Genomic DNA, 288,358 nt, shown 5'->3' on the forward strand with positions numbered 1-288,358 from the left:
CATAGCGCGCACATGGTGGACTACGTTCGAAAGGCGCGTTCTTACTTCCGGCATCGTCTCGAGGGTGTCATTGCTAAAAATGGAGAACACATCGAGTAATTTTGTTGGGTAGGACCTCATACAGATAACTGAATTCGAAAATGTTGATATTATTGCCTAAAAGTACTTAAAATAATATTTGAAATAAACACCATAAATTTTCGCATTTTTCCCGTCGCACCCTGTAGCGCAACGTCAGCAGCTACCTCGAAATCACCAAATTTGAAACTTTATCTACCATGGCGTTCAATTGAATGTGAGAGATTGTTTTGCGCTTCAAGTCGTTACCCTCAAATGAGTTCGTAATTTTTCACTATCCAGTAACAATGTACAGCTTTCGTAGGCAGTGGTTGGCCTAAGGTCTCCTAACCCCATTATGAGACTGCCACCTTAGGTGTGGTAGTCGAACGCTGCTTGTTGCCGCTCCTTCTAGTGATCAGACGCACCGGGGTGGGCTAGATGCTAAAGGCATCATCCACTCGCTTCTTCGGGAGTACTTTTTCACACTTTTGGGTGGTTAGTCACACCTGACCACCATATTTATATGCATTTACGCTATCCACAACCCGTAAATCCGTTCGTTCCCATGCAGCTAGAGCCCTGCATTATTGTGATATGTTCAATACGGCACAGGTGAAAGGAAAAGATGGATTATGTATGACAAAATCTATCTTTTTACAATAAATTGTTAGAATATTTTTTTTTGTTCATCTATAATTTATTTGACACGGCACAAATACAATTTAATGTTGAACGGCGCCAATTATATCTGGTAGCTTACTTTCTAAAGTATCTTAATAACTAAAAGCAAATTTTTTATCCTCGCTGCCGACTACGAGCTGAAACTAAATCTAACTTAAAGCTAGAATATTTTGCATTAAAAGCACAGGTTTGCTGTTTGATGGTTTTCATTACCATAGGTAAGCAGCATATTAAATTTGTTCCGCTGCTGGGCCAAGATATTACGGACTGGCATATTGGGTTGTTTCCATCGGGCCTTTAGAGTATCGTGCGGGTCTGATTGCTGTTTCCGGATCCGGGGTCTTAACGTGTTTTTCTCGTTTGGTTGGATGTAGGCGGAAGGGGATAGGACTAAACTGGGGCGTGGATGGATTTCAGGAAAACGTATATAAGGGACATGTAGGATAGGTCACGGCTCGCCAAGACATCACGAACAGGAACAGCCGGCTGCCTACCTTCGGCCTGCAGGGGAGCTACTAATCTAGACCTGGCGTCACGGTGTACAGGGCATGACCAAACAACGTGCTCTATGTCGTGATAACCTTCACCACAGGCACAGATACCACTCTCCCCGAGCCCAACACGACGGAGATGCGCGTCAAATCTATAGTGATTGGACATAAGCCGGGACATCACGCAAATGAAATCCCGACCTACACCCATCCCCTTGAACCACGGGTTCGTCGACACCTTGGGGATTATGGAATGTAACCACCTTCCCAGTTCCCCCTTGGTCCAAGAATTTTGCCAACTGATGATCGTATTCTGACGTACAAATGCGAAAAATTCATTAAAGGCAATTGGTCTTTCATAAATTCCACCGTTTGTTGCGCCCACCTTAGCCAAAGAGTCCGCTTTCTCATTGCCCGGTATCGAGCAGTGAGGTAAGGTAATCTGATACGATTTTTCGGATAAAGCACTCAGATGTTTCCGTATTTTCCCCAGGAAATACGGAGAGTGCTTAACATCTTTCATCGATCGGAGAGCCTCAATGGAACTGAGACTGTCCGTAAAGATGAAATAATGGTCCGTGGGCATTTTTTCGATAATCCCTAGGGTGTACTAAATTGCAGCCAATTCTGCGACGTAAACAGAAGCAGGATTATCGAGCTTATGGGAGACGGTTAAATTGTTATTGAAGATACCGAAGCCAGTGAACCCATCGAGAAGTGATCCGTCAGTGTAGAACATATTGTCGCAGTTGATGTTTCGATATTTATTGGAAAAAATTTTAGGGATCTGCTGCACGCGTAAATGATCCGGAATTCCACGAGTTTCTTCTATCATGGATGTATCGAAAAACACAGTAGAATCAGAAGTATTTGATAAGTCGACACGATTTGGAATATTCGAAGAAGGGTTAATATTATGGGACATGTGATTGAAATACAATGTCATAAAACGGGTTTGAGCATTAAGTTCGATTAACCTTTCAAAATTTTCAATCACAGGACGGTTCAAGACCTCACATTTGATAAGAATGCGAGAAGACAGGCTCCAGAAACGGTTTTTCAATGGTAGTACTCCAGCTAAGACCTCCAAACTCATCGTATGGGTCGACTGCATGCAACCCAAGGCGATACGCAAACAACGATATTGTATTCGCTCCAGTTTGATCAAATGTGTGTTTGCTGCGGAGCGGAAGCAGAAACACCCGTACTCAATGACAGACAGTATCGTTGTTTGGTAAAGCCTTATAAGGTCTCCAGGGTGGGCTCCCCACCATTGTCCGGTTATTGTACGAAGAAAATTCACTCTTTGTTGACATTTTTTCATCAGATACCTCACGTGACAACCCCAGGTGCCTTTAGAGTCGAACCAGACACCAAGATATTTGTGTACCAAAACCTGAGAAATCGTTTTACCCATTAATTGTGTTTGAAGCTGAGCAGGTTCATGCTTCCTAGAAAAAACTACTATCTCAGTCTTCTCCGGAGAGAATTCGATACCTAGCTGTAAAGCCCAAGCAGACAAATTGTCCAAGGTATCTTGCAATGGTCCTTGCAAATCGGCAGCTTTGGCTCCTGTAACAGAGATTACACTGTCGTCTGCAAGTTGTCTTATCGTGCATGAATTTGCCAGACGTTCGTCGATGTCATTTACATAAAAGTTGTAAAGAAGGGGGCTTAAACATGAGCCCTGGGGAAGACCCATGTAGCTAATGCGAAAAGTTGCCAAATCGCCGTGCGTAAAATGCATGTGCTTTTCGGACAGCAAATTGTGCAAAAAATTGTCCAAAATTGGAGAAAATCCTTGTCGGTGAGATTTACCCGAAAGAATATCAATAGAAACGGAATCAAAAACCCCCTTAATGTCCAAGAACGCAGACGCCATTTGTTCTTTGCGAGCATACGCCAGCTGAATATCTGTTGAAAGCAACGCAAGACAATCATGCGTCCCTTTGGCACGGCGGGAGCCAAATTGAGTATCTGATAGTAGACCATTTGATTCGACCCAATGGTCTAAACGACGGAGTATCATTTTTTCCATCAATTTCCGGATACAGGATAGCATTGCAATCGGCCTATAAGAGTTGTGTTCAGAAGCTGGTTTCCCTGGTTTTTGGATGGCGATCACCTTCACTTGCCTCCAATCCTGCGGTACAATATTTTGCTCCAGGAACTTATTGAACAAGTTCAACAAGCGCCTCTTGGCATTGCCGGGTAGATTCTTCAACAAGTTGAATTTGATTCTATCTAACCCAGGCGCGTTATTGTTACAGGACAGGAGGGCAACTGAAAATTCTGCCATCGTAAAAGGTGATTCTATCGCGTCGTGGCCCGAAGACGCATCACGAACAATATTTTGCTCAGGAACAGAGTCCGGACATACTTTCCTGGCAAAATCAAATATCCACCTACTTGAAGACTCCTCGCTTTCGTTGACCGTTACGCGATTCCGCATTCTTCGGGCTGTTTTCCAAAGAGTGCTCATCGATGTCTCCCTCGACGTCTCGTTCACGAACCGACGCCAATATCCGCGTTTCTTTGCTTTAGCCAAACTTTTAAGCTTGGTATTAAGCTCCGAATACCGTAAATAGTCGCCAGGTATACCTCCCTTCTGGTAGGCCAAAAACGCGTCGGATCTTTGCGTGTAGACATCGGAGCACTCTTTGTCCCACCACGGAGTTGGAGGCCGCTCTTTGATCGTTACGCCGGGATATTTCTTCGTTTGGGCTTGCAACGCGGCGTCGAGGATTAAGCCCGCGAGGAGGTTGTATTCTTCACGTGGTGGATGATGTTGAATCGACTCGACCGCTTTTGAAATCATTTCCTCGTATAACTTCCAATCGACATTTCGTGTGAGGTCATACGGAATGTCAATTGGTCGCATGCGAGTTGACCCGTTATTAATTGAAATAAGAATAGGCAGATGGTCGCTACCGTGAGGATCGAGGATTACCTTCCATGTGCAATCCAACCGTAGCGACGTCGAACATAAGGATAGATCCAAAGCGCTTGGGCGCGCTGGAGGTTTCGGGATACGTGTCATTTCACCGTTGTTCAAAATAGTCATGTCGAAGTCATCGCAAAGGTTATAGATTAAAAAGGAGCGGTTATCATTGTAGGGGGAACCCCAAGCCACACCATGAGAGTTGAAATCTCCCAAAATCAAACGTGGCGAGGGGAGAAGTTCTATTGAATTAAAGAGCAACCGTTGCCCAACCTGTGCTCTGGGAGGAATATCTATTGAGGCAATACAAAGCTCTTTACCTTGTATTGTCATTTGACATGCGACAACTTCGATGCCTGGAATCGAGGGGAGGTTAATACGATAGAAAGAATAGCACTTTTTAATCCCTAAAAGTACTCCTCCATATGGGGTGTCTCGATCCAGGCGAATAATATTAAAATCATGGAAGTTGAGATCAATATTTGAAGTAAGCCAAGTTTCACAAAGGGAAAATGCATCGCATGTGTTTCTATTTATTAAAACTTTAAATGAATCCATTTTTGGTAAAATACTTCTACAATTCCACTGTAAGACAGAGATAGAATCCTTCGTATACGCAGATGAATTAGGCATCGAAGGATACAATCGCTGCAAGGAGGGGCCATTGGGCAGTCAACTGCTTCAAAAATGATCTAACTGTTGGGAGGAATGCTGTAAGAAAATTTTTAATTGGATCGGGTATATTGAAAGTTTCAAAAATCCAGTCCACAATGTCAGAAAATTTCACTAATCCAGAGTTTGTTTCATCAACTGGGAGTGCAGAAGGAACAACTGGGGTTTTAGATGTTCCTGGCAGTGCTGGGAACTCCTTCTGGGACTTTAAATTTGCAAGCCTTGGAGGAGTTTGCTTCGGTTTTTCCGCAGCACTGTTTGGTTTGTTTGTAACTTTCATTTCACTTTGGGAAATCTTAGGACCTTTTCGGGGAAGTTTAGGAGAGGAAATATTTTTCCTCTTTCTAGACGCCCCAGGATTGGCATAAGTTGTTCCCGCTGGTGAATCGTCAGAATCGGTTTCATCAGAGGACAACAGATCAAAGGGGTTCGATGTTATGGTAGAAGTGGTCACGGTCTTCTTCAGCATCTCAGCGTAAGATCGCTTTGAACGCTCCTTAAGTGACCGCTTGATTTTATCTCTGCGCTGCATGTACACCGGGCATGTGGAGAGCTCATGCTGATTTTCCCCGCAGTGAATACATTTTTCAGCATTTACACTGCAAGAATCGTCCGCATGAGTTTCTTCACACTTGCTACATCGTGCCTTATTGCAGCAGTAGGCGGCTGTGTGGCCTAGCTGCTTGCAATTGGTGCAATTCATAACACGGGGTACATACAATCGCACAGGCAGACGAACCCGATCGATCGAGACGTGGCTAGGGAGAGCAGATCCGGCAAACGTAACACGAAACGAGTCTGACGGAGTGTACACTTTTGTGCCGTTGACAAGAGACACAAACCGCAATTGCTTGCAATCTATTATCTTTACTTTTACGTCGTGACACAAAGCATTTTTGAAGCAGCCAAAACCGCTTGCCAAGATACACTCGACCGACAGACTCGAATCGGTTATGACACCGTCGATCTCCGCGTCTCGTGCGGGTATATAAACGCGATACTCGCGTGTGAAAAGCTCGGAGCGAGCAATAGCGTTGGCCTGTTTCAGGTCGCTGACCACGACACGGAGCTTGTTGGGTCTGACCTTGGAGATTTCGGTCACGGCCTTGTACTCCTCCGTCAGGTCTTTCGAAATCTGCAGGATGTTTAACGGTTTCGATTTCGGTCCTGCTTTTGGCCGAAAGAAAACAGTAAAGCTGCCCTGAGATCCGTCCGGGTAAAGCCTGGGGCGAGGGGGGACTGGAGAATTAACAGAGGAAGGGTTGGCAGGAGGGACAGGGTCTGAGGGGTTCGGGGATGGTGGCACGGGAGGCGAGGGATCTAAATCCATCGCGCTAAATCTAGCGCACTAGCGCCGACAGAACACGTACCTCTTTACTTCTCCTTTCAGCAGGGTTGGTTGTCCGAACGGTCGAAGCTGCAGCCGTTACAGCCAGCAGCACCAATACAGCAGCTCCAAACAGCCACCAGCAGCGAGCCGGGTGTGTGATCACTCAGCACAGCGACACAACTCGCTGTCAACTGTTGGCTTCTTCTTTTTCCTCCTTTGTGTTGAGATTCTCACAACTTACAAATCACCTTGCAGCCAAATCGGCTTACGCACCAGCAAACAGCCACGATGCGAAACAGTTGCACAAAGGCGGGCGACCTTGAACCTTCACTCGACCAGGCAAACAATGCCAACACTTGCTCGCGCGTCTTTTGTTTTATATTCTATCGGAGCGATCACCAAACACATCCGATATTGATGCGTGTTCGGCACAGAAATTTGTTGTTAGAATATGTTAACTAGGTACTAAAGGAAACGTGTGTAGAATGTTATTTCAGATTCGACAAGAAACCCGAAGCTTGTGGGTTTTGTTAGTGACCTAGAGCTAACAAATACCGTACAAGAAGGATATAATCATACAAACGAAATAAAAGTCAAATCATGCCCCAAAATTTTTTACATACATAAATTCATCATTTGTAAATGACAAAATTTTCTAGCGAGTGAAAAACGATCGCTTAATAACCTTGAATCTTTTTCATTGCGTATAATTGCATTGCGTTTCGTACGGAATCGAATAATTACTTCTAAATATGTTGTGAATTCAATTAGAAATAAACCTAAAAATAGATTAAAGACTCATTATGCAAAGGAAAAGAAAATAACTCCATCAGCTAAAACTGATAAAAATATAAACACATGGGGAAGCGCGCAGTAAAATCGCCCCACAAAAAACAAAGCCAACAAAACCATTCAACAAGTCTCTCCGGGTCAGCCCGGAGCGCCTGCAGTCACATAGGTACTAGGGCCACTTTCTCGTTAGGTGGGTAATTTAAATAACTTTAACGTCGCCTGTTCGCCAGCCTGGTACGCCAAATCTCGTTCCGGTTTAATTGCGTTCACCGCTCGACCGCGCTGTTTCCACCTGTAAGGATTACCACCCCAAACCAGAAACCACCCTCAAGTCGAGCAAGAAGCCGTTCACGGCGTCACCCAATCAATACGGGCGCGGGCTGCCTGTGTGCTTCAAGAATATCGATTTTGCAGTTTGATAATGTTTCCACTCTCGTGCCGGCCACAATCGGTGCGGTTTCTGCGCTCCGTTCGCTGCTTCAATGGTCCGAGAGAAAGCGATCACATTTCAATCAATCTTTCCACCTTTCGAGCCACTTGTGCGAGAAGATACAAGCTTGCATGAAGAGACCCATGCGAGAGGAGGGCGGTGAGCGAAGAGAATGGAAAATCTGTTTTTCAAGTCTCTGTCATTCGGCGCGAGTCAGTCGATCTGCCGGTGTGGCAGAGTAGAGTGGGTGGTGGAAAACATTACCAACACCATCGCCGTCGAGAGACCATCGTTTTCTTCTCTTCTGCACTGCACACATACGCAGAATGGGGCTCACGGTGGGCGTCAACCTAAGACTTTCGAGACTGATAGTGCGCATGCCTAGTGGGGGGCACTGGAACCTAGCTAAGACGTACGGTTTACGTGTTCCGAGTGCCATTTGATGATGATGACAACGACGACGACGATGAGTACAGAGGGACAGTTGGATGCGCTCACACATTTTTAACTTCGCATCGTGTGCGAACAGTGTAAGAGTTGAGCAGAGTTGGAGGCGGGTGCCGGTGGAGCCAACAGTGTTATTCGTTGTAGAAAATGATACAAGTATGAGATCGTACTTGAATGACTGTTTATAGAGGAGCGCAGGGACCGGTTAGGTATAATACATATCTCTACCGGGTGTCTTCTCTGCTGGGCTCGTGGAACTGACGGTAGAAAGATTTGCCGGAATGTCACACAAATACATTTATACACTGCTTAGAGACAGGGAAGAAAAAGCGAAAAGGAGAGAGAATACATTCCCATGTAATGCATTTCGGATCCTCCTATTGGATATTGTATCATTTTTTCTGCCACCAGTAGAATCCCGAGACCAGGGAAAATCTAGTCTTATCTCTTGGGGACTCTGCATTCCGATTCTGCGTTCTCGGCCGAAATCGGCCGGCATTTGCCGGTGTGATAGTGTGTCACTGCTGGTGTTGCTTCAAGCTCTAGGGGAAGGGGGTTGCTCCGGAAAGGAAAGTCCGATGGGGATCCGCACCCGGATGAGCCTTGGATGTCGTCGTGTGTATACACAGGGTATGTCTCTGCTGTCTCGTTCCGGATGTGTTTGCTGTCTCTGTTGCTCGTGGTGTTGAACGAGAAGTTCAGCGATGGAGCTGTGATTTTCATCATTTGCTGGGTGCTCTCGTGCTCTATGTACACTTTGCCAGAATGAAGCCCACACAAAACGATGGGTTCTAGCTCTGTGTGGCTGAAAACGAAATGAAATGAATTATTGATTTTGTGATAAAAGTAAATAGCTGCTCTCTTTGTTCGGGCTTTGCTACATTGGGGATGAAGTTTTGCGATTTAGAGTTACATGGATTTCATTAATTATTTTATTTTTCTCGTTTTTCAGAAGTTTTGCTAAATTTAATAAACAATATTTGATCTTCGATAATGTGATGCTGTTTCGAGCTGCCAATCTGAACATTTTTCTTATACTTAAGTTTCATCGCTGTTGCTTCTAGAAGTTGCACTCGCAAAATCTTCTCCGCAATCCATCGTCGGTTTGCTCGGTTAGTCTTTATGATAATTTCTTGCTCTACTAAGTTTCTGACCTTAGACCGCACTGCTTCATTAATTTCTTCCCTAGTCCGCTGATTTTTTTCGGTCCCAAAACCATAAATGTCAAATTATGTTTCTGAACTCATAAAAAAAGCATACGGGAGCCACAGCCAAGTACAGCACCAAAGTACTCCTGCCTTCCTCAGTTGTTTTGGCGGTTGCAGCTGTGTGCTTACTCACGGCAGTCAACGTCGGCTAAAATCAAGATTTTCACGACTTGAAAATGGTCGTCAGGTATTTAAGAGGATTTGTGTCGTCCTCTCTGCTTTTCCCCTTCTCCCACAGCAAAAAAAAAAAAAAACTATGGTTGTGACGTTTTGGCGACCACTCCAGGGGTGACTTTCTTTTATGTTCGTATTAATAACGGAGCGATTGGAGCGTGTTCGTGAGGGGATTTTCCCGGTGCAAGGTTGGCACTTGACAGCAGTCATACCGATGGAACAAGTTTTGCGATGGCCCCTGGGATGGGGCTAGCTTTAGTGGGAAGCTTCACTGATCAATCATTCACCCGTGGCTGAACGCGGTTGGACTGACAGTGCGCTTAGTAACTTTGCGGAGTCGGGTGAGAGGAGATTAGATCGAGTAATCGTTTTGGGGTTGAATATGTTACAAAAAGTGATTGGAAAGGGTAATGATTTTCTCCGAGGTTTGGTGGACTCGAGGGGCTCTCTGTTGCCAACAGAATTAAAACTATTTTTTATTTAATTTTACAATATTTCACGTTGTTAAGACTATGTTCAGTAAAATGTTAATTATTTTATTTGTTCTCAATGTTTCATTCATAATTTTTGTTTCTCAAAAACATTTTTTGTTTTAAAAGAGTTTTATACTTCACACTTTTTTTATTGGAAAACAACAAACAGACAATATTCGTTAAATAGTTTAAATATGTTTTCGAAGCATCACAATGGGTTATTTTCTAGCCTAGTTTTGACAGTAAAAATGATCACTGCTTTAGATAGAAGATAAAAAATTGCTGGAGGTTGATATTATTTGAAGCCGTAAAATTGGTTGGTTGTTATTGCTTATTTAAAATAAATCAAATAAGCAACCTATAATATCGAAATTACATTTTTTCAATCCCTGATTTTTATCTTTCTTCCATCTTAATCATCTGTTAGTGGCTAGACCTTTACATATATTTCAACAGGTCCGTTGAGATAATTGAGATGTTAAGGTGTATCATCATGAATTATTGTTTATAATGTTCGAGTTGGTCCAGGCCGAGAATCGGACACACCACCAAACTGTCGATGGTGCAATTCTAGCCTTACAGTGAAGCACATAATCCATAGTTTTGTTCATCTCTTGAAAGAGCAGCAGTTGGACTTCCAGCAAATATTGAAGGAGCGTCAGCTGACGACACCGACACAGATTAGTATATTTCACAAAATTCAATTTATAGGTTAGTAAAGAACATGATGTGTAAATATAAACTGAATTGTCTTTTTCATATACAGACACGAATGACGCTTAATGAAAAGGTTTAAAAAAAAATGGTGTGTGCAATAATTAAGTTCGAGTGGTGACTTCTTGAGACGGTGCAATTTGAGAATATTTTACACTGTCAGCACCCGGTTAAGCACACTCTAATGAATTAATTATGTTTTATTCTCAGTGATGTATCATTCTACTTTTGGCTCCTGAAAAATTTGTAACTATCTGTGGCATGTTTGTTTATATGTTTTGTATTTTGTCTTCTTCCTAACTCTGGAAGCTTTTTTATGCCAAAATATTTTTAATTATTTCCATTTTCTTCTTCATTATTTTTTAGATTTTTCCAAATTGAATATATCAATATTAAATATTGGTGAAGCAAAGCCTTGGTGCTACATTCCGATTCCGAACTTAACCTTCTGTTTGTTATACACAGACTTCGCAGCCAACGGTAAAACATACAGGACAATTGCAGGGCTAGCGCTACGATCTTACTGGACCTAACAGTCTCTTCCGAGCCTACGAACTTACGACGACTGGCTTGTTAGGCCAGCATCGTACCTCGAGGCCATTTGAAAGATATTACCGGCATTGTGAGAATATCTGAATCTGATTTTTTATAATTGCTTCAGTAAGCTATAAATAAGCACATCTTTGGCAATTTTTTGTTTTCAAAAAAAAACATTAGTTTCCATTTTCATTTTCATTTTCAAAAATCACAAATAAATTGAGTTACTTAAAGCACACAGTATTCAACGGATAGTTTAGTTTTAGTTATATTTTTTTTTGAATAATCGTTTATGGTATTATTTAAAACCTCTTAGCGACATGGTTATTTTTATCGCTTCTTTAACAAAAATATGCAATATAAAACATGCCGAACTTTCGGTGTTTGTCACAAGTCCAACGTATTGAAATCAAGGACAACGAGGAAGATACGGCTGAACATCCAGCGGCTATTAACTGGAGGGTGGCTACTGAGTACTCGCAAAAAATTGGTGAGCAGATCGATGAGCAAATTGGAAGGGACCTGAAGGCATAGTGGAGACATATACACAGTACGATCAGCACCACAGCGCGAGAAGTGTTGGGTACAACTACAATAACGCTACGGCTGTGACACGTCAGACCGTAGGTAGATTTCGAGCACCTAAAGCCGCTGAAAAGAGACTTCATCGCCCCGTAAGAAACTTCAGCATTGGGAGCGTGTTCTGGTGGAGGCGGTGGGCTGCTTCTCTAGGCACGATGTGAGGAGCTTCTACAAAAAGATTAACGGACACAGAAACCAAAACGTGTCTGCCCCTGTTATCTGAAATGACAGGGAGGGAAACCTGATTACCGATAAATCAGATCACATTTTAGTGTGCAATTGTATGGTGAAGAAAACAGAGGCATTAAAGGAGCAGGATTTACATTGAGAATGATGCTGTGGATTCTCCAATCATGGAAGAGGTGAAGAAAGCAGTTAGAGAGCTGAAGAACTGGGAGGCAGCTGAGAAGGACGGCATTCCCGCTGAGCATTTCAAAGTCGGGAGCGAACAGCTGATCATGCTGAAAGTGTGGGCTGATGAAGAATTGCCCTTGGACTGCTTGGAGGGTCTCATATGCCCGATCTACAAAGAAGGCCATCGCCTGTACTGTAGTAACCAAGGTTGCATATACAATTTCGGGGTGCTTTTTCGCCGCGTGCCGATAGCTCGTTCCACAAGTGCAATTTTTAGAAACGATGGATTACAAACTCTACAAGCTTGACGAACAGTGCAATGCTCTAACTCTTATACCTGAAGTATGAGGGCCCATATTTAGCGCAATATTCAGCCAATATTCGCGGTGAATATTATGATATTCACCGCGAATATTGGCTGAATAGTCCACTGAATATGGGCTCTCACGCCTTAGGCATAAAAGTTAGAGCATTGCTTTTTTTTACAATCTTGTAGCATTACTTAAAACCTGCAAGTTTGTTGTACATCATGTTTCGAAATTGTACTTGTGGAGCGAATTATCGGCACGCACCTAATTGAATGGAATTGACACCCCAAAATTGAATGTTCAACCTTGGTAGTAACTATCGGGGCAATACTCTTCTCAATACGGCGTACAAAATTCTCTCCCGTATCCATCGACTCCTGATAAAACAGATCAGGATGGATTTTAATTCGAGTGTTGCCTAAAAAATTAATAGTGCATGGAAATTACGAGCGTCAAAACTATTGTTTCCTTTTGAAGGATAAATGTCCTAAAAAAAAATTTGGCAAAAAAACTTATTGCTGTTTTTAGTCTCCTGGAACAAATATTGATCCTGTGTTTTATTTTTATTGATAGGTTAATATTCTTTATTTATCGGAAAAAGTACGATGGATACTGATGTTTTTACAGAAAATGTTTGATGAGCCCGTGAACATTTTTTGATATTGTTTAAAATACGAAACGAAAACCGAATGTCAATTTTTTTACATAAACTTAAACTTAATTTTTTTTCAATTTCTTCTGAAAATCCTTGTTTTGTTGAAAACCATTTGAGTTGTGAGAAGTTCTGAATTTAGGAGCAGGTGTAAGTAAATTTTATACCAGACACCTGAGAAGAGAACTCAGGGTGTGAGGGTGAAACTAGGCGAGTGATGCACTGCCGCTAATGGCAAGTCCGTCCCAATTGCATTTTTGTCAATTTTGAGTTTATTTATGGAATCAATTCCTTCTTATATCTACTTGCGATAAAACAAATATTTTTGAATACTTTGTTCTGAGGAACTATGGAAAAAAAAGGCAGGTCGGTTTGTTCCATAGCAAAAGTGATCGCAAGTCGGTCCCATTGCAAAAATCTTCGCAATTTAATCCCACAGCCAATAATGATTATGAAAAATGTGATATTTACCACAACTTATGGTCTTCAGGTTTAGAATTGGATGTACCAAGTGATTTTCGATAGGAGGTTTGATTAAATTTTACGCGTTCTACATCGTGTGGCTCTAGCTGATAGTACAATTTTTTCTTCAAGACAAAGTTTCCACCAGTAGCTTCTTTCAGCTGTTGTTTGTTGACAGTGAACGCTTTAGGTGTGTCACTGTATTGTTAGTTAAAGCATTCTTTAGTGAATACTACTTTTCGTATTTTATCCGTATTTTATGTAAAGACGTGGGCAAAAATTGTTCAATTATTGTCGTGAATTTCGTTTTGAAGAATTTCTCAGTCATATAAAGTACTTCGGTACGCTACTTAGCTGTTTTTTAACGGAGCAAACATTTTCCTAAGCTATAGGTGTTCTTTCATATTTGCTTCCACTGCTACGTGAAAGCTGTCCGCCGTCACGAACGTGTGACCGCTCTCAGGAAGTTTAGAACAAGTTCCTACACCTGAATTGATTTTGAATTTATCAGTAGTATCAAATGTAAAAACAAACTCTAATTTTATTTTGAGCGGCGCAGTTGGTACATTGTGTTATGCTTCTCACAAAAAACTTGTTTAATGAAGTTCGAGAGAAGGTCATTTATGAATTGACCATCGATGGATTCATTCCAAACGCAAGCTATAGCACCGCCATCGATTTGCAGTAGTTTGTTTTTCATCACCGGACGTAGCTGGCTATGGGACTGACTTGCTATTATTCTGGCTACGTACCCTAAAAGTAATCGCATGTGAGTCCCAGCTTATGATTTTCAACAAATTTTAATCAAATTTCGGTGTGTATGCAAGTTTTATGATGCAAAAGTGTTAGATTGTCATTGCAGTACTAAATTCTGTCGATGGACTTGATTGAAAAAGCTTTTAAGTGCAAAATTTCACCTAAAGTGTTACGATTTTTAATTGCTGTTTTCTCATCAGCACCAAAACGCAAATGGGACGGACTTGCTATGAGCGGCAGTGCAGAGGTAGTTATACTCTTCCAGACATCTACTCGGCCTATTTTGGACCCACTAAAACCTCTCCAGTCTCCAGCCCCAATTTTCCCGAGACGATAGTTAAGTATTATACGTCGGGAGTAAGCTGCAGAAAGTCACGTCGATGGTCGACTTCACACCATTTCTGCTGTATGAACATTTGGTCCCAACGTTGGTCAGATCTAAGTTGAGATTTGCCAGCCTCTAACAGGATCTGACCCCTATGGTTTGTAGAGCGACTTCCCTACTCAACAGCCCAAGGGATGAAGTCGCCGGCAACCACCAGCGGCGTTAGGCCCCTTAGCTCCACAAATAACAGGTCGACCATCTGGGTGAAACTCTCGTTAGGTCAACGTGGTAGAATATAACGACTGCAGTAGAACACTCTGTTCACCTTGGCAACCGCGTACCCTTTTTTGAGGTTGAAATAATCTCCTGAACCGAAAACCCGCTCGTCGTCCATAAGACCACCATCCTGGACTTATCCGTAACCCAATTACTGTTTCCGAGAGGGATGCGGTAGGGTTGTGATACGATGGCGATGTCCGACAGGTACAGCAGTGCTGAGGCGCGTAGCAGTGGTTAAGATTCAATTGCGTCACCCTTGCGCCCGTGGTACGTGAAATTTCGGTTTTCGAAATTTGTTTTTTGATACCAAATGATTTAAAAATGCATGAAACATCGAGAATTGGTGTCATCTGAAAAATTTTTTCTTTGCAAAAATCTACTCTCTGGGACTTAGTTGTTTTTTCAATTGTGGAAGGCGGAGTTCAAAATGTTTAGAATTTATCTTTTGAAATTGATCACTAGTCTCTCGAAATAGCTTGTAAAATGATATACACTATAACTAGCATCGAATTCATTATGTTTCATTAGGGTGGTTCATTTATTTGGCATAGGGTGGTTCATAATATTGTGAAAAATGGGTGATTTTTCGGTTTTCAAAAAGGCCAAACTTCAATCGCTTTGCGCCACCCCATTTTATTTCCGATTGAACTGAAATTTTGCACAGGGTGTTTTTTCGAGCAGGTGAACATTTTGTATACCGTCTGCCGGGGTGAGATTGTGCCAAAAAAGGACACGTTTTTGTTCCTTGGCTTGTAATGCACACATTTAGGCAATGAGTTTGATCCAAATCACGTCAATGCACACTTAAATGTTTGGTTAACGACTGCCGCAAATATGGTCAAGTTACAATAAACTATAATTTTGCTAAAATTGAACGAACTTTGGCTTAATCTCACCCCTTCTATGGGGTGAGATTGTGCCAAAAACAAAAATTTGAATTTAATACCTGCTGAATGAACAGTAGTGTATCTACGAATAATTCACATGAATAACATAATAAAACAGTAAGTATAGGGATGACCATAAACAACGTGGACTATTAAGGGGCTGTAGAGGGTTGATCAGAAACTACGTTTCATATGAATTATAGAAAAATGTATGACTGGATCAAATCAACATCTGGAGTAACCAGTTATGAGAAAGTGGCTCATAGACAGTCTCTAAACACATAGTGGCGCCTCCAGGTAGCTTAGAAAATGAAAACGCTAGGACACAAAGCCTGAGAAGACTGTTCGTTTCAATTATTATGTGTCATTGACCACTGTATATTCCATTGGAGATCTCAAAACCGCTGGAAACATACCCACAACCCTCCTTCCTTGCTTTAAAGTCATCAGTTTATATAGAATTGGTGTACAAAGTTTTGTTACATTCCATAAGTAATATCAGTCATTGTAAATTTCCATCTAACAGTTGTTAGCTTACTGTTCTCAAGCATTTAGTCATTATTTCAAATAACACCATAGTTAGATAACATATCCTATGTAAACAATGCAAATGTTTTGGTGTATACTGAAATAATTTTGTCGTGAATGTGAATTCCGCACCCTGTACCGTTCATTATAGCTTGGCACAATCTCACCCCAAAAGGGCTCGAAAAGTGTACAGTTTGGAAAAACATTATTTTCTGAGCCATCACAGGTTCAATGCATGATATTTCCTCAACACATTGGAGACGACATCCTAACGTACCACCTGAGCATTAAGTTGATGTAATTTCTTGATCGGGTTGGTTTGCATGGGACATGTTTGGTAACGTTATTTGCGCGTGTTTTTCAGCCTGTACTTTGAAACATCATTTATAGACTGTTCCGAAAATTATAAAAACATCTTCTTTCTTGAATAAAACAAAAAATACAGGATTTTTCGGGTCATTTTATTCTGAAATATAGATAATAAGTGTTTTCTTTCCAGTTTCAATTCAAGTTGGGATTATTTTTCGTAGGATACGCGAGTTCTCTAACTTTTCCTTAACACTACTCATAAGCTTTTGTACAGTGTGTTCTTCGACCATTTTTACCACTTTAAGCCAATCTTTTTTAAATTTTTCAATATTGTCCGCTGGTTTGACATATTTCCACAGCTTTGCCTTGGTCAAAGACCAAAAAGTTTCAATAGGGCGGATTTTAAGGGCAGTTTGGAGGATTCATCTCCTTTGGGACACATGTGACATTATTTGTTTTATACCACCCTAGTGTATCCTTAGAGTAATGGCAGGAAGCAAGATCGGGCCCAAAGATTGGAGGATTGTTATGCTGCTTAACCATGGGTAACAACCTTTTCTGCAAACACTCTTTCAAATAGGTAAATTTATCCAATCATTGTGTCATTCGTAATGAATGGACGAGATATTTTCCCACATTCACAATTGGCCTGCCAAACCATTACCTTCTTGCCGAATTTTTCAGTGTAAATGGCTTTCACTGGTCCAGGGACATCCTTTCCCTTCGGAGATGTATAAAATTGCGGTCCTGGCAAAGTCTTATAGTCCAGTTTTATGTAGGTTTCGTCATCCATGATAACACACCCCATTTTTTTGGTCAGAAGTTTGTCATAAAGCTTCCGAGCTCTCGGTTTCACAGATTCAGCTTGTTTTGGATTTCGTTTTGGCTTCTTCTGCTTCCGAAGGGTCTGCAGACCCATTCTTCCCTTGGCACGCATAACGTTACTCGCCGAGGTTCCAAGCTTTCTCGCCTCATCTCGTACTGATACTGAAGGATGCCGCTTGTAGTATTCCTTAACCTTTTTGTCCATTGTGGGATCAACAGGCCCGGGTTTTCTACCAGGTCTTGGGGCATCAGTAAATGTGCACTCTTCACAATACTTCCGCTATGCGGTTTGAACTGCTCCGACACTTATATCTTATTCTCTTGCTAATTTTCTTATAGAAAGACCACTCACGGTGCCCCATTTGTGCACAATTCGCTTTCTTTGCTCGGGAGAAAGGCCACGCATTTTCAAAATTTCGCACTAAATGTTAGAAAAAATGACAGCATCTATTTCTTTTGGATGTAAACAACAGGACGCAGCCAACGTTTGGTTGAATACGTTATTTGAAATGACGGTTGATCGTAAGTGTATTTATAATTATCGGAACGGTCTATAGGTAAAACAGTTCACTAATATTATCTATATTCTATCTCGAGTTGTGAATAAATATGTCATGTTTCATACAGTATTGAGTTTGAGGCATTCGGTTATAGAAATCTCAAGTGATTCAATCTCACCCCCGTGGCTTAATCTCACCCCGGAAGACGGTAGGTTTTTTTTTGAAATTTTCTGCACACTTTTTTTTTCATACGATGATGGGCATGTTGCTGTGTTACCTCGCGGGGCTAGTTCCACCAACCGCTTTCACGTTATCGGGGCCGCTTTCCCCGGGCCTAATTCGCTTACTAACCTGCCCATCGCAGCGAATGAGGGGGGATCGGTCTGACCCTGCTTATATTCTGTCACTCTTCTAGTTCTTGCCTCCAGCCACAAGTTCGGCGTACTCCTGTTGAGCATCGTAGATGGTGGTCCAAAGCAAGAGGAGGCTCGTTCAATAATTACGTAAGCATATTTTACCACTTTTCCCCTCCCCCTTATTTGCTTACGAAATTATTAAACGGCCCCTAAGAACGCGGGACGTACTGGAAGGCCTGCCAGGTTTAACGGGACGGAGACCCCTGCACCAGGTACCTCACAGTTTCAAACCGCTGTCAGGCGACTTTACTAGGGGAGCTCGGTGTAGGTGCCAGCCCAGAGACGTGGTACCACAACGAAGTCCGAATCAAGTCCGTTTCTACGCTACATGTTGCTACATGTTGGGACCATACTTGCTCGGTCGGAGATGCTTGTGGGAACTTGTGGCTTTTTCGACTGCCCAGTGTCCGACCTCACCACCCATGTACGTGTAATGATAGATAAAATAATAATTTTTCTCATATACTTGGTTCTAATTAAGGTAAACACACCTCAATCTTTATTGATATCCAAATTTTTATTCTTTTTTATTTTTATTCTTCTTTGGGTATTGTTGAACTAGCTCATCCCAGGTGCGATCAAAGGCTTCAAAATTGTTGTTTTTGTACGAAACATTTGTCAGTCATTTTCGAGGCACGGTGGAGCATGGAAACGAAAATGTTTTTGACTAGGGTGGTGTGGGTTGGGAATGAAAGAAAAAAATATAGTTGGAAAGGGCCGATCAACATCCTACGGCAATACCTGGGGAGCAATTCTCGCTGAAACCAGGCCACTAGGTGCACAAGATCTTTCGAATTTGATATAAATGCACATATTAGTTAGGAATAGAGAAAAAATGATTATGCCATTTTTGTTTGATTTAATTTGTTGATCCCTCGGTCACCAAGGGGTGAAATAGTTTCTAGAAAAGTGAAAAATTTAACAATTCTTGATGTTTTATTTAAGCTATATCTCTGAAACTCGTTAGTGGTCCCCGTGGTTCTGTGGTTAGCGATGTCGGTCGGCTATCTCTCCCACACGGTTGTGATATCGGGTTCGATTCCCGATTAGGTCGAGGATCTTTTCGAGCTGGAAATTTTCTCGACTCAGCACTGGGGCACGGTGTATCGTTGTACTTATCCTGCACATGCAAAATGTGCCAAAAACAATATCGATAACGAATTCTCTTAACTAATCTAGTTGATCGAGACCGCATAAGCCCCTCAGGCTTGCGTGCGATATTGTTTTTTTTTTCTCTGAAACTCGTTATGGGCCTACTACAAGTAGCTCTATTCTGTAAAGAGGAATGATAGAGCTTTCATTTGGAGTAATCATAATTTTGGTCGCCATCTTGAATTTGGCCGCCATCTTAGATTATATCAGAAAAATGCAATTTTGGCCGTGTTCGCTACTACCGATTTTCGATCTGAGACCAGTATCAGGAAGCTGAGAAAAAATGCTATAAGATGCAAGAAAAAAATTTGGTAAGCATCAGTGTTAACCTACCAAATGAACGAATTTTCCGAACGAAGTTTCAAAATATCCAATGCATTCCGTGCAATCAACGTAGTAGCCATATGCTGAGACCAGTGGCGTGGCTATGGTTTGGTGGGCCTGGTGCGGTAACAAAAATGGGGCCCCCTCATGAAAATGACTGGGCAATTTTTTGTTTTTTCATATAAGTAATTGAAAAAAAAAACAAAAAAATAGATTTATCTACTTATTTATTCCGTTTTCCGCAAAATCAATTTTTGATTTGATTTAGTCCTGTGCGCCGCCGCCGCCGCCGACACTTTTACGCACGCCGTCGCCGCCGAGAGAATTTTTACGCGCCGATAATAATTATGCAGACTGGATTTTTTCACGATTCACAGCCAATGGGTGTAAATGATCCTGAATTGTGAATATTCGATACAGCATTTCACATCAAGAGTAATAAGTTGCATCAAACATTATATGCAATATTTTAGAGGTGGTAATTAGGGGCACGCCGATACACGCCGCCGCCGATGAAAGCCAACGGCGTCACGCCGGCGCGCCGACCGCCGCCGAGGCTGAATGTTTTCTACGCCGCCGCCGCCTATGATTTGATCGGCGCACAGCATTAATTTGATTTTGTTACTTACTTTCCGTGCTTTTTTATTGGCAAAATCAGAAATTTCAGATTTAAAATCATTGGAATCAGTGATTTCACGTTCGATTGATAAAATTGACCTCAAATAGTTCTTGATCAACTTTAACATAGAGAAACTTTCTTCGCAAGCTGCAATACTAATTGCCATCGTTAAAAAAAATTCTGAGAGCGAATTTTACGTTTGGTACCGAATCGAACAATTTATACCTATGAATAAAATTTAATAGCTCTCCCAAGCAACAATTGAAACATAATAAAAAAATAAATTGTGATCGTTTGTTGCACTAATGAAATTCCGAGGTTTTAAGAAACGTTTTTTGTTACTACGATGAAATTGTAAAGAAACAAGCAACAACTAAAGTTGCATCGCTGCTTCAAAAATCTTCACACCAACAACGTAATTCGCGAGGTGGGATTTGTTGTTGAAACGTATAAACGGCATTTGAAAACCTAACCTTCACTGAATAGATCTAGTGGGTGGAGCATATAGGTTGCCAACGTGATGCTTGCGAGATACGAAAAACAAACACACAAAAATACTTCTAAAAGTTGCTGTCATGTTCTGAAGCCATGTAACAGCAACTTTTGCTCGATCGTTCGCCTTATATTTGTTTAAAAATTTATGTCAAAAATTTATGTAATGCCATTAACCTGTTTCCCAGGCAAAAAGACCTCCTTGGGGTTCAATAGACAACATGTACAAAATTTAACATCGTAAAACTTTTTTTTTTTTTAAGTGGGTGATTTGTTAGTAGCTTAAGTATTTATGATAAATATTAGTTAATAATGAGTATGTGTGTCCAATCACAAATGGTGACTTCTCAACACTGTTAGTAATTTGTAATTTTAATTGTTAGGATTTGTTTGCTTTCGCAATTAGGACTTATCATTCGTAGGGATTTAAACCTACTTGTCAGAAAAGGGGAAGTAAACTGCTGGAAGTAAATTGCTAACTTATTGGCTATAAAGAGAGCTTATCGTAGCAATTGAGGATTGCAACGATTTTTGTCGAAAATTGTTAATAATTTTATTTGACATAGCTTCTAATGGTTCAACACCAGTAAGTCTATGTAATTCGAGTGTACCAAACCAAGGAGAACGCTTCAAAATCATTTTTAGAATTTTATTCTGAATCCTTTGGAGCGTTTTCTTCCTTGTTGAACAGCAACTTGACCAGATCGGTACAGCATAAAGCATTGCTGGTCTAAAAATTTGTTTGTAAATCAAAAGTTTGTTCTTTAAACAAAGTTTAGAATTCCTGTTAATGAGAGGATATAAACATCTCGTATATTTGATGCACTTGGTTTGTATACTCTCAATGTGCTCTTTGAAAATAAGTTTTTTATCATAAATTAGTCCCAAGTACTTAACCTTGTCAGACCAACGAAAAATAACCCCATTCATCTTGACAACGTGATTATTGTTTGGCTTGAGGAAAGAAGCCCTTGGCTTATGCGGAAAAATTATCATTTGAGTTTTAGAAGCATTGGGAGAGATTTTCCACTTTTGCAAGTAGGAAGAAAAATTATCTAAACTTTTCTGCAATCGACTGCATAAGACACGAAGACTTTTTCCTTTTGCGGAAATGCTTGTGTCATCGCAGAACAATGACTTTGTGCATCCTGGAGGCAAATCAGGAAGATCTGTAGTGAATATGTTGTACAGGACTGGACCCAAGACTGAACCTTGAGGTACACCTGCTCTGACAGGAAATCTATCAGATTTTGAATTCTGATAGACAACCTGCAGAGTTCGATCAGTAAGATAATTTTTCAAAATTTTGATTAAGAAAATTGGAAAATTAAAAGTTTGCAATTTCGCAATCAAAGCTTTATGCCAAACACTGTCGAATGCTTTTTCTATGTCTAAAAGAGCAGCTCCAGTGGAATAACCTTCAGGTTTGTTAGCTCGTATCATATTAGTAACTCTGAGCAATTGATGAGTTGTGGAATGCCCATGGCGAAATCCAACTGTTCATTTGCAAAAATTGAATTTTCGTTGATGTGTGACATCATTCGGTTAAGAATAATTCTCTCAAACAGTTTACTTATTGAAGAAAGCAAACTGATTGGTCGATAACTTGAAACTTCAGCTGGGTTCTTATCCGGTTTTAAAATTGGAGTAATTTTTGCATTTTTCCATAATTTGGGAAAATATGCAATTTTGAAGCAGCAATTGAAAATGTTCACTAAAAATTCCATTGTGCTCTCAGGGAGATGTTTGATTAGTATATTAAAGATTCCATCGTCATCAGGTGCTTTCATATTTTTGAATTTTTTCATATTTGAGATAATCTCATTCAAGTTAGTTTCAATTATTTCTGCAGGTAAAAAATTCTGGGAAGAAATTAAATCAAATTGACGTGTGACTTCATTTTCAATTGGACTCACAATATTCAAATTTGAGTTATGAACACTCTCAAACTGCTGAGCAAGTCTTTGAGCCTTTTGTTCATTGGATACAAGAAATCGTTCACCATCTTTTAAAACTGGAATAGGCTTTGAAGGTTTCTTAAGAATCTTCGACAGCTTCCAAAAGGGTTTTGAATATGGTTTCAATTTTTCAACTTTAGTCTCAAAATTTTGATTTCTCAGAAGAGTAAATCTATGTTTAATCTCTTTCTGTAAATCTTTATAAATAGTTTTGAAAACAGGGCCACGAGAACGTTGATATTGACGTCTGCGGACATTTTGCAAACGAATTAGAAGTTGAAGATTTTCGTCAATTATTGGTGAATCAAATTTCACTTGAGCCTTTGGAACAGAGTAATTCCTGGCATCAACAATTGCACATTTTAATGCTTTCAAAGCGGGATCAATATTCACTTCGTTTTGCAAATCAAGCTCATTATTGAAATTTCTCTCAATATGAGTTTTGTATCTTTCCCAATTAGCCTTGTTATAATTAAAAACAGAGCAAAACTGATTCATGTGATAAAGTAAAAGTTATTGGAAGATGGTCAGAATTAAAGTCAGCATGTGTGATCGAATCACTACATACATGACTTTGATCTGTTAGCACCAAATCAATTGTTGAAGGGTTTCTTACAGAAGAAAAGCATGTAGGACTATTCGGAGACAAATTAGAATAGTATCCTGAAGAACAATCATTGAATAAAATTTTGCCATTGGAATTACTTTGAGAATTATTCCATGATCGATGTTTAGCGTTAAAATCGCCGATTATAAAAAATTTCGAACGATTTCTGGTGAGTTTTTGTAAATCACCTTTAAAATAATTTTTGTGCTCGCGTGTGTATTGAAATGGTAAATATGCTGCGGCAATAAATAAAATCCCAAGTTCAGTGTGAACTTCAATTCCCAAAGTTTCAATAACTTTCGTCTCAAGATGGGAAAGAGCACGATGTTTGATTCGGCGATGAATAACAATTGCAACTCCACCGCCGGAACCCTGAATGCTCAGCGAGCATTCCAATTTAATATTTTAATTGTTTTATTTGAAATCATTGCTAAATTTAAAACTAGAAACAATTTTAATAGTAAAATTTGTGCCTATTTGAAGGGCTTCAAACATTGATTTTGCCTGCAACATGGCGTTCATAAGATCGAACATTGCCTGTTGCAGAAAAGAAAGTTTACCTGCCGTAATAGGCTCCATGCAGTTGTCATTAGAAAAAATATTTTCGGCAGCAATATTAGCTGGAGTAATAGGTGTACAATTATTTTCTAGCGTGTTTTGCTTACCCATATTAACGGTCATTTTCGAACTACCAACACTAGGTGGTATATTGTTCGAACTACCTGTAACCTGTGCATAAGTTAAACGGGTATGCAAAGGAGTAGGTAAACTATGCGTCACTGGTACGCTTGGAGAATTTTGTTTTGAAGTTTGTTTTAATTGAGAAATTGAATTTTGTTTACCTTGCCTTGCCTTAACAATTGCTAAACGGACTGGGCATTGATAAAAATTTGACATATGGTTGCCGTTACAATTCGCACAGCAAAAATTTTTACTCTCTTTCACAGGACATGTGTCCTTTTTGTGAGAAGAGTCTCCACAATTAAGACATTTTTGGTCCATGTTACAGAATTTGGAACCATGGCCATAACGTTGGCAAGTACGGCATTGGGTGATATGCTTTTCACCTCCGCCATACTTCCTATAAATTTCCCACTTTACACGCACATTATACAAAGCATGTGCTTTTTCAAAAATTTTTAAGTTGTTAACCTCATTGCGGTTAAAATGAATAAAATAGTTTACAAGGGAAATTCCAGTTCTCTGACTGTTTTCGCCTCGTGATTTTTGTTTCATTAGAATTACTTGGGTAGAGGCTATGCCAAGTAATTCTGTTAAAGCACGTTTGATCTCATCAACGGTTTGATCGTTGGTGAGACCTTTCAATACGACCTTGAACGACTTGGCGCTCTTAGTGTCATATGTAAAAAATTTATACATCTCTTCAGTTAAATACTGAATAAGACGATTACGACCCTTTATATAGTCGGCTAATAAGCGGCATTCGCCTCTACGACCAATTTGATAGGTAACTTTAAGGTCAGAAACAAACGTTGAAAGTTCCTTTTTGAAAATATTGAATTCAGAAGAAATAGTTACCACAATAGGTGGAACTTTTTCCTTTTTTAAAGAATTGACCTTTTGTATAGTTTCATTACTCATAACTTCCATTTCACCAGCTTCTTGCTCAGGCAAAATATCAAAAGGATTGTCACTACAGACACTCGAAGTGTCAGAAAGAGATGCCTCTCTTTTCCTCCCCGCAGCGATGCGAGGTTTCTTTTTCCGTCCAGCCATTTCAGGTGATACGAAAAAAGTTAAAACAAATGTTAAATTCAAAAGTAGGTAGTCTTGAGAAAGACTGATGGGAAATAACTTTCAGGTAGTCTTTAAAAGACACACTGACAAAACACAAACTTTGAAGCTATAGGCAGTCAAAGACCAGTCCACAAGCAACCGAAAAAACGTCTGATCTGTAGGACAGTTCAAGACGCACTGACATCGTAAAACTTCATTAAGGACTAGAGGTGGTGCAGAGGGCCTGAAACGAAAGCAATTTTTTAACAAACGGAAGAACAATAATGTCTGTTGTAAAAATATAACGAACAAAATTTACGCCCACAAGGGTCACAAAAACACAATGTTTACCTATATAAGTATATGTTTTGTTGGAAAAATGCTTTCGTTTCAAATATGACCTTTATACCCTAGACTTTAGACTCTAGACCTTAATGCAATTTAACTAATTTTTTACATGTTGCTTACTAAACCCCAAGGAGTATTTTACCTGTGAAAGCAGGTCCCGGAAACATTTTTGAAAATAAGCCCCACCCTAGTATCATGTTTAGTCTATCCGTGTGGATCACGAGAGCCGAGTGGAGTAACTTTGGGGCCCTTTTGAGTGGTGGGCCTGGTGCGGACCGCACCAACCGCATCCCCGTAGCTACGCTACTGGCTGAGACCAAGTGGATGCGCATGTTATAACCCTACTATAACAATATATATCATAATCAGTTAATTGTGTAACTATACGCCCATACTATTTGCATTAAGATTAGTGAAAATAATACACTAAGGTCGCTTTTTACGCGGCTTTTTTTAATATACACAGTTTTTTACACGGATTCCGGAATTTAAGTGGCTTTTTTTTGCGCGGCTTTCGGTTTCTTTTCATTCGGATTGCCGAATTTACGCGGATTTTGTTACGCGGATTCCGGAATTTACGCGGTTTTTTACGCGGATTCCGGAATTTCGGCGTTTCCCCCGCGTAAAAGGCGACTTTAGTGTACCGTGGAATGGGGTGAAATTGATCACCTGAAAATTCGTGATAAAAAATACTATTCAAAAGATATTGCTCTTACAAAACTAGGCAATGTTAACGTGTCCTTAAACGCAACTTTTGCATGATTTACATACCTGTCATAGTTAACCCTTGCATGCCCGGTGCAATATTTCATATTTTCGAAAAATTCTTCTAACTCAGTTAAAACTCAATCAAATTTAATCAAACAAGTTTCTAAATTACAAAATAAAAAAAAGTATTGAATTTACTTAAAGTGATCTTAGTTGAGGGTTAATTACGTTGAATTTGGAGAAGTGAGAAAAGTTTGATAAAAGCTCAAAAAATGTAATTTTCAATAATGATCATTCCTACCATTAAAGAAATACTGATGAATTCGCAGGAAACCACAAAGATTTTATTTTCAGAGCTAGTATTTGAGCTTTTGCAACAAACCGAATTGAAATCGGTCTAACGACCATCAAATAGGAGCAAATTTAGTAACAAGCAGCTCGTGAACCAAAATAAACAAATTTTAACCTGAAATATTGTTATTTTCGTTTCCAAACTAGCTTTAAATGATATTTTGCAGTACATAAGTCATCATTCATCTTAACATATCGAAAAACAAGCACATTGCCAAAAGAATGTATGGATTTCAATGGTGATCAATTTTACCCCAATTTACCTCATGGCACCTTATAGAATTATCGAATTTATTTCATGAAGTAGACGATATAAATTTCACCAATAGCCATAGAGGTTTACTGGAGCACATACCAGTACTTGTTTTAAAATTATACTATTTCGGGAAAAATGTACATGATGCTAGTTAACTGGAAATTGCTATAAAAATTTATCAATTTCATCCCGTTCCATGGTATATGCAACACGAGTAGGTAAGATATTATTTTATTTTTTTAATATTTTTTTATTTTTTTTTGGACTTACTTACTTTTCCGTCAGTGTGAACGTACTTAGTACATAAAACAATATGGTGAAGAAACAAAAGACAAGTACAGAATTATGATATAAAAAGGAGAATCAATGTTTTGTGATGTCAAACCCGTTCGGCATAGTAGTAGATCGGATGAATAATGACAATTTGCTATGTATAATAGAGAGATTGAATCTCATTTTGAATCGTCACACTATAATTTTCAGCAAAATCTGCATAAACAATGGCTTCATTCGGTTTAAGATTGGTAATTTTGTGGATTGAAAAGTGAAATACGATATAGTCCTAATAAGTTTCATTTTACTTATGCTAATTTAAATAAGAGACAGAAAATGAGCTAAGCATTGTTTCAATGAGCTACTAAAAGTTTTTACGAACTCATCAAATGAACAGTTCTTTCGAACTAATTGATACTGATTCTTAACCTGAACTAGTTTTGTTCAGCAATATATTACTGAACTCATAAATATCCGGAAATTTACCGCATTTCAAAAAATAACACTGGAGGAAGAGTTTCTGCGTATGACTACTACATTGATTGCGCAATATGCATTGATTATTTTAAAACTTCGTTCGGAAAATTGGTTCAATTGGTAGGTTAACACTGATGCTCACCAAGTTTTTTTCTTGCAACTTATAGCATTTTTTCTCAGCTTTCCAATGCTGGTCTTAAATCGAAAATCGGTAGTTGCGAACACGGCCAAAATTGCATTTATTTCATATAATCTAAGATTGCGTCCAAATTCAAGATGGCGGCCAAAATTCTGATTACTCCAAATGAAAGCCCTATCATTCCACTTTACAGAAAAGTGGTACTTGTAGTAGGTTCCATAACGAATTTCAGAGATATAGCTCAAATAAAACATCAAGAATTGTTAAAATTACCACTTTTCTAGAAACTATTTCACCCCTTGGTGACCGAGGGGTCAACAAATTCAATCAAACAAAAATGGCATAATCGTTTTTTCGCTATTCCTAGCTAATATGTGCATTTATATCAAATTCGAAAGACCTTGTACACTTAGTGGCCTGGTTTCAGCGAGAATTGCTCTAACATTTTTTTGCTCACAGCATTTTTTGACACGGCACAATACAAATTATAATTACCTGAGATTTCGCTGATCCAGATGGGTCTGAGAAAGAAAGAAACTTTGAAAGAATATAAAACACTAAAAAAATGTCAGTATGTTTACTTTAGTTTGAACCAAATAAATGAGAGAACATTTTGTTTTTCCTATCAGTGTAAGCTTTGAATCATCTAAAATTCCGCTTTCCGCCATAAGTTCTAGTTAAAGAATTTCAAATTTACCTACTTACCATTAGAGAAGACATAGTAAAATAATTATTTTGAAGATCACAAGATTAATTTGATTGTCTCATAGAAACTTATTTGTCTGAAGTTTTAGTTCCAAATTGGAACACCGTAAGAATTTCATCCTTATGAATATTTTTTTTCATTACGTTAAAAATAGAAGCATAAAATGAAAGAAATAGCTTCCCCATTCATTATTTATCAATTTGGATAAGTTCTGCGTGTGAAAAATTCATTCGAATAGTACATACAAAGTTTGAATGGATTTAGACCGTACTAGGACTAGTCATTTCGTTTATCAACATAAATCTGTCTTTCATAATGAAACGGATCATATTCAGCCAAATCTACTGCTCTTGTTTATACATCCGCCGAACTCTCGAACGAAGCACTAGGTAGTAACAGTACTATTCACTCCAGGTGACAGTGTATATCTATCGGTGCCGTAGATTGTTGTCGTCGTTCGTAAGAGAGCAAGCAGTTTGGGTCACAGGAAAAACTAACCGCTCTCTTTTGCAGTTCACTCGCCGCACTCCGTTTTCGTTGGGGTTTCAGGACTTTTTTTGTGCTGTTTGACTTTAACGTAAACTATGGCTCTCCTCCTCCACCTGGGCAGGACACAGAGGTGCGCGCGGGAGACACTCGTACTGTCCAGAGAGTGAGAGCAAACTGTTGGAATCCGCGTGGCCCTTTAGCCAATTGTGTGTGTGTTTTTTTTTTCTATAAATTACAGTAATTATTCTATATTCTCAACGAGCGCTCCGAGAGAATCCCGCGTTTACAGTGCCACCACCGCAGACGGGGGGATGAGAGCCGCCATGAAAAAATAACAGAACTAGGTGAAAATATTTGTTTTCATGAGCGCATTTTCGCTGGGAACTCAAAACACACGGACCGCACACGGTGTGTGGATGATTGGTCGCGCTTTTTTCGTCCCCCCTGGAGGCCTGCTGGGGCTGTCAGTCGGCCGCGAATCAGTTTGTTTCCCAGCTTTACACCGAACGGAGAGTTGTACCGCCGAAACCTGACGACACGTGAGTCGGGAAAAACTATCGTCTCGCGCGCTTGTTGGCGCTTGTGTGTGGGCATGAATCTAGTCCGCGCGTTCGTCACTCGGACTCGCTGATAGTTCTGGTTGATCCGAGAAAATTTAGCGAAACGGTTTTGGATCAGGCCGGTCGGGGAACGAGGCGGCGATGGGTGGTGGAAAACAATGTGCCAGCAAGCACCACTAAAAACGTCTGGCTGGCTCGGGTGGTGTAGATGAAAAACTATCGCGATGTATCATTTAGTCGGCTGTTATCAGTGCGGTTGCTCGTAGGTGTTTGTGAGCAAATTTGGCTAGAAAAACAAACTGCGCGGATTTGAAGTGGCTGGCGGCCGGTTTTGAATTTATTTGTGCGATTATGAATGGTGATTGTGCGTGTTTAGTTGGGGATTTAACGGGAAACAAATTTCCCTGTCGTGAAGCGTACTTTCTTCTGTGATTGCTATTTGTGAACGGTGATAAGTAGGTTTAGCGATAAAACTGACTTTGTTAAGAATGAGGTCCAAGTCCGTCGCGAGAAGATTTGCTCAAGGTAATTGAATCTTAATAAAAAATTATCAATATAATTAGACAGAGGCTGTAGAAATTTTCTCAAGCGTAAACATTGTGAACACTAAAAGCCAAATTGATGTGACCAGTCAGAGTGTCGCTCACGATACCACAACCTTCACGTGTGAGAGAAACGAAATCCGTTCAAGTAGAAGCTCAAGCTTTTCAGGTTGTTGAAATCCTTTATGCAAAGTAGAAACAGAATTCCCATGCAAAGGTAATTCTGAACGTTGAAATGTCTTCGCAATCCAGCAGTTCTATGGGCATACAATTGTGCCACGAAATTAGTGTTATTGAATCACTACGAGCACTTCAGACATACGAGCATACGGGAACGAATCTCGTCGCAGAGTTTTTTCCTTCTTTCTTATATTGCCTGTGCAATTTAACCGAATCAAACATTGTGTGTACACAGTTTGTTTAATGCAACGTTATCGTTTTATTCTATCATTAATAATAGCACAAAAACGCTAGCCTGATGGAGCGACTATTCGAAATCAAATGTGACTTTGTGTACGGGAAGAATGAGAAGAAAAAAAAATGCTTACCTATATTTGTAAACGAGGAAAGAAACTGACGAAAGGATATCAAGTGGGAGCATATTGCTGTACACTCTGAAGTGCTTGAACGAATCGTGTGAGCCCTGTGCAATCCGAAAGTCGGACCCAGCGTACCGCGGGTCCCTCTGGGATGGGGTGGATTGCACAATAAAAAGTATGGGAACTACACATGCAAATCGGGTATTAGACCGGGAAGGGTCTCTCAGCCCAGCCAACGACAACGACGACGGCTGGAAGATTCTTCAGAAGTCATGCACGATGGGTACAAATTTATGTGGCCCCGAGCGAGCGAAGTATTGTGGCAGTGGTTTCTCGGCCGACCGACAGTCGTCAGTCACATCAGTGCCAACAAACGAGTACTCTTTTTATTATCGACAAACCCGAGTACTCATTCCCTTCGATTCATTATTACTATTATTCACATGATTTCCCTTCCATTTCTTCGCCCGAATGACTGACGCGATAGTTCGAAGATGTGTGGGTTTCCTGTGTGGCTAGGAGTGTTCAGTATTTTCCTACAACAAACTGTTTTTCATGTTTTCTAAGCTAATCTCAAAAACTATTTTTCGAAAACTTGGTTGATTCCTGTTTAAACAAATTTTTGGGGTTCGAATGTTTATATTTTTATTTTTAAGTTCTATATTTTAAAATAAGCTAACTTGTTTTATTTCAACTCACCTTCGCTTCGAGGCACCCTTGAGTTAAAACGCAAAAATGCACACTCACATTAAAACCCATCGCCAAGAAGCGAAGAAGTTAAAACAATTTATTTTAATGATTATGATGATTTTTATGAATTTTAATGAACACAATATGCACGACACAGACTGAGTGCGCGATGTTTGCGGGCTCTAGCACACACTAATGTCCTGAGCCTTGGGCCCTGCAGATAGCATTCGGCTCCGGTTGCACGTCCGGTTATTCTGCATACACCGGCGAAGGGTATTTGTCATTTTCCCGGGTTTGCGAGGTCCTAGCCACGGTGTTCCTACGTAAGTCGGATGTCACGACCTACGAGGATATCGATTTTCGCTTAGTGTTGCTGGAGATTCCGTGATGCGGTATTCAAAACAGTGCTGGGATAATTTCATATTTATGACGGTGATGTCGTGCGACTGATTGAGCATCTGGTGATGCATAGCGTGAATGATTACGAGGTTTGAAGAACTTTGGATTTAATGCAAGGAATAAGGATTGAGCGTCCGCATGCTACTGAAAGAAACAAGTTTTGCGAGTTTTCAAGGTCTATCGGCATTTTTTTACCTATACATTCCATTTTTCCCTGTTTATTTTCCTAGGAAATAGGAAGGAAATTCCTCTCGAAAATTGTTTAAATTGTCAAGTCTAAAATCCTAAATCCTAGTCTATAATTAAAAATTCATAACTAGGAATCGAAAATTAAATCCACAATCCAAAACCGAAAATTCTAAATGCAAAATCCAAACTTCTAAAGTTTAAACAAAAATCCTAAATCCAATATTCAAGATCCTCAACCCGAAATCCGAACTCCATCATCCACTGTCCACAACCCAAAGTCGAACAACCAAAATCCTATACCCAAAATTCAAATCCCAAGTTCAAAATCCAAATCATAAAAAGTCAATATATGAAAAAAACCTAAAAATCCAAAATCATAACAAGAAATAATTAATACAGCAGTAGTAACTACAGTTTCCATTTCCAGATTCAAACATTTTCCTTCGGAATTCCATGTCTTGAAGTAGAAAAACCGGTGTCTCACGTTCAAAATAAAACTAATTAGTAATTTGGCAACCCAGATAGCAGCAAGCGTATGAAAAACTTTGCTCATGACTTAGCCAAAACCATAATCAGCAAGTTGTAAAAACAGCCAGCATTCCCTGCCTCACATTTGCTAAGATCAGATTATCATTAATGCGGGGTCTTTTTTTACAAGGTGATAAATCCTTTTTGTTCCTGCTGAGCTCATAATTCTAGATTTATATGGCAGTTTTCTTGTCCGGCACAGCAGCGCGCGGCCACTCGCTTATCGATCGCTCCGTGATTTCATCCTGTGCATACACACATACAAGCACCGCCTCACCGAAAGGGACACGCGACTCATCCGACCTGCACAAACCGAAGAAGGTCCGGTCCGGGTTTTCTTGGGCCCCTTTTGCCACATTTACGTGTAGCACGCAACCGCTAGGCCAGAAAATCCGCTGGCTTGTAGGACAGCTTACCTGAGGAGTGACCTGTGCAAAGTATGGAAAAAAGGAGATCTCATAGCTAGATAATAATTGACAAGCGAAATAAGTTAATATTCTTGCATGTCAAAAGGACAAAGGACATGACATGCAATCATATCACTCCGGACGTCGTTCGGGTGCCGTTTTCGTTGCCGCCAAGTCGTAGCTATCCTTGCGCGATAAAGACAGAGACGGAGCGAGAGAGTGGGGACCATAAATTCTGTGTCCCAGAAAAAGAAGGAGAAGACGCTGGACAAGTCTACGAGGGTAAAGTAGTAACAACAAAAGCCTCTCTAATGGATACGATAAATATTATAGTACTTATATCGGTTTACGACCTCCACTGCGACGCGGTTAGGACGCCGACAACGAAGAGACCACCCACTGGCCGAGGGCCACCCTCCACACCCTCCCCGGGGACCGAGATTGGTGGATGGAAGCTTCAGAACAGACTACGCGCCATCTATGCCATCCTGTCATACTCGATTGTCGTCGGCGCCGTTGTTGGTCCGGTTTTGGTTGTAGTGTAGTACATACTGGACTGGACATGTTCCTTGAAGTTTTAGGACGATGACAACGAAGAACTATGGCGGCCGACTGCCGGAATTATAGTGCTTGTGTATCCTTCCTTGTCGGTCAAGATTGCGGAGGAAAGCAGCAGGGAAAACCTGCTGCGACACTATATGCTGCTGTTTCTTGTCAAGTGGACAGTGGAATGTTTTTTTTCTGCTTCCTTTACTGCCGCACTTTGTGCTTCCCTTTGTGTCATTGCATAGTGGGCTTCGATGGGTGATGTTTCATCCAAAATGGCAGCGACTAGGAATAATCAAATCTTTGTCCGTAAATCAACAACCGACTCCATTGTTCGATAGGATAAAAGCTCACCATTACCCACAGACGACAGACGCTCGAGAGACGACAAAAAGACAGCTCATGAGGTGGACATTGGATAGGCGGAATTTTCCTACTCTTCTTTCGAGTCGGCGTTTGAGATATTGCAGCGACTGTGGAAGTGGGGTTGGCCGTTTAAAGCACTTTCAGCGCGCTCTGCAGCAAACCGGACAACTCCCGGGTGTTTTCGTTGACTGGAGTAAGCACGTTTTTTATGGAAATGCTGCTCCCACTGGCAAAGCGGGAGTCGGTTGTTTTAATTTATCATACATAATATTCCGTGTGTCATAAAATTTATGATTGCCAAGAACACAAGTTTGGTTGGGTGGAAGCAAGGGAGCATATTTTTACCTGACGATTCCTGGCGCAAGGGGGAAGAATCAGTGCGGTCAGTTAATGGTCAAGGAGGGTCTTGAGCAGGAAATTGACTTGCCGGGTAGACGACAGACACGACTACTGGCGGTTGTCGCAGACGACGCTCGTAACTGAGCATTATGAGGATTTTTTCGTACAGATAAAATTTTATTTATTGCTTTGATTTTACCAATTTAAAACGAAACTGTTTGGAGCTCTAATTTCGGTGATCGTAAAAAAATCCGCACGCTAGCGATTCTCCATTCTTGGAGGCACGTGTTCCGTTCAATGGGGTGTGAAGGACTTTTCGCCTTCGTCGGCCATGATTCAGCCGCGGTTCGTACACGATTCGAGAAGAGATCAGCCATGTTGTGAAAATATCTGTTCCACTTCACGAGAAACTGTGTTCGTCTCGCAAGCGCGCTGGTGTTTGTTGTTTTTCGAAATATCATTCCGCGGCTGCTCTACAGAGTTTTTTTAATGGCCATACTCAATGCCAGCAAGGCAGCCATCGCTAATGAAGCGCGATGGGGAACGAATCGACACCGAATGCACAGTTGGATAGGAGGATGATAAGTTTAATTGCTCAAGGAAGGAGATTTCTCGCCTGTATGTGCGATCTGCGGTTTCTAGTCTTACGAAAGAAAATATTGCACGATGGGCTTCTAGTTCTTTTGTCTTACACATGTCGGTTGAATAAATAATCACTGTTTCATATTCTTAAGAGCGCCAATTTTTATTTAAAATCCATTCTCTTTTTTTCATAATACTTTCGACATTTGAATTTATTCATTATTCAACAGTTCTTAACTGTTAACATTCAGGTTCTGTCTTAGATCACACGACTTCCGTTCAAGTTATTTAAATTTTAACTCGCATTATTTACAGTTTCAGTTAGCAATATGATAAATCTTCGGAAATTTCTCATATATGTTTTACTCATTAATATTCATACGAGTTCTAGGTGACAATCTTTTCGAAACGCTATTAATTCTACACGATCGATTCCTCATTCTAATCCTACTAAGTTTTCACTTATTTTAAAACGTATCCAATTTTATATGTCATACTAGGTTTATTTGTTTCATTTAAGTTATATTTCTCCTTTTTGCAGTATACGCGGTCTGTGTAACATTCAAGTGTTTTCATGCAGTGGCGAATTTTTTTGCTCACTTTTCTAATCCTTTTGACTTTTTTTTGATTTCTATTTCAACACTTTTCCGAAAAAACAAAATCGGTTCAATACATTTTTCGATTCTCAAGTAACACATGCAACATCTTTTACGAAAAAAATGAAAGGGTAAAGTTATAAATAAGTCATAAATAAGTTACAGGAAAAACATTGGGCTTTAATTCACTCGCATTGATGTTTTAAATCGGAATGATGTTTTAAATCGAAATAACAAGTTAAAGTAGTAAATACATTACGAATTGCTGTAAAAACTGATTTATAACATATTTATAACTAGTTTTTTTCTTGAGAATGCAAGAGAGACAACAGTGGTGAATATGTGTTTGACAGCAAAACGTAGAGTGGAGACAAAATTGAAAAATGGCCGCAAAAGTTGTAGTTCAGCTTTAAATCAGTTGTAAATGTGATTTTATGGTGTGAACTATTTCTTCTTCATCAAATACAGTGCAGATCAGAAATACTGTTATAATATTCAAAATTATATAAAATATTTAAACACCCAGGGAATTTATGTTTGATTAAACATAAATAATAAATTTGACAGTAAATTATAATCAATGAATTTATCATTCAATTTACTGAAAACAAGAAAATCGTTTGATTTGATCGGCCATGATTTGTTTCAATCTTTTTTTTGTCTTGCTCAACGATCTTCGGTTTTATTATTATTATTTTGATCCAAAGGTTGGTCTGTCTTTTGGCTTTCTCAGTCTTTATGGAGGAAAAACACGACAATTTAGCAAAATTGACCGACGTTTCGGCCGTTTTGGTGGCCTTTTTCAAGAGAACGGCCGAAACGTCGGGCAATTTTGCTAAATTGTCGTGTTTTTCCTCCATAAAGACTGAGAAAGCCAAAAGACAGACCAACCTTTGCATTACCAGTCCCAGTCGTTAACATAAAAATAATTATTTTGATCATCGTTAATAACCTCAGATCAATGTTTGAATATTTCTGTTTTACTTAAATTTCAAAATATATTACTCAATGCGTGGTTTAGTTAAGAGAATTTTTACATTATTTTCTCTACTACAATAATCAAGATGGTGACGGCGATTTTTTTTATAGATTGTAGTAGCTTTATATAGCCTCGCTTAATTTGTTTCACGATTTCAAAAGGCACTTTTCATAATATAATCCTAATGAAAATATATACCTGAGGCTCATTCCTCTAGAGTTCATCTGTTACTTTTTTCTTTATTTCAAATTAAAAAAAAAATATAATATTGATTACTATCATATTGTGGTATTTTCGAAGCGCGTAAATTTTAACGAAGTACAAGGCAAATATTCACGACAAATCTGAAATCGCACGTAGATTTATTGTATTTAATCAACATACCAACACCCTATTCTATCAGTGAATTGTCTTGATAATTTCTCAAATGAAGAGCCATGTTTATTTTCGTGCGTCATCTGTTTTGTATGTATTAGAAACAATCATCAGCTAGTGAAATTTTAACTCATTTGTGCAATTTATTTATGACCTATTAATAACAGCCACCGTTTGTTGGTACTGGAAATGTAAGAGTGGTGGTTGTAGTCGTTATAAAGTTGTTTTATATAAGTCGTGTGAACAATTCATTGGAAGTTTAATATATGTTTTATATTGGCTCCGCCCCTTGCGCTTTTTGAGTTGTTAACAAGTTGTATATAAGTTTCTACGTTATTGTTATAGTGACGAGATTTGTTATATATCAATTACCTAAACTTATTAAAGACTAACCGTGTTACTTGGGTTCGTTCTAGGATTAAGATTATTTCTTTCAACTACTTTGCCGTTTATACTTTACTACCTTTTTGATTTTTCTGTTTTCTTCTTACTCATCTTTTAGGTGTTTTTAAATCCATTCTAAAAGTATTTGAGTTGGATTTTTTTAAACTTTTAGTGAAAGAACTAACTATCTCATTTTCATTCATTCTTTCATTTTTCCACTTTTTCAACCACCCCTCCATCCCTTGTAAGACATCGTAAGATTTTTTGATACCCCCCCTCCCCCTAGTAAGATCTTACTGCCAGCATATATAGATTTTTATTTAAGTTTTATCTTCCTGAAGCAGGCACAATATTTCGTTTCCTCTTCTGTTCTTAATTCGAGTTAATCGTCCTTCCCTAATTTTCCTAATTTTTATGAATATTAACGTTCACACATTCATGAACACGGTTATTTGAACAGCTGCGTTAACAATGTTTTTCATACGTAAGATAATCAATTCTCACCCCTCCCTCTCTTGTAAGATAGCATAAGAAAATTGCACAGCCCCCCTTCCCCCCTATTTGCTTACGTAATTATTGAACGGCCCCTCAAGCACCTTGGGCGATTTTCGAGCTTTGGCCTTTATTATGCCCCAAATCATTCCACCGAACGAATATCTGTTGAATTTGGAGGGTTAGCGATTTTTGGTACGAAAACAACATTATTGTCTTTGTACCAATCCAACTTCGATCGCGCGTAATGGCATGATGCCAGGTCCGGCCAAAATAATGTCTCGCCTCCGTGGGACCGCAGGAAGGGCAACAGACGCTTCTGGAGGCACTCGGTGCGGTAAATTTCGCTGTTGATGGTACCCGTTGTTATGTACGGTTTACTCAGTTTACTGCATTGGCATATGGCCTGCCAGAGCAACACTTTGTCTTTAGAGCTACGTCGCGGATCGAAAGGGGGACTTTTGACCGGATATATTCATGATCCGGTTATCCGAAGCTCGGATCACGGATAGGTAAACGAATACAATCCGGATATCCGGATATTCGGATACAGATAATCGAATAGTTGGTCTTGCCTTCAACCATTTTCGCATTACATTTAGAAAAATGGTTTTTTCCACAACCCCCCACCCCCTCGTAACTATTTATGTCAATAAGTTTCATTAAACTATGTTCGGATATAGAATCCGGATATCCGGATATCCGACTACCCGAAAATCCGGATATCCTGTCGAATAATATCCGGTTATCCGGACGATCCGGATTTTGGATATTTGTTGGTTATCCGAGGCCGGATACCCGGATATGGATAGTCCCAGCACTAGTTTGCATTACGCTTGAAATAATTCAACACCTACCAAGCCTTCACAGGGTCTCCGATTTTCTTTCACTTTCAGCCCGCGGTCGTCTGGGTTTCCTCAAACGATTTTACCACCCGAGACACAGTTGTATGGGTGATTCCCACTTGTCTTCCAATCCATCTAATGGTCGCCGCAGAATTTTCCATGACGGCGCGCAAAATTCTCTGGCGATTTTCCTCTTGTTTCGAACTCTGAAAGGATTGTGAAAAAATAACGTTTATGGAGGCTTTTTTTCTTTTTCACTCAAGAGTGTCAACAAATATCAACCCTGATCTCAATAATCACTGAAGCGATTGTTATGAAATTTTGCACATGTAAACAATACACTCCAAACTAGTTAATTTTTACACACGGACAAAAAAGTTATACAAGCATAAAAATGGTGTATTTTCGAGAACATGCCTTATAGATTTGAATGTTTTTATTTGTTGCTCATTTGTCGTTAGTCTTTTATATTTTGGAAGCTCTTTTTTCCCTTTCCATATTTATTTGTGTATTCACCAACAGGCTCCAATGGTGTAAGGGGCCATCCACATACCACGTGGACAGCTTTGAGGAGGGGGGGGTTGGCTAATGTTCACGGTCCATACAATTTTTTTAGAATTTATATGGGCAGTTGTCCACGGAGGGGGAGGGGAGGGTCAATATCGTTAAACGTGGCCATCCACATACCACGTGTCCCGATTTTATGCCGAATCCAGAATACGCCTCCATAAAACTCGGTCTCAGGCTGCTCCTCTCCAGTCGCCTCTTACACCACCCACTACTCGAGCATCCTTGTCGAGCATACGTGCTAGCCCATTGAAACCTGCCGTGTTGTTACATAGTTTTTTCAACTTATTTTTGATTAAATTATTAAAATCTCTCTTGTTTCAACCGCTTTATATTATTTTTTCAATATTGTTACTTGGGAAAATTGTTTTCTACTCTTTTGCGGTTTTTGTTTTGTATATTTTTTTCCATTTTCAACTTGATTTTGTTTCATGTTCGACTGGTTCTAAAATAAATTTTGATCGTTTTCCGATCATCGCCGACTTATTTTCGCCGAGTTTGAATTTTCTTCATCTCTGACCCGTTTGATACTATCATACAATAATTTTGCAATTTTTGTTATTGATTTCTAACAACTTTTAGACTCGCCCTCAATAATTTTTTTCTCAACCTCAACTTTTGTTTCAGTTTTTGTTTTGGTCTCCATTTTTCTCTTGGTCCTATTTTCACTGATTTTCGATTGTTTCCAGATAATTTTCGTGGATTTTCGGCGCTTGCTCACTCTCCTACTATTTTGTTCACAACAGGAATGCTAACATAGAATTAAAAGAATTGCGCTTACATTAGAGTTAAAGCTTAAAATGATATACTCTTTCTTTACACGAAAAACAATCTTTTTTTAACAACCTCCCAAAAATTCATTGCGAACAATAAAAGTTACCTACACTTCAAATGTTCCCTCGGTGGTGGTGTTATCAAACCGCAACTATGTTGCAAAAAAAAAGAACCAAAATTTTCGCACCGCGCATGTTAAAACCCACTTGAGGAGCCAATCGGACTAATTTGCATGCAAAAGAAAAAGTCCACAATGATTTGATGCGAACGGGGGAGAGCCGTGGCAAGAAAAATAAGCAGCTAAGTCCCAATTAAAATTGCTTGTTTTCACACCGACAACGTCGTCGACGACAGCGACGAGGTTGGTCTCCTGACCTCTTCTCGGTTTTCCCCCATCGTGGACGGCTGGGGAGCGGTCGGAAATCCGTGCCGCCAATTTCCTCTCGGGGTTGACCATTTGAAACTAAGTTGTGTTTCCTGCATTAAAGTGAGCCTTTTGACTGGGTTCACCCTTCTCACCGTTCCGCCCGTACGGGACTCGAGAGCTTCGATTTTCACACTTTTCCAGCTGTGCTGGGTTCGGGTGTGTTTGCTAGTGAAAGCTTTATGTGAATTAATGCACGAGCGAATAGTATATAGTAACCCAACTATACGGTCTTAGCATCGGAGCGTGAACGAAAGGATACGGTGGTGAAAATGAAAACGAGAAGTTAATTGCTCGTGTATTTAAATGCGAATTGTATAGTGGAAAATGTATACAAGCTTCGGGTGGGAAATTATTAAGTCATTTTAGCTGGTTCGTTTCCTGCTTAGCTTCGAGCGTAAAGGACTTTGCAATATTTTCCCGATGTTCTCTCGAGCGATCATTTTCGTTTTACTCCCATCTGTCTTGGGTGTCCTTCCTTGCGTCTCTTCGCTCCGATGCCTCCCAGTTTCCGGCTACTTCCGATAACTTGTTAATAAGTTTCCTTTATCCTTCATTACCAATTAACGTATATTTAAGCCGCCAGTAAGGGCCAAGGAAAAATTATTTAATTAAAATCGTAAATAACATTTTCCACGCCATTTGTACTTTCCTCCGAAGGCTTCCGGCGATGTCGTTTTTCTTTGCTGAACTATTTCCATTTCTATACCAGACTGGGTTGCAGCTTCTCGGTGGAAATAATCTTCTAGCAAAAAACAAAAAAGATCCATATCGAAACCCTACAGTCCCTGGGCTGCTCGTGCAATGGTTACAGAAGCGAATGCGGAGTCGAAGTCAAAGGAAAAACTTGGATGAAATATTGATCCGCGAAGTCTGTGCTCCGGTTGCAATCGATTCGACTCGAGGGATGCTTTGGAAAAGTTTTTTCTTTGCTCTTTCTCGGATACACTCACGTACGTTATGGTAGCATATTGCGATTGAATTTGGTCGTTGGTGCAGAAGGAGGAAATTTATACCGCGAGCGGATGGCCATAGTAATTATCAATTTTAATTATCAAAAGATTTCTGCCCAGATTTACAATTCTTTCCCGCTGTTTGTTGGCACAAATCAAGCGTTTTGCGACAGCTTTCCCTAACTTACCGTCAATTTTCTGCTCGTTTAGGCTGTGTGTAAGACAATGACAAGAGAGAAGAAATGATTCCCAGTTTGCGTCAGCGTTTGGATATTTGTTACAGCTGCTGTTGTGGGGTTGAAGTAGTAAGTAGCAAAAATATGACGAGCCACTGAGCGGTGGCGGCGGTAAGGGCACGATAATTAGTGACGTGATTTAATGGGCAGGCCTATTCTTCCGGGGGTTCTTTCAGCGTAAAAATGACGACTCCGGCTGCTACCGTTTCGATGTTGCTTACGGTTGGGAGCTCAAGCGGTTGGAGATCGTCATGCCGACGACGACGGTGGCGATGATGACGGTGACGTGACGAGAATTTTGTAGCGCGGGATTCTTTCTACTCTACTGTAAGGGCGGCAGCAGAGGAGGAAGGTCGGTGGAGTAATTATGATGTGATAATCTTAACCCTCTTAGTTTCAACCCCCGGAGAGGAAGCGCGTCGGGAGCAGTCTTCCCGTGGCAGGGGTAATTAATTTGTTTATTATTATTCATAAAATTCTGCTCGCAGTTCTACTATGGGACTGAAATTTCTAATTTTTCTTATCCGACAAAGTCTACTACAGCGGCAGGTTAGCGGAGCTACCAGTTGGTGACGTGTGCTGTAGGAAAGTTTATTGCTTTGATGATTATTGTTATTGTGGAGCATATTTCATCCGGAAAATTGTACGGATTCCGGAATGATTCTGCTGCCGGTGGGATAGGGAGTGATGTTTTATGAAGCAGTCAGCCAGTGTTTCTATTTAATGATAGATACGTTTGTAATCAAAGTGTATCTGTGTATCTGTATCGATTTATCATACGGGCGGTTGAAAATGAAGTAAAAATTTTATTCATTCAGTTATAAAATCTTAGAAAAGTAAAATTTAAGAACAAGTTTTATAAAAAGATTAGTAGAAAATATGCTTCATCAAAAGTTTTTTGAGCATTGTCATGTCTAACTTGCAACATGTACTCCTCTAGAAGATGATTAAAAATTGCTCTCCAATTAGAAACATGAAATTTCTGTTTAACATGGGCTCAATATCCTAAATGGAAAAAAAAATATTAAAAACTCAGCTGACTGAAGACCCGGGAATTTCAGATTAACTTTTTGGGAACGTTGATGTTATCCAAATCTATGACCTACGAGAAAAATTGCAGAAATCCATAATTTCAAGTCACGCGCCGAGTTTAGAATTTTTGGCTGATGTTTCCGAGAAACAAGTAGTCAACAATCTATTTTGAAGACTTCAATCTATAATTAAAGTAAAACTCTGCATCCAGGTTATTTGTTGTTGATTGTTGATGTTGTATAAATTGATTTGAAAGCTGCATTTGACCCTATTGACCACAAGATACTTCTAAGAAGACATGCACGGCTTGGTGGTTCACGATGTTTGTCCATGTTTGTGCGAGAGTTATTTATGTGCAGATAGACTCCTGCTCGTCATTACAGTTCATAAACTTTTCTGGTGTTCCTCAAGGCAGCAATCTGGGACCTCTGCTGTTAATACTATTCTTTAACGCCACTCAGCTCGCTGATTATATTTGGTAGTTCAATCTGTCGATGACTGCTCACGTTTTCAAGCGCTGTCGGATACGTTTGTCGATTGCGATGTCAACGAGATTGGCTTATCCCTAATCAATTCGGTGCCCTCAATAGCTAAGGTGGAGTTAACGTATAAAACGTGTTCAGAAAAGATTTCTATGATTTGCAATGAGAGATACATTCTGATCGCTGTCGGCCTCGAAAAACGGGAACGACGAAGGAAAATTCAATCAATTGTATTTATCGACATGATAGTCAACATCGAAATTAACGGCCCAAAAACGCTGTCTCTTTGAACTTTCGGGCTTCACAGGGAACTTTTCACTTTACTGAACTGTACGAACGAAATTTTCATCGTACTACATTTGGGTGCAACGAATCTATGACTGTCTGCATTCACACTCTCGCTGTTCTTGTTCGAATTCGAAAAACCATTATTTATGTTCAAACGAAGACTGAAAACGAAGACTGACTCGCTTTTATAACTGACCGCACAACATTCAATTGGACCATAATCATTTTAATTATTTCTATCCTAAGTCACATCCTCCAGTTCTAGCTCATTTTGCAAGTACATCATATAAATTAATGAATAAATAAGTTACAGAATTTTCATAGTGGATCAAGAATCTTGTTTTTAATTCTTCGCAATCAGAATAAAAGAATAAATCATCAATCGTAATCAGAATAAAAATCTATATGAAAAGAACATAAAAATTATGATAATAAAATATATTTTTATGGTTCGTTGATATCGTTGATTTCCGAAAATTTCAAAAACAAAAAAAAAATCGAAGAATATCTCTCGTTTTTAGTTTTAATTCGGTTGACTTCGAAATTTGAGAGAATATTCGGGAGCTTTGAAAGGGGTCCGCGGAGCTTTTTGTGTTTAACAAAATGGGCTGCGAAGCTAAAAAGGTTGTAAACCACTGCTTTAGAGTATGAAAAAGAATCACTTTAGAGTAGAAATAAATCACAAAAAAATTACATGGGAGTGGAAAAAAGCCCAATTAAAATAAAACAGTTGAGTTGAAAAGTGTCACATGAAAACAGGAAAATGTCGCACAAACGAAGAAAAACTCACATGGGAGTACAAAACATCTACAACAACATTACAGCAACACTAAAGTAGATAAGACTCACATTAGACTAGAAAACAGTCACATTAGACTAGCAAAGAGTCATATGAGACTAGAAAATAGTCACACCAGCATAGAAAAAATCACATGAGAGGACACAAGAACTACATAAGTGTTGGAAAGAATCACATTAGAGTAGAAAAGAGTCACATTAGAGCAGAAAAGAGACGCGTCAGAGTAAATATTAGTCACATTAGAGTAGTAAGGAGCAACATTAGAGTAGATAAGAGTCACTTTAGAGTAGGAAAAAGTCACATTAGAATAGAAAAGAGTCACATTAGAGTAGGTCGTATTAAAATAGACACTAGAGCAGTAAAGAGTCTTATTAAAGTAGAAAAAAGTTATTTTAAAATAGAAAAAAATCATATAAGAGTAGAAAGGAGTCACACAAGAGCAAAGGCATTACGAGGAAGTGGAAAAGAGCTACATTATAATAAGAAAAAGTTACATTAAAGTAGAAAAGAGTCACATTAGAATAGCAAAGAGTCGCATCAGCGTAGAAAAAATCACATGGGAGTAAGAAAGAACTACATAGATGTAGAAAAGAGTCACATTAGAGTAGAATGGAGTCAAATTAGAGTAGAAAAGAGCCACAATAAAGTAGAAAACAGTTACACTTGAGCAGTAAAAAATAAATAAAATGGGTGGAAAAACAGATTAAAATAGCAGAAAGTCACATTAGAGTAGAGAAGAGCCACATTTAGAATAGAAAAAAGTCACACCAGTGTAGAAAAAATCCCATTGGAGTACAAAAGAATTACTTAAATGCAGAAAACAATCACAATTAAGCAGAAAAGTGTAACACTAGAGCAGAAAAGAGCCACAATCAAGTAGAAAAGAGTCACTTTCGTATAGAAAAGAATCTCATAAGAGTAGAAAAGAGTCTAGAGCTAAATAATTACATGGGAGAACAAAAGAGCCACATTAGAATATAGTATAGAAAAGCCACTTTAGAATCGTAAAAGGAAATAAGAATAGGAATAAAATCAAATCAGCGTAAAAAAATCACATATGAGTACTAAAGACCAACATAAGTGTAGAAAAGAAGCACATTAGAGTAGAAAAGAGCAACATTATAGTAGAAAAGAGTGACATTAGAATAGAAAAGAGTCACATTTGCGTAGAAGAAGAGTAAATAAGAGTTACATAAGAGTAAAAGAGCGTAACACTAGAGCAGAATAGAGCCACATTAAAATAGAAGAGAGTCACTTTAAAGTAGAAAATAGTAACACCAAAGCAATAAAAATCATGTGGGAGTACAGAAGAGCCACAAAAGTTCTTTCTAGAAGTTACTTCAATGTATAAACGAGACATATTAAAGTATATGAGCAACATGTTAGTGAATATGAGAGTCACGTTAGATTCGATTAGAGTAGTAGAGTAGAGTAGAGTAGAGTAGAGTAGAGTAGAGTAGAGTAGAGTAGAGTAGAGTAGAGTAGAGTAGAGTAGGGTAGAGTAGAGTAGAGTAAGGTAGAGTAGAGTAGAGTAGAGTAGAGTAGAGTAGAGTAGAGTAGAGTAGAGTAGAGTAGAGTAGAGTAGAGTAGAGTAGAGTAGAGTAGAGTAGAGTAGAGTAGAGTAGAGTAGAGTAGAGTAGAGTAGAGTAGAGTAGAGTAGAGTAGAGTAGAGTAGAGTAGAGTAGAGTAGAGTAGAGTAGAGTAGAGTAGAGTAGAGTAGCGTAGAGTAGAGTAGAGTAGAGTAGAGTAGAGTGGAGTAGAGTAGAGTAGAGTAGAGTAGAGTAGAGTAGAGTAGAGTAGAGTAGAGTAGAGTAGAGTAGAGTAGAGTAGAGTAGAGTAGAGTAGAGTAGAGTAGAGTAGAGTAGAGTAGAGTAGAGTAGAGTAGAGTAGAGTAGAGTAGAGTAGGGTAGGGTAGAGTAGAGTAGAGTAGAGTAGAGTAGAGTAGAGTAGAGTAGAGTAGAGTAGAGTAGAGTAGAGTAGAGTAGAGTAGAGTAGAGTAGAGTAGAGTAGAGTAGAGTAGAGTAGAGTAGAGTAGAGTAGAGTAGAGTAGAGTAGAGTAGAGTAGAGTAGAGTAGAGTAGAGTAGAGTAGAGTAGAGTAGAGTAGAGTAGAGTAGAGTAGAGTAGCGTAGAGTAGAGTAGCGTAGAGTAGAGTAGAGTAGAGTAGAGTAGAGTAGAGTAGAGTAGAGTAGAGTAGAGTAGAGTAGAGTAGAGTAGAGTAGAGTAGAGTAGAGTAGAGTAGAGTAGAGTAGAGTAGAGTAGAGTAGAGTAGAGTAGAGTAGAGTAGAGTAGAGTAGAGTAGAGTAGAGTAGAGTAGAGTAGAGTAGAGTAGAGTAGAGTAGAGTAGAGTAGAGTAGAGTAGAGTAGAGTAGAGTAGAGTAGAGTAGAGTAGAGTAGAGTAGAGTAGAGTAGAGTAGAGTAGAGTAGAGTAGAGTAGAGTAGAGTAGAGTAGAGTAGAGTAGAGTAGAGTAGAGTAGAGTAGAGTAGAGTAGAGTAGAGTAGAGTAGAGTAGAGTAGAGTAGAGTAGAGTAGAGTAGAGTAGAGTAGAGTAGAGTAGAGTAGAGTAGAGTAGAGTAGAGTAGAGTAGAGTAGAGTAGAGTAGAGTAGAGTAGAGTAGAGTAGAGTAGAGTAGAGTAGAGTAGAGTAGAGTAGAGTAGAGTAGAGTAGAGTAGAGTAGAGTAGAGTAGAGTAGAGTAGAGTAGAGTAGAGTAGAGTAGAGTAGAGTAGAGTAGAGTAGAGTAGAGTAGAGTAGAGTAGAGTAGAGTAGAGTAGAGTAGAGTAGAGTAGAGTAGAGTAGAGTAGAGTAGAGTAGAGTAGAGTAGAGTAGAGTAGAGTAGAGTAGAGTAGAGTAGAGTAGAGTAGAGTAGAGTAGAGTAGAGTAGAGTAGAGTAGAGTAGAGTAGAGTAGAGTAGAGTAGAGTAGAGTAGAGTAGAGTAGAGTAGAGTAGAGTAGAGTAGTTCTTTCACATAATTATACTGTCAAGTTTATTTTTCAAATGAACTTGAAAGATTTTCTAAAATATCGCAAATAGTTATAGTATAATAGAATTGAAAAATTGCTGTACCTTCTCCTTTTTCATTATTTTTATTTTAGTTATAGTTTTATTGATCCACTTACTATTACTTTATTTTGTGTATGTGTGTGTATGGTCGTGTCTGGGCCCGCCGTCTGCCGCTGTCACGCTGCTGCCTGCCGCCTTGAAGTTACCGCCGTCGCCGAGCCGTGGCTGTCGCCGCTGCTAACTCGGATACGCCTGCTCCCGTACTTCCTGGTAATACACCAGCTCCACTCGGGTACTGCCGGGTTCGGCCTGACGATGGCAATAGCCGCTCCACCGGTTGCTACGACATCTGCTCTCGAACCTTCCGAGATCTGTCCCGATTCTCTTGTGTGCTGCCGGGTGCGGTCCGATAGTGAAACTAGCCGCTCTGTCGGTTGGTTAGCTCCGCTGCCTGGCTCCTGATCACTCCAATTCGAGGTTAACGGACCCACTAGGCCGGAAGGTAGGAACTTCAGATCGTTAACCGCTCGCTACGTAGCTCGTTCCTTACTGCCTCGAAAAATATTGTTGACCGCGATGAACCGCTACTAAATTATCTCGCGAATACGAGCCAGGTTGGTATAATCAGCTCTATGATGTCCAAAAACGTGTTCGGTGGTCAAAACCGCGGGTTTAATATGCGCGTCCGACTAACTTGACGGTCCTACACCTTCTCCTTTTGCTAACCCAGGACTTTCTCTCAGGACCCGAATAGTCATTGGAGCTCCCGGAACTTCTCACCCGAACTTCTTTCAGGCGAAATAATCTTAGTTCAGTGTGTTATGTTAAGTGTACCTTGTCAGGGCTGAACACAATCCTTATCGTGTGTGTAGAGTTTGTGTATCGTGCCATCTCCTAGCTAATTTAAGCTGGATATTCTAACGTATATTTTATTATTAATTTTTATATTTGACTTTTATATTGATGTTTATGATATTTTTATATATGTGTTAATTTTATCCCCTAGCTAGCTGATTAAGTGATTTTCAACCCATCAGACTTGTTTACTAATTTAGTATTGACACTGGCTATGAAAATAGCAAAAGGTCACATACCCGTTTACTAACTGTGACGAACTTACTGTAAGTTTATGTTTTTATGCACTTTTATTTCGGAACTATTATTACAATAACCAAGTAAGTACTAAAAGGCCGATTTTCCATCAAATCTTTTCGGTGGCTTGCTCTAGAATACAATATCCAAGTGTTAGTGTTAGTGTTGGAAAGATAATTTTCGAAACTCTTGTTACAAAATTCCATAATTGAATGCCATCAAAACGTAAAACAAACCTGTAACCCTGCTTTTTATCTATGAACAAAAACTTTCCCTACATCAAAGCGTTACTTTCTGCTGAGTTAAGGTTAGATTTCTCACTTAATGCTCTGTACCTCAAAGAACTCGTCCGTTACAGTCGACCTTGTTTCCGTTGTAAGACTTCTAGACAGTATTCACGGAAAATCTAGGCAAAATTCCTTCCACCAATGAAGGATGACCTTCAAGGGCACCGGAAACCTTACGCTTAACTAGGTTGATCCCAGCGAACGCGAACGAACGGACGGTTAATTTCCCACACCACCTCGGCTGGCCTTTCACAAATGATGTTGTCTTCTGTCAACAACCGAACGAATGCAGATCGCCGCTAGCAACCGCGCCACTTGCGGCGGCGAGGGAGTGGGTTAATTGGTTTTATCAAAACACGTTTATCTTCCAGCAAGTATCTTCCGGTATAATTGAAATTCTATTTCCTGGTGATGCCCCCGGCGGGGTGAATTGGGTTGAAATGGGCTTCGAATAATGCTCGACTGGTTGAGTGGTGCATTTCTAGCCGACATGGGGGTGTTCCGGAGCAATGCCTCAGGCCAACGGAAAAACAGTAGCAAAACAACAGCTTCGAAGAGGGATGACGACGGACGGTTGCGTAAACAATATTCCGACAGCGGAAGACACGTTAAGTGATGATAACGTGTTGTAATTTTTGGGGTGGCGAAATCGAGGGTGATTCCTGTTTAGCGTTTGGTTTCTCCCTATGTTTTGGATGGGGCAACCGTGAAGGAACGTTGAACGGTTACCGTGTTACATAGTAGATACAGCGTGAAGTGATAATCTGTACGGATGATTTTGGCTTTGCTGGTGTTGAAGGTCGTCCTTAAACGATAGGTAACTGTTGGTAATTGTTGAGCACCCGACTCCACTGCAGTTGAGTGTTTTGGTAATTTCAGCCATGTCGAAGTGACAGATCGATGATCTGGTTCATTAGGTCAGCTTAAAGAACTTGTGCGTGGGTTGAATTATTCGGTTATTTTTTGGGTATTAGATGGACGGGGTGTACGAAAGTAATAGAATGAATAATATTTTAATCGCCGAACGAAATGTTGTCTCTAACCACGCACAGCAAATGAGCACCGGAGAACGCCTACTCAAGTCCATTTATGCGGCACGTTTCTTATCGAAGATTTCATCCATCTATCTTCATTGGCGTTCCATTAGCCTTGTTGGAAGTCCAGTTTCTCTCTCACTTTCTCTCCTAGGTGCCAGTCGTATTGTGCATAGCGTCTGCTGCCCATCGGAAGTCGTCGGTAGGAGATTTAATGATTTGGAAACATTTCCACTACCCCATCGCAGGACATCGGAATAAATTCTCCATCTAAATTCCGAACCTTCTGGGGTTTGGGCTTTGCTTTGCTTCTCATTATCATCATAATTTTGCAACAGCTACGTGCTCTGGTTTATCGTCTGGCTAGCAGCGAAGAAAATTCTTACACCGAAAATGCTTTGGATAATGGAGTCAGTCATAGCCGTGCCCAAAGGGGGGAAAGTGGGGTCGGAATGGAAATGTTGGGCTTTGAGATTCATCAGAATGCTCACATGCACTCACGTTAGCAATTGATAGAGTGCCAACAGTCATGAATTTAATTTTTTTTCCACAATATTTGTAGCTAGCGGTAAAAATTGATGGTGCACAACAATCTGAATCGCCGTTAATATGAAGTTCGAAAAATAAACTCGGGAAAACCCCGCTCCCCCCATCGAAAATCCTTCGCACGGCTGTGGAACCAGTACCAACCAAAGTGCTGATAGCATCTTTGATCTGATGCAGTGTAAGGTAAGTGAAATTCATCATTAGCCGCTGAAAAGGGCGTAATTGATGGTAGTCACACAGTTTTCGAGTACGCTGCCTGCCTGCGTGGTGTGGCTTTTGTCCACAGGCAAACGGTAAATGAAATTATAATTTCTTCGCTAATTAGTGACAAAATATTTCCAGCGAGTCGATTATCATATAAAGTACCAGCATACCGGAGGGAAAGAAAATATTAGAACGAGTGAACAAGCAATGACGTAATGCTTCGAGAACTCTTTTGCCGGTCACAATATATTTTGGATTATTTAATTATTGTAACTAAAAATAATTCATTCGCCACCGCAGATTTCACAGCGGAAAATATCAAATTAAGACATATTTTTGTCACACCATAATTTACTTAACCGTTGCACAGTCCGATTCATTGTGGAATCCCTGCATCAAGATAACCGAAATCCAAATTCCCCGGCAGGTCGGACAATTTCAATATAAAGCACACATTATTTCTCGCCAAAATTTAAATTTATGTGAGCCAATAAATTTCCATCAGCCCTTCTTGGCGATGGCAGGAAAATCGTTCTGAACAGCATTTTTTGTTCTCCGCTTTGACTCTCGGATTAGAGACGAAAATTCGCGAATGGTTGCGATAAATCATCGATATGATAATGAAAAAAATCTGCACACGTTTCAGCGTTTTTTGATTTGCGTGCATGCGGGGGCGTCGTTTGCGAAGAAAGCCGGAAACACGCGCTTATTGGAATAAAAGCGCGATGAATGATTTGAAATTCGCCATAAATATTTGAAGGAAACGCACCGAAAACGGGAATGCGTTACCCTTCGGAAGGATGGCTGGCGAAGAACCGGTTGTTTCTGATGGTGAAAAGGTGCGTTTTGCTGCTGTTCGAATTACTTTCTTCGCACGAGTCAAGCTTCCGGTTCGACTCGATGCGGCGTCTGGATGACAGCGCAATTTCCGGCTCGGCTATCGTTATATTCGGTCGTGAAAACGCACCCGAGGTTGTTGTGCTGTACGTCTCGAAAAAACGCACAATTTGTTTGAATGTTACGAAATTGCAGTCGTTTTCGAAGGCAACGTGAAGACATGAGTTGCTTCTTCAGTTAAACCCCCCCAAGTGCAGTGCGTTTAATTTAAACTTTCAAGTAGGGTGCAACCAACCAAACTGCATAATCCTTGCCATGGCAAGTGTGTCTTTTTCCAATCTTTAACAACTTTTATTCAAAGCTACATTCCTATGCTCTAATGGCCAACTTGTTGGATATTTTTTTCGGCGATAAAACCCAACCTCCACACCCAGAGACTGCCAAAACTTAATTAAGCCTTTCCGACAAATTTGGGCTTCAGCTGCGGTTGAATCCAACTAACTTCGTGCCGAACTCCTGGGAAAAACTTCAAGCAGCCATTCCAGGAACCGGAAAACAATTCCCGAAAATAGCACCGTCACCCCTCCGGAAAACATCCTTAACAGGAGAGAAAAAAAACAACAACCCAACCACAACACGAATGACACATAGCTCGAAATTCCTGCTGAAATCAACAAATCGTTGGAAACTTTTACGCGTCTGCCCTATCGCCCACACACTCTCGGGCGGAAAATGAGTTTCCGCGAAGTGCCAAGAATAAATCGTATTTTTGGCAAACAACCAAGCAAATCAAATTCGAAAGTGTTATTTTACTGCTTCTCTGCACACACAAACATGAGCTGCAATAGTAAACTTTTGAAGTGAATCTGTACCTTCCATCAAACAGCTACCAACAGTGGGCAGTGATTTCGGGTGGGTACCAAAACAACTTCAGCTGTATTAGAGATGGCAGCAGAAGCAGCCAGTTTAGCTACTAATTTACCTGTCTCTCAAACGTTTGCGCTAGTCGAGTATGCGAAAATGAAACGAAACGCTTCCGGTTCCGAAGGGGCCAAGCGAGTTGCCCGTGCAACCTCGAAAATACTAACTGTCACTAAAATTACAAACTTTGTGGTAAGTTTTTTGCAGCTCTACACTTTGCCGAACAGACGTTGCATTGGCACGGGAGGTTTCGAAGTTCCACTCGAGTGTTGGATTTTCTATCGCAAGCGGTAATCGCTTAACGTGATAAATTTCCGTCCATTTGGACCAGGTGCTGACGAAAGATAAAAATCAAGGGGACATGGTTCGTCGTGTGTTTATGCCGTTAACCTTCCAACTGCACATGCATTGAAATTGATCTCTGTCATCCGGATACGACAAAATGAGGGGCGCGACGAGTGCGTTAAGCAGATTGATGGACTGGTCTGGCTGGAAACTTTTCGACGAACAACAGCGGGTGGATTAAAATTATTTTACAATGTGCGAGTTTGATTTATTCGGATGGATTATTAGTAGAAGGATTGTGTGATGAATGACAATTTGCATTTGATATTTGCTAGTTATTTTCGAGTTTATGTGATTTATCCAGCAGGTATTGGTACGCAGTTTTAAAGATTAAAAACTTTGTTTGGTGTTGAGCTAATCAATCATTTCAAATCATAAACTGTATTATATCATGTCATATCATAACATATCATAACTTATATCATATCATATTATATTATATTATATTATATTATATCATTTCATACCAAACCAAATCATATCATATCATATCATATCATATATCATATCATATCATATCATATCATATCATATCATATCATATCATATCATATCATATCATATCATATCATATCATATCATATCATATCATATCATATCATATCATATCATATCATATCATATCATATCATATCATATCATATCATATCATATCATCTCATATCATATCATATCATATCATATCATATCATATCAATCATATCATATCATATCATATCATATCATATCATATCATATCATATCATATCATATCATATCATATCATATCATATCATATCATATCATATCATATCATATCATATCATATCATATCATATCATATCATATCATATCATATCATATCATATCATATCATATCATATCATATCATATCATATCATATCATATCATATCATATCATATCATATCATATCATATCATATATCATATCATATCATATCATATCATATCATATCATATCATATCATATCATATCATATCATATCATATCATATCATATCATATCATATCATATCATATCATATCATATCATATCATATCATATCATATCATATCATATCATATATCATATCATATCATATCATATCATATCATATCATATCATATCATATCATATCATATCATATCATATCATATCATATCATATCATATCATATCATATCATATCATATCATATCATATCATATCATATCATATCATATCATATCATATCATATCATATCATATATCATATCATATCATATCATATCATATCATATCATATCATATCATATCATATCATATCATATCATATCATATCATATCATATCATATCATATCATATCATATCATATCATCTCATATCATATCATATCATATCATATCATATCATATCATATCATATCATATCATATCATATCATATCATATCATATCATATCATATCATATCATATCATATCATATCATATCATATCATATCATATCATATCATATCATATCATATCATATCATATCATATCATATCATATCATATCATATCATATCATATCATATCATATCATATCATATCATATCATATCATATCATATCATATCATATCATATCATATCATATCATATCATATCATATCATATCATATCATATCATATCGTATCATATCATATCATATCATATCATATCATATCATATCATATCATATCATTTCAAACTACGGTATGTAGGCCAAGTCTTAGGACGTAAGTATCATATCATACATCTTATCATACAACATACAACCATGAACTTGATGTGTGCATAGAGATAGAACTCCGCAATCAAGTTGACTCCATATACATTGGCGTTGCAGAAGCATCTCTCTGATTGGCTGGTTGAATGGACCCGTTAAGTATGTATACTTCACCAATCGATGCGCTTACGTCAAGTTGCAATAAATTTAAGTTAGTTTAACTTTTTTTGCAAGCGCTCGCGCGTTCCACAAGGTAATGTCACGAGGTCACTGATCCTTGTATTATTCGTAAGTGATTTGTGTCCTTGTATATCACCTTTTAAGCAGTTGTTTGCAGATGACCTGAATATTTACGATTACTACCGTTAATCACCAGTACATCTTGGAATCAGCTCATTTGGAACGTGCCCTTTCTATCATCGACTTGAGGGTTTCGCTAGACTCCAAACGTTGCGTTATTATCATCAAAGGTGAAACACAGTGCTGTATGCACTCTTGTGACTTCTTGAATACGCTACTCCCATCTGGGCTCCGTTTCGTACTTCGCTCGTTATCCAAATTGAACGGGTGGCTGTTCATGAGGTTTCAACTGGGCGATTTATCAATAATCAAATTTGAACCGCTAGGAGCAAGGTGACAGAGGACCCTGATAGAAGCATCGACTGCCCTCAGTTACTACAGGAAATTTCACTCTATGTTCTACCCCGAAAACTACGAAATTCTCCTCTATCAACTGTTTCCTACACATGGAATGGCGTTCGGCCAAAACAACTCATTTAGCTCTTGCCAGAGGGCCTTCAATGACGTTGGCGTTCATCATGACTGTACTATCACCGATTTTTTTAAATAGAGTTATTATTAGAAAACAAATAGACCTGGATTATCCTGCTGTGGACGTGACCGTGACTGGAGTAGTGTCTTTGAAATTTAACCCTCTGATGCCCAAACCGGCCTTTAGACAAATTTCAGTAAAATCCCTATAAATCTTCATTAATATGATGAAGTATTTATCAAAGGCAATGGGCACTAGAGGGTTAACTGAATATTCAAGACGATTCATACACGACATCATTATGTGCTTTGAAACAAGCGATTTCGAAATAGTCAACAGAACAGTGTAAGATTTACATGTCGTGTGACCAACATGGATTTGACCCTAAGAATCCATCGCAACCATTCTGTCGCAGTTCTCTTCATTCTGAACTCGCTCAATAGATGCAGGATTGCAAGTGCATGCTGTGTATACGGACTTGAAGCGTTCGATCGTGTTAGTCATGGCATCCTTCTACGAAAGCTGGATAAATTGCTTGTGAGATGGTTTCAGATATGGCAAAATTGTTAGTCCTGGGTTGTCACATTCATAGCCATTCACAATTTTCTCTGGAGTACCGCAAGGCAGTAATCTGAGACCGATTTTGATTTCACTCTCTTCATTATTGACGTTGCTGCTATGTTACCGCGAGGTACACAGCTTCTTTTTGCAAACTATGTGGAAATTTTCATGATCATAGCCTGCCTTGGATATTACCTGAACCTATAGAACTTGTTTGATACCTATAAATAAAAAATCATAAGCAACAGAAAGAATAAACATGTCAAAGAGAGTCCAGTAAGAGCCATAACCCAAATACTAAAACCAAAAAGATCAAAAGTCAATGTTGTTTACTAAATAAATTAAAAATTTAAATCTATGGACAAAAGCTAAACTTGAACAGTCCAAATTTCAAAGCCAAAACTCTTAACTTGATACACAAATAAGGAAAAAAACCACATTTAATTATTAGTAAGAAGTAGGGGAAAGTAGGCGAAGACGGACACCCTAAGGTTTAACTTAAATAATTACTCAGGTATTGGATCTCATCAGAACGAAGTTGCTTCATCCACCAGAAGCCATTCGTTTACATGGTGTACAAGTAGTATTACCTATAAGACATTGCGTCTATGAACGGATCAAGTAAAACTGTCCCATACTGATGAGTCGAAGACGAAACGCACGGATAATCTACTCAGGTATTGCCATTTAGATCGTAGTAGTCATACAAATTGAAACTTAGAATCATTTGTTGTCATAATTATTTTTGGTATGAGTGAACTTCCTCGCAGTTTTATGTGTTTAGGGTCTTCAAAAATATGACTACAAGTAGCTGTTTTTTGACATGGTCGGGAAAGACGGACACCTGAGGTGGGCAGGATGGACACTACGATGGTACAGGTGGACACTCACAAAAAAGATGTAGTACGTTTCGTATTCTTTTGATTTATGTGTAAAGCGATGGCCATACACTAGTCTATGTTATTAGAGTCGATCTATACATCACGTGAACCGTTTGGGAAGGTGGGTTAGAATAAAGGCAAAAATTCACGGCCTATATGACCTGTTCTAACTGCCAAGTGATTCATATCTGCTGGTTTCTCTCGCGGGTGTACTTTGTAAACATCTGTAGTACACAACAGATATTACATTCTTGGAAAATCAGTGTGTCCATCTTTCCTGGCTGTAAATTTTTCAAACGATCGTAGCTTTTTATCAGAACATCGAAAATCTGCTGGATTTTCACTAGAAAACCGAGGAAAGACTAATTGAACACTTTACTATCGGGAACAAATAAAAACACATGAGTTTCACGAGTTTTCCACTATTTCCCGTGGAATGAAAGTTACATCAAATAGTGATTTTACGTAAATATTCTTTGTTCTACTTACAAATTTGATAGTTTGCTTGCTTAAAACCGACAATGCATCCAGAAGTATTAACACACTACAAACAAGGTATTCGCATCACTCAACTATCATAATACATTCTAGTTTGTGAAATATTAAAAACGTCCATCTTCCCACAGTGTCCGTCTTTACCTACTTTCCCCTAGTAAAAGTTAATTAATGGAAGTAGTGCGGTTTAAAAATAAAAGAATCAATATCAGATGTAAAAAAACAGGTCGAAATTAATCAAAAGTTGATTGTTAAAGGCCATAACAGTAAAATGCGATAAATTTATTAGGCGAGATACAAAAAATTTACACGAAGTTCTTAAAATATTCGAATAGTCTGCAGTTCATCACTAATTGTCATAATTATGTTTCATTAATATGCCTTCAAGTCAAACCGGTAGCTTAAGGTAACTAAAAAGCTAAAGAGCAGAATCGCGCCAAATGACCTAGGGTCGAATATCGACCATTTTTAATTTGAATGAAACTTTGCACACGTATTTGGCTTAGCAAACTGAGCATTTTTCACAGATGGAGAGATTTTTTTACACCCACGAGTTATATTCTAAAAGGGCGTATGCCTTTTGGCATAGGTTTTATTCGAAACATTGTAGCCCAAATATTTTGAAAAATGTTTGAATAAGAATTTTTATAAAAAAATTAATCTACCATAAAAAAATATTTTTCATTCCTCCAACCTGATTTTTTTTTCAATTTGCGTGTTAACGCCAAGTTTAAAAAAAAAATTGAAAAAAAATTCAACTCTTTTTTTTTAAATTGAAGTTTATTTTTAATTTTTTTGTAAAATTTATTTTTGTACAGTGCTTATTTTTTTATGATGCATTTTTAATTCCCTACAACTCATTTTCAGACAGTTTTTCTATACAACCAACGGTTTCTGGGCTACAATGTTTCGAATAAAACGTATGCCAAAAGGCGGATAAAAGTAACGCCACTGAGTCTATGGTGTCTGTTGGCCGTTCCGCAACAAAGTTAATATGGTTTTTGATAATGAAAAAACTGGTTTTGCCTTGTTTGATAATTCATGCTTACTTTACTTGGGAGAACATTTGCTTACGTGATACCTTATATCAGACGGCTTATGATTCACTTTCGACCGTCCAACATGGTTTTTTTTTTGAAAACGTCAAGAACGCAGTAGTGCCATATGGTCTCGCCATAGGGAAATTCGTACGTACTAAGGGGCGTATTTGACGCTTCCTTTGCGACCTAAACACTACCGGTGTTATCTTACAACAACAGGAACAACAAAAGAGGAAAAAATCCACCCTTCGAAATGACACCGCGCCCAGCCGTAGCAGCGCCAGTCAACCACGGACAAAAGGACGAGCCACGCGTGTTTGTTATTCAAATATTTCAATTTCTGCAACACGTGCGCGCCGCCGGGAAGTCGCTTTCTTGATTGCACATATGTTTTGCTGTCGGTTTCGACCGGAACGGAAGATGATGCTTATCTGTTTTCTTAACCCTATGAGTGGTTTGCTGATTGAGTGTGAAATCGGAATCCTGTTTCCACTGAGAGGATCAACTTTAGCTACAGAATGCTTTCTCAGATTAGTGGTTGTAAACGTTGCAAAATAAAGGAAAAACATAAAAAAAAAGCGAAAGGAACGTAACTGGCCTGCGTGTCGCTTATTAGAATATAGGAGAGTTTCAAAACGTCAGCCAGGCATAAACTATATATCCGTTCAGGGTCTGTGGTTGATTAGCAAGTCAAATGTGCGAATAGGCGGACAGTCAAATAGAACGAACTGATAAGCGAGTTATGATTTCATAATTTCAGAATCAAATTACCAGAAGTGAAGCCATCGCCCGGGCTCGGGGTCGGGGTAATTGGAAAATTTTATTAAAATTACTACTTTGCTCACGCAGGGTGCTTTTTTCGCGCTGGAAGGGGGGGTAAATGTTGGTGATGTGGGTGGAGGCGATCTGGAAATTAACTCGCGCACCTGAGTTTTAATTTGCTTATTAATAAGTCGGTTGATGGTGTATGGAAATTTGAGCAAAAGCACAAACTCTAGTCGGGAGCTCGACAGAGAACCGATGGCCGGTTGGTTGTCGCGTGTGAACGTTAATAACGAGTTTTGGATATGATTTTTGGTTGAAATAACTTGCCATCGATGGAAATATAGTAATTAGATCCCTGCTCAAAGCTGTTTGGTTTATTCTGAGAATTTTTGTAATATTATATATTTTTCGTAATCGTTCAAATTTTGAATAAGACAGAGCAGTAGTTTTCTAAGACAGCTCACTGTCGTAAGCCATTTAGTAAGGGATTTGTAAAAATCTGCACCGAAAGTGCTTCTATCAACATAAGCTAACAAACACTCTACTGAATAATGTTTACCGTATACATTGTATTACACTGTTTGCGGCTAACAAGACGACGATAACGACCGGTTCAAATTCCCGGATATGGCTACCATTGAATCTTTGTAAACATATCAGTTCTTATTTTCGGAGCCTATCCTCATCAGAAGACCGCACTGTCAGCAAGAAGTTAACGGACTTTATCTGTTTCAAAAGCATACGACAAAAAAAAAAAGAAACCTAAAAATAAACAAACTCAACTCGAATTGAATGAAGATAACAGTTTTGGCTTCGTACGTTGCAGCAAGTTTATAGCGCGTGCTGGATCTGGAGGAATGATACGAACATTTGGTGGTTGTTGAAAAGAAGCTACTGGGAAGGTTCGTTCAGTAAATCGCATCTAACGATACAATTCGATCTAATTGAGCTATCGTAAATGTTTTATGTCTTTATTAGCAGAGGTACTTCACGATCTAAATCTAGACGTAGGTACGCATAACTGACAAGACAATGTGCTACTAAAAAACCAACGATAAGGTTTATGGTTCTACTGCGAAATTGGATCACCACAATGCAGATGGATCAGGTGAATCACTGGAAGTCCGTGCATTGTGCGCACGTTACGTGAGCTTTTTAACTTGATAGAAAATAGCAAGGATGCTCAGTAGTACCCTCTGAAATACCCATTAGTGGCATCGATTGCGTTGTAAGCCATTTGTGGCAGGTTTATGGTGACAAATGAAATAATCCTATCACCCCTCATTTCAATAGAGGTAGGAAAAAGCGTCACAAACAAAATCGATAACAGCAGCAAATACAGACTCTTGTCATTTGATGATGGTGGGATTACAGCTATCACTACCTGCATTTGCAACTCTCAAAACACTGGTTGTCTTTTGATAAGGAAAAAAATCGAACGATTTTTGGTTGAAAGGTTGAGATAAGTATAACGTGAAAGAACAATAGCATCGTCATAACAGGTATTTGCCTCTCTCGTCTGACCGGATAAGAAACCTGGAGACTTTGGACCGATGACTAAAAGTCATCGATCAATCTGGTTTCAACAAGTAACCCCAAAAGCCCATCAGCGGTATGCTGTTAGAACCTCCAATCTCAAACGGACCGTCTCGAAGGATTACGCCGGTGTCATTCGTTGAGCATGATTGATTGATCTGACGACTAGCAATTTACTGGTATTTGCGCAAATGGACAAAGGATTTCAATTCCAAAAGAAAAAAAACTATCGAATTATGTCCGATTATCAATTATTTATGTAAACTATCTATTAAGCTATTGATTTCCATCAAATCAACGCAACGATCATCTGCTTATTACCACTCTCCACCGGGAGAGCTGAACCTTTGCACGGTGGACAAAAACGATAAAACTCGTCATGAAGCCGCGTGATTTCTACGACGATCGACCCCGGGGTCCTAATCAGTTATGGCACAATTAAAGTGTCATTTATTGCCGTTATCGGAATCCCATCCTTTTTTCGGGTGTCTGCGTAACCTTCTGGGGTTCGCTGGTGCGAAGGGTTCTTATCGCGACGAATCGAACAGTAGTCAAAAACTTGATTACGAGAACATCGCGTAGGTAAACATTTGGATTGACAGCGCGTTTGCGGTTTGCGGTAAGGTTTGTACATGCCGGTTGGTTGTACGCTACGGAGAACTCGTGTAATGTGTCAATCGGTTGTCACGTCTGGTGGGGTGGAGAATTTATCTGGAGCACTGAACGATCTGATTGTTGAATTTTTTGATGTTTTGATTGAATAATTCGATTGAACGATGCATCACCAATGCAGTTCTCAAAAATTTTATATTTTGCTGGCTGAATCTTTATTACTCTCGTGATATAGCTTAGCTAAGCTTAGCTTGACTGACTGCATATATCAATGGTTGCACTCCGTGATTGAACCGAATCAGTAAAATTGTACGGTGAATCAACTGAATGGGGTTGGGAGTGACCGACCATTCTCATTGTACAAGTTTTAGTGACTCAATACTTTAAAGGATCAATAACGACGCCGGCCACGTCCTTGCAATCAGGTGGGAAGAGGTAAGGGATGTTAGTGTGATCTTTGCTATTTGAAGACCGTGTTTACCTCTGCATCTCCACAAAGGTCACAGGAAGGAGGTTTTTGTTAGTAGGGGAGGACTCGTTGGATCAGGATTCACTTTGATAAGTGATGCGATCATACGTAAAATCCTTTCCGTCTCTATTTAGCTATTTTTGGTTTATTCTATAGTCATAGTCTATAGTCTTGAGGCTGACTAGAGAAACATTATTAGCTTATTTATATCTGGTACCGGTTTAAACCAAGAGACATTACCAATGCCTTTGGGGTCGCGCACAGGTGTGCATGGTTTATTTCAATTGAGCACAACATTGACCGATTTTCACAATATAATGTTATTGGAGCCGCGCATACAAGACTATAAGGTGTGAATCTGATTTCTTTACTTCTCTCGTGATATATGCTAAATATGTGAACATTTGTTGTAAACTTATAAACCATAAGCAAATATAATCTGCAGAAAACACTACATTTTATATTTTTCTAAGTTATATTTTAAAGCATTTTAAGTAGTTACTTGAGAACAAAAAAATTACGCCCAGATGATTTTGCCACTAAAAATGAATGGAATAGCTAGAAGCCATAAAATATTTAATGTAATTGACAGCAATTTGATAAGATGGAATACAGGATTTGATGCAATACTCACAAGTAGTCTCGTACAAAGGCACTTTAATTGAATTTACTTTCGTTCACGAAGCAGTTTTTGCACTTTAAAAAGCTATGACATGGGTATTTTACAACAAATAAAAGCCAATTCTCGTACTGACGGTTGACCACATACCAGCATATTCATAACCGCCTGAACGTAAACAGAGCCCAGGGGCGCACCTTGTTATTTCTTGCCTTGCCGTATTTTCCAGGGTAGATTCGAGGTTTCGAACTTTCCTGCCGAGCAACGCTCCTTCTTTGATCGGCGATATATCGGGGAACCACTTGGATTGCCGATTTGCCGAACGGCAAGCATTCGGTAATCCATCATCTCCAAATTCAATGTTATCTTTCCTGGTTCAGTCTCCAACTCTTCTTCAACGCTTCGCTCTCATTCGTAGGTGGTTCGACTGACTGACGAATTCCACTAAAGCTGAGTATCAGAAAATGGTTCATTCTTGTTCTGCACTGTCCTGTGGTGGGTAAATCTACGGCCGGGAATGCTAATGACCTATGTGCTAAAAAATTACAACTTAACCAACATAGGCAGCTGCATCGCTTCTAGTATTCTTCGCTCTCATGCATGGCTGACGGTGGGTTGAACCGCCACTGACTTGACACTGACGCCACTTTTTAGACAAGTTTCGTAGAGCTCAACTCAGGCGTTTTGAGGTGATGTCGAAACATTTATTTTACACATATTTATTATATATTTCATTCTTATATGGATACGAGTAACCAAGCGAAGACCATGGTAACCAACCCGTGGTGGGACCTCGGTCGCATGCTGACAGGGAACGGGGAGGTGGGCTGACCTCCTCGGAGGAAAGCCCAGCCTTTCTGAGCGTATGTTTCCCAGGTTAGGGGCGGCTCAAAACAACGTCTGACCCGGAGCGGGCAGCTGAATAAAGAACGCTATACCCAAGTTGGCAGCCCCATCACGAGACTCGTTACCGTGGCCCTAGTAAGGCAACCCAATTACACTACGAACGTTCAAGAAAATATATCTCGGAACATTTGGCATGGACCTAGGCAACGAAAAACGGACCACGAGTGGAAACTCGGTACCTGGAACTGCAAGTCGCTAAATTTTGTGGGCGGAGACAGGGTGCTGCTTGAGCACATAGAACACCGCAAGTTCGTCAGCGGGGCTCTGCAAAGGTGAGAAGGTGTGGAAAGCAGCATCATCAACGTACACTGCCCGCACGAAGGTAGACCTGACCGATACGAACGACAACGGCCAACGGTGCATAAACTTCGCAGCTTCCTGAGGCCTAGTGATTAGAAGCACCTTCTTTTCTTGCAAAGATATCAGTAGTGTCCCAGTTCCCGATATCCTGGAGATCAACCGGAAAATTGGGTCACTCAAGAACAACAGAGCCGCAGGCAAGGACAGGCTACCGACAGAGCTCTAAAAACATGGAAAAGAGGCACAAGCAACGGCACTCCACTGGGTAATCTCTAGGATTCGGGGAGAAGAGAGACTACCGGATGAATGGATGGAAGGAGTTGTATGCCCCATCTATAAAAAGAGCGGTCGGTCACAATGCACCAGCTACCACGGCATAACGCTTATCAACGCTGCCTACGAAATTCTCTCCCAGATTCTACTCCGCCGTCTATCTCCTTTAGCGAAAGAATTCGTAGGGCAGTACCAAGCGGGCTTAACACAAGCACGCGCTGCTACGGATCAAATTCCCACTCTCCGGCAGATCTTTCAGAAATGCCAGTAGTACAACGTGCCCACACAGTATGTTTTCGTGGACTTCAAGGCAGCGTATGATACAGTCGATCGAGACCAGCTAATGCAAATAATGTACGATTACGGTTTTCCGGTTAAACTGACACGACTTATCAATGTTATGTGTGCGTGTCGGGGACACTCTCGAATCCCTTCGAAGCGCGCAGAGGGTTGAGACAAGGAGATGGATTATCCTGCACGTTGTTCAACATTGACCTTGTGGGTGTAATCCGACTAGCGGGCTTCGAAACGAGAGGCACGATTTTCAGCAAAGGTAGGCAACTCATAGGCTTCGCAGACGACCTGAACATTATTACGAGAAACTCAGCGACGGCGGAGGCAATCTGAGCCAGAATAAAAGTGGAAGCTAGAAGAGTTGGACTGGAAATAAATGCGTCGAAAACCAATCTATTCAAACTGGAAATCGAGCAGGACGCTTCGATCCAGGAGCATATGCCGCCGCACAAAACTGACGATGTACAAAACCCTAATTAGACCCGTAGTTCTCTATGCACTCAAAACCGTGACACTGCTCAAGGAGGACATACGCGCACTGGCCATATTTGAACGGAAAATGTTGCGGACAATATTTGATGGATTACAAACCGAAAGCGGAGAGTAACGTAGGTGTATGAACTACGAGCCGCAAGCACTACTTGGAGAGATTCCCATTGTGCACCTGACGAAGGTCGGGAGGCTACGATGGGCCGGGCATGTCGCAAGGATGCCGGACGACAGTGAGGTAAAATCGGTTCTCTTCAAGGACCCCATCGGAGCCAAGAATAGAGGGGCCTAACGTGCTAGAAGGTTGGGCCATGTTGAAGCGGATCTGCGAGTATCGAGACGCCTAAGAAATTGGCGATGAGTAGCCCAGGACCGAGTAGAATGGAGATAATTTTTTGATACGGCACGAGCCACCATGGCTCTAGGCTGCTGAAGTTAGTAAGTATTCTTATATGGACAGATCGACTTTACATTATGGTGACAGTTCGCAATTTTTAAAATTGAACCCTCTCAGGGGAAGTCATAGCCTCAAGGTTACAGAGTCCGTTTTGACAAACTAATGGTTATGAGTTCAAATCTCAGTAGAATCAGAGGCACTTTTACGCATGAGTTTATTCTAAGGCTCCCCCACATCTTCCACTTCGACTCTGAGAACTCACGCCAAACTAAAAATAAAAGATTCAACACACAGTTGAACGAGTACAAACTTCTCTAGGCAATTATAATTGCCGATACTTGGTGGGAGCACCAAACGAGAATCAGTAAAGAAGAGTGAGTGTAGGGGGAAGAGTGGATATATAAAAATCCTGCTCTCACCACGGTAGCAAAAGTATCCTTACTTTCCATGACAGTCGTTAGAGATGCAGAAATAAACTCGATCTCTGGCAACAACGATTGCAACGCTTCTTTCCCTCATTCCCTAATGGAGCGTAAGGACGTAACCGGCGCCGTTATCGATCTATACATTGAAGAACGTAAATTAACCCCAAATTAGCCAAGGTGATTCTTTCTGCATCTTCACTAGTTCAAATTTATCACGAAGGAGCAAATACGAAATGTGCGGTCGTTCAAGGAAAATGTCATGAACCGTTTTTAATAATTTGTAATAAGTCAGACCTTCTGAAATGCTACCCTAAAAATATTTAGACAAATGTTCTACAAACAGTGCAAATGTCGTCGGACACCAATATTCTAGGACCAATGTTAGAGGGTTTTTGAACTTTTTTCTATAGTTATGAACAACTTCACAGAAACCGAAAGTCGCCATCGCTTCAAACACGATATCTGTAACATCCTTTATCCAGACATGAGCGGTGAACGAAAAATCTTGAATTCATAATCAATTAGGATGCCCCTGCTTCTAGTAAGAGTAGAAATAGTACTTTAAGTAAAAGTAGTAATAGTAATTTGTAATTTACAAGTTTACAAGAGGCAATGGAAAATTGTTCTTTATTCGAAAATCATTTGATGAAATTAATTTAGGGCACCGGAAGGAGTATTCTGGAAGAAACTTAGTGTGAATTAATAATAATAACAAGGAAACAAGGCACATTTCTATTTTTTTTTAATTTGAAACCGTATCTGATACGAATGTTTTCAACTAGAATAATTTCGTTCGTTTTCGTGTTAGAGTTAGCCGGCCATTCAGCATAAGCCAGTTGGCACGCATATTAGCGAATCGAATCAAACGAAAACGACGACTGTTTACAAGTCTGCTAAATAGAAATTTTTCAAAGGAATAAATATTATAGACAATTTCTTAAGTTAAACATTTTTACTCAGAAAGCGATTAACTTTCTATATGTATTCGTTTTCGGTATGCTTCAAAATTTAGTTAAGGAGGTTTAAGTTTTTTATGAAAATACCTATTTTTCATAAGGTATTCGTGACTTCTGGCAACAACAATAGTTTCATAGCAATGTACGATCAATATTACACAAGTCATTCTTTGAGTAAAAACATTGGATAAATAACTCAGAAGTTTCATTGAAATATGATTAATCTGAAAATATTTTAACTTCGAAAATGCTGTAAAACTTAACTTCCAAGAAAAAAAGTTGTCTCATATTTTTTCATCCTAGACTTTTAATCTTCAACTTACAAGAAAAAAAATATGACGAAAAATACAGCTCTTCAGTGTATAATTTGTAAAAAAAATTATCAGTTTCCTACAACTTGTTTTGTACAGTTTTCTATACAACTATCTAAGGTAAAATGATTTTATGATTTTAAAGAATAGGAAAAGTAAATGGCTTTGGACCCAAAACTTACGCGTTTGGTAAGTGGCTTAAAAAGACATGGAAGGGTGTTGACCTGATAGCCGTGAACATTTTACGTAATTTATGTTGTGCGATAATTCCTATAAATAAATTAGTATTTTCGTTCATTTTCAATAATCAAGGTGTGATAGACAAAACAACAACCTTCCAGCAAGATTAAAACTGACAAAAAATCCCATTGAATTCGCTAATCGCCTCGACGGCGTAATTACGTAGAATGAACTCATCAGTTGTCAGTTAGATTTCGGCAGCGAAATGGAATTTCCGGTGATTTGAAGAATTCCACACTTCGCATCGAAAGCCATCTTACACTCTAAAAGGGGGCCCTCATCGTTTACTGCTGCTGTTACGACTGACATGTTATCACTGCTGGTAGCCAAATTGTTATCTAACGGCCAGTGACAAGATTTATTATCCTCATCGGGCGATAAGCTTGCCTATCGTGCCTGGAGAGAGAGAAAAAAAAGAGTTAAAGTTTCTTCTTCACTTGCCAACACGCACTCTGGGAATATGGCAATAAAAATCCTATCTATCAAAAAACATTAAGCCCCCACCCACTCCGGCAACGTTTCACCTCCAACCCTTCCTAGCTTCCAACGTCAACTCACGAATGCCGCGTACGTCTTTGCGGCCGATTGCCCCTTCACGCGAGCCAGCGGATGATAGCAATTGCGCGCTTTGAATGCTTGTTTTGTGTATCGGAAAACCGACGTTAATTCCGTTACCTTTAGATATGATAAATTAGGATCAGCCCGAATGGGTGCTGTAGCCCACCTTACGCGGTTTGATTTTGATAAGAAAGGTGAGCGTATCGATTTAGTGCGGCTTACGGTGGCAGCTAGCGGTCTGGCACAAAAGAGTGAAACACCTTTCGGCTGGGAGCGCACCCCAGCCTGGGCCAGGCGGGATTCAGTTGTACAAAAAGCATTAGCGCAGACTGTCGGTCGCGGTTAAGTCTAAGTGCACTTTCGCTTTGATAAGATGATTTGCATGGATGTTGGCCTGTGAGGGACGACTGTGTCAGCACGTGTTAGCATTTTCCGGCACAAAGTGATTCCAACGTATTTGCGGTGAAAATTACAATTCAATTGACCTGCGTCGGCTGAAAAGTGGCGGGAATTGTGGATTACAATTAGGCTGGTTTTTTTCGTCCTCCTCCGTTGGTGTGCGGAGGTCCTTCCATCCTGGCTGGGGTGAGTCGACGCTATGATACAGCAAAACAGCAATTATCCAATCACGAAAAATGTGCTCGTGCAACCGTTTTTCGCTAAAGGACTTCCATTCCGAAGAATGGAGACTCTTGTGGTTTCTCCTCGAACTCGAGAGCCTCGAGTGGAGTGAAGTGGAGAGCGGTGGCGGCAGTGCCCTGTTCCTGGATGAATTTATGTATATGCAGCTTCAAGTGTATCCACTTGTTTGCTTCAATAGCTATTTTCTTTTTTTTTTCGTCAAAGCTGCAAAGGCTCCGAGAAACCATATTTTTGGCGGCTCAAATCGAGAACTACATCAGCTGGAAGGAATTTCGGGATCAGAGGACGTTTTGTGCTCTGGTGAGTTCCGCATATGTCATTTCAAGCGTGTGGTATAATTACTGAGGAAAAAAACGCGAGTGATTGCAAGCGAGGGAAAACTGGAATCGATCCGCCTAAAAGAGTGAAATGGTTTAGTTCGGTGTAATTTTGAATCGATTTCTAAACCTCTCTTCCATGGTGAAAAATCTGGAAATGATTTCCAACCTCAATTGAAATGTGCGGAAAGCTTATTATTGCAAATTATGTGTTGAAAAGTGTATTATAATCACGTTTCAAATGTTTTCGCTGCACGCCGAAGGGGTCTGCGAGCGATCAGAAAAACAATGGAAAAACGTTAGCGAATGATAATGATCAAATTTGTGGTGAAGTGAGTCGCGCGGCTGGGTTTGAAAAGGGTGATTCGAGTTTAACTTGGCATTTTAACCTTCGAGTGATATTCATGTTCGCAATCGGTGCTTGAACAGAACACCGTGGATTTTGTTTGTCAATACCGGTGAACGTTGTTAGAGTAAATAACGGCTGCAGTAATTTATTTTGTCTACAGTTTCGATCAATTACTCGATCTTTCCCGATTCAAGTTTGATTGTCCCAAGGATTTTTTTCTACAAGACAAAACCCTCTAGAGTTACATAATCGCTCGGAATCGGAACCCACCCTTAGGCAACGCCAACGAAAGCAACAAAGAGCGATGCAGCAACAGCACAGTCAGTCAGATTTGATGAGCTTTTGTTCCACAGCTGACATGGCGCGCGCCGGTCCACTTCCGGTGCGAAAAACACACCTTGCAGCAGCAGCAGCAGCCGTTCTGCTAACGCATCAACATTTCCATAAGGTCGCTCTTATCCAGTGATGGACTGCCTTGCTTATTATCCTTCAATTACTGTATGATTTCGTCGATTCCTTTCGAGTCTAGCCCATCAGCATTCCGTGAGGGAACGGCAAGCGAGCGGACTTTAAAAGAAGCGTCAGCTTCGTCTACCTTTGCATTATATTTCCGAGGAATACCGACTTGTTCTATTGTTCCTGCGCGGGGATCTCCTTTGAGAGCTGAAGGGAACTTCCGTTCACCTTTTTTTTCTCTTTTTGCTTCTTGTGCGACCTTATGACGTTTGTGTCTCTCCCTCTCGAAAGTCGCGGTCGTCGCTTCCGAACATTCTTAATTGTGTGCGCTCCGGCTGCAAGTTTTTTTCCTGGTTCATTCTTCCTTTGGTGGCAGAATTGGATTGCACATTGCATATGTGGCACACAACGATGGCAACGCCCCCGGGTATCAAATATGCATTCCGAGATCGCAGACGCAGACCTGCCCACCCCAACTCTATGTTTCTGGCGAAGATCCGCTCGATGCTAGCAGCCGAGGAACGTCATCGGATGTTCTTGAGTCTCAAGCAGTTCTGCGCGCTTGTAACCGCTTTCGGGATGTCGAAGGGATGAAACAAAGATCGGTTCATCAAGATGCGTGATTGCAGCAGCAGCAGCAGCAGTTAGCCACCGGAGCAACGGAACTCGACAGCTGCTGGCTTTCGGCTGGGCAACCGAGGTACGATTTGATTGTCGGAGGTTGATATGTGTTCCGCGCGCGTGTGTGTGCCGTCATGTCGGTTTTAAGGTTAAGGTCGACCTGCAGGGACAAATTTGGGGCGGAATCGATACAAACAATGTTGCATTGGGAGGCTGGATGTGTGAGTGGCAATCTTGTTTTTCGGAAACACGTTTGTCAACAAGAGAACTTGACATTCGATAGCATGATTAAAGTGATTTCTTGAATTTATCGTTAATGTTTCTATGTTGTAGAAAAAAAAGAAGTAGTTTTCTTTTTAAATTTAGTCAGTTTCAGTTCTTTTTCTGTTACTTTTGGAATTTATCTATGAATTCAGACTTTTTTGTTAGGTCCAATGTAACTTTCAGAGTATGTTCGGACTAATTAGAATCATTTGTTTTCTTGTAGTAACATTTTAAATGGCCAACATGGAAATTCATAGCCTGAACTCTCCTATCTTTTCTAGCTATTCTAGACTATTTTTCAAATAGTTTTAGAGCAGGAAGAAATCTCGTATTTGTTTCGTATTTCGAAACATTACCCTTCAAATATATTTTCGATGTCTTAATTTTTGCCTTCGTTGGAATTTGCGTTTTTTAGTTTTCAAACCAGTCTGAAAATTTTAAGTGATGAGATTGTTTAATGTTGAAAAAGAAAATAAATGATTCTTATACAGTTCGAATATACTTTAAATAACACCTAAAGAAAAAATTAATTTGAATGAAAACAGTGTGGAGTATTTAAACAATTTCGTATGCAACGCATTATTCTTTTCGCTTTTTATCGTATACAGACACTGCCTGCAATGAGTTAAGGTTTTAACTGATTGTTATTTCGCGAATTGATGTCTAATAATAAAAAAAGCAAAGCCTTGGAGCCACATTTCGTCTCGGAACTTGACCTTCTGTCTTCTTATACACAGACTTCGCAGCCAACTGTTTAGTGTACAGGACAATTGCGGGGCTAGCGGTACGATCCTACTGACACTAACAGTCTCTCCCGAGTCGAGACTCGAACCTACGTCGACTGGCTTGTTAGGCCAGCATCATACCTCGAGACCATCTGGGAGGTGATGTCTAATAATATTTCTTTTTTTTTTTATTGAATCTTAGGTTATGTTTCTTTTTAAGCATCTTTTCCAAACGCGTAGAAACTATTATATGATATGTAACCTTTTTGGTCCATACAAACGGTATGTATCAATTTAACGCGTGATTTAAAACTAAGGTTCTGTGCTTTGCTTTTAAAAATTTATTAGCAGCTTTATTAGCATATAATCACGATTTGAGTAATAGTTTCGCATTATTTTCCAAATTTTATTGGCTCTTGGAAATGTTGCTAGATTTTTCACAAAATTTTACTGTTATTCGGGACGTTTTCTGACTATTAACATCTTTTCCGCAAAAGCTTCTGCGTAGTTTGAATTCGTGTTCGATATTCACTAGTCTTTGGAAGAGTTTTTAGTCTCTAAGGATCTCAAATAGATATTCGTAAACTTGTCGTTCACGAAGAATTTGCTTGAACGTTGTTTTCTAGACGTTCAAGTCGGCTAAATCTGCTACGATATTGAAGCTTGCTGACATATAACGATGTGGAAGCGAATGAAAGTTTCTATGTCTCACCCAAGTAACACTTGCAACATCAAGTTATAAATAAGTTATAAATAAATCGCAATAAAAACATCAAGTTTTAATCCACTCGTATTGATGTTTTATATCAAAATTATAGCTTGAAGTTGTATATACAATAAAAATTGTTCTTAAAACTGATTTATAACATGATTATAACTAACTTTTTTCTTGAGAATATATTGCTTTTGACGGACAACGGAAGCAAATATGATAAAATCAGTTGTAAATGTGTTCGGTTGTGTGAACTATTTATTCTTCATCAAGTACAGTGCAGATCAATTATATTACAATCGATATATAACTCTGTTATATGAATTGTGTGAACAATTCATTTAAAATAAAATATATGTTTTATATTGGCTCCACCCCTTGCGCTTTTTGAGTTGTTAATAAGTCATAAATCAGTTACTTACACTTATTTAAGAAAAACCGTGTTACTTGGGCAGTGACCTTCTCGATGCATACAAATGTAATTGTTGCGAGATTCTCAGGGTGTCAGGTTCACCAGTTGAAATTCTAAAAAATGAACACAGCTTGAGCATTAAATCGTCTTTGCTGCAGTGTTCCCATTCCATGAAGCGGCTAGCGATTAGAATACGCCGTTAACTGCTGCAGAACTCGCCACGGAAGAGAACGCAGTGCCTACCGTACAAATTTGCGTTGCACAAATTCAATTCTTGCAATCCAGTTTGCATTGAATGAGCACCACACTACAGAATTAGCTTCGTGAACAAATAGCATCAGAGAACAATATAATGAACGAAGGCTCAGTCCCAGATAACCAGAAATCGTATAAAAATGGCAATACAAAATCGTACAAACATCCAGTTTCAATTGAAATTGTATAAAATTCATGTTATAACCAATTCAAGTTATCTTTCATCATATATGGGTCGTACAGTCCGTGATATATGACTGCATATTGTTCCTCGTATAAATGCACACAAGAAATCAGGTTTCATCGCAGTAGAGTTGTCTACAGTGCTAAACTTAATTGCAGTGCAAAATTGTAGGATTTCTAATTTATGTGATTCACGTTGATATTCATATTCCTTGAAAACTCCTATAACAGTTGTAAGAGGATTACTAATGAATTTTATACAATTTACTTTTTCGTGACAGTTATAATCGTCTGTTATGAAACACGAAATCGTTGAATAGTAAAGAATGATACCATTTTTATGTCAAATTTAATTTTAATTAAAATGTCCCTTTCGGCAACTCTGGTTTTTAAAATCCAGTTCCTAAAAGATTTAAAGAATTGGGTATAAATCATGAACGCAGTATTGACTAAAAGCAAAATCACCCAAAAAATGCCACATATACTCGATTTTCACATAAACATGGGCAACGTCTTGATAGATATTTAATGTTTGTTGCTTGCAATTGCTTGAATCGCCTAACAGTTGAAAAAAAGGTTAATGCAGATCGCATGTTATTATTCCTTCGCATATGAGGCAATATTGAGTTACATATTGACATCAGAGTCTATAAATAGATTTGGGTCAACATTGAAGACAAGAAGTGACATTATATACGATTTACAGGGTCATACGATTGAGGCGTTCAACGGTACTAGATAGAATCCGTTGACACGCAGCATCGTAAAATGATTCTGTGGTTAGGGTATAAGAGCAGTGAGCGGTTCGAGGCTGGACACAGCCTTATAAAATATTATAAAGAAAAATGCCGCATCCAACCTCAATTATTTATGAACTAATTATACATACCAAAGAATGTACTAAGATAATGGTACGCGTACTTCTCATTAAAAAAAAAATATATGAATGAAATTGTTGCTACTCAATTTTATGTTTTTTTATTAGTTAGAAAATTTAGGTTGAATATAATGAATTGTATGTATGCTTGAATTATGGCAATAGAAAATTGTACTAAGTATCAAACAGAGTTTTTCATACCTCAGATTTTATGCAAACGGTAATTGTTATAGAATTGTAAAAAATGGAATAAAAAGTTGTATATCTACAACTGCGCGAAACATTTTGGTACGTATATTGCCTCCACTTTGGTACTTATAAGCTCATATAGAACGTTATATACAACTTTATCAGATTGTACAAGGGTGATTATATCTCAACAACAACTGAAATATACGGACCAAATTGTTGGCTGGGGTGGTGGATCATGATATTCCAAGGCTCCTTAAAAAATTGAACCGAGTTGTCTCATTGCAGTGTAGCCGAAAGGATAGAGCTGCATCCAACGTAACATCCAAATTTCGAACCTGTAGTCAGAATTTGGCCATCCATAGCATAACCAAACACTATCGGGACATTTTTTTTATTTAACACAATCACGCAATATTTCTGGATACTAATCTATAATAGATTGTTGGAGCACTACTCGTGAAAGGTGTCTGGAGTTCGATACAGTCTGCTGTATCACATCGTCTGCAAAAAACTTACGGCAATTGTCTGGCAGTATTAAAGATACGTCATTTATGTACAACGCAAAAGGCAGTAGTCCTAGATTACTGCCTTGGGGAACACCCAACAGATTTATATATTCAATATTCAGAATGCGTTCGATTTACTAAATTTTCTTTTGGTTTCTCTAATGTTTGTGTGGAATCAATCCTAATTTCGAACTACTTCTTTCTTTTGTACATTTTAATTTGTTTATCTCTTGGAAGCATATTAGTTTTCAAAAGATATTTTCACTGTGTAATTTGCTATATTATTTTCATTCATCGATTATAACAACTATAGGAGTTTCGCTTTGTGTTGAGTGTTTTTAGATTTAGTTCAGGAGCATGATTATTCATTTTCATAACTGTTGGGAGCTTTTACATTACGCGACGCGAGACAATACAAACAGCACTTATTTTTCTTACAACCAGGGTTGCGAATTTTCTCTGCCAGTGATAGATTCTCAGCTGAAACAGAAAGCTACGAACATCAAGTGATAATTGCTTTCAGCTCCTATCAGTTGACAGTGATTATGCTGACTGGCAGCATTACTGTGATCGCGCACACGCTTTGTTACTCTAGCGATGTTTCTCACTTCATCGACCTCCTGCAATGGATTGGCTCAAAGACATATCATTTATTTCACTGACATATCATTTATTTCACTGACATGATTTTGATGATTTTCACTGATAATTGACACTCAATATCAGTTGAAGGAGAGTGAGAGTGAATCTGCTGTTGTATCATTTTCATTTTTCTCTGTCGAAATTTCGCAACACTGCTTGCAACATAAAAAATGCATTGAAATTTACCTCTCAGTCTACCGGATTCGGGACTTTGTCCAGACTAGTTTCTTTTCTCTCCATACACTGTGGGCGTTCGACGAGAGAAGAGATTTACTGCACTCTCAGCTGCGACAGTTCAAATGGGCAGGATATGATAGAGGGGCATTTTTATGTTGTGTGAATAATAAGTGTTGTAAGTCTAAGCTCGCGACGCGTAATGTCATCGTCGGTTCTTATGTTGCACAAAAATTGAAAATACAGTGATTAGGAGCTTTCCTCTTGAACTGACTTTATGTTCTGGCTTTTCGATAGAATTTTTATATAGTTGGAATGGTTTTCTCTCGATCAAATTTTGATTAACCTTGAACGTTCACCTTGAACGTTACGATTTGTTACATAGGGAAGGGGGGCGGGGGTTGTTTTCTTATCTTAATTTGTAAAATCTTTGCTTTCGTTATTTATTCTTGGAGGTCTATGTTAGTGGTCATGTTTAATACTTCCGTCCTCTTGATCGAATTTGATCCTTTTATAATATTTTCATACTATCCATATTAGGGGCCATCCACATACAACGTGGACAGATTTTTGACGATTTCAAACCCCCCAACCTCCCCAAAGCTGTCCACGTGGTATGTGGATGGCCCCTTTTAACTTTACTAAGAAAAGTTACGGAAAGCCAAACTTAATTGTGAAGATTCACTTTCCATCGATTTGTGTTTTGGGCATCATTTGGTTCTCTTCGTTAGTAGAAAAGCGAAGAAAGCTTGTGAAATTATACTCGATTTGTCTCTTGTTTTTGCTATAAATTGCAAGTAAACGTATTCCATTACACCTCCGTTTAAAGTATTAGTGGAATCCTGACGACATCAGTTCCGTGTGCTTCAAAGCAAATTGATGCTAGTGACGTCATTTCTGTAGGTGTGCTTTTGTATACATGACTTTCGAGGGTATGATACATATGATACGTGTTGTTGTTTGATACATTGCTGCGTGAGAACAAAAGGGATTGAAAACTTTGCAAAGTGCAAACAGTGCTCCCATATCTGCCGAAAAATATGTTTCAACCCTGCATTTGATTATTAGGTATATCTATTTGATTGGTAATGTGATCGTATTGGGTCTTATTCTTTGTTGGAGCATCTTAGTGGTAATGCTCAAGCCAACTGTTGACAAACTACTTCCTATGACAAAATAGTGAATTCTTATAGTCCCCTTTTTACAACGCCATTGCCTCTAAGAAGAGACTTTAAGCTACTCCAACAAAGAACAAGAACTTAGAATTACATGCTGCGCTGACCAAATGACGGCAGATGACTCCATGCTAGACCGTACTTACGCAAAATATAAGGATCAAAGGCATAGAGGGTTGTCAAACTCTTGAGTGATTTTAATTTGTTGATTCGCTTTATCTATCAAAAACTGCTGATGTTTTCGGAAAGATAGTTCAAAGTCAAGATAAACGCCGAGATCTTTCACGACTTCCACATGTTTCAGCGGCCAGCGATCGTGTGTAGGAATTCAAATGTTAACAGGAAAGCGAGACTCGTGACAAAAATTGACGTCAAAAAAATCCTTGATGTCTTATCGATTATATTGACATTTTTACTACCTACTAAGCATTTGTATAAAAATATCACTAAAGCTTACTATCTCCATTGGATCGTGTTTCATAGCCATAACGTATGTTCAAAGAAGTTTCAGGATATACAAAAATGCTACTTATGATGTAGAATGATGGTCTCGAGGTACGATGCTGGCCTAACAAGCCAGTCGTCGTAGGTTCGAGTTTCGGCTCGGGAGAGACTGTCAGTGTCAGTAGGATTGTAGCGCTAGCCCCGCAATTGTCCTGTACACTGAATGGTCGGCTGCGAAGTCTGTGTATAAATAAACAGAAGGTCGAGTTCCGTGTCGGAATGTAGCACCAAGGCTTTGCTCTGCTTGATGGGTGAATAATCCACCAACGAGTGAGATAGAAAATTTATTTTTTAATCAGCCTGAGATAAATGCAAGGTGTCTTCGACAAAATTTTAGGTTATCTCAAGCCAAGAAACTGTGCCCATGACACCATGTTTCTATCTCTTACATATTACGAGCAGCATAATGTTTTCTATGAGAAGACACTTAGAATCACAATTTTCGTTCTAACTTTTTCCCAGATTTTTCAGAATTTTTAAAACTTCTAATGAGTTATCAGCCATCAAAAAATGCATTTCTTTTCTGAACATTATTATTTTTCATCTCCCAAAACAAAAAAGTTATTTGATATATTTGTAAAAATGTTTTCCATCACACATAAAAATGTCAATATCTCAGCCCCTTGATAAGATATCAAGGCTCTTTTCTGATATAAATTTTCGTCATGAACCCCGTTCTTCAGTAAAATCAGTTTCTAAATGTAACTTTTTGTATTTGTTTTAAAATTTTTTTTTCTGAAAATTATGGGAAAAATTAAGGTTTTGCGATGTTTAATGGGCACTGTGAGTCAAGTACTGTGAGTAATAAAATAATTTATGGAAGAATGTGGGGAACCGAAAAGAATTTCAAAAAGTGCAAAAGAGTGGTTTTGTAGCTTAAAAAAGTAATTTTTTCATATATAACGTTTGGGCAATCTGGAAACAATTTTTAGAAAGTCGAAATGTTCTGCAGATATACTATAAATAACATTATCTTCCAATTTAGGGTTGAGCATCTTGACTTTTGCAATATCAATTTTTTGACATTAATTTGTATTGTGCCGTGTCAAATAAATGTTGTGAAAAAAATATCAATTTTTTTTGGGACCCCCATTGGTTATACACTTTTTGATACTACCGTGCAGCAAAATGAGTCAGGTGAGACTGTAGAGCTGCAGTTCTCAACCTTTTTTTGTCCGCATACCCCTTGGCAATATTGTCCAAATCAATTGTACCCCCTGGTTTGGAATCTTTTCGCAGAATGAGAGAGACTAGTAGTAGACCATGTTGTGTCTAGTAAAGGTTTCATATTGAACTCTGGCTCGTTTGATCGCTACGCTACAGTCATGTTTTAGGAGCAAGTTTGAACAACAAATTGAGTATGATAAAGAAAAATTGCTTTGTCCACCATTACTGATTTTGCTTTCACGTACCTTTTGAAGGTTGTCGCATACTCCTAGGGGTACACATACCACAGGTTGAGAACCGCTGCTGTAAAGTATCGGAATCAGCCAACCTAGTCACTTCGGTGAAGAGTTTGAAGTCATTAGCATAAACAAGCTTGCGATTTGCGGTGCGTAACATCGTTGAAAAATGAAATAAACATGGTTGGCCCGAGATTGCTGCCTTGAGGTACACTGGAGTAGTTAGTGAACACCTGGGGAAGAGAAGTGCCAATTACAACTTGTGACGTTCTCTGATTCAGGTACGACGCCAGCCAGCCATAGAGGCGAGCAGAAAATCTCAAACTTTTTGAGAGCTATCGATATGATCGAAAGTTGCCTTCAAATCGGTATAAATTGCATCTACTTGGTTACCTCAGTACTAGTTTATGGAAGGTTCATTAGGGATCTCATGTAAGTAACTTTTTTTGGCTTTGCCTATTTATGGATTATTTTCTTTCAGTCTTTGTGGAATTTCGTATTTCAACAAATCTAGTTTGTTTTTGAACATTCGTCGCATTTATCAATGGTTTGGAAACGTAATCGGGAGTTTGAAATAGATATTCTCTTTGTATATTCCGGCCTTCGGAAATCACCGATTCCAGGTTTATCTCTGGAATATTTTTTCTTTATTTTTAATCGCTATGTTCGATTCTTTTTAAACTAAAGATATGCTTTTCGGCTATGTGACTCATTTGACGTTTTGCAGTACTCTTATAGAAACTTAACTTCATTCAGTTTAAATCATTTTTAATTGAATTTTATCGCAGTTTTTATTCAAGATTTTTCCTCTAATAATTTGAAGTCGCTTTTTAACGATCTCCTTGACGGACGATTTTTGGTGAATTTCCCCTTGTGTAGGCATTGTTTTTCACTGTGTTAGATTTGTTTGTCCGTGGTAATTTTCTTTCGGCCAGATCCTTTTTATTATGTTTAGACATTGTGCGCACAGGAAGGATTAATCATGATTTTTTTTGCCTCTTAGTTTCTGTTGAGTTTTTAACTTTTGTGGGTCTAATACCTATGTGTTTGAATTTTAGGGAAATGATTTCCAGCTAATTGGATTCTAGGTTCTTGTTTCATATTATTTGAGATGCCAAAAACCGTTTTCTGACTGTCAGTTCCAATTTTTTTGCCAGAAAAAAAAACAAAGTTTGAAATTATAAAAAAGCGCTTACAGCTAAGACTTCCTTCCTATTGCGTCTCAATGTCTGCAGACATAACTTCGAGTATATCGAGTCACTTCATCCCGTATCCGAAGAAAAAAATCTAACAATGGATCCGAACAACTTCTTCAATCAAACAGCTGATTGACAACGCTGCGTTCCCGCGTAAAAGTCAGCATCCGGTGTTATTTGCATCGCATCTCAAGATCCACTCCAGAACTCATTCGCTACGTTCTTCCCTGATTCCGGGGGCAACTTTTGAAAGGAAAACTATTTTCCGCAACCCCTTTCCCATCTCACAGCCAGTCAACCAGCCAGCCGTTCTGTCGAACAATGTAAGGGTAAACATCTTCGCTTCGCTTCTTCATCGTCGTTCCACGCGGTCCCGCGCGTCCTTCTTCAGGTTGCTTTGCAATTGCGCGTTCCGTCGGTGCTGCGAACAGCAGCGAGAGAGCGAAAAAAACCTCTAAACACTATAATTAACTCCGTGAGGGGCCGTCACGAGGTTGTCTTGAAGAAGAATGCTGCTGCGCTTGGACTGACACAATCCTGCCGGAGGCATTGCAGAAAACGAGCGGAAGTCAATTTGTCCTCTCCCGGTTCTTTAGGTTTTAAAAGTTTTTGGTGATTTTTTTTGTCTGTGTATTGACGTTGTAAACCATCTATTCAGTCTTATTTTGACTGTCATAGAAACTCTCAACGGATTCAGATGGAATCAAATAAAAAAATAGGATTGAGTAATTTTTCTTAGAGTGCAATATGTGATATTGTCACGTGACCGCACAAAGTTTGCGGATAATTTATATTCCCTTCGGATGGGGAAGAAGATTGGAAAAAATCGGGTGATGGATTTCCGCATAATGCTGAAAAGAGCTACAGATTATCTACGGTTTGAAACTCGTCTGCAGCTCCTCTGGGCAGAGATGTTCCATTAGGGCACTTGACGTGTCAATGAAAAGCCCTGACTGGCTATTCAGGTCAACTCGACCGTATCGTGGCGAACGGCGAAACGAGACACTCAAGGTATCATTAATTTTCCTCCTAAATGTGGGTCCCGGTACTTTCGACTGTACACCTTCAGGAACTGCAGGGCCACAGATAGCGTGCTGGAAAAAATCAACCGAACCCTCCGGCCGGGAATGTTGTTCACTTTCCGAGTGATGACTTTCAAATTGAAAATTAATGCAGATTACTCAACATTTACAAGTCTCCGACAGGTCGCCCTCTAGTATGGTGATGTGGTAGGACAGAAAAAGCAATTTCCATTTTCCGTAATGGTTTCATGGTGTCTCAAATGACACCCTCTTAACGGTCTGCCAGCTAGCGCACACGCTCTCGCGATGGTGGTCACCGTTGGACCGTTAGTCCGCAATCAGAAAGTGTCGCATTTACTACGGTCACCGACATTCGACCGCGGCGGGTATTGAGCAGTCTTGGGCTTGGGGTCCAGCAGTGGTTCTGGCGGGCAGAGTGCGTGTGGACACGACGACGCTGTCTCGGCTGGCGATAATATGATATGCTTCGGATTCTACTGGAATATTTATGAGGACACTTACCCGCTCTTCGCTGAAACGGCTTCGTACTCCGCGCGTACCGTCGCGTCGCGTCGCAATGACGAACCGTTCAGAGCACCATTTTGCCTTTTGAACTGATCGGAATATTATAGCACCGGAGAAGAGTGGGAGAGGCTCGAGTCTGCAGCAGACATCTTTTGTGTGTGACTCTTTGCGGTAGAATACTTATGACTCAATTTGGTTAAAGTGTGACGAGACGCAGTGCGTTGACTGCTGAGACCAACGATCCTCGACAATTTATGTGTCTACGTTCGTCGATGATGATAGATTGTTTACAGTTTCTGTTTTAAAATGACAGAAAACTTCTTTTATTTGCATGAGAGTTACCACACAGTGTTTTCTAAGCGGAAAAATACTGTTTCTGGTAATTACTAAACGCAAAAACTGAACATTTTAAGGAATATTACTTTGAGAAAATTTGTTCGCGGTAACAATCGGGCGGCAAGCAAATCTTCACAAAACTTTGCCCAATCCTTTCCCTGTCTGCTAAACCACTCCAATTTAAAACTAATTTATCCTGCCTTTGTTAACCCGCTTGTAGGCTTTCCGGACGAAGTGCGTGTCGCTCGGAAGCAGATTTGCAAGGATTTCGTGCATTGTTTCTTCTTCCTATCTAGGCCACACAGGAGGCTGCCGGTGCTGATTTCGGAACAAGACACAATTACCGATGGAACCACATGCGTGACAAATTGATTCGGTAAAAATGAAACATCTTTTCTTATGACACGAACATATAGCACCCTAGCTCTATAGCAGACACAGAGACAACCCGTAGCGAAACGGGATTCACTGTGATTAACTCTTCCCGACCGATCGATCGACCGACCGACGGTGACGGTTTAGCGCCCAAAAGGGTCGAAAACTTGCGTGCTGCAGCAATCAATTGCAGTTGTGTCTGTTCGCAATATGGCTGGTGGATTTTATGACCTGTGGAAGTTGATTAGAGTATGAATTATATCGATGTTTGCATGATCTCTCACTTGTTCAGTAAGATGCTTAAGACAACTTCTCTTCGATAAGACCCTTTCTATGTAGTTCACCAACTTTCGTAGAAGGACAATCTTTCTGCACTGAACCCCTCGATGCATCTCTAAGTTATAAGAGGGATTATTTCTTTTTTTCGAAAATAAAACTTCTTCTCGCTAGAACAATGACACTCAAAGGAAAGGGGTGATTTTTTTTGGAAATTTGTTCGCAATTTGATTAGGAATCGATTGTTATAGCGTATTGATGGCTGCTGTGTTTTCGAAGAAGGGTTCAATCGTGAGAATCGAACCGCATTGAGACGTTTGAAGTCTGTCTGAATTAATTATGTTTTTTTTTATGTGGAAAAGGTGCACGAACCAGACAGCATTAATTTGTGGCCTCTTGTAGTTGTGTATAGAATCTTTGGCATCAGCAACTAAGTTTGTTCTTCTCTATATTTTTTCACAGGTAAGTGTGCTTGGATGGCATCTAACAACATCAAAGTGAGGTGGCTGACATAAATGTGCGAATCGATTGACACCCGGTGATCCGGATCCCTTTTATCTCCGAGTGAGTTAATTTTCCTAGCGGGATATCTGTGTAGCTGTCAGAAACCTAGCACCGTTCACGAGGGTGTTGAAGGTGCTAACGGTCAAATTGCAATCAAAGTTAAATGCCGGCCAGGAAGCATCAAAGCTGATTCTGCTGACGTATTGATTGTGAAATTTGCAGTTTCGAGAAGAGAGCGTGCACGGTGTCACACATGGTTGGGATTAGGTGGTGGACTCCTACCGGTTTCGCCCAGTGACCACTTGTCCCCTGCGGCACAGTGGGAGATAAGGTTGTGGGACCGCTTTGGCTGGCATTTTTCCACTTCCTGCTTCCTACCAGTTTACAAGTCTTTGATGTGCTTTAACCAGCAGTGAAATAGATTTTATCGGAAGGGCCACTTGATAACGCTATCGGAAAGTGGCTCAATCGAATTTCGCCTCAACGTGTGAAGTGTCACTGTGGGAAGCGGGAATTGACTGTTTGGTTAGGCTGGATAAGGGCACTGGAAGTGACATTTTGATGAGATTAGTATATCGGTAAATGTTTGCTTGATACTGCTAATTATAATTTGTTGAAAGGGTTGGTTTTCAGGATATAAAATTTAAATGATAAATGAAGATGGCAGATCAAAGATCAAATCCAATTTTTACATGTTAGAATAATAACCCAACAATTTTAAACTTTCATTTATTTTGTCTAATTTTTTTTTCTATTATCAACATTTGTAGTCTTGATATCTCCTCGTTTTGTTTCTATTTTTCTCGGTTATGTTTTGTTTGCGAAAATTTCAATTATATAGCATTCTGGATTGATAGTTTGATTATCAATCCGATTTCCTCAACTTATCAGCCTAATCGATTATTTTACTCGAACGAATAATCGAAATCCAGTAATCTACATATTAATCGAACTATTTGATTAGTTTCGATGTTATTAATTGGAGAACTTTGAATCGTTTAATAACTTTCCGTTGCGGGATGTACATTTTTTCTCGGTCAGTTTAGTTCACACTTCACAAGAAAGTGCAAATTTCAGAGGGATTCAGAATTCAGAGGAAAAATAACGTGTTATCATATTTACTATGGTATGCGAACAATTTTTCAGATCTGCCTGTACAAAAGACAATATTGAAATCGATAAAAATATTAGAAATGCTTTTGTTGCGATTTTAGGTAAATATTTTCAGTTCACCGAAACAAACTACGAACAAAATATATTGACGATTGAACACCAAAATCCATGAAACCTCGTGTTCATTCTCTCGTCCATTTCCGCCAGTGTAAAGAAAAGGTACCGGTTTTGGCCAAAGTATGTTATAAATGAAACATATCGTTCTATTTTGTATACCGTAAGTCGTGGTGAGATTGTGCCATACAAACCCATTGTTTGTCAGCCATCCCGTGGCGATCACAAGACCAATATTCCTTGAATAAGTTTCATCGAATACTTAACCAAGAAAGACTAGTCTCTGACCCGGAAGAGATGGCTGACAAGTCACGGGTTGGATGGCTCAATCTCACCCCCACTGGCACAATATCCTCCCGGCTGACGGTATATATTTTTCCATTCCAACTCCTCTAGGTTCCTATTTTGGCCATATCATTTTTATATTTATTACTCGAGACCCCTATATTGGACAATATGCGAAAAATGTTGAAATCTTTGACAAAGTTTATTCTATCTAGTTTCGTTCACTGAATTATAACTTATGCGGATGATTCAGTATATAATCCATATCCTTCATTTAGGAAATATTTTACGTTAATGATCTTTGATTTTTGCCTCTTTCCAAATAGGAACTTGCTAGAACTAGTGTCCAATTTCCTCGGTAACTCGAGTACTTACTGTAGTCATCGTGCGCGTTTAAACGGGTTGTTTGGTCGAAATAGTGTCTTCGTCAAAGTTGTAGATACTCATTTCGTCCTTCCAAAGCAAATAAATATACACTGTAAAAAGTAGTTCATATATCTAACGATACGAACCTCGTACGCGTATGTCTGGTTCAATCTCTTCTTGTTGGTTAACCGGGTTCAAATTATAGATTCTAATGACCTTTTAATATTAACTAATCTAACTACACACTTTTGTGTGTGGTTCCAACAACAGTTAACTCGATTGTAAAAATAAAATATGATAACTTATATTCCTCTCCAGCAGACCCCACAAATTTGTTAGTGGGTCCGACAGGTTTCCCATGGTATGTCGATATAAATCAGGTCCACATCGTGTTGCATGATATTTTGCAGTTCACTGAAATATACCACTTTTTGGGCGAAACCCTAACAGCAAACAGTGGTCTAGTTTGAATCGGTCTCAAATCAGAAAACTGAACATTTCGCTTAATGAAATAAATCACACACTCGTGCGTAGCCCCTACAGCATTCTTAACGTTTGTTAGTTCAAACAAGTACCAAATCTAAATAAGCTAAGTTTGCATCTCTAATCAGTCGACTGGACGGAGAAGAAACCGAAAGTAGCTCAATGGAGTTGGGTATGAATTATATGTATGATCGCATCACTTATCAAAGTGAATCCTGATCCAACGAGCCCTTCCCTACTAACAAAAACCTCCTTCCTGTGGTCTTTGTGGAGATGCAGAGGTTAAGACGGTTAGGGTCACACTAATATTTCTTCCTTCTTCACATCTGATTGCAAGGACATGGCCAGCGACGTTATTGACCTCTCGAAGTATTGAGTCACTAAAACTGGTGAACTGAGAATGGTGCAATTGTACTAATTCGGATCAATCAATCAATCAGTAATAAGAGGCCACTCATACTAAAATTCATGTAAAAGATGAAAGCTCCAGCTGCATATATTTGCATCTAAGTCGATGACAAGCGGATAAAGGTGGTTACTTTTTCGTTTGAAATTTTTTTTTTTAATAAGAGGGGTATTTGTTAGTAGCTTAAGTATTTATGATAAATATTAGTAAATAATGAGTATGTGTGTCCAATCACAAATAGTAACTTCTCAACACTGTTAGTAATTTGTAATTTTAATTGTTAGGATTTGTTTGCTTTCGCAATTAGGACTTATCATTCGTAGGGATTTAAACCTACTTGTCAAGAAAGGAAAGAAAACTTAAAACTAACTTAAATGCTAACTTATTGGCTATAAAGAGTGCTTATCGTAGCAATTGAGGATTGCAACGATTTTTGTCGAAAATTGTTAATAATTTTATTTGACATAGCTTCTAATGGTTCAACACCAGTAAGTCTATGTAATTCGAGTGTACCAAACCAAGGAGGACGCTTCAAAATCATTTTCAGAATTTTATTCTGAATCCTTTGGAGCGTTTTCATTCCTTGTGATCAGCAACTTGACCAGATCGGTACAGCATAAAGCATTGCTGGTCTAAACATTTGTTTGTAAATCAAAAGTTTGTTCTTTAAACAAAGTTTAGAATTCCTGTTAATGAGAGGATATAAACATCTCGTATATTTGATGCACTTGACTTGTATACTCTCAATGTGCTCTTTGAAAATAAGTTTTTTATCGTAAATTAGTCCCAAGTACTTAACCTTGTCAGACCAACTTAAAATAACCCCATTCATCTTAACAACGTGATTATTATTTGGCTTGAGGAAAGAAGCCCTGGGTTTATGAGGAAAAATTATCATTTGAGTTTTAGAAGCATTGGGAGAGATTTTCCATTTTTGCAAGTAGGAAGAAAAAATATCTAAACTTTTCTGCAATCGACTGCATATGACACGAAGGCTTTTTCCTTTACGGAAATGCTTGTGTCATAGCAGAACAATGACTTTGTGCATCCTGGAGGCAAATCAGGAAGATCTGAAGTGAATATGTTATACAGGACTGGGCCCAAGACAGATCCTTGAGGCACACCTGCTCTGACAGGAAATTTACCAGATTTTGAATTCTGATAGACAACCTGCAGAGTTAGATCAGTAAGATAATTTTTCAAAATTTTGATTAGGAAAATTGGAAAATCAAAAGTTTGCAATTTCGCAATCAAACCTTTATGCCAAACACTGTCGAATGCTTTTTCAATTTCTAAAAAAGCAGCTCCAGTGGAATAACCTTCAGATTTGTTAGCTCGTATCATATTAGTAGCTCTGAGCAATTGATGAGTTGTGGAATGCCCATGGCGAAATCCAAACTGTTAATTTGCAAAAATTGAATTTTCGTTGATGTGTGACATCATTCGGTTAAGAATAATTCTCTCAAACAGTTTACTTATTGAAGAAAGCAAACTGATTGGTCGGTAACTTGGAACTTCTGCTGGATTCTTATCCGGCTTTAAAATTGGAGTAATTTTTGCATTTTTCCATAATTTGGGAAAATATGCAATTCTGAAGCATCAATTGAAAATTTTCACTAAGAATTCCATTGTGCTTTCAGGGAGATGTTTGATTAATATATTAAAGATTCCATCGTCACCAGGTGCTTTCGTATTTTTTGAAATTTTTAATAATTGATTTAATCTCATTTAAGTTAGTTTCAATTATTTCTGCAGGTAAAAAATTCTGGGAAGAAATTAAATCAAATTGACGTGTGACTTCATTTTCAATTGGACTCACAAAATTCAAATTTGAGTTATGAACACTCTCAAACTGCTGAGCAAGTCTTTGAGCCTTTTGTTCATTGGATACAAGAAATCGTTCACCATCTTTAAAAACTGGAATAGGCTTTGAAGGTTTCTTAAGAATCTTCGACAGCTTCCAAAAGGGTTTTGAATATGGTTTCAATTTTTCAACTTTAGTCTCAAAATTTTGATTTCTCAGAAGAGTAAATCTATGTTTAATCTCTTTCTGTAAATCTTTATGTATAGTTTTGAAAACAGGGTCACGAGAACGTTGATATTGACGTCTGCGGACATTTTTCAAACGAATTTGAAGTTGAAAATTTTCGTCAATTATTGGTGAATCAAATTTCACTTGAGCCTTTGGAACAGAATAATTCCTGGCATCAACAATTGCACATTTTAATGCTTCCAAAGCGGAATCAATATTCACTTCGTTTTGCAAATCAAGCTCATTATTGAAATTTCTCTCAATATGAGTTTTGTATCTTTCCCAATTAGCCTTGTTATAATTAAAAACAGAGCTCATAGGGTTTAAAACTGATTCATGTGATAACGAAAAAGTTATTGGAAGATGGTCAGAATCAAAGTCAGCATGTGTGATCAAATCACTACATACATGACTTTGATCTGTTAGCACCAAATCAATTGTTGAAGGGTTTCTTACAGAAGAAAAGCATGTAGGACTATTCGGAGACAAAATAGAATAGTATCCCGAAGAACAATCATCGAATAAAATTTTGCCATTGGAATTACTTTGAGAATTATTCCATGATCGATGTTTGGCGTTAAAATCGCCGATTATAAAAATTTTCGAACGATTTCTGGTGAGTTTTTGTAAATCATCTGTAAAATAATTTTAGTGCTCGCGTGTGCATTGAAATGGTAAATATGCTGCGGCAATAAATAAAATCCCAAGTTCAGTTTGAACTTCAATTCCCAAAGTTTCAATAACTTTCGTCTCAAGATGGGGAAGAGCGCGATGTTTGATTCGGCGATGAATAACAATTGCAACTCCACCGCCGGAACCCTGAATCCTATCATATCTATGAACCACGTAATTGGGATCATATTTTAATTTTATGTTAGGTTTCAAAAATGTTTCAGTAATAATTGCAATATGCACATTATGTACTGTTAAAAAATTGAAATGCTCATTCTCATTGGCCTTCAATGAGCGAGCATTCCAATTTTAAATTTTGATCGGTTTATTTAAAATCTGCTAAATTTTAAATTAGAAACAATTTTAATTGTAAAATTTGTACCTATTTGAATGGCTACAAACATTGATTTTGCCTGCAACATGGCGTTCATGAGATCGAACATTGCCTGTTGCAGAAAAGAAAGTTTACCTGCCGTAATAGGCCCCAGGCAGTTGACATTAGAAAAAATATTTTCGGTAGTAATATTAACTGGGGCAATAGGTGTACAATTGTTTTCTAGCGTGTTTTGCTTACCCATATTAACGGTAATTTTCGAACTACCAACATTAGGCGGTAGAATGTTCGAACTACCTGTAACCTGTGCATATGTTAAACGGGTATGCAAAGGAGTAGGTAAACTATGCGTCACTGGTACGCTTGGACATTTTGTTTTGAAGTTGGTTTTAATTGAGAAATTGAATTTTGTTTACCTTGCCTTGCCTTAAAAATTGCTAAACGGACTGGGCATTGATAAAAATTTGACATATGGTTGCCGTTACAATTCGCACAGCGAAAATTTTTACTCTCTTTCACAGGACAAGTGTCCTTTTTGTGAGAAGAGTCTCCACAAATCAGGCATTTTTGGTCCATGTTACAGAGCTTTGAACCATGGCCATAACGTTGGCAAGTACGGCATTGGGTGATATGCTTTTCACCTCCGCTATACTTCCTATAAATTTCCCACTTTACACGCACATTATACAAAGCATGTGCTTTTTCAAAAAAATTTAAGTTATTAACCTTACTGCGGTTAAAATGAATTAAATAGTTTACAAGGGAAATTCCAGTTCGTTGACTGTTTTCGCCTCGTGATTTTTGTTTCGTCAGAATTACTTGGGTAGGGGCTATACCAAGTAATTCTGTCAAAGTAATTTTGATCTCATCAACGGTTTGATCGTTGGTGAGATCTTTCAATACGACCTTGAACGGCTTGGCGCTCTTCGTATCATATGTAAAAAATTTATACATATTTTCAGTTAAATACTGAATAAGACGATTACGACCCTTTATAGAGTCGGCTAATAAGCGGCATTCGCCTCTACGACCAATTTGATAGGTAACTTTAACGTCAGAAACAAACGTTGAAAGTTCCTTTTTGAATATATTAAATTCAGAAGAAATGGTTACCACAATACTGCCGCTCATGGCAAGTCCGTCCCAATTGCATTTCTGTCAATTTTGAGTTTATTTATGGAATCAATTCCTTTTTATGTCTACTTTCGATAGAACAAATATTTTTGAATACTTCGTTCTGGGGAACTATGAAAAAAAAATAGCAAGTCGGTTTGTCCCATAGCAAAAGTGATCGCAAGTCGGTCCCATTGCAAAAATCTTCGCAATTTAACCCCACAGCAAATAATGATTATGAAAAATGTGATATTTACCCTCGTATATACCACAACTTATGGTCTTCAGGTTAAGAATTGGATGTACCAAGGGATATTCGATAGGAGGTTTGATTGAATTTCACACTTTCTACATCGTGTGGCTCTAGCTGATAGTACAATGTTTTCTTCAAGACAAAGTTTCCACCAGTAGCTTCTTTCAGCTGTTGGTTGTTGACAATGAACGCTTCAGGTGTGTCACTGTATAGTTAGTTAAAGCATTCTTGAGTAAATACTACTTTTCGTATTTTATCCGTATTTTATGTAAAGACGTGGGCCAGAATTGTAACATTATTGTCGTGAATTTCGTTTTGAAGTATTTGTTAGTCATATCAAATACTTCGGTACGCTACTTAACTGTTTCTTAACGGAGCAAACATTTTCCTCTGCTACGTCGAAGCTGTCCGCCGTCACGAACGTGTGACCGCTCTCAGGAAAGTTTAGAATAAGTTACTTACACTGATTTCGAATTTATCAGTAGTATCAAATGTAAAAACAAAATCTAATTTTATTCTGAGCGGCGCAGTTGGTACATTATGTTATGCTTCTCACAAAAAACTTGTTTAATAAGGCACGAGAGAAGGTCATTTATGAATTGACCAGCGATGGATTCATTCCAAACGCAAGCTATAGCACCGCCATCGATTTGCACTAGTTGGTTTTTCATCACCGGTCGTAGCTGGCTATGGGACTGACTTGCTATCATTCTGCCCACGTACCCTAAAAGTAATCGCATGTGAGTCCCAGCTTATGATTTTCAACAAATTTTAGTCAAATTTCGGTGTTTATACAAGTTTTATGATGTAAAAGTGTTAGATTGTCATTGCAGTACTAAATTCTGTTGATGGTCTTGATTGAAAAAGCATTTGAGTGCCAAATTTCACCCAAAGCGTTACGATTTTCAATTGCTGTTTTCTCGTCAGCACCAAAACGCAAATGGGACGGACTTGCTATGAGCGGCAGAATAGGTGGAACTTTCTCCTTTTTTAAAGATTTTACATTCTGTATAGTTTCATTATTAATAACTTCCATTTCACCAGCTTCTTGCTCAGGCGAAATATCAAAAGGATTGTCACTACAGACACTCGAAGTGTCAGAAAGAGATGCCTCTCTTTTCCTCCCCGCAGCGATGCGTGGTTTCTTTTTTTTCGTCCAGCCATTTCAGGTGATATGAAAAAAGTTAAAACAAATGTTAAATTCAAAAGTAGGTAGTCTTGAGAAAGACTGATGGGAAATAATTTTCAGGTAGTCTTTAAAAGACACACTGACAAAACACAAACTTTGAAGCTATAGGCAGTCAAAGACCAGTCCACAAGCAACCGAAAACACGTCTGATCTGTAGGACAGTTCCATACGCACTCGTTTGAATTTCATTCTTTTTTCATAGTTTCTCAGAGGGGTTCTGGTGAATTCAGCACAAATTTACAAATTTGTTTTTAAACTTTTGACTATATTCGAAATTTGATATTTGGTATTGAAATATGGGAAGTTTCTTAAACGATATACAATTTTTTGAAGTTTTTCCAAGGGTAGAAAAGTCAAGCTTCGATCGCTTTGAGGATTAACTCAACGAAAGCCGAATGAACTTAAATTTTGCATAGGGACTTTTTCGAGACGGCAACACTTTTGTATGTTTAAATTCATTGGTCTAACTTTTTCCCTATATTTTATTGGCACCCTATTATGCACACTAATGGGAATGCCAGAAAATTGAAAAAAGTTGGATACTGGTAAAAGTAAAAAAACACCTAACTCTGTCGATTTTTGTAGTTTTCAAGGACAATATTGAACAAAATGATTCATTTATGAAGGTTCTAAATGAAAAAAACCCAAACTAATCCACCATACACAGTGGTTCACAATGCGAAAAACGTGATCGTCAGCCTTTTGAGTAATAAGATGTCATTTAAATGCTATAGTGTATTCGACAAAGTTATTGTAGATCTTAACGGGCATCTTTTGATCAAAAATTACCAAATAACTCTTTCTGATGTGACTTAAGAGGCCTACTATGTTACTTGAAAAAATAGGGTATCTATCTCTGAGCTGACATTTTCTTTTCAGAATTCAAGCATTTGAAAAATGTCAAAGAATGTTGCTAATTTTGTTGAAAAAAAAAAGCTTGGCATTTGCATACACTAGTGAAATAACAATTATTTTCGAGAAAAAACAATTTTTTTCTATCTTTATGTTTTCAAATAATAATAATTGAAAAAAAAAACGTGAAAAAGGGAAAAATTTGAAAAAAAATTTTATTCACCCAAGCCCAAGTCTTTGAGAGACTGCAAGAAACTAGTGAAACCACCTGGGAAAACTAGTACTAATCCCCATCTTTCTAGTGAAGACTGTTGTTTTTGCAGCTCTTAGAGAAATTTCATTTTGAAAAAGTGCATTTTTTATCTAAAATGTTCTGAAACCTATAAAAAAGTTGAAAATTTGCCCAAGGTATTTTCGGCAGAATGATGTGTTTTTTAAATATAAAAAAATATCTAGAACATAGCAGGCCTCTAAAATCACATCAGAAAAAGTTATTTAGTATTTTTCGATTTTTAGAAACTTTAAGAATGTCTGTGTATAAAACTACCTGTATGTGGTCGATTTTCAAGAGGTAGAACCAAAGTGTCTTCAGCAAAGTTTTTCTGCATAAAATTGTCTACAACTTTGCTGAAGATTTAGATTTGATTTGATAAGTAAATAAAAACTTTTTTTTTATCTCACTTTCAGGTGAATCAATCAAAAATTTATTTGCATCAGAAGATGCCTATTAAGATCTACAAAAACTTTGTCGAATAAACTTTAGCGTTCAAATAACATTTTTATACTCAAAAGGCTGACGATCACGTTTTTCGCGTTTAAACCTCTATGCACTGCTAACGCTGATTTGAAAGTAGATGAGTTACTGAATCTTTTGGTACTACAAGTAGCAAATCAAGTATCAAGTATCGAATGAAATTTGCAAAAGTTACAAGTATTTTAATTTGGGGTACCCGAAAACCCCGTCGAGCACATAACGGTTGAAGTGAAAGGTTTCGTATCCGAGGAATTCTCCTAACACGATTCTCCTTCAAGAATCCTAGCCCTATGGACTGGGCATTCTCGAGGATTCTTTTTTCAGAATTCCTCATCAAGGATGCTTCACGATTCCAATGTGAGGAATCCTAGGGAATCCATGCGAATCTCATGTGTTTGTCCGGGAAGCCAACAGGTCGAGTTTTTTTAAAGTTCGGGCCGCAATGCTTTGTTTTTTTTTTAATTTCGGGCCGCAACATTTGTACGAATTTATTGATTTCAATAAAGAAATAATAATGTTGTCGTATCTCCGATGAAACTATTTTAAATAGAGCACTTGACCACTAAATAGCAATATATCTGGTGATTATTAAATCGGAATACAACTCCAGACTGACAACTGAAATCTATGCTATGTTAAACATTAGAGGCACGTTTCTCATGGATACCACAGGCAGCCCCACAACTGTCCAGAGTCTTTCAGAAGCGGAAAAAAACACCATCTCTCGGTTAAGTTACGATTAATGCCCCAAGCTATTCAACGACGTTGTCATTGTGTGAATCATTAATTGAATTCTCCGCTGAATGAGGAGGAGGTTAGCAACCGCTTCAGCACAGCTCTTCGTCTGATAGTGAAAGAGATTCTCGAGAAATCCCATCAAAGAACGCTTTTATTTCGTTATGCGCCGAGCAGGTCGATTCGGAAGGTAGAGAGAATGTCAAAAGTTAAATTATGTTTTTGTTTGGGACTGTCAAATATTTTCCGCATTGAAAACCTTCTCAATGGGGAAACCATTTTTCTGGGGGGTGAAATTCTACCGCAAGGATGTTGCTTTTTGTGATTTTGAGTATTCTAGACAATTCAAATTTTAATTGTGTACTAGTAACACAGGAACAAATTTCCACATTTCTATAAAAATTAAATTCTATCTCACCGAACTGAATTCATCTTCAATAATCAGTAGAATGTGTATATGACAAAACACTTTATTACAAAGTAATTGCATAATTTATCACATTATAAATCATTTTCCGCACCCTCCATCGGCTTTCAAGATCCCTCCGGAGGCAACTTTATCAAAGCTGTTTTGTCTGCATCATCCACTTGACTTGCGAACCTATGCAAGAACGCTGCACTCACCCACTCTGTCGCCCGGACAGGAGTCAAAGGACAGAGAGAAGATCACTTGTCTGTTGCGCCTTTTTACGAAGAGGGTGTAAAAAGTGGGAAACATCCTTCGTTCTGGGAGACTGGGTGGGAAAATCTCTCCGAAGAGCACAGAGTGATTTTTCAATTTTCACACTTGTCTCGACCGATGGAGATGAAGAAGTCGTTTGGGGATGACGGCGGTGAGGATGATGATGTTGGGGTGTGCGGTGATGGTGATGATGAAAAAACAGACAGCCGGGAAAATTGAAAATGGGATATAAATTATGAAAAACATAGCATTTGAGCTGAGCTCCCTCTTGCCTACAATGTGAGCAGCAGAATCATCTTCTTCAGGTTGGCACAGCTGAGATTGTCCGGGCGAATTTCAGCAGTGTGAGAGGGTGTATGTTTTTGACAGTTGACAAGCTGTTTTTACAGCGTGAAGCTGGAAACATTGTGGCATGTGGCTCGGATGCTTCGGGGATTCTGCTGGGAGATATTTGCGAGGGTTGTTTTTCAGCAGACTCTGTGTTTGTATAACATGATAATCAATTCCTTGGAATTTGGTTTGAACTTTGTTCGGGTTGTTGGTTTTTTGTCGAAGAAATTCCAGCCGGTGCTACCGGTAGATATCCGGATGTTGTCTGAGAATAGGGTGTGAGAGATGTCAGACAAATTTATGACTGTGTTAATTTGTTTCACGGAACTGTTGACGGAGGAATGTCGGGCGGTTGTTTTGCACTGGTTTTGACACTTGAAGTGAGAGGCCTCATGGTGGGAAAATTAATTGTCCTCTAGTACATAGATTCTTATCTGTATTATAAAAAATGCGTCTGAGTAAAAGGAATTTTTAGCTCTCATTTCATCGAAGAAATGCAAATGCAATTCCATCAGACTAGGACTCCGTTATGATTAATCGGATTTAAATCATCTCATTTTCATCGCTCATATTCTGCATTACTATAATTGAATTTATTTTCCACATTCATCGACGTGATAAATTTCAATTGTTACAACGCGAAGTACCTTTTCTCACCCATGTTTCAATACCAATTGTCTAGTGGATATGTTTATGATACCTTACTGTCTAAAAGGATTATCTTTGACTAACTCATATTGAGCTGAGGAACCCTTCTTTAAATATTTCTGGCAGCGCCGTTTTTTTTTGTAGAACCCTTTGGATGATTATAAATGCTGTAAGCGACACCAAAATTGGCCTCTTAAAACTGTATCGAACCGTGGCGCCTCAACAACCCATTTGAATCGAAATGAACGGATTAAATTGTTTGGTGAATCTTCAGCAGGCAAGCAAGTCCTCGCCAGTTACAAGACCCATCCTATTCAACGGACGCACCGACGGAACGAGGCAACAACAGAAAATTAAATCTATCCAACATTATGTTAATCGTAGATTTTTTCACCTTTCGCCAAAGCTAAATAGACATCCGACATGCAACCCGGAGCGTCTATTATCATAATCTATTTGAATGCCGGTTGGCTTTTTTCTGCTGAACCCTACCGGGTGCTGTCCAAAACGGTACGAGTAATCGTAAAGAAAACCGTTCCGAGCGACTCTGTAGACCAAATTGATAGGATACCAACGACGACGCCATCAGTCTTTTCGTTTTTGGATCGTAATCAATTGCCTTTTGGTATGTGCAGGACTGCACCGTGGCTCCGAGGTACGGTGCGAAGCTAGAAGGTGTTAAAAGACCTAGTGAACAAAAAAAATTTAAATGAGAACTTTTGTGGAATTTTGGTAATTGCCTCTACTGCATAACGTTGTGGATTTCCGATGCTGATCGGGGGCGATAAAGGTAAATGCTTCCTAGTCTTGTTGGTTGACTTCCTTTACTTTTTTTGATCGAGTAAGTATAACGTTGGAGATTTTCAGTTGATTTTTTCTCATTTAGTCTACATCTTCATTGAATGCATCCACCCGTCTGCGTCCGAGTTTTGTTTGCGTTTCAGCATCCAATGAGCATCACTGGCAAACAGTCCGGGGGCTATTGACAAAGGCCAACATTTCTCGACTGTCGGTGTTTGTCGTGCGGCCAAAATTGCATACATTTTTAATGAGATCACTTCCCGACTGCTCGACTATTGCGCCCCCTTCATTTTGTGTGCGCTCGTTGTTGAGACGCAAATTGAGGGTGTTCCACTGTGCTATCATATCCCGCTGATAGTGAGGCGGTATTTGGCCCGATATAAGTGCTAAGAAGAGGTCTGGGGACCGTACATTTCCGGTGCAATCTCAGCTCGTACAGGAGAGATACTTCTACTCGAGTCGAAGCGCTCTTTTGTCATTCGTTTGTACTTCACTATCGTACGGGACACCACCCAGGCTTAGGAGAATTACATAATGTGTGATAGCATAAGTGTCGTATCTGAAGCGCAAAGTGGAAACCAGCTGCGAGTTGGAACCGTACAAAAGAGAGCAATCTCACTTGGAGGGCGGTTGGGAGTTGGACTGGCGATTCCCTCCCCCAGTGTTTACGCTAGCTGCTGTTGCTGCTGCCATACGGTTTTCTGTACACTCGCACAAGAGACGATGATCTCAGCAGAGCGACCGGCATGGGGTGTAAAATGAGAACGCCTGTAGTAAAACCCCAAAACAATCTGTTTACAATCGTATTAAGTATTTATAGAAATTTATAAGTGCCTTCGGAATGTCGGGAAAATCTCGAAGTGAGTCGGGTCGTGTGCGGTTGTTTGTCTTTTTTGTTGTGAATTGAAATTATTTTTTGGTAAATATTGCTTGAATGTGGCTGAGATAAATAATAATGCTGGAATTTACTGCACTTAGTGGAATATGTTTTTCAATGCAATAGATTGAATTGAAAGTTACTAGATTATCGAATGCTCTCCAATCGCCGGTTATCGGACCCGGGCTTGTGCAAATACCTGCCGGAAGGAGTCATTTCGGTTCAACAGTCCGTAAAATTGAAATCGCAAAATCAACAACTATCACCACAGCATTATGCATACGAGCGAACCGAAGCCCAACCACGACGAAGGGATAAGAGCAGTATCGAGCATGTAATTCCCACTTCGATTCGCTTTAAATCATCTTTATTGCCTTTCAATAGACATCGATAAAACATCCTGTAAACTGCCTCTTATTTCGAAGGTGCAAAAAAAAAGGTGCTCGAGTGCTCTAGCCTGAAAAGTAGTGCAAAAAAAGTCAATAAATAAATTATACGCGTCAATCGTTAGATAATGGGATTCCCCCTGCTTAGCAGTACGGTAATATTTCCGGTGTGCATACATTTTAGCATAGGTGTCCCATAAATCAGAACCCATACACGGAAGCCCTCGACTGCTACCGGCGAAGAGGGAACAAGGAATCAGTATTTAATGTCTTATTTATTGCCTTACAACTTGTCTTCGAATTGTTGGATAGCGGCTAATATATTCATCGATCTAGCTAACAGAAGACAGTAGTCAGTAGTGAAAGTAGGTCTTCCTTCAGTTGAAACATTAGTTTCCCCTTACAGGGAAGATTCAGGAGTAGACATTTCAAATTTTCAACGCTCGCCGGTTGGTTATTGTTATGCTGAATTTATGGATAATTTCAACATCGAAACTGTTGTATGGTATCGTATTAGATCATAAAAGATGTATATGCTTAGTCTAGATTCTATCCACGGTAGAGAAATTTGAACTGGATGTGAGAAAGAAAAAGAAGTTTCGGTTATACAAAACCCTTTTATTGAATGCTGTCCTATTACCAATATAGCGAGAATTTAAATATTGCAAAAATCTTGCTCCTCTCTCCACACGGGCACGTCGTCTGCCCAACCAGAAATTTCTTTGCGAATTTTAACAATTTCATGTTTTTAAATATCTCTGCCATCTTGCCCCTTTCCGCCTAATCATTTTAGACCCCACCGTTTGAGGCAAATTGAGCTTTTTCGCTAAATGATTATGCGACAGAAGCGGAAATTCCGTTCCTCTCGCATAGAAGCCATTTTGACAACTGAACAGCGTTCGCCGAAAACAAAGTAGGCACATCATTCTACACACCTGTGTCAACATAAAAAGGAGTTTCCATTTATTTTCAGACTATCGATTATGGGATTAATGCTACGTTAAAGTTAAGCCCTTTTTAGTCGTTCCACCCTATATTTGGTTCTTGCGTTTCATCGCAGTTCACGAATATATCGGAGGTTCCACAAGGCAGCAACATGGGGCCTTTACTGTTTGCGCTTTTCTTCAATGATGCAATGCTACTGTTGGAGACTGGTTGTAAATTAGTATACGCGGATGATTTAAAGTTGTACTCCGTACAATTGACGATTGCCGCCGTCTACAAGCTCTGCTAAATGTTTTCGTCGACTGGTGCCACAGGAACTGGCTAGTAATCAGCATTAAACAATGCGAGGTTATGACATTTCACCGAATTTCGAACCCGATCATGTTCGAGTACCGCATTGAAGGCCTTGAGCTGAAAAGAGTAGACCGTGTGTACGACCTTGGTGTTTTACTCGATGCCAAGCTTAATTTCCATTTGCATCATGCCAGCTTAATATCGAAAGCGAATCGACAATTAGGATTTATTGCTAAAATTAGCCGTGACTTCAGAGATCCTCACTGTATAAAAGCGCTCTACTGTTCACTGGTACGACCATTACGCGAAAACTGCAGCATGATGTGGTTCCCCCACCAGCTATCCTGGTGTTTACGGATAGAACGAGTTCCAAAAAGATTCGTACGATTCGCACTACGGGATCTACCCTGGCGTGATCCGGATAACCTCCCACCGTATACTGACCGCTGTAAGCTACTTGGCCTTGATACACTTGAACGTCGCCGAAAAAAAAAGCAAGCTGCTTCCGTTGCGAAAATTATGAATGGAGAAATCGATTCACCGTCGCTCCTGTACCAGCTAAACTTCCGTGCTTCTCAACGTGCCTTAAGATCTACTAGCCTGCTTCAAACCTCCTTTCACCGCACATCATTTGGATTCTACGAACCAGTCACCGCTGCAGTCCGAACCTTCCTGAGTGTTGAAGATTTTTTTGAGTTTGGCGAATCATCCCGAGGAAGCGTTTTTTCACTTTGGAGGGTTGGAGACGAAGCATCACTATGCAACAGCGAATAACTTTTTCGTGTTTGTTGATATATCCTCACTAACTAGGCAATTGAATACCGCAAATTCAGGTGTTTTAAGTTGGAATTTGTTTCTTAAATTAATGAATATTGGTAGCAAGGTATGTAGCATTGCCATATTTATAAATTAAATGCATCCAAATGATATATTATGAGATGCGATAATTTTTATGCCCTAGTTGTTTATAAACAAACCTACTCGCTGGTAATTTTTTTTTCCAATATGGCCGATTCTGCTTTTGACATATCGTTACACCATGTCTTTATGCATCATGATCTGAAGTTGATTTGCGGTCTCTGTTCATCATCCTGGTATTGGAATTATCCATATTTGTGGTGTAGGGTCATTTTAGGCTGTTCTTCAGAAACCAGAAGTCGACATCGTGTATTTCAACATTTCTGGAGATAATTTTCGATTTCTGGGCAACATTCTGGTTCCGAAAATATCTGTGTTGGGTGACATTGCACAATAATGGTCCAAAAACCAAATTTAGGGGAAACTTGGGTCTACAGCTCTATGGCAATATTTAAGAGAAAAACTTTCTTCTACAAAGTTGTTACATATGATAAAGCGTTTATTAAAAAATTTACAAACCTCAGGGTGACCAAAATTTTTGATGCAATCAAGCATCTAACTTTTTTATCTTTGTATATAGAAGAAAAACTTGTTTTACAATGTTATATCTCAATTAATTTTAAGTAACTTTGTAAAAAAAGTTCTTCTGTATCTATGAAAAAAAAAAACCGATTTATATTGAAAAAACACATTTTGCGCTATAGCTTTTTTATTTCAAGTTTCACCTCAAAACTGTCTCTGCACGACTTTTAGAGCTTTTCAAGATAAACAATTTGAAATGCTGATATCATGAATATCCAGGGCCGCATTTAGACGGTGGGGGGCCCGGGGCAAATTTGTTTGTGAGGCCCTTTTTTCTTAAAACATTTAGAGGTAACGTTCTGGAAGGTGACGAGCAAAAAAAAGGTCGCCCCAGGACTAGGGGGGCCCCTTGAATCGGGAGGCCCGGGACATTTGCCCCCTTTGCCCCCCCCCCTCAAATCCGGGCCTGTGAATATCTCAATTCTACCATAAGTTGTTATTGTTTTTCATAAAAAATTATGAGTTTTTCATTTGTTTGTTATTCTTTTCGAGGCAACATAAAAAATATCTCTTGGTCTCATTTTTAAGGGCATACTTGACTTTATAAATGGAGGAATTTTCAAAAATATGTTATTTTTTAAATTTGAGTAAATTCGATTTAAAAACATGACAAATGCATATAAAAGCACCCAGGGGGTTTTTTTTGGTATTATTTTTAATAACTAGAAATCATTACCTTTAATTAGATCCGAAAAGTTCGAAAATCGATCAACTGGTTCAAAAGTAGTGAGTTTTCTGAAATAAAATACATCGAATATAGCTTTTTTATGGACACCCTATTTGGGAGCTAGTCCCCCTAACAACCCAACGAAGAAAAAACAGGTTTGCTTATTTTCAACATAGATCCATCATTGCGATTTTGAGCTTAATTGAAGCACTTTGCGTAACCAACTTTGAAATAGGCTGACCTTAAAAAACGACTGTGTTCGATGTATTTAATTTAAAAAAAAAATCATGATTTTTAAACTAGTTGATCCATTTTCAATCTTTTTGGATCAATCTAAAGGTAATTATTTCTAGGGATAAGAAAAAATACCAAAAAAATAAATCTGCGTGCTTTTGCAAGCATAATATTTAAAATTATTGAAATTTTTGTCATGTTTTTAAATTGAATTTACTCAAATTAAGAAAATAACATATTTTCCAAAATTCCTCCATTTATATATACAAAATAACAAACAAAGGAAAAACGCATATTTTTTATGAACAACAGTAATAACTTTGAGTAGAATTAAGATATCTATAATATCAGCATTGCAAATTGTTTCTCTTGAAAAGCTCTAAAAGTCGTTCAGAGTCAGTTTTGAGGTGAAACTTGAAATAAAAAGTTGGAGCGCAAAATGTGTATTTTTCAATATAAATCGGTTGTTTTCAAAGATAGAGAAAAACTTTTTTTACAAAGTTACTTAAAATTAATTGAACTATAACATTGTAAAACAAATTTTTCTTCTATCTACAAAGATAAAAAAATTAGATACTTGATTGCATCGAAAGCCCTTTAACACATGTAACAGCTTTGTAGAAGAAAGTTTTTCTTTAAAATATTGCCATAGAGCTCTAGATCCAAATTTCCTCCTTTTATGCCCCTTTTAAATATTAGTACAGACAAATTTTCAAAAAATATATGCAAAGTTGCTTAGGGTAGTGAAACCTAGACATCCACAAAGTTTCACTGAATTCTGAGAGGGTGCTGCCAACATCTGTTCGAGTTTGTGCGAGATCCTTCTATAATTTAAAAAAAGGCGGGGCTACTCACAACATGGGTATGAAATAAACATCGCGAAGCGAAGTGATATTGCTATCAAATTAAAACTAGGATTAAAATTCGATGCAAATGCACAGTTCTGTGATGTTCACTACAACTCGAAAAGTTTGCGCGTAAACAGTCAGTAAAATTAATCCGATTTCAGTCAAAAGGTTGGCGAGCAATGCTGAAAATATAAAATTCATTTTAGAAAATTCATTATTTCATTCAAAAGAAATGCAAGTAGAAACGATATACAGTGATTTGAGAGCCGCCTTCGATACCATCAACCATATTAAGTTTGGAGAGCTGGGCTGTACCCAAAGGTTTTGCAAATGGTTGATATTCTACTTAGTTGGCGGGCAATTCTATGTACGGATTAGAAATTATGACTCGGCCGAATTTACAAATTCTTCTGGCGTACCACAGGGTAGTAGACTAGGCTCATTATTGTTCTCAATATTTTTGAACGATGATGATTTCAAATAATAATGACTATCCGCCAACTTAAGGACTGTAGAGAGATGCAGAGTCAGTTAACCTATTGAATCTGTTTTACAACTGGTGTATGAGAAATGTTATAAGTTACCACCGCACTCAGGACGTAGTCCTATGTGACTTTGATATAGCAGGAACTACGTTAACCAGAATCAATCAACTTGGAGATTTGAAAGTGATACTGCATGAGAAGCTATCCTTCAAGCCTCATCTATTTTCGACAATTTATAATGCAAGCCGTCAGCTGGGATTCATGTTTAAACTGCTCATGAGCTCGATGATCCGTTATGCTGCGAATAATAATCCGCTCGAAGTTGAAGTTTGCCAGTGTCGTCTGGAATCCTTATCAAGCTAGTTGGATTGATTGACTGGAAAGCATTCAACGAAAATTCGTCCGCTCTGCGCTACGACATCTTCCATGGAACGATCTGCAAAATCTGTCACCTTACGAAGATCGCTGTCGCCTTCTAGGAATTAGAACGCTAGTCCAACGTAGACGTGCAACACAAGCTATATTTATTGCGAAGATGATGAATGTTAAAGCCGATGCACCAGAATTATTATCAAAATTGGACTATATGCACCTTCAAAAGTCCTAAGATCGAGAACTCTGCTGCATATTGAATATCAGGCGACACAATATGCGGCGCATGCTCTAATTTAATCAATGGAATGCCAGTATTATCAATACAATGGTCTGTTTGATTAAAAATACCTTCCTCTGTGTTCCGCCGTAGAGCCTTGAAAAGTAATTCGCAACACGAGATACTGATTGTTATTATTGGATTTGCCAAAAGATGACGGGGTTTTTAAGTACATTTGAATAAACTTGTGACTATCCTCAATGAGCTTTTCCCCCTCCGCAACACATTTCATGTAGATCGTTATAGATTAGATTAAATTTGATGAAATTAATAATGATTCCACTTTCACATGTTTGCCACCAGTCAACGTCAGCATTAACAGGATTTTGTTGTTTTCCAGTCGAACAGCTGCAATATGCAATACGTCAAAGCGCGATATACTGTTACGTGGCTAAGAGTGCTGCACGTCCTACTATCTGTTTTCATCCGCCACAAAAAGAAATCGATTATTCTCATTTCAAACCGCAACACAACATATTATATTCTTGCGTGGCTGAGAGCCAACAAGAAATAAGATATGTATTCTTTTTAATTGCGGAATTCATTCTTAATGTGGAATAAAATATGTTCGTGTCTCGCGAAACTGAGAAAATGATATAACTTAAAATAAGGCGAGAACAACTACAGCATGGGTGTGAACCTCCTGATTGGATAACCACTGCTTCTCTATTTGATTTTCAGTTTATTATTCACCAGCATACAATTGAAAAGGTATGCTAATTATTATACTAGAAGTTTAGGGGGAAATTTTATCTTATGATTAAGATATGGAGTCAAAATTCTGTTTAGTGAAAGTAACATAAAATTTATTGTAAAGGTTTGTCTGTATTTAGTGTAGTATTGTTCGTATACTTTCAGTATTTCAACTTTTTTTGGATAACATTTTCTCACCTCACAAAAATGTAAAAGGTTTTTAAAAACATTTGACCAAAATGTTGGAAATATTAAACTTAGGTATTAGTTTTAGTGTTAAATTAAGTAATAAAGCTATGACCATTTAGAATACGGAATAATGCAATCTATGAATTGACGTACAATCAAGGTTAACACATCAACACAAAGAAAATTCTCTGTACTTTAAGAAAAAAAATATCAATACAAATCGTTTCTCGTCGTTTCTAACGAAAATTCGCACTTTCTTCTTTATTAATCCCATCAAACGCGGCATACTTCCGAAGTCAACTTCCTTGGCACATTTGTTCCACATTTTGGTCATCTTAGTCGCGTTTTGAGCCCTTTTTACACTTTTCTTTAGCTTCCGCATCAATATTGCTTAAAAACTCTCGTTGTGCCGGAACTGCGAGCAGTATTTATGATTTTATTGATTTTATCTGGCCAAAACTTCACAGGACCTGCATGGGCTCTAATGAAAGGTAGTACGCGATTTTTGAGGCATTGTTCCTTGTACAGCTTGGAGTCCACCGTCTTATTCGTCACGAATACTTTGGTCTTTGCTCCGCAGCTGCATATCACTTGCCAAATCAATGTTATTTGGCAAATTTGTCAATAAAAACAAACTCAAACTTCGCAGGAATATCTCCTCGTGCCGTCGCTATGTAAAATTTTTGGCCAGGAAGCTGTCAAAAATCCATTTTGACGTAGGTTTCATCGTCGATGAGCAGGCATCCTTGGTACTTCGTCAAAACCTGCTGGTACAATTTTCAAGCTTGAGTCTTGGTGACGAAACTTTGTTTCAACGTTCTGTTTGGTAGCTTGCTGGCTCGATAAGAACGATATTCTGCTCGCAAACGTGTTCTTCGAACGGTACTGCGAGCAACAGCGAATTTTTGTGCGACTTCATTATCTGATAGTCCAGGGTTTGCTCTGACGGTTCTCAACACCATCTGGTTTAGCTTGCAGTCATATGTTCCACTACGATGCTTAGCCCTAGGCACTCGATCCACGCTCTTTCGCTCCCTGAAACATTTGAGGTTGATTAGGCGATTTTCAGCCTTTTTGCGATTTTTATTGCGGATCACGTTGGATTATCAACGTGGGTGTGCAGAATTTTTTTTCTCTCCTCTCATCTTCCATCTGGAAAAAACTGTCACTGCACGAAACAGCGTGAAATTTATACCACGGAAAGAGGGGGCCTAGGTAAACAAACCGCTGTGAAAGAATTATTGCAGTGATCACTTTCCGTGCCGCTGCAACACAATAAATGTTTCCGGATTCTAACTGGACAGAACTTTGTTTCGTTTTTTTTTAAATTTTACTTCATGATCTTTCTCATGATTCAAAAATCACTCGAAAACGTATTTTATATAATGGTCTATTTTATTCATCTGAATTCTTATTTTAATCTTCGAAGGCACTACATATGGGTAAACATACACCCTTATAGCATTATTTTAGTGAATGAATCGATTCAATTCAATCAACACAAACGATTTCCCAATCCCAAACATAAACGCTTTTATCTTATCAAGTGGGTCATTTGGGCAAAATCCAATTCCACGATTCCCGTCACATGTCGCGTTTGGCAAAGAAATAATGTTTCAATTTTAAACTTCACCATCTCCAAACGGGCAACCATCGACACGATCTGAACTGCTGATAATCGATCCCACATAGTCCAGCTTCCCATCGCCAAACATCACACTGTCCATTACCGTAAAAGCAGATTACATGCTCGGAGCGGCGGCGGGTGGATGGGTGGATGTGGATGGCAGTTTAAACTTTAAAAGGCTATTATTTTCCCAGCAGCAGTGGCTGCTGATAGCAGCCCAGGAGAATGATGGGATTTTCTGACAACGGACTGCGCTCTGGGAATTGATTTTCCTTTTTTTGCTGCGCCCCAGAAGAATCGTGGTCGGGATACTGAATGGAGCATGCGAGAGTGAAAGAGAACACCAGGACATTGCAACGGACGGATCCATTTTCTTCGGGTTTATCACAATGCCGTTTTTTTTCCTTTTCCGTTCGCTTCTAGCAGAATGGAAGCTGAAGAAATAAAAACCTTTATTCTTTTGTCAGAGCGGATGGGAAATGATGACCGTTCGGATGGGAGGTGGGTCAGTAGCGTGCAGAAGCAACCGAAGGAATGGGAGTATTTGTCCGGAGTTGATACCCGTTACGTGGAACTGGTTTTCAACCATTTGGGATTAGCTTTGTGTTCCACCCATTCATCGAAATAGATTAACAGTTTCGACGTACTTTCGGTGCTATCATGGCCCAGGGCTGATAAGAGCGGGCAAGTTGCGAAATAGTATTTTGATTCATGTCGTTCCTCTCGGTGATACTATCGCATTTCGGGACAGGTGACAAACGCTAAATTGAAAAATATTCGTCCGAAACGAAAGACCGGGACGTCCCCTTCGATGAGAATGGAAAGTATTTGGCTATAAATTTAAATAAAACAACCAATAATAAGCCCACAGAGTCAGCATTCTGACACGGCATATGTTCTGTTGGAAGGACAACGACGAAGGAGAACGAACGAACGCTCTGTACGACAAACGACAGTTTTTGGCCCGAAAAAGGGGGCGCCGAACAAAAACATGCCGTACAAATCACAATGAAATACGTTAACCTCCCGCTGGCACGGCAATCGGAATAGACAAGGCATTAAGGGCTTTCGGGTGTTCCGGTGGGCACGGGAACGCAACTAAATCCGCATTAATGTGCGAACAACTTTATTATGTTATTATCGGTGAGTTTGAAATCTATCCAAAGCGGAACGGAACGGTAAGGATTGGTGGATGTGTGCGTGGGTAATTTATAACACACTAGCCGAGGATAACGTTTTGCGGTTGAATTGACTTTTCATATAATAAGATTTCTTTCCCATTTCTTTCAATCTTTTTCAAAATTTTTTCTGGCTGTTTTGGGACATGAAAAATCGATACCGATTCAGTACCATTTTATTTATAAACATCAAATCAATATCCAGACCCCCTACGCGTGTGGTTACCAATGAGCTTGAGAAAATTTTCATGTTCTTCCACGCAGCAAGAGCGAAAGGAAGTTACACATTTAATGACCTTGTGAACCAGATCGACTCGAGAAGGTCCTTTATTGATTGGGAAGGAAAAACAGTGAAAAATGCATCCATCAAATGGGTGAACCGATAAATATTTACACATCGAACAACGACGCCGGCTGATCTCTCGGCGCCAATGTCAAGCTAGAGAGATGTGTGTATAAGCGCAATGACGAACGGAATTCCTGCAGGGATGTAAGGTTTTTGTTTCGATGAGAAGCCATCATCAGTACAATCGAACTCCACATGCCGCCAGTCGGGAGATGTTACGCAGCGTGTAACTTTTGCATCATCCCGCCGATTTGGCGAAGCACTGATGATGGGATGCAGCGGGAGACTCCAGTTAGTGAAATGCGTGTGACAATGAGCTGTCCCCTTTTTTCCATTCTGTCGAAGAAACTGGTGTAAATGTGTGTCAGGGATCAGATTTAATTTTAATATGAGTGAAATTTGAACGAACCAGAGGCTAAAAATACGTTCAGTTATGACTTTGTTGGTTGAAATCGTAGATATTTACAGGACAAAAATAAACAAGATAAATAAGAATTATGGAGGAAATTTATCGTATGATAACAGTTCGGCAAAAAAATATAAGTTTTTACACTGATTAGAAGAACTGTAGCCAAATATCATTTTTTGCTCAGTTTGTTTATATATTGCACTAAATCATGGACACGTTTTAGGGTGAATTGCTTACATGTTGTTTTTTTTTTCACGAGACTAGTCTAAGTCTGTTCAACTACATTTCAGAAAATATACAGCTTGTTTTCGCTTGCCAACATTATAACAAAATCATTCGCGTAAAAATAAGGATCGAAACCTAATATGTGATTCATGAAATCATCAATATTAGTAAATACGTTTTTTACTGTCTCTGCGTAAAGGTTTTTCAAAAGGAGCTTGTACAATTTAAACCATTCCAGATAAAAAAAAAAAAATATTTTTCTAACAAATTTCTGCGGTCATATAACAACACATCTTATCATATATTTTCCACATGCTACTAGTTTTTTCTTTCATCTCGAGTTCATTTGGATTACGTGTATCAATTTGTTATGGAGTAGAGAAATAATGTGACGAGAGCTGCCTGCTTTTTTCCTCCATTATACAGTATAGACTGTTCCGAAAATTATAAATACATCTTCTTTCTCGAATAAAACAAAAAACACAGGATTTTTCTGGTCATTTTATTCTGAAATATAGATAATAAGTGTTTTCTTTCCAGTTTCAATTCAAGTTGGGATTATTTTTCGTAGGCTACGCGAGTTCTCTAACTTTTCTCCTAACACTACTCATAAGCTTTTGCACAGTGTGTTCTCCGACCATTCTTACCACTTTAAGCCAATCTTTTTAGAATTTTTCAACATTGTCCGCTGGTTTGACATATTTCCTCAGCTTTGCCTTGGTCAAAGCCCAAAAAGTTCCAATAGGACGAATTTCAGGGCAGTTTGGAGGATTCATCTCCTTTGGGACACATGTGACATTATTTGTTTTATACCACCCTAGTGCATCCTTAGAGTAATGGCAGGAAGCAAGATCGGGCCAAAAGATTGGAGGATTGTTATGCTGCTTAACCATGGGTAGCAACCTTTTCTGCAAACACTCTTTCACGTAAATTTTACCATTCATTGTGTCATTCGTAATGAATGGACGAGATATTTTCCCACATTCACAAATGGCCTGCCAAACCATTACCTTCTTGCCGAATTTTCGGTGTAAATGGCTTTCACTGGTCCAGGGACATCCTTTCCCTTCGGTGATGTATAAAACTGCGGTCCTGGCAGAGTCTTATAGTCCAGTTTTATGTAGGTTTCGTCATCAATGATAACACACCCCATTATTTTGGTCAGAAGTTTGTCATAAAGCTTCCGAGCTCTCGGTTTCACAGATTCAGCTTGTTTTGGATTTCGTTCTGGCTGCTTCTGCTTCCGACGGGTCCGCAGACCCATTCTTTCCTTGGCACGCATAACGTTACTTGCCGAGGTTCCAAGCTTCCTCGCCACATCTCGTACTGATACTGAAGGATGCCGCTTGTAGTATTCCTTAACCATTTGTTCATTGTGGGATCAACAGGCCCGGGTTTTCTACCACGTCCTGGGGCATCAGTAGATGTGCACTCTTCACAATATTTCCGCAATGCGTTTGAACTGCTCTGCTAATGAGACCAAACAGATTAGAAGTTCTGCATGTATTCTGTTTATTTGCATATTTTTTAACTTCACAGTTTTGACTGCGAAAAGACTGATTTGGACCTGTTGGATAATATAAAACTCGTGCCAATCTAGAAAACCCACAGTTGCTTTTGTAATGATTTTGCAGTCATCTCCGGCAGCTCTGGACGCAATGTAATACCTTTTCATGTCCAATCGGTTGATAGTGAGGCGAATTAGCATATAAAACACTCGCGTTTTCCATTAGACATTTGAGGCTGGGAGCCTACGGGAGAAATTCTGCAAATGCAGTACTTGAAATTAACCTGAACGTTGTACCAAAACAAATGCAGTGAGAGAAGTTTGACTAACACATGCACATGACTTCTTGGTAGAATGTTTCCTGGAGAAACACATACAAGCACCTAGCTGTAATTTATTTTACTACTTTTTTGTTTAATGTGCGATAAAAAGATACGAAAAGTAATAAAAAGTTGCTAAAAAGCAACAGAATCTTTTTTATTCGTTTTGAATGTATACAATCCAATGTTTGTATGTACGTTTGATTGCATGTTTGTAGTTTACCACAAAAAGATTCATGGGCAGATTCATGTAACTCCATCTCGTTATTCTGACAACATAGTGAGTTGTGGTCTTCAGTAAAGTTGTTCAAGAGGTCAAGGGTTTGTGGTCAGTGAATAGCATGGTTTGGAATTAAGTCACAACGCGGTGCTAATGCTCATGAAGTTTAAATATTTCGAACCAAATTTATCTCGAAAATAAGGGGTTGCGTCCTTCAGCAAAATAGTTTATGAGGTCTAGGGCTTTTAGTTAGCTAATAGCTCAGAACTTTGGCACATTGTGTGCTGTGTGAATGGGTTGTTTAGCCTATTCTACTTACTTTAACTGCATCTGAATTCGATTGCTAAGGAGTCCTCAATAAAGTTGTTCAGAGGTCAAGAGCTGTTGGTTTATTCAATGTTTACTAACATTATCTCGAGAATCCAATCGCTTGGAAAGTTACAGTATTCAGCGACTCAGCAACTGGAATTTCTCAGAAGATATGATGCATTTTAAGTTATAGTAAAGTAGGCAAGGCATGCACCTGCTTCTAGCAGTAACCGACTGCAACTGTGACGTGATCATCATGACCGAGACAGGACTTGACAACTGTATTACCTCGCAGCAACTATTTGATGCTGATTTCAATGTATTTCGTTGTGATCGGAGTCCAGATAACAGCAACAAAGTTCGTTTTGGTGGCGTTTTGATCGCTGTTTCGCAACGATATGCCAAAGCCTGGAACAAATATGTGTTTCTGCGACTATTAAAGGGAAAAAAATTTATATGTGTGCTATCTACATCCCACCGGACAAAAGCCACGACGTGAGAGTAATCAACGATCATATTTTGTCACTGAATGAGCTGAGCGAGAAATGTCTTCCCAATGACGCTGTCTTGGTGTGCGGAGTTTTCAACCAAGCACGTATGCGATGGAACTCGATAGATAATAGTATTGTATGCGATTCTTCTCAGCTACCGGCGGCTAGCAGCACTCTTTTGGACGTTATGAATTATTTGTGCCTTCACCAAAGGAACTTTATTTGCAACGCTCTCAATCGGATTCTTGACTTAGTTTTTTATTCGCCAAATTGTGAGGCTGCTGTGAATATCTGCTCGACTCCGTTTCTACCCGTTGACTCGCACCACCCCCCGCTTGAAATATCTCTTCCCGTGCAAGTTGTGTGTGAAGGATCAGCTGATAGGCGAAATGAACGGCCTTTGAACTTTCGTAGGATCGATTTCGAGGCCCTTTCGCAGTATTTGACTACTGGAGTTGACTGGAGTACGATTTTTACGAACGATGTTGATGAAATGGCAGAAACGTTTTGTTCTATTTTGAACAATTGGCTAGTTGCGAATGTTCCGCGGATTCGACCACCTGTTTCACCCGCCTGGAGCACTTATCGCTTACGAGAATTGAAACGTGTGCGCAACGCTTGTCAACGGAACCTACGACGACGTAGAACTTCTGGTAACCAAACTAGGTTTCAGCAAGCTAGTAAGGCATATAGGTTTTTGAATTCCTGTCTCTACAAATCGTACGTATTACGGGTACAAATGAGTTTAACAAGAAATCCACGTAGTTTCTGGCGTTTCATCGATTCTAAGCGAAAAAGTTCGGCGATACCAAAAAATGTCTATCTGAATAAGACTACATCTGACGCTATTGTTGATTCTTGCCAGCTGTTTGCCGAGCATTTTTCTTCGGTGTTCTCAACGAATTTCTCATCCAGAACAGAGATAAATGATGCCATCCGTGATGTTCCTGCTGACTTGGTTGAACTGCGTGCTTGTACTGTAAACGTAGATATGGTATTGTCAGCTGCGAAAAAGTTGAAACGATCGTTTGCTCCTGGTCCTGATGGTCTACCTGCAGTTGTGATATGTCGTTGTATTGCTGCTGTAGCTCAACCTCTAAGCGACATTTTCAACCGCTCATTTCAGCAAATGAAATTTCCTCGCATTTGGAAGTAGTCTTTTATGTATCCTGTTTTTAAGCGAGGTGATCGTTATAATGTGATCAATTACCGAGGAATTACGAGCCTCTCAGCCGCTTCAAAATTGTTCGAAATAATAGTGAGTAAAATTATTCTCGATGTCACGAAAAACTACATTTCTGTTGACCAACACGGCTTTATACCTGGGCGGTCGGTAACAACAAACTTAATGAAATTTACCTCGGAGTGTAAAGCGAGCATGGAGAATAAAGTGCGGGTAGATACGATTTATACTGACTTGAAGGCAGCATTCGATAAAATTGACCATCAAATATTGTTACACAAATTGTCTCGGCTTGGGATTTCTACTCAACTGGTGACCTGGGTGGAATCCTATCTAACTGATCGTGAACTTCGAGTGATGATTGATGGTTGTGTATCACGGCCTTTTTCAAATAAGTCTGGTGTCCCACAAGGCAGCAATCTCGGACCGCTTTTATTTATTTTGTATTTCAATGACGCTGCTTTGATACTGGACAAACGTTGTCTGAAACTAGTGTATGCTGACGACCTAAAGTTGTATGCTGTAGTACAAACGCAGGAGGATTGTTGGCGTTTACAAACCTGTTTAAGTTTGTTTGCTGACTGGTGCCACAGAAACAAACTGATTATTAGTGTTGAAAAATGCCAGGTTATCTCATTTCATCGTAAATTACAACCAACAGTGTTCGATTACCATATTGACGGCAAAATACTTACTAGAGTTAGTAATGTGACTGATTTGGGAATTTTATTGGACTCAAAAATGACCTTTGATTTGCACCGTTCTGGATTGATATCGAAAGCTACACGACAACTAGGTTTTGTATCCAAGGTTGCTAAGGACTTTTCTGACCCACATTGTTGGAAGTCTCTGTACTGCGCACTTGTACGTCCAATTTTAGAATATGCAGTCATCATATGGCATCCTTACCAGATTATTTGGAGACTTAGGATTGAACGGGTTCAAAAACGGTTTATTCGCTTGGCCCTAAGAAACTTTCCCTGGCGTAACCCCGACAGTTTACCTTCATATTATGATAGGTGCCGGCTACTGGGATTAGATACTCTTGAACGTCGAAGGAAGTTACAGCAATCATTGTTTATCGCTAAGCTCTTAAATGGCGAAATTGATGCTCCTGGACTACTCCAAATGTTGAACTTTCGTATCCCAGACAGATCTCTTCGAAACACGACGTTATTGCAACCAATTTATCACCGTACCTTGTTTAGAAATAATGAACCGTTCACAGCGTGTGTTCGTAGCTTTACTGATGTTGAAGAGCACTTTGAATTTGACGAACCAACCCGATATTTTGTAAATAGACTTAGAAATGTGATTAGCTAGTTTTTTTTATTCATTAAGACTATTTATTGTCAGATGGATTATTCAAATACAAATACAAATACAATTTTTTTGAGGAGACGAAAATGAACAAGGAGAGAAGGTGTGACTTAGACTTGGAAAAATTTTCCTCATTCAGACGGGAATCATCTTAGTTCAATTTGAAAAAATCTCAGTTTTGGTGTTGATTGGATTACCCCCCCTTCTGTGGAACCAGGCTTTGTTTTGCTCTTAAAGAGAAAGAGTTTTCTTCCCTCTTAACAACTGCGAGCTTACATTCAATGTGCATCACACCATCTGCTGTAGAGAGAGCGCAGAGTAATAGTTTCTCTGACGAAAAAACGCTCCTAATTTGACAGAGCATCCGCGCACGCAAGAAAAATGAAATAAATTGCTCGGCGACCAACTGAGCATTGCGTTACCGTTCTCATCGCTCTGGGGTGCGGCAAAAACAGTATAAAATCGAACTTTCTGCAGAATACGCACCCATGGTGAGTTGTGAATCTTCCTATAATATTAAATTCGAAAACGGTTGGGATGTGCCTTCAATGTGAACCTAAATGTTTTGATATTTGGCCAACTTCTCTTTTACTAAAGGAGAAGCTAACGAAAACTACTCCCTCTTAAACTGAGAGAGCAAATGTTTATCCCTAACACGTGATGATAAAGAGTGAAAAGGAACTCTGCGACTGAAATACTCTACGCCTAAATGTGGATAATTACTCACTCTGTGTGAGAGAAAGTCTAGTTCTCCAAGGGGTTTGGCAGGTAGAAAAGGAAATTTGGGCAAAAATCAAGAGAACGGAAGAAGCCTATGTGGAACCCCTCTTTGTTGCAAAGTCACACTTTTTTACTGATACTGATACATGATTTTTTAAGAAAATGGACCAGGGAATCCAGAGAAAATATAAGTTTTGACCGGAAGTGCTGCCTGATAGATTATTTTTGTATTTAAAAACTAAGTTTACATTTTTCGGCACATTCAGCCACTTTCATCTTAAATTTGATAGTTTCATCATGTTTCTTGGTAAGTTATAACACTTTTACGAAAACTGTTTTAAATTTCCTGATTAATTTCTCTTACAATTTATAGACGTAAGGCGTCCGAAAAAATGGTAGATGATTTTTGAAGAAAATAAACCAAGAAATCCAGAAAAATATTACTTTTGACCGCAAGTGTTAACAGATGGATTATTTTTGTATTTGCAAACTAAATTTGTAGTTTCCGGCAAATTCAACTTATTTTATTTTAAATTTGATAGTTTCATAGTGTTCCTCTGAAAGTTTTACGTGAGAAACACATCACACCGAAGTAATATTATACATATAACACTTTTATGAAATAGGTTTTGAATTTTCATTATTACCTTGGAGTGATACGTGTTTCTCAAGTAAAATATTCCGAGAAACACGTTGATACACTTAAATTTAAAATAAAATTAGAAGCATTTGCCGAAAACTGCTAGTTTAGTTTTTTAATACAAAAATATTGTACCTGGCAACACTTCAAAAACAATATTTTTTCTGGATTCCTTGGTTCATTTACTGCAAAAGTCACCTACCAGTATTTTTGGACGTGTTGCGTCTATGAACTGTAAAATAATAACTAGGAAAATGTTAAATTATCTTCATGAAAATGCTATTACCTCGCGATAAGTGTTTCTTACCTGAAATTTTCCAAGGAACACGATAAAATTATCGAATTCAAAATACAAATGACTACATTTGCTGGAAAATGTAAATTTATAGCAGTACACCATTTAAACTGTCATAACTGGTACTCCTAAAAAAGCAAAGCCTTGGTGCTACATTCCGATTCGGAACTTGACCTTCTGTCTACTATACACACGCAAAAGTTGAAGTCTTGTACAATCATTGTGTCATCCCGATTCGCACAAATGTTGCACAGAAATCGCACAATAAATGTGTGAAACGCATAACGCAACAGTTGTACTGCGAATACATTGACATAGAATGAAATCAGAATATGTATCATATACCGACACTTTATTTCTCACGTCGAGTGTATTAGTGACTAGACTAGACACATCACATACAATTTGCAGGTTGCTCTTTCGCTTCTCTTTCGGTTCGGATTGCGACGCGCAAGGCGATATTTCGTTGCTTCACGAAATGAGCGAGACACCCGTGCTGTACATACTTGATACCATAGTGTTGTTAGTCTCACTCATACTGTCGGTGCGTGCTTGCTGCTCGAAAGCGTGTGTGCAAAAGACTTGAAAAGCGTAGCATATGTCTCGTCCTCAAGCAGAAAGGAGGAGAATGGTTTTGCTTCTCGCTCGCTTTGCAATGCTGCTTGATACCAGTTGAAACTGTTTAGGTGTAGTAGTTTGGAGCTGCCAAATACATTGGAGAAACGCTAGAGCATTATTTGCGTTATGCCAAACACGCAATCATTGTACTGGTTCCGAATTACATCAACAATTGCGCTAAAAACGCACAATTTTGTACTGGTTTCGCACCATCCAACTTTTGCGTGTAAAAACCAGCAAAACTTGGTCAAACTTTCGGGCACCATTTTTGGTTTTAAGGCGTTCTACAAAAATAATATTGAGAAGTTTTCAAATATTGTTTTCACAGCACCGAAAGTCGTGCTGGGCATAGTCATGGATCTAGATATTTCAATATTGGGAATCCAAAATTTTTCATGCCTGCAAAGCTTTTCAGAAAACTTCCAGAAATACCAATATTGGAGGGTATTTAGAATGCGGAAGTCGCACATCTTGGATTCAAAACTGGAGTCTGACATTAATATTTCGTTTATGGACATTATCCTGATTCCCAAACTGTGGAATATATATTTTCTATATTTACAGATTTTCCGAAACCGGAAGCTGCCATACAGAATATCAAAATGACATCGGGCCCTAATTTCCCGATCCTCAGCGTCATCCTGGTTCAGAAAATCTTCTTCAATATCCTCTTCCTCTTTCAATACGTCAGAGTATATGGAATACCTATGCAAAGCTTTGTGGAAAACTCGTGTTTTCGACAACTTAGAAACTTACGGTCTTTAGCAAAGAAGGCCAAGGGCTTCTTGAGACGGCAAAGTCAATAATAAATTGCACAAATTTCACAGCTACGTGGTGCTAATGTGCACGCAATTCTTTCGTCTTTGAGTCACTGCGGATCAGTCCAAATAACTGATAGAGTCCCATGCTACATGTTGTATTCCTTCAAATTGAAGCAGTTATCATATTGTTAGCCGTAACAGTAGGAATTAAAAAGAAAATATTTTGAACCAATCTTAAAAAAAAATTAAAACAAAAAAAATAAATTACTTCATGAACTAATTACGTAGAGGCTAGGAGTACGGGCCTCCCCAGCTGGTCTAGAGGTACGATGCTGGCTTAACAAGCCAGTCGTCGTAGGTTCGAGTCTCGACTCGGGAGAGACTGTTAGTGTCAGTAGGATCGTAGCGCAAGCCCCGCAAATGTCCTGAACCCTTAACGGTTGGCTGCGAAGTCTGTGCACGCAAAAGTTGGATGGTGCGAAACCAGTACAAAATTGTGCGTTTTTAGCGCAATTGTTGATGTAATTCGGAACCAGTACAATGATTGCGTGTTTGGCATAACGCAAATAATGCTCTAGCGTTTCTCCAATGTATTTGGCAGCTCCAAACTACTACACCTAAACAGTTTCAACTGGTATCAAGCAGCATTGCAAAGCGAGCGAGAAGCAAAACCATTCTCCTCCTTTCTGCTTGAGGACGAGACATATGCTACGCTTTTCAAGTCTTTTGCACACACGCTTTCGAGCAGCAAGCACGCACCGACAGTATGAGTGAGACTAACAACACTATGGTATCAAGTATGTACAGCACGGGTGTCTCGCTCATTTCGTGAAGCAACGAAATATCGCCTTGCGCGTCGCAATCCGAACCGAAAGAGAAGCGAAAGAGCAACCTGCAAATTGTATGTGATGTGTCTAGTCTAGTCACTAATACACTCGACGTGAGAAATAAAGTGTCGGTATATGATACATATTCTGATTTCATTCTATGTCAATGTATTCGCAGTACAACTGTTGCGTTATGCGTTTCACACATTTATTGTACGATTTCTGTGCAACATTTGTGCGAATCGGGATGACACAATGATTGTACAAGACTTCAACTTTTGCGTGTACATTGGAAGTCATTTGAAATTTGAAGCAAATTGTGGGAATGCCTATTTCCAAATAATTCCGTGTATAAACAAACACTAGAATATTCTGGAGAAAAAATAAAGAGAAACTACGATAACGTTTGTTCACAGTCTATAATACGGAAACAAAAATATGTGCAAAAATGTGCTGGAGAAAACCAGAGCCGATCTTTCATTTCGAACTTTTCAATTACGAAGAGGTTGAGTATAATTTGACTCTCGAAGCAAAAAAGAAGTAAGTGAAAAGTGAAAATATTTTGCGACAATTGAATATTCTATTTTCACAAATGCATTTTTGGCTTACAAAAATTAAACCACTTTTTCGAATTTTTTTTTTTTGACTCCAGATTGGGAGGGAGATATGATATAATTCAGCAAAGGTTTTATTTTACTGGATACAGCCTGATAAAGCGATGAATACTACATATATAAGCGAGAATCCTCTGAAGCACAATATTCGTTCAAATTTAATGAAATTGGCGAAAATAATTACCGTAAAATGGGGTGAAATTGATCTATGGAGTGAAATTGACCACCTGGAAATTCGTGATAAAAATACTAATCAAAAGATACTGAACATACAACACTAGGCAATGTTTTCGTGCAACTTTTACATGATTCACCTACTTGTCAAAGTTAACCCTTGCATGACCGGTGCAATTTACCATATTGTCACATTCTTCTAACATATTTCGATATTCTTCTAACTCAGTCAAAACTCTATCGAATTTGATCAAACAAGTTTCCAAATAACAATAAAAAAGTATTGAATTTACTGGAAGTAATGTCAATTCGGTTAATTACGTGAAATTTGGAGAAGTGAGTAAATTTTGATAAAAGCTTAAAAAATATAATTTTCAACAATGGTAATTCCATATCATTAAAGTAATACTGCTGAATTCGCTGGAAACCACAAAGATTTCTATTTAAGAGCTAGTTTTTGAGCTTTTGCAACAAACCGAATTGAAATCGATCTAACGATGATCAAATGAGAGCAAATTTAGCAAACTGCAGCTCGTGAACCAAAATTAAAGAATTTTAACCTGAAATATCGTTATTTTCGTTTCCAAACTAACTGTGATTGATATTTTTCAGTTCAGAAATCATTATTTATCAGGAACTCATCGAAAAAAGCACATTTCTTATAGAATGTATGGATTTCAAGGGTGATCAATTTCACCCCGATTTATCTCATAGCACCTTATAGAATTCTCGAATTTATTTCATGAAGTAGACGATAGGAATCTCACCAATAGCCATAGAGGTTTTCTAAAGCACATACCAGTACTTGTTTTGAAAATATACTATTTCGGGAAAAATGTACATGAAGCTGGAAAACATTATGAAAGTTGGTCAATTTCACCCCGTTCCATGGTACTTTGGAACAAAAACTTGAGTTTAAAAATGATCGAAAGAATAGGACAAAATTAATGCAAGCGAAAAATATGTAAAGATGTTCGAATGCGATTCTGTAATTGAAGATCTAACGTCTTTAAAATAGAGGAATGAATATTATAATTTCTGGGTGGATTTCTTTGCATATTGTTTTTATTTGAAGCTTTTCCTGTTAGTTTTGAAAATTTGCCTCAATAATTGCGGCTTGATTATCGCCTAATTTTACAAATTACGAGATATTTTTTTGTACAAAACCAAATTTTTGTAAGCAATTCTACCTAAACAGTTAACTATTGGGTAATTTTAATCAAAATTAAATAAAATGTATGCAAACAAAGCCTATCACTATCCCTTCAAACCGCAAAACGTCTTTTCGAAACACGGCATGCGCACCCATCATCTTCCGCTCCACAAACGCTATCAGCAACTCTTAGCTGAAATGCGGTCATAGACAGTACCCCAGCACCAGAGATAGGCAAACTGCCGCTCAAAAAACCCACCACCGATGATCGTCATCACTCTCGGAAATAAACATCCAACTACATTATATACATAAAAATATTCACAGCAACACCCACATAGCATCATGGGTGACGACGAATGGAATCATAAAAGCAAGCAGATAGTCCGGCTGTGTAGCCTGAACGATCCATCCGCTCCGGCAGCGGATGTTATCAGTACGCTTCACCATTGGACGAAAAGTGACAGTGCAGCGAAGGCAGAAAGAAAAACAAAACGAGCGCGAGCGAGAACGACGAAACGAAACCTCGCTCGCCTTCCGCTCTTCTTCTGGGGTAGGTGATAGATAGTCTCACAGGCAAGAATATAAGGAAAATAAAACTCAGACACGACGACTGCCTTTGGTTGCTATCTGTTGTGCAATGGGGGATCCACCCAGAGCGGTTGCATCATTTGCTCGTACAGCATCCTTGTAAATCCCGCCCTCTTGCTGTCGTCGTTTGTGTTTGAATATCTCTGTGTGGGATCATCACCTAACAATCGCAAATTGCATCAACGAACGGCGAGTGCAAACCCCGAACGGAGTGACAGAGAGGGAACGATTGTGTGTATGTGCGGAACCATTCAGTTCAGTTCAGTTACCACTCGACCAATTCGTCTATTCGTGTTTTGTTTTGAGAGCGAACTCATCGCACAACAGTGCGATGTCACATCGCACACATCCAGTTGTGTCTCTGGTGCTGCTCGGTTGTCTGCTTGACAGTGTGTGTGATCCTCACAGTGAGAGGAGGAGCCAAAAACCATCGCCGTCATCAGTCGGTCTGTCGGGGTTGTCAGTAGAAAAGCGGACAAGAGCACCGTTCTGGGTTGGATAGAATGCCAGCCAGCCTGCGTCGTCGTCAGAACGGGAGTAGTTCCGTGTGTCATCATTGCATCGATCGTTGATTGAGGATTTTCCACCCTGCTGGGTGAACTCTGCGTGTGAGAAAACGCAGAGTTCTACCCTACGAGAAGCAGGCTAAGGGAGGGAAGATGCGGGGGTAAGATGCTTGCGAAAATGGTGAAGAGAGAAGAAACTTTGCTCGTCGCGAGAGGAACTTTAGTCCTTACGGTGAGTTTAAGGAGCTGCGAATGAATGACGATTGTAGAGCACGAGGGCTGACGCAAATGTGTATAGAAGCTGCTGTAAGCAGAAATCTTCATTGAAACGCTTTGCTTTGGCTGATACTTTTATTCTCTTTTTATTGCTTTTTGTATGGCTTTATTTTCGGTTTGAATTTGTTGGATGGGAATAAAAATGGGGTAAAATATTTGCAGCAGATTTGTGTAGATTGGATTATGCTGTTAGAACTATTCCAGCATCTTAGTTGTAGCAGTATCATAAGACTTTTAGAATTGATTTTTACCTATTGGTCAGAATTTGTGAAAAGAATCACTAGAAATAACGATGTCTAAATATCAAGGCTGCTGATAATCTCCTCAAATTCATTCGTCATCTCCGAACCACATTGAGCCATAGCAAAAGAGTTAATACTCCGTCTTCATGATGTTATGATCCTTATGTTTGCATCCAATTAGTTGCGATTTGTTCGCCGCATCATGATTTTAGACTTGAACCGCGAAGCATTAGTGTGAGAATCTTCAAAAATAAATTGAATATTCTCGAAGCGAACCGTTCAAACGAATCGTACGGGTTTCAAAGCGTTCTCTGAAGAATAGTTGCTGAGCGTGAAGTGCTTTTTTCTCCTTTGATGAAAAGATTGTTTGTTTCTAATAGAAGGCGTAATTCACAGCGAGTGTTTCACATTTATATAGCGAGTGGAGATTCAATGTGTGAATGAGGAGCCTTGGATATTGACATATGAAATTCGAGTATTTTTTAAATAGGTGTATCTCAAGATATATTGTATCGAATTCGCTGATATTTTACAGCTCAAGTTTTGTGCTATAAAATATTTTTGAAGAACAATTTAATATACATTTCATTCAAATCTATGCGATATTTCTTCAGATACGTTAATTTTTGAAATTATTTTACTTAAAACTCAAATTATTAACATGAAAACTTTCTCAAATTCAATAAAACTTTTGTAGAGTTTTCAATATTTATTTGAAACAATTAGAAATCGCGATTTAAGTGATTCTTAGTTACGATATATGACGCCTATGTTAGACCATTTATAGATTTATTTTTCCTTTTCTCAATATTTGTAAATGTTTTTTTTTGCTTCCGCTCAAAAACTATAACTTAGCTATAATCACGATGAATTTCTGAAATTTATGCTATGTTGTTCAATCTGTAATCTCTTTTTCTGCTATGAAGATTTCAGACTATTTCAACATCATTTTCTTGATTAACGTTTTCCGATGCATGTGACTCAAATGTGAAATTTGCTGACATGGTTTTCTTCATTTTCTGAGGTTTTATTAAAAATTTATCACAGATTCACCAATTTCATTAAAACTTTTGTCTGTTTAACTGTGTTTTGTATGTGTTCTAGGAATACTTATTGCTCTGCAGAATTCCTACTTTTTTGGCATATGGCGTTTTCTGACTTTTATGTTTTGCCTTTCGGTGGTTTTGAATATATATTTATTTATGTTTATTGTGGTATCCCGAAGTTGCTTTCAAAGATTTAAGGCTTGAAAAATCTTTTCGCGAAACTGGTTTTTCCATTTATGACGATTCTTCTGGTTTAGGCTTTTTTTCATAGAAATTTTGCGGATAGTCTTCCCCAATTTTTAGAAAGTATTTTCAATGCATATTTACCTTTTTGAGGTGCTTAGAATCTATTTTTAGTTGGTGTCAGTTTTGTTTGCTATTTGTTCTGCTCATATTTTTAAATTAGTTGCTTGATCTGGTTTTTAGAAACGATGTTTAGGCTGTATGGACATTTGTTTGAAGGTTCCTGTCTTTAAAAAGCATCTTTATTAGTTTTAAAATCAGTTGGCATTTTTACACAGAACAGAACTTAGTTCTGGTTTGGTCTGACTAGGTTCTTGACCAGGTAACCACAAATCTTGCATTCATATGTGAAAACAATAATAAATATTTCGCGACTAAATTACAAAATTGTCATGCTTCAATTGTATATCATGCTGAATTCTGACTGATTTACGATTTTATTCTTGCAGAGATTTTATAATATTTTTTGTTTGAGAGCATTTGGAGAGTTTTTTTGTTGCAAGTTATTGGAAATGTAGCTAAGTGATTAGATCCTTTTGTTGGCTACACAGCTTGAGTACGATGTGTGTTCTCTTGTTCGACTCGGTGCTGTGCTGTGCAAAAAATTGCCTGCAGCGAAGAGTGCCGTTTGTACACCGTTTATTTTTATTCTCGCTTATTTTCCGTCGGTCTAGTCACCGACGCCCAGGGAGGCGACTCCAGGACCCTCACTCACGACCCGTTTATTAACGGACCAGCACCAATGGCTTTACTTCCTCATGCGATGGAAGGGGATGGATCCCAGAGATTTTTTGCCTCAGAAAATCTCCCGGTGTCGGCTAGGATTGAATCTAGACCAGTTGGGTTGGTTGTGAGTGAATCACGCCACCCCACAACCTTCGACACCTATGTCGGTGTTGGAATTCGAACCCAGGCGTCGAGCGTGGTTGGCGGAGACGTTACCAACCACGCTAGGCCTCCGCTCTGTTTGTACACCGTTTGCAGAATGACCTCATCTATCGGGTGGAACTATACCCGAAAGGATATCCGGGACCCTGGGTTGTATACTTCCGGCCTAAAGTAGAGGCATTGACTACAATTTGTAGGAATCCGGCACGGTTTTCAGGATTAACCGAGATCATTTGAGTTCGCCCGAATAAACTACGCGATTAAGTGTCAAGCTTTTTTTTTTATTATGGGTTAACTAGTATTATAGGCCAATACACTTTGTATTGGTTTTTAACGTATGTCAATAACCTGTAATAGTCAAATTTTAGTTTAGTGAACGTTGTTCACGTTCACTGAATTTAAATTTGACTATTAAAAGTTATTGAAATATGTTAGACCAATACAAAATGTAGACTGACTCATAATACTGGTTGGCCCATAACACTGGGATGACTGTAATGCAAATAAGTTTGTTTTATATAGTTAGTTTTTCTGCTACAACTGGAAAAAATGGAGGGTTGTTTTCTAAGTTATAAGTTATTGCTTAATTCAACATGCTGCTAGCAAACATAATTTTCACAGTGTTATTTTAACTTTAACTAAATAAAGAAATCGCCATTTCGTAGTTACCTAACATCATGCGTCCCCTCCAAAACCTTCTTGCGGAGACACACTTTCAGTTTGTTGTCGCACGTTCAAATGTTTTACCCCCGAGTGATCAATAAGGCACACCTAAAATTAAGGACGAACAGTCAGGCACTCCCGACCGCGCGTTTCACTGCAATTCTAGCACACTGCCGGAAGGTTCGATTTACTCCTAGCTCAACTATACCGGGATTTGAGACCCTCCGTTCTTCCCTCACATGTGTATGTGTGCGTCGTCGCTTTTCCGGTGTTCGCGCTTATCCTTGTTATCTCTTCGGTTGTACGTTCCGTTCCACTCGCAAACATGCGGCCTTTGTTGTTTGTCCTTCTCGTTCAGTCGTGCAGTAAACGCGCAGTCAGTGCCACTCACGCTGTTTTGCTGTTCTCAACGAGTTCGAGTTCCAGAGGGCTGTCTGCCGAGGGGTTGCTGGTATGGGTGCATCGGAGCACAAGCACAGAGAGCATGCAAGGCTGAGCGGCCGTGATTGTGTAGAGCTGAGCTGAGCGGTACGACACAAGGCAACAATCGTGTGCGATATGTGTTTGTGGATGATGACGATGATGGCCTTTGCAGGGTATGATAATTGCATGAGAAGAATTTGTTAGTCTATTCTTAGCATCCGACAGACAGACAGCGGTAACGGTACCGCACACCACTGTGTTTGTCCGCGGTACGAAAAATCCTAGAACCAACCGAACCCCAGTGACGGAACACAGGACGGCGTTTGGCCAGCAGTGCTCGCTAGTGGACGGAGTGGAGCCTATTAGTAGCAGTAGGACACCCGTCATCAGGAGCCTGAAACCGCACAGGGACGGTGTTTGTTCGATTAGCATAAAGAAACGGCCGATGTGTGGTGGGCTGTGCGCGGGTGAATGAACAGTTTTCCGGAGCTTAAAACAACCCACACCTGAAGGGAGCTGTTGAGCGAGGAAATGATTTAAAGGCCAATCTTTTGTTTTTTTTTTCTTATGCGAACACGCGATTTGTGAAGTGTAGAGTAAGAAAAAACTAAATCGTCAATAATCGACAGTTTAAAAATTACACGCTGAAGAGTTTTTGGGCCATCGATTTATAAAAAGGTCCCTGATTAAAGAGAATTGATTTCGCGAGTTGTGAGAAGTGTGTTTTTTGTACCTATATTTTGTTATTGTTGATTTGTGTTACAAAGTTAGTGGTTAGGCGGTTTCGCAATCAACCGCGCGTGTAAGTCAGTGAACAGTGCCATAGCGGAGGGAAATGATAAATAATTCTAATTAGGATATAAATGTTGAACGAGATCCCGTCGAACCGAAAAGCTCGCCCGGGCCAGTTTGGTGTACGAATTACAATTAACGGCCAGGTGCCAGCCATCAAATTTGACGAAGTTGGGCTTCCATTTGGCACGAGATCGAAAGTCCCAGCAAGGAGCGGATATTTCCCGACCGAAAACAGAGTGAATGTGTATCACGGGTCAGCCGATCCATAGGCCACTTTCGTGATATGGTTGACATCGAATTAATGATGCCAGGTACGTGGCCCGCGTGGCCAAACAAACCAGTAGAGATTGTAAAGTTAATGTCGCGAATAATGACGAATGGCGTGGCTCAGCCGGGAGTTACGGCGATAACGGAGCGTTGCCATCTAGAAAGTTCGGTGGCGTTGTTCAATATGCGAAGTGCGTGAGCTCATCAAATCCGTCTCAGTTTTTGTTTTTTTTGTTGCGTTCGAATCCGGTAAACTTGGAAACTAGATCGTTGGGGAAACTTCTCTTTTCCATGGGACGTTCAATTAATTATGGTTAAATGGCAGTCTGTTATCGCCTGTTGGATTTATGGTCGGAGGCGTTCAGAAAAAAAGTGTGTTAAGTGTGTTCTGGTATAAATGAATAATTGTTTTATTTATTTTCTGTTAATCGGCTTGCGTTTGAGTGCTACCGACGGTGTTGCAAAAAAAGCTAGATGGTAATCATTAGCGATCGTAAAAATCTGGCTACGCGAGCTATGATTTTGTTTTATTATAGAACATAACACGAAAAACTTCTCACCCTAAACTGCTTTATTTAGCGAAGAAGGTTAAAGATTCATGTAGTAAATTTCACCTGCACTTTTATTCATAAAGCCAAACAGAAAATTTCAAATAACAGCCATTTAATCGTTCATTCAGTCGTTTGGTCACACTGCTGCAGCGCAGGAGGATGATCATCCGTGCTTCTGGTTTTGGGCTGCTGAAACCTGAGCCCACCTGATGAAGGGGCCCTCCGGTCCGGACACGGACTGCCGGGAAGCTTCGATTATTCCATTCACCAGCGACGTGAAAAGCTGGCAGAAAAAAATCGGAAGTTGTTGTCCGCTTCGACTCAATTGTTTCACCGATCTTGATCTTCCCATCTCGCATCTCGGCGGAGAGGAGAGAAACCCAATTGTCTGTCTTGTACCGACCGAGCGCTCGATTGTACTCGAGAGGTCTTTTTAGGTTGGTTGGACCACAATTGGGTACACTTTCGCGGGTGTTTCGTTCGGTGTCGATTTGAGATAGCGAGCGTTTGTCGTTCCATCCATAGGAAGCAGCTTGTTCCTCTGTGATCACCTTTTGTTGCTCGGGATGAGTCTGTCGGGCTTTTGTTATTAGTGCTTGTTGTGTTTGTTTTTTTTTCTGTATTCTGCAGAGATATGGAAGATTTATTTATACAACAGGTACCTTGAGGTAAACAGCGGGATTGGAGGTGAGGCGACGGAGGGAGAAAGGAACTGCGATGCGGCTCGTTGATATTGAATGATAATGATCGGAGCAGTTGGTTTAGGATTGCTTTCGAACAAATGCCGGAAAATGGTGCAATTGGCGTGACGCTGTGAAAATGATTTTATTACACATAATTTTTTTTTTGGTAGATGTGTTTGAATAGTTGATTGGTGGGACGATTGTTGGCTTAGGATTGTGCAGTTTGTGTGGTTTTTATGGGTTTGCTTGAGCCGCTGTTCAATGTTTTTGTAGTCGAATCCAAAAAAAAAAAAAAACATCGACGGTGGTCATTGGAAAGTTCTCTTTTATCTTTCGGTTTGAAGCAAAATTTGTTGGCTTTTTCGCATTCAGTGTCTTTGTTTTATACTAAGAATCTCATCGAATACAGTGATAAGTTTAGCTACATAAATATTCAACTGTCTTTATTAAGTAAAGGTTGGATTTTTGTAACAGTCCTAGAAATAAATATTCTCATAGATAAATCTATCTAGAACTTGAGTGAAAATGTTGATATTTATTGCGTTACCCAGTTGAGCAAAGTATCTCGTATTTAAAAATCTATTCATGTTTCACCTAAGCTGATCTAGTTGAAGTCACATTTTTGCCACAAAAATAGTTTATGCGGAATCTAAACAATTTCATCCCTCTATTGATAGCAACAGCCTATTCTCTGTACATTTTCTTCATTTATTTGACGCGCGACAATTAATTACTACATACTCTTAATGATTTTATTATAATAGTTATAATTCTTTCAGATGTTGCCCAACAAAACAAAGTGAAACGTTTTCCATCAACTTCGACAATGAAAGCTTAGGCTGCAAATTTTTATTTGAACAGAGAGCAATAACAAACAGCTCCCCGCCGGTTGTTGTAAATTGTCCATTTCTCTCGTTTCATGCTATATTGAATCCCTCAAAAGTGTATGATTTTTAATGAAATATATTTCATACCGTGACCACTTTTTCTCTTCGCCTAACTTCTAATTGTAATAACGGCCTTTATTCGTTATCAGAATGGTCGTGAAAATTGAATTGATAGTAAAGAATTTATGTGAAAAATCTATGATGTTTAAGACACTGTTTTGGCTTTCGCAAAAGGTAACATTTCCGTACCAGAGCATTTGAAAAGTGTGATCCTGTACTGACCGAAACTTTAGATCGATCGGTTTATAATGTGCAACAAAATATGTTTCTTACTTCCAACTTAAACTGAAACTCATCGGGGACTTTTTTCCATACATTTTTGAGGTTAGCTTTTTTTTCACTTGACGATTTTAAGCGTAAAAATCCCAGATTCCACCTAATAAATAGCCCTCGGACTGCAACTCTACTCATGCGTCAGCAGTGCAAATAATCGCTGGTCAACAAAATGATTGAAAGTGCATTCTTAAAGCTCAAACCGGAAAAAAATGAAAGATTACAACCATTCCTATTAATTTTGGTGCCCCTAGATATTACCAAAACGCGTCAACTTACGTGACAGTGTCGTATAGAAATCAGAGTAGGCAGTGTGACTTTGCACTCGTATCCAAGTGAGTTTTAAAACTTACTTGCACATTTATTTTCGGTTCGCACGTAAACCCTACTAACAGTGCATTACACTTGAGTTGGATTTGAGTTTGAATCCTGCATAACAACAATTGCATAAAAATTGAATTGCGATGAAATTCGCGCCGCGTCTCAACTCATCGCGTCACATCATCGCCTGCATCGTTGGATACATCGTGCACTGCATGCATTGCACGCATTTGAACTCAATCGATCAGAGTGTGCGGTGCAAAAAAAACTCAAACTATCGAGAGGAAGCAGATTCAAGTTGGATTCAAATCTGAAAAAGTGTTACTCAGTTCAACTTTGCACGAGTTCATGCCATCGCTGATAGAAATTGATCGGCGGGTTCATCGCTTCAACGTTATGTTTACGAGGAAACTCATTTAAGTCTCTGAAAAAAAAAACGGTAATGGCTAGAGATATAAAAATTCACAGGATTGGTTGAATAGCTATAATCTTTCATTTTTTCCGGTTTTAGCTTTTGGAGTGCACCTGTGTTGACCAGAATCGATCAATGTTTCACACACGTAGTTTTATTGATTTTCACAAAAATTATCTTGCAAAATTCGAGTACATAGTCTCATCTATCGACGCTTGGAAAAGCCATGTTGCTTCTCATTTATTCGGTTTTTAATTTGAAGGAAAAGTTTTCCGTTAATATTTGCTTCTATCAGTTTAGGAATGCAAGAAATTATGGCTGTTCCATGATAATCACTTATATCTGTCAGATATCCGTCTAGATTTGAAAATAGGAACTAGAAATGACTCAGAAGTTCTCCTTATACCTGGAAGATTGAAGTGATGGGTGGTTTTTGCGCTCACCGCTCACCTAAATTCGCGGTATTTGAAAAGAGAGATAGTCATCGCTCACCTTGGTAAAAAGTTAACGTCACATCGTTCGATTCTGTCATTGACCACGGTGACACAAACCTTTCTTTCCGTCACAGTCGTGGAAATGCAGCGGTAAACTCGGTCTCCGACAACAAAGACGGTTACACTTCCTTCCTTACAATCTCTTTCTTCACCCTAACCGTTAGGACTTGGTCGGCGCCGTTTTCTTGTAAGATTTGGACCACTGCGACCATTGTTTTGATCTTTTGTGGTAGATCGACGCCGTTGTCGACCTATATAAAAGCGGAAGCTACTGAATTGTTGTACATTGCGCTACTTCCAAGTTGCCATATACCTGTGCAACTTCACGAGCTCAGATCCATCACGGAGGAGTAACTATGAAATGTGCCCAACCTCAAGTATCCGTACTACAGTGACAGGCTGAAAGCCAAAACAATGAAGCAGTAAGTCCGTTGCAGGATTTTTTAGGTCTGGGAAAATTATCAAAAATGTCCAGAAACGTCGTTCGGTCGTTAAGGCCAAATATCAAAATTCTAAGAGTTTGTCCACATATTAGCATCTTCTTACCCATTTTGCTTTGTGAAATATACTAAAACCATGTCAAAACCGGTTTTGAGTTCAGGTTTTGTTTTGGGATCTGTATTTTTTTAAAGATGTGTGAGAAGATGCTAATATGTGGACAAAAGCTTAGAATTTTGATATTTGGCTTTAAAACAAAATGGCGTCGAAAAACCATCGAAAATTTCCGATTTCTCAAAAATTAGAAATGACGGCCTTTAAGTTGAAATATGTCCAAAATCGGGGAAACTTATTTTCGCATCAAACTACATCAAAAAATCATACATAGAAGCCAAGGCAAAAAATTGTTGCACTGTGTAATACAAAAAAATTATCGAAAATTGTCGTATAATGTTGTCACGAATTGTCGCTGCAAAAATTTTGATTTGTCAAACAAAACAGTGGTCATATTCACCAGAATATTAAATATCGTTCAAAAGTGTAAAATTGTTTCAAACTTTTCGAATAATCATCAACGACAACTTGAAAAATCGTCCCAAAATCATAAAGGACAAAGATCGAAAAAAAATACTAATGCATCTAAAACTTCTGCTCAAATCGTTGTAGAGTTGTATAAAATTGTCCGCTGTTTTGACATATTTCCTCAGCTTTGCCTTGGTCAAAGCCCAAAAAGTTTCAATAGGGCGAATTTCAGGGCAGTTTGGAGGATTCATCTCCTTTGGGACACATGTGACATTATTTGTTTTATACCACCCTAGTGCATCCTTAGAGTAATGGCAGGAAGCAAGATCAGGCCAAAAGATTGGAGGATTGTTATGCTGCTTACCCATGGGTAAGAACCTTTTCTGCAAACACTCTTTCACGTAAATTTTACCATTCATTGTGTCATTCGTAATGAATGGACGAGATATTTTCCCACATTCACAAATGGCCTACCAAACCATTACTTTCTTGCCGAATTTTTCGGTGTAGATGGCTTTCACTGGTTCAGGGACATCCTTTCCTTTCGGTGATGTATAAAATTGCGGTCCTGGCAGAGTCTTATAGTCCAGTTTTATGTAGGTTTCGTCATCCATGATAACACACCCCATTTTTTTGGTCAGAAGTTTGTCATAAAGCTTCCGAGCTCTCGGTTTCACAGATTCAGCTTGATTTGGATTTCATTTTGTCTGCTTCTGCTTCCTACGGGTCTGCTGACATATTCTTCCCTTGGCACGCACAACGTTACTCGCCGAGGTTCCAAGCTTTCTCGCCACATCTCGTACTGATACTGAAGGATGCCGCTTGTAGTATTCCTTAACCTTTTTGTCCATTGTGGGATCAACAGGCCCGGGTTTTCTACCACGTCTTGGGGCATCAGTAAATGTGCACTCTTCACAATACTTCCGCAATGCGGTTTGAGCTGCTCCGACACTTATATCTTCTTCTCTTGCTAATTTTCCTATAGAAAGACCACTCACGGTGCCCCATTTGTGCACAATTCGCTTTCTTTGCTCGGGAGAAAGGCCACGCATTTTTAAAATTTCGCACTAAATGTTAGAAAAAATGACAGCATCTGTTTCTTTTAGATGTAAACAACAGGACGCAGCCAGCGTTTGGTTGAATACTGCACGTTATTTGAAATGACGGTTGATCGTAAGTGTATTTATAATTATCGGAACGGTCTATATGCCAATTTTGTGACAGTTTGCTCCGCTTTGTGAAGTTACTGTGAACTAATCACGAGGGCTGTGTTTTCTTACTAAGACGCTTAGGGGTCCTAGGAGTAAATAGTACACCGTTTCTTGGTTGTAAAATCATGATTACTGTAGTACTTAGATGTGGAAAACTTACTAAAGCCACTCAAATTGAAATTATATGGTCGTCCTCAAATTGACGGTTAGTTTAACGGGGGACCCTACTGTGGAAGGTCGAAAAATATTGAGTTTTCGTATTTTTTTACGGATATTTAAAGTAAAGTGATAAGTTCGGGGTTTTGGCTGTTGTTAAGGTATATTTTGAGATGTATTTTGCATGACGTGGATGCATATATAGTGAGTATTACGCTGTTGGCTGCGTTTCTCTCCAAACCATGTTTTTCAATTGGTGGAACGTTTTTCTCAGCATCTATTGAACCGAGTAGTAAAAGTTTAGTAAAAAATTTTTTTTTCATGAAAAATTAAAATTTAAAAATTCATAAAACATTGAATGATTCAGATAACAAAAAACGGCTCTGTAACAAGTTGGATAATCCATTTTTATATGTTAAAAAAATTACATGCTAGAACAAAATTTTGGCTAAATTGGTTCAGTAGATGCTGAGAACAACGTACCACCAATTAAAAAACATGGTTTCTAGAGAAACGCTGCCAACAGCCTAATATTCACCTAAATATAGTCCACGACATGCAAAATACATCTTCAAATATTGCTTAATCAATAGCCAAAAAAACCCGTACACTTCACCCTTCGCTGAATATTCGAAGAATAATCACGAAAATCTATTATTTTTCAACCTTCCAGAGTAGGGTCCCCCCTTAATTTTCCACATAACTCCCACATAGAAGGGAGATCTGAAACCTAGCGCTGTGGAAGGTACTTGTTACTCTGTTGGCCCTTCCGCTATTGAAGGCAGCGAGATATTTGAAATCGATGTCTGCTGCAGCTTTGCTTGCTGCTGACTATCAACTGCTATGTTCTTCCCACCATCCCTTAGCAAAATGATTGGTTAGAGCAGAAGCAGACTTTTACATAGCCCAAGTATGCATTACCGGCTAGCTAGGTATAATATTCTGTCGACCTTGTTAAGAAAAACGCATTAAGCAACCAATCAGATGAATCTGAATCGGCGTTCCAACAAGGCTTGATAATTTTCGATAGTACAGTTCGAATAATTGAATTATTAGTTATGTTGCCGCAAGACGTAATTCTACGTCAAAAATTCGCCTTCAGATATATATTGTACAAAATTGTTAAAAAGCGATGAATTCGTCGTAAAAATAGGGTTAAAGTGGCTAAAAGGTTATTGGGAATTCATTGAAAGTCGTCAGAATATTTGCCAAAAAATGGCAATATTTTGTTTAAAAACCGTTCGGAAATTATCCCCTAGAGTTATTGAATAAGTTTGGTAATCAGGAAAAAAACAATAAATTAAGGAGCAGCCGCATTTTTGTAGCGAAAATTAAACTTTCCATTTCTCAATGTTATCATACGAATCGTTAAGGGTTAACATTAAAAACATTCTTAGATTTTGTAACTTGGTTGGGTTTTCTTAAATGGAACAATCTTTTTGGACTTCGTTTTAAATTTCATTCATGTTAGTGCACCTAGACCCGAAAGCAGCGTTTGACCGGATAGACCACAAAATACTGCTTAGCAAATTAGAACGACTCGGTATCTCATCGATATCCGAAGGCTGGCTTAAGTCTTGCTTGACTGATTGAAGTGTGTGTGTGAAAATAGGTTCAGCTGTTTTATATCGTTTTTCTATCATGTGAGGAGTTCCTCAAGGTAGCAACTTAAGCCCGCTACTTTTCTCCATTTTTACAAACAACGGTTGATTGTTGCTGCCACTCGAAGATCGAATATTTCATGCACAGTTTTAAAGAGGTATCCGAGTTGTTCGATTTTGGCATGTCAATCAATGCGTTTCGCCAACGACTCCTGGATGCTTTTCGAAGACTTTGACAATATTGTTTTACTTTTGATTCTGATTTATTTAGACCTATTTTGTCAGATCAATCTAATTGTATAATGATATACGTGAGATATACGTTAACTCTAGGTAAGAAAGTATTTAATCTTTCATGAAACTCTCGTATTTTGTTAGAGATGTGTAGAAGTTTTTTATTTGGCAGAAAAATCTTGACAACTTATTACAAGTTTGTTTAAAGAATTGTTGAAAGTAATTTTTTTAGAGGAAAATTTTTGCAATTGTGCTATCTTTGCATTGTTGATACAAGAGGAGTGACTTATATGTTGTTTTAACTAAACTACCTAAACTATACTAGTTGTTGAAAAAATTGCAACTAAGGGTAAATAATTTTTCGTCTTCCAGCTGCTTGCTTTTTTACAGACAGAAATTCAAAACAAAAAAAATCTAACTATTCCATTTACTAATTAATATGATTGCGTTAACGTAGGAACTACAATACCTAAAATATTGTGTATTCTGAAATATATACGCCCTACATGAAAATATTCCTGACTCTAAATGATTTCTCCTCCCGCGGAAAGCAGTTTTCTCAACCAAAAACGTGTGGTTTATTCATATAAAAATACCTGGCATCTGGTAAGCTTATTGCTAAGGAATTTTAGCATGTAATATTATTACAAAACGAATAAAATAATAAAGAATTAAGCCTGAAAAACGAAAATGTGAAGTGTTGAATGTCGAATGGCTTAGAAATTGGAATTTTCTAAATACAAAAGAATCAATTTTACAATTTTACAATTTTACATATTCGACTCTGATCTCCGATTTACATTTCGTGTTACTTATTTTTGGTAGATTCATTTCAATTCTATTGCTTCAATAGGCAATATTATATATAATAATATAAATGACGATTTGAATAGCTTTGTAGAAAAAAGTTGCTGTTTTTTGTTTCGGAACTTGATAAGAAAAGGCTAAGAACAGCAAAACATACCTTAAAGGTCTTTTAACTTCAATTGAACGTATTATCAATCCAATTTTACATGCAGTGAAAATGCTTCGTTGTCAGCGTGCGAGAGTATCACTGAATTAAAAATTTAAATTTTCATAGTGTCAAACAAATTGAAATTACAAATTCAATTCTGAACAATCAATATCTCATCGCCAAAAATATTGTTCTAAATATGGTAATTGAAAGATTTGAGGTTTTTAGTCCAATTCATATAGTTTTTTCTTTCATCTCAAAGGAATTATTTTTATTTCAATAAACAATTTAAGATGAAAGAAATGAATTTAAAAATGGAATATGTCTCCAGCTAGACACAATCTCCTGCAAACCGTTACAAAATCAAAAGGGTTATCCGTTCCGTTACAGGGCTTTTCCAACACCGCAGCTGGATTCCGCATGTCGCTTCCTTCCGATCTTCCTAGAATAGAGCAACAAAAAGAAGCAAGATCCGATCACGGAACTTCGTTAATCGATTTTGTCTCTGATTGGTGGGTTCGCGCACCCGAAATTGGACTCCTTCAGGTGTGTGACATGTTTGACATCTTTCACTTTCTGCCACCTTATCCCGTTACCGGGATTAAAGCCCCTTCTCGAGGACGATAAAATTGGCTTTCTCTCGTGTAGAGATCTTCATCGTCCTCATCATCAACACCAGTAGCAGTAGCAGCAGCAGTCGCAGCACCCAAAGCCGAGAGACTAAACAAACAATTTGAGAAGATTATAGAGTCCTACCGAAAGGTGTTCGCGCCTGTTTTTTACCTCCGTTCTCAGCGCAGATGGATGAAATTTCAAACCTCTCGAAAGGCTCGTCCGCGTGCACCACCGGGTATGTCGTGGTTCCGCAAAACCCTTCGGCACCGTCTGTTTACGGCTGTTTATTTGCCTTTCTTCCGTGTCGCTCTGCTTTGGGGCGATAAACGTCGTATTAGTTACAGTTTGGTGTAATTTTTTCTGGTTTTAAATTCAACACTTCTTTGCGGGTCTGCTCTGCCTTGCCTTCATCTCCGCTTGACAATGGACAATTAGAATAAAATTATTTTGCGTAATCAGGTCGATTTGAATGGATTTGCGTGCGCCAGCGGAACAAATCGGAATGATCTGCGCTTAGACTGTGGCGGCTCGAGCCCGGCACGGGCACGGGTGTTTGTTGTTTTCTGCCACTTGAGACGTGATTGAAAGCGATACGCAGATTTTGCCATGGGTCTCCGTCGTCGTGAGTTGTTTTATTTTCTTCTTGTAAGCGATTAATAGATTGACTGCCAAGCTCAACAACAAGTGGCTGGCCGAGTGTCGCTCGATCGTCCCCGGAAGAGGGGAAAAAAATAACCGGAGCGATTGTTCTGGTGGAATGTTTCGTAATGGATTTTGATGCTATCGCGGGTGTTATCCTATTAATTTGTGTGTCATAAAATAATTTCAAGATGACAAGTGACGCTTGTTTCGGGTTTCCTTCTTCTGTCGAAGCAAAATTCTCAAGTGGTGTTTACACAACACAGCTAATTGATTTTTTTTTCTCTTCGGATACGGACACTGGTGGTGACTGTTTGACGCACCAGAAAGCTGATAATGATTACATGAGATCATGCATCTTTTTAGAAAAATAAAACGACTTTGACTGTATCTGACAGATTAAAGATTTTGTCTAATGTATCTGGCATTCTGTTTCGTTCCAGGCAGTAGCGGAGACGAATCGGACTCCTCGCGCGGAATACCCTCCAACCTAGAAGTGCCTCCGGGGTTGCAGGTGATTCCAGTGAACCACCTCCACCATCAGAGCAACGGCGGTGCGGTGGACGAACTGGCGCATTCCGAACGCATCAAGGTAACAACAATATTCCGTGCACGATTGTGGAGCAAAAACTAAAATTGTTTTTTTTTTTCACAGCAACTGCAAAGTGCGGAACAGTTCCTGCTGCAGATGGCCCGCCTTCAACGTCCACCGCCGGATCTGGACATCCGCAATGGTTCGGTGGTAGCCAACAAACCCATTTCCAAAGGCACCCAGTATGGTCCGTTTCGGGGGAAGTTCTTCCAGGACTCGCTGGACCGACGGGAGGTAAGTTTTCACTGAGCTTATACCAACTACTTACGGGAAAATGTGATTGCGAAGATACAACAAAGTACAACGACCATTATTTGCCGGCTTTGTGTGGGCGTAATGTTTTGACTGTTCGACATCACCCATTAGCCAGCGTACCACACTTTGACCGAAGACACACTTAGGGGGATGGTAAGGGGTAAATTAAATCCGAACTGCTGCATTGCACACTTTAGATCCACCAACCGTGCTGCTGCTGCCGAAGCCCCCCTGCTGAGAAACGAATTTTGCCCCCTTTTGTTCTTCGGGGTGTTACGGATCGTTGAAACTTCATCATCATTTGGGCCACGGCTTACGATTTTTCAAGAGGGTGGCGAGTGGTGAGTTATGAGCCCCGCCAGCAGCCATCAGCAGCATTAGTGGCATAGTGGCAAGCCAAGAGCCAACAACGATGACGGACGAAGATGAAGAAGCGAAGAAGCCGGCGCGCTTGTGTGTGTGCGAAACCGCAACCGCACTATAGCCATCATTAAGATATGTTTAGGAAGGCGCTTATGGAGCGGAAACGAGACAGAAAACAGGCCGACTAAAAGCTGATGTAGTCATTATAATTTTATGAATGAGATGATAATCCGAGAGTTTCCGAGGAAATAATGGAAGTCGTTGTGTTCTGTTTGGGCTTGAGATTTGATGGATGTCGTTGGAGTCGTCGTTCTTCTTCTGACAAGTCTCGGGTAGGACGGGCACTGGGATGCGGGTTGCGTTGAAGTTTGTTGATGTTTTCACTGGTGAAGAGCAGGAGATCAATTATTTCGCCTGTTACGGGATGCGATCAAATGGGATTACAACATTATCCTTCCTGGCAGCAAGTCGATTCGATTAGTTGAGTAATGAAGTCTTTTTATATCGAAACAATTAATGTTGTAACATTGTTTGAACAATCGGTGCGTCTGTTTGAGTACATTTAAATCAGTTTTTGCTGCGTTTTCGTATCATTTTCGTGTTTTTGCAATATTTTATACAATTTTCATTTAGTTCTTTTGTAATTTTTTTTGTCATATTTGCGTCTACAGTTTTTTCTATGTTGAGTTTTTGTGTTATTTTGTGCCATTCGCCTACAATTTTTAGGGTTTTCTTCAGGTTCTTTTCCATGCAATTTTATGCAAATTTCATATTTTTTTAAAGTATTCTTGATCAACTTTAAGACATTTTACATCTTTTTTGACGTTATCATGTTTGTTAAGTATTTTTTAAGTATATTTTTACTTAATTTGTTTGTCATATCATTAGATTTTTTCTGTCATTTTTTTGGCTATGCTGTGTAATAACACAGCATAGTTTGACAATGGTCAAACTATGTTCGTCAATTTACATCCTTTTTCAAGCGCTTTTGCACCATTTTAATAACAGTTTCATTCTATTTTTGTACCATTTTTCTATTGTAATGGGTGCTCAGTTTCTAAACTATTTTTTGGCAAATTTTGTAACTTTATGTGTACAGCTGTTGTAACAACCAGTGTATTATTATTTTTTTCACATATTGCATTGTATTATTATCATTATTGTGATTATTCTTCACTTAAACTCATCGGACATTATTGTCCACATAAATACTCGAGTACTGAAAACTTAAAAATTTTAACTCGTCACACGATGGTAAAACGCTCTAGTAATTGCGTTGAAATCAATCAATGGTAACACGATCTGAACGAGAATCCATGGCGCATTCACTTTTCCTGTGTAGAAGCACTTTAACCAGAAGCATAGCTCTAATAACTTATCGTCTCTTCTGTAACGAGTCTATACCCAACAGGCAGCATCGGCTCTCGTAAGATGGTAGATCGTTATGGTTTTGCCAAGCCTAACAAACTACGCTTTAATTTTCTTTAATCTGTTTTTTAAGATATTGTGAGAGGGACTCTAAACTACAGCTGCTGTTGCCAGTAAATAGTGGGGTCATGGAATTCGCGGGATAAGTTGATAATAGATCCAAAATTTCTACTCGCTTTGCTGATAGAATAAGCAAAGTGATCACGAAAGTTTTAGTTGGCAATCCAGGAGCACACCGAGGTTCTTCTCAACCTGAATTCTTTATAATATCCAATATGATAGTTACCCTGAACGACCGTCGTATTTCGTTTCGTTTATGGTAAGAAAGTTTCGCTCACACCAGTTTACGAAGATATCTATAAACTATAGAAATATTCAGCAGTTATCAGATATCTTTATTAGTCAGCAAAATTTAAAATTAACCGCATAAGCGTGAGGATAGTTAAAATGGTCCCAGGTTACTGCCTTGGGGTACATCGGAATAATGACTGAACGTATCAGATTCGGTAGCTCCAAGTTTGTCAGTTGTTGATCGGTCAAATATGACTCCATTGAATTAACTACATTCGTTGCCACGCATCGACGGTCCAGTTTTGCTAAACTAATTCCGTGACTGTAAATCGGTGCAGAATGTAAATCGGTGTGAACTGTGTCGATCTGCTCCATAAACTTTAAACACAAAAATGCCAGTTTTATTGATAAGAGGGACTTATTTCTCTGTTATTAGGAAGTCACGCAAAGGTTTTATAGGATTCAGCGTGAGGAAAGGGTAAGTGATGAAGTACCTGAGAATAAACCCACGCTTAAACCCTTTTACGACATCGAATGGTCTACTATCCCCATATTGTGTCACGCTTCGTGCCTTATTTAGTGAATTTCTGGGGTGATTTTTATATGATTGTTGCAACGTCTTTGTGATATTTTGAGTTACGTTTTTCAATTCTATTGTGCCATTCATACGCCATTTTTATGTCATTCTTGTTTCTTTGGTTTCGTCTCATATTTTAATTTTTTTGGAATTCTCTTGGAATTTTGTGTTATCACGGTGTATTGATCACGATTTTTTTCGTAATATTTTGAGCACGATTTGTTACATTTTACAACATTCAGATATCGTTTTCGATTAATTTCTTCACAACTTTGCGAATTTTCGATACAGCTGCTGTGTATTTTTCTTTTCTTTTTTACTATAGCTTTGGAGTTTTGATGAGTTATTATTAATTTCATCAAAAAATTTTGCTGCATTTTTGTATCACACTTGTATCATTTCAGTATGATTTTTGTGTCATTTTGTATGATATTTCTGTATCTTAGTAGATTAGTCATTTGGCAGCAATAGGCCGCCGCTTCAGACGGCGAGTCGACGACTGATTCGAGCAGCTGTAAACTTGGTGGCTTAGTGCTGCCTTGTATGTTTTTAATAAATTTTTCTGTCACGTCATGTTTAGTATAAAATTTAAATTGACTCCAGCGTCACAAAGGCCATTGTTGTTAGTCTCGCTCGTAAGCAGTATGCAACACCTCAAGTGAGGTTCTCGTTTTTTTTCCTGTGTGGACTCATCAATGCGACCAGAGATTAGATCTATTGTGATAAAGGTTCTCGTTGCTACCGCTATTACACACTGAAGAATTCTCCATTCAAGCTATTTCTTGTTCTTTTTCGCATTCTTTCTTGCTCGCATTCGCTCCCGAGATCATTTGAACATACTCTTTTCGTCTGTACTCCCCTACTCGCGGAGAATGACCAGCCCAAGACAATTGTTTCAAGATGCTTTGCGATGGTTGCAGAGGGACAAAAAATAATAGAGTATCAGACTACTTCGGCAGCGGCTTGCTTCGGCTGGTCTTGAATTAGGCTGCTGTAAAATAAACTTACCAAAGCAGTCCGATACCCTACACGTTGCGATACTTTACATATTTTTCGCCCCACTGTCGGCTGTCGGTGCATGAAGCCAAACGGGGAAGAAAGCATTCTTGTTTTCGAGCACAGTTTTTCAAGCACTCCTCCTGGTCCAGTACTCCTACTCGCAAGCAGGAACTCGCGTACTCTTTTGCAGTCGCTGAGTAGCAACACAAAAGAGTTTTTGCGTGTCGGTGAGCGCTTCCTGTTACTCTGGGGAATCGTGAAGAATAAAGAGTATCTCGGAAGGTTGTGTGCAAGAGACTTGAGAAGCGTAGCATATGTCTCGTTCTCGAGCATAAAGGAGAAGAAATATTTTGCTTCTCGCTCACTTCGCAACGCTGCTTACGGCAACATAGGAGTGGTGCAATCTGAAAAAAATGGAGAGCATCGAGAGCGCCACAAAAATTGTCTGCATTAAAAGCTTAAAACTAACAGCAAAGCTAACAAGCACAAATTCAGTCTTCATTGTTTATCCGATCCCTGTTGTAAGAGAATGATTGGAGTGAACAGCAACAGACTCAGCTGCCTCAAGTTGCAGCGCAGCAGGCGGCGATTTTAAATATAATATATTTATTGGGTTTTGCTGTAACACTCGCTCATTCGATTGCAGCCTTCTATAGTGGACGGACCAGCAGAGGAGATTTTGAATCTTCCGTCTGTGTGGGAAGAACCGTCGCAATGACGGTAAATTGAACAAACTACTATTGTGACACACTAATGGCTCTTTTTAGCGCCTCAAATTTCTGCAATTGAAGTAGTTACTTTTGTTCTGCTACTCGTCAAAATGTTACTAATAGTTATATGTAATATAACTATTAATATGTTCTTTTTCGGAACAGAATTCCGTCTCAACCACACTGATTTCGGGGCACTAAGAAGTGCCATTGCACAGTGGTCCAAATAGGCAAATTCCAAAGGTTCTCGCATTAACAAAGGTTGTGAAAAGTTTACTCTTAATGTTCTAAAATTTTGCCAAACAAACCATTTCTTTATCTCTAAAAAAATAGTATTGTTATTATATGAAAACTTCCTATAACTTATGCTCGCTGTATTACAATATGGGTGGATTGAGACAAATGGAACCTACAACAGTTTGTAAGACTTGAGCTAACTTTCAAGGAATAGTAATGATATCATGACTCTACTTGTCCCTTTTTACGTTCTCAAAGTTTTCATAAAAATAAGCTAAAAGATGCTATAACTTTCTAAGGGAAAGTCCTGGAGATATGTAGTCTTTGACAAAAATGTGTTTTTTTTGTGCCCCAACAATTTTTCCGAGTTACGCTTTCTTGTAAAATGCAGCTAACAAAAGTTAAGTACAAAATAATAAATTTTTGAGTCAATTCCATATAATGTACTTTATAACTTTGTACCCAATGTAGGTAGAAATTTTGTTTAGACAGCAAAGTTTCATGTTTTCAAATTTTCTACAACATTGGCAAATAAACTATTCCTGTATCTCTTAATGCAGAAAACTTAGTGTTTTAGATTGTAATATAGTTAACTTTACATTACTTTTAATACTTTTGATTGCTGGCCGTTGACAGTTGACAAAAATCCAATGTACTTCGCGCACAACGGTCGTCTGTATATCTAGAAACAGATTCTAGCACAGCCCGACTTTTTTTTTAATTCCTTCGTTCTATCACCTACGACGCTGGTATTCAATATTAATATCTGGTCCTAGCAAAGTCAAGGGTGTCGTTTATTTTCGAGGTCAAATTCATCGCCAGTTGCGTAAAAGAAATTATGGCCGTTGGTGCTGGAGTACCTGTCGATCGTGCCATTGTAATGGAGTATCTTGCTGCAGAAGTGTTGGAATTGGCGGGAAACGTTGCTAGAGATATTAATAAAACGAGTATCATCTCGCATCATCTGCAGTTGGTAATCCGCAATGACGAGGAATGGAACAAGTTTTTATCCGGTGTCACTATTGCCCAGTGTGTTCTGTCGAATAGCCAAGCTTTTCTGTTTTTGAAAAAATGGAGAAGAAGGCATAATTCGAATAAATCCCACCTTTGTAGACACTAAAACCAACCGTCCTTTTAGGGACGACCACATATTTTCAATTGAAGCAGTAACAATGAGTTTTTGCCTCTAATTAAAATTCAAAATTTGACATAACATTTGACATCCTAAGGCAGGATTCAGTTCGATTCTATTTGTTTACTCACTGATGGATTCGCAATTTCTACAGAGAAAAATATCCAGCAGCAAGTGATAGTTTTATGACCATCTACCCGCTTAACTCTCACCCACAGTACGGCAAGCCGCACTGGGATCGTTTCCAGTTATTAAAATCAACTCCAGTCATCTGTAACTGATCCGTCTGCCGAAAATCGCGGTTTTACCACAGGCACGGTACAGCACAAAGTGGCCCACGGACGGACGTGGTTTTCCGGATTTCACGCTTGTTGTTCATCCCTTCGCTTTTTTTTTTCGTATTCACTTTTAGCCAGGCCAGACCGGGTGGTGGATGCATTTTCGGCGTTTTTGTGTATGTGTACTTTGTGCGGACAAAGCAAATTGTGGCGGCTGGTCTCTACTATGTAGCAAGTTGATCGGGTTTCTTTTCATCATCGTCACTGGCCTTGCAGTAAACAAATAAAAGCCTACACACACCGATCGGCCAAATCCGCGACGATTGGTTTGGCGTTGACAACTGTTGTTGTTGATTTTGCGGCTCAGTGCAGGTCTTGCGTTACACGCGGGCGACAATCGAAGCGGATTAGGTTACAAGCCTAAATGAGCAATCAATATGTTGCGATTTTGGGTGCCGCGTGATTCGCACACGAGTCGACGACGGAAAATTCGATTGTCAAAATAGAGCACTTTTGATTTCAGGTTGGACTCCCGAAAGGAAGATTGATGATGTTCAAGGAACCAGTTAGACTTTCACCGGCTTGTCGTCGGAGAGTGAAAAATGATGACAACATTAAGTCGATCCCTAAACAGACAAACCTCTGCCATTTGTAATTGAAAAAGAAAAAGTTCCCGTTTCCCATCTCAAGTGTGATGAAAAATCGTTTGTGGTAATGATGGTGCCAAAATTGCCTCCGTTGTAAGATGAAGTTAAAAAGATACAAATTTAATTCTTCTGTTAGCAGTAGCCGATGCGAGAAGCTTTGGCTTTTTTGGCCAGGTAGCATCCCGGTAATAGGGATGATGCGGGCTGATGAGTTTTGTGACAGTTCGGGACGACTTAATCGAATACTTTCTCTCTTCGCATGTGATAGAGATCTTCAATTTTACGGACATGTGTGTGTGCGAATGCGTTTTCTTTGGTGGTCAAAATTTACCCATTAAGCAATGTTGTCAGCACAGGGAACTTGATTGATGGCTTATGGAAATCGGATGCTTATCAAATTATGCTCGATCTTCCCTTTGATGGTGCTAATTGTGTTTACTCACAACTATTACGTTTGTCTGACAGCTTGCCTCAAATTGATTGTCTGCTGAAGAAGAGTCTCCTCCTTTTGTTGCAAGTTTTCACTCACGAAGTGTTTGTATTGACAGGGGCAGATGTCTTCGAATCGATGTTTGAGTTTTCGCAAACTTATAATTTAATGCTATTTCAAATGGTTGGTTATAGAGAAAAAACCAGGGATGATAAATTCTTGTCATCCCTGCTTCTCGAAAGTGCTTATCCTAACCTATTTAACTGCCGATATTAATTATCATCCAATAAGTTAGCACCTTGCGTCCCATTGTCATCACCGCTATCCCAAATGCGAAATTTTTGCCAAATTTCCTGCCAATTTTAAGTGTCAAGGGATTATGACAGTTTTTCTTTCTTTGTGAGCCGGCGTAAGACAATGGCTTGCATCTTATCTCATTGATGAGCGAAACGCTCAAGAAAAAACCTTCAAAGACCAGCCGATAATTGCTTTTTCCATGCGGTGTGAAAGAGAAAGCACCAAACGGAGATAATCCTCTGGCGGACAGCGAAACCGAACGGTGTCAATAGCCACACGCAGGCTCGAAAGATATTCAGGTAGCTCTCTAATCTCCCATTCAATTCTTTTGCGTCCAGATGGAAACTAGATTCGGAAACATTAGTCGGCTTCATCTGTGAATATGTTTTCGTTCTATACTGGATGCTATACGGGCGAAAAGAGCGGTGAAATATTAATATTCTATTGTTCTGTGTAACTGCAGAGGAACCCTTCTGGAAGTGTCAATCAAAGAAAGAGGTCCACAACAGTTTATCACCTAGTCAGAACCCAAGCAAAAATCAGCTATAATGGTTTGAAGATGCTGAAAGTGATAACTCCGTGTTTGCATCTGTTTTCTACAAGATTCATGTTATAGTTTTATAAATTAACACATTTCAAATTGAATCAATCGCGAAACTCCATCCCTACCGAGCAGCCAACCAGAGATTAACCAACGAAACAGTAGCAAATGACACTCTTCCCAATGCCATTCACGCGGCGGACATTTATAGGGGGTAATTTGTGTCTATCCCGTAAGTCGAGCCTTGTCTGTTTCCGCATCCCTGCGCCCGGTCGCTCCCAGGCTGTGTGAACGCATGTAATAAATCTATTTGGGTTTCGGTTTAAGGCTCATTTTCGTTTATCGTGTTCGAACCTACACCGAGGGATGCTCTGCCGAGTGTTGCTTTGAGTGACAACCGGTGTGAAATCCAATCAAATCTGGGGTTTCAAGGATTAATTATTTATTGAACCGAATTTTTAGATTTTTTCCCGAAAAAAAAAACAACATCTTCATGTTCTGCCAACAACTGCCAAAAAAGAAACTGCGAGTAAACACTTAAGCAGATTATCGCTGAAGTGTGAAACCTCCGGTAGGGGTAGACAAGATGTTCCCCGTTTAACTGACAGGATAGATTCAATGCTGATCTTTTAACTGTCGCGGCTGGTTTTCTCTCACGCAGATGATGTCCGGCCTCGCTGTCAATCAAGCTCTGGGCACTAGGCGCGTTTTGTACTGCTTTGTCAACAGTCGCTCCAGGGTCCAGTTCGGCCCCGGTCGAATTAACATATTTAAAAGGGTTTTAAATAGTTCCAAATCAACTGACCACTGGCTATCGCATTTCTCTGTTTGGCTTCCTGGGGCTAGAAGTTGTAATCCGAGAGCTAAAACATGATGATCGGGTGGAAATGCGCGCGCCAATTATTATTATTAGCTGGTGGTGACTTTTTGATTACCTGCACATCCGGAAAACCCTTTAACCTGGTTCGGTTTCAAATTACCAACCGACAAATCATTCAGCTGTCAATCATGGTGATGACTTTTTTTGGGAAAATATCTTCCGCCAAGAGCTGCAGTCTTAATAAATCATTTCGCGCCTTTTCTACTGGTAAAATTATAATTTCCTACCCTTCTCATCGAAGTGGTTAGTTGTAATAATTGTTCACAATTATCGTGCGACCCAAGAATTGACTCTGTCTGTCAGCTAGTCAGCTTGTTTTCTTCGCTAGCGTGGAAATTTACGCCCGGTGATAAACTTTAATTAAAAAGGCAGAGATTTGCTGCGGCGAATCCTCCACAGTAGCAGCAGCAGCAGCAGCAGTAGCAGCCGGAGACAATGGACGGGGCGTCATACTTTGCAGTAATTAAACAAAATTAGAATCGCTGAGCCGTAAATTAGCTGCCGCCTGCCTGACTGCTGACTGGCTGGAAGTTCATCCCTTCCTCGGTTCTGTAGGTGTTCTTGTTGCAAAAACTCTCCCCACTCGTGTGGCCATGGAATGGGATGAAAATGTCAACTCATTAAAATTTGAACGATGATGAAGTTGAACAGTGGAAATCAGTCGAGCGAAAGTGTGTGAGTGTGTGTGCGTAACATGTGTTGCGTGCTTTCATGTGTGAGATGACAGAGAGAAATGCGAGCTGTGTGTATGTTTTTCATCGTGGAAAATTTTTACTAGAAATGAATGATGGCGATTTGGTTTAGAAATTTTTGAATTATATTTTAATATATTTTGACTTTTATAAAATATCACGATCAATGTCTACTCATAATATTTGACGTTTCCAGTCAGAACGATCTGAAAACTCTCAAAAAAAGAATTGAATATTTTTATTTGAATGTAAATTTACACACGCATTCGGCTTAGTAAAATGAATATTTTCCGCGGGGGATTTTTTTTTAACTCAAGAGTAATTTTCTAGAAAAGCGTGAAAATATTTTAGAACATGGATCAATCCATCTTAAATGTACCAAGAAAGTACAAATGCGCAAGGAGCTTCTCAGATTCAGCCTAAACTTTGAAGAATTGTTCATATAAGGCCAATTTGAAAAAAAAAAATATATGTTCGTCATGTTTTTGAGAGAATTTTACTTGGCACGGCATTTTTCGGAAACAATGTTCAAATTTGCTTTGTTTTTCAGCAGTCGCCTTTTCTAACATTTTTATATCTCCGGATATTTTATATCAACAGACATTCTGAAAATTTTATTCGAAAAAAAATATTCAAGGAATAGAAACAATTAATATTGAGCGGCAGTGTTGCCATTTTTTAAAAATATGTTGCGGTTTTGGAAAATCAGTATATTCTGACTTCAAATTTGACAATTTCGAAGATGCAAAAGGTATTATGAGCGATTCTCGAGTTGAAGCATTTTTAGCATTTATAAATCAAATTTTCTCTGATTTGCTTCTAATTTTTATTTTTTTTTCTAATACCTTTGTTATGATAATGGACATTCTGAATGATACAAATATAAATCCAAATACAACGGAATTTAAAAACTATGTAAAAATTTGACTAAAAGTATTGCCAGTTACTTGGATATTTATAAAAAAACTTTTTTTTTTTAATTTGTAATTTTGAAGCTCTACTTTAAACATCGCAATGAAATTTGTTTTATTTTTTTATTAGATGAAGAAAAAACAAAATTTTTTTATTGATGAAAATTTCCCTACAAACAGATTCTCAAACCACAGAGTTCTTAATTTTCCGATACAGGCAGTCGCAGTTTTGTAATTAATTTTACATCAGATACAGCATTGTAAGCAGGCCACTTCAAATTTAAGTTTCGGTACTCAGGATTATATTGAATTGATCTATGTTCTCGAATGTTATATAACTTTTTTTCCTAGGCAGTGTTTTCAATTGTTGTTTAATGCTTGATGAATAATAATGTTCTATTTTTCTTCAAGCAATATTTCATAATAATTTGTAAATAAATTAAAAAAAAACATTTCATTTCGATAATCTATTCCTAGGGAAAATTCTATCAATAAAGGAGCTTTTGAACTTGAAAAATTCCGAATTATTTTATAAATCTGTTTTTTTTTTTGATATTCATGCAACTGGCACCATTTCCGGTGAAAATTTATATATTTTCCGAATTGCTTGCCTAATTTCTTCTAAATTGCATCATTTAGAATGCTAACAATCGCGACAGAGTCATTAGCTTATTTTGCTAAACAAAATTAGAAGCAAATCAGAGTACATTTGACTTTATTTCTTCAAAATTCTGTAACTCGAGCTTCCCTCTTTATATTTCAGGGTGATAAAGGATTATTGTGTAAAATTTTCTCACAAAAGAAATTGAATCAAATTTGGTCTCGAAATATACTCATTTGCCGAAAAATAGAATTAAATTTATGTAGTGCAAAAAGAACATATTTGGCATCACTTCTGCTTCACATTGTTTCATTTAACTTTGGACAGAGAGACAGAGGGACAGAGGAACAGAGGGACAGAGGGACAGAGGGACAAAGGGACAGAGGGACAGAGGGACAGAGGGACAGAGGGACAGAGGGACAGAGGGACAGAGGGACAGAGGGACAGAGGGACAGAGGGACAGAGGGACAGAGGGACAGAGGGACAGAGGGACAGAGGGACAGAGGGACAGAGGGACAGAGGGACAGAGGGACAGAGGGACAGAGGGACAGAGGGACAGAGGGACAGAGGGACAGAGGGACAGAGGGACAGAGGGACAGAGGGACAGAGGGACAGAGGGACAGAGGGACAGAGGGACAGAGGGACAGAGGGACAGAGGGACAGAGGGACAGAGGGACAGAGGGACAGAGGGACAGAGGGACAGAGGGACAGAGGGACAGAGGGACAGAGGGACAGAGGGACAGAGGGACAGAGGGACAGAGGGACAGAGGGACAGAGGGACAGAGGGACAGAGGGACAGAGGGACAGAGGGACAGAGGGACAGAGGGACAGAGGGACAGAGGGACAGAGGGACAGAGGGACAGAGGGACAGAGGGACAAAGGGACAGAGGGACAGAGGGACAGAGGGACAAAGGGACAGAGGGACAGAGGGACAGAGGGACAGAGGGACAGAGGGACAGAGGGACAGAGGGACAGAGGGACAGAGGGACAGAGGGGCAGAGGACAAGGGGACAGGGGGAGAGAGGGAAAAGGGACAGAGGGACATGGGGACAGAGAGAGAGAGATGGACAGGGAAACAAAGGGACAGAAGGTCAGAGGACAGAGATAGAGACAGAGACAGAGACAGAGACAGAGACAGAGACAGAGACAGAGACAGAGACAGAGACAGAGACAGAGACAGAGACAGAGACAGAGACAGAGACAGAGACAGAGACAGAGACAGAGACAGAGACAGAGACAGAGACAGAGACAGAGACAGAGACAGAGACAGAGACAGAGACAGAGACAGAGACAGAGACAGAGACAGAGACAGAGACAGAGACAGAGACAGAGACAGAGACAGAGACAGAGACAGAGACAGAGACAGAGACAGAGACAGAGACAGAGACAGAGACAGAGACAGAGACAGAGACAGAGACAGAGACAGAGACAGAGACAGAGACAGAGACAGAGACAGAGACAGAGACAGAGACAGAGACAGAGACAGAGACAGAGACAGAGACAGAGACAGAGACAGAGACAGAGACAGAGACAGAGACAGAGACAGAGACAGAGACAGAGACAGAGACAGAGACAGAGACAGAGACAGAGACAGAGACAGAGACAGAGACAGAGACAGAGACAGAGACAGAGACAGAGACAGAGACAGAGACAGAGACAGAGACAGAGACAGAGACAGAGACAGAGACAGAGACAGAGACAGAGACAGAGACAGAGACAGAGACAGAGACAGAGACATAGACAGAGACAGAGACAGAGACACAGAGACAGAGACAGAGACAGAGACAGAGACAGAGACAGAGACAGAGACAGAGACAGAGACACAGAGACAGAGACAGAGACAGAGACAGAGACAGAGACAGAGACAGAGACAGAGACACAGAGACAGAGACAGAGACAGAGACAGAGACAGAGACAGAGACAGAGACAGAGACAGAGACAGAGACAGAGACAGAGACAGAGACAGAGACAGAGACAGAGACAGAGACAGAGACAGAGACAGAGACAGAGACAGAGACAGAGACAGAGACAGAGACAGAGACAGAGACAGAGACAGAGACAGAGACAGAGACAGAGACAGAGACAGAGACAGAGACAGAGACAGAGACAGAGACAGAGACAGAGACAGAGACAGAGACAGAGACAGAGACAGAGACAGAGACAGAGATAGAGACAGAGACAGAGACAGAGACAGAGACAGAGACAGAGACAGAGAAAGAGAAAGAGAAAGAGACAGATACAGAGACAGAGACAGAGACAGAGACAGAGACAGAGACAGAGACAGAGACAGAGACAGAGACAGAGACAGAGACAGAGACAGAGACAGAGACAGAGACAGAGACAGAGACAGAGACAGAGACAGAGACATAGACAGAGACAGAGACAGAGACAGAGACAGAGACAGAGACAGAGACAGAGACACAGAGACAGAGACAGAGACAGAGACAGAGACAGAGACAGAGACAGAGACAGAGACAGAGACAGAGACAGAGACACAGAGACAGAGACAGAGACAGAGACAGAGACAGAGACAGAGACAGAGACAGAGACAGAGACAGAGACAGAGACAGAGACAGAGACAGAGACAGAGACAGAGACAGAGACAGAGACAGAGACAGAGACAGAGACAGAGACAGAGACAGAGACAGAGACAGAGACAGAGACATAGACAGAGACAGAGACAGAGACAGAGACAGAGACAGAGACAGAGACAGAGACACAGAGACAGAGACAGAGACAGAGACAGAGACAGAGACAGAGACAGAGACAGAGACAGAGACAGAGACAGAGACAGAGACACAGAGACAGAGACAGAGACAGAGACAGAGACAGAGACAGAGACAGAGACAGAGACAGAGACAGAGACAGAGACAGAGACAGAGACAGAGACAGAGACAGAGACAGAGACAGAGACAGAGACAGAGACAGAGACAGAGACAGAGACAGAGACAGAGACAGAGACAGAGACAGAGACAGAGACAGAGACAGAGACAGAGACAGAGACAGAGACAGAGACAGAGACAGAGACAAAGACAGAGACAGAGACAGAGACAGAGACAGAGACAGAGACAGACACAGAGACAGAGACAGAGACAGAGACAGAGACAGAGACATAGACCTTGCTCTCAATAATAATATCATAAATGACAAAATATTTAATGAAAAATAACAATGAAAGGAATAATACAAAAATAAAACAGAAATATTCAAAATGTGGCCTAAAAATAACGTAAAAGTCATCAAAGAAACTAACAACATATCAAGAACGACTCGGAAATGAATCAAAACTCGCTCGAAAGAAGAATAAAAGTTTCACAAAAATATTTTGTTTAAATTTTAAAGGAAGCATGCATAAACTAACACGCAAAAACAAATCAAAATAACAGAAAGTGCTAGAAAAAACTGAAAAAATATACACAAAACAGGCACGAAAATTCCAAAAATCACCTAAAAAGGAACAAAAGTAACTCCGAATTTAAAATGCCACAAAATGGTCCCTAAAAAGTGCAAAAATATCGCTAGCACAGAAAAAAAATTCCCCAAAAATGGTGCAAAAAAGATCCACGAACGTCACAAGAATAGATTAAAAATGTCGCAAAACTGAAGCACAACTTACTGAGAGAATATTCGAAAAATCAATTGGAAAACGACCTAGAAATCATATAAAACTGTGGCATAACAAAAATGTCACAAAATTGTTCTGGTTAAGTACTAGAGTATGAGCGTATAAAAAACAGAAAAGTGACAAAAATGCGAACAAAACTGGTACAGGAATAACTCAGAAAGGACCCCAAACTATATCGAAAATTTCACAAAAATTGTGTTAAGCGTCATTTTAACACAAAAGCGGAACTAAATTGACTCGAATAGTCGCAAGAAAAACACGAACATAACACAAAAATTACCCAGAAACATAGCAATAAAACAAAAATTTAGTAGAAAAATACTAACAATGACGCAAAAACAACATAAAATGGAATAAAATTTACACAAAATTTTTAATAATTGATTTAATCTCATTCAAGTTAGTTTCAATTATTTCTGCAGGTAAAAAATTCTGGGAAGAAATTAAATCAAATTGACGTGTGACTTCATTTTCAATTGGACTCACAAAATTCAAATTTGAGTTATGAACACTCTCAAACTGCTGAGCAAGTCTTTGAGCCTTTTGTTCATTGGATACAAGAAAACGTTCACCATCTTTTAAAACTGGAATAGGCTTTAAAGGTTTCTTAAGAATCTTCGACAGCTTCCAAAATGGTTTTGAATATGGTTTCAATTTTTCAACTTTAGTCTCAAAATTTTGATTTCTCAGAAGAGTAAATCTATGTTTAATCTCTTTCTGTAAATCTCTATAAATAGTTTTAAAAACAGGGTCACGAGAACGTTGATATTGACGTCTGCGGACATTTTTCAAACGAATTAGAAGTTGAAGATTTTCGTCAATTATTGGTGAATCAAATTTCACTTGAGCCTTTGGAACAGAATAATTCCTGGCATCAACAATTGCACATTTTAATGCTTCCAAAGCGGAATCAATATTCACTTCGTTTTGCAAACCAAGCTCATTATTGAAATTTCTCTCAATATAATTTTTGTATCTTTCCCAATTAGCTTTGTTATAAATAAAAACAGAGCTCATAGGGTTTAAAACTGATTCATGTGATAAAGAAAAAGTTATTGGAAGATGGTGATAATATAACTCTGCTGATTTTGATAGCACAGGTACTTTCAAGATCCAAATTTTTAGTGAAGTTAGAGCTCAAAGCTTTCGAGATCAAATTTTGCAAAAATTTCACTAACTCAAACATATATTTCTGTCAAAAAGCCATATGAGCAGCAGTAGCTGTCAGATTACGGCATTTTCAGGACGATTTTGTTTTGAATTGCTGTTTTTTTATTGAATTCTTGAAAAAAAAGTGAATCAATTGATATTAAAATAATTTAAATTCAAATGGAAACACCATTAAGACAAATTTTCCAACTTAAAAGCACTAGCAGCATTAGTTTTGTCGCATTCTTACCCTTGGTAAGCACAACTTTGTACAATTTAGCGAAACTCACCAGTCATATCAGTTTGCCAACAAACTATGTGTGAATCGCGTTGCCGTTCGCTTTGATGTAAAAGTTAGGTTCTTTCCAGCTGCTTAGTGCATCATTATTTTCTGCCTCTCGCACGAGTCCAAAACTGCCGAGCCTCATTTTTGCGAGTACAACTACGAAACTTCCCGCGTAATTAGTAACTTTCTGTTGGATGGAAAAGAGGAAAAGCCGGAAACGACGTGCACTTGCATGTGGGTCTGAGTGCATATGCATGAATTTTTAATCATAATTTTATTGCAACTTTTTAATTTATATTCGAGCGCGAATGGCATTTTTTTCTTTATTGTCGGTCCCGGTTCCGCTGGTTGGATGTCGATTTTCCATCCGGAATTAATTTGTCACCCGAAAGGTTTCGCACTGGAATTTTTTTTCGCCCCCATTAGATGCGGTCGTTTGATGTGACGAGTTTTTAACTCTTATCACGCGTCTATTATGAATATTTCCTGAAAATGTGTGAAAAACTTCGATCGATGTTGTTGCAACTATGTTAGGATTGAACCCCAGCTACACACCGCCAATCTGCTGTTGCGTGATGAATTGTGAAAATTTCGAATTAAATTTCCACCCAGTCAAGCATGGCGCGGGGTGTGAAATGCTATCCCGAATAAAGTCCACCAAAGATAACAAATACTCCTAGAGGCCAGCAGCTCTCGTACCGATCAATTTCGGTTCAAGCGGAGCGTGTTGTGCGGCAACTGTTTCCAATGGATTCCGGTGCTAATTGAGCGTGCAATATGGCGAAAAATGATAAGACCGTCGGATCGCAGATTGATAAACGACTGTTATTTTTGGCAGCAAATCTGGAGTTGAAATATCAATTATGGGCAGATAATCGAAGAGAATGACATGGATTAATATTTGTCAAGCAGACATGGTGAGAGAGAGGTGCGATTTTGGGTGCGGGCCCCAGAAATCGATCGCCATCTTGATTCCAGGACGGATCGTAAATCCGTCCTACGTATTAATAGACTTATGAAAGAACCACTGAAAGTTGATGTTTATTGAGGGTGATTTTATGAGTGGTTTCAGTGACTCAATCGCGCGGTGGGTGAGGGGGTCCCGAGCAACTAGACTTTCACAACAGTTTAGCTTTATCGCTGATGGTATCGCGCATTCGGATGACGACTGGCCTGCGATCGTTATTGGCCAACGCACTCTCATGGTTCTGTAGATCTGTTTTACACTGACTTACAGCGGCAATTAGAATATTCCTAGGGGCCGTTTGGAGCTCTTTATCGGAGGCAATAAATCATACAGCCGGAGTCAATTGCCAGTCTGTCAGTCACACGCACTTGACCCTTGAGCTGTAGTGATATCTTGGCAAAATGTATAAAGTCGTTTCTGGCGGCGTCGAAACCTCGTGGCAGGGATGGATTGTGTAATAATGTAATAAATTTCCTCAGTTACGAGGGTGGATATCTGTGTCGAAGGGGCAAACGACACACCAAAGGGGTGCCCGAAGTGATGATAGTGAAGGGAGAGAGTGCCACATCGAAAAATTATGTTGTTTTTACTCTTGTTATTGCCGTTGTAAATCCGATTCGAACAGCGCCTTCTGGTTTTTATGGAAGCAATAATTGCGTTCGCTGCCGTTCGTGGTGTGGTGTGGCGAACGGAAGCTTCTTAGTCAAAACGGTAACCGGACCTGAAGCTCGAACTGTCTTAGTTTGCTTTTAATTTTTCGGATAAAGATTGCAAAATTAAACTTCTTCGGAGAAAATTTCACACACATCCAGCGAAAACCTTTGTTGCTCTTACCGCACGCGGCAATTTCTCTTCCTTCGGGCGGGTGAACGGCGTACAAATCGTTCGTCCCCCTTAAAACATTCCGGTTAGTTGGCCTAATGTGGGAAATATGTTCCGTTCTCCACCCACCTCCTTTTTTTGATCCCCTCGCTAACCGACAAGCACAGTTGTTGCTCAGTTTTGATTAAATTATTGGAGGAGTGTTTTTTCAAGGCGGTTGGTTTCCCTCCGGCGACGGAGTGCTGTGCACTTTGGGAAATTCTCGTGGTTTTGATTTAACATTTTTTTCTCTCTTTCGGATTTTGAACTCCAAATGGGAAAGTGATTCAAATGGAAATCGTCCTTCTTGGTAACAATCGATCGATAATTGAACGTTATGAATTTTTAATGTCCGGAGCGAAGCGAAGCTCTCAACCGTAATTGCTTGTTTATTGATTTCATTACCTATTGCTAGGCAGACCGCAGAGGAAGTCTAATTTTCTCCGATGATGCGGTATGCAAATAGGCTGCTGCTGCATAGGTCCATTCCGGGCGGGGATCAACCGGGATTGACAGCTTTGATTGACATCTGTATAGGCTCTGCGGCTTTCGCATAAGCCCACTCGAAAAGACACGTTACGAAATTGATTTATCCATTGTCACGAAACAGGCAGCTCGGTAATTGAGACCGCCACCGGTGTTGTCCCTGCGGGAACGCCTTTCCTTTTTTGTGTCACTTTTGAGCCAGGATGACCATCAATGGAAGAGACTACGTAAAACATTGGTGTGCAATGTGCGGGCGTCACCGATTAATTGCCAGCAATTAGTCACTGCAGAACTGACCACATCGGGACCCATCTGTGACGTGGTGGCTTTCAAACCGGCAGAGGCGTTTTGGGGAGGATGGAAAAATTAATCGATTCCGATAAATCTCTCATTTTTTGCGTCGCCGCTGTCCTGGCAAAGGGTCGAAACATTTTAATAACTCCATAATTAAGTGGAAAATTGGGTACGACCTCTTGAAGCGGATAGTCTGTTCACAGCCAGCTCCTAAATAAACACAGCACAGAAAGCAACACGCATTCAATGCGCGTTGAGGACGAGCGCCGGGATGAGTGCTAAAGTCAACAGCACTCGACTTTATGGGTTCATCGTTTCTGTCTTTCGTCGCTACTGCGTTGTGAATGTGACCCTTCCTAGGCTGTCGCCTCGTTTGAAATGCATCCAAGTGTGACACGGCCGCCGAAGATGATGCACTTATCTGTGTGCTGTGTGCAGCGCGAGAAGGGATTAGATCATGTTTTAGGCTTGTGGGAAATGGATGGGAAATTTCCTATTTGTTTTCGGGGGGTTATGCGATCGTTCTCTGTGGAGAATGTCGTGTCAGTTTTTTATCCAATAAACGCACTATCTAATCAACGTTGGTAATAATAAACCAATTATCTGTGGTTATTTCCCCCCTCTTGAGATTTAGTTATGCATCGGAAAGGAATAGTTAATGCAATTGAAATGCGTTTGTGACAGAGAATAACAAGAATAATAGTTTGAACTGGTATTGAGTGATCTGTTGAACAAGCTTCTGCATATGATGAAAACATGAAACTGATTGGAAATATATGAATAAATATAATGAAAATCAAGAAATAATTTTGCACTTACCCGGTAAGAGTTGTATTTTCTTCGCTTTACAACTTAGCTGCTCCGTTCAAGTTCAATTATGTCTGGAAATAATATGAAGATTTTTTTAGATCAAAAGAACGCGGATTCTTGTTCTTTCGTTATTAATAACATTACGAAACCCTTGAAAATAAAAATGGTCGTTAATACGCTAGTTATTGAAGAATAATCACACACTTTCCAGCCCCTGTATTCATCTCATGGGATTGACACAAAATAAAACTAGAAAAAAAACTCATATTTCCCAAATAAATCAGTCTACTATTCCTTGAAACTAATTCCTTTTAGTCTACTCTACAGCCGTTTCAAGTATAGTTGTCCCATTTATGTACGCTGAGACAACTATGCTTGGGACGCTAGTCTAGGTTTCACATAAAGTGTGAACCCTGGAGACTAAATTACGGAATTTGCGGACTAATGGCTACTCAAAAATTCATTTATTTCAATTTCCTATCTCAGAAAACAGATTCGTCGCACTCCTTCACGCAACTACTACGGGATTCGTTCGATAACAGGTTTTCGTTCAACAGCGAATCCCGTTCCACTTTAATCTTTCAACACTACCAATTATCTGTATAATCTTCGAAGTACACATCTCAGATTCTCGAAAACAGCTTCATATGGTAAAAATATATGTGAGATTATTTGTCACAATTTCTACTGAACTCTCATCTATTTTTACTGTTTAAATGATAAATTATTTCGACATTACTGGTATAAGAAGGTGCATATATTTTTTTTACTAATAAATATAATTTCTTTTTGATTGAATCCAATTTCTCAACAGCATACATCAAAACCAAAACTCAGTGTTTTTGTACAGCAAACAAGTTATGTTCAATTCGACAGTACTGCAGGGGCTACCTAGGTGTTGTATGTTATCAACAACAGCAAAAAACCTTTGCTACCTGCCACGACGTTATGCCATTTACGTTACGTTATTCAGGAGACGAACTGATTTGAGTGGTTGGATGAATATGGGAACGTAGTGAAAAATGATTTTTATTACAAAATATCGGATAAATTTCAATTAGTTCACTATATTTCCATTGCTGATTGATTCCTAAAGAGCTGATAAGCGTATTGTATTTATTCTTTCAATAATTTCATGGAAATTCGGAGTTTGATTCGTGCGTTCTCCGCGAACGTTGGCTAAATGAGATGAATAATAGAATATATACCCTATTTGTTTTAAAATGAAATGTGTCTACTTGATTTGAAATTTCTTGTAGTCAGACCAAGGTATTGATCGCTAAATTTTGTTAAAGGCGTCCGCTTTTGTGGGAAAACAGCTAGAGGGTTGTATCCAAAACACGACCTCATCATAGAGGTGGGATTTATTGAACTCTCCAGTGGTATTTGAGGCGGCCTTAGGACAAAAATGGTAATATTATATACTATGATCAAATTCTGATTGGGACCGAGATTGACTGTACAGGGTGATTTGTTCCTTGTTTGGAGTTTTTCAGGGGCTGATAGAGGCTGAGAATGCAAAATTTGTATAAGAAAAAAACATTCAGCTTTATTCAACAAAATCATGGGCATTGGAAAAACAATTCAGGATCATTACGTTCTCTCCACTCTGACTGTGTATTATTCATGGCTGCCGAGACGAACGCAAATGGAGATGCAGAGGTTAACACGGTCTCCAAATATCAAGGGTCACGCTAACATTCCTTCCCTTTTCCCACCTGATTGCAAGGACGTGGCCGGCGTCGTTATTGACCCTTCAAAGTATTGAGTCACTAAAACTTGTACAATGAGAATGGTCGGTCAATCCCAGCCCTATTCAGTTGATTAACTGTGCAATTTTCCTGATTCGAATCAATCACGGAGTCAAGCTGCCTAGACGAAATTAGAGGTGCTTCTTTCGCACACGTTTATTATGATTGGAACATCATTACGTTGCATCTTGAAACTTGTAGGATAAAATAAGGTTATTCTATCAAAAAGTTGTTTTAAAGCCAGTGTCAAATGTCGATACAGTGCACAAAAACTAATAAGGATATTATTTACGAAACTTAAATCCGATTTTGTTAGAAATTAAGCTGAGAAGGTAAAATTTGTACGAGTGAGGTTTGTATCCGCTAAAATCCGGATACTGTTAAATCAGTGTAACTCTTGCAATATTCATGCTATGAGCGACTCTTTGCACTCAAACATAGATGATGTTCTGTACTTTCGCCTACTTTGATTTGATTTGACAGTTCGTGAACAGTGCTCAAACTGTCGACAAACGAAAAGGGCATGCTCGAACCTGCGATGCTGCGAACGTGCACGAGCCTGACCTTGTATTGTGTACCAAAAATCCTCACCTTTCGATACGTGAATTCACAAACCAGCTTAATTTTTGCTCTTTCCACAGTCCACGATGTGTTAAAAAGGTTTACTGAAAGTTTGAGTGTCGAAAGGAAACCAAGAAGTGACAAAAATTTCTGGACTGGGGTTCGAAAAATAGGAATAGGTGCCGGTTTAAGGTCCTACGAAATTAAGAAAGTCCCCAACCGCGACGATAAGCGGAATTTGATGACAAAAACATGTGCTCGGAATTGTATTCTTCTCGGGTTTTAATTGATTTTTTTCGGTGAGATTTAATAAAACAAAATACAATATAATTTACGTTTCAGCTTACTATTTTTCAGCCATCCTCAGAAAAACTATTTTTTCGTGTGCATCACCGTGTGGATCCCTCTAATTTCTGAAAACGAAAAATTAGTTTTTCTGAGGATGGCTGAAAAATAATAAGCTGAAACGTAAACTATATTGTGTTTGTTTTATTAAACCTCACCGCAAAAAATCAATCAAAACCCGAGAAGATTAGATTTACGGTGATTCGAACCCGGAGAACATCGGAATTGTATTACGATTTTTTCAACATTTTTTTTATTTCATGGGTCGAAAAGAATGATAAAACATGTGTCGAGGAAGACTTCGAAAAACTTCCAGCATTGGCTTATTATACTGTAATGGCCAGAAATGATAACGAATAGTATTTCAGGACATAAAAGTTGGCTGAATTCCCCAGGAAATATTTTGTTTGGCAAGCAGTTTGTAACTATGGCAAAAAACGCTCATTTTTTATCATCACAGGTACCATCAATAAGAGAATTTACCAAAAGTAGTGTTTACAAAAACGATCGAAGAACCATGATGTTTGTTTTAACTTGATTTAACCAAGCATGCCACCATGCTAATACCGCAATGGAGTGATAGAAAGCCAAAATTGTCAGTGTTAAACCAAAAACTGCCAATTTCCTCAACTGTCAACATCTGCGCCCAATCGAATAATATTGGGCTCTGGTGTAGCGGACGCTCTCGGAAAAGGAGCAGAATGTCAAAGTTAACAAACAAAACAATGCAAAGCCTTAGTGCTACATTCCGATTCGGAACTACTGTTTTATAGACTTCGCAGCCTACTGTTTAGTAGGCTAGCGTTACGATTCTCCTGACACTAACAAAGTCTCTCCCGAGCCGAGACTCGAACCTACGACAACTGGCTTGTTAGGCTAGCATCGTACCTCATGACCAGTTGAGAGAGCTAACGCACATTTTCATCAAATTTGAACCAAAGCTGCCAGCAGGATAACCGAGAAGGCTATACAAAACCTAATTGATGGACTGGGAGGGCAAAGTACGAGATTTTACCATACTCCAAACATCTTAGACACTTGCGATGTTTGATAACTATTTTCATTGATAATACAAAATTGTTTCAAGTAGATTGAACACTCAATATAAGAAGAGCTGGAGACAAAATATTTGAGAGAATTCAGATTAAATCAATTTTTAGGTTAGCTTCTTTGTTTCTGCTGTGGATTAATAAAACTAAATTCTGCTAGTAATTAAAGGAGAGTAGCCAATTTTAAACAAAAATCTGCTTAGAGTGCCGAAAACTGATAAAATAACTTCTATCATGAGAAGAAAATCTCAATCCAAAATCAGATCGTATAGGCATAGTTTTTTCAAAGCTTTGTGGATGCTGATGGGCATTAATGAAATCAGAAATAGTATGAGTATATTGAATTGAATTGGTGTTATCATCCCACTGAAAAGCTTTCGCTGTTTGTCAATAGATGGCGTAAGTGCTGGTCGAATTTGACGTATCTTAAGCGCGATAAACCAAAGTGAGATATATGGCAAACAAACCGCATTGATACGTTGGCGATTTTATTGTGGCGTCATATGATTTTAGTAGTGTGAAAATATTTGATGTATATTTAATTTTAGCTGTGTGAAAATATTTGAAGTTTGGATGATGGTAATGCACCGAGTTACAAAAAAGTTGAAGAGGTTGTGTATGAGACACGACCACAAGGTTAACGTAGAATTGCGACAGCCTGTTCAATGTTGATTTACTTCTTGCAATAGGTTAAGGAAAATACTCTATTGGAATTGATCCGTTTGATAATCTGACGCGGAAGATTTCAGTAATAATTCTTAGAAAACGATAGACTTTCTTGTATCAATATGTTAATGTCAGTAACTCTTCTTCAACAGTAAGAAAATAGCTCTCCAAAAATAAAATGGTAACTGGACCCCCTGAATATCGAATAATTTTTGTCGGTTTTCATAAGTTGGATTTCAAAATGGCACTTAAGGTCGTTTTCTAGCCTCTGTGCATTATTTCAATTACGGCAATACACATATTGGATGGCGTCATTTTATACTGTTTTTCAAGAACCAGAATTCACAATCTTGATCCCTTAAATAGTGCCTGTAGTTGATTCTCGTTAACTGACGCATTTGACCATTTTTACTGTTTTTTTGAAAACCGGGAGTCACTATCTTGAATTTCAAAATAACGTCTGAAGTTTATTTCCGGCCTCTGGATACCACCCCGGTTACGGTCGTGTTTAGCTCTAATGGATCAAAATCGGTATTAACAAGGGTCTACTGTTCCCAAAAGTACAAGTGTTAGCATCATGAAGTCCTATTTTTGTAGACGCCTAGCTAATTATCTAGTCAATCGACTGTAGGAATTTAGGAAATTCGTTGGAAACTGAATGAGTTTTGAGCATTCGAAAGTTGATCGATGTTCCCATTTTTTGAATTTGTACCCCTACATAAGTTGCCTTAAGACGTAATTCAACGTCAAAATTTTACGGAAATTCTGCTCTTATGAAACAACGACGGTTCCGTCACTTTTAAAACAGTAGTTTTTAAGTTGAAGACTGTTCATGTGACGGAAGGTCGAAAACTTTTGAAGACGCAGAACTGGAAGAATTACTCGATGAGGATCCATGCCAAACGCAGGAACAGCTTGCTTCAGAATTAGAAGTTACTCACCAAGCCATTTTCAAGCGATTGCATGCTTCGGGAGTGGAACTTGGGTTCCGTCCTGTTAAAAACTACTCTAGTGGCAAAACAAAGGGGTTTTTTCCGTCGCATCGTGACGGTTGTTGAAAAATCTAAGAAAAGAATGTCAAGGAGGCTGCCCGACCATGCTTCTACGTCATCGGCTCGGCCAAATATATAAGCTGCAGAGGTTGTGCTGTGTATTTGGTGGGGCCAAGTCGGTGTTATTTGAGCTGTTGCAACTGAGCGAAACCATCATTGAAATGGTATCGACTTCAATGATACGATTAAGCTGAGCATTGCGTGAAAGACGCAATACGGATAGTGGCACGAAAAAGTGATTTTACTGCATGACAACGCTCGGCCTCAACCGCGAACCTTGAATAGAAACGCTAAAATAAGAAGTTCTACTCCACCTGCCATATTCCCCAGATATTGCGCCGTTTGATTATTAATCGTTCAGTTCGATGGCACATGATCTGGATGATCAGCATTCAGCAGTTCTGCTCATAAAAAGACAATGAAAAATGGCACGATTCGTGGATAGCCTCCAAAGATGAACATTTGTATCCTAAGGGTATTCGAGCTCTGTCATAAAGATGAGACAATATTGTAGCTAGCGATAGGCAATACCTACTTTGAATGAAAAATAATAGAGTAAAAAACAGTTGCTCCAAATTCTCGATAGTAATGTGCTTCCATGTAACCGTAAGTTGTCATCATTTCTTTGAAAGAAATAAGGTTTTCCGTTCCCGCTCGAATTACTATCGAATAAATCCTTTTCGGTTTATTTCAATCTAAAATATGAATATAAACAGTGATTTTTTAAGAATTTGGTTTTTCTTTAAAAACAAAACGCATGAAAATTACAAAACTGTATGAAATCTTAATTTGAGCCGATAAATTGGTTTATGCCATTTACTTTTTAAAAATAATTTCATTCAAATGTTGGCCACGGCTACGTTTTAAACGGTCCATACGAAAAGTCAAATTTTGGGTCACTTTTTCGAGCATTTCGGCTGGTATCTCGCGAATTATGCGTGTAATGTTGTCTTCCAAGGCTGGAATGGTTGTTGGATTATCCGCATGGACGAGAACCTTAACGTAGCCCCACCCAGTGTTAAATCGCATGATCTAGGCGGCCAATTCACCGGTCCATTTCGTGAGAAGAATTGCTCACCGAACTCATTCCGCAATATGTCCATTGATTCGCGCGATGTGTGGCAGGTTGCTCCGTCTTGCTGAAACCACATGTCAACATTCCATTTCCGGCAAAAAAAAAATCAGAAATCATCGCTCGATAGCGAGCGCCATTGACCGTAACGTTGCGATTTTGATCATCTTTGAAAATGATGCCTCCAGCGTGTAAACCGCACCAAACCGTGCATTTTTCTGGGTGCATTGGCGATTCTTGTATTGCCTCTGGTTGCTCTTCGATCCAAATGCGGCAATTTTGTTCATTAACATACCCATTTAACCAGAAATGAGCTTTGTCACTGAACACAATTCGAGCGGGGGCCTAGTGTGGTTGGTAACGTCTCCGCCAACCACGCTCGACGCCTGGGTTCGAATCCCACCGCCGACATAGGTGTCGATGGTTGTGAGGTGGCGTGATCCACTCACAACCAACCCAACTGGTCTAGATTCAAATAACATCCTAGCCGTTATCGGGAGATTTTCTGAGGCGAAAAATCTCTGGGATCACGCCTTCCATCGCATGAGTAAGTAAAGCCGTTGGTGCCGGTCCGTTAATTTAACGTGTCGTGAGTTAGGGTCCTGGGTGTGGAGTCGCCTCCCTGGGCATCGGTGATTAGCCACAACAGTGGCGGAACTATGCCGACGGAAAATAAGCGAGAATAAAAAAAAAAACTGAACACAATTTTTCGGTGAAAACATTTTTCACAGAGGACGAATTTCGGTGATAAAATTCGATTATTTGTAAGCGTTGTTCAGGTGTAAGTCTGTTCATGGTGAAATGGCAAACCAAACTGAGTACATAAGATTTTGACAGCTGTCAGAATTCCCGCGTGAACTGTCAAATCTGAATACACGAAAAACCAAATAGCAAAAAAATCACCCTTTATGTGAAAAAATTTATAGCTTCATTACTCTGCTAAATTTTCATGTAAGTTTTACTTGATTGCTCGAATTGCTGCCGGAAGTCTTGACTATTTCTATATTTCACACGAGTTTTCTGCTGTAAGAATTCATTCAAACAGAGGGCAACCATCGTGAAATACAATTACTTAGCGCGTGAATTGTGGAAATCGCTTAAAAGTTGCTCAAAGTTATTGAAGATTTTACTTGGAATCAAACTCTAGATGTTACTAATATTTTATATTTTAAAATGTGAAGCGGCTCTAATAAGGATTTGGATGCATGACTGGAAAAGTGTTACTAATTTTCGTAGTAAAACATGTAATTTATCTAAAACCATTCTAAAAGGGACTGTGATCAGGCACTATTTTTTAAAAGGGTATAATAATGTGAAAGGAGTCAGCATATCTTTTTTTAAAGTTATATTAGACTGTACTTTAGAATCACTGTGTTAGAACCAATCACTTCAAGGTTCTCAAAAAACAGTCTTACAAAGAATGCATTATTCAAGTTATTTCCTCGTTCAAATGATCTAAAGCGCTGTTGAAAATACTGTTACCTTTTAGTCTTTTATCTTTGTACGTTTCTACAATGGTAAACTTTTTTCATTTTTGTAATATTTCATCATGTTTTCCTGAGCGTTAATTCGACTTTGGAATCTTTGATTTCAGTGCGGTGCTGAAGGCGGCTTGAGAAATTCAGTGAAAGTAACCCAATTTTCATGTTTCAATCCGTTATGCTCTGGTAATTATATGTTTAATGTTTAATTAAAACTTCTGTACAAGACTTACAGAGAAATGCCGACAAAAAACTAGCAATTATGTACTTAAACCTCTATTTTATCAATCGTCGGTTTTTGTCCACACGACAAATAAAAGCTGGTGTTAATAAGCTGCTAACATCGCTTTGTGACGTGAAAATTATCTTTAAAGAGTCAGAATTCCTACCCAGATTACACAAACTTTGTCACGCGAATTATCGCTTTGTCACTCGAAAGACAATCTCGTCGAAAGTTTTTCGGCACAAAAGCGACCAACAAAAAAAAAAAAAAACCTGACCGCGACCAGACCCCGATTCCGGATCGGATGATAGCTCACGTTCGCGGACTCGGGTGGTGCGTCAGTTCCGACCCATTTTACGCTTTTATTTGTCAGTTGCTGTTATTGTGAAAAATCACGTACGAAGATCATCTTTCCTGCACAGGCAGAGAATGCATGCGGATCACGGACGTGCCAAAATTGGACTTTTTTGCCTTTTCTCTCTCTCTCTCTCGCTTGGCTACGACGACGGTCGCTACAAAGCTATGGGATAGTCGTTAAAAAAGAGGAGATTTTCTTTGTGACCAGTTGATCCAGTTGTTGTCTCTTTGGACAACGGTTTCTCGAAATTGAAAAGCGATAGAGTCCGATTGTTGGGATCTGGTAATTTTCTTGTTACGAATCAAATCCTACATCGTTTTTCTTGCAAACGGTGGGTGTAAACCATTAGCAAGACGGCTAAAGGAAATGAAGGAGGATCACTTTTTGCCGGATTATCTCGAGGATTTGGCCCCTGTCTGTTCGCCCTGGCCGAGATGTAATCCGGTTGTTGTTTGTATCACAAGAAATTAAATTTTCACTTCAAATGGGATTGGCAATGGATATAGTTATGCTGTCCCCGGAAGAACTGAATGGTTGCGTTTAACCAGGTGACCAAAATGGGAACGAACGAAAAAATCGTTGATAGGATCGGTTCGGCTCCGTGCGTGAGTGGACAATAGGGAACATTTTTCGTCACTTGTTTGAATGGACTCTGGGATGTCTTTATGGGTACCGAACACACCGGGCTGTTTCTTGGAATGCACCGAGAAGCTTAAAAAGATGCAGATCATTATCGGAACTAAACCGAGAGAAGGGAAAGTCAGATAATTTTTCACACATTAAACATGTTTTGGTTCTTTGTCGTATCATTTTCTCTGACATCTTAAAGATTAAAATTTACTAGAGTTCACAGAAGACACAAGCCAACCGACTCGTCTAGACCAGTTTGGGTGTGTGTCTCCGCTAAATCGATAAAAGTTCACTCATCAACCACTACCTGCTGGAATGGCGCTTCATCGTTTCTCCTTTCTTTCTTTCGCAGTACATGGATATGAACCTTCGCGGTTGGCTGGATGCGACACTGGAGACGGCCAACTGGTCCAAGAATATTCGCAATGCAAGCAGCTTTACAGCGGCCGTTAATGTGCAACAGATCTACAAAGATGGTTATGTAAGTTCTAGGAGCTTTCTCCACCTTCGTTGAAACTAATCACCCCCTACGTTTTTGGTTTTAGCTATGGTACGAAGTGATATGTGATATCAGCCCCGGACAGGAGCTACTGCTGATGCCCCGGATCCCGTCGCACCGGGGCGAGTCGTTGTTCGATGACAGGAGTGATCGTGGTTCGGGTAAGTTACTTTACAGGCCAGCCAGACCTAATAAGCTGTGACAGATGTTTTGGCAGAGGATTATGCCGAGGTTCATGGACGGACGGTTTAATTGAGTTTGAAAAGACGTGCGCCAGCAAAGCAGCGCTCGATTCGAACTCACCGCCAACAACAATGGGATCAGAAAAGGATTTCGTTATTGTACGGCAACCGATCCGATGCATGCGAAATGCAAATGAAGCGAATCGGTGGTGCCTTCGGGATTAACGACGACGATTGCTCAAAAGTGTGCGACTGGGGCAAATTGAAATAATTTTAATCTCCACGTTTAGATTTTTATCGCGTGTCACAAGTCGGTTTTCGCTGTTTTCAGGTCCGAGGCGCGATGCAACAGCTGTCGTTTGGAACATGCCGCTAGCCCTCTGCTGGCCAGAAATGGAATTAGTTCTAAATATGCTAATGTTTATGAGGTTTCCGTCGCTTCTTTTAATGCCAACAACCGTAAAAATTAGACACGGTTTGACTTTGTTTTTTTTCAACCCCTTTTCTGCCGGCGGTTCGGTTCACGTGTTTCGGCTAGAGATTGAACCAAATCGGGCGAAAACAAACTGCACACAGGGAAGTGATGATGATGATGTTTTATGCATTTGAAATTGATTCCCCTATTCCGTGGGTCTCGGAGTTTATCTCCGCTTGTTCCGGTGATGTGCTGGGTTTTTTGCTATGCCGTGCGCTGCTCGTTCTTTTGTTGACATTTATATTTTGCAAATTAGGCGACGACGACAATGACAACGAGAACGACGGCGACGTTGACGACACGGTCGGTCGCGTTGCGCTTCGGTAATAAAGTCATAAAAAATTATTGTTCCGTGATCAGGCAAAAAACCGTGGGACAAATCGATTTCGGCCCATGCTACACTTTCTGGGCGGGATTGGGCGATTGAATTATGGACTTGCGAGTGTGAGCATTCGGAAAGGATGTTCGGTTGTAAAAGTTGAGGAAATATTAGAGAAAAAAAACTAGGTCTTCAATTATCTGTTTGTTCTTGTTTCCGGTTAGAGTTAGGCTGGCGTAGGTTTATTGAGATCATTAGGAAATCTGGCTGTGTCAAATTTATTGGACAAATTTATACTAAATTATGCTATATTATGTCGTGGCATAAAAAAAATAGCTATAACAGCTGATGTTGGTAGAACACTAAAAAATTACAATGTTGTTTTACTATTCATGAACATGTGTTTTGTCTAAGACAAAGAAGCTCTTAAACGATTAAAAGTAAATTAATTGCTAACACATCATCGTTAAAGATCAATAGCATAACACCAAGAGAAAAAATTGTTCATATCCGTGATAGAAGACACTTCCGTCGTCCCGCATTGCTATCATTACCAACTCGACCGTAACCAATTTATTTCGGCAAACAGTTCGAAAAACACAACAAATCTTGACCTCTCTCCACACTCACGAATGCCAATGCGTGTACACGAGCAGCAGCAAACGCTTTCGCTCTTCATTAGTGATCATCGTGTCGCCATCGTGTCCTGGTTTACGGACTCGAAGAGGGTGACGCACCGACCGCTTCCGAAACGGCATGGAAACAGGCAGCAATCATAATTTATGACCGCATGTCCGCATGAGATATCCTGACTGAGCCCAGCACTGCAGACGGGCGGAATCACGGTCCGTGACCTGGACACGAGCGAGCGAGGCGAGCGCAATCCGCAGTTGTCCTTTGATTGTGGCTTAGGGCAGATTGATTGCGGTGATATCAAACGACAAGCAGCAAACTCTCCACGGGGTAACGAAGTCAATTACCGAATCTCTCGAGCCAACAATTCTGATCACTGATAGAAATTACAAGCTTTTGTTTCTCGCTCGGTCGAAACTTTTTAATGATATCAACTCGCCAACATCTAAATTATCGAGAAAGCCCCTATCCTTCGATTGCGTTAGGATTTTCGACTACGCATCAACGGACAGGAAAAAAGCGTTTAAAATGCTGTTAATGATCGGAAACGATGCACCGGGATGCACGCGCCTATCATCCCTCCGGTGCGTACAATAATTTATCAATTCACACCCAACACAGAACAATCCACAGAAGCGACAGCAGAAGCAGCAGCACTATTAATCCCCTAAGTGTGAAATTACGGTTTGCTTCCCCCCGAGCCGTCATAATGATGATCCGATAGCCTTCATATTTTTCATGTTTTTCTCACCCTCCGCTAATCGATGCGCATGTTGGTGGTGTGTCGTTTTACATGTTGCAATAAATACGAATAGCACGGTGACATGGATCGGGGACTTGAACAGATCCCTCTAATCCACCCCTATCGTTGTTACATCACACACTCTCTGGACGGGATTCCGAAGCAAACAAAACAGAGAAAAAAATGTGTGTCACTCGCTTATCACATCGAGATTCGACTTGCTATCCTCTATAACAGTTGCACAGTTGAATGCTTTCTAAGTTTGGTCAAATTATTTCGTAATGTGTTGAGCTGAACGGAAAACAATTGATGGAAGTTGTAACTCGTAGCCTGTAGCAGCAGCCAGCAACAGCAATCCCACATATTCCGGGTGTTAATCCTTTATACCAACTAATAAACTGTCAGCTTTTACCTCGCCCCGACTTCGATTTGTGATCTCTATTGTCCCGCTGCCCTGTGGCTGGCTGGCAGTGGAGATAAAAATGCATACACGGCGGCTCACACAACAGAGACTGAGAGGGACCCAGTCCTATGTTGACAGAGTGCCCCGAGCCGAGAGATGGAAATGTGGCAAATTCAATTAAGTCTAGGCTGGCTTACCCATTATTTTTATTACGTGAGCCACGAGCGCGCGCACATTTCAAGGTTATAAATTGAGCCAACATGACAATGCCCCGCATTGCGGGGTTAACCCTTTCGGATGAAGCTGTCTGCAATGGGTGAAACGTTGCGGCCGGGTTCGGTGATTGATGATGGATTCGATGGAATCGATCCGTTTCTGGAGACAATATGCTGATTAATGAATGGTGGATCGATGGCTGGCTGGCTAAGTCGCACACTCCGGCATCTGTCCTCGGGCTGTTATGCCGGGTGGGTTCTCTGCGTGTAATGTATACCTCTATTGCACCTTCTACGGCCTCGCAGGCTCAATCGTGGGTGATGGTGAGTTGTGGATTTTTTTCTCTCTCTGAGGGACGATAGTCTAGTGGTGGTACTTGAGATTGCGAAACTATGCGCGGTGGTGATTATTGTCAAGGACTAGATATTTTTAGATGATTGTTTGTTAGGGAAGTTTTAGTTATTTTAGCTTTCATTCTGTTATTCTAAACGCACTGTATTTTTACTCAAAGTAAACTGAAATCTTTTATTTAGATAACAATGATCATTTCGAGGGTAGACATATTTGTCTTGTAAAAAATGTACGAAACGTAAATTGCTTCGTGGAAAGAATACGTACCGAAATTTTCTCGTTAGAAATCCTTAACTATTGTTTGAATTGCCAGTTTTTCGCTACTTCTTGGCGTTGGAATTCATATTTTTTGTTGGTATTTTGCTGCATTTTCATGGTTTTTGTTGTTACTTTTTCATCACTTACCATTGACTTCTTATAATATTTTTGTTTATAGTTTTTCCTCTATTTTACTAGTATCCTTGATTAGCTTCATCAATTTCCTCAGTCCGATCAGTCCATGCCTTTTTCTGCTATCTTTTTATCCTAGTTTAAAATTAGTCTTCTGCTAAGTTTGTGTTTCGACGTAGAACTTCGCCTTGAAGGAAGCTCTGGAGGAGTGTAAAAAAATTAAAAACCGGAACAGGGAACGAAATCGTGTCCAATTTCAAATGATAACACTCAGTTGTTTTTCAACCGATTTCTTTTTTTATTATAGTATAATTAACTCTTCCGTGGATGCATCACCTCCTGCTATTTGTTTCCATCCAACACAAGATGAATTTCATTGTCTTCTTTCCGAGCCGCAACATGATACAACGAATTATTCTGTTACCTGGCTAAAAGCGCCATTGGTTCTTTTCCATTGCCATTGTTTGCTAATACGAAATGAGATTCATGTTTTGGACATTCGTATTACATACGGAATAATATCTTGTCGGTAGCATTCATAAAAACGTAACGTTCCTAGAGGGAAGTGAGGGTGTCCTCTAGGTTTATGGAAGGTTACGTAGAGTAGGAGGGGGGGGGGGGTATGACGTTGATCATTTAAAAAATCCGAAATATTCTCTTGCCTTCCTCTCCGGAGAATCATTTTTACTAACCACGGAAATACGTCGAGAAGAACTTGTAAGAAGACAATTGAAAACCAAGAGGCAACCAGGACTGATGAAAATACAGACTATTACAGACCAAGGTTGACGAAAAAGATTTCAAAATAAATTTCCGATATATAAAATTGTTTTCCCTGATTTTTACGTGAAAAATTTTGGGGGAATGGGAGGCTCTTTCTCGCCATTACGTAATTTTTATCGGAGTTGGGTTGTGGCGTTATGTTTTCCTACATACGAAGAGTGAGGGTAAAAAATAGAATTATTTTGCGTTACGTAATCGTAAATGGTCACGGTAGTAGAACAACTTTTCACTGCGATAATCATCTTCTGTTTATTCTGACAGTAGCAAGGCTCGCTGTCTACATACATTCGACGACGTTTTTACCTTAAACGTATTTTGACATTTTTCCTAGAAATAAGAATTTCGCACATTGGTTGAGGATATTTTGGAAATCATTTAAATCACTGATATTGTAATAATATTTCTCAACATAAATAGAACGGAGGTAACAGAAATAGGCCAAAATAACATCACCAAACGAATGACACTGTGCATCTTTTCGATGTGCGAGTGTCAATTGACCATCTGTTCTTTTTGTGAGAGGCGGCGGTTGTTCTACTTTTAAGAGCGAAAGCCTACTGCGACGCACACTAAAGAAGCGAAATAAAATGTAAATGTTGACCGTTTATAAGCCTGCTTGTGATTGGTTTTTCCATATAATTTTTAATCTATTTTTTTACTAATGTGCAATTGTAAAACTACCAAAGGTTTGAAGGAAACTTCACCTATTGATTAGCGTTTATGTTCAGGATCTGTTCAGTAAAAGAACCAAAACATGCATTTAAAACGGCATATGACACGTATGGCTTCACTCTATACAATCCTGTTCTCAGCTATAGAAGCAAGTTGGTGATTGATTGAATACTGCAGAAGCCAATAATGATTGAATTTCAACTTAACGCTTCATCAATTTACTATTGAAAAGATGTGGTAAATATAATACCATAGGTCTGTGGCAACATTTGCGTTTGGTTTTAAATTCGTTCAGTGGCAGTATTTTTTTCTCTGGACACAGCACTGCGACCAGAGATTAGATCTATTGTGATATTTTTTCGTGTTGGGTATTTTTGTCACTCACTGCGACCAATTTTTTGATATTTTGTGACAAATTGTGATATTGCCCAAGTGTTTTCTGTACTTCCCACGAATTATTATTGGCAGTATCACTATTGAAGTAAGTGATACGCTTATCATTCATATCCTTGCATACGTATTAGTTTTACCTTTCCGTTTCAAGCTCACTGCTCTACTATACCGAGCCTCTGTCTATCCTAACAATATCGCCTAGTTACAATTCCCTGGGGAGAACTTTCATACGTTACTCACAACAGTTTTGTTATAATAGGGGCTTATTTTTGTTAGAAGGAGAGTCCCATGCCATGCTAGAGTCCTTTGACAATCAAATGGCCTGATTCTACTAAGATTCGAACCCTCGACCACCCACTTACCAAAGCGGACTCTGTAACCCTGCGACTACGGAGCTCTCCAAAAGTGGCAGCAACATAATATGCATTTGAAGAGGGCACATTTCCGTTGTACTTTTCACAGTACGCCAGCCCACTAAAGTAAGATGTAGTCCTACGTCAAAAAAGAAATTCACTACGATCTTATCATTTGCGATCACTATCGTATATTGTTGCAAAAAATTCAGGCTTCTTACGTTCTTTTGATTTTTGCACAAATTTTCTCCTCTACCTGTTAAATGCCTACCATTCTCTCACACAGAGTGAGTAACTATCCCCATTTAGACGTAGAGTAACTATTTCAGTCGCAGAGTACATTTTCACTCTCAATCATCGCTTGCGAAGGGTAAACAATTGTTTTCTCTCTCAGTTTAAGAGGAAGCAGTTTTCGTTAGCTTCTCCATTAATTAAAGAGAAGTTGTTTAAAAACAAAACATTTAGGTTCACATTGAAGCCACTTAACACACCTCAACCGTCTGAATTTAATATTATAGGAAGATTCACAACTCACCATGGGTGCGTATTCTGCAAAACGTTTGATTTTATACTGTTTTTACCGCACACCTGAGCTATTTATAAAAGTTTCACTGGGCTTCTGCTCTGACAAATTTGGAGCGTTTTTTGCCAGAGAAACTATTACTCAACACTCTCTCTACAGCAGATGGTGTGATGCACATTGGATGTAAGCTCACGTTGTTAGGAGGGGAAAGAAAACTGTTTTCTCTTTCAGATGAAGATGCGTAAAACAAAGCCTGAAGAAATGTTACAAACAGTAATAATTGGATTCCGGCTTAGCAGTCATCAATCTCTAAATTCAGAACGAAATTGTTCATATTCGTCACAACGTTTCAGCACTTGTTGGTGCCTTCATCAGGGGTAACTGTGAAAGGGTCTTTTTCTTACTTACGTTTACGTTAACTTAGGTTTTAAGTTTATGTTTTGGTGTTGATTCATACAAATTACTTTCGAACTACGTCGTTTGTTTGCTACCTTTTACCTTCTTGTTACTCCTAGTACTGTCTATTTATAGACGTTCCTAACTGCATATTCGTAATATTTTGCCTGTTTGTTAATGTTCAGATAACTTTCACAGAAAATAATGTTTATTATTTTAAGACTATTTCTTATAACTTCTCTTTCTAACTTTAAACAAGTCATAGTGTCTTGACGTAGAATTACATTTTACGGCAACATACAGGCTGTTATGGAGCTCACCTAAAATCCTCTAAGGATTGATGAAATAAATCTTTCTACGCATATGACAAACTTTACTACAGAGTTATTCCCTTTTTTTCTATTTTCGGTTATGTTAGCCTTAAACGAGGTCTGACATAAAAAGTATGATAACTAGCTCAATTTTGTTGGTTTCGTTGGAAAGCTATGAAAATAATTAATAATTAATAGTGTCTAAAAAACGTTGAATAAGAAAGTATAAGAAGCACCTAGAAAGGAATGAACGTGAAATCAATTGTATTTTGAGAACTAAACTGCAATTTTCTCTCTGAAATGCATGATAAACATGGGTTTTGTTGTTAACTTAATTAAACATTGAAGTCTAAAATACAAGTTGTTATTTGACACCGAGCATCTAACTCTTTTTCATTAGCTGTTATTTCAAAATTCTGCGCTTTCATTTAGTGTAGTAGGATTCATAATTTTCTGCTCCACTGTGTTTACGTACAGCACAGCCGAAGCTAAAGTATTATTTGTTGTTCTTGTTTTACTCGCTCTAGTCAACAAAGACATACATACCGGAAGTCCTAACTCTCAGTAGTCACGTATAAAAGTTAGCATGCAAAAATTCAGTCTTCATTGAAGCAAGAGAACGGTTGACTCTTACTGGAAACTGGGTCGACCCGCAGCGTTTCACAGCAGGCGGACCAGCCGGCGGATCGCAGCACTGCACAGCATTACTGGACATATTTGTAATTTTGTCCGGATCCGTCGTATTTGCTTTTACCATTTGGCTACTGATGGCTGTGAGTGTTCAGTTTTACCCACGCTGTTTTGTTTCGACGGTGAAGTATTACCTACAACTGTGTTCCAGCAAACTTTAGCAATATTTTCGAATGATTATAATCAGCTTTTATCAAGCGATTGACAACGAATTCGGAAGCACAACCCTCACGATACTTAAAGAGTATGCAACAAGTAATAAAAAATATGGCAATATGATAAGTCGAAAAAAGTTTCTCGTAAGATGTCGGAGGAGAGGTATATTCCCAAACCATATAAAAAACTCATTCAAGTGTGTTTTCGCGTTGCTCGAGACCGAAAGCCCATTCATAAACAAGTTAAATAGGAGCATCAACAGGTTTAAGAAGTCACTCTTAAATATCGAAATCAGACAGACCTACTATACAATAAATAAGCTTCAGAACGAGCTCAAATCGTTGAAAGGACAGATTGTACATATCCTGCCTGAACATATCGCACAGAGCTTTCTTCGGTTCCAGGATAATTTTTTGCAAACACATACCGAACACAGCACGAAAACCACTAAACGAAAATTTGACAACTTGCTCTCCGTTTCCGTGGATCGAAGCAATCCGCCAACCCCCAATGGTAACCCAAAAGCAGTTCACAACGCTATATCAACAACAATTCCACCAGAAACTGAGGTTTTGTTGAGCTTAGGACCGAAGTTCGCTTTGCCATATACCTCCGTCACTGACGTGCCAGTTTTCCACTTGATCGCGGATTTGGAAAATGTCCTTATTTCCAATCCGGATGAATCAGTGCGAGATCGTAATCGATGCAATGTCGTCAATATGATTCAGAAATATCTGCACACGTTTGATTCAGCATCATACGATCCTCTGAACGCATTCTTACAACATGCCTGCAAAATAACAAAGCGCTTCGTCAAAGATAACCCAGACACGATTATTGTTCAGTCTGACAAGGGAAAACAAACCGTTATAATGTACAAAATGATTACAACTCAAAAATGCTACACCTACTGTCTGATGAGAACACATACAAGCCGACTAAAACCAACCCCACATCAGGTTTTCAAAAGCAAAACAACGATTTGGTAAATCGACTGCTAAACTTAGAGTTGATTGATTCAACAACAGCCTATCAGCTACGCACCTTGTCATCGCATTGCCAAAGAATATATGGACTACCGAAAGCACATAAGCAGGACCTACCGCTCCGGCCAGTCGTACCCAACATCGGAGGACCATCATACATGCTGTCTAAATATATTGGACGCATCGTGCGAGCATCGATTGAGTGTGAGTATAATGTAACAGACTCTTTCAGTTTCTGCGAGTACATTAATACGGTACGACTGCCACCAAGCTACATTCTTATTTCGTTGGATGTGGTATCTCTATTCACTTGCATACCCAGGAGTCTAGTAATACACACAATAATAACCAAATGGGATAGAATCAAACGACACACGAAAATCAACCTTGATTTTTTCATTGAAATTGTAAATTTCTGCATGGAATGTAGCTACTTCTCATTTCGTGGACAGTACTTCAAACAGATCTCTGGAACCGCCATGGGGAATCCCTTCTCGCCAACTGCAGCTGATTTAGTTATGGAATTATTGCTTGAAGAAGTGGTAGAACGGTTGAATTTCCCGCTCCTACTTTTGAAAAAATATGTAGATGACTTAATCCTTGCTGTGCCCGCAGACAAAGTCGAAGAAGTTCTAGATGTTTTTAATAGCTATGACAGCAACCTACAGTTTACGTGTGAAAGAGAAGAGGAAGGTAGAATTTCATATCTCGACATGGTGCTAGTCCGCAAAGCAGACCAGTCCATCAAAACGGAATGGTATTCCAAACCCATGGTCTCGGGTAGATTCCTGGACTTTTTCTCTTGTCACCCGTTGCATATGAAAATGAATGTGGTTGCCAACTTTATCATGAGAGTACGAAAACTCAGCACAAACCTCCCCCCAAAAGCGATCAACGACATCATAGACGAACATCTTAAGGTCAACCACTATCCTTTATCGCTGCGAAATAGATTGCAGAACAGACTAATGAGGAAGAACGTACAAGATGCCCCAGCAGAAACATTGCCAACAACATACAAACCTATGCCATACATCGACAGAATAACGGCGCGCATGAAGAAATCACTGCGTATAGATTTCCCAGAAATTACCCTCGCTACACGTAATGAGCACACCATAAACCATTTGTTCACGAACACCAAAGATCGGATCGCAACATTAGATCGCAGCAACGTCATTTACAAAACTCCCTGTGCCAACTGCGATGCGTGCTATGTTGGACTCACTACACAGCATCTCAAAACAAGAATCAGCAACCACCGGTCAAACATTAAAAAAATGGATGAGCTCAAGTCAAACGAACATGCCACCAGCCCATCTACTATTGCCAAAATACATCACCTGAGGGAATAAACTGCTTTACTCCAACACAGCATCGACGAGAACCATTCATTCAAGTTGAATGAGGTGTGTATCCTGGATGAACATAGGCGAAAAACAGCGTTGAACGTGTTGGAAATGTGCCACATTATCACGAACGATCATACGGTCAACAAACGCAGTGATGTTGAAGGCTTAAGCACAACATATACAGCAATCATGCAACACGTCAAGCGGAGTACAGAAATAAACAACAGAAAACGTCAACGGTCACTGACAGCTTCCACCGAGTGTCACACAGCATAACTTGTGCGCAATAGAGTTTGCATGCAAGGTTGCTGGTTACGGAAAAAATGGTTTAGTATGATTGAGAGTGCTACGAGTTCCGCTTCGTTAAAGTGTACAGTTTTTAATTTGTTTTTGACGTTGACTAACGTCTATATCGAAGTTAGGCCCCTGAATTTGAAAATCTAGTAATTCAACCAGGGAAAACCAGAGAAAAGTGGTCAGGTTTTGAGCGCTTATTTTGCAGTCATCTATAATCAGGTTTTCGAGGTTTTGGCATCAATCGATCAGAAATTCTTTTACGGTTAAATTTATGTAACAAAAACAAACTTTTGTTTGAGATACACTATTGAAAAATTGGTAATTAATATCGATTGTCTAAATCATACCGCGCAGCCAATCACTACCTCTCTTCCCAAGCACAGTCGACACTAACGGATACAATCGATCTGACTTTGTTGTTATTGTTGTTGTCACTTTCTGTTTCCGATGTTTATGCTGCTGCTAGCGGAAAAAACTTTGCAAATATGCATTTTTTTGTTGGTGTTAATATTACGACAGCGGCCGGCGCCCCAAAACCGCACCAGTGACATGCGGACGCTAGGTGATAGCAGCTGAAAGGAGGAAATACAAAATAGTACCGGTGATCTCGTGCCGGTTTCACCCGTTATGCTGGTGGCTTTAGTAGTAAATGGCTACTGCAAAACACTTAAATGGCTGGAATTCTGGACGGACTAACCAGGAAACTATTGGCTAATTGAATTTTCTGTTTTACCAAATGCTGCTGCAAGCGGAAAAAACCTTGCATAAATGCATGTTTGTGTTGGTGTTAATATTACGACAGCGGCCGGCGCAGCTTTCAAGGAAAATTTTTCATTACCATTCTATCACCTATGTAGCCCCTCCTTCTTTTTATTAATCTGACGAAGCCTTGGTATAAAACGTACCGTTCGAACATTTCACCCCATCAGTTTCATTACTAAACCGTACCGGCTACATACGGACGCTATCTTGAAAGAATTCTGGACGGACTGACCAAAAACATGGATATATTCGGCACCTGGCCCCTTTTGGTGCCTCGAAATTTTGTTACAGAAGCGGCTAATTGAATTTTCTGTTTTACCAAATGCTGCTGCAAGCGTAAAAAACCTTGCATAAATGCATGTTTGTGTTGGTGTTAATATTACGACAGCGGCCAGCGCAGCTTTCAAGAAAAATTTGTCTCTACCATTCCATCACCTATGTAGCCCCTCCTTCTTTTGACGTTGACTAACGTCTATATCGAAGTTAGGCCCCTGAATTTGAAAATCTAGTAATTCAAGCAGGGAAAACCAGAGAAAAGTGGTCAGGTTTTGAGCGCTTATTTTGCAGTCATCTATAATCAGGTTTTCGAGGTTTTGGCATCAATCGATCAGAAATTCTTTTACGGTTAAATTTATGTAACAAAAACAAACTTTTGTTTGAGATACACTATTGAAAAATTGGTAATTAATATCGATTGTCTAAATCATACCGCGCAGCCAATCACTACCTCTCTTCCCAAGCACAGTCGACACTAACGGATACAATCGATCTGACTTTGTTGTTATTGTTGTTGTCACTTTCTGTTTCCGATGTTTATGCTGCTGCTAGCGGAAAAAACCTTGCAAATATGCATTTTTTTGTTAGTGTTAATTTTACGACAGCGGCCGGCGCCCCATCATTCTGATTCCAAAACCGCACCAGTGACATGCGGACGCTAGGTGATAGCAGCTGAAAGGAGGAAATACAAAATAGTACCGGTCATCTCGTGCCGGTTTGACCCGTGATGCTGGTGGCTACTGCAAAATACTAAAATAGCTGGAATTCTGGACGGAAACCAGTAAACAAGAAATCGGCAACTGGCACCTTTTGGTGCCTCGCAGTTTTATAATAGAAGTGGTTAGTTGAATTTTATGTTTTACAATTGCTGCTGCTAGCGGAAAAAAACTTTGCAAAAATGCATGTTTATGTTGATATTAATTTCACGACAGCGCTAGGTGTTAGCAGCTGATAGGAGGAAAGACAAAATAGTACCGGTCATCTCGTGCCGGTTTCACCCGTTATGCTGGTGGCTTTAGTAGTAAATGGCTACTGCAAAACACTTGAATGGCTGGAATTCTGGACGGACTAACCAGGAAACTATAATCGGCAACTGGCACCTTTTGGTGCCTCGAAATTTTGTTACAGAAGCGGCTAATTGAATTTTCTGTTTTACCAAATGCTGCTGCTAGCGGAAAAAACCTTGCAAAAATGCATGTTTGTGTTGATGTTAATTTCACGACAGCGCTAGGTGTTAGCAGCTGAAAGAAGGAAAGACAAAATAGTACCGGTCATCTCGTGCCGGTTTCACCCATTATGCTGGTGGCTGTTGGTAATAAATGGCTACTGCAAAATACTTAAATGGCTGGAATTCTGGACGGACTAACCAGTAAACGAGAATAATCGGCAACTGGTACCTTTTGGTGCCTCGAAATTTTGTTACAGAAGTTTTGTAAAAGAAGCGTTGCAATTACCTCTACTATTTGCTTCAATGGAATATTTTTTTTGAAGTAGAATACTTCTCTCAGGAAGTTCGGCTACATAGGGATGTGAAATGAAAATCTAAAACCGAAAAAAGTGAAAAATATGTCCAATTTCAAATGCTAATAATTCGGTTAGTATTCGATGGATTTCCTTCGTTCTTGCAGCAATAGATTGGAAAATCTTCTAAGATTCTTCCCAAAATAAGATAATTGTAATTTTATTATTCACACTATTGTACTATTGAAAATAGTCAAGCCTTGTCAAAACAAAAAATTCGACCTCTGATTGGTCGTTATATGCTTGCTTCCCAAGCACGGTCGACAGAATCATATACCTTGCAATTGAAAACATGCTATTTGGCCTATATAAGAGCCTGTTTCAGCCGGAGCCGCTCATAATAGTTCTAGACAGCGACAACAGCAGTCGTCCTTCCTTAGCAGCAGCACTAGCCCTGTGGTTGGTCACCACGTCTCAGGAGCAGCGCGGTTTTTCTCAGCGTGTGTCGCCAGACAGCCATTATTCCCCCCGTGTTGGGGCAGCATGACAATTGCCATCAGGAAATCCAATTTCGGAAATCAAAATGCCTTTTTTTAAGGCAAATAAACAAGTCATTGAAAGTTATTAATTTTTGTCAACGCAAGCGAGCATTCTGCGTTGCATCCTAGCAATTCAAATTTGTAGCACCCTTCTAATTTACTGAATGTGAAATAGCTTCCACAGTGCATGTTGCAGCTCAAAGGTTGTAATTAGCAACCGATTTTGAACCGCAACATGCTTTTTTCAAGGCAAATAAAAAAATAATTGAAGGTTAATAATTTTCTGGCATCAACACAAGCAGACATTCTGTGCGGGGTGCAATCAAATTCTGTTGTAGTTGTCTAATTTTCACTTTATTTAGTAAACCCCCCACTGTAGGGGCAGCGCAAAGGCGCGATCAGCATAACCGACATTGAATAATTAACTGCCCTGTTAGTACGCATTCACAAAAGCAGTTAGTTCGACTATGCAGAGCAAATATGAAGTCGATTCAATCAATCAGTATAAACAAAATTTCGTCGTCTCCCAGCTGCCAAGTTGCAACATGATGCAACACGCAACAGCGAGCAAACGAAATCGCTTGATGTTACAAACCGCAATAAGATACGGGTTAAAACCGTTGCGTGTGTGACTGACACGCAAGCAGCCGGGTTATCTTGCTTGTAAAAGTATTCTACTTCAACCTTGCGGTCGTGGCTTTGCATACAGCCTTCTTGTGATTTTTTTTTTTTTTATAAGAATACGGTAGTCAACGTCATGCGGTCGTGTCTTGAATACCACCCTCCTACTTTTTTTAATTTGCATAATGTAAGAAGCATGAATTGTATTTGATATCATGTTTAGCTAATTTAATGTATTTTTGGATGTTCTGTTAGGATGATTACTTTCTGTTTTGACAATTAATGCTCTAGAACCACTTCACAGGAAAATGGTCCTCTCGGTAATGATGTTATGTGCATAATTTATGTATTTGTTTCTAAAAATCGTTTTGATCTTAATTTACTTGTAGAGCCTTGATAAAGAATATATATTATTCGAAACGTCGGTGTAAGAGAAAAATATCGTTTTCTTTTCACATTTTAAAGACTGCGAAGCCGAAAGAAACTCCCCTGTATAATCAATTAAATAACGCTTCTTTTCAAGGCTACCAAACATTTCATAAAATAAGAGAGTTGAAAGAGAATTACCACTGAAATTTATCGCTTCACACTATTGAACTGAATCATCCTAATCGAGTGCACGGGCTATTGTAATTCTACGTCTAGAGGTCGTGTTTTTTAAACAACCTCTTTTTTTCTTTATTTGCTAACAACTTTTTACTCCTTTGTACGCCATTTTTTTTCCTGGATTTTTTCGAAGTTTTTCCTATAATTACACTACATTCTTGTTTTCATTTCAAAGATGATTCAAACCTCAAAACTTTCTAGTACCTATGGCGTTACTATCTTTTTCAAATATCAGTAGAACTCTTTAAATAAAATTATTAATCGTCATCGAAGAAATCCGTCGCTTTTATAGACCAAAAAGTTTAAAAAAATTGTTTTTTCATTATAATACTGTTTTTTTAGGTGAAAAATAGTTCGAAAATATGTTTCCGTTTTTTTTTGTTGTAAATAAGGGGCCATCCACATACCACGTGGACAGCTTTGGGGGGGGGGAAGGGGTTGGCTAATGTCCACGGTCCATACATTTTTTCTAGAATTTATATGGTCACTATCACTAAAAATCTGTCCACGTGGAATGTGGATGGCCCCTAATGTGATTTGTCTTACTTTTTGGGTAACTATGTATCTAGAAATTTAAAATGGCGTCCTAAGTTCATTTCTGGCCTCTGGGTGTAATACTCATAATACTCATAATGTACTCGTAATACTCATAATGGATGATATTTGGTCATTTTAAGTTGTTTTCCCGAAACTGAAAGTCGGCATCTTCGCAATCGAAATACCCGGATTAGGCAAAATTTGGACATTTTAGGATGTATTCCGGTAACCAGAAGTAGTCATCTGGATTTTTTGCGTGCTGTATTTGAAACATATTTATTTCATGGTATTTGCATATGTATATTTTGATGTATGTGTGAGAATGTTAGGTTTTAAAGGTTCGGTATAGTTGTGCTGTTGGCTATCAGAAATTCCTTATTTAGAGTGAAAGATGAAACTAGTAGAAATTTTCAAGGAGTATTTTTTCTCTTAAATCGTGTAAATATATTTTAACATATAATAAGTTTGAATGAGAAAGGTTGGGTCTCACCGCTGGGTGGATTAATTTGTTTTTTTTTTTGTTTTGAGCTGTGCTTTGCATTTTCTTTTTGGCTGAAAATTTTTATACGATACTTTATAATTTCTTCGGTTTGTTGCGCTTGATTTGTCCTGTCTTCAGTTTTCTAACTTTGTTGCTTTTTCCTCTAGTTTTTTTTCTGAATTCGTTTGCAAGTTAATTTCAGCGACGATTCAAACCTACCAAAAGTTTATTTTATTTAATAAGGGCTTTCTAATGCCAAGTAGTTCGGAAATGGTGTTGCTTTTGGTTTAAATCTTAGTGAAAATTAGAAAAATTTAGTGCCCCTAGCCATTATCAAAACGCGTCTACCTAAGTGAGAATTCGTATAGTAGTTGCTCACCGGGTTCGTCGCTTCGACGTTATGTTCACGAGAAAACTCATTTAAGTCTAATAAAAATGTTAGTGGCTGGGTTCACCAAAATTCATTTTCTTAAAGTTTCAGCTTTAGGGCTACACCTGTGTTGACCAGTGTTATCAATTGTCATCCCAAAAACCACGAACACTTTTATTGTTGAATAAGATTACGTTTTTAAGCGCAATGTCACTCAAAGTAGCTTTAAAATATGAATTCGATTTTCTTCTGCAAAAAATAATGTAAGTTTTAGTTTCAATGAGCAAGAAGTCATTAATTATTAGAAACCTAACGAATTGCGTGAATTCGCTCTGAATTTTCTAAGCAATTCGGAGATATATAATGAGGCTGTTATGTCCATAAGTATGGATTTTCTGGTCCAATAGATTTATTTTTAAATTTATCCAACCATAACTAAAAAATGTGCAACCTTTCCAATAAATTTGGGTAAGGTATTAGTGAAGTTTCATTTCAATGACGGTTCAAACCTACCGAATGTTTGTTTGGCTTTACTATGTTTTTCAAATATTAGTGAAATTCATGGATAAACGTTGTCAATCGTCGTTTCACAAACTCACAAGCTCTTATAGAGCAAAATTGATTTCTGATGCTGCTCTTTTATCTCAATCATCAAAATTGTTTTAAGCGAGATATGTCTCTATGCAAGAATTTTTTTATTGCCTTTTTCTGTAGAAAATAATGTGAGTTTTGGGTCTAATAATCGCAAGCTCATTATTCATCTTAAAATCAAAATATAACATATAAAATACAATAATCAAAATAATATATATGTATAAAATCAGAAGCAGAAGTGTAAATTCTCATTACTTTCTTTTATTTCGTTTCGTTAGTGTAGGTAAAAGTAGGTTTTCGCGCGTTAAAGTAGAACGGCCATCGGGTCTTGCACACAGAAGAAAAGGTAAAATAACTTTCGCGCATCGAAAAGATGCTAACTGTTATTCGTTTGGTGATATTATTTTGCTTTATTTCTGTGTACTTAATTTTTTTTGTTGAAAAATATTGTTACAAGACCAACAATGATATTACTTTCCAAAATGTGTGCGTAATTCTCATTGGAGGAATTGTCAAAATACGTTTGGGAAAAAAACGTTGTGGTGGTAAGTACTTGTTTGACATTTTGTTTAAGAATGTATTTAAACAGCGAGCCTTGCCAATGTCAGAAGAAAAGGAAGACGATTGCCACAGTGAAAAATAATTCTATCGTGAACATTCATAAGTACGAACTGAAGAAATATCGGAAGAACTATCACCATGATGGTAAAAATTTTTCTTAAATATATTTTCTCTTACAAATATTTTGTTCTTGGGTTATGCACGCAAATTGGGTAATGGAAACTGGCAGTATAATCAACTTTTAGTTTGCTATAAGTGCAAATAACTGGAAGACTAGTGGCTTATGTCTATATAAGAGCATCGTAAAATTTCATTTGAAGTTCTCCGAAGTCTACTTGTTCTAATGATGAATTAATCCCTGGAAAGTTATACTCAAAACAACAAGTTTTAGATATGTTTTTAGACACCTACTCTATGCCCTGTGCAATGTTTAAATCATGATATTGTTGAATGAAATTCGGTTGCATTTCAAAGTCGTGAACTTTATCTATCAATCAAAAATAGCAAAACAATGGCTAGGTAAAGATTTTTTTGCATAGAGGCCTGTTTGTAACTTAAGTATTGTATAACAATTACCCTGCTCTATGAATGAAGAAAAATGTAAAAATGTGTAGAGAAAACTACGTTGTTAGTGTTTGACATGAGTTTTAGTATTTTTACAATAATCATATTTTTTTATTATTGACAGAAGGCTTACCGCATACCAGTAACGCAAACTACAAAAATGGTCATCTTTTAATTTGCTTTCGTTACGAATATCTAGAAAATCAACTACAGCAAACTACAATATTTTATTCAAAGTTTTTAAAAAACCATTGTTTAATGATGAATAATTTCTGAGAAGTTACGAACAAGCTATTTTGTTAGTTGTTTATGTTATGGTTTTATTAAAAATCTAGTTGTGCTTTGAGCTGAAAATTTTATTTGTTACTTGAAGGTAATTAAAAATTGCAGAGTTCTAGATAATAATAGAAATCGAGAAGAAGGTAATTTCAAAATGTAAATTAATTCTGTTGAATAAATCTTATAAATTTTTCAGATTTTCAACACATTTTCAAAAGTAGTGGTACTTTCTTAATTAATTGGATCACACTTTTGAATCGTATAGCATTTTTAGGACGCCAAACATGTATCCAAATAAGAAAGCTTGAATTCGTGTTTCAAGTAATTCAATTGCCCTTAACGGCTATCATTCCCACCAATTATTCACCACATGTTACTCATCAAGAAGTTCTGCAGGACTTTCTGCTTCACGCTTCAGTGCTTCCGCTCCAGATGTTCTTCGGAAGAAGGGACAGAACCGATTATTTAAATAGTAAATTTTCCATAAGGCACAAGCACTGTCGAATACATTCCCACGCTCTCACTAGACACCTTCGCGAAGGAATTAATGATTGAATATGTCACATTTTATCAGATTGTGTATTTTCGATTATTTAGAACCACGTGAGGCACGTGCTCTCGATTGTCGTAATTTCACCTCACGAACCTCTACGCGACGCGTCGGTCAGTCAGTCGGTCGACGGTCGCCAGTGATTTAAAATCATTACAACTCGATTGACTTGCGACCGTTGCTGCTGCCGTTACGTTCGCTGGTGGGTGCGGAAAAATTTTAACCCCTCACCAAAAACCACCCGCTAAACACGGCAGCGAAACGGAACGAAGGGTGACGACTTCTTTCGGGGCCCCGGTCAGCAGGCAGCAGGATCACGAAGGCCAAACTTCGCAGTGAGTAGTCACTTCCGGTTGACTTGCGCTGCCGGGTCTGTGGTCTCTGTGTCTTATCTGATTCGTTGGATCGTCACTACGACGGGGCGAAATGACGAAATAATGCTCGCAGTGTGGTTTTACGATTTTTAATTTGAAGTTTTATGTTTTGTGTTTTGTTTTGTCTAAGAGTACGGAATTGCGGTTGAGTTTAATTTCGTCGGGATGCAGAAAGTGCAGACACCTGTCCGTGAAATATAGCATCGGGGTGCGTGCCGAGAGCAACGGTGCGATGAGTGACAGGAAACCGTTGGAAGTTAATTTGAATAATTGAATTAATTTTCTGGCAGTGAATCAGTTGCCATTTTGTGAAACAAAATTTGAAAAAAATTGTGCAACGTCAGCTGTTTGAAGTACGGCGTGAGAAAATTTCTCACAAGACGAAGCCAAAAACGGTAAGGTACGACCATCTGACGCGTGCGCAAGGAGCGTGACAATTTTAGTCCGGTCTGGAAGTTAAGGATGAGTTGATTTTACCTTTGCTTCGGAGGAACTTACAATTACTTCCTCACGATGTGCTATATGGGCGGGAGGTCTCTTCTGTGCGTGGGAAATACCGTTCGGCAAAGACGACGGCGTTCGTTCCATCGATCGTGGTGTTGTGCTTCGAATGTTATTTTTTGCATATTTTTATCGGCATTTGTGCGCCTACGAAATTCAATTACCGCCGTGACTGCAAGCAAAAACCGGTGGGCGACTTTGCCGCCGATGAATGTCAATACTCTGCCAGAAAGGAATCAATACTGGGCAATTGTCTGAAGTTTCGACTCTTTGGCGCCGTCGCAGGGGAATCGAGCGCACATTCCTAGTCGACAAACGCGAGATCAATTTTCAGTGGAACAATGAATAATAGAAGTTAAGGTTATAATTGATATTCAATGTTCGCCCTATGTGCTCAGAGGAGAAGTAATTTCGAAAATTGTTTCTAACTTCCACTAATTTCCACACCTGGTGAATGTTTGTTTCGTAAAAAGAATGTGAAGTCAGCCCAGGATACCTAATCCATTTCTACACACCCACACATGTGTAAAACGGACTGCTTTTCAACGTAAACATTAGCCTAAACAGCAATGTTATTATTATCCTTTTGCTCCGAACTTGCACTGACCGACGATTGGCAGAGGGGAACCCGGTTTCAAGTGCACCCCGCGTTACGGAAAGGTGAGCACGATTCCGTGAGCGCAAGGGCACAGGTAGTTTTAATGTGCCTACATGTCCCTCTCGCGGAAGGGAAAAATCATTTCCATATGTGCGTTTTCACTCGCCCGCGTGACTTATGAGTAACGTGCGAGATCCCCCCTCGCGTACCTTGCCATGCACTGGGAAACAGAAAGGACTAAATATGTGTACGGTGAAGCACAGGAAGCTCGGTTTGATGCCACTCGGATTCCGGACTGTCCGGCAATCGTTACAAAGGTGAAGAAGTGTTCGGATGTCCTGTCGTGAGTCGCTTCATATAGTTACGCGAGAAATAGTGAATCGAAAGCGTTTGTTTTTTTTTCGGTGAATTGTCCCAATCACAACGGCATCGTGAAGAAGATTTATGTGCCGTAAAAGAGTAAGTGTTTGGTGCTCCACAAATTATCCGTTTATGAGTAAAAATTGATCATAATCTGTCCGTGAGCAGATGCACCTAGCCACGAATGACGAAGAAATGCAAAACTGTAATAATGTCTGCCATAGCGCGCGAGGAATTCCCCTTCGCGAAGGCACTTAATCATTCCGCTTATGACAAGACGCGTGCTGCTTTAGGACATTTTATAGCTCTTATTATTCATCCGTGCACCACTCTCGGCACGGCACGGGCAGAAATCACGTTTCTTATGCTCTAGCGGTTTGCACCAGCCACAACCCGCACAAACCTCTCTCGTCTCGTCGCGTACAATTGGTGGCCGCAATCGGTGGTGTTGGCTTGGGGTTAGCTCGCGTAAGAAAAACGGTGATTTGTGTAGGGAAATAGAAACACACAGTGCAAACTTCAAAACGTGAAGCGCTCGCGCCAGCAACGAAAACAACAAAAAAAAAAAAAACCAGCCAACAACTCTTAAACCGACCGCGATCACCGATCACCGCGGACAAGGTGCACGGATCGCCCGAAGAAACTCGGTTAGGAATTTTCTTCAGCCTCTTCTCCCCCCCCCCCTCCTTGTCCTCTTTCAACGGTTCGCAAATATTAATTTTCTTCTTCCACTGATCATGGTAGCATCATCGCGCACCGCCCCAATCACTAACTGTTCGATAGGGGGGAGTTGGAAAGGTTTATGTTTAGTATGAGATGTATTCTATTGTGAGGTTTAAAATAAGGAATGTTTTGTGAATATTTATTTTTCATCCCGAAAATAATTTAGATGTAACCGGATAACCATCTTGAATTTTGAAGTTCGGCGTCTTGATCTGGATCGATCGAAATCTGCATTTTAAACAAGGCTATGAGTTTTTCAATAGTACAATAGTTAGCATCACGAAATTTTCCGCATTTTGATGGATTCGTGCTAATTTTTTAATGGTTGCTGTAAGCGTGAAGGAAATTCGTTGAAAACTGATTGAATTTAAAACATTTGAAAATCGACGGTTTTCGTCACGGTCTCAGTGTTTAAAATTTCAATTTATACCCTTCGTCAGAATGAGGCCGTAAAACATTATTTTACGTCAAAAACGTCCCTACAATGACGAAAAAATTAACAGACTTGCCACTATTGTGACATTACCAATTGTGCTTTTTAGCGTCCTGAAATCATTATTTCGAAGTAGTTAATGTTACCACTTGTCAAAACATTGAAGATAGAAAACGGAAAAAAATGTTTCGTTTATATAACTTTTATCGTCATGCGTCATTTGTGCGTGAATTGTAACATTGCATGATTCCATAAACTAGAGTAATTTGTTCTCTAACCAATGACCAAAATTTGTTCAGTGGTAACAAATTAATAAGGATTTCAAATCTTCCATTCTAGAATATTTGACATACCACCCTACTCAAGGAAGACGTAATTCTACGTCAGAAAAAAATTGAGCACAATTAAAGAGAAAGTTTTATTCAAATTACTTAACCTTGTTGGGTTAGTTTTATTTTAAAACAAACTTATTTTGAACCCATAAAAATCAAGTCCGCCCCAGCGCACGGTACCGCCACTATATTAGCACCGCGCCGAAGAGTGCACTGATCTGCACTGTGTGGTGGGTGATGATCGCCTGAAGCTTCACGCTCTGTTTAGAAGATGAGAGCAAATCCGCTATGAATTACTTGCATCCCAGAATGGGAAGCACGAAATAAGAGCAGTTTGTGACTTGTGATTTTTTTTTCGTCTCCTTTCTTTTGCTCTCTCTTGGGCGCAAATGTGCACACGCCTTACGGTGCTTCTTGTCTTATACCTATAAGATTGTCCCTTTCAGAAGTTGCCGGTTTGGTGCTGCGGTGCGCGGTTCAAGATCAGCGCCTCTTTGTTATTCTTCGCTCGCTGTAATCGCGTACTGCGCACTGACCATACCCAAGGAGAACTGTTTTTTTCGTTGATTTCGAATGTTGTTTGCCGGGGCTGAACATGCGATGATCCACGCGAACTTCGTGCCAGGTTGGGCTCCTTTGCTGGGGTGTTTTTGTGGGGAGAAGCACACTGAAAGTCATCACAATCTTAATTTATTCACAGCTAATTATGCACAGGGACCACTAACTACGGTAGCTGACTGTCACAATCACATCCCACAGTCCACACAGTCGTCGTCAGCCGGCCACTTGTATGGCCTATTTTGTAGATGCCATGACCGCCGCGGACAGATGCAGCAGCACCAGGCAGCTCGAGTTTCGCTTGATGGAATGAAGTGATTTGTCAGCTTGTCGTAAGTTGTGTTACAGCGAAAATGCTGTTCGTGAACTGCGCTGGAAGGTGGCAAGGTGGTGGCACTTCTAGCGAGAAAAAAAACATCGTGTTTCCAGCATCTGAACGTTCGTCAGTTGTTCGCTTAATTTGTTGGTGAAAATCATCTTCCTTTCACACTTACTTGAAATTCATATATTTTTTGTGCTCGACTTTGTCCTCATTAATCACCCACGTACGTGGAAGGCCACCCAAAACGTCGATGCGCAAGCCTTTTTTGTGGCCGGTATCTATTGCCGAATCTTTTACGATATCCCGTGGTCATCGATCTGCAAAAGATGTTGGCCAATTTGTCAGCGTAGAAGAGCGAAAGCGAAGTCTCCTTGTCGGATTGCTGCCTGGCGGCTATCAGGTGTCTCAGATCGCGCACACGCACCTACTCGAAGATGGGTGGGTGGCCCCCGTGTTAGGTTCAGAAGTTCATCTGGGCTTTAAGTCGACCGCGGTAGGTGATTTTTCATTTTCGAGCCGGTGCGCCAGGGGTGAAAACAATTAGAAGAAATCGATTTTTTTTTTCGGGGGGTTTGAGTGGCTCAATTTACGGGCGCGAAAGTACGTTCTCCCATCGATCCGACACGGTAGAGATGATTGATCGCTTTGCAGATGCGATGGTGGGCAATCGATGGCGGTTTGCGTCAGACAGCGCTAGATTCGAGGTGCCATCTTCGGAACTGGTTTCGTTGTTTGAGGCAGAGTCGTGAGCACGGATATGTTTTTAACAAACCCAATATTGACGAGAACGCAAACAAAGTGACGTAAATGGAACTATGAAAGTAAATTTTTACAATTGAATTTAAAAGCTCTGTTCAACTTTTCGTAGCTTTTCTATTTTTTCAAAATTTCTACTGTAAGTCTACCTATAGTGGCACATTTAGTCACCGCAATCGAAAAAACAGTCAAAATCAAACTATACTTATCTTAATACCCATGTAGGAAAACAGTAGAAGAACTAAAGATTATTTGGTTTTTTAATAGTAAACTATTTTAACATTGACTGTACATATACTTTAAAGAAAATGAGAATTTTGTAATAATGTTTTTGTTCCTATACATTTTGCAGTATTTTTTGTGGTGAAAAAGCGACATTGAAACATTATGTTTTATATAAATTTAATTTTTATCAATCTCTGTCATTTGATAAAAAAAATAAAAAGTCTATAAAATCTACCTGTTCCCGCACGATCTTTACTGGTAAACTTGACCTATATTGAATTTAAAAGTCATTATATGCATTTTAATGAGAAACTTGACGTCTTTTTACCGTAATTGTACCGAAAATTTATGAAAAAAATTGTTTACGAAATTGTTTTGAACACATTGGGATGCGCCACTATAGGAACAAGTGTGTTCTTATGTACTTATAATTGTACAGAGGAAAAATCAGAAAAAAAACATCTAAATGTTTTCAAATACTCTCTATAAATTGAAGAAGGTAATTTTCTTCATGAAAAACATTAAAGTCATGATATATATTTTTTTAACTACTTGTAAAGCTTATAAGCGAAATTGGTGTTTGCTTAAAAAATCATTAGGCATTAACAAACACTTTCGCAATTATTTAAAAAAAAAAGTTTTTTTGAGTAACTTTACTTTATAAACATCACCTCAGATTCATTGTTAATACCTAGTGAATATTCTGTAATTGGTTTCATTGCGTATTAAATTACCAAACCTTATAAAATGTGAAAACCACTATGGGTACTATCTCCATTATGGGAGCACTTACCCTATCCTATTTTTTCGTCAAACTTATATCCACTGGAAAAAATCCTAATGCGTTGGGTGTATTTTCGGCTGAGTAGTCTTGAAGAAGTAGAACGATTTATTTTATACTATCCAACGTTTCGTCACTGATCCTTTCAGGGGAAAATATATCTCAAGATAAATAGAATCGTTCTACTTCTTAGAGACTGTGCAACCAAAAATATACCCAACGCACAGAACATTTCAACAATCGAAATCTTAGTAAATTTCCTTATGAAATTAAAAAACATTGAGAGTAGCAAACTCTACTACTTTCTAAAGGAGGATGGCAATTTTGAACTTGACAACTGCTTAGACTAACAAGGACTGATTAAATACCCTTTATAAATTTAATATTATATCTGTTTTATCAATACATATAAAAATGGAGTTCACTCTGTCTGTTTGTTTGATCCATATCTACAAATGACTGAACCTATCGGCGTTTAAATTTGTATTCATGAGATTTTGGGGCCGGGGAAGGTTATTATGATAGTTTGACACCCCTCTCTTCTCGGGAAGGGAGGGCTCCTACAGAAATGAAACACAAATATCTGTATAACTCGAGATTTAATGAAGCAGATGAAACCAAATTTGACATGCGGAGGTTTTTGGGGGCAAGAAATGTTTCTATGATGATATGACATCCCGCTCTACTCCAGAAGAGGGGGGGAGGGATCCAAAAAAATTTTGCAAAAATCGAGCCAATCAAGCAAACTTGACATGTGGAGGTTTTCGGGAGCGAGAGACATTTCTTTGGTGATTCGACACCCGTCCCTTTTCTGGAAGGTAGGGTTCCCATACAAATTGAACACAAATTTTTGCATAAATCGAGAACTACTAGAATAAATGGAACCAAATTTGACATGTGCAGGTTTTTGAGGCCAAAAAATGTTTTTATGAGTTCTTCCAAATGAGAGAACTTTCATACAAATGAAACACATATTTTTACATAACTCAAGAACTAATCAGGCAAATGGAACCAATTTTGAAAAGTGAGGATTTTAGAGTACAAGAAACGTTTTTATGATAGTTTGACACTCCTCCCGACTTAAGAGGAGGGAAAGGTGGTCCCACACAAATGAAACATATATTTCAACCAATTTTCCGGTAACCAGTCCAAAATGGCCGAATACCACTAATACCACGAATTTCAATCAAACAAATGGAACCAGATTTGGCATGTGGAAGTTTTTGAGGGCATGAAAATTTCTGTGATGGTTTGGCACCCCTCGATAGTCGAAAGCAGTCAAAAATTGCCGAAAACCACCAAATATCGGTACTTCCAGAATCAGAATAATGCTCAGATGCCAACAACGCACTCCTCATGCCATTTTGAAATCCAAGATGGCTTCTTTCGGTTTCTGGAAAACAGCCGAAAATGTCCAAATGCTACCCAATATCGATATTTCTGGAATCGTGGAACCGTAATGATGTCAAAAATCGACCTCAGACACCAGTTCAAATTTTAAGATGGTGACTTCCGATTGAAAAAAAAAAACAGCCCAAAATGACCGATTTTTGCTTCATTTTTGGTATTTTTGGAGCCAGAATGATACGCAGAAATATATTTTTTTATTCCTCACCAGAGACATTTAGAGTTCTAGGATGGCGATTTTCACTGTCTTGAAAACTGCCAAGATGGTCAAATATCATACAACCTGAACATTTCTGGAGCCAGAATGACGCGCACAGATCAGAAATTAACGCCACATGCCGTTTAGAAATCCAAGCTGACGAGTTCCGGTTCCAGGAAAACAGCTTAAAATGACCGAAAACCATCCGGAACCTGGAATTAAAATGATGCCTATATGCTAGAAGTCCCTCCTTTCCTTTGAATAAAAAAAATTCAGAGATAAGTGATTATTTGAGCTATTTGAATTGCTGTTACAGTAAGGGACTACAGAACAATTGTTAGCGATTGGCAATAGATGTAATACCAGTTGAGAGTTTTGTTTGATTGATTTCGTTTTCGCAAAATTTCTGCCGCTTCATATCGTTTCATATGTCTGTCAGAATAATGCGAACCATGACCAGGCATGCCAATGGTACAGTTTTTTCACTGTTTTCAAGGGACGTGTTTGCTGTTGCTATTTGTTCGTGATACCTATCCGCACTGGCAGTCCAATACATTGAGAACGTAATGGAAACAGAGCATCACAAAAGGAAACGAAAAATGTACTCCGTGTGTCGAATCGGCATTATTTGGAGGATGTCTTCGGGGTTGCGAATGTAGAAAAGAGAAGAAGCTGTTTTTTATACAGACGTTTGTGTCCGCACTACACAAACAGCACGTTTCGATAACAGCCCGAATCCACCGGAGACTTTCCCCTCTCTTTTTTTATTTGCCTATTATGGATGTCGGGTGACGGCTGTTAAAAAGGCTGTGGGAAGAAGAAGCGTAAGGGCTGCTCGGCAAGTCACCGACAGCCTTCGTGCAAAAAAAGCAAGCTCGGCAATAGAGCGGCTATGCACTGAAGGATATCGCATACCGAATGTTGTATGCAACCACACATACCATCGTCGACATGTGCATAAGGTGAACAGCAAAGAAAAAAAAATCATTCGTGTACGGGGAACTAGACGGTTACGTTATAGTCGCAATATATTTTATCTGTCGGGTGTCTTTATTTTGCCAATACCAACACTGTCATAGAGGAATGCTCTCGGATGTCATCAAGCAAATGTCATCGCTCGGTACATTTCCCTGACCATGACTGAGTGAAATGAATATATTAGGACCTATAAAAAAGATATTGGTTGACATTCCTCTAGAGCTGAAAGCAAAAATATAAGAAAGGTTACTTAAAACACATTGGAAGTGCCCGTTATGCTATGTTGAAACAAAATAAATGAGCTAGTCAATAATAATTATAATGATGTTTGCTGAGGACTTTCGTAGCCGCAAAGTTTTGTAGTATGCTCTAACAAGCGGGTGGTCGTAGGTTCAAATCTCAGTAGAATCAGGGCATTCGATGTCAACGGAATTGGGCATGGATTTATTCTCAGGCTCCCCATCAACCCTTTCTTTACGTTGAATTCTATGAAACCTCTACAAATACCTTTTGCCAACAATAATTCCTCGCACAATCAAACTGGTCAAAGGGCCTTCAGTTGAAATCCCTCCAGGGAATTGTAATTAGCGATAATATTGGCCGGAGGCAGCGAGGCTCGGAATAGTGTTCGTAAAAGAGGAAGGGCATACACACAAGCACGAATTATAAGAATCATGTCACTTAATCTCAATTATATTGACGATATTGCTAACAATAGAAGTGCGGGATACAGAAAAAAAACCCTGGCGATATCACAAAAGATCAACGTTCTTGGTCACAGTGATGAGTCCATACAGAAAAAAGTGCTGTTTTCTGCTGCTGAATACACGAAAAACAAAGCCTTGGTCACAGAGAACAGACATTCATGTTCATATAAAGAATTTGAAAATCGTGTGTAAAAATTTGAAACAAAATACGTTAATACACTAACGACATCTGTCTCTTGGTGCCCCAGTTGCACCTCATATATATTGCTGTATCGATATTTTATCGATATCAGTGCTTGGCTTGTCAGTGACGCGAGCGCCACATCGCGGGTGCATTACCACTTACGGCTAAATTACGGTGGCAAGTTTTTACACATCCTTTTAAAAAAATAAGATGAATGTCTGTTCTCTGTGCCTTGGTGCTACGTTCCGATTCGGAACTCGACCTTCTGTTTATTATACGCAGATTTCGCAGCCAACTGTTTGATGTACAGGACAATTGCGGTGCTAGTGCTATGATCCTACTGACACTACCGTTAACTAACGTTAGCTAACAGTTTCTCCCGAGCCGAGACTCGGACCTACGACGACTTGCTTGTTAGACAAGCATTGTACTTCGAGATCAACTGGTAGATATGAATACACGAATTGAAATTAAATAATAACCTATCACCACAAAGCTACACAAATCAATTAACTGACCAAACTACACGCTGAGCTTGAAATATCAAGTTTACTCGATGCTTATGAGAAACTACACTGCGGTGTTTATCTAGATTTAGCGGCTTCTTTCTACAATATTTCGTTGTTACTTGAAACAATGTAATCTACTATATAAAAACGGTAAAACGAAATCAGTAACGCAGTTGATCCTATCGATATTATTCCTTCCGTTTATGAAGTGTACAGTAATCATCATTGTTTGAAATCGTTCTAAATTTGGTTTGTTTGAGGGTAAAATATGGAGAAATCTAAACAAAATATTGGGAAAGAAAAATGAAGATCGGACTATTGAACTTAAGAATAATGGAAATGAAACATCAAATAACTAGAAGTATGTGAAATTTTCAATAAATACTTTTCTAGCGTTGGCGGAAATCTAGTTAAAAGTATTCCTCAAAACAACTTGAATCCTCTGAGCACTATAACTCCCGTGGTTCAAATCATATTTCTACAAATGAAATAGAGGTTACTTTTCTTATGAAGGAGCTTAATACTAGAGAAAGTTGTGCTATAATTAAACTGGTTGACTTTTATTAGATATCGCTGATAGCCTTTTTTATAGATTTAAAAAGCTTTCGACACCTTAAACCTTAATTTTCTTTTGAAAAAAAAAAATGAAATGTTAAGGAATATGTAGGAGTTTCCCAAGGGGACAATATTGGACTTCTTCTATTCCTTCATAGGTAATCTGCCCCTTGAAAGAATACCAAGATCATTTGCAGATGATACAGCACTAGTTTACCCTAAACAAGATGTGACATCTGTGATCTCAAACGTAACAAATGATTTGCAAATCCTAGTAAAATAATTTGACACAAATTTACTTTCACTGAACTTTTACAGACCAAATATACCTATGGTGTTCCTTTCGCCAAGGAAAGGAATGTTACCGTGTATATCAGTCCGTCGTTGGGGTCTGAAACCATTGCAATGTATCCTAGTGTTAGATTTCATGTTATCTTGGGGAAAGCATATTGAATGTGCCCAAGGTAAAGTCTCTATCTTATGTGGAATTATGTATCATGTTAGTATTTTTTCTCAGAAATTCTCTTTTAACCTTTTATCATGGCTGCAAATATTGTTTTTTTTTCTCAATGTTAAAATATTGTTAGGGCCACGCTTGCAAGACCAAATTAAAAAAGCTCCAAGTTTTGCAAAATAGGTGACTGAAAATAATCTATAACCTGCCGCTCCTGTATCTTACTCCACAATGATATACGAATGCCTCACATAACATTCACAGACATACGTATTTTGCAGTCTCGCCTTTGAAGGGGTTTTCAATGAGAGAGCTACAAAAGAAGACCGATGAAGACGGCCAACGGCGCCATACTTTTCCGACTCTTTTGACAATTCTCTCGAATAAGGTTTGCCGTTTCGTAATGGAAAGATACACGAACCAACAACGAGTCGAGATTATTAAAGTTTACTGCCGAAATTTAAAATCAGTGTCCTCAACTTTAAGAGCGCTACGTCCAATTTATAGTCGTCCTGCCAGATCAACAATTTTGCTTCAAGTGGAAAAATTTGAATCCACAGGCACAGTACTGTAACATTCTCAAAATTGTGGCTACTGACTCTATGGGAGCTCTTGGGTGTGATGGTAGGCTTTCTTGAAGCAAAAAAAAAGAAAAACTACACATGTTAGAGAAATATTATCAAAAACTTCGAAACGCATCACACATCCGTTTTGGCAATAAAAAATGCCCTTCTCGCAATCAATTGTTATTTTTAAACGGTATTTATACGTTTCAAAAATTATTAATTATTATTCGTAAATGTTTCAAAAATGACTGTGAAATTACTCACAAAGGATTCAAGAATTATTCTAAAATGATTCAAAAATGGTTTTCAAATGATTCTAAAACAGTTCAATAAGGATTCCAGAATAATTCTGAAATCATTCTGAAACAATTGTCTGATTCAAAATCATTCTGAAAGGAATCTGAAATGACTGTTGAATGGGCCAATAAAAAGTTTGAAAAAAGATCGGTGCTTGGAGGGTACTAATTAAATAATGTGACCCATGTAATGTGTTATAAATATACATAACTTGTACTTACAACAATATTTGAAAAAATAGGAATTAAAAGTGTGCCAATACTCTTAAATTGACAGAATTTTTCAAGCCTGCATCAATTTTTTAAGAACAATAAACACAGAAAAAAAGATAATCGCAATGTGGGGTATTATAGTCAGAATCAATAGAACAGCAAAAGAACCCTGCCCACGGCTATGGTTTAATGCGTGGGTAAAAAACACAAAGCCCAAGTAGAAGCGTTAGGGGACATCCAAATTCAGGTGTTGCAAGCTTAGACTTTTGTGGAGCGCGTGAATAATGACGACTTGATCGGGATGAACCACCGATCGGCGGCCACACGTTCGGTGAGGTTCGTCACTTTCAAGCAAATTTGAAACGGTACCGCCTTGTAAGGATAATTATTTTACTCAAGAAGGCATCCCCACTGGTCGCTAGGTGGATCGAGCCGCGATCGCATCTCATCTGCCGAGCCGAGCCGAGTGGGTGAGTGCCGTTAATCAATCACCGGTTTGTATCAACAAAACTACCGAACACAGTGTTGATTCTATTTCGGAGGGGGATGCAGGAGCAGTGGGAGAAATTATTAATGGTTCCATTTATCGCTCGAGACGGGTTACTTTTTTAGACGAAGTTTTTTTTATGATAAATTACTCATATGCTGATGGTGTTTTGAACATTTTTTTTCCAGGGTCCCAGCACAGTGAAGCTTTCGAGGACGAATACAACACTTCGGCTGATCTTGATACTAGTCATAAGGATCATTTACATCATAATAACAATAACAACAACAACAATAACAACAACAGTAGCATCCACCACAATACGACCGGTAGTAGTGTGGATCAGAATAGTCGCAATTGTAGCAGTAACAGTAACAGTAACACCAGCACCGCCGGCCACAACGAACAGGACGCCAACGTCGACGGGGACGAGGACGAGGACGAAGAGGGCATCGATACCCGGTGCGTCGTTTGCGAGCGGCAGTGTCACGATATCGACCAGTGAGTAGTAGTATGGCAAATGTGTTTGTTTTTGGTTTTTGTTATTCATATCATTGTATTCTATTAATTTCGGTTATTGGGAGGAATCCTCGCTTAGGGTTTCTTAAATATTCATGAGTCAACTGATTGGCCTGAATGGAGATGGCCGCAAGGTGTCGAGTTGATAATCACACTGCGGGCCAGGAAGGAAGCCACACACACGGTAGCATTATTTATTGAGCAAGTCATTAGGCACTCACTCATCACTTCGGCACACCCTCTGCTGGCTGCTTGGTGCGGAACCCTGGCGAATGTATGGTACGGTACCCGCTATTTTCCACGTGGGTGAACTTGTTGACATGTAGACAACCGTTCACCGGTCCACTGAAAGCGAAACAAATATTTCACCTGGATATCCAATGTTTAATAATGTCAAATTCAATTAACATTAATCGTCTAATGGCCAGCAATTTCAGCAATCTCTGTATGGTTGACGTGGTCGCTAGGGTGGCTAAAAACGGCGGTAGGAAATTGGAATTTCACCAAAAAAAGAACTCCAATGGAAATGAAATGCATCGCGCACCACCGACCGCCGGGGTGCAATTAATCTCCACCGTGTCAACGTCAATCATGAACGCTACTCCCGAGATCCGTTTCACGCCCGAGGTATCCTGCTGCATCCAGCAGGCAGGCCGCCGATTGGCCGAACAGCCGACCGACATGAGAAACAATAAATTTGTGTCCACCTACGACTTAATTTGCTTAATGTTTGGCGCTTTAACCTACAGCCACACAGTTGGTGCATGTCGGTCGAGAGACCCTGACGGACAGTACATACTCTGTGCCCGTGCCTCAGCGGTGTTCCGCGTGGTCCAGCGGGAGACACCCTGGCAGATAAATAATGTTGGATCATTATTGAGAAAAATTCAATTTACCTCAACATCTTGCAGTTCGCTTTGGTAATTTCCTCTTTCGTAGATTTTGTGTGAGGAAATTTTGACTCCTGATGGACGGGGCAACATCGTAAAACATAAGTTTTAATCCTTCGAAATGGGAAGGCTTGGCCTTCGGGCTAATCGACAGAAGTAATCGAAATAATGAGATGGGTGTTTCTACCTCACGAGTCGTCGGGTATCATCGATTCGGTAACGCACAAGGGGCGGCAACGGAGGGCCGGCGGGCCACTTTAGGCTGCTTGCTACCGCTGCTGGCGAGGAACCATAAATCAAAACTCACTGATTAGAAATTATTGCTCCAGTTTTGCGCGTGCCAAACCTGGCCCATAACGTTAAGCCCGTCCTGGCCAGGGAGAGAGAGAGAGAGAGAGAGAGAGAGTGCAATAGAGATGCTGACATTTAACGACCACGCAACCTGGGGCAAGCGTCTGGCCACCTGGCAAAATGGGTTCCCATTTACAGGCTCATTATACTTAGGAGGAAATAATACACATAGTAATGTTGCGGGGGGAAGGAAAAACATTTCTTACGTTTTTCGCTCTCCAGGGTGATCTCGGAGATCAGAGTCGGTTCATTAGACTAGCTTAACTTGAGTTATCAACAGTCCACTTTAATACTTTGTTGCTAACATGCGGTCAGCTGTATTTCCCTTACTTTTTCTACACACCATAAACATTCAGATTACATTTTTTCCAGAAATTTTAATAATTCTTTTCAACTAAGTTTTGGTAACCCACAAAAACCCTTTAATTAATAAAGGTGAAATTGCAATAAATCTGCAGTTGGAGGAAACTTTTTGCGATTTCGCGCTAATTGTGGTGGTTAAGGAATGGAAAACCACCACACTAGTGCGCCCATCGGCGCTGACCATTTATAATTTATTCCCGCTCTGGTAACAGATTCGTAGCACGCAACGGAGCTCAGCATTAGCAAGACTGATTTGGGCGTTGAATAATTGATGATCCTCCCTCTTCACCCGGTCTGTGTGCACTATTGGCCTGCACCGGGATGACAATGCCGATGGAACGCCATTATGAATATTTAATTTTACCCCTTTGGAGCGTGATTTGATAGGAGGCTTCTGCTGGTGTCGTAAACGCGATGTTGAACACAGAACCAGTTGCGTTTTAATTGTTGTTGTTCACAACCGACCGAAAGCCCGAAGCTACATGTTCTCGGGGAAGAACCTGTTATTAATAACAGCGAAACGCTTCGTCTCTGTCTCTGTTTTAGCGCATTCAGTAGTTTTAACTCGCGTGCGCCGTCGGAAATCTTGTATATGACTAATGGGGACAGTCTGTATCAAAATTTAATTGAATGTCTTTTAAAACTTTACAATGTCGAACCTCTTTCTCTCTCTCTAATAGATCGGTGGCAATCGAGCAGTAATAGTACCCATTAATGCGACACTCGCGATCTATGTGGAAAATCAATTCTCATTATCTGACAAATATCGCATGAAATTTGATTCCGATAATGTTTCACCTCGCGCGCTCTGCAACCGTGCGCTAGTCGGTGGCTAGACAAGCCGACCGGTTTGCAATCCAATTAATTAGCCCGAACATGGCAAATCGGAATTAAGTCCGCCCGTTGTTGCTCGTTCGGCTCGACATAGGTGCGAAATCAATCTGAATAGTTGACCCAAAACTGTAGAACTCCCACCGGGGAGTCACCAATCCGGCCTTGAAAAAATTTAGAGAAAGTGCACCACAGCTGTCAGCTTTCGGTCTGTCGCAGGCTATCGAATGTTTTGGGTCGCTAATTTTTCACCGTTGAGATCTCAATTAATCGCTGCGGGTTTTCCGTCTGTCTGTCCGCTTATCGGCAGTGATGGTGATTGTGATGATGATGATGCAATGTAGTAGGTTCGCATGGCGCTGTTTGTCACTTACGATCGCTATCACAACGCCTGTGGTTTGACTGACCGATTCGGTCGGAGTACAAGGCCGAGTGCGTAGACTTCGATCAAATGACCAGAAGCCACCGTACATAAATCTTGTTCCCTGCAGCTGCGGGTCGGTACGGTATCGCGACTGTTTTATCATGCAGCGATGGAGAATAATTTTCATCCATCGCTAGACGACTATCTGCAGAGAGTTGTTGTCTGATTGGTAATGTGTTGCCTATCGGAAGCATTATGGGGCGAAATGTGGCGACATCTATTATCTCATGTTTGCCCGAGTCGGCGTCGGCTAGCTGGGAGGTGAGTGATGATGTGCGGTAAGACGTAGATCACGATCAGTGGAATCTTTTAGCATACTTTTGTGATTATGAGTAAGTATGTGTGTGTGTTCGTGTATTATGATGCTTTGCAGATCCTAATGATTGCCACGTATTACCACGTTTCTTGTCTGGGTTGTCAAGCGTCTTGCCGCTCGCTTAGTTTTTGGATCAGTGGTCAAACCAGTTCGCGAGCAGCAGAGCATTAGTGTTACTAATATTGATTGATGGGTGATGGGCGCGAAGGTTTTCGTCCAGCGCGCACAGAAGATCATTGGCGTGTGCGGGTTTTAAACGAAGATGAGGGGCTTTTCTTCTTGAAAAAATATCGATATTTTCCATTCACACCAAAATACATATTATTATTCTGTTTATGAAAAACCCCCTTTTTTTTTTCAAATAAAATTGTCAAAAAAGTAAGATCAAGGTATATATCATCGAAAAAATGGGTTTCTCTAAAATATGAATAGTACAGTTCTGTGATGGCTTATGGCTTTGAAAATCGATTCAAAACACACTGAAAATTGGTCGAACTTTATTTTTAAATAACCACCACATTTTCAAATCGTTGGAAAAGCCTAAAAAATATTACACGTGTGGTTTACCTTAAAGCTCGTTCTAAATTCATAATATCGCGTGAGATAAATAAATCGACTTATCAAGAATCGTCCAGAGAAGAGATTCGAAGAAAAATCGGCATCTCTGATTCATTAAAATAATCTCAGAAATCGTCCATGCAGTATCATTTAACCAAAGGGACTTAAACAACGTTCTTCGATTTTTTATAAATAATCGGAAAATAAAGACTTAGAAAAAGTTTCACAAAACGTTCAGTAGATATAAGAAATTTACCGAATTTTTCAAGTGGCTCCGCAACGAACAATGTATGCAACTAATAGACCTCTGAACAAAATGATGAACACATATAATCAATATTGTGTACACATTGACGTAACTATGTCTAGGGCAGAAATAAAAAAAAGCTTTGAACAGAAGACAAAATTAACAATTTATCATATATATAAATAAAAACTGTATGTAGTCTACCCTGATTGACGAAATAAATAAATATAAACATGACGTCGTAAATCTGAAATATGGTACATGCGATTTGGAATGTGAATGTGGAACGTGAGGATTTCTATGCTGTGAAGCTGTTTTTGAACATGTGGCAAAGAATATCAGGTTGATGCTCGTGATTATCTAGAAGCGTGACTATATCTACACCTCCCCCCTTTGAAGAATGATGCCATGAATTGAATGGTTTTGATAGAAAACATTTTTTATTTTCACCAAAATGGTTGTTTTTATTTGTTCAGAAGGGTCTCAAGCAACTAAACTTTCTATTTAACAAACCTTATTGGAAAGAAATATGAGATGATCTGTTTTTGAAAATCATTTTTTGTTATTTTTAGTGCAGGATCTCAAATTAGTTTTTTTCAATATTTTAAAATGGCACATCATCCCTTGACAACCTTTCTGTAACTCTTGTCCGTGAGTCCGTGACGGGACATGGAAAAGTTTTTGAAGTAGAATACTTCTCTCAGGAAGTTCGGCTACATAGGGATGTGAAATGAAAATCTAAAACCGAAAAAAGTGAAAAATATGTCCAATTTCAAATGCTAATAAATCGGTTAGTATTCGATAGATTTCTTTCGTTCTTGCAGCAATAGATTGGAAAATCTTCTAAGATTCTTCCCAAAAGAAGATAATTGTAAATTTATTATTCACACTATTGTACTATTGAAAATAGTCAAGCCTTGTCAAAACGAAAAATTCGACCTCTGATTGGTCGTTTTATGCTTGCTTCCCAAGCACGATCGACAGGATCATATACCTTGCAATTGAAAACATGCTATTTGGCCTATATAAGAGCCTGTTTCAGCCGGAGCCGCTCATATTAGTTCTAGACAGCGACAACAGCAGTCGTCCTTCCTTAGCAGCAGCACTAGCCCTGTGGTTGGTCACCACGTCTCAGGAGCAGCGCGGTTCTTCTCAGCGTGTGTCGCCAGACTGCCATTATTCCCCCCGTGTTGGGGCAGCATGAAGATTGCCATCAGGAAATCCAATTTTGAACATCAAAATGCCTCTTCCAAGGCAAATAAACAAGTCATTGAAAGTTAATAATTTTTGTCAACGCAAGCAAGCATTCTGTGTTGCATCCTAGCAATTTAAATTTGTCGCACCCGTCTAATTTACTGAATGTGTAAAAACTTCCACAGTGCATGTTGTCCGTGTATCTTAATTCTCCCAAGGTTAGGGTAGCTCAAAGGTTGTAATTAGCAACCGTTTTTGAACCGCAAAATGCTTTTTTTCAAGGCAAATAAAAAAATAATTGAAGGTAATTAAATTTCTGGCATCAACACAAGCAGACATTCTGTGCGGGATGCAATCAAATTCTGTTGTAGTTGTCTGATTTTTACTTTATTTAGTAAACCCCCCACTGTAGGGATAGCGCAAGGCTGCGATCAGCATAACCGACTTTGAATAACAAACTACCCTGTTAGAACGTATTCACAAAGACCGTCAGTTCGACTATGCAGAGCTAATATGAAGTCGATTCAATCAATCAGCATGAACAGAATTTCGTCGTCTCCCAGCTGCCAAGTTGCAACATGATGCAACACGCAACAGCGAGCAAACGAAATCGCTTGATGTTACAAACCGCAATAAGATACGGGTTAAAACCGTCGCGTGTGTGAGAGCACCATCCGTGTTTATTCGCTGGATACAAAAATCAAATGCGAATTGTGGAATAATTTGTCTGAAGAACATTAGGGAGTGGAACAACTGAACTGATAGGGCGTGGCCTATTTCGTAGCACCCTTCGGTTATAAAAGAGTGTTTCTGGGAAAACTAGCTACATTCATTAGTCGGAAGGTGAGCTGGATGGACCGTCCACAACGTTGTTAGCAGCAGCAGCAGATATCAGCACTCAGCGGTAACAGAATATATCAGCGGGTTGCGCCTGTGGCTGCCTTCAAATTAAAAAAAAATCACTTACCCTGTGGTTGGTCACCACGTCTCAGGCCTCTGCCTGAGAACGAACGCCAACGCGAGCGATCGGGCGAGATTTTTGCAGTACAACAGCCGGCACTTCATCTAATGGAAAAGTTGGATCATTTTGTTCAGAAGAATATTACTGTCGGTAATATTACAGAGCTGCGATTGCATTATATCCGATATGGAATTGAACAATTGTTCTTTTGAGAACAAATAAAACACTTAATTTGAAGAGTTAATAGTTTTGGGTACCAGTAGCAGTATGGTAACAGCCTCAGCAGTAAGTGCAGCCGGTACTTCCATGAGGCGGATGTTATAAGGAAGTAAATGGAAGCGGCATGGCGAAACCGTTCGGGTGTGCTTAGACGCGCGTCATTTTTCGTTGTTGATATTATTCCCCACATGAAACGAAGCGCTTTCGTACGATAGCGGCGGTATAAGCGGTAGATGCATTTGCCAACACTTACTCCAGTAAAGCCGTGTCTAATTTTAAATGTGAAAACACCTTTCTATTGTGTTGGCCGTGCACATTAGGCCTCTGCCAGGCTAAACGCGAAAAGCGGCGAGAGCCGTTTCGCCCGGCCGTAGGTTAATGTGCAGCCGTAAGTAGAGCTGTGTAAAAGTATTCTACTTCAACCTCGCGGTCGTGGCTTTGCACACAACCCTCCTGTGATTTTTTCCTTCAGAGTGCTCACTTTGATTCGTTCAGAAGAGTGTTAGGCAACTTAATAGTCTATCTAAAAAAATATTTTGAAAAAAATAACAGATTACTGATTTTGCTTAAATCAGTGCTGTAAAACTTTCTTTGAACATGTGGTAAAAAATAGCAGCAGGTTTATGCTCGTGATCAGGGTTGCCACATTTAAATCTGTGTTTTTTCTTGAAAAAATCTGAGCATCTGTATCTGGAACAAAAATATCTGTAAAAAAATCTGTATTGTTTAAACATAAAGAACTTTGTATTTTTTAAGTTTTTATGGTACATAAACAAAATTTTAAGCTTAAAACGTGTGAGGAGTTGAAAATATGTTCAATTTTCTTAATATTTGATGAAATAAATTTTGGATTATTTTTAAAAATTAATGTCAATTTCGAAAAATCTGTAAATCTGTACTTTTCGACAAAAATCTGTATATCTGTATATACAGATTCTGTATCGTTACTTCGGCCAAAAATCTGTAAAATACAGATTAATCTGTACATGTGGCATCCCTGCTCGTGATTATATTGAAGTGTTAATGTGCTACACCTACCCTCTTTGAAGAATGATGCAATGAATTGAATGGTTTTGATATAAAAACTTTTTTTCCACAAGAATGCCCGTTTTATATGTTCAGAAGTGTTTTAGGCAACTGAATTTTCTATTTAAGAAACCTTATTGGAAAGAAATATTAGATGACCTGTTTTTGAAAATCATTTTTTTGTTATTTTTAGTGCAGGATCTCAATTTAAATATTTTATTAATATTTAAAAATGGCACATCATCCCTTGACAACTTTTCTGTAACTCTTGTTTTACGAAATGACGGGACATGGAAATTTTTTCTTCCTTCAAAGTGCTAACTTTAATTCGTTCAGAAGAGTGTTAGGCAACTTAATAGTCTATCTAAAAAAATTTTTTGAAAAAAAATTAGATTGAAAATGTTTTCTCTGGTCTTCATTCAGATATATCTATTCAAAAAAATGAATTATGAAACGTCACACCCAGATAAATTTTCAAAAGTAGTATGCAAAGTCGCTTAGGATAAAAAAGCCTGCACACTAGGGTGACAATGAAAATCGTTTTTTTCGAATTTCGCTCAGAAGCAGTGCTCAAAAATTTCGTCTTCTCGAAAAGAGTACCCATTCAAAATTTCAGCTGAACCGGACTTCAGGAACACGTGTCTCAAAGCGGTAGAAGTTTCACTTTTTCGACTAATCAAGAAAAGCACAAAAAAAAATTGTCGATATCGATTTTTTTTATAGCCAATGTTATAAAAATACATGAGACGGCAAGATCTGATGTTATTATGTTTCTTTGAAAATTTTGAGCTTGGTGCTATGGAATATATGAGAAGAATTTTACCTTCGCAGTGCTCAAAAGTTTTGTCTTTTCAAAGTAAGCTCAAAGCGGTAAAAATAAACGAGGAATATTAAACTTCTGGGAAATTAAATTTTTAAGATAAGGAAGATTCTCTGCTCAAATGTTTCATGTGCTGTGGAAGGTCGTTGTCTTTGAACATGTGCCAATGACTAACGGGTTTAATGAGTAGCATGCATGTTTCATGCCATTGATACGCGAAAAAATCTAGCGTTTTTAGTTTACTACATCTCCCCCTTGAGGAGAATGATGTAATGAAATAAAAGCTTTTGTTAAAATTTTTTTTCCTCAAGACTACTGATTTTTCTTTGATCAGAAGAGTTTTAGACAAACAAATTTTAAATCTTAAAACCTAATTTGAAAGAAATCTGAGATGGCTGTTTTTTTAAAATCACTTTTTGTTTTAAAATACTTTTTAGTGCAGGATTTTCAATTCATTTTTTTATTTTGAAATGAAGCTTCAAACAGTATTCTAGAAATCATTCATTGATAATTTTTTCTATCACTCGTCATTATTCAAGTATATCGCTTTATAGAAAAGAGTTTTGAAAATTTCAGAGTTTTTCAAATATAGTCCAGAACTTTAAAAACATGCAAAGTTAAGGCCTACATACCCCAAAGTATCTTTAAATTGTTATAGGGTGCAATGAGGTCCACAAAAAAATGCGCGAAATGCGTTATTGGTGAAATATACAAAATCATCAATTTTAAATTTTATTGAATTTGTTTTTTGTACACTCAGCTGGATCAAGCAAACAAATTCAGGTCATTATTCTAGGCGTAGAAAGAATCTACAACGTGTTCCAGTGGTTTTTTGTAATGGAAATCTGATTGACGCCGGTACACTGGCAGTGTTGGCAGAAAAAATGATTTGCAACATAAATTTCGACATACTCAACTTTGAACAGCTCTAAAATTTTTTTGGGACACACTGGTTCTTTAGTGTCTTCGGCCAAGTTGTTAGTACACTACTACTTGTATACTGTGGAAAAGTGATTTAAATTTGGAGAACCATCACTTATGTTTGAAATAATACTAAATAACACCTCGCTTTCATAATTTTGACCGCACAACGTTTAATCAGACATTTGTCAGCTGAGTTACATTGAATAAATAAATAAATAATTTAATAAATGAATGAATAAATATTTCGGGTGTTAATGTACTACATCTCCCCTTTTTAGTAGAATAATGTAATGAAATGGAAGGCTTTTGTTGGAACAAAAAAATCCTTCAAGAGTGCCAATTTTTATTTGTTTAGAAGAGCTCAGGGCAACTAAGTTTTCTATCTTAAAATTATTTGAAAGGTATCTGAGATAACTGTGTACTAATCACCTTTTATTTTAGTGCTGGATCTTAAAATATTTTTTTTTATTATTTTTAATGAAAGTTCAAATTTCCTAGAAGACATCTACTGAAAACTCATTACCGATGCTTCTTTAGTCGGTTCTGGTATCAGAGTGAAATACATGGTGTTAGGTTCCTTGTTGAGAATAATTGAGGGGTTAATAGAGGGCCAAATTTGATAAAAATAAATTCTTCTACGTGTGTGTTCCAATGTTGATCTATTTGGAGTTATTCAACTTTTAAGGTTCTTGAATACTCTTCTTAAAATTTCCTCTAGCTTTAAATATATACTATTTAGAGCAATTGTATTGGTTTTACTTAAAAACTGAGAAAATTTTCTGCTAGATATAGCCTTTACACGTTTGAATAGTAAAGTAGTACTGTTTTTAACGGTGGTACGATAATGGGCTCTGGAGATTATGCTTTCTCAGTAGTTTAACTGGATAAAACTCCATACCGGAGACATCAGAGATTATGGGTTCAAGTCTCGTCCTTAGTTCTCGTTTATTATAAAATGTAGTCGTAACAAAAAAAAAAAAAAAAACTAGTTAATGAAGTGTACAATATTTCATTAAGACATTTTAGGAGACACGAACAGTTTACAAAAGACATCACACGTAGAGGGGTCATTCACCTCAGGTTAAAGGCTCTCAAATAAAAATCAAATCAAAATCAAAAAAGACATCACAAATTCATTTAGATCTCGTTACAAGTAACCGAAGTATTAGTAAAAAAGCACTACAAAATAAAGTAAAAACTTCTAACAGTTCTTTGGAAATTGTAAAGTTTGAAAACTGAACCTCAATATAATAATAAACAATTCAATACTAAAACACCCCACACCCCTTGGCACGCCACTGTAATGCCGACACGGGGACGACACGGAACGAAGAAGTGACCGACCGCGTTCACGCATTTTTTGGTGCGATTGTGGACGCGCTAGGATCACGGTCCAGACCAGATTGGGATGGATAAAGTATAATACCGAAAAGTGCGGCAACAGCAGCAGCTGCAGCAGCAGCAGCGAGAAAAAAAAACTCAAAACAGGAAAGTGGGTTGGAAGTTCATTTGAATAATTGATTTGTCTGCAAAGGTGAAGCTTCTTTGCACGATTCGGTAATGGTTTGATATGGTGGATTGTGATTTTTTTGACTGACTTTTTTGATTCTTTGGTATCAAGGGGCGGAGGGGGGAAGGATTAATTAGCAGGTGAAGGATTTTACGGGGCATCTGATGACCATTAGCGTCTGTGATTTGATGACTGGTAGAATCATAAGGAGATCAATTGAAGGTCGATATTTAAAACTAGTTGGACTGAGAAGAACCCTACTCTGCGCTCATTAGAATGTGTGATAAATCCGATGTCAATGTATTTTTTTGTTGTTGTGAGATAATTTCCCACAATCTAACATCTATTTGCGGGTAGCCAGCGTAGGAGCGTTGATCGATGGCTGCTGCCGTTGCACGCACGGCTGCTGGAAATGTCAACGGAATGCTCCGAGTCTGAAATGCCACTTGCAGTGAGTTTCTCTTTTCCTAAAACCCTGTGATTTTATTTTTTTTCATTCGTTCATTTCGAGCGCCACAGATCGAAGAGCACAGGAGGACCCACTTTGATTTAGATGTCAAAAATGATTGCTATATTGTTCACCAGTGGTGGATGCCCGAGCTGACGGCGCAGACGTTTGATTTATTTTTATTCCCGCTATCGTCTGGGACTGCGTGTAGAGTCCGCGGTTGATGTCCACCGGGGGCGCATTCACAAGGGAAAGAAAGGGCATTTCGCTTCCTGGTTTTCAAAGGTCGACCGAGGCTGCTGACTGTGTATTTTGGTATGGTTTCGATGATTGATATTAGTCGGCTTTTACATACGTGTGCGATCAGCACTCCACTTGGAATGCGTTTCGCCGCGGTCTAAATTATGTTGTATGTCGCTAAGCGAGAATCGATAAAAGCTGTGTCGGTTTGCGTTGGAGCTCCGTTACGCACGATCACTATTATTTGCGCCGAAACGAGAGCGAAAGGAGATCTATCCGACAAGATATGGTAGAGGGAGGCCTATTAGGTGTCAATCTGCCTTTGGTCACATTCCGAGCTCTCTGATTTCGTGGGCCAGAGAAAGCTGTCTTTTTGTTTCTTGATGACTGAAGGACGCTAGGTGAAAGTGACTCTCCTTAAGCTCCTTGCTAGTGAATTGTTGCCAGAATTTGGTGATTGATTACCGCTGTGGTCGTCAAGCTATGCAATCGTGACAGTAAAAAAATCGCCATAGAGCTAGTCGAGCGAACATCAGCTGGAACACAGTTCAACAAGCAAGTAGATCTTATCGTTCTCGCTCCGAGTAAGTCCTTCGATGATGTCATTGATCTTTCCTCCACTGGCAAGACCGAACGAAACATGCAGCTCAAATTTATTGCTACACTCTATCTAGCATCATTATTCAAAAATTTTTACCTCATCCACGCTCTCCTAAAGCGGGATCATTGCGCGATTGTCCGCAGAAAAAAAAGAAGTTATGATCGCCGCCTAGCTCGAAAAATACGATTCGCTGGGCGCTGTCATCCGTGTCGTCAGTTCCCGGTTCCCCGGTCTAGGCGATCTTTGTCGCGATATTGTCGCGCCTACGCGCCAATCTATGCGCGCGACCCGATTCACACAATGTAGTCCGCGCAACGCTGCGCTGTGTGTACTTTAGCATCAGAACTTGGCCGTTGACGACGACGACGATGGTGAGACTGATCGCATTTAATGAAAATGTCACATAACTCATCGCACTTGCGCGCACGAGTGTGTCGCCAATAGATGGTCGTCGTAGTCGCGATCGTGATCCTTCCTTCCCGCGCACACTTGCAGCAACACTCGAAGACGAACAATTAGAGGCGTGAATAATTTAAAATATTAATAAATCTCCCCGCGAGTGCTGCGCGCTGGTGATTCTAATGCTGCGCGTGATCTTCGATATCTTTTCGGCCGTTGTTGTTGGTGGTGTTGTCATTGTTACGATCGCCATCTTGGCTCTCCGGCATCCGGTCGGCGTGGTGAAGAGCGTGAAAGGGGTTGACGCGTAATTAATTCTGCTAATTGCTGGCCCGCGATCCTAGAGTCGCGTCCGTGTAGGCGTGGCGAATGGAAGTTGTGACCAACGCCTCTCGCATTTTTTTGCGGTCGTCGTGCCATGCGTGACCTGACAGGTTGATAGCGGATTTGTTGGGTCATAAATTAGTGGAGATTAGAATTGACAGGCAAGCTGTGGTGAATTGCAATTTTAATTAAACAAAAAAAAAAATCCTATTGATTCATCACCACACCAGTATTCTGTCCGATGGAAGTCGTTATCTGTTTGAGCAATCTTGCTTGAGGCAGGTAATAATTGGTCACCTAATGTGTCACTGATGATGGGAACTGTAACATCTGCCGTCGCCCGCATCATAGTAGTTGCTCTTCGTTTTGTTGTTTTGTAGTTACAAATCGTTACACGAACCTCGCCCATCACGGTAATTGTACACTGAAATGAATTAATAACTAGCCTGGGCATTGTGCTGAAGAGCCCATCACACTTTCCTTGATTGGAATGTCGATTGTGTGGTGGCCAAAGCCGGCGAAGATTTGGGCCACAATGGAGACACCGACTGAGGGCGTACCTGTTGCGTAACTGACGTACACACGATCTACGATCTGAGGCGGTAGTTGGGATGAAAATTGAGTTTCGATTACTATTTTCCTTTTTTTTTGTTATTGTGTTGAGTTGCGACAAAGCAAGGTGGGATCCTCCCACGATTGACGTGTGAAGCGTTGATTATTATTGAAAAGGTCACCGTTGGTCACACACACACGCGATTGATGCGGGAGGCGTTTTTCTATTGATTTCTCGATTTATTGCTGTTACGTTGGATTTCGAAGTTGGGTGCAATGTTTCTATTATTGTTTTTTTTCTGATATCTATCCACAGACTCGACGATCATCTGGTGATCTCGCACCACTACCTGAAAGACGCCTATCGGTGTGAGCTTTGCCCGCGGGCGTACTGCCATCGACCGTCCCTGCTGCGACATCGGGCCATTGTACACGGCGAAGTCAAGCGCTATCCCTGCGAGAATTGTTCCAAGGTAAGTCGGAAAGGTTTTGCCCCTGCATCTACCCTAGCATTGTTACCTTCCAACAGGATACTGTCACTGCCACGAGGCTTTCAAGCGTTCCCCAGTTTGATTATCGGCTTTTGAGCTCCTCCGCCTCATCACATCAGCACCAAGTGAGTTCAAACTTTAGCAAATGTGATGATTTGTGTTTCGGGGGCCGTTGAAATTATATTTTTTTATGATTTTTCTTGTGTTTACAGTTTCTCTAAATTTTTTAAATGCACATGACTAAATAAATTTTTTTTGCACATGACTAAATAATTTCAACATCAATTATTCTAATTGTAAAGGAAGTGATGGAGAAATCAAAAATCACATAAATTGAAGATACCGAAAATCGTCCACAAAAATTAAATTTTACTAGAAGGAGAGAATCAATGGAGCAAATAGTGAATAATTCAGCTAACAAATGATAGGCAAAGTTAAATTGTTTTTTTTTTTTAGTTATGAAGAAAATCTCTCAGAATTATGAACGATAGTTTAATCCATGGGAGATGTAACTCGTTTTAATTATATCAAATCTTCTGACTGGCGGCTTATACGATATAAGAAATGCACACGAAATATTTATTTTTCTCAAGAAAACATCATTCTTTTCCTAATTAAAATTCGAATAAAGCCGACATTATTGACACTTCAAGACAAAAGGCTATGGCATCAAATCTATGGAATGCTAGTTAACAAAAGCGATAGTAAAGTTGAGAGAAAATAATGTAGTACCTGAGATAATTCCAAAGATAAGCTACGTAACTAAGTGCTCGCATTTTTTTTTTTGAATAAAAATGCAACTTCCATTTTGAATAAATAATTACTTAGAAATCGTTTAAAGTACATATTGTCCATCACTGGTCAAAACTTTGTCGAATGTTTTAATTGAGCTCGAATACCGTTATGATTTTTTTGTAAGATTTGGACCACTGCGACCATCATTTTGATCTTTTGTGGTAATACCGTTATGATAAAAGTGTTCGTCTTTTGAGGCGTCTGGCGATGCAATATCTGGGAACATGGCAGGTGAGTTAGGACTTTGGCAATATGAGGCCGAGGGTTGTCATGCAGTAGACTCACTTTTTTGGTGCTTCTGCTCGTAGTGTGGCCATTTTTCGAGCAGTGCTCGGTTCAAACGCATCAATTGGAGTCAAAAGCAAAGATGGTTTTGTTCGGTTTTAACAGCTTATAATAGATATCACCGATCTGGTCTCACTAAATCCATAGCATCACCTTCGCACACACTGTATATTCGGTCGAGCCGAAGTCGCAGAGGCCGTCGTATGTTTCTTTTTTTTCCGGTTGCTGTGATGAATCAATTTTTCATCACCTGGAACGATGCAATGAAGAAAACCCTTACCTTGGCCTCAAATTATAAGAAACCAACGCTCCTTGTTTTATTATCATTTCTAAAGTAAGCAATCGCTTTGAAATGGCTTGGCGGGTAATCTGGAAACAATCATTTCTCGTTTCTATCACGACTAGATCAGCATGGTTGCGCAAAATATACCTACTTGGTGCCTCTGAGAGCATAGTTGCATGGCTTAGTTCATATCATATCACTTCGTGTGCAATCCTGAGAGTGTATTTCAGCTATGTTGATTACCTTGAGTGGTGTACCTCAAGGAAGCAACTTGGAACCGTTACTTTTTGAAATACTTTTGAGTGATGCCGGTATTTCACTTGGTGATGGATGTAAACTCAAATATAGCTTGCAGCCTCCAATATTGACCTACCACGTAGGTGGAATCGTGCACAACTGGGCTTAAGAGATAACTTACTTGGGAGTGATACTGGATAGAAAGTTCCACTTTTCCACTCATCGATCCGCCGTCATTGCTACGACTAGTCGTCAGTTGGGGTTTATAACCAAAAAATGGTCTTTGTTATTCGTTAGAGCGATCCATTTTAGAGAACGCTCCACTAGTTATACTTCCTCATCAGCCGATCTGGAGGTTTCGAATCGAAGAGTTCAAAAGTGATTTGTCCAAATTGCTTTATGAAGCTTGCTATGCATAAAATAAACTAATAATAACTCATCCTAATACTAAAGTAAGCTGTTCCCGCGTTCGGCATGGACCCATAACAATTCAGCATCTTGCAAGGCTTTTGGTTTTCCTTCTCGTGGACAGTCGCCAATATCGTTATTACCGTCTTTGGAGCAACGAAAGCAATCACGTCATGTAATTTCACTTATAGCAGCTTTTCCATATTTTTGTTTCTTTTTTGTTTTAGGAGAAAAGAGGAGGCTATCTGACAAAACGTTGTAATCCTTGCGGAAAGTTATTATTGTTTTTTTTTGTGTAAGAAACGTGTTTTTTGACTTCAGGTGGCTTAGTTAAAAAAAATCTTTTCATTGAGGCCAATACAAATTTTAATTTCATTTTATGTAACCCCCACCTTCAAAAATGTTGAAAATCGGAAGGGGAAGAAAAAAAAACAAGCTAATTTTTTTAATATTATTGGTTTTACGACAGTGTATTTACTCAATTTAGTAACAAACAAGTCCAGTGACAGAGAGAGCGTTGTCGAGGGGCAAGCCAAATATATAATAATAATGATAAATTGTTATTTTTTAACATTCATTTGAATGCAAATTACAGACATCGTAACTTGCATACAAATTTTCACTAGAGATGTTCCATTTTTTCTCGATGTTATTTATTTTTCGACGCCCTCCTCCCCTCCTCCCCTGGCTAACTTTGATAACCTTGGACATAAAAAGAATTCGGAATTTGCATTAGCCTTATTCAAAGACAACAAAACATTTACGCAAAATGTACTAAAAAAAGTTTGTTCAATATTAATATTTATTTTGAAATTTACGTTTGCAATCCCTTTTAGATTACTGCGGTTAATCGAGTCCGACCTGTATATTCAATTTTAGATCCGATTGTTTATAGTAGTAATTTTTTTTAAATTTTAAATATGATCTATCTAAAGCTGATATGTCGTGAGGGAACATCCATGAAATACGTAACGCTTGATAGAAAGGAAGGGGATGTTCTTTTATGTGCTACGTAATAAACGAACGTTTTCCAATTGATTCGTGATTTTGAAAAAAAAAATTGAAATTAATGAAAAGAATTAAAAAAAAATATTGAACAAAAAAATTCAAGAATGTGCGATTCCGGCTGAATTTTACCGCTTCGCTTACGTTCTTTCCCTCGGTAGGAGATTGATGCTTTTCCGGGTCCTTAATACGTCAAACCAATCGATGGAACCCGGTAGGTTAATAGGAGGAATGGGGTTACCGTTACATCCGCCCCCCACTGCAAAATGATGTGACTCTTTTAGGAGAGTATGATTTACACTCACAAAGGGTTGCTTAAATTTTATTATTTGTCTTATTCACCATGTGAGCACGTATACTAACACATATACACCCTAATCGTGCACACCAAGGAGTCATTCCGTGCTACTTCGACAATCGATCCTGATCGATCATTTCCGATTTCGCCGAAACTTTTTACAGTTATTCCTTTTTGATAAAGGAGTCATTTTATGATATCAGTTCTTCATGTAGACTCGCGACTTCTGTCCCGAAAGTGGCTATCCAAAATGGTGACTGATAGATGAAAATTTCTATATCAGAAAAATGGCTTGTTTGATCGAAAAAGTCTTCAGCGAAGTTGTAGGTAATAAAATTGCGGTTCTAGAAAAAATATGTACACTGTGAAAATATTTTTTTTCTGTGCCAAATTTTGTAGTTTGTCACAAAATATTAAATTACCTTTTTAAAAAATCTAATTTTTTTTACACATTGAAGATGACAATATGTACTACTATCTGTCAAAATTTGGTGATGGTAAAATTTGGTGATTGGATTTTTAAAAAAGTACATTTCCAGATATTTAATACTTTGTGGTAATTTGGAAAACTTGGCACAGAAAAAAAAATTTTTTACAGTGTATATATTTTTTCTAGAACCGCAATTTTATCACCTACAACTTTGCTGAAGACCATTTTAATCAAACAAGCTGTTTTTTAATTAAAAAAAGCGAGATGACAAATCAATATGCGCTGATCAAAACATTATTTTACATTTGACTGCAATTACATAAAAAAATTACAAGTTTTTTTTTGTGCCGCTACTTAGTAGTTAAAACGTCTCTAAAAAAAAAAAGTTTTTTTTGGTAGCAATGTGCTTTCTGAGCTTTAGAGGAAAGAGTCAGAAAGAAAATTCTTATTTACTTGAAAACAAGACGAAAACATATTTTGATTCGATGATAGTTAAGAAAATTCGAGACTATAAAATTCAGTCCGACCTGTAAATAGCGAGAACGTAGTTGCGTACCTAATAAAACAGCTTCACTAATCCTAAAACAGTACTCAAGTAACTTTAAAATAATTCTAAATACCTTAAAAAATGATACTGAAGTGATTCTGAAACAATTCTAAAATGATTCAAAACTGATTTAGAGTTATCCCTAAATTATTCTAAAATTATTTAAAACGATTCCACAAAGAATCAGGAATGATTTTATAATATTTCAGGAATGATTGTAGAATAACTCAAGAATGATTCGAAAATAATTCTGATTCTAAACCGATTCAAAATAATTCTAAAATGATACCAAAACAATTCTGAGATAATTCCAAAATGATCCCTAAACTATTCTTAAAAGATTGTAAAATGATCCTGGAATGATGAATGAAAAAATGGTTCTTTAATTATTCAAACATGAATCTTAAATGATTCTGAAGCGATTCTAGAATGATTCTGGAATGGTTTCAAAATAATTCCTGAATAATTCTAAAAAAATCTAAAATGATTCACTTACTTTACTTTTACTTTTTTGGCTAACGGACCATTCACCGGTCTAGGGCCGAACGAATTAGAGATGTCCAGCTTCTTCTGTCTTGGGCAGCCGTTCTCCAGTCTCCCCGTACACCAGCAGATCGTGCATCTTCTTCCACCGCGCACATCCACCGCGTGCGAGGCCTACCACGGAGTCGACGGCCTCTTCCTGGTTCTCTACTGAAAATAGTTTTGGCGGCTCTCTCGTCAGGCATTCTGGCTACGTGTCCAGCCAACTGAAGCCTGCCCCGCTGTATTACCTTCACTATATCAGCATGTTTGTATACCTGGTTTTTATACCTGGTGATTCATGCGTCTGCGCCACACTCCACCTTCCAATTTACCGCCAAGTATCGATCGCAGAACTTTACGCTCAAAAACTCCGAGCACTCGTCGATCAGCTTCCTTCAGCGTCCATGCTTCATGTCCGTAAAGGGCCACCAGGAGTATCAGCGTCCTATACAGTGCAAGTTTTGTGCGAGTTTGCAAACTACGGGACCTTAGCTGGTTACGCAGTCCGTAGAAAGCCCTGTTCGCAGCTGCAACTCGTCGTTTCACTTCACGGCTCATATCGTTGTCACATGTCACAAGCGTACCAAGATAAACGAAATCGTCAACCACTTCAAATCGTTCCCCATCTATCTCCACCTCAGCACCAACACCACGGGGACTCCCACGCTCTCTGCCAGCTACCATGTACTTCGTTTTGGCAGAGTTAATGACAAGTCCCAATCTCGCTGCTTCTCTCTTAAAAGGTACGAAAGCCTCCTCCACGGCCTTACGGTTGATACCGATGATATCGACGTCATCCGCAAAACCAAGAAGCATGTGAGATTTCGTGATGATCGTACCGTTTCTTTCGACGTTTGCTCTTCGTACTGCACCCTCAAGAGCGATGTTAAACAGTAGGTTGGAGTCCGCATCCCTCTGCTTCAGACCATCCAACGTTACGAACGCGGCTGATGTCTCGCCAGCTATCCGCACGCACGATTTTGATCCCTCCTGTGTCATACGACTCAGCTTTATTAGTTTCGTAGGGAAACCGTGTTCCAGCATGATCTGCCACAGCTCATTTCTTTTCACTGAGTCGTATGCCGCCCTGAAGTCCACAAACAGATGGTGAGTCGATAAGTTGTACTCCCGGAACTTATCGAGGATCTGTCGCAGGGTGAAGATTTAATCCGTCGTGGAACGCCCTTGTCGAAAACCAGCCTGATATTCGCCAACAAAGGATTCCGTTAACGGTCTCAATCTGAAGAACAGGATACGGGAGAACACTTTATATGCGGAGTTGAGCAACGTTATCCCTCGATAGTTGCCACAATCCAATCGATGGCCCTTCTTAACAGATAGGGCATATGAGGCCTTCCAACCAGTCGTTCGGCATTTGTTCGTCCGCCCAGATTCTTAGTATTATCTGGTGGATCGCATAGTACAGCCGCTCGCTTTCCGCTTTTAGAAGTTCGGCCGGGATACCGTCCTTCCCAGCGAATTTGCCATTTTTCAGCTCACTTATCGCCTTTTTCACCTCCTCCTGTGTCGGTGGCTAAAATGATTCAACGAAGCTTAAATAACGATTCTAAAATGATCTCAAAATAATTCAGAAATGATTCTGAAATAATTCTTAAATGATTCTGAAATGTTTCTAAAATTATTCAAAAATGCTTTTAAAAATGATTCCAGAATGATTCTAGGATGGTTCTACCGAAATGATTCAAAAACAATTCGAGAATGATTTCATAAAGATTCAAAAATGAATAAGCATTGATTCTAAAATATTTCGAAACATTGATACATTTATATCAAGAAAATTGACCCGTATTTAATAGCATGTTATATTTATTGACATGAGGAGTGCCAAATAGTAAAATGAATAAATCTTACCATATATACGTACCATAATATAACCTATGTATGTACCAAAATATTACCTAGAAGCTGATGACAAATTACTAATTACTTGTAATAAATAATGTGTCAATCGGTCGCCTACGCAATTGCCACAAAAAGAAAATTGAACCTAAAATAATAATGATAAATTAAGAAATATAAGCAAAAAAATCACAAGAAGGTTGTATGCAAAGCCACGACCGCAAGGTTGAAGTAGAATACTTTTACAAGAAAGATAACCTGGCTGCTTGCGTGTCAGTCATTTTTTCTAGTAAATAAACGTTGACCGCTCATTGGCAGTATTGTAATTTCTTTTTGTCTGATGTTTTGAATGAAGTTCATTGGATATTTTTAAATTTTGTGCAAATGAGAAGTTGAAGTGCTGCCGAATTGTAATATGCACGTTTAATACGACATCATTAAACGGGAACGGAACAAAGGCTACGGTTATGCAGAACGCGAATGCTGGCGCGATGCGATTCGCCTTACCGTGGTGAAATGTACAGCTCTTCTTAAGGCGAAGTAGAGCTATACATTTCAACAGATTTCGTCTTGCCGAATCGCATCGCGCCGTTATTTGCGTTCTGCATGACCGTAGCCAAACACTAAGCGACGCAAACACGTAATAATAGTCAGAGTATGCATGTAGATGAAGATAATTACCTTTGGATTATAGCGCAAAACGAGAAAATATTAACTCTTCAAATAATCATTTGTGTTCTTCAAATTTCAGTTGTTCAATTTAATATCCGATGAAATGTTTGTTTATTATCTGATGAAGCTCTTATATTGGCCAAATGATGCATTCCCAATTTACTAGGTCCATAACTCTGCCGACCGTGCTTGGGAAAGCGCGGTATAACGACCAATCAGAGGTCGAATTTTGTGTTTTGACAAGGCTTAAGAGTTTTCAATAGTACAATAGTTCGAATGATAAAATTGCAATTTTATGCATTTGGTAGAAATCATAGAAGATTTTCTAATCGATTGCTGCAAAAACGAAGGAAATCCATCGAAAACTAACCAATTTATTACCATTTGAAATTTTTCTCACTTTTCTCAGTTTTAGATTTTCATTTCACATCCCTATGTAGCCGAAATTCCTGAGAGAAGTATTCTAATTCAAAATTAAATCTTCATTAATTCATTTGTTGTCCTTATAAGGACAATTGTTCAATTTATCATAGGATGTAGTGTTTATCTTACATCACAGTGAGAAAGGTGTTTTCACATTGAAAACTAGACACGGCTTGTTGGCAAATGCATCTACCGCTAATACCACCGCTATCATACGAAAGCGCGTCGTTTCATGTGGGGAATATCAACAACGAAAAATGACGCGCGTCTAAGCATAACCCGAACTGTTTCGCCGTGCTGCTCCCATTTACCTTTACATCGGCCTCAGGGAAGTACCGGCTGCATCTACCGCTGAGGCTGTCACTATACTGCTATTGGTACCAAAAGCTATTAACTCTTCAAATAAGTGTTTTATTTGTTCTCAAAAGAACAATAGTTCAATTCAAAATCGGATTTACGCAATCGCATCTCTGTAATATTACCGACAATAATATTCTTCTAAACAAAATGATACAACTTTCCCATTAGCATCAGTTCAGCATTAGCATCAGGTTAATGTACAGCCATCAGTAGAGCTGTACATCAACCTACGGCCGAGCGAATCGGTTCGCGCCGCTTTTCGCGTCTACTATGGCAGAGGCCTTCGAGAAAGTTGCTGGCTGATGTATTCACTTCATGCAAGCCTGCTGCTGATGCTTCCCGCTATCACATTGAAACAGCATTTTAGTGAAGGGAGTGTCGTTGCATCAGCTGACCCTGCTACTATCGATGCCGATATACCCGCTGCAACAGCTACGCTATGCATAGCCATGCCACAGTTGTGGCCGCTATACGCTGGCCCAACTGCTGAGCAACTGCAACGCTATCCGCAGCCATGCCACAGTTGTGGCCGCTATCCGCTATCGATGGTACCCACCGCTCGCTCCCGCTGCTGCTAAAGGAGGACTGCTATCGTCGCTGTTCAGAACTATTATGAGCGGCTTTGACTAAAACAGGCTCTTATATTGGGATGAAAATAGGAATGAGTTATGTTCCGTACGTGGTGGAATGATATAACTTGAAAAATATGTGTGACTTCATTCCGGCTCAGAGCGATCATTTGATGAGCTCCACCTCTTTTTTCAGTTTCTAAAGTTTTTCCTCAGTTTCGTAGCACGGATGCACAAAAATGATTTCTTGTCGAGCCGGACTGATAGCACTCTCATTGAAGCAACAAAATAACATGTTTTGTGTCGTGTTGTACAGCTTGGTTGAAGAAAATGTTCCTGTCCCCGTGTCGCATGTAAGCAGATTATTGCGTTCAGTAGACAGTAGATAGTGTATCCAGCGAATAAACACCGATGGTGCTCTCACACACGCGACGGTTTTAACCCGCATCTTATTGCGGTTTGTAACATCAAGCGATTTCGTTAGCTCGCTGGTGCGTGTTGCATCATGTTGCAACTTGGCAGCTGGGAGACGACGAAATTCTGTTTATGCTGATTGATTGAATCGACTTCATATTAGCTCTGCATAGTCGAACTAACTGCTTTTGTGAATGCGTACTAACAGGGCAGTTAATTATTCAATGTCGGTTATGCTGATCGCAGCCTTTGCGCTGCCCCTACAGTGGGGGGTTTACTAAATAAAGTGAAAGTAAAAATTAGACAACTACAACAGAATTTGATTGCATCCCGCACAGAATGTCTGCTTGTGTTGATGCCAGAAAATTATTAACCTTCAATTATTTTTTTATTTGCCTTCAAAAAAGCATTTTGCTGTTCAAAATCGGTTGCTAATTACAACCTTTGAGCTGCCCTAACATTGGGGGAATTAGGATACACGGACAACATGCACTGTGGAAGCTATTTCACATTCAGTAAATTAGACGGGTGCGACAAATTTAAATTGCTAGGATGCAACACAGAATACTTGCTTGCGTTGACAAAAATTATTATCTTTCAATGACTTGTTTATTTGCCTTAAAAAGGCATTTTGATTTCCGAAATTGGATTTCCTGATGGCAATCTTCATGCTGCCCCAACACAGGGGGAATAAAGGCTGTCTGGCGACACACGCTGAGAAAAACCGCGCTGCTTTTGAGACGTGGTGACCAACCACAGGGCTTGTGCTGCTGCTGCTAAGGAAGGACGACTGCTGTTGTCGCTGTCTAGAACTATTATGAGCGGCTCCGGCTGAAACAGGCTCTTATATAGGCCAAATAGCATGTTTTCAATTGCAAGGTATATGATCCTGTCGACCGTGCTTGGGAAGCAAGCATATAACGACCAATCAGAGGTCGAATTTTTCGTTTTGACAAGGCTTGACTATTTTCAATAGTACAATAGTGTGAATAATAAAATTACAATTATCTTCTTTTGGGAAGAATCTTAGAAGATTTTCCAATCTATTGCTGCACGAACGAAGGAAATCCATCGAATACTAACCGATTTATTAGCATTTGAAATTGGACATATTTTTCACTTTTTTCGGTTTTAGATTTTCATTTCACATCCCTATGTAGCCGAACTTCTTAAGAGAAGTATTCTACTTCAAAAAATTTATTTGCAATGCATTTGCTCCATTTATGGAGGAAACCGCAGCGCTGTCTGTCCTCTCGGACCTGCACACAAGCTTTCATGCAAGCCTTAATGTGGAAAGCAAGCGACGCTCGTTCCAATTGTCACTTTCTATGCATGAACAATTTTGAAAGTAACAAAAATATCACTTTTATACTACCTCCCGCATGTTCACTATACTTATCTTTAGCCGCATCGTTTTAATGTTCACTTTCTCTATCACACGGGATTCGGTAGTTCCAATTGCACCTCTAAAATTAGTTTTTTTTACGTCCCGATACAGAATTGAATCTACACTTCTCAAAGCAGTGTTTATCAATCCTTTCATTCGTAATACCCTTTAAACACACTGGACTCTGAAGGAAGGCTTCTCAACTATGACTACAACACGAATTACACCCTCCACGTATTATAAATCACGACAAAACGCGTCAACTTCGGACGCAATAAACGAAGACAAAACCCGCTGCAAACGACCGTGGTGCCAATCCCATATGCTAATTCAGCTATTTTATCGAATAATCTTCACAGCACTACGATACACATCAAGTAAAAATTTCGCAGCACACACAACATAACAAACATTCCTGAAAAAACTCACTTCGCGAAATTAAACAAATTTTCTTCCGAAAAATCGCACGGGTAAAAAAAATCATGATTCTGAAATGATTCCAAAATGATTCTAAAATGATTCTAAAAAGTTTCTAAAGCTATTCTAAAATTATTTTAAAGTGATTTTTTAAATGGTTTTAAAATGATTCTAAAATGATTCCAAAATGAATCCTGAAGTTGATTCCAAAATGATTCTCAAATAAATCTAAAATGTTTCAACGAAGGTTAAAAAATGATTCAATAATGATTCAGAAATGGTTCTTAAATGATTCTGAAATGATTCAAGAATGGTTCGTAAATGTTACCAAAATGATACTAATATGAATCGAAAGCCATTCTGAAGTGATTCAAAAAAGTCCTAAAAGAGTCCTAAAAAATTCAAAAATGTTTCCAAAATGATTCTTAAATGGTTCTAAAATAATCCTAAAATGGTTCAAAAAAGATTCTAAAATGATTCAAAATTGATTCTTGAATGGTTCCGAAGTGAATTCCAAATGATTTTAGGATGGTTAAAAAATGATTCTGAAATAATTCCAAAATAACTCCAAAATAGTTCTGAAACCAATCTTATATGATACTGAAATCCCTAAAATTATCCCTGGAAGATTCTAAAATAGTTTTAAAATGATTTTAAAATGGCTTCACACAGATTTAAAAATGATTCCAAAATGATTCTCAAAAAATCTGAGGTCAGGTCAGGTCCTAAAATGCTTAAAAAATGGTGGAAATGATGTTAGAAAAGGCCCTGCTAGTAGCTCTAAAATGTAAATTATAGAGGTATTTTTTTACATTGACACTCTGATGCAAATTAAGAGGTAACATTATAGCTCTACTTACTTGGTAATGATTGATGTGCATACTTCAACACTCCGACTGCGACACCCGAAACTAACGAAAAGTGCAAATAACGGTGCTCACACCCGGATCGGTTTTCCGCTGCAATTACCCGAAGGCCCGGCCATCGCCACCCTTTGGGCTGATTGTCCTTTCCCCACGGGGATCGTATCGATTTCAACCGTCCGAATGGTGGTAACGTAATGGCAATTACAACATCGCTCGCGCTTCGCCGCCAACCCCTGTGGAACCACGATCCGCACACATTAATGCACTAGATTCATAGAATTATGTCTTTACAATTATCAGATCAACAGCGGATCGGTTCGGTTTCGGCGGTCGGCCACAGCTGGGGAGTACCTACGTATGTCCAACCCGTAGTTAGGTTATTGATTGCTATCACATTATACGGATTTGTCCCCGCCCTTCCCTTTACGGATCCCAGCTCGGCTTCACGTTGAATCATTTCACAATTGCTATTTTTCAATTAAATTCAATTTGCTCTATTTGTTTATTGTGTACCACGGAGCGCTTTTTTTTTCTTCGTCGCTGTCGTTTAGGTGATTTTCGCCTGCACTTTTTCCTTCGGTTTTGCTCGTGTTTTTTTTTCTGTGTTGCCCTTTTTGCATCCAGTGCGGCCGGGACCGAATGCGAGCGCGTGGCACTTCTTGGGCGCACGCGGGTCAAAGCGTGTGTCGCGCCGGCCATGAATACTAATCAAGATTGACAGTTCGTGACGCGCTGCAGCCGCACATTAGAAGAAGCGAGTGAGCCCTTTGTGCGGTCCGATAGGCCAACCGTGATCGACTGATAGCGATCGGTTTTTATTGATCTGTGGAATTTTGTGAAAACTAGTTGATAACGTGCGGACATTGTTCTGGGGATTGAACATCCTGTTTGAGCGGCTAAGCCGATCTTGCCAGCTGCGGCTGGGGTTACGAAATCTCCGGCCGTCTAACAATCCAATCAAGAGCTTTATCTTGACGGTTTCCCCTGCTGTTCGCGATCGCTACAAAGTCAGACCCCGCGCGGTTGTCACTTTCGATTGCTCGGACAGATCAGACAGCCAATATCGAGTTAGAGTCAACGTTTAGACAGACTTCTGGAACGCGTCGTGCTTCGAGAGGGATATCTTAATCACTTTTCTGTCCAGCGTTACGCAAGCTCCGGATAATTAGAACTCTCTGTCGACAAGCTAGTTAAAAAGTGCGCTTGGACTGGCAGGCCACCAATGCGGAAGCTGCTCGAATCGGGAGCAGGCTTTAAAAAAACACTTTTAAAGACAATTGAATTGACCACGATTACGCTAACAGGGCAGAGCGAACGATCAGCCGAGATCTGGGACTCGAAGGTTTTGCCCTCCTCCCGGTTTCGTTCGCTTTTGCATGCAATAATTTCGTTCCTCGGGCAGATTCAGATACATTGTCAGGTCGCTCTATACACGACTTCCTTAGAAGGAGACCTCGAGGCGCTATCATTTCAATAGAATCGACTAAATTGACCGCACCAGGAGCAACCGGTCGATTACGAAGCCACTCCGCTGCTACTGCCGCTCTGGAAGCCAAACCGGTAGGCGATCGATAACGAAACAAAAAAAAAAAACATGCGCTTAGGTCGTGGTGTCCACAGGAGAGCTTTTATAAATCATGACGAAATATTTAACCGGCCAAAACTCTACTCCCTGGTTTCTCTCCCGCGTGCGGCTGCTGCTGCTGCTGGACGGATCAAAATCATAATTTTATTCAAAATCATGATTCACCCTGTAGTCACAGTATGCCTTACAATCAGTAGGTGGTCAGAGTAGGTAAACTCCTTTCCCCGACTCTCCAACGGCTACCGGAGTTTGCTTCGTCTCGGCGATTGTTTTAAACAATAATATATTGCCACCATTGCCCCAGCTTCATAATCATCTCTTTCGGTACGCTTATAGCAATCATTAATTATAATTAATGAATAGGGTGCAGCTACGAAGAGTTTCGAGAATCCGCAAAAACATTACCGATTATGTAACGATCAGGCCGCGCCATCTTCTACCGTCGCGTTAGCGGAATGTCAAAATTGGATCAATTCAATCACGTGCGCGCCCTCGCCTCGTTTTTGGGGTCACGCGCCTCCGAAGCTGCGCTTTTATCGGAAGGCTTCAATCAGTCGTGCTTGCGCCCGTGTAAATCACCGCACTCCACTCCGCTGGGGCTGGATTGCCCCATCTTTGTTTGCTTACCAAGTTGTCGATTCCCTTCAATTATTCCGCGTCGATTCGATTGAAATTGAGTTCTGTTTGTTTATTCATTGATCTTCAAACTGAGCTGCCACGAGCTGTGATCTCGTGTGCCACAATGGGCTGAAGAGCCAGCAAAGCAACGACATGCCCATCGCATCGGTATTACTGTCATTTTTATGTGAACCCTCTCGGTGCCATCTCGATTCTTTGAAATCATTACGTTGCGCCTTTCCAACGGGGCTGCGCTTATCTTTCGGGGCTGATCGGTATTTGGTTAGCTTTTGTGGGCCGTGACAGTGTGCAAGAGACCCCTGCGCTAGACTGTGACTGACTGGATGAGATATCAATTATAACGAACGTTTTTCTTTCCTCTTCTTCCGCAGGTATTCACCGATCCTTCCAACCTCCAGCGGCATATTCGCACCCACCACGTGGGTGCCCGCAGTCACGCCTGTCCCGAGTGCGGCAAAACATTCGCGACCAGCTCCGGCCTCAAGCAACACACGCACATTCACTCCTCGGTCAAGCCGTTCCAGTGTGAGGTCTGCTTCAAGGCGTACACCCAGTTTTCGAACCTCTGCCGGCACAAGCGAATGCATGCGGATTGTCGCATGCAAATCAAGTGTAACAAGTGTGGCCAGAGCTTCAGCACCGTAACGTCCCTTTCTAAGCATAAGCGCTTTTGTGATTCTACCTCCGTTGGAGGAGGACCATTGCATCCGGCAGCAGCCCAGCAGCAACCGGCTGGAGTTCCGAACCTATCACACAACATGGCCACACCGCCGAATCCGTTTCTAATGTTCTCCAGCAATCCCTTTTTCCCGCCCGGATTTCGCCCTTATCCTGGAATGACGGGAATATTCCCTCCAAACCCGGCTCAAGCGCCTCAATTTCCGCTCCCCTTTTTCCCGAAACCAGTTTCGGCTGGTACAGTTGAGATGGAACGTAAAACTCCCTCGCCACGTCACCTAAACATTATGGAGCAGTACGGCCAGCAAACGATGAAGATCTCTCCGCCAACGGCGGAAGAAGCCACTAACCATCTCAGACCATCCCCTGCTCGACCAATTCCGGTGAACTTCAACTCGATCCCATCAATGACTTCGACTCCAGTTCCAGCGGCAGCAAGCGCCGCCACAACAGTGCTGAATAACAACAATCACATAAAACCAGACCCAGACGTGTTGAATCGTGGTCGAGAAAATGGCAACCTCGCTTTGTCAGGGGTTCCCTCGGAACCGCACAGCTCGGAAGATGAACTACCGTCCGGCGGATCGATTCGAGTTAAAGATTTCTCTCGCTACTCCGGCGTTTCCTCGTCCGGATCACCGTTGGAAGTCAAAAAGGAACGTCGATCATCGTCACTCGGCAAACGGAAGCACTCGATCGATGTCGTGAAGGATGAGGACGATGAAGACGATGATGATGACGAGCGAGAGGCACAATCAAAGATAAGCGAACCGGAGGCTCCGCCAGTTAAGGTAGGATGAAGTTTTTTTCCTTCCTCAGAAACAGTTGATTTTCATTTGTCCAGTTTTTTCATTTTAGATTGCTAAGGTGGAAACCCCCTCTGAGCAGCCCCTCGACCTGAGCGTCACCAAGAAAAAGAACGGCGGTCGCAGTCCGACACCGATCGAGGTTACGACACCGACCCCGACCCCGACGGCAACGCCAACCCCGGAGGCCGTTCCGATCAGCTCGCCGAAAGCCGCCAGCTCGCCACAACTGATGACCGTCCCTAGTCCGTCTCCGTCGCTTTCGCCCCGTCCGTCACCCTCATCGTCGTCACCCGGTGCCACCGGCCAGCAAATCTCCTACCCGAGGCCTATCTATCCGATGATGCTGGAGGCCATGTTTCAGCCGGGTCTCCCCAACTTTCAACGGGCGCCGTTCAATTTTTTAGGCAACCTCGCTCCCAACTTTGACCTGCTGAAACGAAACGTGCCCTTTCCGCCGAAACCCTTTCACGAGGCTATAATGGCCGCCGGTGGTTTAACCGGTGGCGGCAAGGTCAAGGATCGCTACTCGTGTAAATTTTGTGGCAAGATCTTTCCGCGTTCCGCCAATCTGACACGCCACCTGCGCACACACACCGGTGAGCAGCCCTACAAATGTCGGTACTGTGAACGGTCATTTAGTATCTCTAGTAATTTGCAGCGTCATGTGCGTAACATTCACAACAAAGAGCGCCCGTTCAAGTGTCACCTGTGCGAACGCTGTTTCGGCCAGCAGACGAATCTCGATCGGCATCTGAAGAAACACGATGCCGACGCTGCTGGGCTCGGAATGGGCCTGGGAGATTCGCCCTCGTCGAACGAGGCCGAACGGGAGGATGCGTATTTTGACGAGATTCGGTCGTTCATGGGCAAAGTGACCTACTCGGGACCGGCTGGGGGGCATCACCACGCCGGTCACCTGTACACTCCGATCGATGTGACCAGCGTCGAGCCGGAACTGGAGGACGGATCCAGCGACGTGGAAAGCGATTTGATCAACATTGAGTCCGATAAGGAACCGATTAACAACAACGATACCATAGAAGTTTCCACCTAAAGGAAGCGGAAAAAAATAGAAGCAAAACACGAACTACTGATCGGACCAAAATGATAAGAAAAAGAAAACGGAACACTCGCTGCTGTTCCACCACGATCGATCGATCGGTCGATCGATTATAATCTGTACATTTTCGAGGACCTACAACGTTGTAAACCATTTTTATCCTGTGCTCACTATTAGCGAATTATCTCTGAAAAAAAAAAAACAGTTCACAACCATTGACCGCAAGCTCACTGAATAGTATTACAAGTAACATCACTTAAAGAAAAAAAGAAATAAAAAACAATAATGTTAAGCTCAAATCGATAGTAAGCAAGGAAACTACTGTGTACAGAAGCAGGCACCCTTTTAATCGTAGATCAAATATTTTTGGTGATATTGATATTGTTTTCTTTTTTAAATAATAAATTTTCAATTAGTCAGTATGAAAGTTAAACTTTTGCCGACACACGAACACACTAAAAGAATTTAGTTGATACCAAAAAGTGGAAACATTGCACACGACTATAGGCTATAGTTATCGGTAGGATAATTTTTTTTCATATGCGTTCTTCAACGGAATTTGATTTTTACGTTCTTTGTAACTTATTACTTACTGAGGTTATCTGAGACACACGGTGAGAGAGAAAAAGAGAATTAATATAAACGAAATTTTTGATTTGATCTATTCGAGGAAAAACAAGAAGAAAAAAAACATATGGAATGATGATGCGAGAGCAGGCATGCAAACTCAACACTGTAATCTACGACTAAACGCTATACATATATATCTAAAACAAATTGTTAGTTAGTTATAACCACCAGCAAAAAATCTTTACTTTAAGCGCATTTTTTCAATCATACAGAAAATAAATCAATTTCATAAGTGAACTCTTGTTTTCCCTGGGGAAGTGAACTTGGAGAAAATTTTCCGTTCAAACATTTGATTGTCATGTCGATGTTAAATCGCTTATCACCTTTTAACTCTGAATGTTTTGAATGGTCTTCAATTAAGATTCATGTTTCGATCTCCTCTCAAGTTCTGCTATCAACTGTTTACTTTCACTTTCTTACAGATTTATCTAATTTACTGAAAATCGCATAATTTTGTACAAAAGGAAAGTTACATATTTTTACTGCGTCATAACGGAGCGTTATAATCGACCTAAGCTCACTTTTTTTGAATTTTAATCTTAATTTGCATTTTTCTCAAAATACCTTCCCTTCGATTTCGGATTCGACCCCGCCAATGTGTTTAGCAGTCGATTTTACATAGGAATCACTTAACAGTGTTCAGCTGAAGCGTTCAAGAGATATAGCATTTTTGAATTGGCAAAATTCGTTTCTACATGGAAGGTTGCAATTGCAATGGTATCCTAGTAGGCTATGATTTCAGAATTGTAAACAAGTACTTTCTGAGTAGCTAAAAAATCCCTCCACGTGTGCAGTAATTTTACTCTTGAAGATGGTGTGTTCTATTGGATTATGTTTGAAACGAATTTGTATCGCTGGAAAACGGTATCGGTCGTCACAGCAATTTTAATCTCGCGAATGGTATCTTTTAAAAGTTCGATCTGGTGTTGAATGCTTAAAAACTGTGTGCGATAGCCATGTGAATAAGTTTGTTCGACTTTATACAGTCAAACAGTACATAGTACTAATAACCGCAAGAACTTGAAGCCTGTTTCCGCTCTATACCACGACAAGTTCAATAAACACGTGAAAAATGTCGTTGAGGGTCGGTAAATTTGTGTTCAGTGCGATAAAGCTGTTAGAGCGGCGGCAAAATCTTCTTTGCGGAATGACCAGTTCAAAAAAAAAAAAAAAAAATTGCTGAAATTGGTAAGATTTAAACAAACAAAGGGAATTATAGGTACAAGCGCTTTTCTATCAAGGCTAGAGGATTTTTTTCGTGCTACAGATTCTAAGGAACTATCGTTGCCGGCTGAAACCGGAAAGCAACTGAAGGAAAAGCTTCGCAGTTGTACGGATGCAAGTGTCAAGATTCAAATCTTGTCGGTTCTTACGAGATCCTGGACCATCGCTCAAATACAGACTAAGCTTAACTGATTTAAGGTGGGTTTCTTTGCATATCATTTGTTTTTATTTCATAAATAACGGAAGAATTTGAGTGCCCCTAAACTTCGTATAGAGACGTTCTCAAACTGAACCTTTGTAATTACCAATGGACGCAACAAGAGAGATGTTTTTTGGAATCAAGAGTTGGCGACACGGAAACATTCGTGGACAGGTTCAATGAGACGGTTCTGGATGTCCGAAAACATGACTTTGATGCGTTGAAACAAACAGAATTTTTCCAGGAAACTAAGAAAAACTTACGTGAAAGAGAAATACTGGTAGTGGCGGATTTTTCCGAAAATTTTTCGTTTGTCTTTCAGTTCTAGTGATGGGAAATATCGCCCAGAACGGACATCGATAAAAATCGATAATTCCGAGACTTTTATCGATATTATCGATAAGTATCGATAATTTGACAACTAACGTTTGCGGTGAAAAATTTTTTTTCAGATGATGAAAAAAAAAAACTATTTCAGATGGCGATGAAAAAAAAACTATGACAGATAATTGAGTTGGATAAATTTCCCATGGAAGGTTGTCATGTTAGCTTCCTCACAAAAAATATTACGTCATTGCGTGCAGCCTTTCGACAGTTAACCGGAACATTCGCCATGGCGGACGAAAACATGCGTGTAGCCATGTTTTTAAGCTCTTTCTTTGTTTTTTTTTTAATTCCTCCTCCGTTTTCGAGACAAAATTGTTGGAAAAGATCTTGCGCTTCAAATTTGCCCAGAAATTCTCGATGGGAAGCAGCTGGGGGACATTGAGCGGATTCGCCGACTTCGGTACCACATCAATATTCAGCCGCTCCATCTTCTCCAACGATCGCTTCGAATAGTTGGCCGACGTCAAATCTGGCCAGAACACCGTGTCTTCGCGCTTATGGTATTTCTCGATGAACGACGCAACTTCTGTCAGGCACTTCGTACTCAGGGATGCCACATGTACAGATTAATCTGTATTTTACAGATTTTTGGCCGAAGTAACGGTACAGAATCTGTATATACAGATATACAGATTTTCGTCGAAAAGTACAGATTTACAGATTTTTCGAAATTGACATTAACTTTTAAAAACAATCCAAATTTTATATCATTAAATATTGAGCAAATTGAACATATTTTAAACTCCTCACACATATTAAGCTAAAAATTTCGTTTATGTACCATAAAAACTCGAAAAATACAAAGTTCTTTGTGTTTAAACAACACAGATTTTTTTTACAGATATTTTTGTTCCAGATACAGATGTTCAGATTTTTTCAAGGGAAACACAGATTTAAATGTGGCAACCCTGTTCGTACTATGAATTTCCCCGTTCACGGCCAGCCCGGAGCGAAAGAAGAGCAATTTTGACATCCCTTTCTCGCTGATTGACAGCAACAGCCGCACCTTCTTGGGGAACTTGGTCTGTGAAATAAACCTTACCTCGATGCTCACTTCCTTCGTGGGGGGAGGTAAAATACGGAGAGCACTGCTAGTCGTTGCCATCCAGGGTGAGATAGGTCTAGTCGTCCAATACCACTGCCGCGTCGCGATTCGCCGGGAAAATTGACTTGACCATCTTCAACCGCTGTCGCTGCGTCATTGCCTGCAGCTCCAAGACCAGTGGACGGGACTGCCGCTTCCTGCATGTTTGTCCATGTTCTCCAGATGCTTTTTCACTGTTTTAGAGCACGCACCAATCTCTCTGCCAAGTGCACGCAGCGATTTAGCCACTTTTCCCTCGGTCTTCCTCTTCAGCATCCTTGGAAGCTTCTTGTCGCTCAGGGTCGTTGGCCGTCCGGAATCGGGCTTTTATTCGATGCTCTGATCGTTGTCCAATAGTGTCAAGATGTTGTAGATGCCAAAACCGACATACCCGGGGTCCACAAAGTGCCGCACGATGTTCGTTTTTGACGCGGCGGGGTACCGTTCATTGAACGCGCACACTTCTGAACGGAGTAGCTTCACTTTTTTCGCCATCACAGTTAGAGTTTGACTGATAGGGCTGTCAATTTTTTTTTGCTAATTCATGGGTTACTATGATTGATGATGCATGAGTAGTTTCGTCAGTGCGATTGAAGGTAAGCCCATGAAAAATCGGCAATTTTTGTCCATTTTTTTACCGCAAACGTTATTCGACAAATGCAATTTTGCTATATAAATTTGTTAAAAACAGAGACAGTGATGGCCCAAACAGAATGGATACGTTGCGTTGCGTTGACGTCAATGTGACAATAAATGTATGGGCTAACTGTCAAATTGCCGCAAACGCAGCCGCAACGTATCCATTGTGTTAAGGCCTTGAATGACAAATCTTACGATACTGCAAATGAAAATTCAAACAACCGGACGAGTTAAACAGTTTGTTTTGGAAAGTGCTCGGGTTTTACGCCGAGAGTGCTTTCTACGGAGTAGTTTCAAGCCGAAGTTTATTTTGAAGGTTGTATAATAAGGGAAATAATTGAAGCAGGCAAAATTCTGTCAATTTTTAAATGGCCAAAACTTCACGAAAAATGAATCAATTCTGACAAAACAGGTTTCATTTTACTGGAAAACTGTCCTCCTTTCCTAGTGTTACTTGAGAACTGGACATGACCAAGGTTCACTGGAAATGTTTCGGATTTCCGGAGTGTGTGCCAAAGTGTACATTTTTGCAACGCGTAGAACTTTTTATGGTATTCTGTTTCACTTAGGTTTATATGTTGTCAATAAATAAGAATTTATTTCGGGTTCATTGGTAGCCAAAGATTGGAAATTCGCCAAGGAATCATCGAGGTATGAATTTATTAAGTATGGGTGTTGATTTTGGCGGTTTTTTCCCTGTTGGGTACTAATTTTCTTTGAGCTTGCAGCACTCTAGCAGAATTCAATCGAACATTGTGGGTGTGTAGGTCATAGAGCAATTTATCTGGATTAACATTTAAATAGATCAGATTATTTTCACACGGATTTTCTCTAAAAGGTTATTTATGCAGATTTCCAAATTAACGTGGTTTCTACGCGAATTTTTGAATTAAAGCGGTTTATCAAGCGGATTTTTGGATTAACATGGTTTTTTTCACGAGGCATGTATCCCCCGCGTAAGAAAACCTAACTGTATTTGTGGGGGGGCATGTATCCCCCGCGTAAGAAAACCTAACTGTATTTGGACCTTTTTCTTATGAATCAATATATCTTAGTAAAAATTATCTGAACTTTCCTTCAAAAATATAAAAAAATGAGTTTAAGATCCTACTCTGAAAAAAATATATTTTTAGGAACAAAAAAGGATTTTAGAAAATATCGGTGATCTCAGTTTTTTTGAATGAAGTATTTTAGATAGACAATTTAGTTGCCTAAAACGTTCTATGCGTTGCAAAAATGTACACTTTGACACACACTCTTGAAATCCGAAACATTTTCGGTGTAGGATGGTCACACCAAGTTCCCAAGTAATACTAATATAATACTGTTTGCCAGTGGAATGAAACTGGTTATCAAAATTGATTCATTTTTTGTAAAGTTCTGGCCATTTAAAATTCGAGAGAATTTTTTTTATCTCAATTATTTTCCCACCCCCTGTATAAACCAGGATACTTTTTTGGCGCAACAATTTCGTTGATTTGGATTTTTAGTGGAACTAAAAATTGTTTGTTGGGTAACAGATACTTTAAACTTAAACAGTTCCAAGTTAAACTAAACAATTACCAATAGACTGCCGCTATGCATGTCCATCATATCATAAGAGTTGGCGAGCCAAAGAAAATGCATTTTATTACAATTTCGTATCATTGCTTTTTATGAGATAGTGCAAAAAGTTTGGATATTTTTTCAAAGTTCTCCAATACTAAGTTGTCGAATTCATCTGTTCTTAGGAAACTAAAAACTATCAATACCTTTTTCACAGACTAACAGACGTAACACTGGAACCTAGCTCCATCGCCGCAAAAAACGTTCATTTCGAATTTTCAATCGAATAACAGTCATCGCGCGAAAACGTCGTCCGGGGCGCTGTCATGCAATCTCTTACATATTTTGTAGTTCCCCATTTGACACATTCAGTAACGCTGGCGCTGATGTCGAAATACATTACGCAGCGCGAATAAAACAGCAGATGGTGCTAGTGTTACTAACGTAAAGTACTGCAATCATCCAAACGATGATTTTATTGAAAATTTGTTCGAAGTGTTATGTCTGTTAGTCTGTGCCTTTTTAGTTACCTATATTGCTCAGAAACTCAGTGACACCCGGGGCGAACCGTTACACCACCCCCAACAATGCTAAATCTTGTCGAATAGCAGCACCCAACAAATACCTAACGGCAAAAGCAACTCCTGGGGTAGGGTAGGTGAGGTCTCCTTCTTTTGGGTCTCCTCCAGTAACCAGCCGCACTGACTTGTGCTCACCCTTATAATATCGATAATTATCGTTAACGTCAAAAAATTAACGATAATATCGATGACCAGCATTTATCGATATTATCGATAAGTATCGATAAGTTTCCCATCACTATTCAGGACAGTGTGCAAGCGGTCCACTACAACAACCGTCAAGCGATCATCAACCCATTTGCTGCCTATCATTCAGAACAGAGCAAGTTGTTCCTTTGTAATTGCGTAATAATATTAGATACCCTTGACCATGGCACAGCTACTCTTCCCGCTTTTTAAATAAAGTTTTTCGCATTTTTGAAAATTCGGTTACCCAAGTTGTCCAAAATATTTTATTTTTCGGATGGTGCCGGTTCGCAGTATAAAAATAGATACAACATAATCAATTTGCTCTACTACGAAGAACATTTTGGAATACTAGCTGAGTGGCACTACTTTGCTACGGCACATGGAAAAGGCCCGAGTGACGGTTTGGGAGGAACACTCAAAAGATTGGCGACAAGAGCCAGTTTGCAGGGTGCGATAATACAGACACCAAAAGAATTGAATGAATGGGCAAGAAGTAACTGCAATTTGAACATCCAGTTTGTGACATCACAGGAATGCCAGGCGGATAAAAAAGCCCTGGAAGACACGTTCAGCGCTACTAAAGCCGTCCCAGGAATTCGAGGAATGCATTCAGCAACATCAGCAACCGATAATACGGTTCTGAAGACAACTTTGAGCTCCAAATCCGGAACCAATTTCTAACTGGTCTCACGACGACATCCAGTATATAACACGAAAGAAAAACGAGTGACGAAGAAACACAGCAAGTAATAATTGTAAGTAGAAGTAGGTGATGTAGAAAATAAAACATCGCATTAAGGAACATTTACTATTTGTGAATTCTCCGATTATTCGAACGCCAGCAAGGATACCATTGCAATTGCAACATTCCATGTGGAAACGTTTTCATGAGTAGGGAAATACCAGAATCTTGCAAAGTTAAAAATGCTGTATCTCTTGAAGGCTTCATTTTGTTTTCAGTTGTAAAGTGATTACTATGTAAAATCGGCTGCTAAACACATTGGTGGGGTCAAATCCAAAATCGAAGGAGGGGGGGGGGTACTTTGAGGAAATTGCAAATTAAGTTTAGAATTCAAAAAAGTGCAAAGTTGGCAACACTGCAGAGAAAATTTTTTCTTGTAGTTGATATCTACATTTTGAACCCTTCAAATCGATATGTCAACATCCCTTGTAGCTCTTCAGGGTGCCGAGATGTCTGCGAATTAAAAGAGGTGTTTTTCCAAATTCGCAAAAAGTTAGGACTGTCCCATTGACCGAGGGTACCGGTACAAAACTTCGGATTTATAAGTTCTGGTCCAGAACACATCGACTCACAAAATTTGGTCAAAATCGGAGATGGTCGATGCATTTCCTCGGACACTTGAGATGGAATGACCCTTATTTCAATAGTGGTACTGGCCAATAATATGAAGTGCGGAATACAGAAAACACCTGGGCAATATCACAATAGATTAAATGTCTCTGGTCACAGTGATGAGACCAAACAGAGAAAAAAAAGTCGAGTTTTATTGCACTGATAGACGACGAGTGACTAGCAGCGCTCTACTCGTACATGGCTCGGTGCAATACTGTTGCTTGTGCCAGCATGTTTTTTTTCAAGACATCAGTTTTAAAAACATTCTAATAGGAGATCGTTATGTTGTCTGATGAAGGAGGTTGTTACTAATTTCCCGAATGAGCTTTACCTACGAGACGTCAAAATAGTCTGGGCTCATGGAAGTGGATGGAAATTTTGTTTTTTTTTCCACTGATATAGAGTATATAACGGTTAGACCTAGTGGAGCAAGATCTTGGAACTGTAAGACTCGCAAGAAACTGGAGACAAGCTTCTATGGACCGAGGACGTTGGCGTAACATTGTGACGCAGGTGAAATCCTGAGGGATGTTTCACCAGGAAAGTAAGTAAGTAAGTAGAGAGTATATCACAGCAGGCCAACCAACGTGTCTACTCATGAGGTCTGTGCCAGGCGTGCTCGCAATTTGACCTTGATTCTTTTCATCAAATTTCATTACTGAACAATGAAACAATAATGATTACTGAAGAATCACAAAATTGTGCATCATTTCATTGTAATCAATCATGTGGTTACATGAGTAATATCGTCCCAAATATTTCAATCCAACGTAACACTTTGGTTTAAGTTTGCGCAGAATGTATCCCGACATAGTGCGGTAAGACGTAGTCCTATGTCAAAATTGTCAAAATCAGCAATCAGATTTGCTATCCTGTATTATACTGAAGAGTTGATTTGCGCATACCGACGATGGTATAAGCGCACTCGTATTTTTAAATTTTGTGGCTACTGACACGTACGGTTGTGTATGGTCTTTGTAGCAACCTCAAGTTACTGCAGGGTTTAAGAAAAGTTGAAGTTTAGAATTTTATAATTCAAACTGGTTATTCTATCCGTGTTCCTACGTCAAGCCTGAGTTTGGGTACTAAGACATAGCCCCTTCTACTTCTAATCTAGTGAGAGCAGCACCTGCATAATCAATAACCATAAAACGTGCTTAACAACTAGTTCGGGATATAGTCTCGACTGCATGGGGTATCGTCAAACCGTCAAAGGGTTTCAATGTTGATTGTCCTTTTGAGGGCAAATTAAATATTTGATTTGAAGAGGTTATATTTTCTCGTTCATTACTACACTCCTTTCATAATGTCGGAACGCCTTGATAAAAGGCGCTTGTAAATTCGAAATCATCTCCATGTCTCAGCGTGAACTCATTTTTTTTCTTCAGCAATATGCAACACCAAACAGCAGCGTTATAAATTGAAAGCGGCTTCTTCATTTTAAAAAACCCTATACAAGTTGTTCACCTACTCGAAAAAACACCCTGTGCAAAATTTCAGCTCAATCGGACCTTAAATGGGGTGGCACAAAGCGATTGAATTTTTTCCTTTAGAAATTTCAAAATTAACTCAACGGAATAGAATGCCTGAAATTTCGGTTTTTGATTTTTTTTTGGTACCAAATGCCTTGAAAATGCATGAAACGTCGAGATCTGAAGAAAAAAAATATGATTTTAGCGATTTTTCGAAGTTCTCAAGGTCAAACTTCAATCGCCCAGCGCCACCCCGTTTTGAGTCGGATCGAGCTAAAATCTTGCACAGGGTGTTTTTTCGGGTAGGTGAACATTTTGTGTAGGGTTTTTATTTTAATTTTCTGGTTCCTTTTTAGCCATATAAGTGATTGGCACCCTAGCCCCCATACGACACTAAAACGCATAATTGTCAAACCCTAATTATGTAAACACGATGCTATTCAAAATGGACAAACTTTTTTGAAACGCAAATTTTTGGTGATCTGGTTGGTCGTTCAATGCTTGCTTACCCTAACACGGCCGACAGAATATTATACCTAGTTATTCGGAAATGCACTTTTCGAGGTATCTTAGAGCCTGATTCTGCTCTAACTAATCAGTTAACTAATTGATGGCCACTAGGATGGTCCTAACTAAGCAGCAGCGGATAGCACTCGTGACGGCGGCAGTGGATAGAGGCAGCAGTATATCCTATCAGCTGCAGTAGGCGGCGATTTCGAATATCTCGTTGCCTTCCATAGCGGACGGACCAGCGGAGTAAATAGCACCTTCTACAGCACTAGATTTTGGATCTTTCTTCCTGTGTGGGAAGCATCGTTGACATATAGACATGTCACTAGTTTTGTGAATCCAAAGCCGACCACAAATTTTTAATTGAAGCAGTAAAAATGAGCTTCCACATCTGAGTTCTACAGTAAAAATGAACTTTCCGCATCTGAGTTCTACAGTAATCGTAACTTTACTATCAAAAAAACGGAGTGCTATTTACTGCTAAGAACTGTGAGCATCATAGCAAGAAAAAGAGGCAACCGCGATTGGTTCGCTGTAACTTTACAAAACGAATAACGCACAAACGTCGTTTTTGTTCATAACTTGTCCAACTGATAACTCATAGTTTCAAGAAAAACGGGATAGAATATCTGAAACTTCATATTTTCATTAAACCTATTTGGGTTTATCAATATTGATACTTTTGAAGTTTTATAACAGGTAAACCATGAATCATGCAATGAGTAGATTAAAATCTAATTTCAATACATGCGTTGAAATAATATCCTTTTGTAGTACTGCCCGACCAGGAAAAAATATCATTATAATATCGCAACGAGATATTAGAAATAAACCTCATTTTGAACTTAATATGGTTTACATAGTTGGTAAAATAACAAAAAATAATAATAAAATGTTGTTCCTCCAACACTGTATGAATAACAAAGCTTGATATTTCAATAACTACTGAACTGAATATATAATGAATAATCAATAACCCATAACTCATAATCAATAACAATAACTTTCAATGAGATATTTAAAAATCAATTCAAATATCTTATTGAAGGCATAGCGAGATATGATATCAAAATTTCATGATATTTTCATATGCATGTTTGAAACGTGAATATCTTTCGAATGACACGATAAGTCCTCATAGCTAAATTTGTTATTGATGAGTATTTATTTTGTTATGTTCTCCTGCCCGGGTGAGGATAAAATTGATTTGAACCACTATCCGCAATGTTTTGGCGAGTGGTAGAAATTTTCAATCTGCTTCGCACAATGAAATAATTTTGGGGCGGTGAGAAACTAATTTCTCTTCATTGCAGGTTGCCAGTTGTATGAAGTGTTACAGGTACAGGACTTTCGTTCTATTGTTACCTCGGTAGTATTTTCTACCATTTTCAAAAGTTTATCAGCTACTAAGTTAACAGCTGGCAGAGAGACTTAACGATCACATGAATTCACAAATTTTGCTCAATTTCTTTTCATCTTGCTTCTATTGTTACCTCGGTAGTATTTTCTACCATTTTCAAAAGTTTATCAGCTACTAAGTTAACAGCTAGCAGAGAGACTTAACGATCACATGAATTCACAAAATTTTGCTCAATTTCTTTTCATCTTGCTTCGAACAGGGTCAACATAAGAATCGTATGGTCGAATCTGTTGCAAGAATTACATTGACATAAAACAGGCTGTCGTAATTCTACGATAGCCTTGCGGTCGAGTCTTATGAACAACCTTTTCAAATAATCAGAGTCTCTGTTTATATAAAGTCACGCAGAGAGAAAATCAATCGTTCCGGTGACACAGTTTTTGTACCGTTTGTTGCCAAGAAAAATACAGTACTGTTTTCCACAACGTATAAGCGAATAACGTTTTTTGAAATTCTTCACAAGGTATACAGTATTAAAAGATTACACCGGTGATGCTTTGTTGAATATCACTGAACCAGTTCACAGGTTTATGCTGGATTACATATATGAAGTTGAAACTTCGGAAAAACTCATATTCTATATCACGCTTAATTACAACACTTTTCATACACACCTAACATTATCACTTTGTTTATTTACATTGCACGATTGGTACCCTTGTTTGACGTTAAATTGGTTCCTTTGGTTTCAACTTTGCGCGACTCTATATTGTAAACATAGACTCTGCAAATAATTCATCTAGATTTTCATCAGTTTCAATTACATTCTAAAAGCAGGGTAACATTGAGGAAAGAGATTTTCACGAGTGTTTCCAAAAGGCTTTACTTCTGAGACATCAAATTAACACTTGGAAGCAAACGTTAGTTCCAGGCGAATGACCATTGTTCAATGGTAAAAGTTTCAGTAATAGAAAGTAACAATAACGGAAAGTTACCTTGTTGAGATGGGGAGGGTCTATTATTTTGTTTTGACAGTAATATAGTCGATTGGTTTCTACTCATGATATCTGTGCAAGATGAACGTTATTTTTTTTTCACGAAGCATTGATGTTGACTAACGTAACAGGTTAGGTAACCGGGATTTTTTATATTCTTCTACTCCAACACAATAGTCAGATAAAGTTCTGAGTAACCTTCCAAAGATGCAAAACTTAGACTCTATGAATACGGTGTAAGTGAGGTTAGATAATCGTGTTACCGTTTACTTGGTTAGGTGCTTTTCTATTCTGTTGTTTGCACGCCTATATTTTGGAGAGATTTGAGTGAAAATATATATTATTGCACCTTTGCCGCTCTGTAAGGTAAATTGTTTGTTCATGAAAACATTCACAAAAAGCAAATGATGGGAGTTAATGAAAAAAACACCTGTATTATACCATAACAGAATTAGTAGAGTATGTTTGATGATGATGATGATGATGGATAAGAGAATAGTGAAAGCTCCCCCCATAAAGTTTAAGACTGGGCAATCAAAATTATTTATATAATTCTACCATTCAATACGTATTATTCCTCGACACTAACAACAAACCGAGTTGGATAGTTAATTAGCTTGTTTGTCATTTTTTTAATCCAACCAATCAATCATCGACAGTAAAAGAAGCAAGGACAGGAGCATAAGTAGGAGTAGGAAAATGCGAGATGATGTTCGCAGCAGCAGCGACATCCAATCGACACCCAACAAGGCGACAGCAGAAGTAAAGGGTGGAGAAACGTAGGACAAAATACCGCGAAGGATGAGGAAGTTTTCTCCAATAATTCCATGAAGTTGGTGTCTCGTATTCGTATCGCCACAACTTATCTATTCCTGATAGTTTTATTTTTACAACCTCCAGAGCTTTTTCGAAAATTGTGATATTTGCTGGTTGTAGCTACCATTTCAAACACTTTACGCTCATTTTGAAACGTTTACAAGTAATAGTTTTAGCGATATATTTTTAAAAGTTCTAAAGAATTGAGAAATTTTTTTATTTTTTTATTTTATTTTTTTTTGTCAGCGACCCCTCCCCCCACCAAAAATTGTATGAAGTTGGCGCCTATGAATTTGGTTATATAGAGTCCGTCGTCCCATTAGTAAAGCTAGAAATTTTTGATTTGTCTAGGATTGATCGGGTAAGCGCTCTAATGAGTTTGCACTATTTCAGGGTGATGTTTCTTCGTGTTAACATGAATCTCGTTCCGATCACTTCACAAGTTGAATGCCGAGATGCACTCAGCAAAAATCACTGAATGCAAAGCACTTACCAACCGGCGCGGTGCAAGCTCAACAGACGGTTGCAAACGGATTAGTGTTACTTCAACAGATCATCCGGGTACTCAGAATTCCGATATAGAATTTCTTCAACTACAATAGCCTTTCATACTACGAGCGGCGCATACGGAGTGTACTAAAAACCAACTGTACGCTTCAACGATTAAGCCAAAACAGATCAAAACGGCAAACTTAGAAATACCCTAAACATTGCCGAACATCATTTTTAAAGCCAAGAAAAGAGCAAACTGTCTGTTTTATAAACTCTTCTATTGAAAAAAAAAAGAGTTCAAAATTGAAAGAAAGCGGAAATTATAAAAACAATCTGATAAAAATAGAGCACTACATTATTAGACAGAAAATAAAAAGTGAGATAAATAAAAAGACTCTGAATCATTTTTCTACTCGTGAAAACTTAAAAAAAGGTGAAACCCCCACATGCCAAGTTTGGCTTTATTCGCTTGATTAGTTCTCGAGTTGTACAGAAATTTGTGTTTCATCTGCATTAGAGCCCCCCTACCAGGCGAAGGAGGGGTCTTGAACCATCAAGAAACCCTGTCTTCGACCCAAATACCCTCACATACAAATTTTCACGCCAAACATCAAATGAGACAGACAGAACTTTTTTTATACGTTTCGATAGATAGACAAAATGATTGCATTCGTAAAAATGAATCTGCTCCGCAAGCACTGTAAGGGTTGTTTTATGATTTAAAACCAAAACAATTGGTTATTTGGATGTTGGATGGAAATGTATGGAATACATCAGTATCAAAAAATAATCGATTTATATATTGCGTCTGTAACAATTGTTTAATGGGAACCCATAAAGCAAAATAAACGTGTCACTTTTAATTTGTAAATTATTGCTAAATAATTTATTATTCTTAGAACATATTTTCGATAATTTCTTTTAATTGAAACTATCTTCTTGAGACCAGGGTTGATATTTGTTGACACTCTTGAGTGAAAGTGAAAAAAAGCATCCATAAACGTTATTTTTTTACAATCCTTTCAGAGTTCTCCCTTCCCGCTTTTTGCATGGAAGTGAACTGTCAAAACACCTCATTATATTTCATGTGATGGAAGCAAGACAACAAAATCAGTTTATCAGTTAACGAAGATTGTCAAGGCATCGGTCAGTGTCAGTGAAAAAAAGTTTCGGTGAGGCTCATTTTGGTTGAGTGGACTGTTTGTTTTTCTTTTTCGCTTTGAAGTGAAGATTATTTGGTTGGGTTTGTCGTCAAATTTTATTCCGTAACCGTGAACGATGCGCGCGATCTATTTCATCTGAGTACCTATCTATAACAGCACGTTATTAGGACTAAAATCTAGTGTATCTGAAAGAGTGCTGCGATCATTGGAAGTGAAAATTGAAAATGATTGGCTGTAACTCTAGCGCCCAGTGCCGTCTGTAGACGGTGTTCAGTTTAACCTCTAAAAAGCTTCAATAAGATCTTAAAAATGTTTATAAAGCTTTACAGTGATTTTTTCGAAGTCCGTCTAAAAACTAATTTGGGCACTAGAGGGTTAATTTCACACCAATAGAAATTATGTTCCGCTGCACTGATAGGTGACGAGTGACCAAGCGCTCTGCTACACATGGCTGTACCAGCATGTTTTCTTGCTAGACATCACTTTTAACATCACCCTAATGTAAGTTGACTCGTTGAGACGCGGAGGCTCCGTTTTTTACGGAGGCTTCGTTAATTTTCTATTTGTACCGATTTATAGGATGCCACAGTAGACCGACCCTATTTTTAACTTATCAGTAATTTTTGCCGATGAGCAACGAAGTTATAATATCAATGTATCCAAAGTTGTTCGATATTTTATCCTACAACAATCATGTATTTATATAGTTATTATCGTTCGAAATCTAACACATTTGGGAGTTATCATTTTTGCAAAATGCACCTCAGGATATAAAATACTTGCTCGTGAATTGTTATGAAACTTGGTTTGATAAAGCATAAAAATTAAATATGATTGATATCACTGATCTTACTTCTGTAACTTCTGTTTTCGTGTTCCATCAACGCTTTGCCTCGAAATTTGAGTGAAAATATATATTATTGCACCTTCTTCCTTTCCGAGTTAGGGACAAAACGAACTTTCTCCTATAATGCTTCAGGTTAGGAATCTATTTGTCGTTTGAAATAGGCTTACTCTTGGTATTTGGTGATCTTTGGTGTCCAGTTCTACCTATTCTAGAGCAAATAGCTTGTTCATGAAAACATTCACAAAAAGCAACAGATAGGAAATAAATAGAGAAACGAAAGAAAGAACTTAATAATCACCAGTTTCTGCATTAAATTTTGACAGCATTACCGCAGTGAGTTTGAACAAACTGTCGATTGGAACCAAAGATTGTTGGCAATTTGTCGTCGCGGAGAGAAAACGCACGGTTTATGATGGATTTTGCTCACAAAATACAAAATGTAGAATGTGGTAAGGTTTAATAGTAGATTTCAGAATTCATTTTCTAGTTTTCTGATGATTTACTTGCTGTTTACGGGTTTACTGTTATACCTACTTCTATTGCTCCAATCGTTCGAGAGGCACTTCTATCTTGATCTTCGGCACACTCTCGTTTTCGCTTTCTGTTCCGCTCACGCTTATTAAAGCCGGAATCGCACCGACAAATGAAATGGAAATCACGCCCGGATTCGTTGGAACAGAAAATTGGATTAACTTGTTTTCAATCAGTCCGTTTCGCTATCGACAGACAATGTCATCCGGCACAGTTCGCTCCGTGAAAACGTTGACTTTTCACGGCCCACGGTGCGATGCGAAACCTAAGATTGCACCCCTCTCGCTACCGCGGACCGCTTTCGGACACTCCAAACAATCGCTAATTACTCTGCGACAAATCATACTCCAAAGCCTGCAGAAGGCAATCCACCATTGCTCGGCACTCGAGGACCCGTTTGGTGTTTGGTACAGCTGCAAGGTAGGGGTCTTGTTTGTAGTGATAGCCATCATCGTCGACGCCGGTGTCGCAGCACACAACAGCACGAGGTCCGTCCAACCGTCCGTCCCGGCAGATTCTAATGAAACCGAGCGAAATTTGCATACACCTCTTCTAATCCAATTAAAATGCAATCGCGCGGATAAAATTACGAAACACTCGTCCACTCGGTATCCTCTGTCCCCTTTGCCCCCGCTTGAATGCGCAGAAAAAAAAACATACACGAAATGTAAACCATTTCTCCTTCTCCTAGAAGGGACTTACCGACTCGAACGCGTGCTACTCCAAGAGGTTGGTATTCAGAAGCTATTCAGTCTTCCTAGACGCCACCTTTTGTCGGACTCCGGCCTCCGGCTGCTCTGTCCGGGGCCTAGTCGAGCCAAAGCGCCCAACTCACCCATATTGATTTTGATCGCTATTTTTAATTGCTGTTTGTGTTTTTGCACCGTTGCTCGCAATTATTTTCATTAATTTTGTAATATATTTAGTGCGGTCTTTCGAGCGATGTTGCTGTCCCGCAGTAACACCAGAGACAACAACAGCACCAGCAACAAACCACAGCGCCCGGTCGAGAGTGGGACTTGCGGGTTGAATTAGATCGGCTCAAGTGGCTACCCACGCGTACCCGCGCTCTTTCCCGTACCTCTTGGACTGCAGAGTTCTTGTTGATGTTTGTTGTGGCTTTTTGTGGCAAAACAACGAAAAGCAATCGCGATCGCTTAAGCTGATCGTTGATTGCAAATTGATGTTATTTATTTCGGCTCTGCCGAGCAAACGACGCTCATAGCTTTGCAATGTTGTACTTGCTTTCGACCTATCTATTTCGATCTGATTGATTTGGTGGAGTTGAAGAAGTGTATTGCTTTTGCTCACCCTACCGAGATGCTCCCCCGAAAAAAAAAAATTCTACATCCGTTACCATGCATAAACGTAATGTCCAACTCAGTGGAGTGCAACGAATTATGACAATTTCAACTTTTGTCGAAATGCGAAAACAAGACTGTTGGGTTTGCGTTGTTCCACTCCGCTGCCAACTGGATTCAGTTTCAAAGCCAAATTTAACACCATCGGTGACAGGATTGACAGGCGATATCGCATTTTTAAAATTCGCCAACCGCAAAATTTTCACACTCTCTTTCTCCCGGTTGATCGACGTGGCCCCCGGTAATGGATCTCTCACACCGCGGTCCATCTGTGGTCGAGCCCGAACACCGTTTTCTGCATCTCCGCGGCCGCAAGTCTTCGTGTGAATTGATAATGAAAAACAGCTCAAGTCTCGTAACACCGTGTCAAATCACGGCCCCAAATTTCCCATCGATTTGCATCGTCACCTCCCGGCCGCAAGTTCCGTCCAGGCTGGTTTTAATTGCGCTGTCGTCTGACCCCCGCCGAAACTGGTTCCTGATCGACGACGACAAGGCTCATTTCACACCCCGAAGTGCAGGATTGAGTCCCTGTTCGACGAACGCTGCTGATTGGCATTGCATAGCGGATCTCCTGCATGGGCATTTGATCTGCACTGGCACTCACGACCGACTGACCGTCTGATCGTGTTCGGAGACGTGAGGGCAAGGAAAAAGCAGGATTTCGTCCGTGAATTGACTCTCGCAGAGCAGCACAGACAGGTCAAGTCACATTTCGCACCTGGATCGCTCTCGATCCAAAGTGACAATAATTACAGTGATTAAGCCACGTGACCATTTGAACGTGGACCCTTCACCCGAGCCGGACTCAGAATTGGATCGGACCCAACAACGGCAGCAGCACGCGGTTTAATTCAACCTCACGCGACACGTAAGTCGAGCTGCGTGCCCATGCTTGGATCTATCCTTTACGAACCCCCCCAACCACAGAAACCAGTGGGGACTGTCCGTTCGGCCCGATCGTGTCCATTTGGAATGCAAATGAGTGTTATTATATTGTCACTCTCGTGCGGAGATCTATCCCGCGAAGAGTAGATTCTACAAACATGATTGAGCCGGCGCACGATGGAGACATTTTTGAGGCTGACATTTGACGACCTAATTTGCAATGGGGTACTACTGGTGGTAATGCTTGATGGGGGGAACTTTTACCAGAAACTAAGCATCATTGTGCAATTGGAGGATTGAGTTTTATGCATGATGATTGTGTTATTCCAGATGTACTGCTCCACGTTATTTAACATTTCCTGTGTGAAATCATCCGCCAAATTTAAATGTGAAGTTTACGTAAACATCGTATTAGGTTAAGAATATTTTCTCTTAGGATTTATTGTGTGATTGATTTTTTCTATTTTTTCTAATATTTTAAAATAAAATGTTTTCGTTCTTTATTGACTTGAATTTTTACTATACAATATATTTTATTTAAATTTGAAATTATGAAGAAATAAACACATGGCTTCTATTTAGAAACCCGAAAAAAATAAGTGATTTAGTTCTGACTCCATTTTAATACTTGGATGTAAGGTGTGTGACTACTTCGGTACAGATTTCCTCCGTTAGGTTTTTACTTCATTCACTGCAATATCTGCCAAAAAGCTATCGCTGCCGACTTTCAGGCAGGTAGGGAAGAATTTTAAATTTTACAATATTTGTAATTTTTAAGCCGTTTGGCAGACTTTGGTGGTTCATTGATGATTTCTGTTAGATTTAGTGACATTAAAAATTAGAAGCTATTCAAAAAAAAAAATGCTTCTTCAAATCTTGAGTTCTTTAAGACGGTAAAACACGGTTTGTATTGTGACATAGTTAGTTATTGTTATTTTAAACACACTTTGGTATTTATATAATCTTCAATTTGACGCAAAAAAATTCAAATTCGATCAAATATTTTTTGATAGAGAACAACTATAGCGATTTCTAGCACGACGGGAGTGAAAAATTGGATAGGTTTTTTGTATGAAATCTCTATATAAATAGGCATATCTGAAGGCTTCGGCGAATTCAATAGAGTAGTGAAAGGCAAAAGTACGCACGGGGTAAAAGCATGCATTGGCCTTTTCTAAACAAACGAGCAAAATAAACTGGCAACATTGCATGAATTTGCAACATTATGATGTTAGTTAATCACACGTGTAAACACATAACATTCCGTTTTAATGGTTTGTATTTGATTACCATTTTCACCTTCGAAAAATCGTCACACTAGAGGTAGTAAAAAAACATGCCCTTTGAACAATTACAATTAATGAGGGCTACGGGATATATACTAGAATAAAATAAAGTTCCAAACAAATGTAAAGTTTTCTTTGGCACAGAATATTGATGGTGTTTTTGTTGCTAGAGAAGAGCTAGGATAAATTCAAGTTGTGAAACACTCGAACGGACAGCTTTATCAACTATTCTGTAATAGCCGCTACATTTCCGGCTGACTGGATGCTAGGCGTCTCAGTGAAGATCTCTAAGAAGGGGGATTTGACTATATGCGACAGTTGGCGAGGCATCGTGCTACTGTGCATTGCTCTCAAAGTCCTGTGCAAAGTTATCCTAGATCTGGAACAAAAGTAGACCTACTCGACTCTCCGACGACAGCAGGCAGGATTACGTGTCGGATCCTGTATGGACCATTTTGGCATGCTTCGCATTATCCTGGACCAGGTCAGTGAACTTCAAGAGTCCCTATAGTTGGTATCCAATGACTACGAAAAAGCTCTTGATAATCGTTGACGCTTTTATCAGGGACTCGCGTTTCAAGGCGCCCCATAACAACGTGTTGAAGATATTTTTAATATTTCTTACATATTCACTTGCAATCGAACTGACTAAATGATGACGTTTACGTATGTTTACATCCAAATTGTTATTTTGTTCGCTCGGCCCTTTTTGCTCGACAAAAACGGTTTGTTGTTCACACCCCTTTTCGCCGCAACGGGCGACATTCTCCGACCCGTGAACTACTTTCGTTTCCGGAGTCCCTACGTCCGTATCCGCTTTGCCAGTAACATCCAGTACAGCTGCTTTACAGCGGGTCGAGCAAGCACTCCTCTAGCTGTCTGCACTTGTCTGGATTTGTCTGGAAAGGTCTCCAGTACACGCCCTCGTCCCATCGATTTCTCGCTTGTTCATCTACGATCACGACGAGATCATTTGGTTTCAACGGCTTCACTGCTTCGAACCACTTTATTCGTCTTGTTTCCGTACCATCTACGCCAGAAATCGTCAATGATATGGGCTATGTTTCCCTGAACAGGTTGCGTTATCGGTTGCTTAGCACCAGTCAGTCCGTATAGAAGGAAATGGTTTGGTGTGAGCGCTTCGTCGTCTTCTGCCTCCAAGGAAACGTATGTTGGCGGTCGTGAGTTGACAATTGCCTCAGCCTCCAGTATAAAGGTCTCCAACACCTCGGCTCTAGGATGACGTGGGCTATCTGACACAACTTTCATCGCTATCTTCACTGACTTCACCATGCGTTCCCATGATCCTCCCAAATGTGGAGCCGCAGGAACGTAGAAATGCCAATGAGTATTTGCATTGGCCTCGCCTGGCTACAAATCTTCTGAATGTCATCACACAAGATGTAGACGAAAGACTGTGGACCAGCTCCAGATGAACTGCTCACACCGTGTGGCGTCGTCGACGACGCTGTGTCCGACTCCCACTTCGAGGGGCCCCATGTAATCTACATCGACGAGCGTGAATGCAGTGCTGATGACTTCGACCAACTTTTGGCGCAATCACCTGAAGCTTCGAGACGTAAAACTCTTGTCGCAGCTCTTGTCGCAAACAGTTTCACCGGCCGTGAAGCGACTGTACTAGTAAAAGGGAAATACGATGGTCTTTTGGCAGCATCATGGGATACTTTGTTGTGTAGGGAATGTGCGGGGCGCTTCCAATCGCCAAGAAACGGAATTAGTGAATACAGTTAGTACTAGTTCGCCAGATTTCTTGCATCAATATTTGAGTGATCCGCCCTGAGAACCTACACCATGCCTAAGACTCGCTCATAGACTCGTTCCTTCTCTAGCTTGAGTGACTAGTTGTCAGAGGTACCAGTCTCCCCGAGTAGGTCGAACACCTCCTGTGAGTTGAATAGAATTTTTCTGAATCTCGAATCCAGCGGCTACGTGTATTAACTGCATTTGATGGACGAGCTGTACAACTTCCTCCACAGAATTGACACTGCTGAGAAAGCCGTCGACGTAGTGGTTTCTAATTATCGCATCTACCGCTTTGGGGTTTCTGTTCTTTAAGAACAACGCTGTGCAGGGAGAGCTAGTTGCCCTTAACATGGCGACGTTAACAACAAAGATTTGCACCTTATCTTTTGGACTGACGTGCCATAGGAAACACGGTGACCACTTGTCCTCCTCACGAATCAGGATCTTTAAAAACATTTCCCGGATATATGAGTACACTGCTACTTGCCTTCTCTAAGCCGCAGCAACACCTCCTCGAGCGAAACCAGTATCTCATACACATCCGAATTTTGTTTGGCTTCCAAGGATTCGTTACCACTCCTAACGGCAAGTACCACACACGGTCGGGATTTACTTTCTCCAGTTCTTCAGGTTCTCGTTAACTCTTCTGCGAAGCTCAAGACTCTTTTCCAAGCCTTCAACCTACTGACCGCCATTGAAATACTATTTGGGAAGCTTACGTTGTCTCGACGCCATAACAAACCCGCTTCCATGCGGGTTGCTTCACACACCGTCGTTGCTTCCAGAATGCTGCGTGCCCTATTGTTTTCCTCGGCTTCAAACTGCTTGGTCACTACGGCCTCTTCCATGCCGAAAAACTTCTGCATCGAGTCACGTAAAGTGGTTTTGCTCATACTCAAGAATCTGTCTCTAAAACTTCTCCCATATACACCACCCCAACCTAGTTTTAGTGGCGACTGCAGCTGCCTTCGAGAATTTTTTCAGTCAAATTGAGTTGTTACGCGTAAATGGTAGCTAACAATGCATAGTTTCGTGACAATGAATGAGCTCAACAACTTTGTTCTGGAAAACTGCTGGAAAACATCCAAACACATTGTCCCATCTCGTAAGAAGCAATGTTATAAAATCATATAAAAACGCGTTTTTCTCGGCTTGCTGAAAATGCAGGTGGGACTGACATGCTTTGCGCGGCAGTATAACTAGCAACGGATGCTCCAGCATCAATGCGCCCAGTGTGCCTGCTAGGAATTGTCCAGCACGAGATGAACGGGACTTTGCCTTTCCCCTAGTGTCCGTATGGTACCGTTTTAGGAATAAGGAGGTGAAATTTCTGCATGCCACTTCTTCAGTGCCTAGGAAATGGCAAGGAAAGTAAAACAATTTCGATAGCTCTACCAGCCATGGTTGAGAAATGAACATTAGAAAGAAAACACAACACAACACAAACAAACATTTATATTTGAAATCGCCGGCTGCTGCGCTGCAACTTGCCGCAGTTTTGCTTACCATTGGTCGATCCAGTTTCAAGTTGTTGCTACACTGCCGCTCATGGCAAGTCCGTCCCAATTGCATTTCTATCAATTTTTATTTTATTGGTGGAATCATCCTTTTTTCATCGGTACTTTCGAAGAAACACATAATTTTAAATACTTTGTCCTGAGAAACTATGAAAAAAATAGCAAGTCAGTTTGTCCCATAGCAAAAATGATCGCAAGTCGGTCCCATAGAAAAAATCATTGCAAGTGAGTCCCATAGCCAATGAAAATTATGAAATACATGTAGAAAGGAAAGTCTGAGTTGTTAGGAAGATACTATAAATTTCTTTATTAAACAGTATTTAAGAACAATCGAATGAGCGATGCGAACTACACGACGACTCGGTACTATATGGCTTCGTTTTCACATTTTTCGACGAGGGGTCACAGGACCATCCCACACGGCCTTTCCTGGCATCACTTCCGACCCGGAAGTGTCCAAGGCTTAACACAATCTCAAGCAGTTGTAGTCACTCTCGGTCCCTCCGCACTTTCATCGATTTTATCCACCTCGTAGCGATCATTCGGCAAAACCTTAACAATTTAATACGGTCCAAAAAACTTCGGCTTTAGCTTCTGTCCAACACCAAATTGAGTTCTCGGTATTGCGACGTATTCTCCAATAGCGTACTGTCTTAACGGTTTTCTGCGTAGATTATACGATCGCCGATTTTCATTTTGCAGTTTGGAAATATTATCGTGAGCTGATTTTCTAAGCTCATTGCGTTCTCGCTGAAAATCTTCTCGGATCTCCTGTTGCAATGAAGAACTTCATCAGTTTTTGTACGCATCTTTACACCAATCAGTAGTTGGAATGTTGTGGTCTCTATCGCACGCTGCCACGTATTATTCAATACTTTTTGCGCCTCGCCCACAAAGCGAAACCATTCATCGGGTTTGTCGATGGACAGCTTCGTTAGCATCGGTATGATAATGCGACGAATGCGTTCAACCTGCCCATTGCCGCGGGGTACACCTGTAACAATGGTATGCAAGTCAATGCTTTCTTCTTCACAGTGTTTAGTAAAAATTCTTGACGTAAACGCTGCACCCCTATCGGTTATTATTCTTCTTGGATTCCCAAAATTATCGGTTATCAATCTAAGCTTCCTTAGCACTTCTTCTGCAGAAGTTGTTTTCGTAGGAAAAAGCCAGACGAATTTTGTGAACGCGTCGATTACGGTTAAGATATAATTGTACGATTTCTTCGTAGATGGCATTGGACCCAAATGATCAATGTGGAACGTATCCAATGGCACACCTTCCTTGGGGATCGGGTGGAGTTCACCCTCTGCTTTACCTTTCTTTTTCTCTCCGACAATGCAGCGAACGCACGTACTTATGCATCATTTGATTTTTTCTTCTAGACCTGGGATTAAATATTCAGCATCAATCCTTTCCTTAATCTTTCTCACACTTATAGGGCCTTTTTCGTGTACCGATCGTACCATAGACGTCTCCATGGACTCCGGGACATACACTCGTTGCGATTTCTCGTCACCCTTATACAACACGCCGTTTTTCACGGTATAATTTTCAAATGAATCTCCTCTCTCAATAACTGCCATAACAGCTTTCGCTTTATCGTCACTTTCTTGCACTACACGGATCTGAGTACTGACTGGTGAAGACAATGTCAGCACCGTTGCACGTGATAATGCATCAACATGGGCAGGGCCGGATTTACGATTGTGGGGGCCCGGGGCCCAGTTATAGTGGGGGGCCCAAATTAAAACAAAACTGTTTTTCATCGTACGAGTTAAAAGCATTTATTTGCTATTGAAAAATTACCAAAAATTTGTTAGAATTTTTTCTTAAGCTCTATTTAGAGTTCCAAGCGAAGTGAAAATCTCATACAACATGTTCATGTTTTCACGCTCGTGAAAAATGCAACCTGCAAAAAATTTCACTTCGCTTGGAACTGTAAACAAATTCGATCCAGCGAAATCGATGGTTGTGGATCTCATCTTTTTCACTTGGGTTTATTTCTTTCACGCATGCAAGCGCTAGTGAAAAAAGGAGCAGCAAGCGAAAACTTGCGTGCGTTTCTATTCTGTCAGTTGCAGCCAATTTTCACTTCGCTCGGAATGTAAACTCGTGAGTTTCACTCCACTTAAACTGTAAACTGCAGGGTGGTGAAATACCTGCGTGTTCCACAAACGGGTTTTCGCGACAGATTTCGCAAGCGAAAATTTACGCTTTTTCACTTGTCAAATTTTTCACTTCGCTTGGAACTGTAAACTATGCTTTACGAGTTTTTTTGCAGAAAACTTATTAATTAAATAATCAACATTCATCTTCTTCAGTATACTCGTACTCGAAACTTAATAATGCTAAGTTTGACTGCCTTTCATTCTTCACAGTCGCACGCAACCTATTTTTAATATGTTTCGTCTTCAAGTTTTTTTCTTGATACCTGAAAAAAAACTACCGCAATTTGAAAAAAAAATGCGAAACACAGGCAAAAATTTGCACACAATTTGAGAAAGTCGGCGCAAATATAAGACAACTCTGACAATAATAGAAACTAGGAAAAAACTACACACATCTGCAGGTCAATAAAATATGCACACGAGCTCAGAAAATCTGCATTTTGAAAAGCACATCTGGTATCCCTGATTCGGACAAGTAAGCAAAAGCAATGCATTAAAAAAACTTGTGGATTATTTTCTTTCTTTGCTTTACCTCCCATGCGCGCTAAAGCTCTAGAGTTAAAGTTTGGCCGACTGTCACTGAAAAGTTCCAATCAAACAGTCAACAGTTTTTTCATCATAGTTTTAACATTGCTGATGTTCGATTGGAACGAGTTTTGACAGTTCGATTGGCGCTTTTAGTGACAGTCGGCTAAACTTTAACTCTAGGCGTTTAATGCGCGCTGGTTCGATTCAAATGGTGTGTTAATGTGTGTCATTCCAAGAGAATCCAAGGTGAACTCTTATGGATGTAGTTGTGATTGTGGTCTGTTCAAATTTTCTTACTGTAAATCGAACTTTTGATTAAATCTCATTTTTAAAAAGAAAAATCTTTTTGTCGATTTGTGGGGGCCCGGGGCCCGGGCCCCCTGGGCCCCCCCATAAATCCGGCTCTGAACATGGGGCATACGATTCCCTGAGCGATGTTCGACTTCGTATTCGAATTCAGCAAGAGCGACAACCCATCGAGCAACACACGCATTCATTTTCCGCTTCATCACTGTATCTTCAAACGCACGACAATCTGTTACTATTTTAAATTTGCATCCCAACGAATAGCATCGAAATTTCTTAAATGATTCAACTACCGCTAACGTTTCGAGTTCATATGAATGATAGTTCTGTTCGGCACCGTTGGTTAATCGGCTGTAGTAGTAACATGGATGAAACTTACCGTCATCCAAGGCACGCTGCATCAAAATACCTGCCAAAGCGACTTTACTGGCATCTGTATGCACTTCGATTTCTCCATCCGGTCTGAATATGCGCAGCACAGGGCATTTCGATAGAATGTCTTTGATGCGACTGAAAGCGGTTGAAGCTTCTTCATTGAACTCAAAACAAGCATCCTTTTTTAACATTCTTGACAAAGGACGAGCGATGTTAGCGAACGGAGGTATAAATTTTCTGAAATAACTCGCTAATCCGTAAAATCGTTGCAGCTGTTTAACTGTTGTCGGCTGCGGTAACTGCTTGAGTTTTTCTACCTTCGCTGGGGCAGGCTCGACGCAACCGCCATAAATCGTGTAGCCAAGATATTCAGCACGACGCTGTAGGAAAACACACTTCTTCCAGTTGAACTGTAAACCAGCCGACTCAGCCACTCTTAGTACCGTTTCCAAAACCCGTATACCTTCTTCTTCATTTTTCGTAGAAATAATAATGTCGTCAACGAATACAATTATTTTACCATCCTGCACCAAATCTTTCAGTACTGTTCCAATAAATCTACCGAACGCGGAACCGCTAGTACACAACCCGAAAGGAGCCCGTAGAAATTCATATTTCCCGTCACTGGTGACGGATGCTGTGTACTTTCGACTTTTTTCTTCCACAGGTACATGGAAATAAGAATTTCGCAGATCAAGAGTGGTAAACACACGAGCCTCAGCTAGCTGATCGACTTGTTCTTCTATATTTGGCATTGGAAATTTGTCACGTATCACTTTCTTATTAATTTCTCGATAGTCGATGCACACGCACCGCGATCCGTCCTTTTTAGGAACTACGACCACTGCACTAGAATACTCACTGTGAGATGGTTGTATCACACCATTCTGGAGCCATTCATCGATTTGCTTCTTAACGATTTCCTTCTCTAAATACGCGAGACGACGCGGATTTTGACACACTGAATCGTTATCGGTTAGCTTGATTACCAATTCGTTGGCAGCCTTTACGGATTCTGCTGGCTTGTAGCTTTTGACTAAATCCGTAATTCGGTCGCGATACATATACGGCACAGTAATTTCATCCATACCAACGTATTCTTCTATACGATGAATCCATTTCGCATCACTTTCACTTGGCCCGAAATCCTCTTTCGATTTTTTCCTGATGCAAACACCCGCCGGTGTAATAGAATCAGAGCCGGATTTATGGGGGGGCCCGGGCCCCGGGCCCCCACATTTTTAGGGCCCCCACAAATCGACAAAAAGATTTTTCTTTTTAAAAATGAGATTTAATCAAAAGTTCGATTTACAGTAAGAAAATTTGAACAGACCACAATCACAACTACATCCATAAGAGTTCACCTTGGATTCTCTTGGAATGACACACATTAACACACCATTTGAATCGAACCAGCGCGCATTAAACGCCTAGAGTTAAAGTTTAGCCGACTGTCACTAAAAGCGCCAATCGAACTGTCAAAACTCGTTCCAATCGAACATCAGCAATGTTAAAACTATGATGAAAAAACTGTTGACTGTTTGATTGGAACTTTTCAGTGACAGTCGGCCAAACTTTAACTCTAGAGCTTTAGCGCGCATGGGAGGTAAAGCAAAGAAAGAAAATAATCCACAAGTTTTTTTAATGCATTGCTTTTGCTTACTTGTCCGAATCAGGGATACCAGATGTGCTTTTCAAAATGCAGATTTTCTGAGCTCGTGTGCATATTTTATTGACCTGCAGATGTGTGTAGTTTTTTCCTAGTTTCTATTATTGTCAGAGTTGTCTTATATTTGCGCCGTCTTTCTCAAATTGTGTGCAAATTTTTGCCTGTGTTTCGCATTTTTTTTTTCAAATTGCGGTAGTTTTTTTTTCAGGTATCAAGAAAAAAACTTGAAGACGAAACATATTAAAAATAGGTTGCGTGCGACTGTGAAGAATGAAAGGCAGTCAAACTTAGCATTATTAAGTTTCGAGTACGAGTATACTGAAGAAGATGAATGTTGATTATTTAATTAATAAGTTTTCTGCAAAAAAACTCGTAAAGCATAGTTTACAGTTCCAAGCGAAGTGAAAAATTTGACAAGTGAAAAAGCGTAAATTTTCGCTTGCGAAATCTGTCGCGAAAACCCGTTTGTGGAACACGCAGGTATTTCACCACCCTGCAGTTTACAGTTTAAGTGGAGTGAAACTCACGAGTTTACATTCCGAGCGAAGTGAAAATTGGCTGCAACTGACAGAATAGAAACGCACGCAAGTTTTCGCTTGCTGCTCCTTTTTTCACTAGCGCTTGCATGCGTGAAAGAAATAAACCCAAGTGAAAAAGATGAGATCCACAACCATCGATTTCGCTGGATCGAATTTGTTTACAGTTCCAAGCGAAGTGAAATTTTTTGCAGGTTGCATTTTTCACGAGCGTGAAAACATGAACATGTTGTATGAGATTTTTACTTCGCTTGGAACTCTAAATAGAGCTTAAGAAAAAATTCTAACAAATTTTTGGTAATTTTTCAATAGCAAATAAATGCTTTTAACTCGTACGATGAAAAACAGCTTTGTTTTAATTTGGGCCCCCCACTATAACTGGGCCCCGGGCCCCCACAATCGTAAATCCGGCCCTGAATAGAATAATCGACACTAGCAAGAAAGTCCATTCCGACTAACATTTGTATATCGACGGCATCATTAGGCACGATGTAAACACGAATTTCATATTCAACTTTATCAAGCAGCATCTTCAATACAGTCTCACCGCACACATCGTGCACCGCTCCGCCATATCCACGTTCAATCTTTGGCTACCAATGAACCCGAAATAAATTCTGATTTATTGACAGCCTAAGTGAAACAGAATGTCAGAAAAAGTTCTACGCGTTGCAAAAATGTACACTCAGTGTCGTTAGTCTCGCTCGTAAGCGGCATGCAACACTTCATGTGAGGTTCTCGGTGATGCCGCTTTCACACAGTACTCAGCGTTGCCAGGTATCCAGATTTAGCTGGATTATCCTGATTTTTGAACATGTACCCAGGTAGACAGATTACTATTGTCCAACTATCCAGATTTTTGATGAATGATCCAGATTTTATTTTCTCTGTTGCGGAACAGATTCAGCTCATCACTTCAAATTTGGCGCGAAATTTTGCAATTTTGTCACCTCAAATTTTACGTACCCCAAGACTTTGATCCAAAGAATTTACCTTTCACCCCACGAAATGACTTCCAGATTTGTTTTTTTTGCCTCTTCCAGATTTTTAAAAGAATGACCTAGTAGACAAATTTGATGTCCAATTATCCAGATTTTTCATGAATGATCCAGATTTTATCCAGATATTATTTTCTCTATTCCGCAAAAAGGTCATCACTTCAAATTTGACGCGAAATTTTGCAATTTTGTCGCCTCAAATTTTACGTACCCCAAGTCTTTTATCCGAAGAATTTACCTTTCACCCCACGAAATGACTTCCATATTTTTTCCAGATTTTTTTTTTGCCTTTTCCAGATTTTTAAAAGAATGACCTGGCAACGCTGCACAGTAATAGAGAATTCTCCTATTCAAGCTATTTCTCGTTCTTTCTCGCTTTCTTTCTTGCTCGCATTTACTCCCGAGATCATATGTACACACTCCCGTCTACTCTCCTCGTGTGTACTCGTGTGTACCTATTCCCCAACTCGCGTGAACTTCGCGATGGTTGCATAGGGAAAAAAATGATAGGGTATCCGACTACTTCGGCAGCGGTTCGCTTCGGCAGGTTTTGCATTAGACTGCTGTAAAAAACTTACCGAGGGAGTCAGATACCCTACACGTTACCCCACTGTCGGTGCATGAAGCCAAACCGCTAAGAAAGCATTTTCGTTCTCGAGCATAGTTTTTCAAGCACTCCTTGTCGAGCAATTTTAGTCCAGTACTCCTACTCACAAGCAGGAACTCGCGTACTCTTTTACGGTAGCTGGATAGCAATACGAAAGAGTTTGTTCGTGTCGGTGCATGCTTGCTGCTACTCAAGGGAATGCATGAAGAAGGAAGAGTATCTCCAAAGCGTGTGTGCAAAAGACTTGAGAAGCGTAACATATGTTTCGTTCTCAAGCAGAAAGGAGAAGAAAGGTTTTGCTTCTCGCTCGATTTGCAACGCTGTGTACACTTTGGCGCACACTCCGGAAATCTGAAACATTTTCAGTGACCCTTGGTCACGTCCAGTTCTCAAGTAATACTAGGAAACTAGGACAGTTTTACAGTAAAATGAAACCTGTTTTGTCAGAATTGATTCATTTTTCATGAAGTTTTGGCCATTTAAAAATTTTCAGAATTTTGTCTGCTTCAATTTTTTCACTAATTATACAACCTTCAAAATGAACTTCGGCTTGAAACTACTCCGTAGAAAGCACTCCCGGCGTAAAACCCGAAAGCTTTCCAAAACAAACTGTTTAACTCGTCCGGTTGTTAAGTTTTCATTCGCAGTATCGTAAAATTTGTCATTCAAGGCCTTAACACAATGGATACGTTGCGGCTGCGCTTGCGGCAATTTGACAGTTAGCCCATAGAGTTACTGTCACATTGACGTCAATGCAACGCAAACGTATCCATTCTGTTTGGGCCATCACTGTCTCTGTTTTTACACAAATTTATATAGCAAAATTGCATTTGTCGAATAACGATTGCGGTAAAAAAATAAACAAAAATTGCCGATTTTTCATGGGTTTACCTTTAATCGCACTGACGAAACTACTCATGCATCATCAATTATAGTAACCCATGAATTAGCAAAAAAAAATTGACAGCTCTATCAGTCAGACTCTAACTGTGATGGCGAAAAAAGTCAAGCTACTCCGTTCAGAAGTGTGCGCGTTCAAAGAACGGTACTCCGCCGCGTCAAAAACGGGCATCGTGCGGCACTTTGTGGACGCCGGGTATGCCGGTTCTGGCATCTTCAACATCTTGACACTATTGGAGAACGATCGGAGCATCGAAAGAAAGCCCGGTTCCGGACGACCAACGACCCTGCGCGACAAGAAGCTTTAAATGATGCTGAAGAGAGGACTGAGGGAAAAGTGGCTAAATCGCTGCGTGCACTTGGCCGAGGGGTTGGTGTATGCTCTAAAACAGTGAAAAAGCATCTAGAGAACATGGACATACATGCAGAAAGCGGCAGACCCGTCCACTGGTCTCGGAGCTGCAGGCAATGACGCAGCGACAGCGGTTGAATAAGATGGTCAAGTCGATTTTCCCGGCGAATCGCGACGCGGCAGTGGTATTGGACGACTAGACCTATCTCACCCTGGATGGCAACGACTAGTAGGGCTCTTCGTATTTTACCTCCCCCACGAAGGAAGTGAGCACCGAGGTAAAGTTTATTTCACAGACCAAGTTCCCAAAAAAGGTGCGGCTGTGGCTGACAATCAGCGAGAAAGGGATGTTAAAGTTGCTCTTATTTCGCTCCGGGCTGGCCGTGAACGGGGAAATTTATAGTACGAAGTGCCTGACAAAGAGCGGGGGCCTAGTGTGGTTGGTAACGTCTCCGCCAACCACGCTCGACGCCTGGGTTCGAATCCCACCGCCGACATAGGTGTCGATGGTTGTGAGGTGGCGTGATCCACTCACAACCAACCCAACTGGTCTAGATTCAATCCTAGCCGACACCGGGAGATTTTCTGAGGCGAAAAATCTCTGGGATCACGCCTTCCATCGCATGAGGAAGTAAAGCCGTTGGCGCCGGTCCGTTAATAAACGGGTCGTAAGTTAGGGTCCTGGGTGTGGAGTTGTCTCCCTGGGCGTCGGTGATTGGCCACAACAGTGGCGGAACTAGACCGACGGTAAATAAGCGAGAGTAAAAAAAAAGTGCCTGACAGAAGTTGCGACGTTCATCAAGAAATACCATAAGCGCGAAGACACGGTGTTCTGGCCAGATTTGACGTCGGTCAACTACTCGTTGGAGGAGATGGAGCGGCTGAATATCGATGTGGTACCGAAGTCGGCGAATCCGCCCAATGTCCCCCACCTGCTTACTATCGAGAATTTCTGGACAAACTTGAAGCGCACGACCTATTCCAACAGTTTTGTCGCGAAAACGGAGGAGGAATTAATAACAAAACGAAGAAAGAGCTTAAAAACATGGCTACACGCATGTTTTCGTCCGCTCTGGCGAATGTTCCGGTTAACTGCCGGCAGGCTGCACTCAAGGACGTAATATTTTTTTGTGAGGAAGCTAACATGATGACCTTCCATGGGAAATGTATCCAACTCCAGTTTTTTTTTCATCACCATCTGAGACAGTTTTTTTCATCGACATCTGAAAAAAAATTTTCTACCGCAAACGTGAGCTGTCAAATTATCGATACTTATCGATAAAATCGATAAAAGCCCCGGAATTATCGATTGTTATCGATGTCCGTTTTGGGCGATATTTCCCAACACTAGTTGAAACAATGCCGCTTCGTGCCTACTTTGTCACTTTTCTTATGTCCCATTTTTCGCTGTTCCTTCGGCTTCATGTGGTTTTCGTCTGATCGGGATTTCTTATTGGATTTTCCTTGTACCTTCTCATAGTTCAGCAGTTTCGCTTTTAGCTGTGTGATGGTACAGGGGATAGTCAAAATAAGTAGGATAGGCAAAATTTTGATGAAATTTGAAATGCTATAGCTTTGCTAAACGTTATTCGATTTTAATAATTCGAACACCATTGAACTGGAAAACTTTTGAAGTTTCATTTTCTGACCTCAGATCTGGCCTAGGTCACCGGATATAGGAAATATTCCTGAGTTCCGGTAGGAATGTCAAACCTGCTAATTTTTGGATGGATTTGGTAATGAGTTACCTGATAAAAATGCTCATTTGCATCATTGGCATAGATGACAGAATCATTTCTGATGCGAATGGTTCATCAAGATCCTTAATCGGCCAAGAACTCATCGAGAAATGGCTATTTTTCATCCGGAAGTCCTCAGAGGAACCTTTAGTAAGGGACATTTACGTTTTTGCACCAAATATAGCGTGTTACACCTCTATCTTCAGGATTTTTTATCAGAAATCTTTTAAAAGACAGATATCTGGGTATAGGCTGCATTGGCCACTTCCGGAACGACCTGGAGGCCCCGAAGGAACCCGTAGTGGGAGAATTCACATTTCTGCATTAAAATATAGCATGCGACACCTCTATCTTCAGGATTTTTCATCAGGAATCATCCAAAAGACATTTTTTTTAAATACAGATTACGTTGGCCACTCTCGGAACGATCCAGATTCCCCAGAGGAACCCGGAATTGGGACATTTACATTTTTGCATCAAATAAAGCGTGCGACGCTCCTACCTTCAAGACTTTTCATCAGGAACCATCAAGAAGACATATTTTTGAATACAGATTACGTTGGCCACTCCCGGGATGATCCAGACACCCCGTAGGAACCCGGAAATGGGGACATTTACATTATTGCATCAAATAAAGCGTGCGACACTTCTATCTTCAGGATTTTTCATCAGGAATCTTACGAAAAAAATATTTCCTAATATAGGCTACATTGGCCAAAAAACTAACGGAAATTGTTGTAAAACTACTTCTTCTCGTCGTTTGCATTTGATATAATGGCGTTCAGTAGCGCCTGTTTACAATCGCGCCCGTTCTTGTCTCGCTGATACTACATTGTTTTCTTCGAGGAGAAGTTTCCACCAGTTGCTACTTTCAGCTTTATTAACGGTGAACAGAATTTTGTTTGGCCATCATCATTAGATATGTTACTACTCACGGTACTGTAAGTTAAAGCATGCTTCAGTGAATACTACTCTTCGTATTTTATCCATGTTGGGCCGTGGGTAACAATCATTAAACACATATTGAGAAACGGTGAATTTCGTTTTGGAGACTGCGTCAATAGTCATATCGAATACTTTGGTACGCTTCTGAGCTGTTTTTACAAAGGAATAAAGGTCTTCTAATAGGAGGGTTTTAATTATATTTATTTTCACTGATGTGTAGAAGCTATCCGGCCACAAACGTGTGGGCGCTCTCTGATATGATTTGGAATTTATCAATAGTATCAATTAGAAAAACGAGTTGATGGCGCAGTTATAACCCCATTGTGAAATGCTTCTCGCTACAAAATCATACAATCATTCTGCGGAAGCACGAGAGAAGGCCATTTGTAGATCGAATAGCGACGGATTTGTTCCAAACGCAAGCCTAGCACCGAAATCGATTTGCAGTAGTTTGTTTCTCATCACCGATCGCAGGTTTCTATGTGACTGATTTGCCATCATTCTGGCTAGGTATCGTAAAAGTAATCGCATATGGGTTCCAGCTTTTGATTTTCAACGTAATTAAATCAAGATTTGATGTTCATGCACGCTTTTTGACGCAAAAGTATTTGTTTGCCATTGTAGTAACAAATTCTGTTTACTGTCTTTTTAAAAAAGCGTACGAGTGCAAAATTTTTCCTAAAACGTAACGATTTTTAATTGCTGTTTTCTAATCAGCACAAAAACGCAAATAGCGGCAGTACAGTGATCGGATAGACAATAAGGAGTAAATTTCTGCATGCTAGCTTTTATGCACGAACCCATGTTATTTACCTTTTTTTCAATAGTGCATCTTTATTAATCCATTGTTTTTGTTACAAGAACTCAACCGTAAAAGAATTCCTGCTCGATTGAGGCCAAAATCACGAGAATGTGATAGATTTCCATAGACGAAGTCCTGCGTCAAAAATCCAGCGTGTATATGTGATTATTTTCAGTGTGTACAAAGCATCTTCGGCGGCGCACAGTGGCGGGTCTCCGAACAAAAGTCGGACAAAACCCAAAATGTTCATTTAAAAAGCAGAAAAATCCATATAAGGTTGATTTTTTTATGAAAAATTCAATTTTGGTATCAAAAATTCAAAAAGTTGGAAAAATATCTCCCTAAAGTGCAATTAAAATTTTCTTATGGCTAAAATTACGTCGTAGTGTTTTTATGTATATCATTATTCATTTATATCGGGGGATTTTTTACATATTATTCATTTATATTCCCATCTTCTGTTATGGTTGAGGATCCAGTAGTCATCAGCGAAACTGAGGATAGTATATATAATATAAAATATATAATAATGATGAATTATTTCACAATAATAATTTGAAATTTTAATTATAAATATAATTTAAATAAGTACGGTGTCAGTATAGTCAGTTTCTGGCAAAATGAATATAGGAAACCAGTATAAACTGTCAAAGTGTGATCCAGCCAATTGTGTGCCAAATTTCGCAGTTGGAAAACTGCGATCATGTAGTATTGAAATAGATATCATTTTTAGCTCAATTAATACATCGCATTAATCTAGGAAACAAAATGTTAAATACGTTAAACTAAAATCCGTGAGTAGAATATAAAGAAATATTCATTCATATAAGATCAATGTTGTGTGTAATCAGCTGTCTTTAAAAGAAAAAATCCACTGTCATTGACTGTTCTGTCTTGTTTTCACGCTATAATATTTTAAGTGAAATGAGCATTCGAAACGAACTATACAGTATATTATATGTTGAAATATGCAAAATGGTAATTTAAATAGATTCAAAAAACTTGAGTCTAAGCAAAAATTTGTCGTTTAACAAGGTCAAAACGGGATATGCCAGTTTTATGAGTTTTCATACTAGTAAAAATACAGTGTCAATATACGTTAGTGCATAATTTGTGACGTGTCACCATCGTATTATAGTATACCAGGGATACCAGATATGCAAATTTATTTGAAAATGAAGATTTTTTGAGTCCGTGTGCAGACTTTTATTGATTTGTCGATATTTGCAGTTTTATCAGAGAGCAGATTTCATATTGAATTTAAATTTAATATTGAATATTGAACTTAAATTTCATATCAAATTTACGGAGTAGAATTAAATGGAAATATTACCTATTCTCAATATTTTAGAACAGGTAACAACAATCAGCTCAACAACATCAAACAGCGAATTCAAATAGAATTTATTGTCAAACTTGGTCTACATGTCGACAAACCGCACGCTCGCTTCGGCAATAGCAATAACGGTGTTACAGTAAGACGTTTTTTCCAATGCAGAAGTTTTTTTGGAGATAACAGGAGTCTAGTTAAATTAGCGATCTCAAACGCTGCTAGCAACGATTTCGAGTGGCGAAAAAATTGATGCATCAAAATTTAAGTCCAACGCTACCGTTCATTATTACGTAAAATTGTATGGATGTTCAACAACACTATACAGATTACTAATTCAAGGATGTGAAATAATTGTTTAATATTCGAGTCCCGTTGGCAAACTTTCGGAAGGAGCCCAAGAAAGCATGAATGAAGCAATTCGGAAAACACGAGAAAATAAATGCCTGAGCCGCTAATTGCGTCAGATCCGGTAGTTCCGAGTTTTAGACACAACAATAAAAAGAAAAGCACTTTCACATAAGAGGTGGAAGATTTATTAATTTTCAGTCATGATGATACTGACGATGACGAGTAAAATCTTAAAACCTTCTTTTCACATTTGAACGTAAGCCGATGATATTCTTCTGAAACAATTGAATGAAACTACTAACGACTTCTGTAAAACAATGTAACTTTCACAAATCACCATGCGCCTTCATTCAAACTATTTCAATTGTAAATAAAATTTTTGTTCAGCGGGGCAGAAAGGAGCGAAATGGGACTTTAATATTCGAAAAGTAGAGAAAATTTCCTATGAAATGCATACTATGCGACCTGTGTCAACCGATGGGTCAGATCGTATAGCATACATTTGCGCAAAAAAAAGTTTTTTTCAGACCACTCAACAAGTATTTCAAACATTTTACAAAATTCAAGATGAATTATATAAAAACATTCAACACGAAATACAATTCTGATTATTTATCTTCAAAATGCAACCTATCGCATTGAATTCGAATAAAAATTAGGTGAGTATTTACTAGTTAAAGTAAACCCCAATATGTGCTTTCTGAGCGAAAAAATCATTGAACTAACAGGAATTAACAACGTTCAAAGTGCTCTCAAAAATTCAAATTTTATCCGATTGTCTTGATATTTGGAAAACACGTTTTTCAATACAGTAGAACTTAAAAAAAAAAATAAAAAATATCAATAATTAGAACTTGAGTTTTGTCCGGCTTCCGGCCACTGTGCGGCGTGGCGGCTTATGCAAAAATGTATGCGTCAGCGGTTCATAGGACTAATCCGATTATTAACAGACAGAAATTCGAAATGAAAATACTGGGATGCAATTCAAATGACTTAAACTATGTTTAACGATTTGTTTATGATAGTTTTAACCCTTTAATGAGCGTTAATATTACAGACGTTACCAGAAAAATGCTGAAAAATCTAGAAATTCGTCATAGCACTCACAATCAACCTCAAAAATTTATTTACCTATTGAAAGTATAATACATATGATTGGGAGTAAAAAAATCATCTGGGTGAAGCCGTGGATGCCCAAAAGTAATAATAGAAATAAGGCATGTTTTATATGGAATAATGGTTTGTTTAGCACTTACATATATCTAAAATTGTTATCAGCGGTTATTACGTATTCAATTTCGCTTATAAAAACACCCATCACTTTCGCTACGCTAGTGTTTCAATCCCGCCTCGCTTTAATCGGCATAACTCTTCTCGTTACCCAATTCCACAGGCACAGAAACGGGTCATTACCGTTTCATAATGACCAGACTTGAACGTCAATTGGGTGATATCTTGACAGTAATCTATGGCAGTGCGCCATAGGCGTGCTAGACCTAGACAGGCACAGTCAAAAAAAAAAAAAAAAACTTCAGTCCGCACCGGTTTCATTACTCTCGCTCGCACTCTCCCTATTGGGTGCGAGGTTCCACTGATCCGTGATCGTCCTGCTGCGTAGAGTCTATTCATTCATCTGAACTCATTCATAGTGATTTGATGTAGATTTATTCAATTTGTGCGTTGCACATTCATTCACTATGTTCGGTTGTTTTTTTTTGGTGTGTGTGCGTACCAACTTTGGCATCGTTATGGTTAGCTCCATCCCACGATGATTGATTCCTTCCAGTTTTCGAAATAGTCACTCACTATCGGGGAGACCTGATCTACGAGTTCCCGTTTCAGAAGGAGTTTGGTCATTGCTTGATTTATGATTTCATTGCTGAAACTTACACCAAATTCGGTTTCTTTCTGTGACAATCTCAACCAGCTGCTGATTGTTCGCTTCAAAGTGGAAAGTGCGAATCCACATTCCGCGCGGGGGACCTCAGGCGGTATTTCGAGCAATTTTTCTTAACCTCTCGGTAGGTCGAAGTAATCACCAGTTACGACGGCACCAGCTATGCAAAAATACCTCCGGCGTGTACAGGGGAAAAATTGAAAAACAATGAAGTCGCATTTTTCTTAGCCTCAATGCGAATGCGGATGAAGCGTATGCAAAATTCCAACCCGAAGATGACGACGATGACTGTTTATTTAAAGATGGCAAACAGAAGCTGCTCTGCTGGGGTTCCGCGGATGACGCAAGCGTTGACAGGGTTTAAACGAACGATAAATTTCAAAACCCTTCAAAATTGAATAAAATCGAAACACTTTGTTGCTTAATCATACTTAGTTGCAGCATATATAGAGCTTCTGATGGCTCTATTGTTTTCCTGTGCCTAACATCCTCTAACTACGCCAGCGCTCTCATCGGATTGGTTCACTAGCAAGCAACCGGCAACGAGGCACGCACGCACGCATGCAATCCGGTAATCAGAGCGCAAGATCGGTTACTCAAACCCCATGGTCTCATACAGCGGAAAAATGATGTGAATTGTAACATGTCAAATTTACTCAACCTTCAATTTCTCACCGGACCCAACCCACTGCGGCTGCTACCGCGATGCATGTGGGACCCATCAGCCGCCGATCGTCTGGTCGGACGTGCAGTGAAACAAAAGAAAACAAATTAGCTCGGACGTGACCGAACCGGCAAATCACACGCCCCGAAAAACTGTATCCCCCCGAGTTATGGGCGGCAGCAACATGAAGCACACCACAGGTTGCAAAACCCTTTTATTTATTTAATTTTTTTCTCTTCCACACACGATTTAGTTTTCAATTTTGTTATTGACCTGTTAAGTTACAAATCTTTCTCAGGTAAATTACCAAAACTAGTTCAGTTTTTCGCAACAGTGCCACCGTTCGAAATTATCATCCATTACCGGTAACAATAAAATGCAAATTGAATACATTTCAGCAATTGCTAGTTCGCGCAGGAACCCGCCGAGGAGATTAATAAAACCCACTGTGGTAATTTTTATGCGCCACTGGAGTGCTGCACCCGAGGCAGAGAAACACGAGCAACAAAAAAAAAAAAAAAACAGCATCTTTAGGTTGCGAATGGGGCTCATCATGTCAATGTTCGCACAAACAGTAGCCAACCAGTTCACAATATGTAGAAAATGGGACAGCTGTGGTTTGGCCTGATCTGAACACAATGCGGCGGTTGCATCCCTCTGCCAAGTTTTCTCGTGCACATACGAGAAAGATGTTCGCGTTCGAAATATGCGTCCGCTCCAGCAAATTCAGGGCGGTCCGCTCGTCATGGTCCAGCAGCGTTGGCTCTTTAATTTTTCTCACAATTTGCGTACGCCAATTGATATTAATATTGTAATTATGCTTCATCAACAACCGAGATACTTTCGTGGCTCCGAAATTGGCTGCTTCAGTTCGGCATTGATCTCGTTTGTTTGTTTTACGTATAATTTTTAAGACATGCCATAGCGCGGCTTCCCGTGGCCGTGTTCTGCACGGCTGCGATTTCCACCCACTCACGAAGCTCTGATTTTGGAAGGCACGAATAACTTGCTCTTGCCCCGGGGAGGTTTCTACTGGAAACAAACGAGCGACGAGACATGCGAGGCTTATTATTTAGTGATTTACACAATTCTTTTGTTATCGCGTTGTTTTCATCATAAACATGTGAAAATTACGAGAATGGTAACAATTGCTGTCCAATGGTTGTGCCATTCACGACATTTTTTAGTGAGTATGTGACATTATATTGAGACATTTAATCATATATATGAACTTAAAACTATTTTTTCAACTGTCATGTCACACCGACTCTGTATACAAAGAAGCAATCACGCCGAAGGCAGAGAAATCCAGTCTTCACAGTCGATTATTTCTCGATCTCCCAATGGTAAAAGCCCTGTGCACTCACGTTAAACACTAGCAACGCAACCCCGAATGATAAATTATCGGTTGACAAATGTATGAATATTTATGTTCGTTTAATCAAGCCCTCGAAAATCTCGGCAAAAATAAATTATTTGTTTATCTTAACACACCAGTAGAGGGCCGCTAGTACAACAGTAAGAAATTGTTAAAAATTTCGCGCAATCCAACGCAGCGACTGAAACTCCCTCCTATCCGAAACTTCGCTGCCATGTCCCGAGGGAAGACTTTCAATGAAGCTATCATAAATTTTCGCAGTTATCATATTTTTAATCATCTGCCCGGTTGTAAAAACAAAATTTCCAAATTAACAGCTTTGTTCGAACGTTCACTTAATCTCCCGGGTGCCGTACGAAGCGTTCGGGTGAAGCGCAGGACGCGCGAGTCCTATGAGTTATGGAAGAACATCTGCGATTGCTCGCTTCCTGCAGAAGGTACCAAAAAAAAAAAACAAAAAAACCGGAGACAATGATTAAAAATTCGCTGAACTCCCTCCTGCCGATGCGGGGGGATGGTCAGCTGTGAAAATAATGTGAGCAAATTTTTCTTACACTTAATTGGAACTGAAGGATTACGTCCAGAAGCGATTCCATGGATTCCCGGCGAGGGTCCGGGTTGTTGTTGTTGTTGTTGTGATTCTCGGAAGCCGACGCTGGGCTGGTCAGCTTTGGAGGCACGCTCGCAAGCGCTTATCAGTGATCTATCGGCAATAAACATTAAAGAAAATAAGCTTTTCGACAGTCTCGCAACTCCGAAAAAAGAGTAGTAATTATTGTCATAAATAATTAAAACGAATCATTCGGCGACGGCGCGCGTTTCCGGGTTTGGTGCTGGATCAGATCGTATCTAGGTTGATTTCGAATAACTTTTGAAAAAAGCTCCTCCTGAAATGAAACTCAGAAAATCGGGTTCCCTTCCTATATTTTTTCCGCCCGTTGAAGTCCAATGTTCTCATCTTGAATCCGGCATCACAGCAGACGTATTATTGTGCAAGCTAATCGTTCTCAATCAAGTGGATACCATATCATTATTCGAAACTAGAACTGTACAATTGTAGCATTATTTCCCCCATAAGTAGAAATCACTTCCGGAATGCTGATCGCACAGTTGTGCAGCAGGCAGCATTGAAAAATGGGATCGAACTTTCGTTCCAGGAATTTATAACGCCATTAAAGCATACCCATCAGCGCATCTAAATGACCAGTACACGAACCAGAATTTAACAACTGTTGTTATGCAAATCGCTGCAGCGACGGCGTCGACGACGGAGACGACCACGACGACAACAAAAAATTGCTCCAATTGTCCGCAAGGTAGTTCACGACTTTCAAAGTCTGTGCGGAAAGCGTTTTCCTCTTTTATCTGCGTTTACAATATATTTATTGCCTGCATTGGTCGAGAGAAAAAAAGGAACTCAGCCTGCCTGTTGCACTGCCATTGTGAGCCAAAACACATAAAGCCATGTTCGGTAGAACCGTTAAAGTAGCTCCGCGCAATTGTACAACAACGAATGTATAATTGTTCTGCGCTCCAAACAGGGCTCAATTATTATGGATAATCCACGCGAAAAGTGCAAACAAATTGACAGCCATTAAATTGAATACCTAAAAATACCAGACTACCGCCCCCGGTTGAGAAAGCGAACAAAAATAAAATACACCCGGTACTGTAATTACCAAAATTCGCATAATCCTGTGCTCGCAAATAGAGCACCGCTAAGAAGTGCCGAAAGTAACCAGAAGCCAACCATAAATTATCACTCCGATACAAATCGGATTGTCGGGGTCCATCCGGGAGGCTTGCGTTCTGCTTACCTGCCAGATAAACGCTCAGTTTTAATGGAGCACCATTACGACGGCGGTGGTACCACCAAGCAAGTCACGAAAATCCGTTCGATCAAAGGTGTTCATAAATACGCCCCGCGATTGGCGGTCGCACATATCTTGTTGCGTTAATAGGCGCATTTGCATCATTCATACATACGTAGGCACCACCATTACTGGCTGATTACTGGGAATGCAAAAGGGATCAAATCGGATTTTAAATCCGCAACACCGTTGGATGTTACTTGCCGTTTATTGTGGAAATTGGTAAACGAATGTTTTCACGATTTTGTTTCCATGTTACTGTTGTAATCAACAGCACATTCGGACTGCGGGGAGGAATTCACTTTTCAACGCGCTCTAGGAAAATTACCAATCGTCTGTTTAATGGGAAAGAAAACTAGACAAAAAATCCTGAAAACCAATAACAAAGTTCATTCTGATTACAACTTCGTGACTTCACCCTTACAGAAGGCTGTATATGGCAATTTTGATCCAGATAACTTTTGCTTCAAAAACAGGCCATAATAAACACAAATATTCGACAAAAATAAAGCAATAAAATATAATTCGAAACGCGGGGATGATGCCAAATTCTACAGAATGTCACCAAGACAGACGACAAAAAAGTGGCACTGATTAGCACAAAAGTGAATCGAAATATGATACCAAACTGGAACAAAATGTAAATTACATAAAAAACACGAACATTCTACTTTAAGAGCTTAAGTGTGGCACAAAATAACCACAGAGCTATCGCAAGGATTATACATGTTTATGTAAAAAATAACAAAAAAAAAACAACCAGAAGATGTAAGAAGAGCTCAAATAGCCCAAGAAGACAAAAATGTCACAAAAACACAACAAATATGATACAATAGATACAAACAGAGCAAAAAAAATTAACGAGCGATAAACGAGTAAACATAAGTGATTAGCCGTGCCGAATTGTGATATTTTGCTACGGATAAAACGGTTCAAAAACACCGTTGCGTGTTTTAGTGCTTTGGAGATGGGCCATGTAAGTATTCTCTCTGTTCCTAAGGGACTACTCAGGGCGAAAAAAATCGAGACGAGATATATCATTACGTGGCCTTTACCATTAACTATTCAACTTTTTTTAATTACGTTTTACAAACTTGAAAAGAAATTGTTAGAAAATTATAATCAATGATTTACGTTGGCAAATGGCTGGACACGTGTAACTTGAGACCCTAATGTGGCCATTAACCTCTGTCCAGCAACTTCTATCCCAACCTCCACGTGGTGCCGACCGGAATACGAGTAACCTTAGCGGAGATTGGGTAACCAGCCCCGGTGGAATGGTCGTATGCTGACTGGGAAGGGGGTCGTACGCGGCTGTATCCCATAGGGGCGGCGTAGAACAGCTTCTGACCCGGGGCGGGCGGCTGAATTATGGAATGCTGTATCCCGCCAGCTACACCTAAGATGGCAGCCCTATCAGCAGGATGTAGGTATCGCGACCCTGGTAAGGTAGCATACCGAAACCTTTCATCAACCACGAACAACGAATTTAGAAATAAGGAACGGATCAATCGGCAAAGACTTAGGCTACGAACACGGAAAAAGATTAAGGTAAACGATTGGAAGTTGGGTACTCGGAACGTCCGATCTCTCAATGAACCGGCGCGGGCTGGCTTGCCTGCTCGAGAACTAGATGCACGATCTGCTGGTGTACGGGGAGACTGGAGAACGGCTACCCAAGACAGAAGAAGCTGGACATCTCTAATTCGTTCGGCCCTAGACCGGTGAACGGTCCGTTAGCCAACAAAGTAAAGTAAAGTAAAGTAAGATTTACGAATCACTTTACATTTCATCGATGACGACGCACCGGCTGGATTAGAACAGCACCATACATCCTGACGTTAGCGGGGTTTTGTCCTAGATCGAGCCACCGTTTTACACTAGTTTGCAAAACTCGGCACAAACCTGGCCATACAACTCGACTAGGGTAGTCTTGGCGAGGTGCAGGCGTGCGATCTGCCGAAACGATTCCAGGACCTAAATGACGTACACTGCATTTCACACGTCGACAACGAGACTAATAACCACTTAACCAGGGCGTTAACTCCGCCTGTTACGATTCTCTTGGCCTTTACGAATAGACTTGAATTATTGAGAACTGTAGCAGAGGGTCCAAAGCCCCTGTAAAGGAGGATGGTTGCAACAGCTCCTAACCATGGCTGTTGCGTAAAATCCAATGGCTAAAACCCCTAAGCTAAGGTGTTATGCGACCCGTGCCGATGGATGACGTGGTGGGGGGGGGGGTTTAAGAAATACCCAGCCTCTAACGGAGCCTGTGGAGTACCAGGGCACCCTTCACAGTAATTAGCCCTTACTGCATCACGCGGGTCACTGATGCAGCGGACTCTTCTTTACCCAGCGACTCGTGGGAATTTTATGAACGACAAAACTTCACAAAATTCGGCCACCGGCAGCCTTTCTTTGCCGGAACCCATGGACTCATCGGAGCGTAGTCCAATAAAAACAAACGCACCGGGCAGAACGGAGGAGATGGAGCATGAGGATGATTTCAACCTCGACAGCGAATCGCTGGACAGAGGACCCTCTGCTTCATCCTTAATCCTTAAACTTAGTTCCCGATCCACAGACAAGGCCCGATGACGAAGGGAAACCCGAATCATCGGCACCCCTTGTCAAGCGACTTTCAAATGCGCAAAGGCGGCGACTGAGCAAAAATCTTCGCTCCGGTCTCTCGTACGAAGAAGCCAGGAAGCTGGCCCTCCTTCCAACAGAGCAGCCTGCTCAATCGAACCAAGTTGCCGTCAAGCGACAGCGGTCGGACGACTTGGTGTCCCCAAACACCAGTACTAAGTGTCCACAGCCTAAAATCTGCGGAACGGCACTGGTTTGGGGTCATCGGGTTCGAAGCCGCTCCTGAAGGCCACATATAGGGACATGGTGGGAGCTATAAGCCTTGCGGTTACTTCTGCTACCCACCCCAGCTCCCTACGCACAACGGACCAGCTTCAGGCTGTCCGGACCTCCATCCTCGATCACATTGCGGACCAGGAAAATCCAACCACCAAGCCCAAGTTTAACGGTTGCCATCTAAAAAATGGCTTCCTGCAACTTGCCTGTGCCGACAACGACACAGTGCAATGGTTGGAAAGGGAGGTACCTTCTCTCGTACCATGGGAGGGAGCACAACTTCGTGTATACCACATGATGGATCTGCCGAAGGCCAAACGGTACGTCGGTTACTTCGCGGACAGTGCGAACTCTCCGGACGAGAAGATTCTTCGTTCACTCCAGAATCAGAACGACCATCTCTCTACCAAAATGTGGCGAGTCTGTAACCGAAAATTGGTAAAGACCTTGGTCGAACTAGTTCTGGATATTGACGAAGAATCGGCCAAACTCGTTGAGAGTAGAAATAATGAACTGCACTACGGTTTCGGCAAAGCACGCATCCGAAGGGTAAGCGGAAGGCCGAACGTCACAGGCAGAAAAGACTCCGTCGCAATGTCAGGGAAGGTACGTGCGGGTAACTCCTCCGGGAGTACTCTGCCACCACCTAGGCAAAGCGATCCTGCGAATGGGCTAAAGGTTCGCGTGGGAAACTCCTCCAGGAGTGCCCCACAACCACCCAAACGCAACCCTGCGATTGGGAAGGTACGCTCAGGATGCTCCCCCGTGAGTGCCCTGTCACCACCCAAACAACGCAACCCCGCGGCTGCTCGAACGGTTCCGCCAAAGACTCGCAAGAGTGTGAAGCATCGACCACCGAAAAGTCGCACCCCCCGGAGTCAAAAACCGCCACAGTGTGCGCGACGACCTTCTGTTGCCAATCGACTGCTGCAACCGAAGCCGAACAGTGAGGAAGAGCAACTTCCATCAACCAGCCAAACCGCTGTTGGCAGCCGTCAGCCAATACCAGGATCATCTTCCGATCCGGACAAAGACGGCAACTTCACTGCAAAGTGAGCAGCCTTCGCTGCGTGCAAGCGAATCTCCATCACGCAAAAGGCGCCTCGGGTGTTCTTTGCAGGAGATTCGCCAAAGAGCAGCTAGCGGCTGCATTCATCCAGGAGCCGTGGATCAACGAATCCAAAGTTCTCGGACTTAACGCTCCTAACGGTAGGTTAATCTACTGTGACACGCAGTCCAAACCAAGGACTGCAATTCTGCTAAATAGAGAACTAAATTTTTTACCTATTACAGAATTTATCCAACGCGACGTCGTTGCCGTCACGATTGAAAAACCGACAACCAGAGGAAAGCAGGAAATGGTTGCCGCGTCGGCTTACTTCCCGGGCGACCAAGGTGATATACCGCCACCCGAAGTTGCTGCGCTCGTGCGGTACTGCAAGGCCATCAACAAGCCGTTTCTGATCGGCTGCGATGCCAACGCTCACCACACGATCTGGGGCAGCTCGGACACCAACACCAGGGGTGAGTACCTACTTGAATACCTTACTTCTAACGATGTCAATGTATGTAATGTAGGGAATAACCCCACTTTTATCAACGCTATCAGACAGGAGGTCCTTGATCTCACTCTGTGTAGCGCCTCTATTTCTTAAAGGATTAAAAATTGGCATGTCTCCGATGAAACTAGTTTGTCGGACCACAGACACATCGTTTTCAATATAGAGACTAACGCTCTGAAAAGAGAGCTGTTCAGAAATCCTATGAATACAGATTGGGAATCCTTTAAGGGACACCTGATCGATTCACGAACTTTCAGTTACAGCAACATTCGAAATTCAGTTGACCTGAATTCGGCAGCAAATGATCTACAAAACAGAATCATGGATGCTTTCGACGCTAACTGTCCACTAACACAGCGGTCAGTATGCCGTGACGTACCCTGGTGGAATGATCAACTTAGTGACCTTCGTTGGGAAACTAGGCGGTTGTTCAACAGGGCGAAAATCACGTCTAACTGGGACGACTAAAGGGCGTCCCTCACTAGGTACAACGCCGAGCTACGCAAGGCTAAACGGAAATCCAGAGTTAGTTTCTGTGAAAGAATCCAAACTCTGCCGGAAGCTACGCGGCTCCAAAAGGCGATGTCCAAAGACCATACTAACGGTTTAGGACAGGTGAGGAAAGAGGATGGATGCCTCACTGTCACTACCAAGGAAACGCTGGAGGTTCTTATAAACACCCACTTTCCTGGATCGACAGAGACCGAAGAACTGAATAGTGATGGGTCGCGGCAAGACAATTCGAGACATATGGCGTCTCGGGAGTCCATCCTGCTGGCCCGTCGACTGTTCACGGAAGCTTCAATAGGTTGGGCTCTAAGCTCATTCGACCCTATGAAGTCTCCTGGTCCAGACGGCATACTACCCATCTTTCTACAAAAATCGGCCGCAGTTATCATGTCCGAACTCATCAACCTCTTCAGAGCCAGCTTTATCCTGGGCCATATTCCGGATAACTGGCTGAAGGTGAAGGTAGTGTTTATCCCCAAAGTTGGAAGAAAGGACAAAACCCTACCTAAAACTTTCAGACCCATAAGTCTGACTTCATCGCTTCTCAAGTTGATGGAGAAAATAATGGATAAATATATCCGTGACGAGTTTCTTAAAGACTCCCCGCTGAACATGAACCAACATGCCTATCAAAGCGGCAAGTCAACAGAAACTGCTCTTCACAGCTTAGTGACGTTGATTGAAAAGTCCCTAAGTTATCAGGAGACGGCGCTATGTGCCTTTCTTGATATTGAAGGGGCCTTCGATAACACGTCCTTTGCATCAATCGATACGGCTCTTTCTAATGAGGAAATCGACCAAACTTCAAGGAACTGGATACACGCAATGCTCTCTAGCAGAGTGATCACAGCAACCTTGGGAGATTCGTCTGTAACAATGTCAGTGGTCAAGGGGTGCCCGCAAGGAGGAGTTCTCTCGCCCTTGTTATGGTCACTAGTTGTCGACGCACTTCTCAACAAGCTTTCACAGCTTGGTCACGAGGTCATTGGATACGCCGATGACTATCGTCCTCATCGTCAGAGGTAAAGATGACGCAACTCTGTCGAGCCGAATGCAAACGGCTCTGAATACCACCATGTCATGGTGTTTACAGGAGGGTCTAAACATAAACCCCTTAAAAACAGTCCTAATTCCATTCGGCAGACGAAGGACGATCTCCATTACTCCTCCAATACTGAATGGAGTTAGTCTGGGCTTCAGCAATGAAGTCAAATATCTCGGAATTATTTTGGACAAGAAACTGAACTGGTCTGCACAACTGGATCATGCCGCTAAGAAAGCGATCTCAGCGATCCGGCCTGCAGAACTCTGTTCGGTAAGACCTGGGGACTAAAACCAGACTTGGCACTCTGATCTTACAAGACCATTGCCCGACCAAGAATCACCTATGCTGCCCTAGTGTGGTGGCCTAAGGTGAACGAAGTGACTGCGCAAGCCAAACTCAAAAAAGTTCAAAGACTTGCATGTCTTTCGGTTACCAGCGCTATGCGAACAACTCCAACTGCAGCCATGGAAGCTATGCTTTGCCTACTACCTCTACATCTTCATGTGAAAAAGGAAGCAGAGCTTGGCGCTCTAAGGTTGCAAAGGAGGAAAAACCATACTTGAAGGGGACCAAATCGGCCACCTTCGCATACTTAGGGAGTTCAAACTAACTCCGCTATTAACCACAGTCTCCGACTGGATGGACGTTAGGACCAACATCGATCGATTCCATATAGATTCCATATAGAGTGATTGTAACAAACCGCTCTATGTGGAACAATGGAGGGCCTAATCTTCCACCTGGCATCGTCAATTTTTATACGGACGGCTCGAAAATGGGATCCCTAACGGGATCTGGTATATACGGACCCGGTATCAGGGAAACGTTTTCCCTGGGAAAATGGCCCACCGTTTTTCAAGCAGAGGTATATGCCATATATATCTGCGCAAAAATATGTCTGCAACGCAACTACAGACATGCGAAAATCGGTATATTCTCGGACAGTCAAGCAGCACTACTAGCACTTAAGTCCGTCAAATGCGCTTCCAAACTTGTTTGGGAATGCATTGAAACTCTACGGGAACTTTCCCGACAGAATTCAGTTTTTCTGTTTTGGGTGCCCGGACACTGCGGAGTCGAGGGTAATGAACACGCTGACTACCTAGCAAGACAGGGATCAGATCAGCGGTTTATTGGTCCCGAGCCGTTTCTGGGTACGTCCATTTCTGCTATCGAAAGCGAACTACTAACTTGGGAAAGACTTGAAATAGTATCCCAATGGCAACAGGCACAGGGTTGTAGACAAGGCAAACAGTTTATCTATCCGAACCCTGGAACCGCCAGAAAGCTACTTAGTCTAAATCGTAGTGACCTACGGATAATCACGGGACTCCTCACCGGACACTGTCCCGCTTTTTATCATTTAAAGAAAATCGGCGTAGTGTTGAACGACACCTGCCGATTTTGCAAATCTGAATCAGAGAGTTCAGAGCATTTGCTTTGCTCTTGCTTCCTCTAGGTACAACTTCTTAGGAAGTTATCTTTTAACTCCATACCAAGCATGGAGCTCCAATCCCAAGCAGATCATTAGTTTCATCAACTATGTTGTACCTAATTGGGGTACAGGTTTACAACAAAACAGTTCTACTCCATCAATGAGTACGAACAATCCGTAACCTGTGCACAGCAATCGGGGCCCGCCACAAATTTCAGTACCCAGTGCCCTTCAGGCACACAGAGTAGAGAGCAGGCGACTAACATGTTAACGTTTGCATTAACAAATGGATAAAAATTGCCTTGTTTTCATGGGTTTATATGGACAGTTGTCCACGGAGGGGGAGGGGGGTTCAAAATCGTTAAAAATCTGTCCACATGGAGTGTGGACGGCTCCTTACTGATATCGAAACTGCAGGTAATGACGCAGCGGCTGAATAAGATAGTCAAGTCGATTTCCCGACGATTCACGACGTGACGGTGGTGAGACCTATCTTACCCTGGATGACAACGACTGACAGGGCGCTTCGTATTCTACTTCCCCAACAAAGGAAGTGAGCTCCGAGGTGTAGTTCATTTCACACACCAAGTTCCTCGAGAAGGTGCTGCTGTGGCTGACAATCAGCGAGAAGGGGATGTCAAAGGCGGTCTTTTTACGCTCCGGACGAGGAAATTGATGATATCAAGTGCCTGCCAGAAGCTGCGTTGTTCATCAAGAAATGCCATTAGGGCGAAGACGCTGTGTTCTGGCCGGATCACAACTCGAAGTGATCGTTGGAGGAGCGACTGAATATCAATGCGGTACCCAAGTTGTCGAACCCGCCCAACGTTCGTCAGCTGCGTCTCATCGAGAATTTCTGGGCAAACCTGAAGCGTACTATCTGCTCCACCAATTTTGTTGCGAAAACTGTAGTTGATAAGAAAATATGAAGGAAGAACTCAAGAACATGCCTACACGCAGTTTTCTTCCGCCATGGCGAATAATCGGGTTAACTACCATCTTGATACTGAGCCAGCTGCATCAAACCGAATAGATTTGTTTTGGTAGACATACGAAATTCTGCTCCACGAATTCAACTCCGGGTCTCTATGTAATAAGGCTGTTTTACCTTCTAGCTTTCAGCGACAGTTAGTAGAATACGAAACGTTTACTTCTTGTGATACATCATTCGCGGTGATCAGATGGCAGTGCTTACCTACTTACCAATTAGACGAGAGCCGTGGTGTATCAAGAAGTTGTCGCCATGTTGCTCGGTTTCGGGCTGTTTTTCGCTAGATCTCATTACTCGCAAATTTCTTTCGATCTGGTCGAGCCATCGTGCACGCTGCGCCCCTCTATTTCTGGTGTCGGTGATTAGACAGGGTTGCCGTCCGGCATCCTCACTACGTGACCGACCCACCGCCGGGTGTGCAATGGGGTTCTCTCCAAGTAGCGCGTGCAGCTCGTGGTTCATGCTCCGTCGCCATTCTCCGTCGTCCGTCTGTATCAGACGCTGTTTGAGCCACCCCTAACATAGAGAACAGACGCTCAGGCAAGCTGCCTTCCGAGGAGAACAGCTCCCCCTTCCCTGACAGCATACGACCAAGTTACCACCAGTTCATCGATCTTCCCTTGGTTGCTCGTATACCAATCGGTACCACTGTTGCTGGGCATTCTGCTTTGAATCACACTGGATTTACCAACCAGATAGCAGCGGGAATAGTCGAATTCCTCGAAAGGCAGTTGAACGCCCTGAGAGGTGCCATGGAGAAATGAACTTTCACCTGACACAGAACCTTTCAGGCAATGGTTGCTTTAAGCAGTATCTACACAGGTTCGGGAATGTGAGGTCTCAAGTGCGTGAACACTGAGAAGACGCAGAGCATACCTTCTTCGTAGCCCTTGCTTCGAGCGTGCGAGGAGCGACATGAAGGTAGTGAATGGGCCAGAAACTTCTCCAGATAACTTAGTTCGGGAGATGTGTGAAGACCCAGACATCTGAAGCGTAGTTTGTGGAGCCGCCCCTCAGATTGGCCTGGAGCTACAATGTGTGTGGCTCGTCAACCACCAATATACCAATGGCAGCTAGGCATAAGAGTGGAGCGGATGCATCGAGCACAAAAAACCATCTTCCGACGTACCTAATACTTAACCGTCGTTTTAGGAATATAAGAGCTGGAGACTTGAGGGGTTTGGCAGGTCCGGATCGGGCCGAGTAGGTCCTTTGAGAGAGTACAACTGGTAAGTCCACCACTCCCCATTAATGCAACCCCACCCCCTGAGCTCTCTTCTCAGTCATCTTAGAAAAAGAAAACGTCTTGCTGATCACTTTCTTCGGTCTTAACGATTCTAGTGCGTTCATCCTAACTACTTTCAGACAGCTCCAATATTTTATCATCGATTATTTCGTTTTCTGGTTCTGGAGTATCTGCTGCAGATATTCAAAACTATTACCTTAAATTATTAGAGAACCGCAGCAGTACATATTGCTAGAAATATTCAATGTTGCGCCGTTCGTCAAATATTCAATCAGTTAGAGGAAGAAACTTTTTCTAGAAACACAGTAATACAGTATTCATCCTGCTCCCGTTTTATACGGTTATCTCGATACCAAGACCCCAGGTCCGCTCGAACTCAAGAATTTCTTCAGGCCTCGATGTGCAAGTTCATGTAGACACAGTGCAACTATTTAAAAGGAGCATACATAAATGACGTAGCTTTTTTTAGGTATTTGTACCCCCCCCCTTCTCATCGTAGCATTTCGTCACAAAGTCAATTTCCCCCCCCCCCCTAGATTTCATAAATTTTCGCGACAAAATTGTTGGAGTAGATTTTACGCTTTAGTTTTGCCCAGAAACTCTCGATGGGGCCAGCTAGGGGACGCTCCTCCAACGATTGCTTCGAGTAAGTGAGCCGACGGCAGATCCAGCCAGTACACAGTTTTTTCACCCTTTTTGTATTTTTTAATGAACGACGCAACTTCCGGTAGACACTTCTTACTATAAATTTCCCCTTTCATTGTCAGTCCGGAGCGAAAGAAAAGGGGCTTTGACACACTTCATGGAGGAAGCAAAATACGAAGTGCTCTGCCAGTCGTTGCCATCCATGTTCGCCATCCGTTCTTGACACAGCGGGGTACGGTTCTTTGAACGCGCACACTTCTGATAAAGTAATTTCACTGTTTTCGCCATCACGGTTAGAGTTCGAATTTATTTATTTTTTTTCTGCTGACTCATGGGATACTATGATTGATGCTGCATGGGTTGTTTAATTAGTGCGTGTAACGGTAATTGTTTCGTTAGTGCGTGTTGAGGTGAACTGATAACTTTTGTGCCCTTTTTTAATATATTTTTTTTTATTTTAGTCAACAGATAATATGTTTACCCCAATTACCTTACTAATAATAACAGCTAAAAATTAACACAAAATGCGCTTAGAACTACGTTCATTAGCTTCGCGAGACACATTAAAGTTAAAAACCTAAATTAATCCACCTAGCGGTCAGACCCAGCCTTTCTCATTAACACTTTTATTTGTAAAAATAGATTTACATGAACGCTTCAATCCAATAAATGTATATTCACTCTTTAAGTTTCAAAATATTGACGTTGTAATCTATACATATAAAAATGCAGTCCGGTCTGTCTGTCTGATCCATATAGGCTCGAAAAAAAGGTTGTTAATCGATAATTTATTGTAAACGTCGATAACGATACCTGTTATTGTTTATTTTCCTGATGAGACGCGAAACATAAACAAATATGGAAAAGTTTCTTCCTGTTGCCTAGTGATGTTTCGTTTCCAACCCTCCGAAGTGAAAAAAACGTTTCCTCACCGATAACGTCTAGTGACTATCGTCATCGCCGATATCGTTAATGTCATCGTAAATAACAATACCATACGTTATCGGTAACGGCGATGACGATTATCGACGATAATCTATCGTATTAGCAACCTTGCTCGAAAACTAACATAACAAACAAACATAAAACATAAATTTCTACACAACTCAAGAACAAACCAAGCAAATGAAACCGAATTTGGCATGTGGATTTTTAAGGCGTAACAAACATGTTAACAAACAATTAATCAACTTAATGGAACCATATTTGGCAGGTAAAGGTTTCTAGTGGCAAACAATATGTTCCATAATCGACATTTGGGATTGTAAGATGGCAACTTCTGGGTTCTGGAAAACAGCCTGAAATGGACAATTCCCATTAAATATGAGTATCTCTGGAACCAGAAAGATGCAGATGATAAAAAATTATCACAGATACAGTCCTGAATTTTAAGATGGTGACTTCCGGTGTCTGGTAAACAGCCGGAAATGACCAAATACCATTCAATATTAATGTTTTCGGAACCAGAATTACGCCCAGATGACAACTTTCGGCTTCTGAAAAACAGCCCAAAGTGACCAAATACCACCCAATATGAGTATCTCCGGAGCCAGAATGTTGCAAGAAGCTAAAAATTGACCTCAGACACCATTATGAATTGTAGGATGGCAACTTCCGGTTTCTGGAAAACAGCCAAAAATGGCCGATTTCCGTCTAACATGAGTATCTCCTGATCTAAAATGATACACAGCAGCTGTAATCGACCACAGACCCCATTTTGGATTATAGGTTGGCGACTTCCGGTTCCTGGGAAACAGCCGAAAATGATCGAATAACGCCCAATATGGGTGTTTCTTCAACCAGAATGACGCTCAGAGGCTAGAAATTATTTTAAATACCATTTTGAAATCCAAGATGGCGACTTCTGGTTTGTGAAAAAACAGCCTAAAATAACCAAATACCATCCAATATGAGTATCTCCGGAACCAGAATGATCAACGAGCTAACAATTGACCTCAGACACTATTTTGAATTGCTAAATGGCAACTTCTAGGTCGAAAATGACCGAATAATACTCAATATGGATATTTCCGTAATCGAGATGATGCATAGAAACCAAACATCAACCCTGGACATGTCCACAAGCCAAAAGTCGAGGATGTTGTCATTTCGATTTAAACCAATCATTTCAAACGATTTGTTATTTGACTTTGATCATATCCTATGACCGATTCGTCGTGCATTTGCAGTTTTTAAACACTTCTCAAGGAATTAAAGAATTTGGAACGTTCAATTAGTACGATACCACATTTAATTTATGTTGGTGCCACATATATCGATCGAAGCAGGTGAAGTTTTAAATAGCCTTTGAATTTCTTTTCTTTCCATAACTTTTGAGACACATATCAAATTGCTATGAAGTTTGTTATTTGTGAGTTTGAGACAGTTCAATGTTCGAATGTCAGTCATGTTCATTGACAGTCATTGAATTGACAGTCATGTTCAAATGATTCAAATAATCTTTGAGATAATAGACTTTCGTTGATTTGTTAACAATTTAATACATAACGGTTGCTTAAGTTTGATTATAATCAAATGGAATGGGAACGTATAGATCAGCCAAACTTTGAAACCACGTGTTCAATCATAATTCTTCAGCTAACCCTCAACTAGCCCGCTCATCTGATAATACTATTGATCAAATCGGTTGTGTAGTTTCTGAGATAATGAAGTTTCGTGATTTTCACATTTCGGTATATTATAGATGAAGTTACAGTTCGATTACAGTAAAATTCAATAGAGTGTTATGAGGCAGCTAGACCTCTCATTTGACACTAATTTTGTGGGAATCGGGTCAGCCATCTCTGAGAAAAGTGAGTGAGTCCAAGTAGTCTCCGGAATATGTTCCTTTTCGTAGCTGGATTTCAAATTTTTAAACATAACAGTCAAAGTACTAGTCTGATTGCAAAACAAATCAATAGGGTCTTATGGGGCAATTGGACCTTCCATTTGAAACTGATTTTATGAAAATCGGTTAAGCCATCTCTGAGAAACATGAGTGAGATTAAACAGTCTTCAGAACACGTTTCTTTTCATAACTTTTTAACCACAAGTTCAATCTTCATAAAACTCAAAAGTTAAAGGTTTTTCAGGTAGCCCGTTCTTTTGAGACCAATTTTGTTCAAATCTGTTGTGCAGTTTTCGAGATGATGATGTTTCATTATTTTTACATTTTGATACATAACCTCTAAACTAAAAATCTGATTGCAATAAAATTCAATTGGGTCTTATGGGACAACAAGACCTTTCATTTGCAATTAATTTCATGAAAATTCGGACCAGCCATCTCTGAGAAAAGTGAATGAGAATAAAAATCTGCACATACACACACACGCACACACACATACAGAAAATGTGGAGTTACCGATGAGGCACTGCCCAAAAAACGACAAGAAAAATAAATGGAAATATTTTTTTCAATTTGCAAAATGAGGGATATCATTTTCCAGGATTCTTTCAAGTATGGGATCACAATTAACCAATCAATCGGGTGTACCTCAAGGCAGTTATTTGGGAGCACTGTTGTTTATTTTATTTTTCAATGACGCTGCTGCTGCCCTTGCACAGTGGGGAATCGCTGGCCATCAGCCAAAAAAATTTTTTTTCGTTAGCTGTTTCATAATATTTTTCCTTCATTGCTATGACATTCAAGTGTCTTAATCCAAAATTTGGGCGCAATATCATGAAATCTGAATTTTTTATGACTTTTCAAAGCTAGACGAACTGACGTTTTTTGTCTTTTCCTTGAAAAAAAGTACATTACTTTGAAACGCTCTGTAACTTCAATGATAGCTTGGATTTTTTTTTACGTCAAAGGGAAAGTTGTTGTAAATATTGTGCAAAACAAACCCTTTTCATTAGATATTGTAAAATTCGGTTATAGTAGGCCTGACACTTAAAAATTTAAAAAAAACGTGATTATTTTCAGAAAAGTAGCTTAAAAGTTTAGTTGCCGCAGTTTGCCACGGTTGTGACTACATTCAAAATTTGGGTAAAAACGTAAGCTTTCAAATGCATACTGTCCGCTGTAGCGCAAAACTGCGCAAATTGTCACTTTAGTGAAAAAAGCGATAGCAGATTTTTTTAGTTTTCATTTTTGAAGTTGAAATTTAATCCAGGAACAATTTTAATCATAAACATGATACACCATTAATGAAACTTTATGATATCGTACTCAATCCGTAAGGATAAAATATAAATTTGGACAAAAATCACGAAATTTATCAATGAAAAGTTATAGAATAAGTGTTAAACAAAAAAAAAACAGTAAACAAATCTGTATGAAATTTTAATTATGTCAAATTTTATCACTTTCTGCAAATTTAAAACAAAATTAAAAAAATTCAGCACTTTTCAATTCATGAACATGAAATTCGCTAAACTGATTGAAGTATCAAATACTAGCGGCTAATTCATACCATCAAACTCCGGCTAACCATAGCCCGTTTGAAGATTGCTTTTGCTTCGCACTCGTTTGCATACAAAAGTAAAGCACACATTTTGCTTTATGAGAAAAAAACAAAGAGCAGTCGTCGCCCTCCGCACCATTTCGTATTCATTTAGAACGTTGTATCATTCCAGTGTCTTGGTTTTCGAATTCATAAATTCGTTGAATTTTATTATGGAGCCTTCAACTTCAGCGGCACCACCTAATTCAATGTCTAGCAAGTTGTCAATTCATGGAGTTATACATATATTTAAATGTCCTCTTTCAACCATAGAAACCGGATTAGGAAGATAACATATATATATGAAATAATGAAACATCGAAAATCACTAATGAAAATAGCAGCGAAAGACATTTTTCCTGCTGATAAGTATAATGAACTTCAAATTTTCTGGAAACAATTCAACACAAGATTTAAGCGATCACAGCGGGAGATGATGATGATGACTTTTTCAATTTGTAATTAGTTTGTATTACTTATGTTGTTTTAGTCATTTAAAAGAATATATATATATATATATTTAGGCAAAATTTGTTGATTTTTAGGGGTCGTCCATGAATTACGTTTTTTTTTTTCAATGGAGAGGACGCCCAGGGGCACTACTTGTGGTCAATCATATTACTCTATAAATAAGGAAAAAAGTGACAAAAAATATTAAAAATTGGGTTTCGTGCTTTATGGACGGTCCCAAACAAAAAATGGATGCCAAATTCGTGTTCAGCGCCCCAATATTATGTAAATACCAGGTTTTTGTCGCATTTATCGACATTTTTTTGCTTGGCCAGCCTTTGTATGGAGTCGCCCCACTGTGCCTTGGAGTCAACTGTATGCTCTTTTATGCTGACGATCTAAAAATATTTTTGACGATTGTTCCATCGAGGATTGTCAACGTCTACAGGATATGTTAAATGCGTTCCTGTGTTGGTGTAAATTAAATTGTTTGACAATCAGCATTGCAAAATGCAACGTGATGACTTTTCATCGCATAAAATTGCCTATATTTTTCAGCTACCAAATAGATGGTCAAACACTGAATAGAGTTGAATACGTGAAGGATCTTGGAGTGACTCTCGATCCTAAACTGAGTTTTGACGATCATCGCGCGAAAGCAATTTCGAAAGCTACCCGTCAGCTAGGTTTCATATCAAAAATCGGACGCGACTTTAAAGACCCCTTACTGCCTGGAATCACTGTATTGTGCTCTTGTCCGCCCTGTCCTCAAAAACGCTAACCTTGTTTGGATGCTCCATTGCTCCATTAGAATCTACGCATAGTACGTGTGCAGCGAAGATTTATTTGTATTGCTCTTCGGGATCTGCCTTGGCGACAAATGATGTTTGTGGCAAAACTGTTAAATGGTGAGGTAGATTCTCCAAAACTCCTGTCGTTGTTTAATTTTCCTGCGCCACATAGAGCCTTACGACCTTCATCACTACTGATAAATCGTTATCATCGCACGAACTTCGTTCGTAATGAACCCATTGCCTCATGCATCAGTATGTTTAATCGAGTGGAGGAATATTTTCAGTTTGGTGAACCTTCGTTTAGCTTGAGGAAAAAGCTAACAAGGATTAGTTTTTAGTATTTTATATCATTTTTATACTAGTTCATTAAGACTGTCAGTCAGATAAATTTTATTCACAAATAAACAAATAAAAAAAGTATTGGCTGTGTTCGTGTAGACTATCGTGATTCTACTATATGACAACGCTCGGCCACATACTGTCAAAGTCGTAAATCTATCCAGATGTTGTGTCGTTGTTACTTGTTCTGGTCGATCGTAAAATGAGCTAGAAGGTGCTAGAAGGATGAAATAAAGTAGTAGCTAGCTTGCGATAGACAAAACTTCGAACTTTTTCATAACGAAGATGCCTTTGTATTAAAAAAAACAGTGATAATTTAGTTGCGCACCTACCACTAATTTTAAGTCCTGTCAAATATCCTGGACGTCATTTAGTTTCGAGAACTGCTCGTCAATAAAATTCTCGCTCTATGTTTAGTAGTTGAAATGCTGCATTGGAGGAGCTGAAATCGTAGAGTTTAAGCTGATAGCCATAAACTATATCGATCTGTGTGATGCGCATCAAGTGATATAATGACTAGCCGCCGTAGTATCTCTTCTGGTGCGTATAGGTTAGTTGTGTTAGAATTTTTGCAGAAATCATAACGAATGCTCTAACGTGTCTAGTTTCAATAGGTTGTACAATTGCTCGTGTGGTGTCAAATTCACTGCTCTTCGCCATGGTAAACTTTGGGATCGAATCCGTTTTTTAAGGTGGGCTGATATGGGCACCACATAACTGCATTGGATTCCGAAGTCGAGTGTACAAAAGGATCGATCCATTGTGGAGCACATGACAATCCTCGATGCATTATACTTTTATGTACAATTTAACATCATCCGCGTAGAAGAACCGACATCGTGGCGGCCGCCAGTAGAATTGATGGTTCTTTGATAAAATGGTTCTTTGAATCTGATGTGCTACGTAACCACCCTATCCAGAGAAGTTGAAGCAAAACGCCAATTGACTCTGTGTACATAGACTTTGCGAAGGCCTTCGACACTGTGCCACATGTTCTAATAATTGCTAAGATGAGGCGGATGGGTTTCCCAGAATGGATCATGGAGTGGTTATTCTCATACCTAACAAATCGTTCTGCGTACGTATTGGTTAACTCTGCCCACTCTTACATTTTCCACATTGCATCCGGTGTACCTCAAGGCAGCGTGCTCGGGCCCCTATTGTTCAACATATTCGTTAATAATCTGTATGCACTGATTTCGTCAAGAAAACTATCTTTCGCTGATGATTTGAAACTCTTCCGTGTCATCTCATCCTTGGCAGACTGTGGAGCGTTGCAAGAAGATCTGAATATTCTGATGATTTGGTGCGATAACAACGGCATGCGTGTTAATTGCAAAAAATGCAAAATTATATCCTTCACTCGCTGCAACGATCCAGTTGAAAATCGATATTTACTGGGTTCTGAGTGTCTCGACCGAGTACAATCCATCTGTGACCTGGGAGTCACAATTGATTCAAAACTTAAATTTAACGAACACATTGGAATCATCACCGCAAAAGCATTTTCTGTGTTGGGATTTATTCGCCGACATACCTTCAATTTCACTGATATTTATGCTCTCAAAACTCTGTATTGCTCGTTAGTGCGCAGTATTCTGGAGTTAGCCTCTCCTGTTTGGTGCCGGTTCCAAATGACACAGATTTTCAAAATAGAGCGGATACAAAAAAAGTTCTTACGACTTGCTTTACGCGGTCCCCCGTGGAACGATCCAAATAATCTCCCGCCTTACACCGATCGATGCCAACTTATTCAATTAGAGCCCTTGTCAAATAGACGCCTCAATCAACAGAGAATGTTCATCTTTGACCTAATCAACGGAACCATCGACTATCCTGCCTTACTTGAACAAATTCATTTCAATGCATCCTCCCGGCGACTCCGTAGCACATCATTGCTAGTTATACCTCACCACCGGACCTGCTATGGTTATCATAACTCACTAGACGCGTGCCTCCGTGCATTTAACGACATTAGTGATATGTTCGATTTTATGTTGTCAAGAACCGTGTTTTCAAATAGAATTAGGAATAGTTAAAATTTATGTATAGGTTATTCAGTCTGTATGACTTGTTCAAAGACGGTGTAGAATAAAATAAAGTTGGTGAACAGAAGAGATCAGAGGTTGCTTCCTTGTGGTACACCGGACATGTTACAGAAGCTTCCCGATGATACGGATTCCATCTAAATAGGACCTAAACGAACTGATTAGATCACTGGAGATTCCAAGATTAGTTAATTTAGTAAAACCCAATTCCTCAGTAGAACTAATGAATGCACTTTTGAATTAGGTGGCGAAAAGCTCGTCATCCAGAAACATTTCAACAGGGAGCCCAAAAGATTTGACGAGAGTACAAAACTGCTTAAGACTTCTACTGTACTTATCTTGTGTGCTGAGAGACGTTTGTATAGATATCGGTTGTAGATGCTATCTGAAACAGATACACTGGGGTCTTTTTTCACCCGGGTTATTTTTATGCTTTTTTATTCGCGATTTTCGTACAATAACGCGGATTATTTTTATGCGATTTGGCCTAGTATCAATAAATCTAATCTAATTATTAAATGCGGTACAATCAAACGCGTAAAAAAGACCCTAGTGTAAATTGATCGTTATCTGCAGATGCGCGAGAGTATTATCTAAGGAGGTTTGTTCCACACGACTTTTCGTGCTATTAACCCTCTAGTGCCCAAGGTAATTTTCAGACGGACTTCAAAAAATCACTATGAAACTTTATAAACATTTTCTAAGTATTGATTGAAGCTTTTTAGAGGTTCAACTGAAGACCGTCTAATGGCGGCACTGGGTACTAGAGGGTTAATACTCTATATGACATCGGAACAGCCGAAAAATTGGAAGGATTATATCTAAGGTGTCGTATACAAATAACGTAACGCATAATGGGGAGGGGGAGGAGGGTTAAGTCTGCGTTACTTATTGTCACATAGGGAAGAGAGGGTGGTAGTTGAGACCGTTACGTAACTGTGTTGTTTGCTCAAAATTGCAAATTTGGAAGGGTGCAGGTTGTCCAGCATTACGTAATTTTAGGGGGGGGGGGGAATCATATTGAGGTCAGGTCGGGTCAGGTTTTTAGCATTATGTAATTTGTGTACGACGCCGAAACGAGCTATATTTCAGCAAGGGTATTCGTATCGTGATTCAGATACCGCTAGAATTTTTTTTTTGTGAGCAGACCTCGGACGTTCTGGTTCTAGACTTTCTGTTTCCTATAGAAGGCAGTGTGATTATAATCTCCTTTTGAATTTGATTCAACAACTTGTTCGTTCGTTTAATTGGTAGTGATCCTGGTAGCACTGTCGAATTGTTCGTAGTAGCTTTAGCAGAGTGAACGGAGAAGTTGGACTCCGGATTTGTTTGAAAAGGTTGAGTCCAATTTCATCGGGAATAGTTTAATACGATTGAGGGAGGGCTTCGGAAGGACATGAATTCAAGATAGTATTACCTCAATCATCAACACTCCGGGCAGCAAGAAGTTTAATATAAGCTGTAGCTCCATGATCGTACTCCAAGCAGGTGAAATAGCGGCCAACAACGGTCGCTTCTGTGACGCTAAATCGCTCAACTCGCTCGAGATTCAATAAGACATTGAATCCACGTGGTTTCGAGCATGGTAGACATCTGACATGGCTTTCGTTTCTCATTACAGGCAATGCGAATAACTTGCGAACGAACTAGCTGCTTGATTTTGCTTATGCAGATATGTAGTTTACTAGCTTTTTTTTCGTTCATGCCTATCTGAAAACCAACATTTTCGAGTTTCGGGTTCAACAGCTTCTGGGTGCTGACGGGGTATTTTTCTAGCAGACTTTTGATGCTTAGCCCTGATTCTCACATCGAATAGGCACTTCACCAGACTCTTCACTGGCAGCACCTTAGCGGCAAATTCAATCTAGTCAAGTTTGCCAATTATTAGTGATGCTTAAAATCCTTCTAATTCAAAAAGTAACCGTACCGGAAGATAGCAGCTATCGTTTATTTAAATAGGAAAACGAGTCATACGGCAAACTTACAATTTTACTGCAGATTTATATGAAAATGATTTTATATGGTCAATAAGGAATTTAATGCGAAATAAAGAAAGAAACTATATCGATCTTCAACTTAAATAACAACTCAAAACGCCATATAATGTCCAACAGTGGAACTGGTAGCTATCTCGGACCAACCAAATTGCACTTATTTAAAGTGAGAAATAACTCTCATAATTTTACAACAGGAAGTTTATAGCTTTGCATTTCAGTTCACTGTCAATTGGACCGCCGATTTACCTGCCACGTACCGATACTAAAAAGTCCAGCTGTCGGACATCGTTTAAATTCGTTCAATTTCATATTTCATTTGGTGTCTCTCTCTCTCTCGACAGCAGCCAATCGAATCGAATCAGCACCAGTATTGAGGTGATCATAGCAGTAAAATTATGACACTAAAGTCACTGAAATCGGCTATCAGTCGATCCCTCGTGCCCCAGCTTCGCCATAACCAGCGACAGGTCAAACAGTGCCGTTTTCCTCTTGGGCTGAACTGGCAAATCCACACATAGTCAGACCCCAGTAGCGGCAGTACACCGTAGGTGTACTTTCCTTTAATTGTGCAATATTTTGTCAGGTACTAAACTCAAGCATCGC

At 39.7% G+C, this 288,358-nt stretch overlaps 1 protein-coding gene across 4 annotated transcripts; it reads left to right on the forward strand.

Annotated features, from left to right (window-relative positions):
• Positions 1-29,227: 29,227 nt before the first annotated feature.
• Positions 29,228-225,978, forward strand: LOC129731135 (transcription factor hamlet). Of its 4 annotated transcripts, XM_055690915.1 has the most exons (11): positions 29,228-29,854; positions 133,440-133,588; positions 133,652-133,822; positions 162,876-163,004; positions 163,069-163,183; positions 194,553-194,865; positions 208,398-208,554; positions 208,611-208,697; positions 222,949-224,046; positions 224,114-224,660; positions 224,723-224,864. In XM_055690915.1, exons 1-11 carry the CDS (start codon positions 29,818-29,820, stop codon positions 224,734-224,736), a joined length of 2,817 nt encoding a protein of 938 aa, XP_055546890.1. In that variant the 5' UTR covers positions 29,228-29,817; the 3' UTR covers positions 224,737-224,864. The 4 variants fall into 4 exon arrangements, with proteins under 4 accessions (XP_055546890.1, XP_055546887.1, XP_055546889.1 ...); XM_055690912.1 differs by having other exon boundaries at positions 29,229-29,854; positions 224,114-225,978; XM_055690913.1 differs by lacking the exon at positions 29,228-29,854 and adding an exon at positions 122,049-122,988 and having other exon boundaries at positions 224,114-225,978.
• Positions 225,979-288,358: the final 62,380 nt, after the last annotated feature.

This window comes from Wyeomyia smithii, chromosome 3 (assembly GCF_029784165.1).
Source record: "Wyeomyia smithii strain HCP4-BCI-WySm-NY-G18 chromosome 3, ASM2978416v1, whole genome shotgun sequence".
Lineage (NCBI taxonomy): Eukaryota > Metazoa > Arthropoda > Insecta > Diptera > Culicidae > Wyeomyia > Wyeomyia smithii.

What these genes read in the sequence shown, in the direction of transcription:
- LOC129731135 (XM_055690912.1), top strand. Translation starts at nt 29,818, where the DNA reads ATGAGGTCCAAGTCCGTCGCGAGAAGATTTGCTCAAG. An exon ending in CGCATTCCGAACGCATCAAG is followed by an intron (nt 133,589 to 133,651) that starts GTAACAACAATA and finishes TTTTTTTCACAG; the next exon opens with CAACTGCAAAGTGCGGAACA. An exon ending in CGGAGGCTCCGCCAGTTAAG is followed by an intron (nt 224,047 to 224,113) that starts GTAGGATGAAGT and finishes TTTTCATTTTAG; the next exon opens with ATTGCTAAGGTGGAAACCCC.